This window comes from Callospermophilus lateralis, chromosome 3, assembly GCF_048772815.1.
Source record: "Callospermophilus lateralis isolate mCalLat2 chromosome 3, mCalLat2.hap1, whole genome shotgun sequence".
NCBI lineage: Eukaryota > Metazoa > Chordata > Mammalia > Rodentia > Sciuridae > Callospermophilus > Callospermophilus lateralis.
Genome location: NC_135307.1, coordinates 29,876,973 through 30,135,560, shown reverse-complemented (window position 1 = coordinate 30,135,560; position 258,588 = coordinate 29,876,973). Strand labels below are relative to the sequence as shown.

The 258,588-nt window shown below is 42.5% G+C and overlaps 7 protein-coding genes and 4 pseudogenes across 11 annotated transcripts; 7 read left to right on the top strand and 4 right to left on the bottom strand.

Annotated features, from left to right (window-relative positions):
- The first annotated feature begins 5,073 nt into the window (after window positions 1-5,073).
- LOC143394566 (acyl-coenzyme A thioesterase 1-like) lies at window positions 5,074-53,816 on the top strand (annotated as a pseudogene). Its single transcript, XR_013155368.1, has 5 exons — window positions 5,074-5,151; window positions 44,166-44,368; window positions 46,345-46,939; window positions 51,409-51,505; window positions 53,784-53,816. The product of XR_013155368.1 is annotated as an acyl-coenzyme A thioesterase 1-like (transcript).
- On the top strand, window positions 12,869-19,554 carry LOC143393695 (acyl-coenzyme A thioesterase 1-like). 2 transcript variants are annotated; one of them, XM_077109128.1, is made up of 4 exons: window positions 12,869-13,400; window positions 16,163-16,365; window positions 18,170-18,382; window positions 18,471-19,554. In XM_077109128.1, the coding sequence occupies exons 1-4, from the start codon at window positions 12,944-12,946 to the stop codon at window positions 18,747-18,749; spliced, it is 1,152 nt and encodes a 383-aa protein (XP_076965243.1). In that variant the 5' UTR covers window positions 12,869-12,943; the 3' UTR covers window positions 18,750-19,554. The 2 variants fall into 2 exon arrangements, with proteins under 2 accessions (XP_076965243.1, XP_076704226.2); XM_076848111.2 differs by having other exon boundaries at window positions 12,872-13,400; window positions 18,170-19,554.
- A 1,805-nt stretch (window positions 53,817-55,621) lies between the features above and the next one.
- On the top strand, window positions 55,622-61,696 carry LOC143393694 (acyl-coenzyme A thioesterase 1-like). Its single transcript, XM_076848110.2, has 3 exons — window positions 55,622-56,084; window positions 58,850-59,052; window positions 60,871-61,696. Exons 1-3 carry the CDS (start codon window positions 55,628-55,630, stop codon window positions 61,468-61,470), a joined length of 1,260 nt encoding a protein of 419 aa, XP_076704225.2. The 5' UTR covers window positions 55,622-55,627; the 3' UTR covers window positions 61,471-61,696.
- A 20,810-nt stretch (window positions 61,697-82,506) lies between these two features.
- On the top strand, window positions 82,507-85,701 carry Acot4 (acyl-CoA thioesterase 4). The gene is made up of 3 exons (XM_076848109.2): window positions 82,507-82,963; window positions 83,917-84,119; window positions 85,096-85,701. Exons 1-3 carry the CDS (start codon window positions 82,507-82,509, stop codon window positions 85,699-85,701), a joined length of 1,266 nt encoding a protein of 421 aa, XP_076704224.2.
- Window positions 85,702-112,731: 27,030 nt separating this feature from the next.
- Acot6 (acyl-CoA thioesterase 6) lies at window positions 112,732-120,929 on the top strand. Its single transcript, XM_076848107.2, has 3 exons — window positions 112,732-113,252; window positions 116,839-117,041; window positions 118,555-120,929. The coding sequence occupies exons 1-3, from the start codon at window positions 112,796-112,798 to the stop codon at window positions 119,158-119,160; spliced, it is 1,266 nt and encodes a 421-aa protein (XP_076704222.2). The 5' UTR covers window positions 112,732-112,795; the 3' UTR covers window positions 119,161-120,929.
- Window positions 120,930-141,217: 20,288 nt separating this feature from the next.
- Dnal1 (dynein axonemal light chain 1) lies at window positions 141,218-179,652 on the top strand. Its single transcript, XM_076849899.2, has 8 exons — window positions 141,218-141,272; window positions 146,333-146,371; window positions 150,737-150,846; window positions 153,643-153,698; window positions 162,718-162,773; window positions 168,098-168,224; window positions 169,912-170,052; window positions 174,886-179,652. Exons 1-8 carry the CDS (start codon window positions 141,270-141,272, stop codon window positions 174,924-174,926), a joined length of 573 nt encoding a protein of 190 aa, XP_076706014.1. The 5' UTR covers window positions 141,218-141,269; the 3' UTR covers window positions 174,927-179,652.
- Window positions 173,993-174,381, bottom strand: LOC143393691 (eukaryotic translation initiation factor 1 pseudogene; annotated as a pseudogene).
- A 2,968-nt stretch (window positions 179,653-182,620) lies between the features above and the next one.
- Pnma1 (PNMA family member 1) lies at window positions 182,621-183,682 on the bottom strand. The gene has a single exon (XM_076848106.2). The coding sequence runs from the start codon at window positions 183,680-183,682 to the stop codon at window positions 182,621-182,623; it is 1,062 nt and encodes a 353-aa protein (XP_076704221.1).
- Window positions 183,683-185,159: 1,477 nt separating this feature from the next.
- Window positions 185,160-253,773, bottom strand: Mideas (mitotic deacetylase associated SANT domain protein). 3 transcript variants are annotated; one of them, XM_076849893.2, is made up of 13 exons: window positions 253,666-253,773; window positions 210,200-211,897; window positions 206,185-206,484; window positions 198,707-199,052; window positions 196,659-196,725; window positions 196,029-196,171; window positions 195,802-195,905; window positions 195,241-195,316; window positions 194,480-194,568; window positions 192,070-192,219; window positions 190,668-190,880; window positions 189,007-189,203; window positions 185,160-188,701 (listed from the first exon to the last, which is right to left on the bottom strand). In XM_076849893.2, exons 2-13 carry the CDS (start codon window positions 211,652-211,654, stop codon window positions 188,518-188,520), a joined length of 3,324 nt encoding a protein of 1,107 aa, XP_076706008.2. In that variant the 5' UTR covers window positions 211,655-211,897; window positions 253,666-253,773; the 3' UTR covers window positions 185,160-188,517. The 3 variants fall into 3 exon arrangements, with proteins under 3 accessions (XP_076706008.2, XP_076706009.2, XP_076706010.2); XM_076849894.2 differs by lacking the exon at window positions 253,666-253,773 and adding an exon at window positions 230,287-230,566; XM_076849895.2 differs by lacking the exon at window positions 190,668-190,880.
- On the top strand, window positions 201,804-202,553 carry LOC143395088 (proteasome subunit alpha type-5 pseudogene; annotated as a pseudogene).
- LOC143393461 (heterogeneous nuclear ribonucleoprotein A3-like) lies at window positions 208,605-209,999 on the bottom strand (annotated as a pseudogene).
- Window positions 253,774-258,588: the final 4,815 nt, after the last annotated feature.

Here is a 258,588-nt window from a genome sequence, read left to right as displayed (position 1 = left end):
TTAGGACATCGTTTTGATAAATTTCCAGGAATTTATATTCTTTGAAGATTTCAGATCTCTCTAGTTGTTTTCTTTTTGTTCAGCACACTTGGTTTATTTTGTTTGATCTGCTGGCCTAATTTAAAATCATCCTGTGAGGGCTGGGGTTGTGCATCGCACGCATGAGGCCCTGTGTTCAATCCCCAGCACCACATAAAAATAAATAAATAAATAAAAATAAAGATATTGTGTCCATCTACAAATAAAAAATAATAATAAATCGTCCTGTGAGCATTTTCATTTTGGTTTGATTATTATACATGTTTATAAGTTATTTGGTTTTTAACTCATTTTTTTTCTCCCAACTTATTTTTGAAAATTTCTATGAGCAAAAATTAACATTCTAAGTGGTGCACACGAGGTATAGAATTCAAAGCCACTAGGGCAGCTACCACCATTTCTGAGAAATTCTAATATCTGAAGATAAACACTCCTTTGTGATGATTCCCTAGTCATAGGAAAGCAAAACTGTCCTTAGGAACCTGTCATGCAGTCTTTGTGCAAATAGGGAACCTTGGTTAGGGTAGGCAAACAAGGGAAAAATCTGTCCAACAAGCAAAATATTTGCCTATGCCCTTTCAATTCCCTGACAGCGCTTATAGGATTTTCTTTACTCTTGAGAGGATAAGAAACAAAAATGGGACACCTAAATTCTAAAGCACCCAAAGAAGTTTCCTCTTCGGAACTCCAGCCAGCTGTATTATGGTCCCTTCTCAAGTGCATTATTATTATTATTATTTTATCCATGCAAAATGGTAATTCTCAAACTGCAATTATGGAGTTAATATGAAAAATCTTTTTGTTAGGTAGTAGCTAACAATGAGCAGAGAAATGCATGGCAAGGTCAACAAGCATTCTTTTAGCTGCTTTAGGGTCTTCTTTAAACTACTTTCAAAATAGATGAGAAAGCAAAGGGTGGCTGTTAATTGTAGAAAATAAACAGAAGCAAAGGAGCTAATGGTAAAATATGTCAAAAGAAAAGGATTAATGGGACGAACTCTTGACAGGGCTCATTGAGGTTGGTTTAAAGTGTCTCTACTTGTCTGGGAAGGAAGATTCCTTTAGTAGCACAGGCACACTAAGGTGACTTCTGACCAGTCACTGACCTCAGTGCCCATGTTAACATGGATTGGCTTATAGATGAAGCTCCCTCAAATGGGATGGCCACCATGACAGTTCTGGAGAGGACCAACTAAGGTCAAAACTCCACTGCTGGATGGAGGAGTCGAACACTTGATTGGAGAAAGCTACTGAAGGAAGAGCCCAGTTCTCCTGCTAATCATCAAAAGTAATACATTTGGAGACAGCATTGTTTCCTTTGCGGTTCCTTCCCTGCTTAGAGACAGTTCACTCTGTACTGAGAGTGCTCTGTGCTCGAGCCTCACTTTGCTCTTATTTCACTTTCTCCTCACTTTTTCTTTACTTCCACTTATAATGAAGTTCTCTTGCACGGCTTTTGGTGTCTGACTTTGAATTTTCTTTCATTGGAACACAGAACCAAGGTTTGGAGTTACAGCTCCCTGCTTTCCTATGACATTTTTAGCTCTTTATCACTATTTTTTCCCTGCCTATTTAATGTTGACTTTTTCATTTATGTTGAAGTAATGAGAAATTGAAATTAAAATACAACAAAGACTGCTTGAAAGTTTTTCTTATAGCACTTCAGGCAACACAAGAAAAGGAAATAATTTTCAAATTAATGGTTTCACAACTCCTAGCAAGCTGTATGGTATCCTAGACTCTAAGAGTCATCCATTTTGAGTTCTATAGCTTTTTCTTTTCTTTTTCTTTTTTTTTTTAAGAGAGAGGGAGGGAGAGAGAGAATTTTCATAATTATTTTTTAGTTATCGGCAGACACAACATCTTTCTTTGTATGTGGTGCTGAGGGGAACCTGGGCCGCATGCATGCCAGGCGAGTGCGCTGCCGCTTGAGCCACATCCCCAGCCCAGCTTTTTCTTGACTAATAATGGCTTAGGGTGACAAAGTGGTTCTGTTTTGTTTTGTTTTTGTTTTCCCCAAATTACCTTTATAACTTCATCAAAATCTTAGAGTAATAATAAAAGATCTCTCTGTCTATAGAATTTTTTAAAAATTACTTTTTCTGCCATGTTGGCCAGAAAAATATCCAAGAAAATAAATGCAAAAAATCTTTCAAAATCAATTTCTAATTTCAATACCTAGAAAAATTTTTTCTTTTAATTTCTTTTAAACTTATTTTTAAAGACCTTTTAATTTATTTTAATAAATCTTCTAATTTGTGAAAAGAGAAAGTTTTTATATGAAAAATAATTTAGTGTGATAGAAAAATTTTTGTCCTAGAGTAGAATACTAGATTGTTCAAGAATGGGAAAAAAGAAATACAGGTAAAATCAAAGGTTTAAATAGTTGTCAGGTATCTGAGGGAGTCACAAAAGGTATATGAAGGATAATTTAATGAAAAGAAAAATCTGTGTGATCAATTTGGCTACAATTATAGGAAAATTATTTGTAGGTTTTTCTAAACAATGGACACTAATACACTGATATAAGACCAGAATCTAAGTCATTATGAATGAAGCAACAAGGTTTTCTTGAAATATTTGTCTTCCATTATAACAAATTTGCAAGAGGTTTTGATTGTTAATTCTGATATCTATTTTTTTCTTCAGCTTCTTTGAGTTCTATAGCTTTTTCTATAGTACAATTTCTATTGATGACTTTTTAAAAAAATTTGTTGTTTTTATTTTTTTATTTTTTATTTTTTTGTTTTTCGATATACATGACAGTATGGTGTATTTTGACATACATACATGAGATGCGACTCATTCCAAATTTGATCCCATTCTTGTGGTTGAACACAATGTGGAGTTACAATGGTCATGTATACTTATATGAGAATAGGAAAGTTAAGTCTGATCCATTCCACTGTCCTTCCTATTCCCATACTGCATCCCTTCCCTTTTCTCCCCTTTGTCCAATCCAATGAATTTCTAAACTTCCCCTCCCTGTCCTCCCTTCTTATGGATTAGCATCCACATATCAGAGAGAACATTTGACCTTTGATTTTTTGAGACAGTCTTATTTTACTTAGTATGATAGCCTCTGTTCCATCCATTTACCTGCAAATGCCATAATTTCATTTTTCTTTATGGCTGAGTAATATTCCATTCCAAATTATATTTTTGTAATATAATTTGATATATATCCACATTTTCTTTATCTATTCATCTGTTGAAGGGCACCTCTGTTGGTTCCATGCTTCACTATTGTGAATTGAGTTGCTATAAACATTGATCTGGCTGCATCACTGTAGTATGCTGATCTTAAGTCCTTTGGATATAAGCCAAGGAATGGGATAACTGGGTCCAATAGTGGTTCCATTCCAAGTTTTCTAAGGAATCTCCATACTGCTTTCCATAATGGTTGCACCAATTTGTAGTCCCACCAGCAGTGTATGAGTGGACCTTTTTTCCTACATCCCCACATTTAATGTTACTTGATAATTTAATATTCTTGATAATTGCTATTCTGACTGGAGTGAGACAGAATCTCAGTGTAGTATTAATTTGCATTTCTTTAGTTTCTAGAGATGTTGAACATTTTTTCACATATTTTTGAGCATTTGTATTTCTTCTTCTGTGAAGTGCCTATTCAATTAAATTGCCCATTTATTGACTGGGTTATTGTTGTTGTTGTTATTATTATTATTATTAGTTAATTTTTTGAGTTCTTTGTATATCCTGGAGATTAACACTCTCTCTGAGGTGCAGGTAGTAAAGATTTTCTTCCATTCTGTAGGTGCTCTCTTCATGTCCTGATTGCTTCCTTTGCTGTGAAGAAGCTGTTTAGTTTGATGGCAGTCCATTTATTGATTCTTGTTTTTACTTCTGGTGTCTACTTTGACTTTTTTTTTTTTGGTACCATTGATTGAACTCAGGGGTATTCGGCCACTGAGCCACATCCCCAGCCCATTTTTGTAATTTAATTTGAGACAGGGTCTCACTGGGTCGCTTAGCTCCTCACCATTGCTGAGGTTGGCTTTTGAACTTTGGATCCTCTTGCCTCACCCTCCCAAACCGGTGGGATTACAGGCAGGCGTCACCATGCCCGGCTTCTACCTTGACGTTTTAAGCAGGTCCTATAAGCTGTTTTCCCCCTCCCCAGATTCTGACTACTGTTGTGAATGACTTGGGATAAATTGATTTTTTTCTCTTGGCTTTACTTGATGTATTCGGATTGTTCTGCGGAACCGGACAATTTCACTTACTTTTATCATTTCCAAGGTTCTGCCTTCCCCTGTGCAAGGTACTAGTTTTCTTGTTAATGTTCCAGAATAGGCTATCAATTCATAACTCAGACACAGACCCTTCCAGAGTCTGTATCCAAACATATTCTCAGAAAGCATCTATGAACCCGTCAAGTACACACTATGAGCAATGCTCTCTGACCTTCCCAAAAATATAAAGACAAGAAATTACCATTGAAATTAAACAGTGGCAGCTGGACATGGTGGTGCATGCCTGTAATCCCAGTCGTGTGGGATGCTGAGGCAGGAGGATTTCGAGTTCAAAGCCAGCCTCAGCAAAAAAGTGAGGCAGAAGCAACTCAGTGAGATCCTGTCTCTAAATTAAAAAAAAAAAAAAAAAAAAAGAAGGCTGGGGATGTGGCTTAGTAGTCGAGTGACCCTGAGTAAGTCAATCCCTGTTACCAAAAAAAAAAAAGAAAGAAAGAAATTAAATAGTGGCAGCCATGTCCAAGAAGCCTTGCAGGGATTTAATACCTTTTTGAAGCTTGTGTAAGACAAACATATGAGTGAATGTGGCAATGAGTGCACAACAGGGAAAAGGTATCCTGTTAGAATGCTTGGCAGTATAATTCATAGCACTTTAGCACAGAAATACATGTCACCTCTGCAAAGGTCCTGTTTTACTATGATGCAAAAATTGGGTCATGTAGGGATTCATAATAAACTTTTTGTTAAATAAACTTTTGCAACCGTCAAAAAAAAAAAAAAAAAGTATGTTTTCATCAGGTTTCACATCCAGGTAGGTGAACGGGCCTCATATAAGCAGAAGCAATGACACAGCAAGAAGTTTTTCTTTACTTTCTGGTAACTGGCTTGGTAAACATAGGTGAGTTTTGAGACAATAATTTGTTTTTTGCCTGCTGTTTTTATTAGGTTTTGATTGCTTGGGGAAAATGAAGCTTAAAGGAAGTATCTTAAAAAAAAAAAAAAACATTTATTTGCTTTTAAAGTCTTTAAATCACTTTGTAACTCCAGTTAAGACATTCTAGTTAAATGAATGACCATTATTTCACAATGATGTGTGATCTTATTTTGATCAAATGTATTCAACCTTTGACATATTTGGCAGGCTTCCTTAGGGTTAAAGTTCTCAAATTATGTCTTTTTGGTTTCTGGATTTTGCAGTTGGATATTATTGTAAAGATAATAAAGTGATTAGGCTTATTGGGTATATCATATTGTATGGAAAGCATTTGCAATCAAATGGATGGAAGAGACTCTAACAAGTTCTCTTGAATACAATTTTATAATAGCACTAAACTTAATGAACTAAATAAAAATTCCAGAACTCTAAGAAAGCAACAGATGGGCTCATGGAACTGCTATTAGAGGGTCAAAAAAGCAAGAATTAAAAGAGACTGAATGAGCTGATATAATTTAGGGTTTTGTTTCCTCTCTTATTTAAAAAAATATAATTGGCTCTTAAATGTTTTTGTTTCCTACACTTTACAAAACTTCTTTCTTAAGCTATCATTTACCACAATATCCCAAAATATACTTTTATAAACAAAGGTGGAAACATTTACTTTTCTCCCACTTGATTCCTCCAATATTCAAAAGCTATTTGTAATTTACATTTCTGTGGTAATATGATAAATACATAAGTTGCATAAAAAACAGATTCTTATGTGCAGGACACAATCTGAAACGTTGGCATACTTGAAAATATGCGTATAATACTTGCCTTCAAGGATTTCCAATAAAAACTGTTGCTTCCAAGTGGGTTCTGGAATTTCAAGTTATTTTAGGTGCAGTAGGTGAAAATCTAAAGTCTACCTCGGTTTGGCAAACTACCTGGGAGAACTGGAAGAGGGCAGGTGGTAATGGGGATTGGACCCCAGGGTGCTCTATCTTTGAGCTACATTCCTAGCCCTTTTCATTTTTTTTAGACAGGGTCTTGCTAAGTTTTCCAGGCTGTCCTGTCCAATCTTCCTGTCTCAGCCTCCTAAGTAGCTGGGATCACAGGAGTGCACCACTGAACCCACTGGCCTGGAGAATTTTATAAATTTGACATTACTATATGGGAAATATCTTTTCCTGCTGCACATGTGTAAACAGTTAAGCCACATCTGATCAAACAAAACTCATTGTACAAGTAAGTCGTTTTTTCTTTGACTGCCTTTGGTTAAAATGGGTGTGATTATAGAGATAACACTTATAATTCCAAAGAAGAACTATAACATACCTGTCCATAATAGCTCTGATCATTGTTTGTGAGGTTTTTAAGTTATCTACCTAACAGATTAGATCCTAAATTCTTCCAGGTTCCTCCAATCCTCTTTTCTGCAACGATATTATTAGGAAAAAAAATTGCTCTTTCCTAAAGTCCTATAAACCAGAGCTGACAACTTGAAGTAAATTTCAAGGGACAGACTCATACCTGAAATGTGGGCCACAGTTTTACCAAACTGCCCAATGTCATAAACACAGATATTAAAACTGCAAACCGGATGAGAAATTGATGTAAGAACAGACTCAATATCATAATGAGCCTTTTGCCCCTCTTAATTTTTTTTTCCTTTTTTGCATGTGGGAGGATAATGATGTAGTTAATATTTCACAGTCAATAGTCATTGCATGTATGTTGAAACAACAGTGGGTTACTTTGGCAACTTCCTTAATGCCTTTTTTTTTTGGTTCAAATTATACAAGCGTTCCTCCTTTTTTTTATATCACTCTTGATTCAACCTAATCGTGGAATAACAAATGATAATATCACTCCATATTTTTTAATGGCTAAGAAAGAAAATGTGTGTGTTATTGCTAAAAATACATGCTGGATCTGAGAAATTGAGACTAAACTACATAAAATAAGAGAACAGCCTCTATGATTACAACAGGACTTACCTGTTCCCTTGGTGATTTCTTTTTTCTGTTGGTAAATGTCATCACTGGGTTCTTTATTCAAAACTATTCAGCAAAGTGGACCTGTTATGATCTTAGTTTTGTTTTCTTTTGTCCTTTTTCAACTTCATATCTATTAAATTTCTGTAGAAGTATAACTCTTGGCTCAGCACTTTGATACAAAAGCTATCATCTACATACAGAACAGATAAACAATGAAATCTAAATAAATAGAGTCTCAAAAACCACTCCTTCTAAACCTCCTTTTTACTCAAAAGTGAGTAAAAGTTGCCAATCAGTTCCCCCTGATGTGGGACCAGACCAGACCAACATCTATGATGGGTCCATCCTGGCAATGAGGCCAATCAAACTTAAGTACAGGATGGGAAATCAGGAATGTTTTCAGAGAAATGTTCTTGATCAAAAGGGGGAAATGTGGAAGATCTCAAAATCGAATCAGGCATTACTTATGTCGACCCTATCTAAATAAACAAATCAAGGAGGTTATAAAAGAAGGGGTGTCACACATAATTGCCTGATACTCTCAAAGAAGACTCTGCCAGAATCATAACCTTGCACAAAGGCCAATGCAACATACACCAAACTATAATTCTGGAACAACTGAGCCCACTTGTTGTCTGTGCAACATTAAAAAGACTCAATCCTTGTTATTAGTCCTACTGGCCAAAGATTATCATTTCAAAATCTCTTATGAAATCCTTCTCATTTTTTCCTTTAAAAAGATCCACTTGCCCCAACATCTTGGGAAACACTCATAGTAAACTATGGCATGAGGATTCCCATTCTCATGCCATTCGATTCCAAATAAATATCATTATTTTTTGGAGAATCTCTCACTGATACTTTCTACTTTGCGATTTCCTTGTAAGAAGATAAAAGAAGTCCCTTTCACTGGTGACAGTGTGTGGGGGGGGAGCTGAAACTGGATGTCTTCCCTAGGAGGCATATGAAGGCGTGCATGAAGGAGTAAATGAAGAAGTAACTCATGGCAAGGGACAGAGGCAACAGTCAGGGAACCCAGCTGCAGACAAATCTAAAAAACGGTGGGTGGGAGTGATCTTGAATTACACTTTTGAACATTTAGCAACAATTCAACTGTTAAGGGAAAATGCTGAACACTAACAAAGCAGGGGAAGTATTTAATTATCCCATTTTAGGATAACGAATTCTAGGATAAAGGCAGGAATTGATCAGTCGTAATTTAGGAAGAGAGGATCTTACAAGGAGGACACTTTCTTATACGTGACATTACAAGAGTCTGATGCTCTGTTTCTGTGTTTGATGAGGAGGGGGACTTCCATGACCCTAATTATGGCGAATTGGAGAAAAAGAACTGCTAAAATGATCTAAAAGAAATCGACATTCCTAAATTCCCCAAAGACTTAAACCCTCCCATTCAAATGTTAGAGACAGAGGTATTTAAGAGAATGTATGATGTTGGCAGTGAAGAGTCAGAGAGTTCACAAATAACGTTGTTTGTTTGTTTGTTTGTTTTGTGGTACACCAATTGAACCCAGGGAATTTTCTTTTTAAAATTTGTTCTAATTAGTTATACATGACTGTAGAATGCATTTTGACACATCATACATAAATGGAGTATAACTTCTCAGTCTTCTGGTTGTACATGATGTAGAGTTACACTGGTTGTGCAGTAATCTATGCACATAGGATAATAATGTCTGATTCATTCTACTGTTGTTCCTACTCCTATACCCTCTCCCTTCCCTTCACTCCCCTTGCCTAATCCAAAATACCTCTACTCTTCCTTAGCACCCTCCCATTTTGAATTAGCATCCACATATCAGAGAAACATTCGGCCTTTGTTTTTTTTGGAATTGGCTTATTTCGTTTAGCCTGATATTCTCCAGCTCCACCCATTTACCTGCAAATGCCATAATTTCATTCTTCTTGGTAGCTGAGTGATATTCCATTGTGTGTATATATATCACGTTTTCTTTATCTATTCATCTGTTAAGGGCATCTAGATTGGTTCCATAGTTTAGCTATTGTGAATTGAGCTGCTATAAACATTGATGTGGCTATGCCACTGCAGTATGCTGATTTTAAGTCCTTTAGGTATAAACTGAGGAGTCATTTGGTGGCTCTATTCCAAGTTTTCTGAGGAATCTCCATAGTGCTTTCCATAATGATTGCACCAAATTTGTAGTCCCACTAGCAATGTTAAGAGTTTACCTTTTTCCCCACAACCTCGCCAACATTTATTGTTGCTTGTATTCTTGATAATTGCCATTCTGTCTGGAGTGAGATGAAGTCTTAGAGTAGTTTTTATTTGCATTTCTCTAACTGCTAGAGATGTTGAAAACTTTTTCATATATTTTTTTGATTATATTTCTAGCCCTTGGGTCATTCCGTTTAAGTAATGGTTGTTTGGCCAAGGAGTCTGGCCATGTTTACTGATTATCTAATAGAATTGCATAAGTAATCAATACAGCTCCTGAAAAATAATCTCTTAAATGTTCTAGTGAGTTGAAACTAAGGCAAAGGTCTTGGCAAGTATGCAAGTAAGTAACTCACACAGTTCAAGGTTTTGGGAAGTGAATCAAGAAAAGGCTCACCAGGATAATGATGAAGCTCTTTTTGTACCTGACAGCTAGTGGCTTTTTTTGAAAACCCTGTCTGCCATTTAACCTAATCTCCCTGCATGTTAGGAACCATCTTTTAAAGACTAAGGATGATGGCCTTCAGAGGGAGAGACATGTGACCCCAATGACTCCTTAAAATATCAGTTTCCTCAACAGTAACTGTCTACCTCAATCCAGATGCTTTGAACAAGAAAACAATCAAGAAATCAGGGGATTTTACACAAGATCATAGATTATGCATAATTCCTGGAAATTTAAGATAATTCCTGGAAACCTTAAGCTAGTGTTTGAGGATATGGAATAGGGGGTGCGTCTGAGGAGGACACAGGGAGCCAAAGAGCCTCTTTGGTGGTTTCATTACTCCCAAAGATTGTTGTGTTTTGTTACTCCTTTTCTAAACTTTTTACTTTGAAATGATTTTATACTTACACAAATCTTGCAAGCAAAAAATTGTTAGAATTCATACACACTTCATCAAACTTCCCCTAATGTTAGCATCTTACAGATCATAGCAAAAATATTAAAATCAGTAATTATCATTGACACAATGCTATTGACATGACAGTATTATTGAAATTAAGGTATTGTATCTTATTTATTCGAAAGGTTGTAAGACTGTAAAAATGGAAACACGCCACGCTCTGTTGTCCTACCATAACAATAGGTATGAAATAGGAACAGGTCCTATTTGAGTGAAACCACATTTGAGGCTGAAACAACTGGGAATCTGCCCCACCTTGAACCTTTCTCCCTTTACTCACTTGGATTCTCAGAAATGAAGATGGATTTCAGATGTTAACTGAGAATCAAAGACGATGAAATGAAATTGATTTACCAATGGGTGGCACTGTATATCTATAGGAGTATCTCTCAAAATCACCCCTGATGTTGTTACGCTTTGTCAATGGACAAAATTGCAATTTATTTTAAAGATCTTAATTGGCTTTATTTTTAATTTCAAAATCCAAACGTAATTAGTTCGGGTTGGGTATTTGCTATTCAGCATGTGTGACTCCATTTTGATTTTTAGTCTGGTCTGTTGGGGCCCAAAGTATGGCCTCCCATGATTTTTAGTGAACACATTTATTGAGCTTCCTGGAGCACTCTTTTCAGCTTCAATGCATTTCTAGACATCGACAGCAGTTTGCCTCATTTGACAGCAAGTGATGCCTCTACAATCTTGCTTCAGGAACTTTCAGTACTCTAACATTTACCATGATCTGTGGAAATAAGGTTTCAACCAGTGAGCTAGAGCCAATTCAGACCTGGAAAGTACTCATCATCTTCACAGTATAATGGTACAGCCAGTGGCTTTTTTGAAAACCACTTTGCCATTTAACCTAACCTCCTTGAAAGTTAGGAATCTTCTTTTAAAGACTAAGAATGAGGGCCCTCAAAGGGAGAGATGTATGACCCCAATAACACATTAAAATATCAATTTCCTCAACAGTAACTGTCTACCTCAATCCAGATGCTTTGGACAAGAAAGTTTGGGGCTGACCTAAGAGCCACTGCTTCTGCAGTTCAGACTTTCCACACCGAATGCTTAACTCAAGCCAGTGGCTGTTCACCATGGAAAAGCTATGGGACCCTCTCAGAGAGAAAACCTCCAGGAGTGCCATATCTGGGTAACAAGGAAATTCTGCTCTAAAGTGGGGAAGGGAGTTTGTCTAGCCATGAGGGACTCATACTAATATGTGGTCTAATTCTGGAGACAGCATGTCATAGATCTGGGTATGAGGTTCAGGCTTCAAGTCACTGGACAACACTGGCCATTGTGTGGGGCCACCCTCCTCTCACGAGGATAGAGCACTTTCTATGGCTACTAATTCTCTGTGGATCCCGGCCCTCCTGACAGCTGGCCTGGACACCACCTACTTCTTCATTTGAGCTCCCAAGAGAGAACTCCCCAGAGGAAGGGGCTCTAAATGTCCTATGCAGGGCAGGCCACCTCCTTAGCTGCTTTTCCCTCCTGTGTCAAAGAGCTACTCCGTGTGTCTCCATAGCAAGCTGCACATCAGGGAAAGGGAGGCAGGAGCTGCCTTTCTGAAATCTGAGTGTCCATTTCAATTTATGTGTTGGTGATTGCAGCAGCCTAGGAAGTTCTCTGCAGGCAGAGGATTCCCAGATTGGGTGACAGCCTATAATACTGTATTTCAAAATTCGCATCAGTGATTACTTCATTAGGTGAAATGGGGGAAAGGTCAATGAAATCTCAGAGCCGGGGCCTAACTTGATAACTTTTTATAAGATAATAATTTAATGACATAATCTGTCACAAATGACAGGTGTCCTGAGCTGTATGGTTGGATTTAGACTAAGACAGGCCATTGGCAAGATATTGTAGGGCTAGAATATAGAAAAACGAAAGTAGAGGCCTCCTAAATGCTAGGTAGATGCTCTACCAGTGAACATATTCCTAGCTCTCTTGCTTACTTTCTTCCTCCCTCCCTCCCTTCTGAGCCTTCCTTCCTTCCTTCCTTCTTCCAATGTCATCTATGCTTTTGTAATTAGTAATTTTATGAAAAGCTTTTCTGATGTCCAGTTTACATGGACTACTTATTTTCTAACTGAATTCTGAAACTAATACTGCCCGTGACTGTATCTGCAAATGGATATGTACTCTTACTACTGATGCCATAGTGTTCTTACATATTAGATCATTTAATTGCCCCCACATATCTTTTCAAATGAGGAAACTAGATTCAGAGACTTCATCGCCTACCTTACTAAAGATCCACACTAGAGGGCAGTCAGACAGGACCCCTGGCGATCTGATTCTATAGTCATCAAACTGTTCTGGACGCAGGAGGGATCAGGGCCGTGTTGCTCACAAATCACCTGAGTTAGTTACCTGGGATGACTTTGAAAAATGGAGATTTTTGGAACAGTATGCCTTCCAATCAGTCCTTCTACCCGAATTTCGACCTCACCACGCTGGAAAGCAGGATTAATCATTACTCTTAGCATTACTTATCACCATCCAGGGCAACTCCTGTACCCTACAAACACTAGGGGGCCTCGCACAGCGGATCGCAACCAATAGAATAAGCGACGGGTTCAGTGGCGAATTCCTTTCCGCGACGCCTAGAGAGGCCAGGCGGGGGTCAGGAGTCCTCCCAGACGTCCTTCCCTTTCTCCCGGGTGAGGATGGTTGCGACATTGATCCTGGAGCCCGCGGGCCGCTGCTGCTGGGATCAGCCGCTGCACATCGCGGTGCAAGGCCTGGCCCCCGAGCAGCAGGTCACGCTGCGCGCGTCCCTGAGCGACGAGAAGGGCGCGCTCTTCCAGGCCCACGCGCGCTACCGCGCGGACGCCGGGGGCGAGCTGGACCTGGCGCGCGCGCCCGCGCTGGGCGGCAGCTTCGCGGGCCTGGAGCCCATGGGACTGATCTGGGCCATGGAGCCTGATAAGCCGTTTTGGCGACTACTGAAATGGGACGTGCAGACGCCCTTCGTGGTGGAGCTGGAGGTGCTGGACGGCCACGAGCCCGACGTTGGGCGGCTGCTGGCCCGGGCGCTGCACGAGCGCCATTTCATGCCGCCCGGGGTGCGGCGGGTGCCGGTGCGGGCGGGCCGGGTGCGGGCCACGCTCTTCCTACCTCCAGGTGAGCAACCTCTGTCACTGTTACCCTCTGCCTGTGCTGCTTCATTGGTGCAGTGTCTGGACCTTCTCCCTTTCTCCAACCAAAGTCTCCTAGCAGCCCTCACAAGTCAGGGGTCACTGGGAAACTGCAGATCTTTCAGATTATGGCTGGGTTAATGTCCTGATCCCAGAGGCAACAGCAGGAGCAATATTGGAAGTTAGTTAGAAAAGGGGGAATATCAGACTTTGTCCAAGCCCTGATGAAATAGAATTTCAATAGTTAAAAGACACGCTCCCCCACTGTGGTTTGTGTGCACATTCAAGTATTGTGACAAGCTGCTCTTCTGTGGTTATTCAAGCAGAGTGCAACAGCAGCAGCCCAGCAGCATCACTGGGGAACTTGTTGGAACTTTACCAGTTCAGAAGGATAATGAATAACACTTGCCTATTCAGGAATTAAGTCTAATTGTTACACTCTAGTGATTAAGATGTGGTCATATAGAATGGACTAATAAGTTATAGGATAGAATAGACATTTCTTAAATTGATAATAAATATACGAAAATATGGAGTATGATATAGTAGCATAAATTATTGAGACATGGCAGTATTCTTGAGATTTATTTAGATCCCTACCTCACATCATACACAAAAATGAATTCCAGATGGATCAAAGATCTATATGAGAAAAACAAATGTAAAAGTTATAGAGAAAAAAAATGTGGTTTTCCTATAACCCTATACAGGAAGGGTTTCTTACATAGACTCAGAAAGGACCAATAATAAAGGAAACTGAAAAACTTTGGTGAGGCAAACAAGAAGATAAAGAGATAATTATGTGACAGAAGATGTCAGAATACATATAATAAGGGATCAGAATCCAAAATATAGTAAAGAAAACTTCTACAAACCAATAGAGTAAAACATAAGCTTCGTAGAAAAATAGGCCAAGGATATAAAATTGAATTTAAAACATAAATAGGAAAAGAATGTCAATAGCATATGGGAAAATTCTCAGCAGAAATATCCTTTTTAAAGTACTGTGGAATACCATCTCATACCTTCCAATAAGGCAAACATTTTTAAATGATGGTCAAGTGTTGGTGAAGATGTAGTAAAACAAGAACAGTCCATATTTCTGGTGAGACTGTGCAGTAACACAACTTTGGAAAACAGCTTGGCAACTTTTAGTGAAAATTGAAATCTACATATTATATAAATAACTTAGGCATGAAAATTGAACATATAGTCCTAGCTAAATGCAGCTGGAGTTTAGAGGATGTGTGTCACTGCAGTGCAAGTAATAATAAATTGCAACAACTTTAATGATCATCAAAAAAGGAAACAGATAAATTGTGCTATGATTATTAACATGTTATGCATGGTGCTGAGATTCCCCACCCTCAGTTTGGAAAGAAAGGCAATAATAATCTGAGTCTTTGTTAGTTATAATTTTACTACAAAAATAAAGATCTGGAAATTTGTGACAGCAGGTATAGATGAAATGTGGACTCAGTTTTTGATGGCAATCATGAAAATCATAAGCGTAGACCTAGAATGTGTAAACACTGCCTGAGATTTGGAGTTCTGTGAGAGTAAAAGCAAAAGTGACTCCATTTTGTTTAGTAACTCCATTTTGTAAAACAACCATGCCAAGTAGAAGGGCCATGACCAGGGCAAGATGTTCTTTTCCTTTTGCTATAGAAACCTTGAAGAACATGGAACTACCTAATGGGGCATTGTTTCTATAACTAGGGTAATGGGGCTCTGTTTCTGAAACTGGGGTGACTGGGCTAATTATGATTGGCTAAGCGTCCTTCCACCTGAGTGCACTCTCCCACTTCTGTAACTTGGCTTGCTTGCATTGGCTAGACCCCCAAACATCCCTTTTGCGATTTTCAGGCTTATAAGGAGCGCCCTTGCAATTGATTGGGGCAGATAAGGGGAAGAGCTTTATGTTCTGGTCAGTCGCCACCCATGCTTCAATAAAGGCTTGATTCAATTATTCGTGAGTGGTCTGGAAGTCAGTTTATGAAACCCAGGGATGAAGCTTTAACTATAACAGTTTTTTTCAGATGTATCCAAGATGACCAATGGTACCTTCTGACGACACAACTCATTTTTTTTTTTTTTTAATTTGTATTGAGGATTGAACACAGGGGTGCTCCTGAGCCACAGCCACAGCTATTTTTATTTTTTATTTTTAGACAGGGTCTTGCTAAGCTGCTGAGGCTGAGTTCAAACTTCTGATCTTCCTGCACCAGTCGCTCAAGTCGCTGGGATTAAAGATGTGTGCCACCTCAACCAGCGTAGTCATCACAATTCCTGGAAATTCAAATCAATTCAAATTTAGAATCACAAGCATCAAAAACAAACTCTGGGTACCTAAATAGGAAAGAAATTTATTGTAAAGCCATTGGTTAAGTACAAAGTTGACAGGAACACTGGGGATCAGGATCCGAAAACTGAGAGAATTCAAGGGAGATTCTACCACCCAAACAAACCACCACAGGCCATCGCTGAAGCTGGATGCTTGTGGCTCCTGTGGACTCAATGGCAGCACTGCTGACCTGAGTGAATACTAACCTGTGTTAACTCTATCACTCGTGGGAATGAGACCGGGTCACAAGGGAGGTTGGGTCTCATGCTTGCCTTTTGCAGTACAAGGTAGAGCCAGGGAAACAGGAAAGGAGGCATCAGCCTGCCCCTCTCCCCACAACAAATAAATGAGAATCTGATTCCAAGTTGTTTGAGGACTAGATCTGTGCTCTGTTTCCTTCCAAGGACTTGGGCCTTTTCCTGGGATCATCGACCTGTTTGGACTTGGAGGTGGCCTTCTGGAGTACCGAGCTAGTCTGCTGGCTGGCAAGGGTTTCGCTGTGATGGCTCTGGCTTATTACAACTATGACGACCTTCCCCAGAGCGCAGACATCTTTCACCTGGAGTACTTTGAAGAAGCCGTGAACTATCTACTGCATCACCCCCAGGTTGACTGATCTTTTAGTTTTTTGATTCCTAAATACCTGCTCCAGACAGGGTCAGATTTTCAACCCTGTGACCTGAGAGATTTACTCTATGAGAAAATTAAATATTCAGCTTCTTACAAATTTACAGAGAAAAGTAAATTTCTTTTTTGTTTTACTTTCTTTTTTTTTTCTAAATTTTTATGTGGTGCTAAGGATCAAACCTAGTGCTAGGCAAGTACTCTACCACTGAGCTACAACAACAGCCTAAGAAAAGTAAATTTCTGAGCTAGGACAACCCCACAGGGCATAGAATAAATAGGGAAACCTCATGTTTGAATTCCAGGTAGGGGGACCTAGCATCCCAGTATGCCCAGTAAAGTGGGTTTCCTGGGACACAGACCATGAGTGCTAGGACCAGGATAGCATCAGGCTCACCAGGGGGGTTGGTCACCTCAGAAGTGTCACTGTTTTGTGGCTCTGTGAATCTGTGTCCAACCTCCAGGTATGTTACAAAGAGTTAAATGATCACACTGGTGGAGCCCTTGAAATGGGCAGGTACTCATTCCCATGGCAAAGGATCTGGGCACAGTGGGTACAGAGTGAGGAAGATCAGGTTCACGTCCTCATGAGCTTAGAATATAATGTGGGAACAGGGCAGAGAGGGCTAGGAAACAAGGAAACTTAAAATTCCAAGTGCTAACAAGGACACTAATGGGGCACTGATTAAAAAAGAAAAAAGTGGGGCTGGGGTTGTGGCTCAGTGGTAGAGCGCTCGCCTAGCATGCATGAGGTACTGGTTTCAATCCTCAGCACCACATAAAAATAAAATAAAGACATTGTGCCAACTTAAAACTAAAAAATAAATATATGTAAACTTCTTTAAAGTGGAATGGATGGCACTATATAGAGCTCAGGAAGAGCCTCAATTAGCAAAGATTTAAATACTGACTATTAGTATTATTAGTGTTGGTGGCAGTGTTGTCAATTGTCAGGAGATAATTCTAGTGATTTTTTAAAACATTTTGTTACCTGCTACCATTTACGTGTTAGAAACAAAATACATACATTAGTGTCAGATCAATTTACATAGACTGATACTTTGGGTTTTTTAATACGTACTTGATTATAATTTTATACACATACATATACTGTTTGTCTGCTAGGTAATTAATTCCAATATTCTCTAAAGAAATAACTATTGGGCTGGGGTTGTGGCTTAGCGGTAGAGGCGCTTGCCTAGCATGCACAAGGCACTGGGTTCAATCCTCAGCACCACATAAAAAAAACAAATAAACTAAATAAAGGTATTGTGTCCATTTTTTTCTAAAAATATTTTAAAATAAAGAAATAACTGTTAATTTCAGGAAGAATTTTTTTCTTTGAAGCCCAGGCCTTTTCTTCCCCAGTACTTTCATGGGCATCCTAGAGCCTTACTTACAAATGGAATGTTACTTAGGTTCACCTTAAATTTCTTTGGATTACCATGAACTTCCATGAGTGCAGGGCCCACTGAAGTATAGAGGCACTACACACTACATAGCAAGCAGTTTTGGGATTTGAAAGCTTCTTATTGATGAGCATCGTGCTCAGAGCTTTACACATGGTTTCTCATTTGAACTTCACATGGATTTTGTGTTATAGGGGTTGAGCCTTAGTTTATTGCTAAGGAAACTGAGCTTAACAGAGGCTGAATAGTGTTTCCAAAGCTATGATATTGATAGAGCCCAGGTGCAGGCTCATGTCCACGTAACTTCTAGGTGGGCACTACTCACCCTACAACACTGTTCAGGGTCTCATTCTCCTTATTCTTTTGTCCCATTTTCAGGTAAAGGGTCCAGGGATTGGGCTGCTTGGGAATTCCAAAGGAGGAGAACTCTGCCTTGCCATATCCTCTTTCCTGAAGGGAATCACGGCTGCAGTCATAATCAATGGCTCTGTGGCCGTTGTTGGGGCAAGCATACACTACAAGGACCAGACGCTGCCCCCTGTGGGTATCATGAGAGATCGAATCAAGATGACCAAAGATGGCATCAAGGATGTTGTGGAAGCCCTGAAAAGTCCTTTGGAAGAGCAGAAGAGCTTTATTCCCGTGGAGAGGTCTGACACCACCTTTCTATTCCTTGTAGGTCAGGATGACCACAACTGGAAGAGCGAGTTCTATGCTAATGAGGCCTCTAAACGCTTGCAGGCCCATGGGAAGGAGAAGCCCCAGATCATCTGTTACCCCCAAGCAGGGCACTACATTGAGCCTCCTTACTGGCCCCTGTGCAGGGCTGCCCTGCATATCTTGGCAGGTGGTCCTATCATTTATGGAGGGGAGCCCAGGGCTCATGCCATGGCCCAGCTGGATGCTTGGAAGAGACTCCAGACTTTCTTTCATAAACATTTGGATGGTGTTCAGGTGACCATCCCGGCAAAACTGTAATTTTCATTTGCTCTCTCCTGAGAATAGTTGCCACCGTTTGTGTGTCTGGATCCTGTTTCCTTTTTAATAAGTACTTACGGTTTTTCCAAAAACACATTTTTATCAACTGCATGGCTTATCAGTTTGGGATTGGAGTCACTCTTCAGAAAACAGGAAACATAAGAGGTAGAAAAAGCTTCCTTCTCACTCTTGCACACATGCAACTGACAAGGCTCTAGCTGTGAAAACAAAAATGAGTAACACTGATGAACAGTGCTTGTGCATAGTTGAGAGTTCAACAGTTGTTTGCTAAATGACTGATTAATAAGTAAATGATTGGCTACCGTGTAAGAAAAGCATATACAGTGCCCTTCGTGTCTGTGGGTTCCGTGTTGTAGTTTCAACCAACTGCCAATCGAAAATATTTTAGAAAAAAATTGTGACTGTACTGAATGTATACAGATGATTTTAATGTTAGTTTCCGTAAACAATATAGTTTAGAAACTACTGACCCAGGATTTACATTTTATTCGGTGTTACAAGTACTCTAGAGATGATTTAAAAATACACAGGCAGATATGTGTAGGTTATATGCAAATACTACTTTATTTTATATAAGGGACTTCAGCCTCTGAAGATTTTGGTACCTGTAGACATCCTACCCAATCTCCCACAGATACCAATGCATGACTATAATACCAGAAAGGTTATAATGTCCCTTTTGAGTTTCTTCTTTTAGAATGGAAGCAACACCTTAGCCATAAACTATGAGTTGGATATAAACTTAATAAAAATTTCCAAATCAAGCATATTTTTGTTCTGTGGTATTTTCTCTTTGGATGAATATGGATTCCCCTAACAAAAAAAATTTTGTTAGATTCCTGTTTATATATATAAACACTTATGATTTTGTTGTTTCAAAAGCCAGCAAAACATTTTTTAGATGAATTACCTAAGTTCTTTGAACAGTGATATACAGGAGAATAAAAAAAATATGTATCACTTAAGATGAATAGATGAGGAACTTAAACATTTCTTAAACTTTAATTGTATTTAAACACCTCATCAGGCACAGTGGTGCACTCCTGTAATCCCAGTTACTTGGGAGTCTGAGACAGGAGGATTGAAAGTTCTAGGCCATCCTGGGTAGCTTAGGGAGACCCTGCCTCAAATCCCAATAAAAAAGGGCTGAGGATGAATCTCAATGGTAGTGTGCTTGCCTAGCATGCATTAATTAGGCCCAGTATTTAATCTTCAGTTTTGCATCCCCCCCCCAAAAACCCTTTAATTTATGGTTATCATAATCTGTTTCCTTTTATTTTTTAACACATCAATTCCTGACATATTTTTCCCTTGAAACTCAAAAACAAACACCACCTTGTTTGGTTAATAGATGACAGAGAACAATTCTGTTATGTCAGGTAACCTTGTCAGAAGTTAATAAGTGATGCTCCAGGGCACAGTCTTGGAAGTGGTGTCTGCATGGATTCCTAGCGATGGACAGATCCCTGGTCAGTTCCTCTTTACTAGCTATACCACACTCTTCTCCCTCACTGGCCTTACCAGCAAAGTCAGAGAAAATCCTGTAAATGTCTATCTCAATAGGTAAAATCTCCTATTTGGATGTCATGGCGTTGCAAATGGTTTACTGTGAAAACTGGGAGCAATAAGTAGAGCTGACAGATTTTGACAACTTGCAGTTTGACCAGAAAAATGCACATAAAGCTGGGACCAAGGAAGCTCTGCTTGTTGAAGGGATTACACCTGACCTTGCCATGAGCGGAGCAGCCTTCCTCCACTAGGCCCTTCCCCCATGATGTGCTGACTCATCTTAGACCCAGAACAATGGAGTTGGTTTTATCTATGGATTGAGACTTCAGAAACCATGAGCCCCAATTAAGCTTCTCCTCCTCTAAGTTGTTCTTGTTGGTTGTTTTGGTCACAGCAATGCAAAAGCTTACCAACACAGTGGATAGCTCATAATTTCATTGACTCACTGGGATCTGAACATCCTCCCTAAACCAGGTGAATGTCCTATGAGTCTCAGGAAACTTGCTGGGATGCACAGCCCAAATATCATGGCTGGTGGTGGAAACAGAACTAGGGCTGGGGATGACTTCTCTTCATGGAAATTCCTCAATACAGTGGCTTAAACAAATCAATTGTTAATGACTCTCTCAAAAAAGTCCAGGTAGGTCACCCAAGGCAAGGATTAATTTCCACAGCTATGACCATTAATTACCAAACTTTGACCATTTGTCTAAGGCAAGCTAATTAGTCCAGTTCTTGTTGTTATATCCAGGTCTAGCCAACTGGAAGAAGAAAGGGGCAGAGGGCACACCCTCTCCCTTGAGAATACTTCCCATATTTTCACATTCTTCTTTTGCCTTTACTGATGGCCAGAATTGGTTTTGTTTTGTTTTTGTTTTTCGAGAGGGGGAAAATCACTCAGTTTCCCTGGCTGGACTTGAATTAGAGATTCTCTTACTTCATCCTGGGACTGCAGGCACATGCTCGATCACCTGATTATGGCCAGAGTTTTATTACATGTCCACATCAAGCTTCAAAGTAGACTGTAAAATGTAGAATTGATTCTTGGTAGTGATGTACTCATAAAATATGCAGTCCAGCAAGACATTAGCAGAATTATGGGCATTTATATAGCTAATAATATAGCTTTATGCAGAGAGCCACAGCCCAGTCAGAATGATGCCTGGCAGTTGCCAGAGGGAATGGTTGTAAGGAGACACCAGTGAATCATTGAGATGATGATTTGAGTTAAGCTATATATAATTGCTGTGATGCTGGATTGATTGTATTGTATATTTGACCTTTACTGTTGGGCAACAGGGCAGCTCTTGCTGCCTCGGGCGCCTGCTACTTTGTAGTTCCTGTAAGTTCTTGCGGGGGTTTGGGGAGATTGGACAGAACCAGGTGGAGGGAGTGTGTGCAGTGCCGGTGAGAGTTGGAGAATAAAGAGTTGCTGTTTGAATCTACAAGGCTTTGTGGCAGCTCGGTTATTTGTGCCCAGCCAGACTGCGGCAGCTTTAAATATGTAAGACATTTTAGAAGTGCAAGAGAAAGGTACAGATATCTCATAATCATTGCACCAATCTAGCCCTTCCCTCCATTTTTCTTTTTCCTATTAGGAAGTCAGATATTCGAGACTGGGAAATTGAAAAGCAAATGCACTTATGGAGAGAATTAAAAAGGGACCATGCATGTGCAGGAAAGATACCAAATGAGAAGATCTTAAGTTTACACCCCTGGCACAGATGTAACCCGACTGTTATGCTCGAATTCGGGACTCCCAAAAGACCACCAGAGAACCAAGATCGATGTAAGCAGCAAAGTGGTGTTTATTGCGAGCTAGCTCGGTCCTCCGCGTGTACACACAGCAACTGGTGACACTGAGAGGCCCCGAGCCCAGGGTTTGAGCAGTTTTATACATTCTTTGGAGAAGGCAGGGACTTCACATACATCATAGCATCTCTTAGCAAATCATCACACACCGCAGGAAAATCAAATGACAACTCTAAAACATGATTAGCACATTCACTGGCGGGAACAAGTTGGGTAGGGGTGATTGGTTACTACAAGAGGGGGATTCATTTGAACTGGTTGGTTTAAGCTAAAAGGGGTGTACGTGCTGAACTACATGGTGTCCCAGCACCATGTAGTTATCAACCACCATAAACTACTGGGAGGTTCATCTGGCATCCCAGGTATTTCCCTGTCTCATGCTGATTGGTGGCAGCTAGGGGGTTGCTATGGATCCCCACTTAGCCTTTCTGACTCAGGTTCACCTGGCACAGCAGATCTCTCCTGTTATTTGTAGATAAACTTCTTAGCAGGGTGGGAATGTGCCTAGGAGTGCTGTGTGGGTCTTTCCAAGGACAAAGGTGATGTCCCTTCCTTGGACAGGCTTTGCTATGAGGTAGAGGCTGGTTTTTCATTCCCCCTTCGTCTGGAAACTTGGGAACCAATCATGGTTTCCTCAGTTGGGGGCCTATCTGGGCAGGCTCTACATCCTAGATCCAACCTGACTCGATCTACCTATCTACAATGTCTATCTATTTATGGCTTCATTCCCCCCTAATTTTAGGAACTCTTTATTGCTGTAAGGAGAAGGGGTGACGGCTCATTCTGGCTGCTTCAGAGCTGAAAAAGGGTGTCGAACATGAGGGGGCTCGATAACATGGGGTCGACGTGGGAGACGATGTGGAGGACAATGTGGGGGACGTGGGGGATGACGTGGGGGATGTGAATTCCCTTTTAGAAGTCAGTTCCATTTGAAGTCTGGTTGGGGAAAAATAGGTTGTCATCTGGGGATGGGTGCTTCTATGAGAGAAACAAAAACCATGACTACTGAATAAATGTTGCAGCAGATGGATCATGTCACTGTACAGAAGTTCCCTTACCAGGCTTTAACATCCCCAGTTATTAGGACTGTAAACATAAGATTTAACTTTTACGGTTACAGATGTCCTTCCCCTTAAGATACAGTTTAATAATTTAATGTCATCTGATCTTTCAAAATCCTTTTACTAGTATGACCTCTGTGTCTAATAGAGAAACCTTTAATTCTGTTACTTAGGGCTGGATAATCATACTAGCAAACACCAAGCCTACCTGTGTAGGTTAGAAATAGCTGTAGGCCTTAAACTAAAAACTACTCTGGCAGTTCCTTTTGATAGTTATCAGCATTCCTGCCTAAGAATCTGTTTTGTAGCCTTTAGTTTACTTATATTTGGAAGTTACATTTAACTATTATTATTATTTAAAATGCCCAGGAATAGCTGTGTTTTGGTTTTAACTGTCTTTGCTAGGTGTTTAAGATGAAGCAGTCAAACTGACTTTTGTTTCTATCTATTTTTAACAGTCAGCTGAGTTTCCCTGGGAGTCTTGGGGGAACTTCACAGCAGCTTCTCAGTTTTGCTAGTGCCATTTGTGCTAGGATGGGTCCAGGCCTTGGTGGACCATGTGGCTTCCCTTGGAAGCATCAGGGATGTCTCCCTTCTCTGATGACCCTCCTCTTCACAGCAAATGCACTGATTGGCTTTCTGTTCTCCAGTGGTCTCATTAATCTCCCTAATCGGAGGTTATGTGGCCCAGAGTTGCAAAGCTCTTTAGAGAAGTCCCCTGTTTCCTGGATTCAGACTGACTCAGAGGGCAAGAGCCAAATATTGGTTTTCTTAGCCCTTTTAATTTAACTTTAATTTTAAAACTTAATCTTAATCATCCAGCAAATAAATTTCAATAGCCTTATATTAAGAGCACTGGGCTTTAATGTCTATCTCTCTATCCTGTAGGTGATAACTCATTATCTTAAATCAACCCAGGTTGTGTGTTCTTAAATCTCTGCAAAACATTAACAGGCAATCTTTAGACCATTTATAAGAAAACTACAAAATAAAATTAACAAGAGTAAAAACATATTTAGTTCATGTAATAGCTACCTTGAATTTTGGCAGTTATACATCCTAGTAATCTTGACAAAAACCAACTTTTGGACACAACTTTAAATGTACTGAAATCTGGCCTACTTCTTTTGTAGTCATTTTTACATGTAGTGAGATGGGACACAGAGCCTTATCTCAGGTAAATTGGGGCTCTTCATAAATCTTTAGTACTGTAATTCTGAAATGATCTTTGCTTTTTACACCTCATTTTACAAAGCCTACATAAATTGTTGCTCAAGTTCACATGAATATTAGCTAACACAATATAATATCACATCTAAAACATGAATTAAAGAAAGGCTTTAAGCTTTTAACCTTTTGTAGAAAAGTAGCAAAGTACTTTTGTGTTTTATAATATCAACCTTCACACAGATTAGGCTCTCATTAACTTAAAAATACATTTAAATTGTATCTCAGTGTAAAAGTAACATAGAACGTTACATAATTTATTGATAACAAGTCCAGTTATAGAAAACAAGTGATATAAATAAATCTCCAACATGTTTTTCTTTTAAGCCTAAAATTACCATACAACTTTAGAACACCAGCTTGATATAATGTTCTTTTAAAGCTTCTACCTTACAGAATTTTATACCTGGAAGATATGAACACATTAATAGCACCACAATTACATTGATGATTTTATATTAACCAAGTTTAGCTTTTAAAGAAATAACATATTACAATATTGAAAAATAACAGTTGTTGTTTAACCATAGTTGTATAATTTTTAATTTCTTTAAGATTACTTGCTCAAAAAAAACTTACACATATAACCAATTTACAGAGACTTTCTTTATCACTTACTTAAACCCTCTTATTTACTTAATCACGTAGACTCTTATCCAGAAACACATTTTCCCTCTATTCAATCCATACCTAAAACCTTTTAATTTTCCATCTGTTAACCTCCTTTTCTGTGCACATTTTGAAACAATACTTGTAAATTTCTGAATTTAGGCAGATTATTTCACAGACATCAACATTTTATTAGTTTTTTTATCATCTAGGAAAAACTTATAAGCTTAATTTTAAAGACATCTTTACTTTCATCTGTTTACCCAATTTAAATTGAACCATTTAAATCACGTGAATCAAAGATATTTGGATCCATTTTTTTAATTTCATGAGGCTCCTCATATATCTGCCAATTTTCATATCATTGCATGATATATGGACATACACACATACAGACATACAACACATAACACAAGTGTGCACACATAAAACAAGGCCTTGTAGCTTTTCTCAGGTGAAATCTCCATTGCAATGTTCAAAAAAACTCCATAGTTGATCAAAAATAGAACTGATCAGAAAAACATTAACTTAAGTCTGTAGGATCAAAATCATGAGTTCAAAAAAATACAGAATCTAAGAAAAAGCAAGAGTCCTAGAAAAAATGGCCCGCCAGTAATTAGTAAATACCATGCAATTTACTTTTTGGTTTAATCTAGTTTCAGTTCAGGTAAAAGACAGCTTTACTTTTTTTTCCCCCTTGGGCCTTAGATCAGTCTCCTACTGAGCTCGCAGGCTTCTTCTATTTGCATTTCAACTAAAATCCTGCCTGAGGTCTGGAAGGAGCAAGAAAAACTGGAATTCTGAGGAAAAGCCTCATGCCTAAGGCATTTTAACCATAAGTCACAATTTTTAGGTTTGGATGTTGAAAATTATGATACAAGTTTAAGATACGATTCACAAAAGTTCATACCTTTACATCTTTCTACACTAGAAAAACTTGTTCACACAAAACTGAAAATAGGATCTTACTTAATAATATAAAAGCTACCATCAGAAGCAATTCCTTCAGGATCATTAAGCCACTTCCTTTGTTCTGAAGTTCCTAAAGTATTAAGTTACATTAAATCACCTGAAAAAAAATTCCAAAAGAGAACCACACACTACCATATATATCCAAAATTAAGCTTTGAAAATTTCCAAGACTATTGCTATTCAATGTTATTTCAATAAGCCAGACCAACGTCCCAATCCAACACTTTCCTTTCCTAAATCCTACACACTGAGGGGAACAGATACCAAATCATAATTTATTATTCTTGCCCAAATTAATGCACTGGTACACCTAGTGAAATCTTCTTCCCAGGCTACCCAGTTCAAAAATTGATGAAAAAATAAAACTAAATGATTGGGAGTTACTTGCCAACTTGGAAGTAGAGTTCTTTAATTTTCTATCCTAAGTATTTAAGTTCTCTGGCGTGAATTATCTGAAATCATCAACTAAACTGTAAGACGCCGCACCGCACTACGAATGGGAGATATCACATGACACAAATCACCGGAGAGGTTCCGCTTTATTACAAAAGGCTGTGTATTTATATAGATCTAAGGAGAGGGCTGAGGTAGATAACAGGTCGCCCATTTATTGGCAAGCTCTTCCATATGTCAGTTCCAGAGCCCAAGAAGTTAATTCTTATTGGGGCTAAGGCTTCCCACCTGCAGGATTTGAACATTGGCTCCAGTGGGAACATTTCATGCCACTGAAAGAAAAAAGAGGAGAAAGAAGTCGTTAGGCACCATGTTGAGGTTTTTCTCTGGGGTGCTGCTGCCGTTACATGTTTTCCCAACATTCCTCCCTTTTTGTTTTCTTAGGAATTGGGGCATTGTTGGTCAGATCTGGCTGCTTCCAGCTGTGCAGGGGCGGCGTAGGGCCTAGAAGGGGAAGTGGAGGAATGGTGGGGGGGGCACGTCTGGGGATATCATGGCAACCAGAAATAAAACCCAGTGGCTATAGACAGCTACTTCCGTAGGGGTGAAGTCTATGAAAGTTCCCTGAAACCACAAGTCGTCGATAGCATCGAACCAGTCCTGGATGGAGGAGATAGTTGGTATCAGCCACTGGTCCTGTAACAGAGACTCTAGGAAATACTGGAAGCGTTGCCTTGACATGGTGTCACCAGCACCTGAAGAAGATCAGAGCGAACAAAAACAGGATGAAGATAAAAATTAAAGCAAAGGTCAGTTTTTGGCAGAAGTTCCATGTTGGGGGACTGACAGAGAAGAGACCAAGGGCCATGAGGAGGCTCAAAAGGACTTAAAGGCTCAAGAATCCAGGATGGCAGATTAAGAGGTTCTCCGGGCTCGTTGTCTCCCACTGTCTGATGTCCGTTGCATTCCATCGCGCCTGGTAGTGAGCTTCAGCAATGAGTGAGCTGTTCTCTTGAGGATGTTGGGGAATCTTCGGTCATCAGAGGCTGGTAGTACCTAAGCAGAAGCTGGTTGAAAGTTTGGTTAGAGATCTTCCGTAATTGGCCCTGTAGGAAGCAAAGCAGACAGGGCAGGAACAGACACATCAGGAAAAGGAGACATATGGGCCCTAAAAGAGGCAACAGCCACGATTGGAAGTGGGCTAAAAAGAAGGTGGCAAATGCATTTTGGTTTGGTGAATTTTTCAAAGAGGTAGCCAAGTCGGTGAGCTTGACTACATTAGTTTCCATAAGGCCTGATTCATTGATGTAAGAATTGAGCATTCTTCCCTCAAGAAAAGACAGGTTCCACATTTTTCGGCTGTGAGTAAGTCTATAACTCATTGATTTTGAAAAGTAACTTGAGTCAAGGATGTGACCTGCCTTTGTAAAGATGCTAGAGATTCTGCTGTAAAAGTGAGCGCTTGTTCAAGTTTAGAACTTAAGTCCTGTACATAAGTTGTACACTCCTCCATAAGGAGTGTCCTAGAGCTCCACCAGAAATTCTTGCTCCTGCCGCATATGCAGCCAGTGAGAGACCCACCAGTATTGGAAGGAAAGCAGCCTGCTTATTTCGCACTGGGGGAGACAAGAGGGCCTGCACTTCAGCTGGGGTATAGAGAATCAATTGCGGGACAAGCGTCACCAGTATACATGGGGTAGAGGTGTTGGTGAATAAGATAGTGATGAGAGAACCATTACACCAGAAGAATGAGCCAGGTGGTGCATAGAGGGTGAAGTTAAAGGGGATGTTAGAGTGGTAAACTTTGACTGGGAGACACCCAAGCCCAGGAGGCAGCGCTGGGGAATCACAGTATGATTAGACTCCTTGGGCTCCCATAATGGAGTGTCAGGTGAAAGGGCTCGGAGAGAATGGCGGGCAGATAGAGTGGAGAAATTTGAGAGGTCAGAAGCCGAGAAGTTCAAGGGAACTGCTCAAGCAAAGGTCGAGTCAGAGAGGCACATAAGTAGCAATCAGTTGGTGTAATGGCGGGGAGGGTTAGATTTAAGAAGGTTACAGTTTCAATAAGTATTTGTAGCCATGAATACTGTGGTGAACTCCCGACATTAGGCTCATTTGGATCCTGTATGGAGTCTAACAACTGCTGTTCGGAATGCTTTATGTCAGTAGAGATTATAGCTACTGAGGGCTGGGAGGGTTGAAGCTCTCGGGAGATGGAGCCACAGGGGGTGGGAGAGGATATGTCACAGTAGAAGGAAGCATTTACACTCGAGGTCCAGCGTGGATGGTTAGGGTCAGTGATAGCCAATTGATAGCCCCCCCGAGATCAATCTGAAATTTCCAACGCAGGAATCCCCGATGCATGCACATGGGTTATGGACGTTGCATGACCAGTAGGGGCACCCCCCATAGGTTTCAGGCCACCATTTGCAGTAATCCTCTGTCTGATCATATAAGAAGCAATGGTAAGGCCTAGTGGCTGTTTTTGAAAGTTCAGAATTCTGGGAGGAGAGGGGAAGGAAGATAGATGCATTACATCCTGTAGGGGCGCAATCAACCGAAGAAACTAGGCGAGTGTAACAAGTGCTGCCTGGGACATATATCTCTCTGACTTTGAAGCTCCAAGTATAAGAGGAGGACGATGATGTCCCCGGGAGAAGGGTGATGACTGTGAAAATACCACAGTGGGAGTCATGGTAGAGTGTGGGCGGTTATGCAAGACAGGCGAAGCTTTAGAGGATAGTCAGGATGTGGAGAGCAGGAGTAAAGGGGAGGTCTAGGAGGTGACTCTTGAGGCTCCTCTGGGGTAGTCTTGTCGTCAGCAGATGGGGCCTCCTGGTAATATGGCTTCAACCTAGAAAAGTGAATCCAGGGGGTGAGATGGTTGCCTGGTAAGGAAAGTTTGGCAGCGGTGGGGTACAGAGAATGACAGGATAGGGGCCTTCCCATTTTGGGGCAAGAGGCCCTTTCTCCTCTGGGGTGTTATAATAGGCTAAACTCCCAGGTGTTAAGGGAGGAGGGTTTGGAGAGGAGTCTGGGTCCGGAAGAAGCCTGTCTTGATATTTCCAGAGTTCTGAGTGGAGATGAAACAAGAGAGGTAAAGACAAATCTTGTGTGAGAGGTCCTTGTGAAATGACCAACCCAGGGGGTATAAGAGGTCTGCCATACATTATCTCAAAGGGAGACAGTAAAGATGGTTTCTTAGGGAGAGCTCTGACCCGAAGCAAAGCCAAGGGAAGGAGTTTGACCCAGTCTAGTTTAATTCCATTGTTAATTTGGTAAGGACTTCCTTCTGAGTCCGATTTACCCTTTCCACTTTTCCTGAAGCCTGGGGGAGATATGGACAGTGGAGATGCCACTTGAAGGAGAGGGGTTGAGAGACCTTTTGTGTGATCCTAGAAATAAGCTCAGGGCCATTGTCGGATTGTAGGGAAGTGGGCATACCAAACCTGGGGATGATGTCTGTCAGTAAGATTGAAGCTACAGTGGAAGCCTTTTTATTGGAAGTGGGAAATGCCTCAACCCAACCAGAGAAAGTGTCCACAAAGACAAGGAGGTATTTAGTGCGCCATACTGCAGGCATGTTGGTGAAATCTACCTGCCAGTCAGCAGCAGGAATATGTCCCTGAGCTTGGTGGGAGGGAAACAGTTTAGGCCTTAAAGGAGTATGAGGATTGGTCTGCTGACAGATCTGACAATTAGAGGCTATATTCTGTAGCATAGCTTTGTCAGAGGGGGTGAGGGAGAAGAAGTTCTATAAAAAGAGGGTCAAAGACTGAGAATTGGAATAGAATAGAGTATGGAGGAACTCCAAAAGATCCTTGTTCTTACTGGAAGAAGTAGGGGCTTCAGATGAACAGTCTAAAGCGGCCATTATATGTCCCCCAGGGGGGTCATAATTGGAAGTGGTAGCAGCCATTCGTGCCACCTGGTCAGCTTTGGCGTTTCCCTCAGTGATAAGAGAGCCTTCCTTCTGATGGGACCTACAATGGACAACTCCCAACTGGGTGGGTAAGTGGGAGGCCTCTATCAAATTGGTTATAAGAGCCGAATTAGTGATCGCATTACCTTTAGTGGTAAGTAGGCCTCGCTCCTTCCATATTGCAGCATGGGATAATAGAATATGGAAGACATATTTGAGTCAGTATAAAGGGTGAGGGATTTGCTCTGCGCAAGAAGGCAGGCACGAGTGGCTGCTACAAGTTTGGCCTGCTGGTTGGTAGTTCCTGAAGGCAGAGCTTTGGCCTCTATAATCTCAGTGGTCGAAACTATAGCGTATCCAGAGTAATGAGTGCCATTCTGCCTAAAGGAACTGCCGTCAGTGAACCAGATAAGGTCAGGCTTGGTGAGTGGTCCTCAGAAGTGGAAGAATGACAGGGGATGAAATCATCCAAGTTTTCTAAGCAATTATGAGCGGGTGTGTCAGATGTGGGGGTCATTGGGAGCAGTGAGGCAGGGTTCAGTACAGAGCAGGGGAGGAACGTAATATTAGGGTTTTCCAGAAAAGAAGTGAGGAGTGACAGGACTCTGGATGGAGGAAGGGTTTGAAGGCCCTATAAGCTAAAAGATCCTTCAAATGATGTGGGGAGTGGGTAGTTAAAGGGGCCCTGAAAGTCAGCTTAGAGGCTTCTTTGTGTAAAGCCTCACACATGCTAGGCAAGTGCTTTACCACTGAGCCACAAACCCAGCCCCTGTCCAGCAGCCAGAGCTCTTAAGCAAGGGGCCCACCCACGGATGGTAGGGTCTAATTGTTTGGACAAATATGCCACAGGTGCAAATGTAGGCCCATAATTTTGACCCCAGACCCCAAGTGTTTGCCCCCCCTTTTCATGGACATATAGATGAAATGGTCTTGAAAGATCAGGAAGGTGAAGGGCGGGTGCATTTAAGAGGAGTTGCTGAAGTCTGTGAAAGTGGTAGCGGGGGGAGGAGGCAAGAGATTCACCAGGGGGTACCTTTGCTAGGTCATACAGAGGTTTGGCTAGAAGAGAGTAATTTGGGATCCAGGCCCTAAAATAACCTGCTAGTCCTAGGAATGATACTATTTTGGCTTTTGTATGAGGCACCAGAAGATTAGAGAGGAGTTGCCTCCTATCCAGTGTTATTTCCTTTTTTCCCGGTGCAAGGCAAAAACCAAGGTAGGTGACAGAAGACTGGGAAACCTGGGCCTTGTGGGGAGACACCCTATATCCCTTATCCGCTAGGATTGAGAAGCTGGGCGGTGTGGGATTGAGAGTGTTCCCAAGTGGGACTACATAGAAGAAGGTCATCGACATATTGAAGGAGAGTAGAGTCAGGGCAGGTGGGGTGAAAGGCTGTGAGGTCCTGGGAAAGAACCTGGCCAAAGAGATGGGGACTGTCCCTGAATCCCTGCAGTAGGACAGTCCAGGTGAGCTGATGAGAATGGTGGGTGTGAGGGTCAGTCCACGTAAAAGCAAAGATATCCTGAGATTCTGAGGACAAGGGAATAGAAAAGAAGGCATCTTTTAAATCTAGGACTGAGAAGTGGGTGGTAGTAGCAGGGATCTGAGAGAGAAGGGTGTAGGGGTTGGGCACTCGGGTGGATGGGGACCACAGAGGAGGTGACGAGGCAAAGGTCTTGAACCAGCCTGTAGACCCGTTAGGTATCTTAACTGCCAGAATGGGGGTGTTGAAACGAGAGTGTGTAGGCCTAAGATACCCCTTCTGTACTAAATCCTGGATGATGGGTTCTAATCCGAGGAGGGCTGTGGTTGTGATTGGATATTGTGGTTGACTAATATATCTTGAAGGGTCCCATAAGACAATATGAATAGGACTACATTTAGCCATAGAGGGTGTAGTTGTGTCCCAAACCTCAGGTTTAACTGGTTTAGATAGTTGTGGGAGAGTGCATGATGGAGGTGTATTTGTCCCTAGGATCATGATGAGGAAATGAGAGGCGGGGAAGGTGGGGGGTGATATGTGAATGGTGATCTTCAATAATGAGAGTATGTCCCTTCCCAGAAGGGGAATGGGCCAATGGCTCATAACGAGAAAGGAGTGTGTGAAGGACAAAAGGGATCCCTGCATATAACATGATAAGGGGGTTGTTTTTTGAGGGAAAATCTGTTTACCTCCTACCCCGACAATAGGAGTTTTTGAGGGTGTGGTAGGGCCCCAATACTCCCTCAAGACCGAAAACAAGGCACCAGTGTCTAAGAGAAAGGTAATGAAGCATCCATTCACTAGAAATGTGACCCTAGGCTCTTGCTTCTTGATGGTAATGTTCAGGAGGGAAGACCCAGGGCTCTGTCAATCCTCCTCTGCCAAGCCCAGGAGAGGCTGGGGTTGTGGGGCGGCTGACCAACCTCCCCTCCAGGTTGTTGGGCAGTCTACCCCCCAGTGTCCCCTTTGGTGGCATTTTGGGCAGGGGTGGAGGGTATCCTCGGCGAAGGACAATCCTTGGCCCAATGTCCCTCCTTACCACATTTGAAGCAAGCTCCAGGGGGTGTCTTATTGGGATGGCATGGTGATGACCTTCTCTGAATGACCTGGGCCAACATTTGGAAGTTGGCATTTTCAGCCCTCTGCCTACGACGTTTGCTTTCGTCCTCTGTACTATGGAACACAATTAAAGCGACTGTGAGGATTTTGGTCTGAGGAGTAGCAGGGCCTTGTTCAAGCTTCTTAAGCTTGGCTTTAATGTCAGGGTAGCTTTGGGCCAGGAAATATGTCATTAAGACATGACGGCCATCAGGGCTTTCTGGGTCAAGGTTTGTGTGCTGTTGGAGGGCCTTGGTTAGTCTATCCAGGAATTCTGAAGGTGTTTCTTCCTTCTTTTGAATGACCTCCTGCACCTTTTGAAAATTAACGGCCTTGCGGATGGCCTTTTTTAGGACAGCCAAGAGGCAGGATGCAAAAAGGTCATGAGACTGTAAGCCTCCAGGGGTATTGTAATCCGATAGAGAACCCTGCTCTGGGACAGCATGATGGCCCGTGGGGGGGTTGGGATTGGTCCAATGATTTTCATCAGCATGGGCTTGGGCTAGTTCCCAGACCCATCACCTTTCCTCAGGGAGAAGTGTATTGGCCAGGAGCATGTGGATGTCGTGATGGGTAAGGCTGTATGCCTGAAGGACCCACTGGAACTCCTGAATATAAGTGGTGGGATCAGTGGTGAATGAGCCTAACTTCCTCTCTAACTGAGTAATGTCCGACACGGAGAAAGGCACATGTACTCTAATAACATCCTCAGGACCAGCTACCTCACGAAGGGGTGCAATCGTCATGGGAGTAGGAGGGGGTCCCTTAGACCTGGTGACAGGAGGACTGAAAGAGGCAGTCAGTGGTGGACAGGAAGGAGAGGGAGGGGAAGGGGATGTCTCAGCAGAGGAGGAGATGGGACCGGCAGAAGAGATTGTGGGAAGGGGATGAAACTGAAGGCTGAGGATCGGTGGAATCAGGCGGAAGAAGCGGAGTGTGTAGGGGGAGAGGAGGGGCGGATGGGGCTGGGGGATAAGGTGGAGGTTCATCTGATGGGTCAAATGAGGAAGAATCTTCAGAGTCAGTGGAAGAAGTAAGGGAAGGGAAGGATTTACAAGCAAGGAGGACCTGAGAGGGCGAGCAGGAAGTGCAGAGGGCGGGGTGTTGGGTGAGAAGGCTAAAACCTTCAATGTATGGGACCTCTCTCGATTTTTTTAGACGCAGGCAGTAGTTAAGAAGATCCCGAAGAAGGTTTGGATCTAACGAGCCTTCTGGAGGCCAATGATTGTCATTATCTAACGGATATGCAGGCCAATCTTGGGTACAGAATCTGATAAGAATTTGATCCGGGGAAATAGAGAGAGTAGCGAAATTCTTAAGGAGACACTTGAGTGGTGAGGTTTCGGGTATAGACGAGGAGGCACCCATAGTTAAAGAGTGGAGGAAGGGACAGCAAAGGGAGAAAAAGAATTATCCTGGGATGGAGGGGCTTCCTGGAAGCGTGGAGCAGATGGAGGATCACGTGGGCATCCCCGAAGTGACCAGTCCACTGCGAGTAGGCACAGAGGGCACAGCTCAGTTGTCACTGACGAAGTGCAGTCTGTGTGACCCTGTAGGGTCGAGGCCGCGGGCAACCTGATGTCAGGAAAATTTTTCCACCGGAATGGGAGAGAGTCAAGGAAGGAAGGGAAAGAGCCCCAGCAGAACGCAGCTCCGGGCCATAAGTTCAGCTCCGGGCTGAACACAGCTCTGGTGGGACGCAGCTCCCGCAAGACGCAGCTCCAGTGGGATGCAGCTTCCACGGAGGAGGAAGAGACCAGGGAGCCTCTCTCATGTAAACCCAGAAGCCTCATGCCCTAAAGGGAAGTGGGTCTCCAGAGGGTCCACTGCGACCAGTGAAGGTCTTAGTGGGGTGCATTCCCTCCTCCCTACTGGGCGTCAGGAGCGTGCCAAACAATCACGGTCGCGTTCCCTGCTGCTAGCCCTAAGGGAGTTGGCTAGTCAGGGAGGGGGAACTTACCTAAACCCGATCAGTGGTGATTGCAGGGAGCCAGCACCCGAAAAGACAGACAAGGGCGAAATGTGGTGTTGGTGATGGCGGTGGCGGATACGGGGCTCGGTTTGTCGAGCACACTGTCTCCCGGGTTTCGGCACCACTGTCAGACACCACACCGCACTACGAATGGGAGACTCCACACGACACAAATCACCAGAGAGCTTCCGCTTTATTACAAAAGGCTGTGTGTTTATATAGATCTAAGGAGAGGTAGCAGGGCTGAGGTAGATAATGGGTCACCTGTTTATTGGCAAGCTCTTCCATATGTCAGTTCTGGAGACCAAGAAGTTAATTCTTATTGGGGCTAAGGCTTCCCACCCGCAGGATTTGAACATTGGCGCCGGCGGGAACGTTTCATGCCAGTGAAAGAAAAAAGAGGAGAAAGAGGGTCGTTAGGTGCCATGTTGGGGTTTTTCTCTGGGGTGCTGCTGCCGTTATATGTTTTCCCAACATAAACAAATTTCCTAAACCCAACTTTTAACTGCAAGATTGTGCAATGCTTCAAAAACCCATTCAGATACCATATTGTTACAATAAAAAAATCATCTTTTAGATACACATTCAGCCAAGATCATTCCCAAGAATCAATCTATAATAACCTTTAAAACAGACCGGATAAGAAAAAAAAATCTCCCCAGGTTTCTAACTCCCATTTAATTATGACTCCTACATCAGTGGCACCATAGATTTCCCCATGAGTGGACCAGAAGTTCTCACATGGGGCAGCCAGAAGTGTAAAATCAAGGGTCTTGGTGTTGCAACTTTACTGCATTCAGTGTCCCCTTCTTTTTAAGTACACAGAGATGGAACAATCCTTACAGTGCAGGGAAGAAATGAGGGAGGTTCCCCAAAGCAAAAGGGGCTTTGGCAGCTGCTGGGAGTCCCTCAGTCCCTCCGTTTACTTACAGGATTAACTCCTTTGGTTAGGTGTGATCCCAGGCATGCTAGCATATCTCCTAACTTTCCAGTAGTCAGCTCTCAAAAAATTAATCCTCTGCTTGCAGTTGTTTCAAGTGCTAGGCTTCCCCAAGCAGGCAGAGTGGGGACTCCTCTAAAGTCCCCTCTGGGGTGCCAAAATTTGTGACTGAAAGTTCGGTTCCTGTTCTCAAAGCCAATTAATGTCAATTTAATAATGAGGACAGGTTTTGAGAAAAAGCAAGGAATCAAAGTTCTTAGATCCCCAGAAGGCATTTCCCTCTGCAGTGGGTGCACTCAAGCCAACTAAACGAAGAAAAGAAAACATTGCTTCCCTAATCTCGCTTAACAAAGAGGAGTAAAGTTTATCAAAGTTCTTTAAAACACAGCTAAAAGGGATGTAAAAGCTGAGAACAGAAAAGCTGGCAGTTCTATTGACTTTTGGTCCCTTACAGGAGAAGCATACTAGGGACATTCTTAGGCTAAAATTTAGCTAAAGTTACCTCCACACATCTAAGGCAGATTGGAACTTGGGACACTGCATCTGTCCAAAGTAAAACAATGTCACCACACTTAACACAGACACAGACAAAAAGACACACAAAGACACACAAAGACATAGACTCCCTTTTCAGATTGTCAAAAAGATGAAAGTGGATGCTGGCCCCAAGCCAATTGGGGCCTTCCCTTCAGACAAACGGGTTGGGGGAACATCCCTGTCAGATTGGGTCGGACGACCCCAGATTGGAAGATTAGTTCTTTTGCCAGGGTGTTGGGGTGGAGACAGACAGGACAATAGAAACAAACACACATAACACAAAATTCGCAGCGTGGCCACAGAATTTGCAGCACGTCGTGGATTGCTACCCAGAAACTAAAGGCACAGGCAGACTGCGGATGTGTAAGCTACAAAATACTTTACCAAATATTTCACAAAATACTTTACTATAGGCAATCCACTCAGAACCCAGAAAGGGGCTGGGGACGTCTCCCATAAACCCTGTTGGCTGCCCTTTGAGGGGTCCACCTGGACCTTTTGCCGACCACACAACACAGAACCAGAACCTGCATGCAACCAGAGTACAGAAACTTACAGATCAGCAATGCCTTTACTTACCAGCCGGGTTTTTATCACCTCTCGGTCAGGGTGTCTGGGTAGGCTTATTAGGGGGATCCCAGACGAGCCCATGTTATGCTTGAATTCGGGACCCCCAAGACCACCAGAGACCCAAGATCAATGTAAGCAGCAAAGAGGTGTTTATTGCGAGCTAGCTCGGTCCTCCGCGTGCACACACAGCAACTGGTGACGCTGAGAGGCCCTGAGCCCAGGGTTTGCAGCAGTTTTATACATTCTTTGGAGAAGGCAGAGACTTCACTTACATCATAGCATCTCTTAGCAAATCATCACACACGCGGGAAAATCAAATAACAACTCTAAAACATGATTAGCACATTCTCCGGTGGGAACAAGTTGGGTAGGGGTGATTGGTTACTACAAGAGGGGGATTCATTTGAACTGATTGGTTTAAGCCAAAAGGGGTGTACGTGCTGAACTACATGGTGTCCCAACACGTTATCAACCACCATAAACTACTGGGAGGTTCATCTGGCATCCCAGGTATTTCCCTGTCTCATGCTGATTGGTGGCTGCTAGGGGGTTGCTATGGATCCCCACCTAGCCTGACTGAGTCAGGGACACCTGGTGCAGCAGATCTCTCCTGTTATTTGTAGATAAACAACTTAGCAGGGTGGGAATGTGTCTAGGAGTGCTCTGTGGGTCTTTCCAAGGACAAAGGTGATGCCCATTTTTTGGTAGAGGCTGGTTTTTCACCAACATCAAAATGGCAAAACAACATACCAGAACAAACCTAGCAACCTGTGGAAGGGTGAGAATTTGATTTCCAAAATTAACACATGATGATATTTAAATTGTTCAATTTTCAACAAAACAATAAGGCATACATAAAAGAAAGTTTGGCCCATTCCAAGGGAAGAAAAATCAACATAAACTATCCCTGAATAGGACTTGAAGGCAGATCTATTAGACAAATACTTTGAAATAACTGTCTTAATGATACTAAAGAACAAAAATGAAGATGTAAAGCTATTCAAGAAAACAATGCATTAACTGAATGGAAATATCAACAAGGAGGCAGAAAACCTTAAAATAAATCAAGAATTTCTAGAGATGAAAAGTATAACTGATGCTCTGGTTTGAATGTTTGTATCCCTTCCATATTCATGCATTGAAACTTGATTTTCAGTGTGATAGTATTAAGGGGGAGGGCTTTTAGGAGGACTCTACCCTCATGAATGGGATTGATGACCTTGTAAAAGAGGTGCAAGACAGCTGTACATCTTTTTGCCCTTCCACTTCTTCCGCCACCCAAGGACAGTGTGCATCCCTTTTATGCTTCTTCCTTGAGAGGATGCAGAAAGAAGTGGCCATCTTGGAAGCAGAAAGTATCTCTTGCTGGGCAATGAATCTTCTGGTATCTTGATCTTGGAAATTTGAACCTCCAGAACTGTGAGAAATAAATTTCTATTAGATCTCTTCTGGGCATCTGATCTCAGGGGGCTCCAGAGAACTCAATGCATAAGGCAGAGATCCTGCACACTCCACTGTGCACTAACGTGGACTTCCCAAGCCCAGCTCCCAAGTGCAATTGCACTAGCCTGTCCAGCTTCTGGACCTCCGGCACAGCTGGTCCTGTGAGCCACCAGACTCAAAGGGAAAGCAAATAATACTCTCAGTGCAGTGCATAATCCTCTTTGTGCCTGTTTCAATCATACCTCTCTCAAGGGTATATACATCTTTTTTTTTCCATTTTTTAAATTTATTTTTTAGATGTAGTTGGACACAATACCTTTATTTATTTATTTATTTATTTTTACATGGTGCTGAGGATTGAACCCAGGGCTTGGCACGTGCTAGGTGAGTGCTCTATCACTGAGCCATAACCCCAGCCCTTTTTTTCCCATTTTTATCATTTCCCCCACCCTTTTGTTATTGCACTTTGTTTTTTTGAGAGTTAGGATTTTTTTGTTTGTTTATTTGGTTTTTTGTTTGTTTCTCTTGTTACCTTCTCTTCTTTTTTTCTCCCCCCTCTACCGAACCCTCTTGTGCTGTCTCTCTTGATTTTTTTTTTTTTGTGTGTGTGTCTCTGAGTTATTTCTCTCTTCCTTTTTAATAGCCATCCTTTGCTATGTCTCTTTGACTTTCCCTTCATTTACATTTTTAATATTTTAAGCTTTATTTTGCCTTCCAACTCCATTTTCTTTTAACTATAATTTTATTATATTCTAGAACTATTTTAGCTTATATAATTTCTGCCCCACCATTCATGTTCTTGTGGTTATTTGGACTATGGATGGTGTAAGACTGGAAGACATCGCACCGCATTACACCACACATCACAGAACAATTTATTACAAAAGTTTCCACTTTATGACAAAAGGCTGTGTGTTTATATAGGTCTAAGGAGAGGTAACAGGGCTGAGGTAGATAACAGGTCGCCCATTTATTGGCAAGCTCTTCCATATGTCAGTTCCGGAGCCCAAGAAGTTAATTCTTATTGGGGCTAAGGCTTCCCACAAGCAGGATTTGAACATTGGTGCCAGTGGGAACGTTTCGCACCAGTGAAAGAAACAAAAAGGAGAAAGAGGGTCGTTAGACGTCATGTTTGGGTTTTTCTCTGGGGTGCTGCTGCCGTTATATGTTTTCCCAACAGATGGCATGGTTGACACGTGCTATTTACTTTAGGCTGCTTATTGTTTCATGGAAGGTTTCAAGATGATGGCTCCAAGGAACCCATGGTGTTGCAGCAGCTCTCCAAGAGTGAATTAAACTAGCAGTTCAACAGCAGAGAAGTAGGAGGCCTTGGAGGTTGCAATTAAAATTTGGATTACACTGCATTAGGTGCTGTATCTAGGATATGCCAACAAACCAGGTCTTACTAAAAAAAGAGATAACAGGTCTTTCACAGAAGACTCCCTTCCCATTAAAGAGAAAGAGGAATGTATTTCAATAGATGTGCCACATCTGAAAACATAAAGGAACCAGCAAACAAATCTCCTCCCCAAATTTACTATCCCCCAATAAAAGAGGCCCACAGATATTCAAGGGATGAAATTGAAAATGAAATTGAAAAATGATTATTAAATTCATTACTAAGCTTGGCGCTGGGGTTGTGGCTCAGCGGTAGAGTGCTCGCCTAGCACATTCGAGGCCCTGTGTTCGATCCTCAGCACCACATATAAATAAATAAATAAAGATAAAAGACAATTTATTACTAAGCTGAAAGAAGATCTGGGAATGAATTAAGGAACAAATGTAGGGGATGAAAGGTAATTTCAATAAAGAAAACGAAAACCAACCAGATCTTCTTGAAATGAATGACAGAATAAATCAAATAAAATTTCGATTGAAAGTATTACCACTAGTTTAAATTATGTAGAAAATAGAACCTCAGACTGCAAGATAGGGTATACGAATTTTTTAATATTTTTTTTGTTGTAGATGGACAAAATACCTTTATTCTATTTATTATTGTGGTGCTAAGGATCAAACAGGTGGAACACAGGCAGTTTAGGGCAGTGAAACTATTCTACATGGTAGTTTAATGGTGGACTCAGGTCTTTATACATTTATCAACACTAGTGGCATGAAGGACACTAAAAGCAAGCCCTTGCTTAATGGGCCACAACCTTCTACTAGGCATTTACCAACAGAAGGGCTTACAACTGTAAATATGTATCTTTTACAGCTGAGATACATCTCTCAAGGACTTGTCAGCAGTTCTTTGACAGGGAACCATCAAAGAGTAAGACCTCTCTTGTCTCCTAGACTCCACAAAAGGACAGAATCCCAACTTTAATAATTACCTTCCAACAAACACAGCTGGCTTGGTCTCATTTTTACCAACCACATCTTATACATTATACATTTTATATCTGACTCAGTCTTTTTGCACCCCTTTTAGCTACTTGCTTTCAGTTGGATTTAAAACTCACTAATCTTGGAGGTCTGGAAGTTAAGATAACACACCCAGAGATGGGAGGCTGGGAAATCAGCTCATCCTCAGACTATGTGGCCAGCAGAAACACCAAGAAGCCAGAGTGAGACCAGACAAGGTCATTAAAATCAAGCCCATCAACACAGACAAGAGTCCACCCTGTTTCAATAATATTCTGAGGGACTCTCCCAGTTGGTAAGGCACAACTCCAGGAGGCGAGGAGCTAAACACATGCATAGAATAGTAACTAAAGTAACCTGCAGTTACCTTTACTTTATTAGCAGAGTAAAATTGACACCCCAAGGGGAGACCTGAAGCATAATCAAGAAGAACATAGGTGCAATCTAAACCCCAGCTCTACCTGTAATGACATCAAAAGACGGCGTCCCTCCTACCCTGTAGTTGCCACAAAAGCTGTACCTCTCTGTCCTTTGCTTGGGCAACTGGCACACTCTTAGTCAGAGCTGCATCTCCATTCCTGCTTGAGCAGAATTCCCCCATAGAGCCTTGACTGGGTGTTCCTATTCACTTGACCCAGGTTGGGGTTTTTGTTTGTTTTGATTCTGGGGATTGAACCCAGGGGAACTTAACCACTGAGCTACATCCCCAGCACTTTCTATTTTTAATTTTGAGACAGGATCTCACTAGATTGCTTACAGTCTCACTGAATTGCTGAGGCTGGCTTCCAACCTGCAATCCTCCTTCCTTAGCCTCCCAAACCACTGGGATTATAGGCCTGCGCCACCACACGGGGCTCCAGGTTCATTTTTAATGTCACTGTGTCCAAAGTTCCCATCTGATGTGTCATAGCATTGATAACTTCACCTCCAATTCTCTTTCCCCAGCCTTCAATCACCCTGCTTATTTACCCTATAAACAGTCCAATCTGGTTCTCTTTGTCCATTTTTCTACAGCCCAGACAGCTTTTCTGTTTTGTTTTGTTTTGCAGTTTAGGGTTAGTGTCACTGACCACAGTGAGATAATCTGTGGCTGCTTGGGGCCAGCTAAGAAATAGTGCTGGGAGTGCCAGTACTGGTTTAAAACATTTAAATATTTTAAACCCTTTATTCTGGTGTCCTGATATCCTTGCACATCAGTGGTAGTGAGTGCCTTTTGGCACCTTCAGTTTAATCCCTGATGGTTCAAACCCCTTATCATGCAACTGCATAGATCTGTACAGAATGCCTTTCATATACTTTGCCTCTGTCTTTTTCTTTTCAGGGTGTAGTTATTCATTCTGCCAGTCTCCCCAGGCATTTAGTTTGATAGGATACTATTAGTGCAAGAATTGCCTTGCTCCAGTGATGAATGTCTCCTGGCCAAATGGGGTCTCCTGTCAGATCTTAAAAGGGGAGACTATTCCTGTCCCCTGTTACTTTAGTAAGATAGATAATGCTGGAACCTAGTGCCATATCATTTGTGGGCGGCAGCCTCCACCCTCCATGGGCAAAAGGGGGCTGAAATGCAGGGCAGAGGCCACTTTTTCCATTAAAAGAAAGTAAAAGTTCTATTGGCCTTTGTTTGATTTATGTTTTAGATGTGATTTTGTATTGTGTTATTTGTCAAGAGCCCTGCCCTACCTGACCCTGATGTTTCCAAGAGAAGGCACAAGATTCTACCCGAGACAAGGCTCTACCCCCACCTAAGGCAAACATTTTTTTTTAAATGATGGTCAAGTGTTGGTGAAGATGTAGTAAAACAAGAACAGTCCATATTTCTGGTGAGACTGTGCAGTAACACAACTTTGGAAAACAGCTTGGCAACTTTTAGTAAAAATTGAAATCTACATATTATATAAATAACTTAGGCATGAAAATTGAACATATAGTCCTAGCTAAATGCAGCTGGAGTTTAGAGGATGTGTGTCACTGCAGTGCAAGTAATAATAAATTGCAACAACTTTAATGATCATCAAAAAAGGAAACAGATAAATTGTGCTATGTTTATTAACATGTTATGCATGGTGCAGAGATTCTCCATCCTCAGTTTGGAAAGAAAGACAATAATAATCTGAGTCTTTGTTAGTTATAATTTTACTACAAAAATAAAGATCTGGAAATTTGTGACAGCAGGTATAGATGAAACGTGGACTCAGTTTTTGATGGCAATCATGAAAATCATAAGCATAGACCTAGAATGTGTAAGCACTGCCTGAGATTTGGAGTTCTGTGATAGTAAAAGCAAAAGTGACTCCACTTTGTTTAGTAACTCCATTTTGTAAAACGACCATGCCAAGTAGAAGGGTCATGACCAGGGCAAGATGTTCTTTTCCTTTTGCTATAGAAACCTTGAAGAACATGAAACTACCTAATGGGGCATTGTTTCTATAACTAGGGTACTGGGGCTCTGTTTCTGAAACTGGGGTGACTGGGCTAATTATGATTGGCTAAGTGTCCCTCCGCCAAACTGCACTCTCCCGCTTCTGTAACTTGGCTTGCTTGCATTGGCTAGACCCCCAAACATCCCTTTTGCGGTTTTCAGGCTTATAAGGAAAGTCCTTGCAATTGATTGGGGCTGATAAGGGGAACAGTTTTATGTTCTGGTCAGTCGCCACCCGTGCTTCAATAAAGGCTTGATTCGATTATTCATGAGTGGTCTGGAAGTCAGTTTATGAAACCCAGGGATGAAGCTTTAACTATAACAGTTCTTTTCCAGATGTTTCCAAGATGACTAATGGTACCTTCTGAAGTCACAACTCATTTTTTTTTTTTAATTTGTATTGAGGATTGAACACAGGGGTGCTCCTGAGCCACAGCCACAGCTATTTTTATTTTTTTATTTTTATACAGGGTCTTGCTAAGCTGCTGAGGCTGAGCTCAAACGTATGATCTTCTTGCACCAGTCTCTCGAGTCGCTTGGATTAAAGATGTGTGCCACCTCAACCAGCTTAGTCGTCACAATTCCTGGAAATTCAAATCAATTCAAATTTAGAATCACAAGCATCAAAAACAAACTCTGGGTACCTAAATAGGAAAGGAATTTATTGTAAAGCCATTGGTTAAGTACAAAGTTGACAGGAACACTGGGGATCAGGATCTGAAAACTGAGAGAATCCAAGGGAGATTCTACCACCCAAACAAACCACGACAGGCCATCGCTGAAGCTGGATGCTTGTGGCTCCTGTGGACTCAATGGCAACACTGCTGACCTGAGTGAATACTAACCTGTCTTAACTCTATCACTCATGGGAATGAGACCGGATCACAAGGGAGGTTGGGTCTCCTGCTTGCCTTTTGCAAGTTCAAGGTAGACCCAGGGAAACAGGAAAGGAGGCATCAGCCTGCCCCTCTCCCCACAACAAATAAATGAGAGTCCCCTCCAAGTTGTTTGAAGACTAGATCTGTGCTCTGTTTCCTTCCAAGGACCTGGGCCTTTTCCTGGGATCATCGACCTGTTTGGACTTGGAGGTGGCCTTCTGGAGTACCGAGCTAGTCTGCTGGCTGGCAAGGGTTTCGCTGTGATGGCTCTGGCTTATTATAACTATGACGACCTTCCCCAGAGCGCAGACATCTTTCACCTGGAGTACTTTGAAGAAGCCGTGAACTATCTACTGCATCACCCCCAGGTTGACTGATCTTTTAGTTTTTTGATTCCTAAATACCTGCTCCAGACAGGGTCAGATTTTCAACTCTGTGACCTAAGAGATTTACTTTGTGACAAAATTAAATATTCAGCTATAGCCTTACAAATTTACAGAGAAAAGTAAATTTCTTTTTTCTTTTACTTTTTTTTTTTTTAATTTTTATGTGGTGCTAAGGATCAAACCTAGTGCTAGGCAAGTACTCTACCACTGAGCTATAACAACAGCCTAAGAAAAGTAAATTTCTAAGCTAGGACAACCCCACAGGGCATAGAATAAATAGGGAAACCTCATATTTGAATTCCAGGTAGGGGGACCTAGCATCCCAGTATGCCCAATACAGTGGGTTTCCTGGGACACAGACCATGAGTGCTAGGACCAGGATAGCATCAGGCTCACAGGAGGGTTGGACACCTCAGAAGTGTCACTGTTTTGTGGCTCTGTGAATCTGTGTCCAACCTCCAGGTATGTTACAAGAGTTAAATGATCACACTGGTGGAGCCCTTGAAATGGGCAGGTACTCATTCCCATGGCAAAGGATCTGGGCACAGTGGGTACAGAGTGAGGAAGATCAGGTTCACGTCCACATGAGCTTAGAATATAAGCGGGAACAGGGGAGAGAGGGCTAGGAGACAAGGGAACTTAAAATTCCAAGTGCTAACAAGGACACTAATGGGACACTGATTTAAAAAGAAAAAAGTAGGGCTGGGATTGTGGCTCAGTGGTAGAGCGCTCGACTAGCATACATGAGGCACTGGTTTCAATCCTATACCACATAAAAATAAAATAAAGACATTGTGCCAACTTAAAACTAAAAAATAAATATATGTATTTTTTTTTTAAAAAGTGCAGTGGATGGGACTAGAGAGAGCTCAGGAAGAGCCTCAATTAGCAAAGATTTAAATGCTGACTATTAGTATTATTAGTGGTGGTGGTAGTGTTGTCAATTGCCAGGAGTTAATTCTAGTGATTTTTTGAAACATTTTGCTAGGGCTGGGGATGTGGCTCGGTGGTACGTGCTTGCCTAGCATGCGTGCAGCCCAGGTTCGATTCTCAGTACCACATACAAACAAAGATGTTGTGTCCGCCGAAAACTAGAAAATAAATATAAAAAAAATTCTCTCTCAAAAAAAACCAAACCATTTTGTTAACTGCTAAAATTTACGTGTTAGAAACAAAATACATACAGAACAAAATTAATTATGATTAGTGTCAGATCAATGTATGTAGACTGATACTTTGGGTTTTTCATACATACTTGATTATGACTTCATACAGATACATGAACTGTTTGCTTGCTAGGTAATTAATTCCAATATTCTCTAAAGAAATAACTATTGGGCTGGGGTTGTGGCTTAGCGGTAGAGCGCTTGCCTAGCTTGCACAAGGCACTGGGTTCAATCCTCAGCACCACATAAAAAAACTAAATAAACTAAATAAAGGTATTGTGTCCATTTTTTTCTAAAAATATTTTAAAATAAAGAAATAACTGTTAATTTCAGGAAGAATTTTTTTCTTTGAAGCCCAGGCCTTTTCTTCCCCAGTACTTTCATGGGCATCCTAGAGCCTTACTTACAAATGGAATGTTACTTAGGTTCACCTTAAATTTCTTTGGACTACCATGAACTTCCATGAGTGCAGGGCCCACTGAAGTATAAAGGCACTACACACTACATAGCAAGCAGTTTTGGGATTTGAAAGCTTCTTATTGATAAGCATCATGCTCAGAGCTTTACACATGGTTTCTCATTGAACTTCACATGCATTTTGTGGTATAGGGTTGAGCCTTATTTTACTGTTAAGGAAACTGAGCTTAACAGAGGCTGAAGAGTGTTTCCAAAGCTATGATATTGATAGAGCCCAGGTGCAGGCTCACTTCCACCTAACTTCTAGGTGGGCACTACTCACCCTACCACACTGTTCACGGTCTCATTCTCCTTATTCTTTTGTCCCATTTTCAGGTAAAGGGTCCAGGGATTGGGCTGCTTGGGAATTCCAAAGGAGGAGAACTCTGCCTTGCCATATCCTCTTTCCTGAAGGGCATCACGGCTGCAGTCATAATCAATGGCTCTGTGGCCGTTGTTGGGGCAAGCATACACTACAAGGACGAGACGCTGCCCCCTGTGGGTATCATGAGAGATCGAATCAAGGTGACCAAAGATGGCATCAAGGACGTTGTGGAAGCCCTGAAAAGCCCTTTGGAAGACCAGAGAGCTTTATTCCCGTGGAGAGATGTGACACCACCTTCCTGTTCCTTGTGGGTCAGGATGACCACAACTGGAAGAGCGAGTTCTATGCTAATGAGGCCTCTAAGCGCTTGCAGGCCCATGGGAAGGAGAAGCCCCAGATCATCTGTTACCCAGAAGCAGGGCACTACATTGAGCCTCCTTACTGGCCCTTATGCAGGGCTGCCCTGCATATCGTGGCAGGTGGTCCTATCATTTATGGAGGGGAGCCCAGGGCTCATGCCATGGCCCAGGTGGATGCTTGGAAGAGACTCCAGACTTTCTTTCATAAACATTTGGATGGTGTTGAGGTGACCATCCCGGCAAAACTGTATTTCTATTTGCTCTCTCCTGAGAATAGTGCCACCGTTTGTGTGTCTGGATCCTGTTTCCTTTTTAATAAGTACTTACGGTTTTTCCAAAAACACATTTTTTATCAACTGCATTGCTTATCAGTTTGGGATTGGAGTCACTCTTCAGAAAACAGGAAACATAAGAGGTAGAAAAAGCTTCCTTCTCACTCTTGCACACATGCAACTGACAAGGCTTTACCTCTGAAAACAAAAATGAGTAACACTGATGAACAGTGCTTGTGCATAGTTGAGAGTTCAACAGTTGTTTGCTAAATGACTGATTAATAAGTAAATGATTGGCTACCGTTAAGAAAAGCATATACAGTGCCCTACGTGTCTGTGGGTTCCGCGTTGTAGTTTCAACCAACTGCCAATCGAAAATATTTTAGAAAAAAATTGTGACTGTACTGAATGTATACAGATGATTTTAATGTTAGTTTCCGTAAACAATATAGTTTAGTAACTACTGACGCAGGATTTACATTTTATTCGGTGTTACAAGTACTCTAGAGGTGATTTAAAAATACGCAGGCAGATATGTGTAGGTTATATGCAAATACTATATTATTTTATATAAGGGACTTGAGCCTCCTAAGATTTTGGTACCTGTAGGCATCCTACCCAATCTCCCACCAATGGATGAGTATAATACCAGAAAGGTTATAATGTCCCCTTTGAGTTTCTTCTTTTACAATAATGGAAGCAACACCTTAGCCATAAACTGTTAGTTGGATATAAACTTAATAAAAATTTTCAAATCAACTATATTTTTGTTCTATGGCATTTTCTCTTTGGATGAATATGGATTCCCCTAACAAAAAAAATTTTGTTAGATTCCTGTTTATATATATAAACACTTATGATTTTGTTGTTTCAAAAGCCAGCAAAACATTTTTTAGATGGATTACCTAAGTTCTTTGAACAGTGATATACAGGAAAATAAAAAAAATATGTATCACTTAAGATTAATAGATGAGGAACTTAAACATTTCTTAAACCTTAATTGTATTTAAACACCTCACCAGGCACAGTGGTGCACTCCTGTAATCCCAGTTACTTGAGAGTCTGAGACAGGAGATTGAAAGTTCTAGGCCATCCTGGGTAGCTTAGGGAGACCCTGCCTCAAATCCCAATAAAAAAGGGCTAAGGATGAATCTCAATGGTAGTGTGCTTGCCTAGCATGCATTAATTAGGCCCAGTATTTAATCTTCAGTTTTGCATCCCCCCGCAAAAAAAACCTTTAATTTATGGTTATCATAATCTGTTTCCTTTTATTTTTTTACAAATCAATTCCTGATATATATTTTTTTCCCCTTGAAACTCAAAAACAGTGTTAACGATAGCACAAACACCACCTTGTTTGGTTCATAGATGACAGAGAACAATTCTTTTTTTTTTTTTTTTTTGACAGAGAACAATTCTGTTATGTCAGGTAACCTTGTCAGAAGTTAATAAGTGATGCTCCAGGGCACAGTCTTGGAAGTGGTGTCTGCATGGATTCCTAGCGATGGACAGATCCCTGGTCAGTTCCTCTTTACTAGCTATACCACACTCTTCTCCCTCACTGGCCTTACCAGCAAAGTCAGAGAAAATCCTGTAAATGTCTATCTCAATAGGTAAAATCTCCTATTTAGATGTCATGGTGTTGCAAATGGTTTACTGTGAAAACTGGGAGCAATAAGTAGAGCTGACGGATTTTGACAACTTGCAGTTTGACCAGAAAAATGAACATAAAACTGGGACCAAGGAAGCTCTGCTTGTTGAAGGGATTACACCTGACCTTGCCATGAGCAGAGCAGCCTTCCTCCACTAGGCCCTTCCCCCATGATGTGCTGCCTCATCTTGGGCCCAGAACAATGGAGTTGGTTTTATCTATGGACTGAGACCTTGGAAACCATGAGCCCCAAATAAAGTTCTCCTCCTCTAAGTTATTCTTGTTGGTTGTTTTGGTCACAGCAATGCAAAAGCTTATCAACACAGTGGATAGCTCATAATTTCTTTGACTAGGATCTGAACATCCTCCCTAAACCAGACGAATTCCTATGAGTCTTAGGAAACTTGCTGGGATGCACAGCCCAAATATCATGGCTGGTGGTGGAAACAGAACTAGGGCTAGGGATGATTTCTCTTCATGGAAATTCCTCAATACAGTGGCTTAAGCAAATCAATTATTAATGACTCTCTCATAAAAGTCCAGGTTGGTCACCCAAGGCAAGGATTAATTTCCACAGCTATGACCATTAATTACCAAGCTATGACCATTTGGTCTAGGGCAAGCTAATTAGTCCAGTTCTTGTTGTTACATCCAGGTCTAGCCAACTGGAAGAAGAAAGGGGCAGAGGGCACACCCTCTCCCTTGAGAATACTTCCCATATTTTCACATTCCTCTTTTGCCTTTACTAATGGCCAGAATTGGTTTTGTTTTGTTTTTGTTTTTTGAGACGGGGAAAATCACCCAGTTCCCTGGCTGGACTTGAATTAGAGATTCTCTTACTTCATCCTGGGACTGCAGGCACATGCTTGTTCACCTGATTATGGCCAGATTTTTATTACATGTCCACATCAAGCTTCAAAGTAGGCTGTAAAATATAGAATTGATTCTTGGTAGTGATGAACTCATAAAATATGCAATCCAGGAAGATATTAGCAGAATTATGGGCATTTATGTAGCTAATAATATTGCTTTAAATATGTAATACATTTTAGAACTGCAAGGAGAAATGTACAGATACCTCATAATCATTGCACCAATCTAGCCCTTCCCTCCATTTTTTTTTCCTATTAGGAAGTCAGATATTCAAGACTGGGAAATTGAAAAGCAAATGCACTTATGGAGAGAATTAAAAAGGGACCATGCATGTGCAGGAAAGATATCAAATTAGAAGATCTTAAGTTTACATCCTTGGCACAGACTTAACCCGACATCAAAATGGCAAAACAACATATCAGAACAAACCCAGCAAATTGTGGAAGGGTGAGAATTTGATTTCCAAAATTAACACATGATGATATTTAAATTGTTCAATTTTCAACAGAACAATAAGGCATACATAAAAGAAAGTACGGCCCATACTGAGGGAAGAAAAATCAACAGAAACTGTCCCTGAATAGGACTTGAAGGCAGATCCATTAGGCTACACTAAGTGAGTAAAAATGGTCATTTGCAGGCAGGTCCTAGAATCTCAAGATGCTAGGTAGTACAATTGAAAATCTAAACTTGGCTTTGGTGTGGCTTTCTAGCCTGGAGAAGTTTCTAAATCTGTTTACTGTTTGGCAAACCATTTTTCTTACTGCAGTTTTGTAAATAATCAAGCCTATCTGAGAAAACTAAACTCATTTTTACAAATTAATCAGCTTATCTTGACTATCTTTGGAAGGAACTGGTATAGAATAAAAAGAACTTAGAGAATAAAAACATTTTTAAAGAAAAACTATCATAGATTGTAGCTCTGTTCATTCTTTTGAGAGTTTTTAAAATTATCTCTACCTATAGGCCGGATGAGATCCTAATTCTTTTAGTTTCTCCAATCCCGTTTTCTCTGACAAAATCACTAAGAAAAGGAACTGTTTGGCTGGACATAGTGGCACACACCTGTAACCCCAACTGCTCTGGAGGCTGAGGTAGGAGGATCACAAGTTTGAGGCCAGCCTATGCAACTTAATTAGATCCAGTCTCAGTACAAAATAAAAGTGTAGAACTGTGGATTTAGCTGAGTGGTTGAGCACTCTTGGGTTCAATCCCCAATACCCCCCCCCAAAAAAAAAGAACAGAAACTATTTTTTCCAAAATCTCTAAAAGTTTAAAGCTGGAAAACTTGAAGTAAATTTCAAGGGTGAAGACTCATAGCTCATGTTGATATCTGAGCCACAAAGAAAGTTCACAAAACTACTCAATGCCATAAATAGAGACATTTAAACTGCAAATCATGACAAGGAATTGATGTCAGAACAAAACTCCATACCATAGCAAAAATTTTTCTCTAATTTTTTTTTATCCTATGTATTTTTATATGGCAGTATGATGCTATATTTAAAATTTCATAATCAATAGCTACTATGGATAACTGACATAACATCTAAGGAATTCTTAAGTCTACTTAGTGGATAATGTTGGCAAAATTTCCAAGTGCAATTTAGGCTCAAATTATACTAATCTTCCATTTTATAACACTCTTAATTCAATCCAATCATGGCATATCAAATGATAAGGTAACTCTAGATGGTTTAGCTGTTGCTAAAACTACATAGTGGACTTGGAAAACTGAGCCTGAACTACATATAAAAACAGCCTCCACTGTTAGAACAGGACTCACACTAATGGTCACTTTTGGTCATTCGATTTATATCACTGGTTAATTTTAGCAGTAGGTTCTTGATTCAAAACTATTATGCAAAGTGGATTTGTTTTTGTTCAACTTTGTACTTATTGACCATCAAAATTCTGCAGAAGTACAACTCCTAACAAAGTAACACCAGCCAACCACTTTGAGATGATAGCCATCACCTATGGAACAGATAAAGCCGAACTGAACAACGGAATCCAGGTAAACCCAGCCTCAGAACAACTCTTTCTGAAACCTCCTTGTTGCTGAAATGTGGCTGTGACACTTCATCCTAGCTAACAGTCCTTCCCCCTGATGTGGAAATAGATGAGACTAACAAACACATCAAGTCCATACTGGCAATGAGGGATGACCAAACCTAACTATAGGACAGTTGATCCCACGTCCTTGCCACCTAACTCTCATACCAGTTACAACAAGGAAAGAGGTTTTAAACATTAGTCAACAGATACAATGACAGCATTAACTTGCTTGGTGCATTGTTCTTTGTATGGCCATCCAGGAGTAGGGCATACAAGCAAGCAAGCAGTTTTACAGATCGGTGGGCTCAACACTGGCATGCCAGAGTTAATTATAAAAGACAGGAAAAAAAATCTAAGGGAATCACAGGATGCGAGTCCACGTCAGTAAGAGCAATTAATCCAATAGCCACAACCCTTTACCCTGGTCACTCATGGGACAGGGAAGAAAAACCAGGGGAAGCCCTGATCATAAGACAAAGGGAATAACTTGCTTTTCTTCTTTCTGTTGTACAGATGGGAAATACCTCCTCTGCCATCTACATACTAGTAGAATGTATCTTAAAGAGGAGATGCACAAACTCTTAAAAAAGAAGTACCTGGTATTTTTCTGCATCCAAGTCGGCCTGAGTATGAACTGGAGGATGGAGAGAAAGGGTCTCAGAGGGGAGTATCAATTACACATCATCTTAGAGTTAGACCTGTTTTGCAAATGAGGGTACATGATTTGAAGTCCCCTACAAGCAAGCCTTCTTCACTTTGAGAGAGACAACTCCAAATTATCTAAAAAATGCCAGATTCAGCACTTCTGGCTGCTTTCATCTTAGGATTAAATCAAGGAAGAAGTTCTTCCTCTAAAAGGAGAATAATACACTGTTCTCCCACTCATCCTTTCCAGGGACTTACATCAATACCCCAAATTTATCCCTCCCTTTTGCCTTTAAGAGAAGCAGATATGGGCCTAGATGGGAGACCCACCAGAGTACCTGCTCCATTCTCTCTACATAACTTAAGACAGATAAAGTCTGATTTAGGGAAATTTTCAGATGACCCTGACAAATACATTGAGGCTTCTTAGGGACTGACTCAAATTTTGACTTGGCATGGAAAGATGTTATGTTGCTCTTTAATCAACCCTGACCCCAACTGAAAAATGTGGTAGCCCTATAGATAGACAAGGTCTATGGGGATGAATTATATGCAGCCAATGGGAATAGGAATCTCCTGACTGGCCAAGAAAAACAAATGAACCTTTCCCCATGGGAAAACTAGTCATTCCCCAAGATCCCTGTTGGGAACCTAAGTGTTCCATAAGGGACTGGAAACAAACATTTTCAGCTCTGCATTATAGAAGGGATTAAGAGGATTTGTACAAAGCCTTTAAATTATTCTACATTATCTCAGGACATTCAGGGTTCCAAAGTGACCCCTTCCACCTTCCTGGAAAGGCTCTGACCAAATATATCAGCATGACCTCAAAGTCTACAGAGAGATCACTTTATAACCAGTCAGCTCCAGGCACCAAAAGGAAACTCCAGAGAGTTCCCTTAGGACCTGAAAAAAACTCTGGACAATCTTAAAATGGCTACTAAGATTTTTTTTTTTTTTTACATAGAGATCAAGAGGAAACTAAAAGGAAGGAAGAACAGCACAATAGAAAGGTAGTGGTCCCAGTGGCTGAATTACAGAGGTCAACCCAAAACAAGGCTCCCAAGAGAAAGGGAAGTTCCGAGCAGCCTGCTTTAATTGTAGGCAGGAAGGCCACTTCAAGCAGGATGGCCATGGGAGTCAAAGAGGCTGCCCAAACCTTGTCCTATTTGCAAGGGGGACCACTGGAAGTCAGATGTCCCAGGAGATGAATGTCTCCAAGTTCAGATGCTTCCCCCAAGGTCCAACAACAGGACTGAGGAAGCGCATGGCATAACTTCTTGATTGTCATCTCTGTAAGGGAACCCTAAGTGACCACAACCATAGAGTGAAAAGAATTACTTTCCTTTTGGAAATAGGAGCCAGTTTTTCCATCCTCCTTTAGAATTCTGTCCTCCTCTCAACACTCCAATTCATCAAAAAAGGAATCTCTAAAAGACCCTTAACTAGAAGCTTCTCAAGGCCCTCACCTGTGAATGGGGGGGGGGGCAATCTTTTCACTCTTTCCTTCTTAATCATGCCCAAAAGTTCAGCTGCTTTACTGCGGGAGGGAATTTTGGTCCATATGTGTACAACCATTCTTATGGCTCCAGGACAAGTTCTCTGCTACTGTTGATGGAAATTGACACTAATCCAGAAACTTGGGAAATTCCAAGCAAGACAGGAAAGGCAATTGGAGCAATTCCTGTTAAAATCCACCTTAAGAATCCCATCAGAGACAGTACCCCTTAAAACCAGAAACAAAGAAAAATCTGTAATCCCAGCAGCTCAGGAGCTAAGGCAAAAGGATCATGAGTTCAAAGCCAGTCTCTGCAATTTAGCATGGCCCTAAGCAACTTAGCCAGAACCTGTCTCTAAATAAAATATAAGCAGCCCTGGGGGTGTTTCTTGAAGGGGATTATGAGACCAAGTCTCTCAATCTCTGTGTCCTTTTTTATGGCTTATGATGGGTGCACAGGCACTCCTCACCATTGACATCTTGTGCCCTCACCAGAAGCTCAAACAAAGGGGGCTTTCTGATTTTAGACTGCAACATCTAAAACTATGATTTAAACATTTTCTTTTTATAGGTCAATTGCCTCAGATATTTCTTTGTAGAATCACATGCTGAATAAGACAAGAGTATTGGGGGAAGAGGGAAATATCTGGGAAAAGAGAAAGAGTGGCTTCTGGGCTAATGATCTGCTTCTAGTTCTGTTATTGTGGGTTTGGTGTTTATGTATATATGCATGCATATATGTGAAAACTCACTGAGTTGTAAACATGGAATTCTTTTAAAAATTAATTATTTATTTATAGTTGTAGGTGGACACAATATATTTATTTCTTTTAATTTAAAATTTTTTTTAGCTATAGATGGATACAATGTCTTTATTTTATTTATTAATTTTTATGCGGTGCTGAGAATTAAACCCAGTGTCTCATACATGCTAGGCAAGTGCTCTACCACTGAGCTACAACCACAGCACCTGGAATTTTTTTGTTATTGTTTTTGGTTGTTTGTTTTGTTTTGGGTTTCTGCTGTTTTAAGAATCAAAATGAGTCTCAGGAATGCTAGATAAATCTCCACCATTGAGGTACAAACCTGCCCAGGATCTTTTTAATATAAATTTGTTATGGCTTGAAAGTGTCTGTCTGTGATGGAAACTTAATCCCAAATACCACTGTGTTGAAAGGTGGGCCCTGTAAGAGAGATTGAACAGATTAATGCTTTTATAGCAGGAATGGGTTTGTTATCCCTGGAGTAGGTTCCTGCTAAAAATGAGTGCTGCCTTCCCCCTTTGGGTGCTGAGGATTGAACCCAGAGCTTGGTGTATGCTAAATACGTATTCTACAAATGAGCTACATCCCCAGCTCTCCTCTCACTTTTTAATGTTCTTTTGCTATTCTACTATGGAATGACACAGCAAGAAGGTACTCACCAAATGTGGGCCCCTCTAACTTGGACTTTCAGTCTTCAAAATGTAAGAATAAATCCCTATTCTTTATAAGTTATCTGATATCAGGTATTCTAATATCAGCCTAAGAAAAATTTATAATTTATTGAAAGGTTAAAAAAAAAAAGGAAAGAAAAAAAAAAAACGCTGTCAAAGAATCCATAGAGTGGGTGGACTTTGTCGTGACTGCATTCACTGCTCATGTCACCACCAAACAACTTGGACTCAAACAAGTGGGAGTGGTGACAGGCACAGTATGTTCCTCTGGCTAAGTCCAGCCCTACTGCAAAAACTTCTGACGTCCCCTCAGCCCGCCCAGGGGCTAGTTCCTAGATCTCAGACCAGTTCTTGGCGTGGAGTCCACAGGTATAAGGTCCCAGATACACCGTGATCCGTTCAGCCTCCCAGCGCTCCTGACGCCTCGGTTCTCCAAACCCGCTCTGGGACTCAATCCCGCGCACCAGCCACCACTTCCAAGAGGTCTCTGCTCAAAGTCCAGCATGGCAGCGACGCTGATCCTGGAGCCCCCCAGCCACTGCTGCTGGGACCAGCCGGTGCACATCACCGTGAGTGGCCTGGCCCCCAAGCAGCGGGTCACGCTGCGCGCTTCCCTGCGCGACGAGAAGGGCGCGCTCTTTCGCGCCCACGCGCGCTACCGCGCGGACGCCGGGGGCAATCTGGACCTGGCGCGCGCGCCCGCGCTGGGCGGCAGCTTCGCGGGCCTGGAGCCCATGGGACTGATCTGGGCCATGGAGCCTGATAAGCCGTTTTGGCGCCTGGTGAAGCGGGACGTGCAGACGCCCTTCGTGGTGGAGCTGGAGGTGCTGGACAGCCACGAGCCCGACGCTGGGCGGCTGCTAGCCCGGGCGCTGCACGAGCGCCACTTCATGCCGCCCGGGGTGCGGCGGGTGCCGGTGCGGGAGGGCCGGGTGCGGGCCACGCTCTTCCTACCTCCAGGTGAGCAACCTCTGTCACTGTTACCCTCTGCCTGTGCTGCTTCATTGGTGCAGTGCCTGAACCTTCTCCCTTTCTCCAACCAAAGTCTCCTAGCGGCCCTTACAAGTCTGTGGTCTCTGGGAAACTGCAGATCTTTCAGATTATGACTGGGTTAATGTCCTGGTCCCAGAGGCAACAGCAGGAGCAATATTGGAAGTTACTTAGAAAAGGGGGAATATCAGACTTTGTCCAAGCCCTGATGAAATAGAATTTCAATAGTTAAAAGACACGCTCCCCCACTGTGGTTTGTGAGCACATTCAGGTATTGTGACAAGCTGCTCTCCTGTGGTTATTCAAGCAGAGTGCAACAGCAGCAGCCCAGCAGCATCACTGGGGAACTTGTTGGAACTCAACCATTCAGAAGGATAATGAATAACACTTGCCTACTCAGGAATTAAGTCTAATTGTTACACTCTAGTGATTAAGATGTGGTCATATAAAATGGACCAATAAGTTATAGGATAGAATAGACCTTTCTTAAATTGATAATACATATACAAAAATATGGAGTATGATATAGTAGCATAAATTATTGGGACATGGCAGTATTATTGAGATTTATTTAGATCCCTACCTCACATCGTACACAAAAATGAATTCCAGATGGATCAAAGATCTATATGAGAAAAACAAATGTAAAAGTTATAGAGAAAAAAAAATGTGGTTTTCCTATAACCCTATACAGGAAGGGTTTCTTACACAGACTCAGAAAGGACCAATAATAAAGGAAACTGAAAAACTTTGGTGAGACAAACAAGAAGATAAAGAGATAATTATGTGATAGAAGATGTCAGAATACATATAATAAGGGATCAGAATCCAGAATATAGTAAAGAAAACTTCTACAAACCAATAGAGTAAAACATAAGCTTCGTAGAAAAATAGGCCAAGGATATAAAATTGAACTTAAAAATAAATAGGAAAAGAATGTCAATAGCATATGAGAAAATTCTCAACAGAAATATCCTTTTTAAAGTACTGTGGAATACCATCTCATACCTTCCAATAAGGCAAACATTTTTAAATGATGGTCAAGTGTTGGTGAAGATGTAGTAAAACAAGAACAGTCCATATTTCTGGTGAGACTGTGCAGTAACACAACTTTGGAAAACAGCTTGGCAACTTTTAGTAAAAATTGAAATCTACATATTATATAAATAACTTAGGCATGAAAATTGAACATATAGTCCTAGCTAAATGCAGCTGGAGTTTAGAGGATGTGTGTCACTGCAGTGCAAGTAATAATAAATTGCAAAAACTTTTAATGATCATCAAAAAAGGAAACAGGTAAATTGTGCTATGATTATTAACATGTTATGCATGGTGCCGAGATTCCCCACCCTCAGTTTGGAAAGAAAGGCAATAATAATCTGAGTCTTTGTTAGTTATAATTTTACTACAAAAGTAAAGATCTGGAAATTTGTGACAGCAGGTATAGATGAAATGTGGACTCAGTTTTTGATGGCAATCATGAAAATCATAAGCATAGACCTAGAATGTGTAAGCACTGCCTGAGATTTGGAGTTCTGTGAGAGTAAAAGCAAAAGTGACTCCATTTTGTTTAGTAACTCCATTTTGTAAAACAACCATGCCAAGTAGAAGGGTCATGACCAGGGCAAGATGTTCTTTTCCTTTTGCTATAGAAACCTTTAAGAACATGGAACTACCTAATGGGGCATTGTTTCTATAACTATGGTAATGGGGCTCTGTTTCTGAAACTCGGGTAACTGGGATAATTATGATTGGCTAAGCGTCCTTCCACCTGAGTGCACTCTCCCACTTCTGTAACTTGGCTTGCTTGCATTGGCTAGACCCCCAAACATCCCTTTTGCGATTTTCAGGCTTATAAGGAAAGCTCTTGCAATTGATTGGGGCTGCTAAGGGGAACAGCTTTATGTTCTGGTCATTCACCACCCGTGCTTCAATAAAGGCTTGATTCGATTATTCATGAGTGGTCTGGAAGTCAGTTTATAAAACTCAGGGATGAAGCTTTAACTATAACAGTTCTTTTCAGATGTATCCAAGATGACCAACTTCTGACGACACAACTCATTTTTTTTTTTTTAAATTTGTATTGAGGATTGAACACAGGGGTGCTCCTGAGCCACAGCCACAGCTATTTTTATTTTTAGACAGGGTCTTGCTAAGCTGCTGAGACTGAGCTCAAACTTCTGATCTTCCTGCACCAGTCTCTCAAGTCGCTGGGATTACAGATGTGTGCCACCTCAACCAGCTTAGTCATCACAATTCCTGGAAATTCAAATCAATTCAAATTTAGAATCACAAGCATCAAAAACAAACTCTGGGTACCTAAATAGGAAAGAAATTTATTGTAAAGCCATTGGTTAAGTACAAAGTTGACAGGAACACTGGGGATCAGGATCCGAAAACTGAGAGAATTCAAGGGAGATTCTACCACCCAAACAAACCACCACAGGCCATCACTGAAGCTGGATGCTTGTGGCTCCTGTGGACTCAATGGCAACACTGCTGACCTGAGTGAATACTAACCTGTCTTAACTCTATCACTCGTGGGAATGAGACCGGGTCACAAGGGAGGTTGGGTCTCATGCTTGCCTTTTGCAAGTACAAGGTAGAGCCAGGGAAACAGGAAAGAAGGCTTCGGTACTCACCATCCCCAGCCTGCCCCTCTCCCCACAACAAATAAATGAGAATCTGATTCCAAGTTGTTTGAGGACTAGATCTGTGCTCTGTTTCCTTCCAAGGACCTGGGCCTTTTCCTGGGATCATCGACCTGTTTGGACTTGGAGGTGGCCTTCTGGAGTACCGAGCTAGTCTGCTGGCTGGCAAGGGTTTCGCTGTGATGGCTCTGGCTTATTATAACTATGACGACCTTCCCCAGAGCGCAGACATCTTTCACCTGGAGTACTTTGAAGAAGCCGTGAACTATCTACTGCATCACCCCCAGGTTGACTGATCTTTTAGTTTTTTGATTCCTAAATACCTGCTCCAGACAGGGTCAGATTTTCAACTCTGTGACCTAAGAGATTTACTTTGTGACAAAATTAAATATTCAGCTATAGCCTTACAAATTTACAGAGAAAAGTAAATTTCTTTTTCCTTTTACCTTTTTTTAAAAAAAATTTTATGTGGTGCTAAGGATCAAACCTAGTGCTAGGCAAGTACTCTACCACTGAGCTACAACAACAGCCTAAGAAAAGTAAATTTCTGAGCTAGGACAACCCCACAGGGCATAGAATAAATAGGGAAACCTCATGTTTGAATTCCAGGTAGGGGGACCTAGCATCCCAGTATGCCCAATACAGTGGGTTTCCTGGGACACAAACCATGAGTGCTAGGACCAAGGATAGCATCAGGCTCACAGGAGGGTTGGTCACCTCAGAAGTGTCACTGTTTTGTGGCTCTGTGAATCTGTGTCCAACCTCCAGGTATGTTACAAAGAGTTAAATGATCACACTGGTGGAGCCCTTGAAATGGGCAGGTACTCATTCCCATGGCAAAGGATCTGGGCACAGTGGGTACAGAGTGAGGAAGATCAGGTTCATGTCCACATGAGCTTAGAATATAAGCGGGAACAGGGGAGAGAGGGCTAGGAGACAAGGGAACTTAAAATTCCAAGTGCTAACAAAGACACTAATGGGGCACTGATTAAAAAGGAAAAAAGTGGGGCTGGGGTTGTGACTCAGTGGTAGAGTGCTCGCCTAGCATGCATGAGGCACTGGTTTCAATCCTCAGCACTACATAAAAATAAAATAAAGACATTGTGCCAACTTAAAACTAAAAAATAAATATATGTAAACTTCTTTAAAGTGGAATGGATGGGACTAGGTAGAGCTCAGGAACAGCCTCAATTAGCAAAGATTTAAATGCTGACTATTAGTATTATTAGTGGGTGGTGGTAGTGTTGTCAATTGTCAGGAGATAATTCTAGTGATTTTTTAAAACATTTTGTTACCTGCTACCATTTATGTGTTAGAAACAAAATACATACAGAACAAAATTAATATAATTAGTGTCAGATCAATGTACATAGACTGATACTTTGGGTTTTTCATACATACTTGATTATAATTTTATACATATACATGCACTGTTTGACTGCTAGGTAATTAATTCCAATATTCTCTAAAGAAATAACTATTGGGCTGGGGTTGTGGCTTAGTGGTAGAGGCGCTTGCCTAGCATGCACAAGGCACTGGGTTCAATCCTCAGCACCACATAAAAAAACTAAATAAACTAAATAAAGGTATTGTGTCCATTTTTTTCTAAAAATATTTTAAAATAAAGAAATAACTGTTAATTTCAGGAAGAATTTTTTTCTTTGAAGCCCAGGCCTTTTCTTCCCCAGTACTTTCATGGGCATCCTAGAGCCTTACTTACAAATGGAATGTTACTTAGGTTCACCTTAAATTTCTTTGGACTACCATGAACTTCCATGAGTGCAGGGCCCACTGAAGTATAGAGGCACTACACACTACATAGCAAGCAGTTTTGGGATTTGAAAGCTTCTTATTGATAAGCATCATGCTCAGAGCTTTACACGTGGTTTCTCATTGAACTTCACATGCATTTTGTGGTATAGGGTTCAGCCTTATTTTACTGCTAAGGAAACTGAGCTTAACAGAGGCTGAATAGTGTTTCCAAAGCTATGATATTGATAGAGCCCAGGTGCAGGCTCATGTCCATGTATCTTCTAGGTGGGCACTGATTACCCTCCCACACTGTTCACGGTCTCATTCTCCTTATTCTTTTGTCCCATTTTCAGGTAAAGGGTCCAGGAATTGGGCTGCTTGGGTATTCCAAAGGAGGAGAACTTGGCCTTGCCATATCCTCTTTCCTGAAGGGAATCACAGCTGCAGTCATAATCAATGGCTCTGTGGCCGTTGTTGGGGCAAGCATACACTACAAGGACGAGACGCTGCCCCCTGTGGGTATCATGAGAGATCGAATCAAGGTGACCAAAGATGGCATCAAAGACGTTGTGGAAGCTCTGAAAAGTCCTTTGGAAGACCAGAAGAGCTTTATTCCCGTGGAGAGGTCTGACACCACCTTCCTGTTCCTTGTGGGTCAGGATGACCACAACTGGAAGAGCGAGTTCTATGCTAATGAGGCCTCTAAGCGCTTGCAGGCCCATGGAAAAGAGAAGCCCCAGATCATCTGTTACCCTGAAGCAGGACACTACATTGAGCCTCCTTACTGGCCCTTATGCAGGGCTGCCCTGCATATCTTGATAGGTGATCCTATCATTTATGGAGGGGAGCCCAGGGCTCATGCCATGGCCCAGCTTGATGCATGGAAGAGACTCCAGACTTTCTTTCATAAACATTTGGATGGTGTTGAGGTGACCATCCCAGCAAAACTGTAATTTTCATTTGCTCTCTCCTGAGAATAGTTGCCACTGTTTGTGTGTCTGGATCCTGTTTCCTTTTTAATAATTACTTACGGTTTTTCCAAAAACACATTTTTATCAACTGCATGGCTTATCAGTTTGGGATTGGAGTCACTCTGCAGAAAACAGGAAACATAAGAGGTAGAAAAAGCTTCCTTCTCACTCTTGCACACCATGCAACTGACAAGGCTCTAGCTGTGAACAGTGCTTGTGCATAGTTGAGAGTTCAACAGTTGTTGCTAAATGACTGATTAATAAGTAAATAAGTAAATAAGGGCATATACAGTGCCCGTCGTGTCTGTGGGTTCCGTGTTGTAGTTTCAACCAACTGCCAATCGAAAATATTTTAGAAAAAAATTGTGACTGTACTGAATGTATACAGATGATTTTAATGTTAGTTTCTGTAAACAATATAGTTTAGAAACTACTGACCCAGGATTTACATTTTATTCAGTGTTACAAGTACTCTAGAGGTGATTTAGAAATACACAGGCAGATATGTGTAGGTTATATGCAAATACTACTTTATTTTATATAAGGGACTTGAGCCTCCTAAGATTTTGGTACCTGTAGGCATCCTACCCAATCTCCCACAGATACCAATGGATGACTATAATACCAGAAAGGTTATAATGTCCCCTTTGAGTTTCTTCTTTTAGAATAATGGAAGCAACATCTTAGCCATAAACTGTTAGTTGGATATAAACTTAGTAAAAATTTTCAAATCAACTATATTTTTGTTCTATGGCATTTTCTCTTTGGATAAATATGGATTCCCCTAACAAAAAAATTTTGTTAGATTCCTGTTTATATATATAAACACTTATGATTTTGTTGTTTCAAAAGCCAGCACAACATTTTTTAGATGGATTACCTAAGTTCTTTGAACAGTGATATACAGGAAAATAAAAAAAATATATGTATCACTTAAGATGAATAGATGAGGAACTTAAACATTTCTTAAACCTTAATTGTATTTAAACACCTCACCAGGCACAGTGATGCACTCCTGTAATCCCAGTTACTTGAGAGTCTGAGATAGGAGGATTGAAAGTTCTAGGCCATCCTGGGTAGCTTAGGGAGACCCTGCCTCAAATCCCAATAAAAAAGGGCTGAGGATGCATCTCAATGGTAGTGTGCTTGCCTAGCATGCATTAATTAGGCCCAATATTTAATCTTCAGTTTTGCATCCCCCCACCAAAAAAAAAACCTTTAATTTATGGGTATCATAATCTGTTTCCTTTAATTTTTTTACAAATCAATTCCTGATATATATTTTTTCCCTTGAAACTCAAAAACAGTGTTAACAAGAGCACAAACACCACCTTGTTTGGTTAATAGATGACAGAGAACAATTCTGTTATGTCAGGTAACCTTGTCAGAAGTTAATAAGTGATGCTCCAGGGCACAGTCTTGGAAGTGGTGTCTGCATGGATTCCTAGCGATGGACAGATCCCTGGTCAGTTCCTCTTTACTAGCTATACCACACTCTTCTCCCTCACTGGCCTTACCAGCAAAGTCAGAGAAAATCCTGTAAATGTCTATCTCAATAGGTAAAATCTCCTATTTGTATGTCATGGCGTTGCAAATGGTTTACTGTGAAAACTGGGAGCAATAAGTAGAGCTGACGGATTTTGACAACTTGCAGTTTGACCAGAAAAAATGCACATAAAGCTGGGACCAAGGAAGCTCTGCTTGTTGAAGGGATTACATCTGACCTTGCCATGAGCGGAGCAGCCTTCCTCCACTAGGCCCTTCCCCCATGATGTGCTGCCTCATCTTGGGCCCAGAACAATGGAGTTGGTTTTATCTATGGACTGAGACCTCGGAAACCATGAGCCCCAAATAAAGTTCTCCTCCTCTAAGTTGTTCTTGTTGGTTGTTTTGGTCACAGCAATGCAAAAGCTTATCAACACAGTGGATAGCTAATAATTTCATTGACTCACTGGGATCTGAATATCCTCCCTAAACCAGATGAATGTCCTATGAGTCTCAGGAAACTTGCTGGGATGCACAGCCCAAATATCATGGCTGGTGATGGAAACAGAACTAGGGCTGGGGATGACTTCTCTTCATGGAAATTCCTCAATACAGTGGCTTAAACAAATCAATTGTTAATGACTCTCTCAAAATGACCAGGTTGGTCACCCAAGGCAAGGATTAATTTCCACAGCTATGACCATTAATTACCAAGCTACGACCATTTGGTCTAGGGCAAGCTAATTAGTCCAGTTCTTGTTGTTACATCCAGGTCTAGCCAACTGGAAGAAGAAAGGGGCAGAGGGCACACCCTCTCCCTTGAGAATACTTCCCATATTTTCACATTCCACTTTTGCCTTTACTAATGGCCAGAATTGGTTTTGTTTTGTTTTTGTTTTTTGAGACGGGGAAAATCACTCAGTTTCCTTGGCTGGACTTGAATTAGAGATTTTCTTACTTCATCCTGGGACTGCAGGCATATGCTTGTTCACCTGATTATGGCCAGAGTTTTATTACATGTCCACATCAAGCTTCAAAGTAGGCTGTAAAATGTAGAATTGATTCTTGGTATGAAAGACCTAAGCAATTTCGTTCTGCTTGGGATCTTATTTTGCTCTGAAACTTAACCTCTGACTTATTGTAATCCTAAAGTCAAGAAAAAAATCTACAGAAAAGCTCTGTGGAAACAGTTCAGTTCTCGGAAAAGCCGCAGATAGGCCAAGATAACCAAATATCTGAAATTCCAGATGGCTTCCACCTAGGTGTGGTGACCAATATCTAAACTAGACGCCCTGTAGTTTGGCACATACTCGCCTTGCGACATCCTCATGGTTTAAACCAATCAGTTTAAATGAATACCCCTTTTGTAGTGACCAATTCCTCCTACCCAACTTGTTCCCACCAGTGAATGTGCTAATCATGTTTTAGAATTGTTATTTGATTTTCCCGCGGTGTGTGATGATTTGCTAGGAGATGCTATGATGTATGTGGAGGTCCCTGCCTTCTCCAAAGAATGTATAAAATTGAGCAAAACCTGGGCTCGGGGCCTCTTAGCTTCACCTGTTGCTGTGTGTGTGCGGAGGACCGAGCTAGCTCGCAATAAACACCTCTTTGCTGCTTACATTGATCTTGGGTCTCTGGTGGTCTTTTGGGGGTCCCGAATTCGAGCATAACAGGTAGTGATGTACTCATCAAATATGCAGTCCAACAAGACATTAGCAGAATTATGGGCATTTGTATTAGCTAATAATATAGCTTTATGTTGAGAGCCACAGCACAGTCAGAATGATGCCTGGCATTTGTCAGAGGGAATGGTTGTAAGGTGACAACAGCGAACCATTGAGATGATGATTTGATTTAAGCTATATATAATTGCTGTGATGCTGGATTGATTGTATTGTATATTTGACCTTTACTGTCAGGCAATGGGGCAGCTCTTGCTGCCTCAGGCACCTGCTACTTTGGAGTTCCCCTGAGTTTTTTTGGGGGGCGGGGCGGGGTTCGGGGTGAGTGGATGGAGCTCTTGGAGGGAGTGTGTGACCATGTGGTGTGTGCAGTGCCGGTGAGAGTTGGGGAATAGAAAGTTGCTGTTTGAATCTACAAGGCTTTGTGGCAGCTCGGTTATTTGTTTCCAGCCACACTGCGGCAGCTTTAAGTATGTAAGACCTTTTAAAAGTGCAAGGAAAATGTACAGCTATCTCTTAATCATTGCACCAATCTAGCCCTTCCCACCATTTTCCTATTAGGAAGTTAGATATTCAAGACTGGGAAATTGAAAAGCAAATGCACTTATGGAGAGAATTAAAAAGGAACCATGCATGTGCAGGAAAGATACCAAATGAGAAGATCTTAAGTTTACACCCTTGGCACAGACGTAACCCGATTTCAAAATGGCAAAACAACATACAAGAACAAACCCAGCAAACTGTGGATGGGAGAGAATTTGATTTCCAAAATTAACACACAATGATATTTAAATTGTTCAATTTTCAACAGAACAATAAGGCATACATAAAAGAAAGTATAGCCCATTCTGAGGGAAGAAAAATCAACAGAAACTGTCCCTGAATAGGACTTGAAGGCAGATCTATTAGACAAATATTTTGAAATAACTATCTTAACAATACTGAAGAACTAAAATGAAGATGTAAAGCTATTCAAGAAAACAATGCATTAACTGAATGGAAATATCAACAAGGAGGCAGAAAACCTTAAAATAAATCAAGAATTTCTAGAAATGAAAAGTATAACTGATGCTCTGGTTTGAATGTTTGTATCTTCCATATTCATGCATTGAAACTTGATTTTCAGTGTGGTAGTATTAAGTGGGAGGGCTTTTAGGAGGACTCTACCCTCATGAATGGGATTGATGACCTTGTAAAAGAGGTGCAAGACAGCTGTTCATCTTTTTGCCCTTCCACTTCTTCTGCCACCCAAGGACAGTGTGCATCCCTTTTATGCTTCTTCCTTGAGAGGATGCAGAAAGAAGTGGCCATCTTGGAAGCAGAAAGTATCTCTTGCTGGGCAATGAATCTTCTGGTACCTTGATCTTGGAAATTTGAACCTCCAGAACTGTGAGAAATAAATTTCTATTAGATCTCTTCTGGGCATCTGATCTCAGGGGGCTCCAGAGAACTCAACGCATAAGGCAGAGATCCTGCACACTCCACTGTGCACTAACGTGGACTTCCCAGGCCCAGCTCCCAAGTGCAATTGCACTAGCCTGTCCAGCTTCTGGACCTCCAGCATAGCTGGTCCTGTGAGCCACCAGACTCAAAGGGAAAGCAAACAATACTCTCAGTGCAGTGCATAATCCTCTTTGTGCCTGTTTCAATCATACCTCTCTCAAGTGTATATGCATCTTTTTTTTCCAATTTTTTTAAAATTTATTTTTTACTTGTGGTTGGACACAATACCTATATTTATTTATTTGTTTATTTTTACATGGTGCTGAGGATTGAACCCAGAGCCTGGCACGTGCTAGGTGAGTGCTGTACCACTGAGCCATAACCCCAGCCCTTTTTTTCCCATTTTTATCATTTTTTCCCCACCATTTTGTTATTGCACTTTGTTTTTTTTGAGAGTTAGGATTTTTTTCTTTGCTTATTTTGGTTTTTGTTTGTTTCTCTTGTTACCTTCTCTTGTTTTTTTCTTCCCCCTCTACCTGAACCCTCTTATGCTGTCTCTCTTGATTTTTTTTATTTTGTGTGTGTGTGTCTCTGAGTTATTTCTCTCCTCCTTTTTAATAGCCATCCTTTGCTATGTCTCTTTGGCTTTCCCTTCTTTCACATTTTTAATATTTTAAGCTTTATTTTGCCTTCCAACTCCATTTTCTTTTAACTATAATTTTATTATATTCTAGAACTATTTTAGCTTATATAATTTCTGCCCCCATCATTCACGTTCTTGTGGTTATTGGGAATATGGATGGCATAGTTGACACCTGCTATTTACTATAGGCTGCTTATTGTTTCATGGAAGGTTTCAAGATGATGGCTCCAAGGAACCCATGGTGTTGCAGCAGCTCTCCAAGAGTGAATTAAACTAGCAGTTCTACAGCAGAGAAGTAGGAGACATTGGAGGTTGCAATTAACATTTGGATTACACTGCGTTAGGTGCAGAATCTAGGAAATGCCAACAACCCAGGTCTTACTAAAAAAAGAGATAACCGGTCTTTCACAGAAGACCCCCTTCCCATTAAAGAGGAAGAAGTCTGTATCTCAATAGATGTGCCACATCTGAAAACATAAAGGAACCAGCAAACAAATCTCCTCCCCAAATTTACTATCCCCCAATAAAAGAGGCCCACAGATATTCAAGGGGTATTTTAGGCCTACACACTCTCCTTTCAACACCCCCATTCTGGCAGTTAGGAAACCTAACGGGTCCTACAGGCTGGTTCAAGACCTTTGCCTCGTTAACTCCTCTGTGGTCCCCATCCACCCAATAGTGCCCAACCCCTATACCTTCCTCTCTCAGATCCCTGCTACTACCACCCACTTCTCGGTCCTAGATTTAAAAGATGCCTTCTTTTCTATTCTTTTGTCCTCAGAATCTCGGGATATCTTTGCTTTTACGTGGACTGACCCTCACACCCGCCATTCTCATCAGCTTACCTGGACCGTCCTCCCGCAGGGATTCAGGGACAGTCCCCATCTCTTTGGCCAGGTTCTTGCCCAGGACCTCACATCTTTTCACCTCACCTGCCCTGACTCTACTCTCCTTCAATATGTCGATGACCTTCTTCTATGTAGACCCTCTTGGGAACACTCTCAATCCCACACCGCCCAGCTTCTCAATTTCCTAGCGGGTAAGGGATATAGGGTGTCTCCCCACAAGGCCTAGGTTTCCCAGTCTTCTGTCACCTATGTTGGTTTTCGCCTTGCCCCGGGAAAAAAGGAAATAACACTGGATAGGAGACAGCTCCTCTCTAATCTTCCGGTGCCTCATACAAAAGCCAAAATACTATCATTCCTAGGACTAGCAGGTTATTTTAGGGCCTGGATCCCAAATTCCTCTCTTCTAGCCAAACCCCTGTATGACCTAGCAAAGGGACCCCCTGGTGAATCTCTTGCCTCTTGCCTCCTCCCCCCACTACCACTTTCACAGACTTCAGCAACTCCTCTTCAAGGAACCCACCCTTTACCTTCCTGATCTTTCAAGACCGTTTCATCTATATGTCCATGAAAAAGGGGGGCAAGCACTTGGGGTCTGGGGTCAAAATTGAGGGCCTACATTTGCACCTGTGGCATATTTGTCCAAACAATTAGACCCTACCATCCGTGGGTGGGCCCCTTGCTTAAGAGCTCTGGCTGTTGGACAAATTTTACACAAAGAAACCTCTAAGCTGACTTTCAGGGCCCCTTTACCTATCCACTCCCCATATCACTTGAAGGATCTTTTAGCTTATAAGGGCCTTTAAACCCTTCCTCCATCCAGAGTCCTGTCACTCCTCACTTCCTTTCTGGAAAACCCTAATATTACGTTCCTCCCCTGCTCTGCACTGAACCCTGCCTCACTGCTCCCAATGACCCCCACATCTGACACACCCGCTCATAATTACTTGCAAACCTTGGATGATTTCCTCCCCTGTCATTCTTCCGTTTCTGAGGGACCACTCACCAAGCCTGACCTTATCTGGTTCACTGACGGCAGTTCCTTTAGGCAGAATGGCACTCATTACTCTGGATACGCTGTAGTTTCGACCACTGAGATTATAGAGGCCAAAGCTCTGCCTTCAGGAACTACCAACCAGCATGCCAAACTTGTAGCAGCCACTCGTGCCTGCCTCCTAGCACAGGGCAAATCCCTCACCCTTTATACTGACTCAAAATATGTCTTCCATATTCTGTTATCCCATGCTACAATATAGAAGGAGCGAGGCCTACTTACCACTAAAGTAATGCGATCATTACTTCGGCTCTTATAACCAATTTGATAGAGGCCTCCCACTTACCCACCCAGTTGGGAGTTGTCCATTGTAGGTCCCATCAGAAGGAAGGCTCTCTTATCACTGAGGGAAACGCCAAAGCTGACCAGGTGGCACGAATGGCTGCTACCACTTCCAATTATGACCCCCCTGGGGGACATATAATGGCCGCTTTAGACTGTCCATCTGAAGCCCCTACTTCTTCCAGTAAGAACAAGAATCTTTTGGAGTTCCTCCATAATCTATTCCATTCCAATTCTCAGTCTTTGACTCTCTTTTTACAGAGCTTCTTCTCCCTCACCCCCTCTGACAAAGCCATGCCTCAGAATATAGCCTCTAATTGTCAGATCTGTCAGCGGACCAACCCTCATACTCCTTTAAGGCCTAAGCCGTTTCCCTCCCATCAAGCTCAGGGACATATTCCTGCTGCTGACTGGCAGGTAGACTTCACCAACATGCCTGCAGTATGGCGCACTAAATACCTCCTTGTCTTTGTGGACACTTTCTCTGGTTGGGTTGAAGCATTTCCCACTTCCAATAAAAAGGCTTCCACTGTAGCTTCAATCTTACTGACAGACATCATCCTCAGGTTTGGTATGCCCACATCCCTACAATCCAACAATGGCCCTGAGTTTATTTCTAGGATCACACAAAAGGTCTCTCAAGCCCTCTCCTTCAAGTGGCACTTCCAATGTCCATATCACCCCCAGGCTTCAGGGAAAGTGGAAAGGGTAAATTGGACTCTGAAGGAAGTCCTTACCAAATTAACAATGGAATTAAACTTAGACTGGGTCAAACTCCTTCCCTTGGCTTTGCTTCGGATCAGAGCTCTCCCTAAGAAACCATCTTACTGTCTCCCTTTGAGATAATGTATGGAAGACCTCTTATACCCCCTGGGTTGGTCATTTCACAAGGACCTCTCACACGAGATTTGTCTTTACCTCTCTTGTTTCATCTCCACTCAGAACTCTGGAAATATCAAGACTGGCTTCTTCTGGACCCAGACTCCTCTCCAAACACTCCTCCCTTAACACCCCAGAGGAGAAAGGGCCTCTTGCCCCCAAATGGGAAGGCCCCCATCCTATCATTCGCTGTACTCCCACTGCCGCCAAACTTTCTTTACCAGTCAACCGTCTCATCCCCCAGATTCACATTTCTAGGTTGAAGCTATATTACCAGGAGGCCCCATCTGCTGATGACAAGACTACCCCAGAGGAGCCTCAAGAGTCACTTCCTAGACCTTCCCTTTACTCCTACTCTCCACATCCTAACTATCCTCTAAAGCTTCGCCTGTCTCGCGTAACAGCCCATACTCCACCATGACTCCCACTCTTCTGAGTGGTATTTTCACAGTCATCACCCTTCTCCCGGGGACATCATCGTCCTCCTCTTATACTTAGAGATTCAAAGTCAGAGAGACATATGTCCAAGGCAGCACTCATTACACTCGCCTAGTTTCTTGTCTTTGTTGATTGCGCCCTAAGGGATGTAATGCATCTGTCTTCCTTCCCCTCTCCTCCCAGAATTCTGAACTTTTAAAAACAGCCACTAGGCCTTACCTTTGCTTCTTATATGATCAGACAGAGGATTACTGCAAATGGTGGCCTGAAACCTATGGGGGGTGCCCCTACTGGTCATGCAACGTCCATAACCCACGTGCATGCATCGGGGATTCCTGCGTTGGAAATTTCAGATTGATCTCGGGGGGGGCTATCAATTGGCTATCACAAACCCTAACCATCCCCGCTGGACCTCTAGGGTAAATGCTTCCTTCTACTGTGACATATCCTCTCCCACCCCCTGTGGCTCCATCTCCCGAGAGCTTCAACCCTCCCAGCCCTCAGTAGCTATAATCTCTACTGACATAAAGCATTCCGAACAGCAGTTGTTAGACTCCATACAGGATCCAAATGAGACTAATGTGGGGAGTTCACCACAGTATTCATGGCTACAAATACTTATTGAAACTGTAACCTTCTTAAATCTAACCCTCCCCGCCATTACACCAACTGATTGCTACTTATGTGCCTCTCTGACTCGACCTTTGCTTGCAGCAGTTCCCTTGAACTTCTCGGCTTCTGACCTCTCAAATTTCTCCACTCTATCTGCCCGCCATTCTCTCCGAGCCCTTTCACCTGACACTCCATTATGGGAGCCCAAGGAGTCTAATCATACTGTGATTCCCCAGCGCTGCCTCCTGGGCTTGGGTGTCTCCCAGTCAAAGTTTACCACTCTAACATCCCCTTTAACTTCACCCTCTATGCACCACCTGGCTCATTCTTCTGGTGTAATGGTTCTCTCATCACTATCTTATTCACCAACACCTCTACCCCATGTATACTGGTGACGCTGGTCCCGCAATTGATTCTCTATACCCCAGCTGAAGTGCAGGCCCTCTTGTCTCCCCCAGTGCGAAATAAGCAGGCTGCTTTCCTTCCAATATTGGTGGGTCTCTCACTGGCTGTATCTGCGGTGGGAGCAGGAATTTCTGGTGGAGCTCTAGGACACTCCTTATGGAGGAGTTTACAACTTATGTACAGGACTTAAGTTCTAAACTTGAACAAGCGCTCACTTTTACAGCAGAATCTCTAGCATCTTTACAAAGGCAGGTCACATCCTTGGCACAAGTTACTCTTCAAAATCAACGAGCTATAGACTTACTCACAGCCGAAAAAGGTGGAACCTGTCTCTTCTTGAGGGAAGAATGCTGTTACTACATCAATGAATCAGGCCTTATGGAAACTAATGTAGTCACCATCTTGGCTACCTCTTTGAAAAATCCACCAAACCAAAACCCATTTGCCACCTTCTTTTTAGCCCACTTCCAATCGTGGCTGTTGCCTCTTTTAGGGCCCATATGTCTCCTTTTCCTGATGTGTCTGTTCCTGCCCTGTCTGCTTCGCTTCCTACAGGTCCAATTATGGAAGATCTCTAACCAAACTTTCAACCAGCTTCTGCTTAGGTACTACCAGCCTCTGATGACCGATGAACCCCCAACATCTTCAAGAGAACAGCTCACTCATTGCTGAAGCTCACTACCAGGCGCGATGGAAAGCAACGGACTTCAGACAGTGGGAGACAACGAGCCCGAAGAACCTCTTAATCTGCCATCCTGGATTCTTGAGTCTTTATGTCCTTTTAAGCCTCCTCATGGCCCTTGGTCTCTTCTCTGTCAGTCCCCCAACATGGAACTTCTGCCAAGAACTGACCTTTGCTTTAATTTTTATCTTCATCCTGTTTTTGTTTGCTCTGATCTTCTTCAGGTGCTGGTGACACCATGTCAAGGCAACGCTTCCAGTATTTCCTAGAGTCTCTGTTACAGGACCAGTGGCTGATACCAACTATCTCCTCCATCTAGGACTGGTTCGATGCCACCAACGACTTGTGGTTTCAGGGAACTTTCATAGACTTCGCCCCTATGGAAGTAGCTGTCTATAGCCACTAGGTTTTATTTCTGGTTGCCATGAGTCCCCAGACCTGGCCCTTCCCGAACATTCCACCACTTCCCCTTCTAGGCCCTACAACGCCCCGGCACAGCCGGAAGCAGCCAGATCTGACCAACAATGCCCCAATTCCTAAGAAAACAAAAAGGGAGGAATGTTGGGAAAACATGTAACGGCAGCAGCACCCCAGAGAAAAACCCCAACATGGCGCCTAACGACCCTCTTTCTCTTCTTTTTTCTTTCACTGGCTCGAAACATTCCCGCCTGCAACAATGTTCAAATCCTGCGGGTGGGAAACTTTAGCCCCAATAAGAATTAACTTCTTGGGCTCCGGAACATACATATGGAAGAGCTTGCCAATAAATGGGTGACCCATTATCTACCTCAGCCCTGCTACCTCTCCTTAGATCTGTATAAACCCAGAGCCTTTTGTAATAAAGCGGAATCTCTCCGGTGATTTGTGTCTTGTGGTATCTTCCATTCGTAGTGCAGTACAGCATCTTACACTCCTCAAATTTACTATCCCCCAATAAAAGAGGCCCACAGATATTCAAGGGGATGAAATTGAAAAATGATTATTAAATTCATTACTTGGGGCTGGGGTTGTGGCTCAGCGGTAGAGTGCTCACCTAGCACATTCAAGGCCCTGTGTTCAATTCTCAGCACCACATATAAATAAATAAGTAAATAAACAAATAAATAAAGAAAGAAAGATAAAAGAAAATTTATTACTAAGCTAAAAGAAGATCTGGGAATGAATTAAGGAACAAATGTAGGGGACGAAAGGTAATTTCAATAAAGAAAAAGAAAACCAACCAGATCTTCTTGAAATGAATGACAGAATAAATCAATTAAAATTTCGATTGAAAGTATTACCACTAGTTTAAATTATGTAGAAAATAGAACCTCAGACTTCAAGATAGGGTATACGTATTTTTAAATATTTTTTTTGTTGTAGATGGACAAAATACCTTTATTCTATTTATTATTGTGGTGCTAAGGATCAAACAGGTGGAACACAGGCAGTTTTAGGGCAGTGAAACTATTCTACATGGTAGTTTAATGGTGGACTCAGGTCTTTATACATTTATCAACACTAGTGGCATGAAGGACACTAAAAGCAAGCCCTTGCTTAATGGGCCACAACCTTCTACTAGGCATTTACCAACAGAAGGGCTTACAACTGTAAATATGTATCTTTTACAGCTGAGATACATCTCTCAAGGACTTGTCAGCAGTTCTTTGACAGGTAACCATCAAAGAGTAAGACCTCTCTTGTCTCCTAGACTCCACAAAAGGACAGAATCCCAACTTTAATAATTACCTTCCAACAAACACAGCTGGCTTGGTCTCATTTTTACCAACCACATCTTATACATTATACATTTTATATCTGACTCAGTCTTTTTGCACCCCTTTTAGCTACTTGCTTTCAGTTGGATTTAAAACTCACTAATCTTGGAGGTCTGGAAGTTAAGATAACACACCCAGAGATGGGAGGCTGGGAAATCAGCTCATCCTCAGACTATGTGGCCAGCAGAAACACCAAGAAGCCAGAGTCAGACCAGACAAGGTCATTAAAATCAAGCCCATCAACACAGACAAGAGTCCACCCTGTTTCAATAATATTCTGAGGGACTCTCCCAGTTGGTAAGGCACAACTCCAGGAGGCGAGGAGCTAAACACATGCATAGAATAGTAACTAAAGTAACCTGCAGTTACCTTTACTTTATTAGCAGAGTAAAATTGACACCCCAAGGGGAGACCTGAAGCATAATCAAGAAGAACATAGGTGCAATCTAAACCCCAGCTCTACCTGTAATGACATCAAAAGACGGCGTCCCTCCTACCCTGTAGTTGCCACAAAAGCTGTACCTCTCTGTCCTTTGCTTGGGCAACTGGCACACTCTTAGTCAGAGCTGCATCTCCATTCCTGCTTGAGCAGAAGTCCCCCATAGAGCCTTGACTGTGTGTTCCTATTCACTTGACCCAGGTTGGGGTTTTTGTTTGTTTTGATTCTGGGGATTGAACCCAGGGGAACTTAACCACTGAGCTACATCCCCAGCACTTTCTATTTTTAATTTTGAGACAGGATCTCACTAGTTTGCTTACAGTCTCAGTGAATTGCTGAGGCTGGCTTCCAACCTGCAATCCTCCTTCCTTATCCTCCCAAACCACTGGGATTATAGGCCTGCGCCACCACACGGGGCTCCAGGTTCATTTTTAATGTCACTGTGTCCAAAGTTCCCATCTGATGTGTCATAGCATTGATAACTTCACCTCCAATTCTCTTTCCCCAGCCTTCAATCACCCTGCTTATTTACCCTATAAACAGTCCAATCTGGTTCTCTTTGTCCATTTTTCTACAGCCCAGACAGCTTTTCTGTTTTGTTTTGTTTTCCAGTTTAGGGTTAGTGTCACTGACCACAGTGAGATAATCTGTGGCTGCTTGGGGCCAGCTAAGAAATAGTGCTGGGAGTGCCAGTACTGGTTTAAAACATTTAAATATTTTAAACCCTTTATTCTGGTGTCCTGATATCCTTGCACATCAGAGGTAGTGAGTGCCTTTTGGCACCTTCAGTTTAATCCCTGATGGTTCAAACCCCTTATCATGCAACTGCATAGATCTGTACAGAATGCCTTTCATATACTTCGCCTCTGTCTTTTTCTTTTCAGGGTGTAGTTATTCATTCTGCCAGTCTCCCCAGGCATTTAGTTTGATAGGATACTATTAGTGGAAGAATTGCCTTGCTCCAATGATGAATGTCTCCTGGCCAAATGGGGTCTCCTGTCAGATCTTAAAAGGGGAGACTATTCCTGTCCCCTGTTACTTTAGTAAGATAGATAATGCTGGAACCTAGTGCCATATCATTTGTGGGTGGCAGCCTCCACCCTCCATGGGCAAAAGGGGGCTGAAATGCAGGGCAGAGGACACTTTTTCCATAAAAAGAAAGTTAAAAGTTCTATTGGCCTTTGTTTGATTCATGTTTTAGATGTGATTTTGTATTGTGTTATTTGTCAAGAGCCCGCCCTACCTGACCCTGATGTTTCCAAGAGAAGGCACAAGATTCTACCCGAGACAAGGCTCTACCCCCACCTAAGGCAAACATTTTTTTTTTTTTTTTTTTAATGATGGTCAAGTGTTGGTGAAGATGTAGTAAAACAAGAACAGTCCATATTTCTGGTGAGACTGTGCAGTAACACAACTTTGGAAAACAGCTTGGCCACTTTTAGTAAAGATTGAAATCAACATATTATATAAATAAACTAGGCATGAAAATTGAACATAGTCCTAGCTAAATGCAGCTGGAGTTTAGAGGATGTGTGTCACTGCAGTGCAAGTAATAATAAATTGCAACAACTTTAATGATCATCAAAAAAGGAAACAGATAAATTGTGCTATGATTATTAATATGTTATGCATGGTGCCGAGATTCCCTACCCTCAGTTTGGAAAGAAAGGCAATAATAATCTGAGTCTTTGTTAGTTATAATCTTACTACAAAAATAAAGATCTGGAAATTTGTGACAGCAGGTATAGATGAAATATGGACTCAGTTTTTGATGGCAATCATGAAAATCATAAGCATAGACCTAGAATGTGTAAGCACTGCCTGAGATTTGGAGTTCTGTGAGAGTAAAAGCAAAAGTGACTCCACTTTGTTTAGTAACTCCATTTTGTAAAACGACCATGCCAAGTAGAAGGGTCATGACCAGGGCAAGATGTTCTTTTCCTTTTGCTATAGAAACCTTGAAGAACATGGAACTACCTAATGGGGCATTGTTTCTATAACTAGGGTAATGGGGCTCTGTTTCTGAAACTGGGGTGACTGTGCTAATTATGATTGGCTAAGCGTCCCTCCACCTGACTGTACTCTCCCGCTTCTGTAACTTGGCTTGCTTGCATTGGCTAGACCCCTAAACATCCCTTTTGCGGTTTTCAGGCTTATAAGGAAAGCCCTTGCAATTGATTGGGGCTGATAAGGGGAACAGCTTTATGTTCTGGTCATTCGCCACCCATGCTTCAATAAAGGCTTGATTCGATTATTCGTGAGTGGTCTGGAAGTTATTTTATGAAACCCAGGGATGAAGTTTTAACTATAACAGTTCTTTTCCAGATGTATCCAAGATGACCAATGGTAACTTCTGACGACACAACTCATTTTTTTTTTTTTTAATTTGTATTGAGGATTGAACACAGGGGTGCTCCTGAGCCAGAGTCACAGCTATTTTTATTTTTTATTTTTAGACAGGGTCTTGCTTGCTGAGGCTGAGCTCAAACTTCTCATCTTCTTGCACCAGTCTCTCAAGTTGCTGGGATTACAGATGTGTGCCACCTCAACCAGCGTAGTCATCACAATTCCTAGAAATTCAAATCAATTCAAATTTAGAATCACAAGCATCAAAAACAAACTCTGGGTACCTAAATAGGAAAGGAATTTATTGTAAAGCCATTGGTTAAGAACAAACTTGACAAGAACACTGGGGATCAGGATCCAAAAACTGAGAGAATCCAAGGGAGATTTTACCACCCAAACAAACCACCACAGGCCATCGCTGAAGCTGGATGCTTGTGGCTCCTGTGGACTCAATGGCAACACTGCTGACCTGAGTGAATACTAACCTGTCTTAACTCCATCACTCATGGGAATGAGACCGGGTCACAAGGGAGGTTGGGTCTCATGCTTGCCTTTTGCAGTACAAGGTAGAGCCAGGGAAACAGGAAAGGAGGCTTTGGTACTCACCATCCATAGCCTGCCCCCTCCCCACACCAAATAAATGAGAATCTGATTCCAAGTTGTTTGAAGACTAGATCTATTCTCTGTTTCCTTCCATTGAAGTCTACATATTATATAAATAACTTAGGCATGAAAATTGAACATATAGTCCTAGCTAAATGCAGCTGGAGTTTTGAGGATGTATGTCACTGCAGTTCAAGTAATAATAAATTGCAACAACTTTAATGATCGTCAAAAAAGGAAACAGATAAATTGTGCTATGATTATCAACATGTTATGCATGGTGCAGAGATTCCCCACCCTCAGTTTGGAAAGAAAGGCAATAATAATCTGAGTTTTGTTAGTTATAATTGTTAGGTCGGTGGTGGCGACTTGATGGCGACTTAGTGGCAACTTAGAACAAAGCAGCCCGCGCTGGGAAAAGAACATCAATCAGATGCCAGCTGAAATGCCTGTCAATCAGCCAGATCTCCTGACTAATGCCTGTCAATCAACAGGACCCCCTTGCCAATCCTGGAGTTCAGCCAACTCCCCTGACCAACTCCAAGGGGGCAAGGGACCCTAGAGTGTTGCGCCCCTCCCCTGACTCAGACAATGGCAAGGCCCTACTGAGGTGGATGGCGCAAGGCATCCATCCTCTGGAGGAGCGCAGTATGTTTCTGGGAATGGGCTGATTTGTTTTTGTATTCCTTTAATAAGTATAGTTGCGACTTATGACCATTAAGTAGGAAGGAAAAAACATGACTTTCCCAATTAATGCAACTACTTCTAAAGAATGGATCTGTTTGATCTAAATGCAATGATTCAGCTGTGGAGTGTAAATTGTTAACGTCTAATGAAAAACTCCCTGTATTCCTGTCAAGGAAGTTTTTGAGAAATTAAAATCTAGAGAAGAAAAATTAATGTTAAGAAGACAGATTAGTGCTTAGTACTGGGCAACTTGTTCTTGTTCCTGTGCACAATGGTTTGTGCTCTTACTCTTGTTTGATTAAAATTAATAACAAGTCAACCACTTGCCGTAACCATGGCACCGGTTCCAGTCAGTAAGTCAAGAAAGAATAGTCAAGGTATAGGCCAATAGTTTGGGACATTTGTAACTATTATTAAAAGTTAACTAAGCAGAAACAGCTCAAAGCAAAAGGCGAACTGAAAGTACAAATGCTTGCTTATGCATAAGCCAAGATACATTCTTCTATTCTAATTGTAGCTAAGTAATATTTTGTTTCTTTCAATAATGATTCCTGTTTTGTAACCACAAAGTACTGTGAGCCTGCCAAAATGAAAAGTATATATGATCAACTTCACAAGTAAAGATTGGGATCAACACCTTCACTTTGGTGTCTGTGTTGTTTCTCCACCCCGCTTTTCGCTGACTCCTCACCATCCGTTCATCTCCTGAGACCCCCTGTTGGAGCTGGTCTCCGACCTTTTCGTGTCCCAAGCCCTTCCCTTCCTGCTGTAAGCCCCATAAAAGTCCAGTCCGGTGGAGCTTCCACACGGTTTTTCCTTAGACCCTTCCCCTGTCCCCTCTGTGTGTCTGATCGAAATTCTGCCCGGGAGTGATATCTCAATAAAGCCTGTTCAGCGGCCCTTTTAAATCTGCCTCCTTTGGCCATTGCCTGCCCCGACTGATCTGACATCTTGGTGCCGAAACCCAGGAAGGGATCTTTGGGCTTCTCCCTTAGGGGATTGAAGCCCATCCCCTTCCCCCTTGAAACAAACAGGGAAATTTCTAAGCAGCTCTTTCCCTCTCCCTTCATCCAGCTGACAGAATTGCGGTAAGTTCCCATTTCCCCTGACCTTCCAGACCCTTTCTTTCTGTCTGTCCGCAGGGTCTATCCTTAAGTCACGCACATGCCATAGGCCCTGCCCGTTCTGTTCAGGGCTCTGGGGACTGTGGAGACATCCCAGTCCTCCTGAGAGACCCCCCCCCCCCCCCCCCCCGCGGAGGCTGTAGGGACGCCTCAACCTCTGCCCTGGCCCGTATCTGTCCGTAGGTGCGTGCAGACAGAATTTGGGACGCCTTTTTCTGCTCCCACTCACCCCCAAGGGTACTGGAAGGTCATAAGAAACACTAAATTCTCTTTGGATCCCACAACCCCTTTGGGCTGTTTATATTCAAATTTTGCCAAATTAGGACTTGCCCAAGACCTGAGCCGTAAACACCTGGTCTTTTATTCTACTGTGGCCAGGCCCCAATATGAATTGGACAATGGGTCACAATGGCCCCCAGAAGGAACTGTTGATTTTAAACCCTCACTGAATTGGACAATTTCTGTCGCCGGACAGGGAAGTGGGAAACAACATTCAGGCTTTTTGAGTTTCGCTCCCGTCCTGCCCTCTGCTCTCTGCTCCCGACCTGCCCTCTGCCTCCTTCCCTCTGCTCTTCATGTCTGCTCTCCCTCCTAGTGGTACCGTGTCCCCTCCTCCTCCCTGCTGCCACTTCTGCAGCCACTGCCTGCAGCCCTTTCTGTGCACTTCCAGTCTGCCTGGCCACTAGACACGTGCGCCCTTCCTCCCTCCCTTGCTGGCTCCCTCTGCCGCCCTGGCAGGCAGAATGGGTCCCACCTTGCTGCAGTGGGTGGGATCTTTGGGTCCCTCTGAGCCTCCTCCCCCACTCTGCTCACCTCTTCTACTGATAAGACCCTTCCCCCTCCACCTCCCCCACTCTCTTCTTCCTCTCCTGCTACCTTGATTTCTCCACCCACCTCTTCCACTGATACCACCCTTCCCCCTCCCTCTCCACCCCTCTCCTCTTCCTCCTCTCCTATAGCCAGATCACCTCCACCCACACCTGGTCCAACTGATCCCTCTTATCAGATTACCCACAGTTCCTTTGTCTTCTCAGGGAAGTAGCTGGTGCTGAAGGGATACTCCCGAATGCATGTCGCATTTTCCCTTCAAGATCTTTCCCAGATTGAAAAACATCTTGGGTCCTTCTCCGATATCTCTCCCAGACCTATGATCTTACCTGGCATGATGTTTACGTTGTTCTTCTGTCCTCTACTCTGACCCCAGATGAGCGAGCCCGCATTCAGCAGGCTGCTCGAGATCATGCTGACCAAATTCATTTAACAGATATGACTCTCCCCACAGGTGACGCATCTGTTCCCCTAACCGAACCTAACTAGGACTATCAAGATGGCCAACAAGGTTGCTGTCACTGTGCTCGCAATATCTTATAGCAGGCATAGAAGCAGTTTCTAATAAGGTAGTTAACTTTGATAAACTGAGAGAAATTACCCAGAATCCTGATGAAAATCCATCCTTATTTCTCAACCGCCTTACAGAGGCCCTAACCAAATACACTAAGCTGGATCTTGAGTCTCCCACCAGGGCTACAGTGTTACCAACCCATTTCATTACTCAATTGGCTCATGATATTAGAAAAAACTCAAATGAGCTAAGGAGGGCCCTCAGACCCCTATCTGAGATCTGGTGAAAATGGCCTTTGAAGCAGGCTCCATTGCAGAAAAAGGTAACACCACAAACACAGGCCTTGACAGCAGCCCTGAGGCCTACGTCTCAGCAGAAGTTTCAGAGGGGAACCAGCATTCCTCTCCACCAGAGGCTTGCCTCAAATGTGGATGCAAAGGTCACTGGGCTCGCCAATGCCCAAACCCACGGCCTCCTTCCAGGCCATGCCCCACCTGTAACCAGACAGGACATTGGAAGAGTGACTGCCCTATTGCTGGCCCTTCCTTGGCGCCTCTACGCAGGGGTATGACCAGTCAGGAGGTCCCTACTCTTGAACTATTGGGGTTCACAGAAGACTGAGGAAGCCCAGACTCAAGGACCCCTATCACCCTCGCCGAGCCCAGGGTAACGCTCCAGGTAGTGGGTAAGTCCATAACCTTTTTTGTGGACACGGGGGGCTACCTATTCTGTCTTGCCTGCCCATTCTAGGCCTCTGTTTCCTTCCCAGGTCTCAGTTATGGGGATTGATGACAAACTCTTCTCCCAAACAGAACTGCTAAGCTGGCCTGTGCCCTGGAGGGACACCCATTCACTCACTCTTTTTTGGTCATTCCATCTTGTCCAGTTCCTCTCCTAGGCAGAGATGTTCTCCAATTACTAGGAGCCACCCTCCAACTGCACCCCAAAAATACCACCACTCATCTCCTTCTGCCTCTAATTCTTATCCTCTTTAATGACCTAACAGCACCTACTGTGCCATTGCTCCCTGACCTAGTTGATCCCCAGGTCTGGGACATCTCCGTGCCGGTCATAGCCTCCCAACCACAAGCCAGTCCGAATCCAGCTAAAACCCCAAACTAAATTTCCTTTAAGTCCCTAAGACTCCCCCTGCAACACTCCCATGTTTCTGGTATGCAGACCCACAGAAGCCTATCACTTAGTCCAGGACCTTCGCCTAATTAACAAGGCCGTTATTTCCATCCACTTGGTGGTTTCCAACCCTCATGCTTTTCTTTCTCATATCCCTTTTGACCATTCAACAATTTTGTTATTGTTTTTGTTTGTTTGTTTGTTTTGTTTTGTTTTGGGTTTCTGCTGTTAAGAATCAAAATGAGTCTCAGGAATGCTAGATAAATCTCCACTATTGAGGTACAAACCTGCCCAGGATCTTTTTAATATAAATTTGTTATGGCTTGAAAGTGTCTGTCTGTGATGGAAACTTAATCCCAAATACCACTGTGTTGAAAGGTGGGCCCTGTAAGAGAGATTGAACAGATTAATGCTTTTATAGCAGGAATGGGTTTGTTATCCCTGGAGTAGGTTCCTGCTAAAAATGAGTGCTGCCTTCCCCCTTTGGGTGCTGAGGATTGAACCCAGAGCTTGGTGTATGCTAAATACGTATTCTACAAATGAGCTACATCCCCAGCTCTCCTCTCACTTTTTAATGTTCTTCTGCTATTCTACTATGGAATGATACAGCAAGAAGGTACTCACCAAATGTGGGCCCCTCTAACTTGGACTTTCAGTCTTCAAAATGTAAGAATAAATCCCTATTCTTTATAAGTTATCTGATATCAGGTATTCTAATATCAGCCTAAGAAAAATTTATAATTTATTGAAAGGTTAAAAAAAAAAAGGAAAGAAAAAAAAAAGCTGTCAAAGAATCCATAGAGTGGGTGGACTTTGTCGTGACTGCATTCACTGCTCATGTCACCACCAAACAACTTGGACTCAAACAAGTGGGAGTGGTGACAGGCACAGTATGTTCCTCTGGCTAAGTCCAGCCCTACTGCAAAAACTTCTGACGTCCCCTCAGCCCGCCCAGGGGCTAGTTCCTGGATCTCAGACCAGTTCTTGGTGTGGAGTCCACAGGTATAAGGTCCCAGATACACCGTGATCCGTTCAGCCTCCCAGCGCTCCTGACGCCTCGGTTCTCCAAACCCGCCCTGGGACTCAATCCCGCGCACCAGCCACCACTTCCAAGAGGTCTCTGCTCAAAGTCCAGCATGGCAGCGACGCTGATCCTGGAGCCCGCCAGCCACTGCTGCTGGGACGAGCCGGTGCACATCACCGTGCGTGTCCTGGCCCCCAAGCAGCGGGTCACGCTGCGCGCTTCCCTGCGCGACGAGAAGGGCGCGCTCTTCCGCGCCCACGCGCGCTACCGCGCGGACGCCGGGGGCGAGCTGGACCTGGCGCGCGCGCCCGCGCTGGGCGGCAGCTTCGCGGGCCTGGAGCCCATGGGGCTGATCTGGGCCATGGAGCCTGATAAGCCGTTTTGGCGCCTGGTGAAGCGGGACGTGCAGACGCCTTTCGTGGTGGAGCTGGAGGTGCTGGACGGCCACGAGCCGGATGCTGGGCGGCTGCTGGCCCGGGCGCTGCACGAGCGCCACTTCCTGCCGCCCCGGGTCAGGCGGGTGCCGGTGCGCGAGGGCAGGGTGCGGGCCACGCTCTTCCTGCCGCCAGGTGAGCCCAGGCTGCTGCTGAGAGGAGTTGTTGCCTGGGCAGGCGCTGGTTTTCTGTGCTGCGCTGGCTAGGTTTTGGCTACTTAGGCACCTGTTGAGAAACTGGCATTGGCCGTGTTCATGGCCGACCAATCAAAATAGAAGATTTTGACTCGTTAGACTCTTTTGCATTATCTTATTTTATCTCTATTATATTCCAAAGAGTGAGTACTGTTATTGTTCAAAGGAAGAATCTGGTTCACTTTGCTATTAATCACTACTCTGCAGATCTCTCCAGGCACAGCAAGGCTGCTCTTAGGGAAAGTGGCCAGGGTCAAGGATGCTATTGCCATTTGCCTCTGTCTCATGTCTTGGGCTTCCTGGATCCTTCACTTCTTCATGTCCTTCTCTACCATAGATCACACTTCACATTTACTGCCTTCCTCACAGATAGCCAGCTTCTGGTGTTTTTCTTTCCTCTTTCTACGTAGACTGCTGAAATAGTACACAAACAACGCCAATGATTGATGCAACACAACATCCAGCTTTTATTCACATTCGTTATTCTATGTGCAGTCCTCCAGCACAGCACCCCGTTGTTTTGTTTCTGGTGCTGAAGACAGAACCCAAGGCCTCCCATGCCAGTCAAGGGCCCTACCTGAATCACATCCCCATCCCCAAATGATGTTCTAATCCACTTAAAAAGTTCTGTTGCTCTCTTTTACAACAACAGGTTTTAAAACCCTGCAGATAATTTACCATAGAATCTCATGGAGGGTTAAATCACCAATGGGAAGTTACTCTATGCTTTGGTTTTTTTTCTCCTTCCAAGGAACTTGTATCTCTTTTCAGTAGTGACTCAGGAATCTGTCCTCTTTCCTTGGATTTATAGGAACCCCACTAAATAACTTAGAAAGTTCTCTAGAGGAAAGCAAATTCTTCAAGCTGTATTATGCCTTCTATTCTCTTCTCTAGGACCTGGACTCTTCCCCGGGATCATTGATATCTACGGAGTTGGAGGAGGCCTGTTGGAATATCGCGCCAGCCTTCTGGCTGGCCATGGCTTTGCTACATTGGCTGTAGCTTTTTATGACTTTGATGATCTCCCTAAGGATTTCAGCAACATACACCTGGACTACTTTGAAGAAGTTGTGTGCTACATGCTTCAACACCCCAAGGTTCTCCTCCCTTTATTTAATCAGTCTCCCAAGAAATGTCTCTATAGCTGGTGTCACCAGAACCAGTGCAGTGATGCTGCTCTGTTCTGTTTTCACTGAGATTCCTTGTGGAGACCTCCTAGGCTTTGGGTGCTTATTATTTCCGCTTTCTCTAACAAATGGGTTCAGGATGTAGAATTGTTCTTATAATCCATGTGCAATTTCACTGAGCAATTCCTAAATTCCTTTTTTTTTTTTTTATTCTTTTTTTTAAAGAGAGAGTGGGTGAGAGAGAGAGTGGGGGAGGGAGAAAGAGAGAGAGAGAATCTTTTTAATATTTATTTTTTAGTTCTCGGCGGACACAACATCTTTGTTTGTATGTGGTGCTGAGGATCGAACCCAGGCCGCACGCATGCCAGGCGAGCGCGCTACTGCTTGAGCCACATCCCCAGCCCCTCCTAAATTCCTTTTGTAAAGGAAATTGAGCCTCTCATTAGTATCTTTGCATGCTTGTCATTTAATCGGTAATTTCCTGATTTTGGAGAATCTGATCTGAACTTGCCCACCTGTTCAGAGGCTAAGAACTACTGAACTGGACTCTGAAGTCTTACCTTGTTTCCATGAAGTTAATCATTTGCCTGTAATGATTAGATGGGGTCTGATTAATGATTGCCATCTTGGAAGAGAACTTAGTCCCACACAGTTGGATAACAAGCCATATAAAGACTGGAATCAGATCTACTTGAATGAGCCTGAACTTGACAGGCTCCATGGCTGAGCATTCTTGAATGGATGATTCTCTGGAACCAGTTCCTAAATTTGCCAGTGAATTTAAGATTTTTTTTTTTCTTCATGTTTAACCAGATAGTTAATACTTGGGAAGAAACTCCCCTGTCACCTGACATTGTGGATACTTCACATATTGAAGCTAGCAGCATTTTGAGTTGCATATTCATGTTGAATAAAGTCTTAACTCTTCTTTCTTCCTTTCTTTCAGGTAAAGGGCCCAGGTGTTGGGCTTCTGGGCTTTTCTCTAGGAGCTGACATTTGTCTCTCAATGGCCTCATTCTTGAAAAATATCTCAGCCACTGTATCCATCAATGGATCTGGGAACAGTGGAAACTCAACCATACACTACAAGCAGATTAGCATCCCACCACTGGGCCTTGACCTGAAGCGAATCAAGGTTACTTTCTCAGGCATTCTGGACATTGTGGATATTCGGAATGATATTGTGGAGAAGTTTGAGAACCCCAGTATGATTCCAATAGAGAAGGCACAAGGGCCCATCCTCTTCATTGCTGGTCAGGATGACCATAACTGGAGGAGTGACTTAAATGTGCAAACAGTCTCTGAAAGACTACAGGCCCATGGAAAGGAAAAACCCAGGATCATCCTTTACCCTGGGACTGGGCACTACATTGAGCCTCCTTACTTCTCTGTGTGCCCAGCTTCTGTGCACAAATTATTCAACAAAGTTGTGATCTGGGGTGGGGAGCTCAGGGCTCATTCTAAGGCCCAGGTGGATGCCTGGAAGCAAATTCTGTCCTTCTTCTCTCAACACCTTGGAGGCACCCACAAGGGTGTGTCCCCCAAGTTGTAAATGCAAATCCTAATTGTTATGGACAGGGGAAGAGTTGAGATCACATTTTAGTGTCTAGTGACTATGTAAGTTCCCCTGGGTAGCATTAAATGCCTATTGGGCATTTATGGTATATTTCATGTCATTGTATTGAATTTGCTTTATTTGTCAACATAGTACTTTGATATTGTGACACATGCATGTGGTAGAAGATTCAGACATAAGCTGCACAAATGCCCCCTTTGTTAAAATTTGGGGGGTTTTCTAGGGTTTTTTTTTTTTTCATTTTTTAATTCTATCTGAAAAACCAGCCTCTATTTCAGAGCAAAGCCTGTCCAAGGAAGGGACATGACCTTTGTCCTTGGAAAAACCCACAGAGCACTCCTAGGCACATTCCCACCCTGCTAAGTTGTTTATCTACAGGAGAGATCTGCTGCGCCAGGTGTCCCTGACTCAGTCAGGCTAGGTGGGGATCCATAGCAGCCCCCTAGCAGCCACCAATCAGCAGCAGTTTATGGTGTTGGGAAACCATGTAGTTCAGCACGTACACCCCTCTTGGCTTAAACCAATCAGTTCAAAAAAATACCCCTTTTGTACTGACCAATCACCCTTACCCAACTTGTTCCCGCCAGTGAATGTGCTAATCATGTTTTAGAGTTGTTATTTGATTTTCCCACAGTGTGTGATGATTTGCTAAAGGATGCTATGATGTATTAAAGTCCCTGCCCTCTCCAAAGAATGTATATAAACTCTGCTTAAATTGTTCTCAGAGCTCTTTGTTCTTTACTCCTCTGAAGTGAGCTCAGAGCCCCAGCATGCTGGACCCTCAATAAACCCTTTGCTGTTGCATGAGACAGTCTCTTGGTGGTCTTTTCCTCCGACGTTCGCCAGACCTTTACATATCAATTCTTTAATTCTTTTGTTAATGCTTTGTATTAGATGACTTTTAAAGATGGGAGAATTTTTTCATCACTGTGAGAGAATGGGCAACCAATATTCCAATCATTGGAAGCAGAGTAGAATCTTTATTGACCCATAGCATACAGAAGGGTGTTGATATAAGGAAATTCATGGGGGGGGTTCTTTGAGGGGAGGAATTGGGAACATCTTTCTGTAGAGTAATTAAGTATAAACTCTGCACCATGGTGATTAGACTCTGATCTCTCTTCCATCTCATTTACAGATTCTAGGGTTGATGTGGGAAAATTATAGTGGGATAACTTTAGAGGAATCATTTCCTCACTTCCTTTTACTTCAGCATTGCAGAATATTGTGCAAGTATATTTGAAAAGACAATGGCTGGTGAGGATAGAACCTAGCACATAATCTGTTCCCAGAAGTCAGAATTAATTATTCAGAAGCAAACAGATAATCTTAGAGGACTTTTAACACAAAAACTGAAAGTCACAGGTAACACTCTTCATTTTCTTATGTGTTTTCAACTCTTCTATTAAATTACTTACTAGAGAGGAAGCAAGTCAAGCTATTTGCCTATTTGTTAACATTTTGTTTCTTGTTCACTAGAAACTATAAAATAAAGAGGGAAATAAAAATCTAAAGACCTGAAAAATCAAGAAACAAGTATGTCTGTCTTTGAACAATGGACTCAATTTTCTATAGAAAAATGTAGAGGAATTTTTTTTCTTTTGGGTACTGGGAATTTAACTGAGGGGTGCTCTACCCCTGAGCAATAACCTCAGTGCTTTTTATTTTTTATTTTGAGAAAGGGTCTAACTACATTGTTGAGGAGCTCTTGCTAAGGTTGCTGAGGCTGGCCTTGAATTTTCCATCCTTCTGCCTCAGCCTACCAAGTCACTGGGATTTATATTTTTAAAAAGGCATTTTCGGGCTGGAGTTGTGGCTCAGTGGTAGAGTGCTCACCTAGCATGCACGAAGCACTGGGTTCAATTCTCAGCACCACATAAATGTAAAATAAAGATATTGTGTCCACCTAAAACTTAAGAATAGACATTTTAAAAAAGGCAATTTTCCAAAATTGATGTCCAAGATATCATGCTTCATATTCAAGAAGCTCTGTAATCCTGTTCACAATAAATTATCTTTAATGTATCATAGTAAAACCATTTATGATAGTTTTATGACATAGCTATAAATTATTTGCTATTCTCCCACCAAGAGTGGGACCTAGGTCCCCTCCCTTCAAATCTACATGGGCTTGTCACTGGACAATCAGTCGAGAGAAAGTGGTGCTTTGTAGCTTCAGAGATCACCTGGTTTTCTGGGAACATGCCCTCACAGTTCTGAGCCGCCTCTCCTAAAGTTTGACTACATTCAGGCTTTGGTGGTGTAGGGAGCCCAAGACACAGGAGAGGTCAATTTCTAGGACCTCTGTGACACTGACAAGTGAAGTGAGATTGTGAGTCATCTCTGCCCAGGTGCCAGATAATCTGAGTAAAATAAAACCCAGATGATTCCAGACCCAGACACCTGAACCTTCCCAATGAATACCTCAAGCACCCTAGAGCAGAGAAGAGCTGTCCCTGTCAAGCCCTTCCCGAAGTGTGGAAATGTGAACTAAATAAAATAAATGTTCTTGTTTCAGATGACTAGTGTTTGGGGTTTATTTCAATCACCTACTATGGAACAAACTATCCCAAAGCATCGTGATTTAAAACAATATCTATTTTTCTCAAAACTGCTAAGTGGACAGTATTTAATAGGAGTGGATCACCTCTGTTCCAAGTGACATTGGCTGGGGCAGAGTGACAGGGGCTTGGAGGATCTACTTTCAGAGCAGGGAAGTTGTTCTGGCTGTCAGCTGGGAACTCAGGCAGGGCTGTGAGTTAGAGGGTTCTTAGTTTCTCTCCACTTGGTCCTTTTCACTGGTTAACTGGCATTGAGTTCTAAAAGGAGGATCCCAAGTCAGCAAGGCGCAATTGCATGGCCTTCCTTTGACCTCGTCGTGGGAGTTAGGTAGCATCTCTCTTGTCATTACTATGGGTCATGGCAGTCATGAACATCCACCAAAGTCAAGGAGAACACATTCTAGAAAGGAGGGTGCCAAGGTTCTAGAAAAACATGTGGGCTGGGAAATACTGTAGCCATCTTAGAACATTACAATTTGCCTTCTGGCCACTCATCCCTCCCACACGCAATCACGCACATCCCTCTTCTGAGGCTCTATATTCCATTCTTTAGAGCACCTGGCTCAAGCTCTATCCAGGTCTAAGAGCTCCTCATCTGTTATCAGGTCCAGATACAGATGTGGCTCCTTGGAACAGTTCCTTGAGTATCATTGAGTATTGTTCTTCTCAATCCAAACACCTGTGAAATAAATAAGTTAACTATTCCCACAGAGACACATACACAATACCATGATGGGAAAGGTATAAGACAACTCCTAATGACCTATTCAAAAATGGGGAAAGTGGGAGTAACAATTGTCAATGGCCCTTAGCAACTCTGAAATCCACTGAGAACTGGAGCCATCATCATTATTACCTAGTTTATTCTGTGTCTGTTGTTCTCTGTGGCTCTTGGTTTTTACTGTTTGAACTTAAATCTTTATTTACAATAAGAAAACTACATTAGCAACTAAAAAGTCCACTCAACTTGCTTCTGATCTGAAAAAGATTAGGAGTTCAGAGTTCTCTTTATTTCATACTCTCTCTCTCCCTTATTAAAGAGCTCCTAGTTCTTCCACCAGAATTCTCTTAAAAGCTTTATGGTTTTTCTAAATATCTCTGTGAGGTCATTGATTAGTCTCTGCACACAACTTCAAATCTGTTTGAGATAAAAATACTCTACCTTAGACTCCCTGTGCGGGTAATGCAGGACAACACCCTTAAGATGTCCAGATCCCATGGGGTCTGGTGGTACATGCTTGCAATGCTGTAATTCCATCTACTCAGGAGGCTGAGGCAGGAGGATCACAAGTTTGAGGCCAGCTTTAGCAACTTAGCAAGATTTTAAGCAACTTAGGGAGACCCTATCTCAGAATAAAAAAATAAAAAGGATAGTGCCCTAGGTTCAATTAATTCCTTGTACCAAAACATTAAAAAAAATTTGCAGATCTTTGCTAAACAGGCTCTATTAGGCATATTATTTAAATATTTTCATTTCTAAGAGTCACCAATAAAGTTCTTCAATGAGAAATATCATCTTTCTGAGACTGAACCTTTAAGAAAACCTAAGATATCATGAGACCATGTACCATTTATTTCAATTACTTATACGTATGCATTTTAATCTCATAATTAGTGATGCACTACTGACTGATATTGTTATCAGTGTTGGCCGGTGATGAGTCCTTGCTTCCCCAATGTTGAAGAATAACACCAAAGAAGCACGCCGAGGCAAGGTCAGAGCAGAAATTAGAAGTTTATTAAAGGACAGCATAAAAGACTTCTCCCTGAAGAAGGAGACCCAAGAGGTGGAATCCGTGGAAGTGTGGTTGTTTTCCCTTTTTATAGTTCTTTCAGTGATGGAATGTAGGTTGGAGGCCCAAGGGGTGGGACACAGGTGGGCCAAAGAAGTAATCTGGGCAGGAAGGACTTCATTAACACTTCTTTGGGATGGGCTATCTCCAAATCTGTTGGGGGTTATTTCCTGGGCTCCATTAACATTCCTTTGGGATGGACTTTGGGCCTAGGGCTTTTTGGGAATTTCATTAAGATTTCATGAGTTTTCCTACGTTTCCGGAATCATTCTCTGCATGGTCTCCATTTTAGATTTCACTCGATATTTGACCTGATTTACCTAACTACACTGACTACCTAACTTTAAATCTGGCTTCATTCCCCCCTCTAATTTGGGGAACTCCTTACTGCTGTAAGGAAAGGGGGCGAAGATCGTTCTGGCTTCTTTAGGCTAAAAAGGGATGGTGTGGGGCAAGCAGTTTGGAGTCCCCCTTTAAAAATCGGGTCTATCAAGTGGTCCATGATAGAAGTCCGATTGAGAAGTAATAGGCTGCAGGGCCATTTGAGTGATGGGTGGTCTATAAGAGAAACAAGAATTTATTAGTCCTGGAACCATATTGATGCAGCAATAAATGCCACAGCACAGGAATATGCCAATGAGTATGATGACAAAGACAAAGACTAACATGTTTTCCACCAGGAAATACCAGAAAACCAGGAGCTAAGATATTGTTTCCATGACAAAGTTGCTGAGGACATGGCTTTTATCTGAGCATGTGAATCTTTAAGGATATTTGTCACATTGCCAGAATTGTCAGGGATGTAAACACAACATTTAACTTTTAGGGTTACAGATGTCCTTTCCCTTAAGATACAGTTTAATAATTTGATGTCATTTGATCTTGCAAAATCTTTTTACTAGTATGACCTCTGTGTCTAATAGAGAAATCTTTAATTCTTTTACTTAGGGCTGGATAACCATACTAGCAAACACTAAGCCTACCTGTGTAGGTTAGAAATAGCTGTAGGCTTTAAACTAAAAACTACTCTGGCAGTTTCTTTTTAATAGTTATCAGGCATTCCTGCTTAAGAATCTCTTTTGCAGCCTCCAGTTTACTTATTTTTGGAAGTTACATTTAACTATTATTATTATTTAAAATGTCCAGGAATAGCTGTGTTTTGGTTTTAACTGTCTTTGCTAAGTGTTTAAGATGAAGTAGTCAAACTGACTTGTTTCTATCTATTGTTAACAGTCAGCTGAGTTTCCCTGGGAGTCCTGGGCGAACTTTACAGGAGCTTCTCAGTTCTGCTAGTGCCATTTGTGCTAGGATGGGTCCAGGCCTTGCTTGACCATGTGGCTTCCCTTGGAAGCATCTGGGATATCTCCTTTCTTTGATGACCCTCCTATTCATAGCAAATGCACTGATTGGCTTTCTGTTCTCCAGTGGTCTCATTAATCTCCCTGATCAGGAGGTTATGTGGCCCAGAGTTGCAAAGCTCTTTAGAGAAGTCCCCTGATCCCTGGATTCAGACTGACTCAGAGGGCAAGAGCCAAATATTGGTTTTCTTGGCCCTCTTAATTTAACTTTAATTTTAAAATTTAATCTTAAACATCTAGCAAATAAATTTCAACAGCCTTATATTAAGAGTACTGGGCTTTAATGTCTATCTCTCTATCCTGTAGGTGATAACTCATTATCTTAAATCAACCCAGGTTACATGTTCTTAAATCAGTACCTCTGCAAAACATTAACAGACAATTTTTAGACCATTTATAAGAAAACTACAAAATAAAATTAACAAGAGTAAAAGCATATTTAGTTCATGCAATAGCTACCTTGAATTTTGGCAATTATACATTATAATCCCCTGTTTGAGATCTTAGTAATCTTGACAAAAACAAACTTTTGGACACAACTTTAAATGTACTGAAATCTGGTCTACTTCTTTCGTAGTCACTTTCACATGTAGTGAGATGGGACATAGAGCCTTATCTCAGGTAAGGCGGGGTTTTTCATAAATCTTAAGTACTATAGTTCTGAAGCTGATCTTTGTTTTTTAGACATCATTTTACAAAGCCTACATAAATTGTTGCTCAAGTTCACATGAATATTAGCTAACACAATATAATATCACATCTAAAACATGAATTAAAGAAAGGCTTAAAGCTTTTAACCTTCTGTAGCAAAGTAGCAAAGTACTTTTGTGTTTTGCAATAAAAACTTCACACAGATTAGGCTCTCATTAACTTAAAAATACATTTAAATTGTATCTCAGTGTAAAAAGTAACATAGAACTTTACATATCTTTTTGATAACAAGTCCAGTTATAGAACACAAATGATATAAATAAATCTCCAACATGTTTTTCTTTTAAGCCTAAAATTACCATACAACTTTAGAACACCAGCTTGATATAATGCTCTTTTAAATCTTCTACCTTACAGACTTGTATACCTGGAAGATATGAACACATTAATAGCACCACAATTACATTGATGTTTTTATATTAACCAAGCTTAGCTTTTAAAGAAATAACATAGCATAATTCTCTAAAAACTGTTCTTGTTTAACCAGCTGTTTAATTTCTCTAAGATTACTTGCTCAAAAACTTACACATATAACCAACTTACAGAGACCTTCTTTATCACTTACTTAAATTATTTACTTAATCACATAGACTCTTATCCAGAAACACATTTTCCTTCTATTAAATCCATACCTAGAACCTTTTAATTTTTGTTTTCCCATCTGTTAACCTCCTTTTTTGTTTACATTTTGAAACAATACTTATAAATTTCTGAATTTAGACAGATTTCATAGACATCAACATTTTATTAGGTTTTTTTGAACACCTAGAAAAACTTATAAGCTTAATTTTAAAGACATCTTTACTTTTATCTGTTTACCCAATTTAAATTGAACCATTTGAATCACGTGAATCAAATATATTTGGATCCATTTTTTTTAATTTTTCATGAGTGCTCCTCATATATCTATCAATTGTCATATCACTGCATGATATATGGACATACACACATACAGACATACAACACATAACACAAGTGTGCACACATACACAATAGTAAAGGCCTTGTAGCTTTTCTCAGGTGAAATCTTCATTGCAATGTTTAAAAAATTCCACAGTTGATCAAAAATAGAACTGATTAGAAAACTTAGGTCTGTAGGATCAAAATCATGAGCTCAAAAAATACAGAATTAAGAAAAAGCAAAAGTCCTAGGAAAAAATGACTGGCCAGTTATTAGTAAATACCACACAATTTACTTTTTTGGTTTAATCTAGTTTGAGTTCAGGTAAAAGACACCTTTACTTTTTTTTTTCCTTGGGCCTCAGCTCAGTCTCCTACTGAGCTTGCAGGCTTCTTCTATTTGCATTTCAACTTAAATCCTGCCTGAGGTCTGGAAGGAGCAAGAAAAACTGGAATTTTGAGGAGAAGCCTCATGCCTAAGGCATTTTAACCATAAATCACAATTTTCAGGTTTGGATGTTGAATATTATGATACAAGTTTAAGATACAATTCACAAAATTTCATACCTTTACATCTTTCTACACTAGAAAAACTTGCTCACACAAAACTGAAAATAGGATCTTTCTTGATAATATAAAAGCTACCATCAGAAAAAATTTCTTCAGGATCATTAAGCTACTTCCTTTGTTCTGAAGTTCCTAAAGTAGTATTAAGTTACATTAAATCACCTAAAAAAATTTCAAAAGAGAACCACACACTACCATGTATATCTAAAATTAAGCTTTGAAAATTTCCAATACTGTTGCTATTTAATGTCATTTTAATAAGCCAGACCAATGTCCCAATCCAACACTTTTTTTTCCCTAAATCCTACACACTGAGGGGAACAGATATCATATCATAATTTACTATCCTTGCCCAAATTAATGCACTGGTACACCTAGTGAAATCTTCTCAGGCTACCCAGTTCAAAAACTGATGAAAAAATAAAACTAAATGCTTGGGAGTTACTTGCCAATTTGGAAGTAGAGTTCTTTAATTTTTCATCCTAAGTATTTAAGTTCTCTAGCGTGAACTATCTAAAATCATAAACTAAATAATTACCTAAACCCAACTTTTAACTGTAAGATTATGTAATATTTCAAAAACCTATTCAGATACCAGATTTTTACAATAAAAAATCATCTTTTAGATACATATTTAGCCAACATCATTGCCAAGAATCAATCTATAATATCAACACATTACTGCATTCATTGTCCTTTGTTTTTTTTAAAGTAGACAGAGGTGGAGTAATCCTTACAGTGCACGGAAGGAATGAGGAAGTTCCCCAAAGTGAAATGGCTTTGGCAGCTGCTGGGAGTCCCTCAGTCTTTCCTTTTACTTACAGGATTAGCTCCTATGGTTAGGTCCAATCCAGGTAATCTGGCATATCTCCTAACTTTCCAGTAGAGTCAGTTTTTATCTGCCTTAGGTCTTGAAGGGGGAAGGGGGTATGCACTTTGATCGGCCCAAATTTTCCTGGCATCTCCTGGAGAGGTAATATATTTGGTTTGCCTGTTGGGGCAGATGCAGAGAGGCCAGCAGATGGAGATTTTGTGGGTCCTCCTGATTCTTTTTTCCTCAGTGAGTCCCCAAGATTTTCTCTCTTCATGGCAGATATCATAGCTAAGTCTACTTTACACTGTTAGCATAATTTAGGATTTTCCCTTAGAGCAAAGAAAACCTGAACATATGGCACCTCACACCATTTTCCTTCCTTTTTGCAAAATTTATCAAACTGTAAAATTGTATTAAAATTGATACTTCCCTCTGGTGGCCAGGTTTCTCCATCAGAGAGTTTATATTGAGGCCAGACCAAGAAAATGAGGCACTTTTTCTTGAGCGTCTGAGGGTCAAATCTATCCCAATTTTTCAATTCGCAGGCTAGTGGTGCACCCGGCGTATTGGAGAGAGAGAAGCTTCCATCTGAGTGAGAAGAAAACAAGATTCAGGTGCCCGCACCCGTTAGAGAAAACTGTTCTCATTAGGGATGTCTCCCTAAGCTTGAGCTTCCTAAATGGCCCAGAAAACCCATCTTTCATCTTGCTTTGCCAAGGGGTTTCTGGTCCCCTTTAGCAAAGTGCTAGGGTCTCAGTTTGCCCTGTGCCAGAGACCCTGGGAGGATTCAGACTTAAGGGCATTATGGCTTATCCTCCTGGCCACTAAATACCCATTGCAAAAGAGAATCATGCACTCTTTTGTTACCTTTGCTCTGTAGACTAAAGGAACCGCCTAATGGTAAGGGAAATCTGCCGCAGTCTCTGGCTGGGCACAAATCATGAGTCTCCACACAGCTTGTAGATTCAAACAGCAATTCTTTATTCCCGAACTCACACCGGCCGTCTACAAACACGTTCTGGGGAAATCCACGTTCTCTGCCCAAATCCACGTTCTCTGCCCAAATCCACTCTCCTGGGCTTCTGTCTCCCAAATATACTGTCTGACCCTAAGAACTCAAGAGGAACTCAGCAGCAGGATACGCCCTATTCTAAAGGGGGAACACCCTAATCTCCTATTATGCTAAACCAGGAACACCCTAAACACGGATCCGCCCTGGTCCTTGAGCAAGGTCACCTTACATGCAATGTCCTGCAAAATGTCCTATTTCCATGAGTCCTTCCACTAAAGAAACATGGGGGTACGCTGGCAAGGAAATTGTCATACCTACTTGGCTGATGGCTCCCAGCATCTCCCCCCTTCTGATTAATTAAACAACAAGTAATGTGGCTTAAGGACCGTGCCTGGTAGGTTGTCCAGTTCAACATATGGTTCTTACCCATCATTGGAAAACTGACCTTTAGGCAACTGACCTTTAGGTGTCAGCCTCCTGTCTTAGGTTGATACCACTGCAATTGGATCATACCCGTCACTGACTACCGGTCCAGCATATAGCCATTGGCCCCCAAATTTAGACCATCACTAGCAGAAGGGAGGAGGATACAGAAATGCCATGACACCAAGCCAATTGACAGTTCCTTTGGAAAAATTCATCACTGGTGACACCATCAGCAAAGATATGCCAGCATTACCAAAATTTGCTGCACTAAACGATAGTTACATAGTCCAGGCAAGTTCTGCAAGCGGTTCAAAGTGGAGGAATCTATCAATATGTCCGTCTCCTCCCAAAGTCCGTTTCCTCCCAAAGTAAGTTGACTCCTTGATTGAGCATACTTGTTGAGTTATATTCATTGGGATGAAGATAGGAATTCTGGCAATGATGCTAAAAAGACATTATCCTGAAAAGAATTATTAAATATAATGAAAAGGAAAGGTGAAAGTAAACAAACAGATCTGTTAACCTCCTTAAAAAATAATCCTTAACAGCTGTTTACCTGATTTAAATTAGTAAACAAGCAGATCTGTTAACCACCTTTAAAAACAATCCTTAACAGCTGTTTACCTAATTTAAATTAAGCCATTTAAATCACGTGAATAAAAAAATAATTTGGATCCATATTCTCATGAGCGCTCCTCATATATGAAATATGGACATGCACACACAGACATACAACACAAAACACAAATGTGCAAACAAACGTATAACACATAAGATAATAATAAAGGCCTTGTAGCTTTACCTAGGTGAAATCTCCATTGCAATGTTTAAAAACTCCACAGTCAAAAAATAAAACTGATCAAAAAAAAAAAAAAAACATTAACCTAGGTTTGTATGAGCTCAAAAAATAAAAATAGAACCTTATGATGTGGAAAAATGCAATAATAAAATAGATATTGAAAAAAGCATCCTGGTTAATCACTGTTGCAGATGTAAGAATGGCCAAGCTGGAGTTCTGGATATCAGCTGTTATGGATTTGAGTCAAATCATCTTCTTTTCGATCTGTAGAAATCGTTTTAGTTAGTCTTTCTGGAATCCAAATCGGCTGCTGTTCTCCCTGTGGAAACATGCAAACAGAGCCCCGACTCCAGACAATCACTGGGTCAGGACCTTTCCATTGTCCTGTTAGAATATCTTTCCAAAGAACTTTAGGCTTATGCACATTTTTTGGATACATATGCCTTTCCGCAGCACTAAGTCCTGATGAATCCAAATTTAAAAAGTTTAGAGTAAAAAGCGTTATTTTAAGTTTATCTTTGGGGAATATATACCCCTTTCCAATTCCCTCTTTTTGCTTTAATAAGTACGTTTTAATAGTTTGATGAGCTCTTTCAACTATGCCTTGTCCCTGTGGATTGTATGGAATTCCTGTTATATGAGTAATACCAAATGATGAGCAAAATTGTTTAAAAGAGGTAGAGGTATAGCCAGGACCGTTATCAGTTTTTAACTGTTTAGGAACGCCCACAGTGGCAAAATTTTGTAAGCAATGAGCTATAACATCTTTAGTTTTTTCTCCAGCATGAAGGGAGCCCATCAAAAATCCGGAAGAAGTATCAACTGTAACATGTAAATATTTTAATTTTCCAAATTCTGGCAAGTGTGTGACGTCCATCTGCCAAATATGGTTAGGTATCAGTCCTCTAGGATTGACTCCAAGATTAACTTGTGGTAAAAAGGTCACACAATTTTGACATTGTTTTATTATATGTCTGGCTTGTTCCTTAGTTATTTTAAAACGCTTTTGTAAAGTATTAGCATTAACATGGAATTTTTTATGAAAACTCGTAGCTTCTTCTAGTGTAGAGAAAATATGTATGTCATGTGTAGTTTTATCTGCTAAATCATTGCCCAAACTAAGGGCTCCAGGCAATCCTGTATGTGCTCTAATATGTCCTATAAAGAATGGATCTTTTCTGTCCCAGATTAGACTTTGTATAGTGGAAAACAAAGAGAAAACAGTAGAAGAAGGGGAAATCCTACCAGCATCTTCAAGAGATACTATAGCATTAACTACATACTGACTATCAGAAAATAAATTAAATACAGAATCTTTAAACATTAAAAAGGCTCGTAATACTGCATTAAGCTCTACCTTTTGAGCTGATTGTTTGGGTACTAAAAATGTAAAAGTTTGATCAGGGGTAACTACTGCTGCTGTACCATTATTTGACCCATCAGTGAATATATTTGGAGCATTCATGATAGGGGTTTTTCTTGTCATTTTTGGAAAAACTACAGGATGCTTAGACCAAAAAGACAACAAAGGATTAGATGGTAAGTGATTATCAAATGAAACATTAGATTTACACATGATTATTGCCCAAGTATTTAACTCATTAGCTAACTCATCAATTTGATCCATAGCATATGGAGTAATAATTTTATTGGGCGAAATTCCAAACACTCCCTTTGCTGCTTTTATTCCTTTGAGTATTAATTGTCCTACAGCCTCAGGATACCTAGTAAGAATAGTGTTAGACGAATAAGATAAATGTATCCACAATAATGGACCTTCTTGCCAAAATACTCCTGTAGGAATATTTTTTGTTGGTAGTACAATAAATAATAAAGGCAAACTTATATCAATTCTATCCAAATGTATATTTTCCATATATGTTTCAATAATTTTCAATGCCTTTCTTGCTTCAGGCGTTAACATGCGGGGTGAGTTTGGATCTGATGGACCTTTTAGAATATCAAATAAAGGTCCCAACTCTCCTGTTGGTATGCCTAGATAAGGCCTTATCCAATTTATGTCTCCCAATAACTTTTGAAAGTCTTTAAGTGACTTGAGTTGATCTACTCGTATTTGAATTTTTGGTGGACGGACCATGGTTGAGGATAATAGAACTCCTAAATAATTAATTGGAAAATTTAATTGTACTTTATCTATTGCTATCTCTAGATTATAATTTTTTAATAAGTTTGTAAGTGTGGCATAACATTCCAGCAATATGTTTTTATCTTTATGTGCCAATAATACATCATCCATATAGTGAAATATTTGTAGTTCAGGATTTTGATTTCTAAGTGGCTGGATTGCTTTGTTAACATATATTTGACACATAGTTGGACTGTTAGCCATCCCTTGAGGGAGTACTTTCCATTCATATCTCTGATCAGGACCTTCATGATTTAATGCAGGGATAGTAAATGCAAAACGTGGACTATCCTCGGGATGAATTGGAATTGAAAAAAAACAATCTTTAATATCTATGGCTAAAACATGCCAGGTTTTTGGCAAAGCAGACAATTGAGGAATCCCTGATTGAGCAGGTCCCATAATAACCATCTCATTATTAATGGCTCTTAAATCTTGCAATAATCTCCATTTACCAGATTTCTTTTTAATGACAAAAATAGGAGTATTATGGGGAGATATGGAAGATTGTATATGTCCTTCCGCTAATTGTTATTTGACCAGATCATGGGCTACTTGTATCTTTTCTTTAGTCAGGGGCCACTGAGGAACCCACACTGGTCTTTCTGATTTCCAAGTAATTTTTATTGTTTCAGTGGCCCTTTCTGAAAATCCAACCCATGTCTGTCTGTTCCTTGATTTATTTGAATTGGTGCTGCTATACCTTGTCCTTGTTTTCCTAATCTTTTTTCTTTCCTAAAACCTTGTCTAGCCCTAGTAGTGGGCGCATTAGGATTGATGTTATTTGTTAACATCAAACCTAAATGATCTAGGACATCTCGTCCCCATAAATTTATAGGAAGATGATCCAATACATATGGCTGTATAGTTCCCTCACATCCTTCAGGATCCTTCCAATCTAATACCATTGCACTTCTATGGGGATTAGTAGCCACTCCTAGGCCTCGAAGCGTTTGAGTGGCTTGTTGTAATGGCCAATGTTTTGGTCATTCCTGACTAGATATAATGCTAAGGTCTGCACCTGTGTCCAGTAGCCCATTAAAGTCGTGTCCTTGAATATTTAGTTTTAACATTGGGTGAGAATCTAAATTTAAAGACAACATAGCCCAATCTACACCTGTGGAGCCTAATCCCCTGGAACCTCTTTTTACACTATGACTAGGAAATTTATTATGTAGGCTGGGTATTATTAACAACTGTGCTATTCTATCTCCAGGTGAAATTACTGATATACCTCTTGGAGAACTAGCTATAATTTTTATTTCACCTACATAATCGGGATCAATTACCCCAGGACTTATCATAAGTCCTTTTAATGTAGATGAACTACGTCCCAATAATAAGCCTACTGTCCCTTGGGGAAGAGGTCCTTTTATTCCTGTGGGAATGATTTGAACTCCCATCTCTGGAGTTACTACTGCTCTGGCAGAGGCGCAGATGTCCAACCCTGTGCTCCCTCGGGTTTGTCTGATGAGGGATTTAATGGACAATGTGTCCTGGGCACTACTCTGATGGTGTTGCTGGGTTCCTCCACTGCCCCGTATATTTGTGGTTGTGGGCCCCGGAGCATTGGGCCCCCTTGTCCGTTTTTTGGCAATGGAGCCTGATGCCTTTCTCCATGATATCGTGGGTAAATACCTGGTCCTTGTTCGTTTTTTGATAAGGGAGTACCCTCTATGGTGGTTTGAGAACGGCATTCATTAGCCCAATGTCTCCCTCTACGGCATCGTGGGCAAATACCCGGTATTCTATTTCTTTGATACCTAGTTTTGTTAAATCCTCCTCCTATGGGGCAACTCCTTTTAAAATGTCCTGTTTGTTCACAATCATAGCATGTTTTTGGCCTGGCATCTAAAGCCTGTTGTACTGCAGCTGCCAAGACTTGCCCTTGTTCATTAATATCTCTACATAATTTAATATATGTGTTTAAATCTTCATGTCTCCATGGTCTAATAACCTCTCTGCAGCAACAATTTGCTTGGTCATAAGCCAGTTGTTTTATTAATGGCATTGCTTGTTCCGTATCCCCAAATATTTTGGCAGCCGTTTGAATTAGCCTATCTACAAAGTCAGCGTAAGGTTCATTAGCTCTCTGTATTACCTTAGATAGCTGACCTTGTAAATCTCCATGTCCTTGTAAAGTCTTCCATGCCCTAACTGCGTCTGCAGCAATTTGTGCATATATAGCAGGATCATATTCAATTTGTTGCCGCTGACCCTCATAAGGTCCTTTCCCTAGCAACATTTCTAGATTTCTTTGAGGGTAACCGGCTGCTGCATTTCGCCTAGCTGTCTCTGCGAAAATTCCTCATTGGCAACCTTCCATAACAAATATTGTCCTCCATTTAGCACAGATTTACACATGCTAGCCCAATCTGCTGGCGTCATGTCCAAGTTAGTAATGGACTCGACCATGCTTACCGTGAAGGGAGCTTGGGGACCATAGGTTGTTACAGCCTCCTTTAACTGCTTCACTGTTTTAAAATCTAAAGCACGGTGAATTCGCTGCCCTCCTGCCTGCTCAAGTACAGGGCATGCTAATCTTCGAGGTCCTGTCTCAGGATCCCAATTATCAACTACGGGGTTTGAGGGCCACTCAGCTGTCTCTATCGGTGGGGCTGTTGGTTGAATTACACCCTCTTGTGATAAAACGGAGTTAGTAGCAGCCTCCTGTTGTGACCTTTTTCCTAACAACCCCTTTTCCTTTAAATTTTCTTCCTCTGTCTGAGTAGCTCGAGAGACCTTCTCTTTTGCTTGATCTAAGATGTCTTTCTCCATGTTCTGAACCTCTAACAATTTACTTAACATCTTTTCAGTTTGTTTTAATCTACTATAAAGATAACGCAACCCAATAAGATAACACAAAACAAAATCGAAACTGAATGAAACAAAAACGGAATAAAAAATCGTTGTATCAATTTTCTCTTCCTCAGGGCCGACAAACTTCAAGCCTTTAGTCAACCATTTTTTCCAGTTTGCCTGAGAAATTTCTAGGGATAGGCAGCTTGAAAGAAAAACAAAATAAATCAAAAGAAGAACACATTGTTTTTTGAAATGGTCACCCATTCTCTCGCCTTCCCTCAGGGGCGAGCAATTTCACTTACCCCCAAGCTTCAGGCGTTCCGCGTACGAGCCACCAAATGCCGCAGTCTCTGGCTGGGCACAAATCACGAGTCTCCACACAGCTTGTAGATTCAAACAGCAATTCTTTATTCCCGAACTCACACCGGCCGTCTACAAACACGTTCTGGGGAAATCCACGTTCTCTGCCCAAATCCACTCTCCTGGGCTTCTGTCTCCCAAATATACTGTCTGACCCTAAGAACTCAAGAGGAACTCAGCAGCAGGATACGCCCTATTCTAAAGGGGGAACATCCTAATCTCCTATTATGCTAAACCAGGAACACCCTAAACACGGATCCGCCCTGGTCCTTGAGCAAGGTCACCTTACATGCAATGTCCTGCAAAATGTCCTATTTCCATGAGTCCTTCCACTAAAGAAACATGGGGGTACGCTGGCAAGGAAATTGTCATACCTACTTGGCTAATGGCTCCCAGCAGAAATCTATTGGTTGTAAGGTAGCGCTTTCTATCAGAGAGATTACTGGAGGAGTTGATTCTAAAAATGCCTCTCTAGCAGCTCAAAGAGAACACAGCACATTTTAAACATTGGGATTGTAAAACAGACTAGTGAAAGTTACCTATGCATCTTAGGGAACCTGGACAGATTTTGCTAATTATCCCATGCCTTTCTCTTAGTCCTACAACCTGAATTGCTAACATTTCTGACCTGTGAAGGAAGGGGAGCATCCAGGAGGGAATGGATGCGGGGTTGGGAGTGTTGCGTAGCCCACACGGAAGCAAATGTAATTGGGGCTTTCCCTCAGTGCCATTCATCTACCGATCACCTAGATACCCCTGAGGGCTGTCGGGAGGGGGCTCAAGAGAAAGGAACCTTAGGAATACGTTTGAGTGTAGCCCAGACCAGAATTCTGCGGTTGTTCCAAACTCCTTCCTCCACCTCCACGCATCCGAGGCAGATCGGGATTCGGGACACCATGTACTCACGCCAGTTGCTTTCCGGGCCCAGACAGAAAAGTTGGAGGCGGCTTTGATAGAACCCAACATGCCTGCTCTGTATTGAGCAGGTGATTGAGAGCTGCCTAGGCTGGGAAACCTCTCACCCGAGTCTTGAAGAGTGGTGGCTGCACTAATTGCGTTTAAGTAGCTGTCGGGTGCCCACCTTACCCTCCAGAAAGAAAGAGAGAAAGATGCACCTCAGACAGACATGGGGTGCGTGGAGAGGTGCTTACCTCGGTGTAGAATCTCAGTGGAACCTCCAATACGTTACCACTGTTGGCCGGTGACGAGTCCTTGCTTCCCCAATGTTGAAGAATAACTCCAGAGAAGCACACCGAGGCAAGGTCAGAGACAGCAGGAAGACTTCTCCCGGAAGAAGAAGGGGACCCAAGAGGTGGAATCCGTGGAAGTGCGGTTGTTTTCCCTTTTTATAGTTCTTTCAGTGATGGAATGTAGGTTGGAAGGCCCAAGGGGTGGGACACAGGTGGGCCAAAGAAGTAATCTGGGCAGGAAGGACTTCATTAACACTTCTTTGGGATGGGCTATCTCCAAATCTGTTGGGGGCTGTTTCCTGGGCTCCATTAACATTCCTTTTGGGATGGACTTTGGGCCTAGGGCTTTTTTGGGACTTCATTAACATTTCATGAGTTGTCCTGTGTTTCCCGGAATCATTCTCAGCATGGCCTCCATTTTAGATTTCACTCAATATTAGACCCGATTTACCTAACTACACTGACTACCTAACTTTAAATCTGGCTTCAGTAGGTTTGGGGATTCTTTTTTATTATTTATTTTTTAGTTGTAGATGGACACAATATCTTCATTTTATTTATTTTTACATGGTGCTGAGGACCAAACTCAGTGGTTCACATGTACTAGGCAAGCACTCTGCCGCTGAGCTATAACCACAGTCCCAGGTTTGGGGATTCTTATTTTACTTAAATTGATTCATTAGCATTGCAATTTGTATCCATCTTCTCATTTTATTGTCATCGAGACGTGAATGTGTGATGGTCTTACAGACTGATTACCTTTTCTTATGATGTTGTTCTCTAACATTCTATATATAATATACTTGATATGATATCTTGCCCACCATGATCTTAATCTCAAACATCTCTTCATTTTAATCACATAAAAAGATGAAAAGTGATGAAGGAGTTCATCTCTAGGAGCATCTCCCATACTATGTCATCTCTTCTGAGATCTTTATCCATCACAGAAATGCCACTCAGTGTACACAAATCTACCTTACTTCATACTGATAAAGACATGGAAAGACTTTGGTCCACTCCTAGGTCCACCACTTATAATCTACATAACTTTATCAACTTTCTGCATTTTCTTCATAATCCTATCATTCATCCTGTAGCCCTCATTGAGACTCAGACACAATGATGAAGCACGTCCTTCCTTGGCCAGATCCTGTCTAGGATCTTGTACATGAAAATATGATTCACTGGAATGTCTGCCAATGTTCCAGCTAAACCCATCCATTGTGCCATTAAAATCAAGAAGTTGATCACTAGTACAAACCAAAAAACCGGTTTTTTTCAGTTAAAGGGAAGGATCTTTGTCATTCTTAAAAGATAAATGCTGGTACTTTGGATAACTGTTTTTTTTTTTTAATATTTATTTTTCAGTTTTTGGTGGACACAACATCTTTATTTTATATGGTGCTGAGGATCGAACCCAGCACCCTGCACATGCCAGGTGAGCTCATTACCGCTTGAGCCACATCTCCAGCCTGGATAACTGTTTTTATGAAATGTAAATATATTTGTCAGGTGATGAGCAAGAGTACAAACAACAAAATGAATTAAGGTCAATTTTCTGAGAGTAAAAAGCCACATATCATTTACTTACTTATTTAATTAAGGTCAATTTTCTGAGAGTAAAAAGCCACATATCATTTACTTGTTCATAAGTGAACAAACAGGAGAGAGATTTTGTGATCTAACACTGTAAATATTGTTGTGTATTATTAGACAATATTAAACAGCCTTCAATCAAGTGGTTTGCAAGCTTAATTCAGTATAATCCGCAGTAAAAAAAATACAACTTACATCAGACCATATACTTTTTTATATGTATTTACAAGAAAAACAAATACTAACAAAGTGCAGTAGTACATGCCTGTAATCCCAACTACTTGGGAGGCCAAAGATAGCAAGTTTGAGGACAGCCTAGGCAACTTAGCAAGACCCTATATCAAAATTAAAAATAAAAAGTGCTGGGGTTATAGTTCAGTGGTAGAGTGTCTCTGGGTTAAATTTCTAGTACCACCTCTCTCTCTCTCTCTCATATACATATATATATATGATAGTAGGAGCAAATGTGACTCCATTTTGTTTTATGACTTCATCCTGTAAAATAACCATGCCAAGTAGAAGAGTCATGACTGGGGCAAGATGTTCTTTTCCTTTTGCTATAGAAACCTTTAAGAACATGGAACTACCTAATGGGGTATTGTTTCTGTAACTGGAGTGACTAGGCTAACTGTGGTTGGTTAGGCTTCTCTCGTCTTGACTGCACTTTCCCGCTTCTGTAACCTGGCTTGCTTGCATGAGCTATACCCCCCGAACATCCCTTTTGTGGTTTTCAGGCTTAGAAGGAGTGCCCTTGCAATTGTTCGGGGCTGATCAGGGGAACAGCTTTATGTTCTGGTCAACCGCCACCGGTGTGCTTCAATAAAGGCTTGATTCAATTATACGTGAGTGGTCTGGAAGTCAGTTTATAAAACCCTGGGATGAAGCTTTAAATATATATATTTACATCACATATATATACCTTAATCAAAAGCATTCAAAATTTGTCATAGGGCCCTGGGGCATGGCTCAGTGGCAGAGCACCTGCCTAGCACATGTGAGGCACTGGGTTCGATCCTTAGCACCACATAACAAATAAAATAAAGGCACTCTGTACATTTTACAACTACCAAAAAGACAGAAAGAGAAAGAATTAGAGAGAGAGAGAGAGAGAGAGAGAGATAATTCCACTAAAAATAAACTTGATATTGGCTACATAAACTGGAATTATGAATCTAAATTCATTTCCAAAAGGCCCTTAGGCTTTGTCTGTAGCACACATGGCCAAGTAATTCATCTGTGAGCCATAGTCACTAGAAAGTTCAAGAATGTAAACTAATAATGGGATCATACCTATATCCCCCAGAATAATCTTTAATTACATATATACTTTCCTTCCACCATGCGACCAGTGCACTGGTTTCATTAATGAGGTTCTTGGCATAAAAGTTAACTAGTGAGATCGAAATAAACACACAGACTCAGTTACCTTTTTCTATGCCCAGTCCGAGACGGCTCCCCCTCTGGCTCTCACCTCGAACCACCCGGTAGGGCAGCAGGGATTACTCAGGGCTAGCAGGAGAGAGAGAGAGGGAGCACGCCAGGGAGTAGCCTTTTATTGGGGAACAAGAAATTCAGGGGAGAATTCCATCCAATGAAGGTTGAGGGGGGCCGCACTCCAAGGTCAGGGTCAGTGATTGGCCCCCGGGGTCAGTGGTCAGTCACACCCTGACACGGACAGGCTCTCGCACCAGGAGAGGGCCGGGAAAGCTCCGACACAGTTTAGCTAGAGCGCCTCAGACCCAAACCGGGAGTTGCCCAGCCACGTGTGACAATGGCTCCCCACACTTTCCAAGACTTTTTCCAGTCTGTGGTTTTTCTATTTTATTAACAGCATAATTTTTTTAAAAAAAATTAATGCATTTAAGGCAAATTTATTGGTACCTACTATATATGATATGCTGTGAATTTAAAAAATTAGATGGGAACCTCTGGATCTTCAGAGACTTGAGTCTATAAATAAATAAGTACAAGGATGGGTATAAGCCATTACAAAACAAGTACACCCATGAACTACTGAAAATAGTGTCAGATGTGGTTATTTTACTGGAGAGAGTCACACATTCTCTGATATACAAATGTGCTATAGTTTGTATTTTAAATGTCCCCAAGCACCCATGTGTTAAAGGCTTGGTCCCCAGCAAGGCCATATTGGGAGATGGTAGAAACTCCAAGAGGGGAAACTACTGGGAGGTCTTCATATCCCTTGGGGCATACCTTCAAAGGGTATTGTAAAACCCAGGTCTATTCCCCTTTCTCTCTATCACTCCCCAGCCATGAGGTGAAAGGTTTTACATTGCCAAACTTTCCCATCATGATGTTGGATCATAGCCCCAAAACAATAGGGTCAATTGATCATGAACTAAAACCTCAAATGTGAGACAAAATAAACATTTTCTCTTTATAAGTTGATTATCTCAGGTATTTGTTATAGTGACAGAAAGCTGACTAGCACAGACAGGTGTGGCTATAAAATTAGTGCAGGATATAAACTATGAAGTTTAGTTAATAATAAAATACCAGTGTTGGCTCAACAATTATTACAAAAGTACCACATTATTGCAAGATGTTAATAATAGATGAAACTGTGTAGGAGGTGTTGATTAGGATGACATGGGAACTCTCTGTACTTCCCATTTAATTGTGAGAGAAGGTGTGGGTGTGTGTGCACACATAAGAAATAGAAAGTGAACCCAGGGTTATGCTCCTTTTTTTTTTTTTTTTTCAACCTAAAACTATTGTAAAAAGTGAAGTCTAGGGCTGGGGATGTGGCTCAGTGGTACAATGCTTGCCTAGCATGTGTGAGGCACTGGGTTCCATCCTCAGCACCACATAAAAATAAATAAATAAAACAAAGGTATTGTGTCCATCTACAACTAAAAAAATTTTTTTTTTAAGTGAAGTCTAGCCAGGTAGAGAATGCCTACAATCCCAGCTACTCAGGAGGCTGAGACAGAAGGATTATAAATTCAAGATCCTGTTTCAAAATAAAAAATAAAAAGGGCTTGGGATGTGGCTCAATAGTAAAGTGCCCCTGAGTTTAATCTTCACTATAGATAGATACAAAAATAAATAAACAAAGATTTTCAAAAATCCACAATTAATAACTATGGGGTAACGGCGCAAAGGGCAAAATTGCGACATATGCAGTCGAAGAGGAGAAATAAAGAATGTCCACAGCTGCTGTCCCTTCCAATGCTTTATTCACTCAAATTACTCAATACAATTTCACTCTACAGGTTCTTTTTTTAAATATTTATTTTTTTAGTTTTAGGTTGACACAATATCTTTATTTTACATTTATGTGTTGCTGAGGATTGAACCCAGTGCCTCGTGCATGCTAGGCAAGCACTCTACCACTGAGCCACAACCCCAGCCCTCTATAGGTTCTTTTTTTAAAAAAATATTTTTTCCAGGTGTAGATGGGCACAATATCTTTATTTATTTCTTTTTATGTGATGCTGAGTATTTAATCCAGTGCCTCATGCAGGTGCTCTACTACAGAGTTGCAGCTCCAGCCCCACTCTATAGGTTCTTAATCAAGAAAATTACAATCCTTAATGCTAGGCATTACAATATACTTAATCAATTCACAGCAAACAATTCTAGATTAATTAATTCATAGCAAATAATTCTAGATTAATCCTAAGCACTGCAAACACACTTAATCATGACAGACATTCCTTCTGCATGCTAAGTTCAAAAGTCTTAAGCCTTAGGCTTTACATTCAGCAGATGCACACTCACTCAGACTGCAGTGACCAGGTCCGGAACCAAGGCAGGCTTCTCCTAGTGTGGAGTGAACGACCAACCAGTTGAGGAGAGGGTCAGGGTCGTAGGAAGAAATTGCGGCTCTCACCAGGGTCCAGATGAGGCAGTAGAGTTTGAGAGTGGTTAGGATCAGGCAAATGATGACAATTGATGGGATGTCAGTCTAGGTCCTCATCAGGCCTTCCAGCTCAAGTGCATCCTTGTTTCAGCTGACTGAATCCATGTCCATTAGCTCTATAATTTATAGTAAATTGGGGGGCTTTTGACCCCCCTTTCAATCCTTATCAGCTACCACCGGATTTCTCAATGGCATCATTTACTCTGGGGTTAAAACATCTGCTCTGGTGGTCTCCACCCTGATTTTCTTGTTTTTCCCTCTTATCAGGTGAGGACAGCCTGCCAGAGGCATCACTCTGTTTATCAGTGTTACAGTTAAACTATAACACTGCCGGGGTTTCATAAATTGACTTCCAGACCACTCATGAATAATTGAATCAAGCCTTTATTGAAGCACACTGGTGGCGACTGACCAGTCACCAGTGGCGACTGTTCCCCTGATCAGCCCCGAACAATTGCAAGGGCACTCCTTATAAGCCTGAAAACTGCAAAAGGGACATTTGGGGGTCTAGCCAATGCAAACAAGCCAAGTTACAGAAGCGGGAGAATGAAGTCAGGTGGAGGGATGGTTAGCCAATCACAATTAGCCCAGTCACCCCAGTTTCAGAAACAGAGTCCTGTTACCCTAGTTATAGAAACAATGCCCCATTAGGTAGTTCTGTGTTCTTAAAGGTTTCTATAGCAAAAGGAAAAGAACATCTTGCCCCAGTCATGACCCTTCTACTTGGCATGCTTGTTTTGCAAAATGGAGTCACTTTGGCTTGACTATCACATCAGGGTCAGAGGAAGTGACTTGTTTATGTCTGAGGGCCTTCTGGAGGGCTCTGTTAGATGTGCCTAGTGAGACTACAGGTTTCAAACTGGAGTTTTTAAAATGGAATTGCTTAGGCTCAGGCCTAAGGCCATCCTCACAGGTAATTAGACAGAACCTGAGTTAGGTGTATGGTTGAGTTTAGCCAAAGAGAAGCCACTAGCAAGTTACTGTAGGACAAGAGTATAATGACAAAGGAAACCTGTTGAACTGGGTGTGATGGTGCATGCCTGTAATCCCAGTGGCTCAGGGGGCTGAGTGTAAGCCTTTAGTCCTGAGCCTAAGCAACTCCATTTTAAAACTCCATTTTGAAACCTGCAGTCTCATCAGGTATACCTACTGGAGCCCTCTTGTATGGCCCTCAGGCCCAAACAGGTCACTTCCCCCAACCCTGACAAACTCAAGAGTGAAGTCTCTGTCATGTTGCTCTCATCCGATAAGGGGGAAAGGCAAGAATATCAGGGTGGGGACCGCCAGACCAGATGTTTTAACCCCAGGGTAAATGATGTAACTGAGAGACCCAGTGGCAGCTGATAGGGATTGAAAGGGTGGTCAGAAGCCCCAAAATTTATATAAATGATGGAGCAAATAAACATTTATCCAGCTGACACTGATGCCCTCATACCTGAGAGCCTGATGAGGACCTGGACTGACATCCCAACTCTTCTTATCATTTGCCTGATCCTCTGCATTTTCCTCACCGCTCTCAAACACTACAGCCACATGTTGACCCTGGTGAGAGCTGCATCTTCTCCCTATGACCCTCTCCTCCACTGGAGTTGTCAGCTCCACCCTAGGAGAAGCCTGTCTTGGTCCCTGATCTGATCACCACAGTCTGAGTGAGTGTGCATCTGCTGGACTTAAAGCCTAAGACTTTAAGGCTTGAGCTTAGCATCCAGAGGGAATGTCTGTCATGAGCCTGTCATGATTAAGTGTGTTTGCAGTGCTTAGAATTAATCTAGAATTGTTTGCTGTGAATTGATTATATCTATTGCAGTGCCTAGTATTAAGGATTGTCATTTTCTTGATTAAGAACCTATAGAGTGAAATCGTATTGAGTGGTTTGAGTGAATAAAGCATTCACAAAGGCAGAAGTGTGTGGACATTATCTCCCTTGACTGCCTAAGTCACACCTTTTTTGCCATCGTGACACTCAAGCAAGAGGATCTTGAGTTCAAAGCCAGCCCTGGCAACTTAGCAAGGCCCTAGGCAACTCAGTGAGACCATGTTTCTAAATAAAATACAAAAAAGGGGTGAGGATGTGGCTTGGTAGTTAAGCACCCCTGGGTTTAAGCCCCAATTTAAAAAAAAAAAAGAAGGAAACCTGTTGAATGTTTATGGAGAAATGTCTGGGCTTTTAAATTTTGGTTCCACCTTGATGAGTCCAGGTCCAGATAAGCATGTGTTTGATGTTGGTTATATGCATCTAGGTCCCAAGTTCATCGTGGACAAGTTCCTCAGCAGCTGAAGTGAAGGACAGAGTTCTGTGTAACTTCACCAAGTTCATTCCCATCTCAAAGCCTTTTTGCTTTCTGTTCCCACTCCCAGATGCTTTTTCCTTTCAGATTTTCACATGCCCAACTCTTTTTCATCATTCGTGTCTTGGCTTATACGTCACATCTTCAGAGGTCTGCCCTGAGTATTATAGCTAAAGTGGCCCGAGCCATTTGCTTTAACATCTCCCCATTTTATTTCTTTTATATCATTTACTACTATTTGTAATAGTAGTAAATACCTCTATTTTCTTCCTTATCAGCTCCCTATGAGGTCAGAAGCCATGTATTTCCTGACTCTGTCTACTGAAAGTCCTAGAAGCTACAACAACTCTGTGACAATAAGCACACCTTGCATGGAGATCTTGGTTTCTCCAATAAAAGGAACCATGGCTCCTAGGAGAAATGACTGACTCCAGAGCTGGAATAAGGACAGTGCAGGGATTCCATTAACACCAACCCTGCTGGGACATGGAGATCAAGTACCTCCTGACATCCTGGACTGAGAAGGGCACAACAGTACTTTGTATTCTGACCCCAAAATGCAAAACCTGAATTCATTCATAGGCAAACAGCAGTCCACATGAAACCTAAATGGAGGAACATTCTAGAAAAATCCTAGCTAACACTCTAAAATTGTCACAATCATGAAAAGCAAATAAAGATGAAAAACAACTAACCTAACATGTGCTCCTAGATTGGATTTTGGTCCAGAAAAAGGATATTAGTAGAAAAATCAGCAAAATTTGAACAAAGGCTATGTAATAGATCAGTAGTTCTTCAAGAATAGCATCTACAAGGTCAAAAGAATTTTCATAGAGTCTTAAAGATGTTAAAAAAGAAAGAGTACAATGAAACCACAGTATGTACTTCACCTGCACATACACACCTGTGTCATCATCACAGGTTTGCCTGCCTCCCTCCTAGGAAAGTGGCAGACCCTGGAGCCCGGGTGGTCTGACTCCAAAAGCATTAACCAGGAAGCACTTGATTCTTCAGGCCTTCAGTGCCACACAAATCCTCATTGGGTTCCATCGCCCTTTCCCTCTTTCTTTCTTTCTCCCTTTCCCTCTTTCTTTATTAATATTGTTCATGCATTTGTAAATAGTCCTTTTATGAACTCTTCTCTAATGACCCAGTTTGTAAGGGTCACTTGTTTCCTGCCAGAATTCTGATAAAACCACAAACTCATAATGCCAGTGACTATATCTGTGAGTAGAGAAACAATGTTCTCTTTCCCTGCCTACTGAGGCCACAGTGTTTTTACATGTTAGCCCATTTAATAGTCCCAACAAATCTTTTCAGATGACGAAACTAGATTCAGAGGTTTCATTGGGTGCTCTGCTAAAGATCTCCAGGCAGAGTGGAGCCCAGGTGGTCTGACTCCAAAAGCATTAACCTGCTCTGGCAGTTCCAGGTTCCAGGAGCTCCAGGAAAAGACTTGGTAAGGAACTGAGAGGTAAGCGGGGATCAAGGCCATCTTGCTCAGGAATCACCTGAGTTACCTGGGATGTCTTTGCAAAATGGAGATTTTTGGAACACTATGCCTTCCAATCAGCCTTTCTACCTGTATTTGGACCTCACCACGCTGGAAAGTAAGATTAATTCTTACTCTTAACGCGTTAAATTAAGGTTACACGTAACCTTTTGGCCATCCAGGGCAACTGTTTTTCCCCACAAACACTAGGGGGCCTCGCACAGCGGATCGCAACCAATAGGATAGTGCGAAGGGTTCAGTGGCAACTTCTTCCCACCCCCCACTCCCCCCGCCCCGACGGCTAGAGAGGCCAGGCCAGGGTCAGGAGCTCTCTGATCCGTCTTTCCCTTTCCCCCCCGGGTGGGCATGGTTGCGAAGCTCATCCTGGAGCCCGCGGGCCGCGGCTGCTGGGACGAGCCGCTACACATCACGGTGCAAGGCCTGGCCCCCAAGCAGCAGGTCACGCTGCGCGCGTCCCTGCGCGACGAGAAGGGCGCACTCTTCCGCGCCCACGCGCGCTACCGCGCGGACGCCACGGGCGAGCTGGACCTGGCGCGCGCGCCCGCGCTGGGCGGCAGCTTCGCGGGCCTGGAGCCCATGGGGCTGATCTGGGCCATGAAGCCTGATAAGCCATTCGGGCGCCTGGTGAAGCGGGACGTGCAGACGCCTTTCGTGGTGGAGCTGGAGGTGCTGGACGGCCACGAGCCGGACGCCGGGCGGCTGCTGGCCCGGGCGCTGCACGAGCGCCACTTCCTGCCGCCCGGGGTCAGGCGGGTGCCGGTGCGCGAGGGCCGGGTGCGGGCCACGCTCTTCCTGCCGCCAGGTAAGTCACCTGCTGCTCAGAACCTGGTCCAGTCGTTGGGACACGCGTGGTCCCCCAGTCCTCTTGCCTGGCCCTCAAACACGTGATTGTGGTTCCCTAACCACAATCCCTAAAGTTGCCCCCAAGATTGTAGTGAGTTCTGATTTTTTTCAATTTTTAAAAATTTTTCGGAGCCTGGAGTGGTGGCGCACTCCTGTAATCCCAGCGGCTCCTGAGGCTGATGCAGGAGGATCGAGAGTTCAAAGGCAGCCTCAGCGAAAGCGAGGTGCTAAGCAACTCAGTGAGACCCTGTCTCTAAATTTAAAAATTCAAATTGGGGCTAGGGATGTGGCTCAGTGGTCGAGTGCACCTTAATTCAATCCCCGGTTAGGGGAAAAAAAATCAGTATTGAAGATTGAAATCAGAGGCGCTCCAGAACTGAGCTATTACCCTCAACCCTTTTTATTTTAAGACAGTGTCTGGCTGTGGCCTGGAACTTGAGTTCCTCTTGTCTCAGCCTCTGAGTAGCTGGGATATCTCTCCTCCCCGCTGCTTCTCTCTCTCTCTCTCTCTCTCTCTCTCTCTCTCACACACACACACACACACACACACACACACAAGGCACTGGGGATTGAACCCAAGGGCATGATAAACATGCTCTTTCTGCCTCTTAAGTTACACCTCTCTATTCCCAAGGGTTCTGAATGAAAGCTTTTCTTGGTTTCCTGACACTCCCTGGAGGCACTGTCAATCCCTTACTGGGTGCTAAAGAGTGCATTCAATTTAGAAATCAATTAGATGCCAGACTCTGGGTGTTTTGAATACTTATATTATCACTGCCTTCTGGAGTGTGCAAGGGTGACTTTTGCCTCCTTTCACATCATATTTCCAAAGGGGATAAAACCTGCCTCCCCTCCAAATAGAGAGTGCCCTCAAGTCATTTGAAACACAATATTCCCTGACAGTCCACTCCTATATTATCAGTCGTCCCCTTTCTTTAGGGACACTTGGCAATATCTGGAGACATTTTGGTTGTCACACTGAAGGGGGAGATGCTACTGGTATGTAGCAGGCAGAGACCAGTAATGCTGCTAAATAACCCACAATACACACAGGACAGCCTCCAGAACAACGAAGTATCTTGCTCAAAATAGCTATGGTGTTGAAGTTGAGAAACCCTAGTCTAAGTAAAAAGAGGGTGCAGTGTATGTAGAAGGGACCTGAATGGTCCATTCCTTCCAATCAAATTCCTGACTTCAACTCTTAGTGTATAAAAGTGCTAGAGTTGCTGTAGTGCACAGTATTCCTAACCTGAATACTGTGATTATTCCCCAAAATAAGAGAATGTATTATGTTTTTTAACTCTTAAAAACTCTTTTTTTAAGCTTTTTTTTTTAGCTCTTGAGCAATCCCTAACCTTAAATATGAATTGCTCACTACATGGTGAACTCCTAAGGCTGGAGTAGGGTCTTATACCTAGAAACTCAGTGAGACCTTGTCTCTAAATAGAATACAAAATAGGTCTGAGGGTGTGAGGTAATGCAAGAAGGTTTAGAGATGAAATGATTGGGTTATCAGCCTTAGTCAATGAGTTAATTAATCCCTTGATGGTATTCCCTGAGTGGTAACTGTAGGCAGGTAGGGTGTGGCTGGAGAAGGTGGGTCGCTGGGGTGTCTTTGGGGTATATATTTTGTCCCATATATTTTAATCTTTAAATCATTTTAGTCAATTTTAAATTTCCAATTGGAATAAATTGTGAATATTCACAGATATATACATATATACCTAGAGAGAGATCTAAATATATTTAATATTATTGATATAATATACAGACATATACATATTAGGAATATTTCCAAATGTGTGTATTCAAATGAATCTTTTTTTGCATTGAACCTTTAGTAGTCTTTTTTTTTTTTTTTTTTTTGGTACTGGGGATTGAACTAAGGGGCACTCGACCACTGAGCTACATCCCCAGACCTATTTTGTATTCTATTTAGAGACAAGGTCTCATTGAGTTGCTTAGCCGCTGGCTTTGAACTTGCAATCCTCTTGCATCAGCCTCCGGAGCTACTGGGATTACAGGCCTGTGCCACTGTGCCCGGCTGGTAGTCTTATTTTGATCCTTCAAAGTTGTAAAGTTTTTTCTGAAGTATATATTGCACATATCTTCTGTTCTGCCATATATAATTCATTTTGAAAATTTGTTACTCTTGTTGATGTTGTAAATTTACTCATTCACTTCTCTTATACCTTCTATTACATAAAAAAGTTTCTTCTTTTAAAAAAAAGTGAGGAGGGAGAGAGAATAGTATTGTAGTTAAATGAAATTGCATATACCAATGTTCAGATGCAAAAAACATGGCACATTTAGGGATGGCTCCCTTCAAGTCTAGAGCAGAGAATAGGAGGTGGAAAGTATATTCTAGTGATTTCCTGTAGATATAGAGCACTTTATAGCTCCATTCTCAAATAGATGACTGTAAGAAAAATTCAAAGAAAAGTTGCTAGAAAATGTATATCTCAGCTGGGTGCCGTGTTGTACTCTTGTATGTCTAGTGGCACCTCAGGCTGAAGCAAAAGGATAATGAGTTCAAAGCCTGCCTCAGCAACTTAGCAAGGTCCTAAGCAACTCAGTGAGACTGTCTCTGAATAAAATATTTTTTAAAAGCTAGAGATGTGGCTTAGTTAAGCACCCCTGGGTTCAATCCCCTGTACCAAAAGAAAAAAAAAAGGAAATGTGTATCTCACCATATGTTATTTCTAACTTGCTTTATTTATATTATTATTAATGTGAAAATATGTGACAAAAATAGGAGAAAAGAAGGGATTTGCTCACCCTCTCTTCTCCCTGTAGCTTATTTAAAAAAAAAAAAAAAAAAAAAGAAGTACAATAAACCAGTCATGGTGACATACGCCTATAATCTCAGCAATTTGGGAGGCTGAGGTAAAGGGATCACAGTTGGAAGACAGCCTCAGCATTTTAGTGCCACAGTCTGGCTGGGCACAAATCACCGAGCCACCACAAAGCATTTGTATGTTCAAACAGGAAACTTTATTGCCTGAACTCCAACAGCACTCCATGCACACTCCACGGGAACTCTCCCAAACGCCCACGCAGCCCCTCTCCGGCACACCACACCAACCAGAACCCCCTCCACCTGCGTGAACTCCCCAGGAAATCCCTGGGAGAACTCCTAAGTAGCAGGCAGGCACCCTAGGTGGACAGCAGGAGTCTATATACAATTGAATCAATCCAGCATCTTCTTAATGGCTTACCTCTTGACCATTGTTTCTGGGAAAATGCCAGGGGCCATTCCGACTCCGGATGTGGCTCTCAACACTTTAGAGAAGGTTTAAGCAATTTAGTAAGACCCCAAGGAATAAAAAATGGGGGGGGGGGCTCTGGGGATATAACTGAGTGGTAAAGCTTCCTTAGATTCAATCCCCAGGATGAAAAAAAAAGGGGGGGTCCACTTTCACCAACCTCTCTACCCCCAACCTCCCTAGCTTCAAAAACTTATTTGCTGATTGCAGAAATCTTAAACCAAGGATATCTTTTGAGAGGCTAAACCTTCTTGTTATTTGACTTGTGGTGTTCTGCAGGTGAGGGGCCCTTCCCTGGGATCATCGATCTGTTTGGAAGTGGTGGTGGCCTTTGTGAATACAGAGCCAGTCTCCTGGCGGGGCATGGTTTTGCTGTGCTTGCTCTGGCTTACTTCAGATTTGAAGACCTCCCTGAATATTTGAGTGATATGCGCCTGGAGTACTTTGAAGAAGCTGTAGACTTTATGCTACAGCATCCAAAGGTGAGTTCTGGTGCTTGCTGAATTCAGAGGAGAGGGGGTCAAGTGGACACAGGGCTGGATTCAAAAGCCCTACCAGGACACTGGAACTAGAAATAAGCAGGAAGACAGTGCTCCTTCAAAAGTTACTAGTAATATTCTTTCCATGTCCAACCATCTTTCTCCCATCTATAAGACTTGACTGTTCAGTTTCTTTTGTAACCATTTACTATAATCCAAAAAGCAATAAAACAATACTAACTGAGTTTTGGTTCTGTATATACCACACAGCAGCCTAATCATCCTGAATAAGGAAATTGATCTCTCTAAAGTTTAATTTTTCTCATTTATAATATTAATATAAATGTGTAGTGGGAAAAGTTTGAGTATACGGAGACATTTTTTAGATAATTGGTGACTTTTGAATAGGAATTGTGTATTTGATGATATTAAGGAATCATTAATGTTAAGTATAATAATAGTATTATGGTTTGATAAAAGCAATCTTTGATAACAGAAAAAAAGTTAATTCAAACATTTTGATATGATTATAAATAATGGAATGATACATACTCTTTGCTACCATCTAGATTTAAAGAGACCCAAACATTCTAATACTAAAGATAAGATGTTCTTCAAGGCCTGTGGGATAATCTAATGTTATTGGAGTTTAGGGACTGGTCTCTTAGCAAAGTTGCTAAAACCTAGATGATCTTAAACGGCGAAGGGTAGTTTATTTAGGGGAGATAAGGCCCTGAAAAAATAAGAAACCAACATATACTACCAATTCTGCCCTTAAACCTGAAGGAAAGATTTCCATTCTCCACCTTTTAGTTTAGAGTATCATACTTTGGCCTTCCTTTGACTGGACCCCTGCCCATAGAATAAGGCAGCTGAGGGACCAAGGGATTGTGTCCACCTGGAACCCACATGCTCTCCACCATGCCCTTGGGATCTGGAAACCCAGATTCTCTGCCTAACAGCTCTGACCCTGCTTCCTGCTCTATGCTCCTTCTTTGGGTCCTACACCTAGGCTTTAAACATGCATACTGGGTGTCTATGCACAAATGTGAGAGGTCCCTCAAGGTATATAAAGGAGCCTGGAGTGGGAAGAGAAGGAGGCTGGCCCAGAGGCTGGAGTCAGTGATTGGCTTGTTTTTCATGCCATGTCCCAATACAGAATTCCAGCAAGCTCTAAGATTTTAAATTTGAGCCTGACCTTATAAATTGTTATGGTGGTGTATTTATCAAGCTTGGGGGGAAAAATGATGCATTTATTTAACAGTTTGCTCATTTGACTTAGAGTATAAGGGCCTCTGTGTATATTCTTGACCCAGACTTCATACATATTAAGGGATGACCTATATACTAGGAAATCAATTAATTTGTTTATTAGAAGACAACTTGAACTTCATAGATGTTGCATAAGAAAGGGAAGAAAATTGTATGTGAGAAAGCTACTTAGAGAATGTGAAATCACTGTTTCGGTCCTCCACTTAGAAATTCCAAACTTGTTTTCTCTTTATTTCCTTATCAGGTGAAAGGTCCCAATGTTGGGCTTCTTGGTTTCTCCAAAGGAGGTGACCTATGTCTCTCAATGGCTTCTTTCTTGAAGGGCATCACAGCCACTGTACTTATCAACGCCTGTGTGGCCAACACAATAGCTCCTCTGCATTACAAGGATATGATTATTCCTGATCTTGGCAATGAGCTAAGTAAACAAAAAATCACTGAGTCAGGCCTTTTGAATTTGGTAGACATCTGGAAAAATCCACTGGAGGAACACAACCATCGTAGTCTTATTCCACTGGAAAAGGCACAGGGACCCTTCCTGTTTATTGTTGGCCTGGATGATCATAACTGGAAAAGTGAATTCTATGCTTATATAGCCTCTGAAAGGTTACAAGCTCATGGAAAAAACAAACCCCAGATAATCTTCTATCCAGAAACTGGTCATTGTATTGACCCACCTTACTTTCCTCCTTCCACAGCCTCTGTGCATGCAATTTTGGGTGAAGCAGTATTCTACGGAGGTGAGCCTAGGGCTCATTCAAGGGCACAAGAAGATGCCTGGCAGCAAATTCAAATTTTTTTTCAAAAATATCTCAATGGTAAAAAATCTGTCCAGCACAGCAAAATATGACTTTGCAATCATAGACCAAATATCATTCATAAAAATATTAATTCTACAATTTCTGTTAGGCTTGCCAGAACACTTAGGAAACTTTTTATCACAAAAGCAAACAGCTTCCTTGTCAGGTCCTGCTGGACTCAGCCTTTTCAACCCTCCTTCCTTCGCTGCTGGGCCCATTCTTCTCTCCCTGAACTTTACCCAATGTATAGATTTAAACCTGATCTTATCTGTATAGGATTAATCTTCATTTAGGCAAAAGAAATGTAAGAAGTGCTTGCCTGACTCTCAGTTGCTGGTCTACTTTTAGCCTTGTGTCTAGTTCTGAGGATGAGGTTCTGTATTGTTCTGAAATCTCATTTCTCCTTTGGGCCCTAATTGATCTAGTCTGAGCTTTGGAAACTTTCCCACTCAGGTCCCAAAAATATGGCTTCTGCCACATTTTTGCCATTATGCATTCCTGAAAATTTACTCAATCGCTAGACTGATGACTGGGGGCAAGTCCCTGTAGATATACTTCCTTAATGTTTACCATCTGTATGGATTCCCAGTCACTCTATGGTCCCTGCCTATCAGGAGGAATGCCCCTGATGCTAAGATTTCAGGACTTTACCTTGCGGGCCATGGCCTTCATCTTTGGATGTCATGTATACCTGCCAAATCAGACTCCTTCCCAGCACCATCTTGCTCCTGTTACTTTCCAAGAGGGAAGGACTTGAATGGATCTGCTTCAACCCACTGCAGCTGAAGCACAATCTAGAGTCCGGAGATACCAGAGCAGAGGTCTTCCCTGAGCACAAGAAATTTTTTTCTGAGACGTCAGAGAAAACCTGAAGCTTTCTTCACATAAAATCATGGTTTCCTGGGACTGAGGTTTGGCTTAGTGGTAGAGCAATCACCTAGCACGTGCGAGGCACTGGGTTTGATCCTCAGCACCACATAAAAATAAATAAGTAAAATAAAGATTTGGTGTCCAACTGCAACTAAACAAATATTCTAAAAGATCATGGTTTCCTGGGTACATACAAAATCTTTATTGAGTCTATCCAAGCAAATGCCCATTTGGTCCTAATGAATGAAATGAAAGGTTCCAAAGAGGTAACTTGATTTTGACTAACTGTTAAAACTCTGGAGTGCAGTCATTCACCATATAGTATAATTTTCCATGATTTTAGCCCACAGCCAGCACAGGCTTCATAAATGAAGGTTCAGCTACGTGAGAAATCCAAAAGGGAGTTTGAATTAAAAAGACAGACTCTAATTACCTTTAAACCAGCTCCAGGGCGGCTTCTCCTACCTCCAGCCTCAAGCTACCTATTAGGGTAGCGAGGTTTACTGAAGAGGCCAGCAAGAGAGAGAGAGAGAGAGAGAGAGAGAACACGACAGGGAATGGACTTTTATTGGGGAACAAAAAATTCTGGGGAAAATCCCATCCAATGAAGATTAAGGGGGGCAGTGTCCCAAGGTCAGATGCAACAATTGGGTCTTCAGGGGTTGTGGCCAGACACAATTCCACACGGACAAGCCTTCGGACCTGAGAAGGGTGGGGAAAGCTCTGGACACAAAGATGTGTCTAAGCATCTCTTGCCCAGCCAGGAGGTAACTCAAATCACGTGCGAGGATGGCCTCCCACCATGATGAGACTTCTGAGAGTCTCACCTTTAACTCACTCCCTGGTATACCTTCCACTCTAGAGATGGGATGGGAAAGCCAACTAATTACACAAATTTTACAACATCCATAAAATAAAAGCAAAGCTTAGAAATTGATTTCTCCCAAAGATCATGGCACGAAGACATATTAAGTGATGTAAAAGTTAATATCACTGGGGATGCCTCTACAAGAGAGATAGATCATGCTCCACCACTTACTACTAACCTGTAAGTTGTTAAAACTGTCTAGACCTCCATTTCCTCAACTATGAAGTAGGGGGGAAATAAAGTAGGTATAATAAAAAGCACTTCACCGCACTGTTATGAGTAAATTAGACAACCCACATAAAGCACTTAATAGAATTTAACTGTCAGATGTTAGCTATTATTTCTTCAGGTGGGGAGATTGGAATCTGGGAGGATTGAGAATCACATCTAGTTGGTGGGAGAGTTGAGTCTGTACTCAAATGTCAGTAATTTTTACTTGAAGATCAGTGGCTCAAAGTAGTTGACACCTAAAAGGAATTCAAGTGGAGACGCTTTTTAAAGAGGAAAACAATAAACAGCAAATCAGAAAACAGAACACAGTTGAGCCCAGCATGGTAGTGCACACCTGTAATCCCAGCAACTTAGGAGGCTAAGGCCAGGGAATCACAAGTTTGAGGCCAGCCTTGGAAACTTTGTGTGATCCTGTCTCAAAGTAAAATTAAAAAGAAAAGCTGGGAATGTCGCCCAGAGGTAAACTTTCCTGAATTAAATTCCCAGTACAGAAGGATGGGGAGAAGGGGAGGAAGAAAAGGAAAATACAGCTAAGTTTAGAGTAGAATGGTGGTTTCTAGAGGCTGGAGAGTGGGGGCAGGGGGAGGTTGATCAATGGGTACTAAGTTACAGTTAGAAGTAAGAAGAGTGTGTCAAAACACAGTATGGTGACTATAGATGATGATAAGCTACTATATGTTTTAAAAAGCTAGAAGGAAGGATTTGGGATGTTTTTACCACAAAATATGATAAATGTTTGAGGAGACCTGACATAAACACTACATAATGTATACATGTATCAAAACATCACATGGTACCCCATAAGTATATATAATGTTTATGGTCTTAGGTACCCCATAAGTATATATAATGTTTATGGTCTTAGGTGTCACTTAAAAATATTTTTGCAGTTGGAAATGGAGGCAGACCTTCATTGTTATACAAAATTACATGAGGATATGAGGGAAAAGGGGAAAAAATCAAGGGAGAGAAATGAATTACAGTAGATGGGGTAGAGAGAGAAGATGGGAGGGGAGGGGAGGGGGGATAGTAGAGGATAGGAAAGATAGCAGAATACAATAGTCACTAGTATAGCAGTATGTAAAAACGTGGATGTGTAACCGATGTGATTCTGCAATCTGTATACGGGGTAAAAATGGGAGTTCATAACCCACTTGAATCAAATGTATGAAATATGATATGTCAAGAGCTTTGTAATGTTTTGAACAACCAATAAAAAAAAATATTTTTGCAGGCTGAGGTTGTTGCTCAGTGGTAGAACACTCACCTAGCATATGAAAAGCCCTGGGTTCAATCCTCAGCACCATATAAAAATGAACAAATAAAATATTGTGTCCAACTACAACTAAAAATAAATAAATAAAATATTTTGCAAACCTATTATGTTTTTAGGCAATTGAAAAAAAATACTTATTTATTCCAAATTTATCACAACTAAGCTATTTTATACACTTATTTAATTAAATTATTTATTTATTTAGGGTACTGGGGATTGAACTCAGGGACACTTAACCACTGAGCCACATCATATGCCCTATTTTGTATTTTATTAGAGACAGGGTCTCACTGAGTTGCTGAGGGCCTTGCCATTGCTGAGGCTAGCTCTGAACTCTTGATCCTTCTGTCTCAGCCTTCCAAGCTGCTGGGAGTACACAGGCATGTGCCACTGGGCCCCACTACACTCATTTTGAATGACCTTTGAACTCTGAGAAAATCAAAGCTTGTGGAAGACATCATATTTTTGTAGGTGTTAAAATGCAGGTATGTACAAATTCCAATATTCATGGCCAGTGTAATGATGGGTTTGGAGGCAAACGTAAAATATTTGAGTAGTTTTTCCATGCATATATGGCTAAAGGACCAAACAGACAAGGACTTTAACAAGTACTTTCCAAAGAAAACAGAATTGTTGGATTACTCTGTGTTGCAATGGGCAAAGGAGCAACATATGCAGTTGAGGGGAGAAAAAAAGAATGTCTATGCGCTATGCCCTTTTCAATGCTTGTTCACTCAAAATCAATACAGTCTCACCCTATAGGTTCTTAATCAAGAAATGAAAATCCTTAATGCTGGGCACTTCAAACCCAATAATTCAGGCTGATAAAAGCAATAAACACAATTTAATTCCAAGCAAACAAATTCTAAGTTAACTCTAAGCACTGCAAACACTCTTAATCATGACAGACCTATTACAGACATTCCCTCTGCATGCTAAGCTTAAGTGCTAGATTTAAACTCTTAAGTCTTAGGTCTTAAGTCCAGAAGATGCACACTTACTCAGACCACTGTGATCGGGTCAGGAACTGACAGAGGCTTCTCCTGGTGTGGAGTTGACAGCTGGCTGAGGAGACAGTTGGTCCTAAGGAGAAGTCGCCTTTTTCACCAGGGTCAAGAGACTGCTGTAGAGTTTGAAAGCAGTGAGGACCATGCAGAGGATCAGGCAGATGATGAGAAAAGTTGGGATGTCAGTCTACGTTCTCATCAGGCTCTCGGGTTGTGTGCATCAGCATCGGCTGGCTTGAATGTCTGTTCATTTGCTCCATTATTTATACCAAATTTTGGGACTTCTACATGCCTTTTTGGTTCCTATCAGCTGTTACCAAGTTTCTTAGTGACATCTTACATCAGGTCCTATGATCTGGTGATTTCCACCCTGATATTACCCTTGGACTCTTATCAGGGTTAAGGCAAATGACATGTTTATATCAAGTGACTTCACTCTGACTCTTATCAGGGTTGTGGAATGTGACTTGCTTTTATCACGTTATGCCTTATGACATATTAGAGGGCTCTGTGGGCTTGTGCATGGTGAGACTACAGGTTTATTTTAAAATGGAGTTTCTTAGGCTAAGGCCATCCTTCCACTCTGAACCAGAAAGTCTCGGTGCAATCCCATATGCTCTCAGTATTGATTAGATTCAGAAATTGTGATGCATAACAATTATTATTTTATTTATGGTAATGAAATAAAATATTTGAAAATGTGATTGTTCCCGAAAACTCAAGATTTATATATACACCATTTTCCTTGACAAGCAGTTTAATTGAATGTGTTCACCTGGATTATTTAACCTCATTTTACCCATGCATATGAATTAAAGTGGAATTCTATAGTAGAAATTAAATTTTAATTTAGGCCTAATGCTACATTCTTCACCATAAGAGATTCAAGTAATACAGACAAAATAAGATTCTTTTATCTCAGTACCCAATACCAGTCTTCTCCCAAGTTTATTACTGTTACAAATTGAAGTGTACCCTTTCAGAATTTTAAATTCATATACACACAAATATATGAATGGATGAGAAAATATGGTTTTATTTCATGGGTTCAAAGCCACTCCCACAAAAAAGCCAAATATAAAAGGTATATGCTGTATTATTTTTTCTGCATACAAAAATATACATTAATACTTGTGCCAGACCACAGGAGAACAGAGTTTATTTCTTTTTTTTCTTTTTTAAATACATGGCAGCAGAATGCATCACAATTCTTATTACACATATAGAACAATTTTTCTATATCTCTGTTTGAATATAAAGTATGCTCACACCAATTCATGTCTTTATACATGTACTTTGAGAGTTTATTTCTTTATACCTCTTATTCTACTTTCTCACTGAAAAAGCAAAATTTGTCTTTTTATCCTTATCCCCTCCCTTGTCCCTTCCATCCCAACTGGGCTACTTTTAGGGTTTTCTGGCATTCAAGTCGGGACAATTTTCTGTGCTAGTTTCTGCTCTCACCCCCTGCCATATTATAGTTCAATCCAGTGTCTCATCTGAAACATTTAAACTTTAACCGCGACAGTCTGGGTCAAAGATTCGTATTTGGCAGGTACCTAGCACACGTGGCTTCCTTCTAGCAGGTTTAGGAAATAGGGCCCCCTGGTGGCCGGTGAGAGATTTTAAAGAAGGCGACCAGCTGACATTCTTTTGTCAGAAATCTTTAATTTTTTCTTTCTGGGGTTAAGATCCTGTCTCTTTCGGGCGAGTTTTCTTCTCCCTCTTGCAGCTCTTTGCTAAGTGGGGCCCCAGGTCCTGTCCCTGGACCCTGGCTCTCCGACCCGTGCACGCCAGGCCATGTCATTCTCGGCTGGGGTCAAAGCCACCACGATGCCCGCACCCTGTGGCTAGCAGCCCGTGATGCACCTCCGAGCCCCGCTCCAGCCCTGGATGTCAATGTCCACATCGTCCCTTTTCTAGCAAAAGGCCACGACCTTGACGTCACGCCCAAGACTAGGCTGGCAGACGAGCTCCTGGATATTCACGTGGAAGGGTCATCGCGCGGCAGCGAGTGACCCGGCCGGCGTCTCCCACTCGCTTGTCCACTACCAGGCGAACAGCCAAGCAGGGGGTAGGACCTGCCCGGCGACGGTGGGGCAGTGACTGCCCGGCTTGCAGCTTCACGCCGGCCGGCCTTAACCAGATGCCATGGAGCAAGATGAAAACCCCCCATCGAAGTGGAGGTGACTGTCCACCAATGCGTCGTCCAGCCGGCGGGGCCCCTGGGCCCTGCGCTGATTCTCCACCCCAGAGCCGCGCCGCGCTGGGCTGCAACTCCGCCACCTGCCGGCCTTCTCCGGGATGCTGGGTACCGGAGGTCTTTCCGCAGAGCGCCTGGCCGCGGATTGAGGGAATTGACTACCTGCTTTTCTTCACTAGCCAATTTGTCATCTGAAAACAAAATGCTTAATTTTGTCTCCTAGATATCAGGTGGAACATTCATTCACCTAAATGTTGGCTGGGATCTAAATTTAACCATCTGCTTGCTTACTTCTCAAGACGGTTGCCCACCCTCCAATCTCCTAGTGCAGCAGACTGTTGTTTCTTGACAATATACCCTTAAGGTGTTTGCTACGTGCTAAGCATAAAATTGCTGCAAACTTTCTGGCATTGACTGCTAGTTTGCCTCTTTCTACTAAGCGGATTTTTGTGTTAATTTAACTTTTCCTGCTGCCGTTTCTTGTTTCAAATGATGAAGAGTCAGGCGTGGTGACACAAACGTGCATTCTCAGCTACTCAGGAAGATGAGTCAGAAGAACAAGTTCAAGGCCTGCTTGGACAATTTAGAGACCCTGTCTCAAACATTTAACCAAATCAAACAGCTAGGTGATAAACTAAAATCAGGGTGCGAGTCAAATTCTTTAAACGCCAAGCTCTGGCCTTTAAAGAATTTCATGCGAAAAGGTTGAGTGTATGAATCAATGACCTAAAAAATTTGGTTTTCTTATTTTTAAGAGCCCAGTCTGGCTTATCCCTTATTCTGACCCCCAGGATTCTTAGGAATCGGATATTTTAAGACATAGGCGATAGGGGTAAGTTTTGGAAACATTGCAGAAGGTCCAACCAGATTTCCTTCCAGATGGGGGAGTAAACTACTGAACCAAAATAAACAAATTCTCAATCATTCTAAAATAGTGACCAGGTCAGTCACTATATATGTGTGTGTGTGTGTGTGTGTGTGTGTGTGTATATATATATATATATATATTTTTTTTTTTTTCCATTTGGCGACTGGGAATTGAACCCAGGGGTGCTTTACCACTCAGCTACATCCCTAGCCATATATATATATATATATATATATATATATATATATATTTTTTTTTTTTTTTTTTTTTTAAACAGGGCCTTACTAAATTGCTGAGGAGCTCACTAAATTACTAACAATGAATTTGAGATCCTTTTGCTTTAGCTTCCCACATTGCTGGGATTACAGACATGAACCACTGAGCCCAGCCCAGATCAGTATCTTGAAGTCTGTGATTAAAACATTCTATTCCTAGAATGATTTGAGGATCTCCGTGTTTGTATATGTATTCTGATTTCTTCAGAAGTGGTAGAGCGCTTGCCTAGCATGTGTGAGACCCTGGGTTCTATTCTTAGCACCACATATAAATAAAATAAAGCTCCATCAACAACTAAAAAAAATTTTTTTTTTAAAGAAATTAATCTTGGATCCAGAAATGGTTGAGGTTTATCTAGTTTTTAAAGAGGCAGATCAAGATATTCAGAGATATTTGAATGTTAACAAAATCACTGTTGGGGCTGGTCTCAGTGGTAGAATACTTGCCCAGCATGAGTGAGTCCCCCTGATCCCCAGCACTGTTAAAAAAAAAGAAAGAAAAACAAATCACCTTTGTGCTAAAGGACAGCTTCACAGTAGGGAGCTAGCCTAGCATGCTTGAGACCCTAATTTTTATCCCCAGCACTAAAAAAAAAAAAAATCACTTTGTAAAACTCAGAGCCTTAATATGTGCACCTGAGCTTTCACTTTAGTAGCTACATGTGTTCTAACTTGCCTTTAGATTTGTAAATTTAGAAATGGTCGCTGGCACTGGAATTTTATATCCCTTAATTTTGTTTTTTGTTTAATTAGATTTCGGTGACTCTAACTGTAACTTTTTTTTTTAAGAGAGAGAGAGGGGAGAGAGAGAGAGAGAGAGAGAGAGAGAGAGAAGTTTTTAATATTTATTTTTCAGTTTTCAGTGGACACATCTTTATTTTATTTTTATGTGGTGCTGGGGATCAAACCCAGTGCCCCGTGCATGCCAGGCGAGCACGTTACCACATCCCCAGCCCCTCTAACTGTATCTTAAGTTCATTTAGAAATTGAAAGGCTCTTTAGATTTGGATTTCTGGTTTTATTTGTTTAAATAAGGTATTATAATTTCATAACTTAAAGACTGTAGAACTATTTGCTTAAGTTTTTTTAGGACTTATACTTCAAGCCAAAACTCTCTCCACATCTTTGATGCTAATTTTTACTTGTTTTCTATTTACCAGTGAATTTTACAAGGAAAACAAATATAAAAATATTTTTGCATTTACAGCTTCAAAGTAGTCCAAATAAATACCTATTTAAAAACAACAACAAATCATTTCAACTAAAACATGCTTTCTTTTCAAATAAAATAGGCAGATATTTTTTAAAAAGATAAATTATACGATTATAATTTTATTTAGAAAGTGTTGTCTGGACATCAGAGTCTATTAAATGTATTTTCATCTAACCCAAAATTCATCCCCTTTCCTGGTTTATTTATTTATTTTCTTTTTTTATTTGTTCTTTTTAGTTATACATGATAGTAGAGTGTATTTTGACATATCAGATATACATGGAGTATAAGTTCCCATTCTTGTGGTTGTACATGATGTGGAGTTGCGCTGGTCATGTATTCATATATGCCCTTTCCTGTTTTATAGGAGATGGTCCTTTTCCTTGTCTGAGTGACATGTTTGATGATGGAGAATTGAGTGAATCTCAAGCAAGTCTCCTGGCTTGTCCAGATTTTGCTACTCTGGCTTTGCCCTTTTGGGCAAAGATCCACCTTTAATCATTAAGGAATTAAACTTAGATTACTTTAGAGGTGGCTAAATTTGTACAAAGCCCCCTAAAGATAAGTGGGATGGGAAAGAGAAATACATTTAGGATGACCACATTAGGACCAGAAGAAAATAAAGTAGTACTAATGGGTTAGAAAATATAGCAAATACATGTTGAATTAATAAACAAACAAAAGAGCTATCTGATAAACCCATAAAAGGCTTTCCTTTATTGAGGACTTTTTGACCCCCATTAATAATCATACTTTTTTCCTTCTCTTTCCATATTTGTCTCCCCACCACCACCCCGCTTTTGATCTGCAGGTCAAAAATCCAAACATTGGAGTGATTGACTCCTGCAAAGGGACAGAATTGGCATTTTCCTTTGGTAGCTTGCTCCCAAAGGGCAGATACTGGGGGTGTAGCTCTATGGTACAGTGCTTGCCTAGCAGGAGCAAGGCTCTGAATTTAATTCTCAGCACTGGAAAAGAAAGGAAGGAAGGAAGAAAAGAAAGAACCCCCGGGCTGGGGCTGTAGCTCAGTGGTAGATCACTTGCCTAGCACATATGAGGCACTGGGTTCGATTCTCAGCACCACATAAAATAAATAAAATAAAGTCACTGTGTCCACCTACAACTAATAAAATAAAATAAAAAGATTGCTGCAATTCCTTAAAAGAAAGAAAGAATCCCAAATACAGATGCAGTTGTGACATCAATGGCTGCATCAGCAATTCCCCAGACATGTTGTAGTTTAATCCTGCCAGGAATGCTATTTGGTCTAGACAAAATCTCTGCCACTAATTCGGGAGCATACAAGGTTAAGAAGCCCTGGAAGACCCCATGGATCCAGCCCATCAGGAAAATCTTATCCTTGAAAAAGCCAATGCCTATTTCCTTTTATGGTTGGAGAGCATGGGAAGCATTGGAAGAGCTCTGTTTATGCTGACCTAGCTATGAAGTACTTCACAGAAGAAAATTTTCACTCTTCTAAGCTACCCTTGTGCCGGACACAGAATAAATCCTCTTTATAGCCCTTTTTTCTCTGTAGACCTGGATTTTATATTAGGGGTGCCTGCTTTAAAAGGTGAGCAGCTCATGCTATTGCTCAGACTGAGTCTTGGAAAAAAATCTTGGAATTTTTGCACTTGCACATAGAGTAAAGGCTAACTAGACAGTAAAGTTCAGAATATATTTCAGAGTAAATCAAGAGAATCCAGGCCCTCATGCATGCTAGGTGAGCACTCAACCACTGAGTTTTACCCCAATCCAGAATAGTTTTGAAAAATGATGACTGAGATCTGAACTTTTCATGGACATCTACAAACTTTTAAAAGAAGTGAAAATACTCTACTCAAGTACATCACACCCTATAGCTTTGTAACTATCCATGTTTCCATGTCTGGTTTGTTTGAGCTTTAGCTCAAGGTAATTGCAAATTGAAAATGAGTTTTCAATCTTCCATTTCCCCACCCTTCTCAACTATCTTCTCTGTCACCCTCTATATTCCCAAGGATTTTGCATATCTATTGCTGAGAGCCATGGCCGAGTCTGTATGGCCCCTGGCATTTTGCCAACAATATTGGTTGACAGGCGAGGCATTACTATCCGCCTGGCTGCTACTTTAGAGTTCTCTCGCTACTTTGGAGTTCTCATGGGGATTCCCGGGGATTCCCCGAGAGTTCCCATTGGTTGGGGAAGTGCAGTAGGAGGGATTTCCGGGAGAAATATTTCCGGCTGTGGGTTCCTGGACGAGCTGTGTGGCGTTCAGGTAGAATTCCCCGGGAGCGTGTGTGAAGTATTTTCTTGCAGTTCAAAAATAAAGTTTGTTCCTGCTTCAGTGGCTCATGATTTGTGCCCAGCCAGACTGCAGCAATTGGCGGCCCGTATGGGGGGGGGGGAACGTCTGAAGCTTGGGGGTAAGTGAAATTGCTCGCCCCTAAGGGAAGGCAAGAGAATGGGTGACCATTTTAAAAAACAATATGTTCTTGTTTTGATTTGTTTTGTTTTTGTTTCAAGCTGCCTATCCCTAGAATTTTCTCAGGCAGACTGGGAAAAATGGTTGGCTCAAGGTTTGAAGTTGTTCACCCCTGAGGAAGAGATAGAAATAGACCACAAATGCACATGTCAAGAAAATAGGAAGATTGTTTTTGTTTTTGTTTCATTCTGTTTCGGTTTTCTTTTGTGTTATCTTATTGGGTTGTGTTATCTTTATAACAGATTAGAAATTAGTAAAAAACAAACTGAAAGAGTGTTAAGTAAATTGTTAGAGGTTCAGACCATGGAGAAAGACATTTTAGATCAAGCAAAAGAGAAGGTCTCTCGAGCTAGTCAGACACAGGAAGAAAATTTAAAGGAAGAAAGCTTAGAGGAGAAACAGCTATTAGGGAAAAAGCTACAACAGGAGGCTGCTACTAACACCGTTCTATCACCAGAGGGCGTAATTCAACCAACAGCTCCACCTATGGAGATAGCTGAGTGGCCCTCAACCCCCTTAGTTGATAGATGGGATCCTGAGACAGGACAAAGATTAGCATGCCCTGTACTTGAGCAGGCAGGAGGGCAGCGAATTCACCGTGCTTTAGATTTCAAAACAGTGAAGCAGTTAAAGGAGGCTGTAACAACCTATGGTCCTCAAGCACCCTTCATTGTAAGCATGGTCGAATCCATTACCAACTTGGACATGATGCCAGCAGATTGGGCTAGTATGTGTAAATCTGTGCTAAATGGAGGACAATATTTGTTATGGAAGGTTGCCAATGAGGAATTTTGCATGGAGACGACTAGGCGAAATGCAGCAGTCGGTTACCCTCAAAGAAATCTAGATATGTTGTTAGGAAAAGGACATTATGAGGATCAACGGTAACAAATTGAATATGATCCTGCTATATATGCACAAATTGCTGCAGATGCAGTTAGGGCATGGAAGACTTTACAAGGACATGGAGATTTGCAAGGTCAATTATCTAAGGTAATATAGGGAGCTAATGAACCTTACGCTGAATTTGTAGATAGGCTTATTCAAAGAGCTACCAGAGTTTTGGGGGATACAGAACAAGCAATGCCATTAATAAAACAATTGGCTTATGACCAAGCAAATCGTTGGTGCAGAGAGGTCATTAGACCATGGAAACATGGAGATTTAAACACATATATTAAATTATGTAGAGACGTTAATGAACAAGGGCAAGTCTTGGCAGCTGCAGTATAATAGGCTTTAGATGCCAGGCCAAAAACATGCTACAATTGTAAACAAACAGGACATTTTAAAAGGAATTGCCCCATAGGAGGAGGGTTTAACAAAGCTAGGTATCAAAGGAGTAGAATACCAGGTATTTGCCCATGATGCCATAGAGGGAGACATTGGGCTAATGAATGCCATTCTCAAACCACCATAGAGGGTACTCCATTATCAAAAAACAGACAAGGACCAGGTGTTTACCCACGATATTGTGGAGAAAGGCATCGGGCTCCATTGCCAAAAAACGGACGGGGGACCCAATGCTCCAGGGACCACGACCACAAATATATGGGGCACTGGAGGAACCCAGAAACACCATGGAGGACCCAGCAACACCATCAGGGTAGTGCCCAGGACACATTATCCATCAGATCTCTCATCAGACGAACCAGAGGGAGCGCAGGGTTGGACATCTGCGCCTCCACCAGAGCAGTACTAACTTCAGAGATGGGAGTTCAGATCATTCCCACAGGAGTAAAAGGACCTCTTCCCCAAGGAACAGTAGGCTTATTGTTAGGACGCAGTTCTTCTACTCTAAAAGGACTTATGATAAGTCCTGGGGTAATTGATCCCGATTATGTAGGTGAAATAAAAATTATAGCTAGTTCTCCAAAGGGTATATCAGTAATTTCACCAGGAGATAGAATAGCACAGTTATTAATAATACCCAGCCTACATGATAAATTTTCCAGTAGTAGTATAGAAAGAGGTTCCAGGGGATTAGGCTCCACAGGTATAGATTGGGCTATGCTGTCTTTGAATTTAGATTCTCACCCAATGCTAAAACTAAATATTCAAGGACATGAATTTAATGGGCTACTGGACACAGGTGCAGACCTTAGCATCATCTCTTGTGAAGAATGGCCAAAACATTGGCCGTTACAACAAGCCACTCAAACTCTTTGAGGCCTAGCAGTGGCAACTAATCCCCATAGAAGTGCAATGGTATTAGATTGGAAGGATCCTGAGGGATGTGAAGGAACTATACAGCAATATGTATTGGATCATCTTCCTATAAATTTATGGGGATGAGATGTCCTAGATAAATTAGGTTTGACATTAACAAATAACATCAATCCAAATGCGCCCACTATTAGGGCTAGACAAGGTTTCAGGAAAGAAAAAAGGAGAACAAGGTATAGCAGCACAAATTCAAATAGATCAAGGAATAAATAGACATGGACTGGGTTTTCAGAAGGGGTCACTGAGGCAATAAAAATTACTTGGAAATCAGAAAGACCAGTATGGGTTCCTCAGTGGCCCCTGACTAAAGAAAAGATACAAGCAGCCCATGACCTGATCAAACAACAATTAGCGGAGGGACATATACAACCTTCCATATCTCCCTATAATACTCCCATTTTTGTCATTAAAAAGAAATCTGGTAAATGGAGATTATTGCAAGATTTAAGAGCCATTAATAATGAGATGGTTATTATGGGACCTGCTCAATCAGGGATTCCTCAATTGTCTGCTTTGCCAAAAACCTGGTACGTTTTAGCTATAGATATTAAAGATTGTTTTTTTATTTCAATTCCAATTCATCCTGAGGATAGTCCACGTTTTGCATTTACTATCCCTGCACTGAATCATGAAGGTCCTGATCAGAGATATGAATGGAAAGTACTCCCTCAAGGGATGGCTAACAGCCCAACTATGTGTCAAATTTATGTTAACAAAGCAATCCAGCCACTTAGAAATCAAAATCCTGAACTACAAATATTTCACTATATGGATGATGTATTGTTAGCACACAAAGATAAAAACACATTGCTAGAATGTTATGCCACACTTACAAATTTATTAAAAAATTATAATCTAGCAATAGATAAAGTACAATTAAATTTTCCAATTAATTATTTAGGAGTTCTATTATCCTCAACCATGGTCCATCCACCAAAAATTCAAATACTAGTAGATCAACTCAAATTACTTAACGACTTTCAAAAGTTATTAGGAAACATAAATTGGATAAGGTCTTATCTAGGCATACCAACAGGAGAGTTGGGACCTTTATTTGATATCCTAAAAGGTCCATCAGATCCAAATTCACCCCACATGTTAACGTCTGAAGCAAGAAAGGCATTAAAAATTATTGAAACATATATGGAAAATATGCATTTGGATAGAATTGATAAAACTTTGCCTTTATTATTTATTGTAATGCCAACAAAAAATATTCCTACAGGAGTATTTTGGCAAGAAGGTCCATTATTGTGGATACATTTATTTTATTCTCCTAACACTATTCTTATTAGGTATCCTGAGGCTGTGGGACAATTAATAGTCAAAGGAATAAAAGCAGCAAAGGGAGTGTTTGGAATTTCTCCCAATAAAATTATTACTCCATATGCTATGGATCAAATTGATGAGTTAGCTAATGAGTTAAATACTTGGGCAATAATCATGTGTAAATCTAATGTTTCATTTGATAATCACTTACCATCTAATCCTTTGTTGTCTTTTTGGTCTTAGCATCTTGTCGTTTTTCCAAAAATGACAAGAAAAACCCCTATCATGAATGCTCCAAATGTATTCACTGATGGATCAAATAATGGTACAGCAGCAATAGTTACCCCTGATCAAACTTTTACATTTTTAGTACCCAAACAATCAGCTCAAAAGGTAGAGCTTAATGCAGTTTTACAAGCTTTTGTGATGTTTAAAGATTCTGTATTTAATTTATTTTCTGATAGTCAGTATATAGTTAATGCTATAGTATCCCTTGAAGATGCTGGTAGGATTTCCCCTTCCTCTACTGTTTTCTCTTTGTTTTCTGCTATACAAAGTCTAATCTGGGACAGAAAAGATCCATTCTTTATAGGACATATCAGAGCACATACAGGATTGCCTGGAGCCCTTAGTTTGGGCAACGATTTAGCAGATAAAACTACACATGACATACATATTTTCTCTACACTAGAAGAAGCTACAAATTTTCATAAAAGGTTCCATGTCAATGTTAATACTTTACAAAAGCATTTTAAGATAACTAAGGAACAAGGTAGACAAATAATAAAACAATGTCAAAATTGTGTGACCTTTTTACCACAAGTTAATCTTGGAGTCAATCCTAGAGGACTGATACCTAACCATATTTGGCAGATGGACATCATACACTTGCCAGAATTTGGAAAATTAAAATATTTGCATGTTACAGTTGATACTTCTTCCGGATTTTTGATGGGCTCCCTTCATGCCGGAGAAAAAACTAAAGATGTTATAGCTCATTGCTTACAAAATTTTGCCACTGTGGGCATTCCAAAACAGTTAAAAACAGATAATGGTCCTGGTTATACTTCTACCTCTTTTGAACAATTTTGCTCATCATTTGGCATTACTCATATAACAGGAATCTTTTTTTGTTGTTGTTTTAATAGTATGTTTATTGTTACATATACACGTATGGGCATAACATCACTGATCAGTCTCATTTCTCAGTGCCTGAATCATCTCTCTTATCCTCTCTTCCCATACAATCCTCAGGGACAAGGCATAGTTGAAAGAGCTCATCAAACTATTAAAATGTACTTATTAAATCAAAAAGAGGGAATTGGAAAGGGGTATATATCCCCCAAAGATAAACTTAAAATAACCCTTTTTACTCTAAACTTTTTAAATTTGGATTCATCAGGGCTTAGTGCTGCGGAAAGGCATATGTGTCCAAAAAATGTACATAAGCCTAAGGTACTTTGGAAGGATATTCTAACAGGACAAAGGAAAGGTTCTGACCCAGTGATTGTCTGGAGTCGGGGTTCTATTTGTGTGTTTCCACAGGGAGAACAACAGCCGATTTGGATTCCAGAGAAACTAACCAAAGAGAATTCTACAGACCAAAAAAAAGGTGATTTGACTCAAATCCATAACAGCTGATATCCAGAGCTCCAGTTTGGCTATTCTTACATCTGTGTCAGTGATTAACTGCCGCAGTCTGGCTGGGCACAATTCAGGAGCCACTTGTCAAAAGAAACTAACTTTATTTTTAGAACCACACAAGATAAACAAAACAGCTCCTCAGGAAAAAACCCTCAGAGCCCAACTGCCACCACCAGCTTCCCACAAGCACACACCCCAACAACCTCTTCCTCCCACAATCCTCCTGCTCTTGAGGCCGATTGGCTGGGTCGCATGGGCGGTGCCAAAAAAGTCCCCCAATGAGCAGCTCCGTGGTCTGAAAGGGCAGGGAAACAGCCCAATGAGCATCACCGCAGAGGAGCCAATCAGCTAGTTGTTGCTGGGGCCGCTGTGAGCCAATCATCAGCTGGTAGTCTGAAAGGGCAGGGAAACAGCTCAATGAGCATCTCCACAGAGGAGCCAATCAGCTAGGTGTTGCTGGGGCCGCTGTGAGCCAGTCATCAGCTGGCAGTCTGAAAGTTTGCTGGAGCCCCTTCGGCTGTGGCTCTCAACAATTAACCAGGATGCTTTTTTCAATATTTATTTTATTATTGCCTTTTCCCACATCATAAAGTTCTATTTTATTTTTGAGCTCATACAGACCTAGGTTAATGTTTTTCTGATCGGTTTTATTTTTTGACTGTGGAGTTTTTAAACATTGCAATGGAGATTTCACCTAGGTAAAGCTACAAGGCCTTTATTATTGTCTTATGTGTTGTATGTTATATGTGCACACTTCTGTTTTGTGTTGTATGTCTGTATGTGCGTATGTCCATATATCATATATGAGGAGCGCTCATGAATAAATGGATTTGCATTTTTTTATTCACGTGATTTTAATGGTTTAATTTAGATTGGGTAAACAGCTGTTGAAAATTGTTTTAATATGTGAACAAATAAGGAGGTTAACAGATCTGTTTGTTTACTTTCACCTTTCCTTTTCATTATATTTAATAATTCTGTTCAGGATAATGTAAATTGTTCAAAAAATTGTTTTCTTAGTGCCTGTTGGAATGTTACATAATTTTTTTTAGCATCATTGCCAGAATTCCTATCTTCATCCCAGTGCCAGTGAAGACAAAGATAAAACCAAACTACAGCTTCTTTGATAATTATCACAACAAACTGTATAAACTGATGCATCAATGAATAATAACTCAACAAGTAATGCTCAATCAAGGAGTCGATTTACTTTGGGAGAAAATGGACATATTGATAGATTCCTCTGCTTTGAACTCCTTGCAGAACTTGCCTGGACTATGTATCACTTGTATATATTGTGAACTATCTGTTGGTGAAACGAATTGTGGTAGTGCTGGAGTATCTTTGCTGATGGTGTCACCGGTGGTACAACTTTTCAAAGGAGCCCTCAATTGGCTTAGTGTTGTGGCATTTTGCATCCTCCTCCCTTCTACTAGTGATGGTCTAAAATTTGGGGGCCAACAGAGGTGAGGCAAAGAACCTCACCCCGCCCCCACTGGTGCAAAAGCCTATCCACAAGTATGGCTGTATGCTGGACTGGTAGTCAGTGACGGGTATAATCCAATTGCAGTGGTACCAACCTAAGACAGGAGTCTGATGCCTAGAGGTCAGCTCATCCGATGACAGGTAAGGACCATATGTTGAATTGGACAACCTAAAGGCACGGTCCCTAAGCCACATTGCTTGTTGTTTAATTAAACAGAAGGGGGGAGATGCTGAGAGCCACAGCCGAGTCTGTATGGCCCCTGGCATTTTGCCAACAGTATTGGTTGACAGGTGAGGCATTACTATCCACCTCGGCCGCTACTTTTGAGTTCTCGCACTACTTTGGAGTTCTCGTGGGGATTCCCGGGGATTCCCCGAGAGTTCCCATTGGTTGGGGAAGTGCAGTAGGAGAGATTTCCGGGAGAGATATTTCCGGCTGTGGGTTCCTGGACGTTCAGTAGAATTCCCCGGGAGCGTGTGTGAAGTGTTTTCTTGCAGTTCAAAAATAAAGTTTGTTCCTGCTTCAGTGGCTCGTGATTTGTGCCCAGCCAGACTGCGGCAATCTATCCCAAAAATTTTAGATATGTTTTGAACAGGAAGAAATACATGAATTTAGGCCATTGGTTTTATGATGAGGAGCCACTGGGTTATGATAATTTTCTCATAATAATCAGAAGCTAAAGTGAATTTCAGCAGGACAATACAGAGGCTAGTTGATGGTAGACTAAAGTCACAGAATCTTTTCTGCTTTTAATAATATTTTGATATTTTTCTAGTTGCCACCTCTTCCAGAATCTTTAGGGAAAGTTAGCAACCCTCAGATAATTACTGCCTTAAAAATGGCAATCAATTACTGAGGAAACCCTTGCTTTGATTCTCCCTTATCTCTGTATTCATAATTTTAAAAACTTTTCTTCACATTTTAGGTCAAAACTATACTTTAAAATAGGCAGATTGTAGGTTCTAGTCCAAAATTGGTAACTACATGTGTAGACGATATAATTTCTGACAGAAATATAGAGTTCCTCTCTCCTACCTTTTGCTCCTCCACCAAAAAAAGTTACAGTATGTGGGTGAGGTTTAACTTCTCAAAATAATCATAGGTAAAGTTTTGAGTTTTTATTCCAAAGTTTTAAAATGTGTAGAATTGGAAGAAATTACTAGCTTTTGACTTTGGTTGCTCCGTTGATCTTGCGTTCAGAATATGGGAGGGGGTTCTCGTCTTTACAAATTGAAGAGCTGTCATTCTAGTTTGTAATATTAATAGTTCCTTCCCCAAGTTAATGTTATTTTAAAAATTGAATTCAAGTTTCAGATTATTACCCCAACCAAAGAAGTATGTGTGTGTGTGTGTGTGTGTGTGTGTGTGTGTGTGTGTGTACACCTCCAGATATGGGGGAGACGGTTCATGTTGTCGTGGCACCCTCTCCTCCACAAAAAATCTTAACTGGGCTTCTCCAGAAATCTTCACCATGGCTGATTTTAGGACTGTCAGCAAAAGAGTCTCTATGAAAGAGTTTAATGTAGATAAACTTCCTATTTTCGTGTTGCCCTATTTTACTTGGCGACTGGATGGGAAGAAATCAGCACTGCAGATGCAGGACACCCCCTTACTAGTTTTTCACAAACATGTATCCAGTATAGTAGTTTATAGAAATGTGCAAACAAGGCCTCTGGCCTTGAGCTGGGCTTCACAGAGATGTCTACATTTCTAAGATAAGCGATGTTACCAATTAGGCTCCATGGTAACAGCTGGCAGCTGGGGGGAAGAAAGGGGAGAAGAAGCTCTCCCCTTCTCAGGTGTTGTCCTTGAAGGGTTAACTTGCCCAAAACAGTGAAAGAAAAAGCTGTTTTTATGTGAACTTCTGAGCCCCTCCCCTTACATGCTGGGTATAAAATTCTGAACCTACCTGAATTCCTGGTTCAGAATCAAGAATTAATTGATTATAGCAAAAGCTGTGCCCTCTAATCCTGGCTGCAGCCAAATAAAACTGTTTCCTGCTAACTTTGGTGCCTTGCCACGTCTGTCCCTACACAATGTAAAATTTTACAGACAGGGTTTTTTTTTAATATTTATTTTTTAGTTTTAGGTGGACACAATGCCTTTATTTTACTTTATGTGGTGCTGAGGATGGAAGCCAGTGCCTCACTGATGCTAAGTGAGTGTTCTACCTCTGCAGCCACAACCCCAGCCCTACAGAGAGGTTTATTTTAACACAAACCAAAACACAGTAAGGGAAGAAATAGACTTTTAAAAAATATCATCAAATAACTACATTGGAATCGTAATTGAGAAATTGACTATGGAAATTTGATACAATGCTCATTCTAATTCCAACTGATAAACCTCTTGACTATATAAACAACCTTAAGAATTAGTGATTAGGGCTGGGGTTGTAGCTCAGTTGTAGAGCACTGACCTAACGTGTGTGAGGTACTGGGTTGGGATCTCAGCACTTTACATAAATAAATAGACAAAATAAAGGTCCATTGGCAACTAAAAAAATATTTAAAAAAAAGAATTAGTAGGGTAAAAATGGGAGTTCATAACCCACTTGAATCAAAGTGTGAAATATGATATATCAAGGACTATGTAATGTTTTGAACAACCAACAATAAAAATTTTTTTAAAATTCCAAAAATATAAAACAAAACAAAACAAAAAAGAATTAGTGATTATTACAGCTATTTTGCACAATCTCTAATCATCTGTTAATGTGACAAGTTTTCCTCTTTTGTTCAATCCACATTTTTGTTTAAAAATTAAAGATTTCTTAATATATTTGGTTCTGTTTTTGATCATTCATGCAATTTTATATGTATTTATCAAAGAATGCTAGATTTTATGAATTTGGGGAAACTTTCAATACTATATTTAGCTTTCTTTTATCCATGCCTGAAATAAGAGCAAACCAACCTCAAGCCACATTTTCTGGGGAGCAGCTTTTAGAATCCATTTCATCATTAAACAGGATATAAAAGAATAAAGAAAGAATCCAAGTATAGTTCTTTTGTTTCCTAGATGACAGTCTTAGCCTTAAAGAATCTGAAATTCAAAACGTTCTTGATGTGAAATTTGCCAAGTTATTGTGAACTAATTATGGGAGAAAAGTAAATTTCTGATGAAATACAGTTCATATAGTGGTAGATGAAATGAATTCATGGTCAAAGTTTATGACTCTAATGACAAAGAGGAAATAGAAGTAAGATTCTGAAAAAGCATAAAGATACACACACACACACACACACACACACACACACACACACACGGCGCATGCCTGTAATGCTAGTGGCTGGGGAAGCTGAGGCAAGAAGATTGCAAGAGGACTGCCAGTTCAAAACCATGCTCAGCAATTTAAGGAGACCCTGTCTTTAAATAAAATATAAAATATATAAAAAGGACTGGGAATGTGGTTTAGTAGTTAAGTGCCCCTGGGTTCAATCCCCCTGGGGGAAGAAGATTGATATTTCACCATTAATGCTATTTGCATAGAGTATAATCCACTATTTTGAGTAAAATGAATATACAACTGGGTTTCAGTGGGACTTTGGGGCTGGTCACAGGGAGTGCGTGTAAGTTTTTAAAGCTTCAGAAAGACTGTGTCAATTACAAACAGCAGTATGTTAGTGTCTATTCTCCATTCTTCTAGCAACTCTATAAAGTCACTCATTTATTTGCAATTTTAACTATTCTGATAGTGGGAACACCTCATTTCCGTGACACCAACATTTTGTGATAATTTAAGTATGAAGCCCAGCTTTCAGGGTGCCTCTGGCTCTCTGGAGGACCAGGGGTAAAGATACAAGAAATTCTATCGAGTTTAACTCTGGGTATTCTCCGATGGCCAGGTAAAGTATACACAGTAGGTAGTTTATTCTCCCTGGTTAAGAAAAGATGGGAAAGACAGTCTTCAACGGAAAGGGATTTTGTCAGTTCTGAGAACGGGAAATGCTATCGGGAGGTTTTAAAGATTTCAGCGTCACTCCAGATCAAATGCTTTCGGAAGGGAAAAGGACATCTCCCCACCACTGGTGGCGGTTAAGCTCTCCTGCCCTCGGCTGTCGGCAGGGAAGCGGCAGCCAGGCGGGAGGACCCCGGCCCGCGGAGCTGTCCCACAATGCCCCGCTCGCGCCACCCCAAGGGCGGAGAGGAAGGACCGTTGCCGGGGCAGGCGTCCGCGGAGAGCACCGAGAGCTGCGCATGCGCACTTAACGCGGCGGGCCCTAGCAACCGGAGCAGTGACAGTAGCAACCGCCGGAATGGTGAGTACCCTCCGGGCCTCCTAGCCAAAGCTGAGATGAGGTTGGGACTGGAAAAGGGTGACTGTGAAGTGTTGAGGGCCGCGGGGTTTTCGAACAGCGGAAGGGAGTCGATAGCGGATGTTGGCTCAGTGGAGTCCAAGGCCTGAGGCGAAAGGAGAGCCCTGGCAAAGGGTGGTCTGGGGTGAGGGTGGCCTGAGACTGGTTGGAAGTTGGGTTAAAATAGAGGGGCCCTGGCAGAAGAAAAAGGAGGGCGAAAAGCAGGAAGTTTTCGGGACAAAGATGATGGGAAGGGGGATGTGGATAAAGATAGCTCTTTACGTAGCAATAATTTTAACTCCCTCACCCCCTGTTGAGATGGAGGGAGCTCGGGCTAGTTACGAGGGGGGTCAGTGTAACACCCATTGGCAGCAGTATCCCTAACCTGTGAAGTGCCCAGATTGCCCTCCGAATGACTGTAAGTGCACTTATTAGGTAACGCTGATGGAATATACTAGGGCAGTGTTTCTCAAATTTCAATATGCATAAATTTGAGCTTGTTGGAATGCAGATTATTAATTTTTAATATGATTGGGTGTTCAGGAATGTGCATTTCAACGATGCACCTCAAATGATTCTAAAATTGGGGAGCATCACACCTCACTTAGAGAAATCCTTCTGCCTTCGATTTAAAACCAACCAGCGGTTTTGTCCAATCAGAGCTTTTATGAAATAATGATTTTGCCTAGTGATGCTTCTCAGCTCCTAAAGTGTGCACTCACTCTCTTACTTACCTACTTGGTAGTTCCAACTGGTAGTTTGAAAAAGTTTACAGATCCAGCTAATGTTATTTAGCAAAGATGTGATTGTCCTGATGGATGGAGATGTTGATAAAGAAATATTGGGTCTAGGAGTATAATTCAGGAGTAGAGAGTTTTCCTAGTAAGGTGATGCCCTGGGTTCCATCTCCAGCACCATGAGATAGATAGATAGGTCCACATAAATTTACATTTTAATGTAGCTTTAAAAAGATAATATTACACATTAAAGCTCAGGTTTCTGGCTTCTCTGAAAAAAAATTTAACATTGGACACATGTTGCTATGGGCATAGGTGTAACTTATGCAGTCGAAGGGGAGAAATAAAGAATGTCCACGCGCTTCTGCCCTTTCAATGTTTTATTCACTCAAATCACTCAATAAATTTCACTCTATAGATTCTTTTTTTATGTTATAGATGGACATGATACCTTCATTTATTTAGCTTTATGTAGTGCTGAGGATCGCACCCAGAGCCTCACACATGCTAGGTGAGTGCTCTACCATTGAGCCACAACCCCAGCACTCTATAGGTTCTTAATTAAGAAAATGACAATCCTTAATGCTAGGCACTGCAATAGCATAATCAATTCACTGTGAACAATTCTAGATTAATTCTATACACTGCAAACACTCTTAATCATGAGAGACATTCCCTCTGGATGCTAAGGTCAAGTGCCACGTAGAAAGTTTCAAGCCTTAGGCTCTAAGTCCAGCAAATGCACACTCACTCAAACTGTGGTGATCAGGTCAGGACCAAGGCAGGCTTCTCCTGGGGTGGAGCTGATGGCCAGTTGAGGAGAGGGTGGTAGGGAAAAGTTGCAGTTCTCACCAGGGTCAGAGTTTGAGAGCCATGAGGAAGATGCAGAAGATCAGGCAAATGATGAGAAGAGTGGTATGTCAGTCCAATCCTCATCAGGCTCTCAGGCATGAGGGCATCAGGGTCATATGGCTGAATGTCTGTTCATTTGCTCCATTTATACTAAATTTTGGAGCTTCTGACCACCCTTTCAATCCCTATCAGCTGCCACTGGATTTCATCATTTGTCCTGGGGTTAAGGCATCTGGTCTGGTGGTCCCCACCCTGATTTTTTTGCCTTTTCCCCTTATCAGGGTGAGAGCAACATGACAGAGACTTCACTCTGAGCTTGTCAGGGTGGGGAAAAGTGACTTGTTTATGTCAGGCCTATGCGATCATATTGGACAGCTCCGTAAGCATACTGGGTGAGACTGCAGGTTTCAAAGTGGAGTTTTAAAATGGAGTTGCTTAGGCTAAGGCCTAAGGCCATCCTTATAACACATTCTTTTCACATTTTAGTGTTACTGAAATATAATGGCTCATAACTGTCAGTATGTTTTCTTTCTTAATGGTACATAAAACAAGGGTGTTACAATTAATGGAGTTTTTGTATTTGAAGAAATATGATGTTAGGATAATTCGTTTCCCCAAATCCCACCAGCCAAAAGTTGTTTGGAGCCAAGTAGAAGTTACGCTCTTTAGTGGGCTCTGCCCTTAGCTGCTTAGATTTCATCAATTAATGATATCCATTTGGTCTTTCAGGCATTTGTGGGTTTTGACTCCTCCTGTTTATTAAGGGAAACAAGTGACCTGCAACAACTTATATTGCCACAGTAGACAGATAAATTGCTTCTCTTTCTACAATGTTGTGAAAGTGTTCTTTTGGTGCTGTTTTTTTATGAACTCATGCATGCAAGGATTTCTCTGGGAAAATCAACTAGGAATGGATTGTTCAGTGATAGGGTCTATGCATACTTTAAATTTTCTAGGTACTGTCATTGTGTTTTCCAGAATGGCTGGGCCACTTTTTACCTTCTCCAGCAAAGTATAAGATCACTTTTATTGATCTGCAAATGTTTCCAGTTGTTTTGAGTTTTTCTGATTTTCAGTGAGTTCAAACACCTGTTAATATTAGTTATCTAAGTTTAAGTTTCTGTGAATTGTCTGTTTATATTTTTGCCATTTGTTTCCATTTTTATTTTTATTTGTAAAATTTAGAAGTCCCTTGGGTACACTAAGCCCTTTGTTGCTTTCAAATGAAAAATATTTTCTCCCAATTTTACTGTTAAATTTGTCAGTGGTGTTCTTTACTTGTTGATTGTGTTTGCTCTAATACTTACCAGTTTATTCTTTTGGGTTTTCTTTACTGATGATCATCTGCACATGATGACAGTTTAATGTTTCAATCATTGCACTTTGTATTTCTTTTGTTATAGTGTTTATAAAGATCTCTTGAGCCATAGTAAACAGTAGTAGTGATAATGAGCATCCTTGATGTTTTGGGGACCTTGAAGGAAATACTTTTAATGTTACCTTTCCAGTTGAGCCCACTTTGACTACCTTATTTAAAATAAATATCCTACACACACACTTATACTTTCTGAATACCCCTTACCAACCTTGAAGTTTTTTTAAAAAATCTGAATAATTGTTATCTTCCAATTTACATATATATAATCTCCTCCAGCACATGTAAGTTTCAAGGCAGGAATCTTTGTTTTGTCCAACATATCAAAACACATAAAAGAATGCTTGGCATGCAGTAGACACGGAATAGTTGCTGAAATAAATTAATTTTCCAAGTGTGGTATTGCAAATTTTTGGTATATAACTTTTATCAAGTAGGAATCTCTCTTTAACTATTAACTGACAACATTTAATATCAGATGCGGAAATTTATCAAGTGTTTTCTACACTTACTGAAATAAACATGATTTCCTATGAATAATCCACTAATTTTTATACTTTGAAATTTTTCTGTTGTGCTCTGTGCTATTGGGATAAACTATTCATTCTTTATTTTTTATTTTTATTTTTTGGTAGTTGTAGATGGACAGCATACCTTTATTTTATTTGCTTATTTTTATGCGGTGCTGAAGATTGAACCCAATGCTTCACACATGATAGGCAAGCACTCTGTCACTGAGTCCCAACCCTAGCCCCCAAAATATTCTTTCTTGATCATGATCATTATATATTATTGACTTTGGAGAGATCTAATATTATTCAGAATTTCCAAATATGTGTTAAAAAGTAAAGAGGACTTTTTATGTGGTTATGCTATCATTTTTCTAGACCATAAAATAAGTTGGCAACTTTCCTCTTTCTCTGGGTTCTGAAACAACTTGCATAAGAAGGAATATTCCTTGAAAGCTTGTTACAGTTCACTTGTAAAACCATCTAAGCTTGGAGCTTTATGAGAGAAGGATGACAGTAAACTTCTTTGATTATCATTTTAATGTTTCCAATAGTATTATTCTATTCAAAGTTTCTGATTCTTTTTTTGTGACAGTTTTCATATTTTTATGTTTTTTCTAAAAATGAAAACTTCATCTAGGTTTTAAAAACTATAACAAATTTTGCTCATTTTATTTAAAACACTTGATAAAAATCTCTGTGGTATCTACCTTATTCATTCTGTATTTTAAATTTATATATCTCTTATTTTTTCCCAGTCATGCTTGCAAGAGAATTAAGAACCCCTTCCCCTTCTGCTTTTCATTGACCTCTTCCTTTGTATTTTTTCTTTGGGTTTGCCATATGTACTTTTTAAAATGTCTTAAGTTCTTATTAGCCCATTTGTTTCCAATCTCTTGTTTTCTGATGAATGCATTTGAAAATGCAGATTTCTTTCTTAGTGCTGAATTCCTCAAATAAGTTGAAATTGAACTATGACAAATTTTTTATCATTTAGAATTTTTAATTTGTACTTATTGATGGAATTCTTTTAAAAAGATTTAGACGTGTAGATTTTTGTCATATATCATTCTTTGCAACATGAAAAGGAGTTTATGCGTATGAAATAAAATTGTTAATATTTTTTTAAAATTTTGCCACTGTCACCTGGCCACAGCAATCGTAAATTGTTCCTAATTGTAATGCATCCAAATTTCAATGTTACAATATAAAAGAAGATGTAGATTTTAGAATCAATGAAATAGAATATATTTTAATACCAAGTATTGAAAGCTATATATTTTTTGTAAATCAAGTGGAAGTGAAATGTATGAGCATTACATAGTGATTTCCTTATTTTTTCTGAGTGGTCTTTAAAGAAATCATTAAAATACCTTCTTGCCTATTAAATCTCAAAGAAAGACATTAATCCTTTTAAAGATGGAAGCTAAGCTAATGATTAATGAATGAAAATTGAATTAATAAATCACACCAATAAAAACAGCCTGTTTCTTCTTCCTCCTCCTCTTCTTTTTTCTTTTTATTTTCTTCTTCTTCTTCTTTTTTTAAAAGGCAAAAGCAACAACAATCAAAGAAGCCCTAGCCAGATGGGTAAGTATGTGAGTTTTTCCTTCTTTTAGAAGCCATAAAAGGAAAATTTGGATAGTTATTTAAATCCGACCACTCAATACAAGGTATCCTTGTGATATTGGAACTGTTCAGCTATCTTGTCTGTGGTAGTGAATACATGAATTTATACAGTGGATAAAATTGTTTGGGACTTAATACATACATACAAATATATATTCACTCATACACGTGAGTACTAGTAAATTTGGGAAAATCTAAATAAAACTGATACATTATATCAGTAGCAATACCTTAGTTATGATATACTGTAGTTTTATATACTATTACCATTGGGGAGTAATATTCTGGTCAAACTGTACATGGGATCACTCTGTTTTTGTTGTTTTGTTTTGTGGTGCTGGGAATCAAACCCAGGGCTTTGTGCATGCTAGGCACAAACTCTACCACTAAGCTGCTACCATCCCCACCCCTCAAATATCTTAACAGAAATGTCAATAAAAATATAAATATGGAAAGACTGATTAACCTATTGCTATAAAATGGTTGGAACCTTTGTATTATAGTACATTTTCTTTTCCAGTTTTATCAGTCACTTTCAAGTAATAGAGTGGTAAATATTGTGGATTGTCTAGGCTTTAATCAGATGATAGTTTTAGCCTGTTGGATGTTAGAACAGAGATAGCCAGTATAGACCAACGTAAATTACACATAAACAACTGAAAACACATGGAGTAAAAATACTAAAGTATATAGTAATATTAGAGAGGAAACACATTGTAAAAAACATCCATTAAATATAAACCATAAGTGTGGCATTCAGCTATTCATCACTATGACCAAAATACCTGGCAAGAACAACTTAAAGGAAAAAAGTTTATATTGGGTTTATGGTATGGAAGGTTCATGTGGGAGGCCAACCTTACGGGTGACTGAGTTACACTCCCCAGCTGGGTGCTGAGGCGCTCAGTCACAGAAATGGGTGTGTCTTGCTACAGCCACATGGGTGAAGCTATGCTCACCTGTTCCTTTGTAATATAACCCCTTGCCCTGTTTAGGATAGAATCTTCCATGGAAGTGCCTTGTGTGTGTCCCCTCCTCTGACTGTGCCCTTGGGTGTGGCCTACCTAGGTGTCAATCAACCTGCTGACAGTGGACATCATGAAGATAGACTCAGCCCCTTGAAACCTGACCCCTTGCCTCATTTGAATAGCTTCTCCTCAATAAAAGGGGTCAGCACATGCTCTCTCTCTCTCTCTCTTTCTGTGGACCCTTAAGGTCTGAGGAGCCGTCACAGCGACCCCAAAGAAAAAGGTATTTGTGTCTCTTGTGTGGTTATTTCGTGCAGCCCAGTTAGCCCAGTTTAACTAGAGTAACCCCTGAGCCTTTTAGTCTCGAGAACAGAAACCCAGCAGGTTCAGTCCAAGGTCAGTCAGTTCCATTGCTCCTGAGTGAGGCAGGACATCAGGGCAGAATGGCATGATGGAAGAAAGCTGCTCAGCTCATAACCACCAAGCAGAGAGGAAGAGCCAGGGACAAAATATGATCCCCAAAGACATACTCTAGTGAAATACTTCCTCCAGCCATGCCCTACCTGCCTACATAATCCACCTAATAGTCTACTGAAATTATTAATCCCTGAAATCGACTTAAATGGATTAATCCATTGATTAAATTACAGTTCTCATAATCTGATCATTGCACCTCTGGACATTTCTGCGTTAACTAACATGAGCCTTTTGGTGAACACCTAATATCCAAACCATAACAATGAGTATTTTGAATATTAACATTCTGTAATGGGAATAGTTGTAATTCAGCATTTATAGATAAAATTCCCATAGAGTACAAAGATGTCACCTTAATTTCTGTGCCCAGTGATAACTTTTTTGTCTATGCTATATAGTTTGTTACAAAATAATGTACTCTTTACTTTTATAGCTTTGGAAAAAAAAAGTCTTTTTAAAAATTTTTTAGTTGTTGATGGACACAATACCTTTATTTTGTTTTTTAATTGATTTTTTATGTGGTGCTAATGATCGAACCCAGTGCCTCACACTTGCTAGGCAAGTGCTGTACCACTGAGCTACAGCCCCAGTGCTCACATTAAATTTTTTTGAGGCGGGGGTGGGGTGAGGTGGGTACCAGGGATTGAACCCAGGGGCACTTAACCATGGAACCACATCCCCAGCCCTATTTTGTATTTTATTTAGAGAGAGGGTCTCATTGAGTTGCTTAGTGCCTCACAGTTGCTGAGACTGGCTTTGAACTCACAATCCTCCTGTCTCAGCCTCCTGAGCTGCTGGGATTACAGGTGTGCAGCATCGCACCCGGCTAATTTTTAACATTTAAAAAATGTTCTTTGGGTTGAGGATATAACTCAGTTGATAGAGTGCTTGCCTTGCATGACAAGGCCCTGGGTTCAATTCCCAGCACCACACACACACACACACACACATATAAAAATGTTCTTTATTGGCACATAATTGTACATATTTATGGGATACAATGTGACATTTTAAAAAATTTTTTAGTTGTAGATTGACACAACACCTTTATTTTTATGTGGTACTGGGGATTGAACCCAGGGCCTCACATGTGCTAGGTAAGTGCTATATGACTGAGCCATAATGCCAGCCCAACAATGTGACATGATATATGTATGTAATGTATAATCATCAATTCAGTATTATTTGCATATCCACCTCCTCAAACATTTATCATTCCTGTGCTAATATTTGAAATCCTTTCTTTATAGTTATTCTTAAATATATAATAAATTATCATTAACTATAGTCACCCTACTGTGCTATAGAATACTAGAACTTATTCCTCCTATTTGTACCTGTTACTTCCCTCCCTCTTACTCTTCCCAGCATCTGGTAACCACTGTTATACTGTGGACTTCTATGAGGTCCAATTTTTAGGTTCCATAAATGGGTAAGGACCTGTAGTATTTTTCTTTCTGTTCCTGGCAAATTTCACTTAAAATGAATGAGTCCTCCCAGCTCATCTGTGTTGCCACAAATGGCAACCCATCATTTATTGAAGATTTGTGGGGTTTAAGTTTTCTTTCCCCTAACCTACAAATGTGTGATACAAAAGTACTGACTGGATATATGTTATATCTCTTTCAATGGACTATATATTTTCTATTGTTGATGTGTGATGAATTGATTTTTTAAATGAGCCTCTTTGTATCCTACATTTCACAAGATTAATCTAATCAGTAGATTAATCCATTTAAAACCATTTCAGGGATTAATAATTTCAGTAGACTATTAGGTGGGTTATGTAGGCAGGTAGGGCATGGCCGGAGGAAGTATTTCACTAGAGTATGTCTTTGGGGATCATATTTTGTTCCTGGCTCTTCCTCTCTGCTTGGTGGTTATGAGCTGAGCAGCTTTCTTCCATCATGCCATTCTGCCCTGATGTCCTGCCTCACTCAGGAGCAATGGAACTAACTGACCTCGGACTGAACCTTCGATACCATAAACTCAAAATAAACTTTTGTCCTTTAAGTTACAGAAAACACAGGAGGGCAAAGGAAATGGTCCCTGAGCTTCATCAAGTTGTGTTGGAAAGAGAGAACTAACTCTAAGTTAGTGATGTGCTTGGAAAATATTAATAGGCAGCTTGTATGGGTAATTAAATTTTAAATTATATGCTTAATACTAAAACTAAATACTAAGGTAGGATTTAGTGAATTAGAGTAGAATAGATAGCTTTGATCTCAGCTGTGTTATAAAGAGAATATCTTTAAAATTTCTTATATTTGGGGTTCTAGCTCAGGCTGAAATAAGTATAGAAAAAAGAAGATGAATGAAATCTTACCATTCTGATCTGATATTTAATGAGGTCAGTTAGGGACAAGGAATATTTTTTTAGGAAAATCAATTGATAGACTTTTTATTTTATTTTATTTGTACTAGGAATTAAACCCAAGAGCCTTACCACTGAGCTATATTCCCAGTCCTTTTTTTATTTTTCATTTTAAGACAGGATCTTGCTAAGTTGCTGAGGTTTCACTAAATTGCTGAGGCTGACCTACCTGCCTCTACCTTCCAAGTTGCTAGGATTACAGGCACGTGCCACTACACCTGGAAATGGATGAACAAAAGATTTTAAACAATATAAAAATATAAGTGATTTTTTTTCTCCTTATTTCCTTTTGCTAGGGACCTAACAATTATCTGATTGAGCGATATAGAAGCCTGGTTATTAGGGTCAGCAAATACATGGTTCAGTAAGTGATGAATAATTATTAAGTAGTTATTAAAATTCTAAAAATGTTGAAATCAAAATGTTGAAAGGTCTTCAGAAATCTTGCCTCTTTTGTTGTACATCATAACTAGGGATCATTTTGTTCCAAATTAACTTTTCTCATAGGAAGAGAAAACTGGTCAGAGGCCATCTGAAACCAAAGAGATAAAACTTTATGCCCAGATTCCCCCAATAGAGAAGATGGATGCATCCTTGTCCACATTGGCTAATTGCGAGTAAGTTCTCTTTTCATCCTTCTAGTATTGCTATTTAGTTTTCCTTTCTTTTTTCCTTTATACTACGATATATTTGTTTTCTGTGATTTTCATATTTTTGTTTGTTTATTGTAATTCTTCCCTTGGGAAAGTTAAATGTGAAAGATTACTGGTTTATAGGATTATTAATGGAATGATATTTTTCAATATAGTTTTTATGTTATATTTTTATATTATACAATATATTTTATAATATAATATATTTTATATTATAATATATTTTATATTATGATATAATATAGTTTTATATTATAATATATAATATAAATAATATAATATTATAATATAGTTTATATTATAATATAGTTTTTATATTATAATATAGTTTTTATATTATATTTGGAAATGGAAAAGTCCTAGTTTTTTGGAAGAAGCTAAATAACAGAATCAACTGTTACTCTGTCATTTGAGTCAACTACTTTTTCTTATAAAATTATCCATCAAATTCAGAACTGCATTTTTTTACTGATTACCTAAGGAATACGCACTTTTTAAAAAAACTAAAAATACATTGCAAACCATCCAGGAAATATAAAGAGCACAAAGTATTAATGTCAACCTAAATTGTAGTATCTTGTAAAATCAATGTTAGCATTTTTACATAGAGCCTTTTAATTTTTACCCCCACTACTAGGGATTGAACCCAGTGGTATTCTACCACTGAGCAACATTCCCCCAGCCCTTAATCTTATTTTTAGACAGGATATCACTAAACTGCCAAAGCTGGTCTTGAACTTTTGATTCTTCTGCCTCAGCCTCCTGAGTAGCTGGGATTATAGTTGTGTACCACCTCACCAGGCTAATTTTTTTTTAATCCTAATTGGGATAAAATTGCACTTGTTTTGTAATCCTATTTCCTATGACTTCAATGATCAGATCTATGTTAATTTCTTTTAATTTATTTTCTAAATATTCAGTTTTTAGCAGGATTGTATGCTAATTTGAGGCAATTATACAGTGACACCTCATAACCATATTTTCAGGACCCTATTGTCTCCTGTCAGGTTTGTGGAATACTGTAGAGTACCTGGGGTTCTTTCTAACTTCTTCACCGTGTGTTTCTATAAATGTGATCCCTTCACCACCTGAACTTTCTGCAGGAGATAAGCTCCATCCCAATTTTATAGAATCATACTAAGGAATTCTAAGAATCCCTACAGTAGGCAATTGGGTAGTTCTTGGACACATACTTGTGAAAACATATTTGTAATCTTACTCATATCTATCTTTGGGATTAAAGGGAAAAGCAAACATATGTATTTATTGTGTGCAATTCATTCATTGTGATGAAAGCATACTGACTTACATAAAAATCTACCTTGGGATTCATATTTGGCTTCTAGAATGATCTTTTTTTGTCATAAAACCACCAAAAAGGAAACAAACTTGAGAAGATTTTGTATCCCATGCCAAAGCCTTCAGAAACCATTTAGAAAGAGTCAACCTGTTCATATTTTTGCTGACAATGTCTTTGGGAAAGCTATGTAAACAAGATTTAAATAATTATTTTCCAATAATATTTCTAGATTTTTAAGGCACTTTATTTATCACTGGTAGGTCTCAGGAATGGGGGATAACTAGAAAATATACAGATTTGGTGAAAACTATATAGTAATTGCTTTTGCTGTTTCAAACAGATAAATGAATAATTCCTCTTCAAGTCAAATTTAAGGGTAAGACATGTGTTCTAGCATCAAACTTACCTGGATTTTAATTTTGGACTGGCCACGTTGTGATTGTGTAATATTGGGCAAATTGTTTAACATCTTTGTGTCTCAGTTTCATTTGTAAAATGTGGATAATAATAACATTTATCTCAGAAAATTGTGATTGTTAAAATAATTCATGTAAATTGTTTAGAAGAATAGTGGGCACACATTAAATGTTCAACAAATTAGCCTTTATTATTATTTGTTTTGCATGAAGTTTCTAATATATTAAACATTTTATCAAGGAAGATTAAGAATGTTAACTGTGTTCCCTTTAAAAACTTTGTTTTTATATCATTAAAATATGGATAGAAAAAGTCTAGAAAAATATATGCAAAATATTAAAAGTATGAATCTCTAGGGAGGGTGGGACAGTTGGGATTACATATGACATTATATTTTTTCAGTATACATTTCTGAAGGATTTAACACATGAAAAAATATATCTTTACAAATGTATATACATAATTGTGTTTTTGAGGTTTGGAGCTTTTGTTTTGTTTTACTAAGAGGAGTTGTATAAAATATATTGTTTTACAAGATGGTTTTTAAATTTAACTTACATCATGGACATCTTTACAAGTCAGTATCTATAGCCCAATATCATTTTTTAGTATCAGCATAGTATTTCATTATCTATTCCAAGTTGACAGATTTTTTCAGAGATTTTTTCTATTATAATTATATAATAAGTAGTCTAGTTTGTATATCTCTTGGCACTCATCTTTGTATTTTAGTAGGCTGCATTCCTAGCAGTAAAATACTAAGAACATTTGCATTAAAAATTTTTATAGATAACACCAAATTGCTTCAAAAACATTTTTTAAATTTCCTACAATAAGTGTGTATTAACATTTACAAGGGGGGAGGATCGTTTAAAAAATCAATGAATTCTATGACTGAATGAGGAAAAAGGATTCAATGTAAAAAAAAAAAAGTCAATTGCTTAAATATTATCTTCCATGGGAACTACTATTGAGGAATAATTTCTAATATACTATTATAAGTTTTTCATGTTAATAAAAGTTTTTTCTTTGTTCTTTTAAAGGAAGCTTTCACTGTCTACAAACTGCATTGAAAAAATTGCCAATCTGAACGGCTTAAGTAAGTGATCCATGGTAACAGATGGTTCTTGAATTTTAAGCATTCCAGAGATACTATGTAATTCTAGAAGCTGGCACCTGTTTCTTTAGGTTTTTGGTTTTTTGTGCTGGGGATTGAACCCAGGGGTACTTTACCACAGAGCCACATCCCCAATCCTTTTTATTTTTAATTTTGAGACAGGTTCTCACTAAGTTGCTCAGGGCTTCCCTAAATAGCTGAAGCTGTCCTCAAACTTGCAGTCCTCCTGCTTCAGCCTCCCAAGTCACTGGGATTACAGGCATGAGCTACCACACTTGGCCTGGTACCTGTTTTAACCGAAGTATTGTCAGATGACAGAATGTATAAACGATGAGTCTTAGATTTGATTATCCAAAGAAAATAACACTTGAACATTTTAACGATCTTTTAAAACTTTCATAAAAGTTGAAATACTTTAAATAGGAAATCAGATTTTTGTTATGTATTTATTTCTTTGTTTAGATTTGTCTTGTGTGTATTTCAAACTTGTTATATTTAAAATTTAATCCCTCACCATGTCTTGTTTTCCCTATATTCTTATTCTTGTTAATGACATGTCCACCTTCTTAGTTCCCAAGGTCTCTGATGATCAATTGGTTTCCAATTGCTGCCATAACTTGCTGACTTAAGTCAACAGAAATTTATTCTCTCACAGTTTAGGAGATCATAAACCTGCAATAAGTTTCATTGGACCAAATATCAGGCCACATTCCATATGAGGCTTTAGGAGGGAATCTTTTTCTGGCCTCCTCCATTTTCTTTTCTTTTTCTTTCCTTCATTTGTTCCTTCCTCCCTCCCCTCCCCTCCCCTCCCTTCCCTTCCCTTCCCCTCCCTTCCCCTCCCTTCCCCTCCCCTCCCCTCCCCTCCCTTCTCTCTTCTCTCTTCTCTCTTTTCTCTTCTCTCTTCTCTCCTCCTCCTCCTCCTCCTCCTATTCCTCCTCCTCCTCCTCCTATTCCTCCTCCTCCTCCTCCTTCTCCCCTCCCTTCCCTTCCCTTCCCTTCCCTTCCCTTCCCTTCCCCTCCCTTCCCTTCCCTTCCCCTCCCTTCCCTTCCCTTCCCTTCCCTCACCTCCTTCCCTTCTCTCTTCTCTCTCTTCTCTCTCTTCTCTCTCTTCTCTCTCTCTCTCTCTCTCTCCTTCCCTCCCTCCCTCCCTCCCTCCCTCCCTCCCCTACTGGGATTGGACCCAGGGGTGCTCTACCACTGAGCTACATTTTAGCCCTCTTCCATTTTTTTTCTTTTTTCCACATTTTTTATTGGTGCATTATAGTTGTATATAATTATACAATTTATTGTTATATATTTGTACATGCTCACAATTTAACAGTATAATTTGGCCAATATCATTTCCTAGTGTTTCCCCTTTCCTCCTCTCCTCCCTCTCCCTGGTCCCTTTTCTCTATTCTACTTATGTTCCTTCGATTTTCATGACTTCTCCCATTCTGTGTCAGGTCAAACCTCTGCCTCACTCTTGTGAGGGTATGTGTGATTGCATTTCGGCCACACTGAGATATTGAGGACAATTTTTCCATTTTAAAAAAGATCCTTAATTTAATCATACCTACAAAGTACCTTTTTGCCATTATGACAGATCCTAGGGATTAGGATACAGGTACTTTTGGGAGAACCATTATTTAGCCTACTATATTCTCTCTTCACTTAAACCCTACACCCAAGTTCATCAGTAAGTCCTATTAATTCTACTCTTTGAAGCAGCTTTCAAATAACTTGTTGCTTTTCCATTTCTAGGAGCCCCAACTTGAATTTAGCTTCCCCTTAGATCATGTTTATCAAACATTTTTACCACTTTCTACAATAAGAAATACATATGAATTTATTATATGTTCATATGAATATACATATAAAATATATACATACACATCTAAACTGGAATAGAATTTACAAAAAAATAGTATGAACTCTTATAGCATAGGGTCCAGTATGTATTTTTTAAATTTGATTTTTTTTCAATGCTGACCCCAACCAAGTTGATTTCACAACTCATTAATGGATTATTACCAATAGTTAGAAAAAAGACTACCTTATGACTTTTGTGATAATCTCCTAATTAATCTCTTTTTCTCCTTTCTATTTTTCAGTTAAACTTTATCAATGATACCAGAGTTTTCTTTCTAAAAATATTATTTTTTCCCAGGCATGGTTGGTACATGCCTGTAATCCCAGCAACTCAGGAGGCTGAGGCAGGAGGATCCCAAGCTCAAAGCCGGCCTCAGCAACTTAGCAAAGACCTAAGCAATTTATCAAGACCCTGTCTCAAAATAAAAATATAAAAAGGACTGGGGATGTGGTTAAGTGCCCCTGGGTTCAATCCTTAGTACAATAAATAAATAAATAAATAAATAACTTGTTTTTATATCATTCTTCTAGATCTGAGATCTAGGCTCTCCTTTGCTTAATAAAGACCTAATGTCTTAATGTCATAGTCAAAACCATCTAAAAGTTTGTATCAAAGAATTAAAAATAAATAGCTGGGTACGGTGATGCACACCTCTAATCCCAGCGGCTCAGGAAGCTGAGGCAGGAGGTCATGAGTTCAAAGCCAGCCTCAGCAATGGTGAGACACTGAGCAACTTGGTGAGACCCTGTCTCTAAATAAAATATAAAATAGGGCTGGGGATGTGGCTCAGTGGTTGAGTGCCCCTGAGTTCAATCCCCACTATCACATAAATAAATAAATAAATAAATAAATAAATAAATAAGATGCTTGTACCACTGTATTTATCCCAACATACCATTGCTTTATTATGACTGTACATATTTATTGATGTAACATTTTTCATGGAGAGCAGCCCCCTCCTATAATAGGAAAATCCTATAAGAAAATAAAGATTAAGAATGCCACATTCAAATGTTACGTCCCTCTCTAAAAACTTTCCTAATTTCCAGCATCATAATTACTTCTTTTCTTTTTTTATTTTTATTTTTTTTAAAGAGAGAGAGAGGGAGAGAATTTTTTTACTATTTATTTTTTAGTTTTCGGCGGACACAACATCTTTGTTTGTATGTAGTGCTGAGGATCGAACACGTGCCACACATATGACAGGCGAGCACGCTACTGCTTGAGCCACATCCCCAGCCCTCTTTTCTTTAGAAGAATGTTTTTATTTTTTTTTTAGTTGTAGATGGACACATAAATTAATTAATTTATTTTTTTATGTGGTGCTAAGGATCGGACTCAGTGCCTCACACATGAGTGCTCTGCCCACTGAGCCACAACCCCAGCCCTCATAATTACTTCTTCTTTGAGAATATTTATAACAGTCTACCTTGGATTGTAATAATAATTATCCACTTCATATAATTATGGTGAAGATTAAATGAGTTAGATTACATGAAGTACTTAAGAATTGTGCTGGTTCAGATAAAGTGCTCAATAACTATTAATCACTATTATAGTTGAGAATATGTTTTGCTCTTTAGATAGTGAGCTTCTTGAGGGCATGCATAACATATTATTGGTCTTTTCTATTCCAGATCCTTTCCCCCCCCAGTACCTTTCTCAAAGTTGGCACTCCAGGGTCTGGAGGGAGGTAGAGCATTTGCCTACTGTGTGAAAGGAGGGTGGGTGGTAGAGTGCTTGCCTACTATGCGAAAGGCCCTGGGTTCAATCCCCAGCACCACCACAAAACAAATAAACAAACAAACAAAACACACACACATCAAACTTGGCATTCTATATTTTTACAGTGTTAGAGGGAAGTGTTAACTATTGGAGCAGGTTTAAAATGACTCCCTCTATTCTGTTTTTTTCCTGACTTGTTGAATAATTTGTTCTCTTAGGTAAGTAGTCATTTTATTCTCTGCCTCAATTTCTTTTAATATAAGTATTTTGCTTGAGACTGCACTGAAACACATATTATGATAAACTATATGCTTTTCATTTCATAAAATCATGACTCATAATAGGGTCATGATTTTATGAAATGAAATAGGGTTGACTATGGTTTTTGACCCATATTCTAACTTAGGTTATTTGGTGTGTAACTCTCTGGAAAATTATATTAAGAAGAATTCCCAGTCACGCATAGTTAGTGATACACACCTGTAATCCCAGTGACTCAACAGGTTGAGGCAAGAAGATCACAAATTCAAAGCTAGCTTCAGCAATTTAGCGAAGCTCTAAGCAACTCAACAAGACCCTGTCTCAAAATAAAAAGTAAAAAAGGCTGGGTATGTGACTCAGTGGTTAAGTGCCCCAGGTTTAATACCTTGTCACAATAACAACAACAACAACAAAAAGATTAAAGAAAAATAATTCCCACAATTCAATGGCAAAGGAAATCTTGATCAATTATTGATGTCTGCTATAAACATGGAATGAGAGAATACAGGTATTTGCTACACTTGACTCATCTCATTTTGGTTGTGCTTGTAATATAATACTTCCTTAGTCAATGGTTAGAAAATACATTTTATCTGTGACTATGAAGCAGAGAAATTAACAGAACCATATAAAAGATTGAATTTATGCCTCTAGCTTGCCTGTTACCCCCGTCCTTTCTTGAATATGATAGTTTATCTATTATGCTATGGCAGAAAGTTTAGAAATACATACATATTCCTATTTAACAGATGGTTTATAGGATGAATAAACACAAGGACAATTTAGTGTACCAAAACTGGGACTAGAAAACTCTATGACATGACTATATCCACAACCATGACTAAAAAACTATATATTGTGAGTATTAATAATCTCATATTAAAGATTAGAAAATAAGTTTTGTTTTCTTGTATCTTTGGCAACACAAACAAAACTATACTCTTCCAGGTTAGAAATAAACATAAAATTTGAAAGCCCTGTTTTGATTTCCATCATGACCTTGTATGAAGAAAACAACAGTGTTTTCCTTCTAGTGGTACCTTAACGTATGCAACATATAAAATAAGGAAAATACATAATCGTGTTTTGTTAGAATGTGTAGTCTATTAATTTTAATATCATAATTTACCTATTTCCCTTCATGGCAATAAATAAGATGTTTTGAGCCCTTCATTACCATTTTATGTGCATTTTTAAACGGTAGTTTTATATATTAAATTAAATATCTTTGAGAGTTGCATTTATTTATTTCCTGTGACCTCATCATAATTGATCAGTCAGTTTTGGAATTGGTTCTGGGAATTGAACCCAGGGTACTCTTCCACTAAGCTACATCCTCAACCCTTTTTATTTCACTTTGAGACAGGGTCTAGTTTAAGTTGATTAGGCTGGCCTGGAACTTGTAATTTTCCTGCCTCAGCCTCTCCACCTAGCCAATTAGCGTATTTTGACATAAATGATTTCTCTTTCCACAGCCTCAGCACCCCATTTTTTTTTTGTAGTTGTAGTTGGATAGAATGCCTTTATTTTGTTTTTATTTATTTATTTATTAATGTGGTGCTAAGGATCAAATCCATTATCTCATGCATGCTAGGCAAGCACTCTGCCACTGAGCTACAGCACCCCCCCCCCAGTGTATTTTTAAATATTTTTTTTGTTATACTTGGACATAATACTTTTATTTTATTTATTTATTTTTGTGTGGTGCATGTGCTAGGCAAGCACTCTATCGCTGAGCCATAACCCTAGGTGCCATCTGCTAGCCCTTTTTATATTTTGAGACAAGAGTTTCACTGAGTTGCTTAGGGCTTCACTAAATTGCTAAGGCTGGCTTTGAACTTGCGATCCTCCTGCCTCAGCCTCCCGAGCCACTGGGCTTATAGGTGTGTGCCACTGTACCAGGGCTCTTTTTCCTCTTTGGAGCACTTTCAGTATTAGGTTTCTATTGCACCATATCCTCTTGGTTTTCTCCTCTCTTTCTGGCAGCCCGGTTTTGTGTCCCCAGATTTTAAATATTGGAGTGCTGTCAAAACTCAGTTCTTGCATCATTTCTCTTTGTTCTCTTCACTTGCTCCTCAGATTATCTCATCCAGGGTCATGGCTTTACCACATATATGCAGATGGCTCCCAAATTTAAATATCTACCCCTGAGGTCTTCTCATACTCCAGGTTCACATTCAGTGTCTGAATTCCACTGGATGTCTAATAGATATCTCATACTTTAACTTGAGCCTCTGGGATTACAGGCGGGCACCACTGCACCCAGTGATAATATTTTACTCTTTTATATCCCTTCTATGGCCTATTATTTCTATAATTTTATGTTCTGTTACTCTCTTCCTTTATTCTCTCAGGTAACTTCTTGTGTTTTGTGAACAGTTTGGATGTGGTTCTGCTTACAAACCTTTGCACTTAAAGTTCTCTAGCTGTTTACTGCCTTTGAGTATTTGTTTAGAAGTGACTTTCTATCTAAAATATCAACCTCTCCCAACACCTTATATTTCATTCATTTTATCTGCATATCTCTTTTTTTCCTTCATACTGGTCATACCTTATACCCTTACTCAATTTATTGTCTACCCAACATTAGCTTCAGGACAGCAGGAATTTTTATCTTTATTACTCACTGTAATATTATGAGTGCTTATTATTGTTCCTAGAAAATAGTTTGATAACTATGTGTTGAATGAATAAATTTTTGAATAACCTTTTTCTTTTTCTTCTTATTATTTTTTTATTGTTCTGGGGATAGAACCTTGTGAATGCTAGACAAGTATGCTACTACTTAGCTATATCCCCAGCCCTTAATATGCTTTTGATTCTTCATGAAATAGTTAAAGAGAAAGTTCTCATTTTTCTATATCAAAGAGCTTTAAGGAATAATTTGTTATGTAAATCTCAAATTAATAATTACATGGGGTATATTAGTTTGTGAAAGCTTCCAATACAAAATCCCAGAGACTGTGTGGCTTAAACAACAGAAATTTATTTTTTCTTAACTCTGGAGGCTAGAAGTCTGAGGTCAATTTTTCAACAGAGTTAATATCTTCTGACACCTCTCTCTTTGGCTTGTAGAAGGCTGTTGGCTTGGCTTCTCCCTTTGTCTTTACATGGTTTTCCTCTATATATTTGACCCAGTTTTTTCTTCTTATAAAGCTTCCTTTATATTGGACTGGGTACCTGTATGAACTCATTTTATCTCAATTAGCTCTTTAGAGGTCCTATCTCCAAATACATTCTAAGATAACTGGGAGTTAGGATATAAACATGAATTTTAAGGAAAATACAATTTAGCCCATAACATGGTGTCTTATTTCAGTGGTTAAGCCATTTTATATGAATTAGATCGTTCTTAAAATACCTTGTTTTGAAAACTCAATGATTCTCAAGATAATTGAAAATAATTTATTAAGTTAAATAAATTAAAACCAAAGTTATATGTGCCTGACACACCACATTATTTTTTGTATATGTGCCATAGATTAGGAACTTACTGAATGTTTTAAATAATTGTCTCATTTAATATTTATGTTATTATTATACTTACATTCTTATATATTTGATAAGACTGAGATTCAAAGAAGTTTGCTTACCTAGAGAATTGCAAGATAATTCAATCTGTGTTCTCACCATTGAATTATGTACATTACAAAATAGTATATCCACCAGAACCATCTGCAATGTCCCAGTAAATTTGCTACTAGCCACATATAGCTATTAAAGCACTTGGCTGGTGTGACTAAGAAACTAAAATTTTAATTAAATTTGAACTTTAATTAATTTAAATTAAATAGCCATATTTATCTTGTGACTACCACATTAGATAGTCACAGAAGTTTTATTTTTTTAAATATTTTTTAGTTGTTGATATACCCTTATTTTTCATTTATTTATATATGGTGCTGAGAATTGATGCCTCACACATGCTAGGCAAGCACTCTGCCTCTGAGCCACAACCCCAGCTCAATCATAAAAGTTCAATATGTGAAAACTAAATATATTACTTATACAAAAGTAATCACAGTAGTTTCTTGAAATAGAAGTGAGGTTTCCTATATTTTACTAGAAGTCTTATTTTTTTAATTTGGAAAAATAATGTACACATATGTTTTTATTCAAATGATTCAAAAGAGATCACACTAATACAATGAAAAGTAAGTTTTGGCCTGGGGCTGTAGCTCAGAGGCAGACTGCTTGCCTGGCATGTGTGAGGCACTGGGCTCAAGCCTTAGCATCACATAAAAATAAACAAAGAAAATAAAGGCATTCTGTCCATCTACAATTACGAAAAAACTTTTTTTAAAAAATTATTTTTCTGACCACAGACTCTGAGCTCCTTCCTAAAGTCAATCACTATTTCTATTTTCTATTTTCTTTTCCAGATAACTATACAAAAAACCAAAACCAAAAACAAAAACAGAAATATCCTCTTAAAAATTAAAACAGGCATTTTCTTTTTAATCAAATCACAATGTAATTATTTAAAATATTGAAAAACAAAACATTTTTAAATGCTAAATTTATTTCATTTCTCTTATAATACTTCACAGAGTAAAGGGTAACTTTTTTTTCTTTTCTCTTTTTTGTCGTACTAAGGTTTGAACCCTAGGCACTCTACCACTAAGCAACATCTCCAACCTTTTTTATTTTATTTTGAGACAGGGTCTTACTAAGTTGCCCAGACTGGCCTTGAACTTGGGATCCTCCTGCCTCAGCCTCTCAAGTAACTGACATCACAGGCGTGCACCACCATGCCCAGCTAGTAAGAGGGAACTATATAAATAATATATTTCCATTTTCCAGTGTGAGTTCTGATACTATATATTTAAACATATTTGAAACATACATGCTCCCCAAATAAAAGTTAACATCTTCTTTACTCTTATCCCTGTAACATTTTAACATTTTACTAGCCAGGCATTCCAGATACCTAATCAGTTTTAAATTTAATATTGACATGATGTGGGTTTATGGTTATTACAGTGCTTATCTTAGATAAATCAATGTTATTTCCTACTTGATTACCTATTTTTATTAATAGCCTTTTTTGCTCATCAAATAAGGTTATTTGTTACATAAAACTTATTAAAGCTTTATTATACTAGATTTACAATAATTATGATTCTCGTAAACAAAATGCTTTCTTTCTTTCCACTACAGAAAACTTGAGGATATTGTCTCTAGGAAGAAACAACATAAAGAACTTAAATGGACTGGTAGGTTGTTATCTAACATTTTTTAAAAAGGTACAAACTTTTTTTTAATTAAAAAATGTTCACAGCAGAAGCTTTGCAGAGTAAAAAAGCAAGTTAAAAATATAAACCACTGACAATTTAAACACTGCTGACATCTTTTGTCTTTTTACCTTTTTTCTGTTCTTCAGTGGGTATGTAGATTATAAAATCATACAATACATATTGTTTTGCATCTCCTTTTTAACTTAATTTGTAAAATTCACTTTCCCTTGTCATTTGTTCAGCAAATTCATTCAAAATATTTCTTGAATGCTTACTTGAAGCTAGGCACTGATTGAGGCACTAGAGAGACAGCAGAATGCCGCAGTCCGGCTGCAGCAAACTAAGGGGGGGGGTGACGAGCAACTTGTGTAGATTGATACAGCTGGAGTGGGAGCCATTTATTGTAGGACAGGAGCGGTATTTATACATTCCACACGGCTTATCTTAATTAGCATAAAATAGATACAGCAGTCAACCAATAGGGAATCTCCACACTTAATGGCTGGCTGGCATTACTTCACAAACCACTCCCTCTGGCATTTTGCCAGGCGCCATCCAGACTTGTTTACAGACTCTAACATTTCTCTGGCAGAATGCCAGGCGCCATCCTGACTTGTTTACAGACCTTAACAGCAGAATATAAAATAGTCCTTGCTCTCATAGAACTTAGATTATATGCGAGGGAGAGATATAAAAAGATAATTGTATAATGCATCAGGTGGTGATGAATGAAGAGAAACGAGGCATAAGAGAAGATAGAATGATGCAAATTCTCTCTGTGGAAGTGAGATGTAGACTATAAAGCTACAGAGCTGACCAAGGAGCAAGAGCACCAGGCTGAGGGGACAGCAGGGGAAAACGTCTTAGACCTGGTATCCTTGAGTAGGAGCCAGAAGAGTTGATTGAGGAAGGAGGGTGGTCCTCAATGACTTGGAGAAGGAACCAGGGACAGGCCGACAGAGATAAGATTTTATTTTATTTTATTTTCCCCAAGTGTCTTGCAAAGTCAGTAGAGGTTTCTGTTTTTATTTTTATTTTATGCAGTCCTGGAGATTGAGCCAGCTCCATCCCTGGCTCTTTTATTTTTTGAGACAAGGTGTCTCTAAGTTGCTGAAGCTGGCCAAACTTGGAATACCTCTGCCTTAGCCTCCTAAATAGCTGGAATTACAGGTATGAAAGCACCGTGCCTGACTTCCATTGGAGATTTTTAATTAGAGAATGCAACTTAAGTTTTTAAAATAAATTTAATCATACCCCCTTTTATATTTTTAATTTTTTTGTAGTGCTGGGATCAAACCCAGGACCTTGCACATGTTAGGCAAATGCTATACCACTGAGCTATACCCCAGCCCAGTCATACCGTTTTTTAACAATAGCCTAATATTCTATCTTATTGATGTATCATAATTTATTTAAGTCAGTTACTTATTAATTGTGTAGTTCATTTATAGTTTGGAGTTGTTATAATCATTCCTGTTATGAATTTTCTTTTAGCTATATTAATGTACACATTCATGAATAATTCAATAAATTCTTTGAAATGGAATTGCTGGGTCAAAAGATACGAATTTCTTTTAAGGCTTTTGTGACATATATTAAGTTTGCCCTTTGTAAAGGTTGAAACAGTTTATATTCCTACCAGTAATGTTTGAGGTTTTCCATTTCCCCATACCAACTTTAGGCATTTAAAAATTTTTTTTTTACTACAATACGCTATTTATTTATTTATTATTTGTTTATTTAGTGTTTGTGGTGCTGGAGATTGAACCCAGTGCTTTGAGCATGTGAGGGAAGCACTCTACCAACTGAGCTATATCCTAGCCCTTATTTTTTTATTTACTGATTATTTCAACTTCCTTCCAAAGAAGAATAGATGGAACAGTATTATGAAAATAGGCAATTTTAGGAAAGATGAAGCTAATTTCTTTTTCTTGTATCTGTTCCCCAAAGGGTAATACTTTTAGAAAAGTGTTTATTACTAAATAATTCATAAACATTCTGAAAATTTTTTGACTCCTGTCTTCATGTCCCCCAGTAAGTCTAGCTTGTGCTTCATAAGGGACAGCAGCAGGTTGAAACTGCAGTGCTTCCCATCAATAATCTCTTAAAATCAGGCCAAAGTGGCCATCCCCCTGCAGAAACAGTTTACCACCCGAATAGCAGTCAGTTTTCAGAGGTGCAATTTTGGAATTTTCTTGGATTTATTAGCCATTCTCTGAATTATATTCCTACTCTGTGTGTCTGTTTATCCACATAAAGTGTTACCAATAATTTATAAAATGCTTAGAAATTCTTCAGGATTAGATTCTGGAATTAAATAAAAGAAATTTCTTCCCCCAAACAATAACCAACAGCTGAATTGTTTGCTATCTAATTGGATTGATAAGCAAAATTCTAAATGATCTATAAAAATAAAATGGTTTGTTTTTTTTTTAAAGTATATTTGTAAATTTAAGGATATTTACTTTTTCTCCATTGTCTTAGCCTTCATAACACCCAACTGTTGGTTCTGTTTCCAGGATGTATCAGACATGTTTGAGAGGTGTGTGTGTGGGTGTGTGTGGGTGTGTGTGGGTGTGTGTGTCTATGTGTCCAAAACCTTTAACACTTATATGTAAACTAAAGAGAAATAAACTGCACAGGGATACAGATGCCAGACTCAGAATAGGTTCACATACTTAGTTGAATTATTCATCCAGACACATTTTTTTGATAGCTGAGTCAGTAAACTACAAATGATTATAAAATGTAAAATTTTAAATTGAAAGAAAGTGGTTCATTTCAGACTACTTAGGAAAACTGACTATTAAGACACATTATAAGCCCATTTATATGTATGATCTGACCTATGCTTTTCTTTTCGGTCTTATTTCATAGGGCTCTTCTATTATTAATCTATAGCCACAGGCCTTATTTCACTTCCTTGACCCTGAGAAGTCCATTCCTATCTGGGGACCTTTGTACTTGCTGTTCCCTTTGCCTTAAAAACTGTTAGTATGGATTTTCACTATTTTGGCTCCTTCTTAACCTTAATTTCTCAACTCAGATGTCACCTCCTCACAGGTGACCTAGCCACTCCACCTCCCTATATCTAAAGCAATCTTAGGTCTTAAAATTTATTTTTTTTATATAATTCATTACTCTGAAATTCTTTGTTCTCTCTCTTTTTTTTTAATCCCTCTTATATATACTGCACCCCCAATGAACATATCAGTTTTGTTCATCAGCATCTATAATAGTGCTTGATATATGTAATAGGCACTCTATAAATGTTTATTGGCTCAATGTTTTATTATAATTATACAAACTAGTACTTAAGTTTAAATCTTAATATAAAAGTGATATGTTCATTATAAAAATAAACAATTTATAAATATATTAAATATAATGTGGAAGTCATTCTTCTTGAACTTCCTTACCACCCCTACCAGGTCTATGAGATAATAGGAATAAAATTGTTTTGTAGGCTTTAACTTTTTTCTGAACACAGAAAAGTAAATAGATATTTGTATGTGCATGTACGTATGTGTGTGTATATATACATTATATTGTTTGTACTACTAGCATACAAGGTATGTTTTTCTGTAATTTTGCTTTTTTATCCAATAATATATCAGGAATATTCTTCCATGTCAATACATGCATATTTAATGAATACTTTTAAATAGTTGTATATTTTTCCACAGTATTAGTATACAAAAATGTCCTTTATCACTTAATGATGGGGATGTGCTCTAAAAAATGCATCTAGGTTGTGCAAACATCGTTAAGTATATGTATATAAACCTAGATGGTATAGCCTACTTAAACTATATGGTATATACTGTCATGCATGGTTTGTCACTAACTGAAACATTACTACATGCTACATATCTGTATTTCTTTACTACTGGGCATTTAGATTATTTCCAGTTTTTTGGTTTTTTGGGCACAAATTTGCAGTCTCACCAGCAATGTATGAGTGTACCTTTTTCCCCACATCCTGGCCAACATTTATTGTTACTTGTATTCTTGATAATTGCCATTCTGACTGGAGTGAGATGAAATTTCAGTGTAGTTTTGATTTGCATTTCTCTAATTGCTAGAGAGATTAAACATTTTTTCATATATTTGTTGACTGATTGTATTTCTTCTGTGAAGTGTCTGTTCAGTTCATTTGCCCATTTATTTATTGATTGGTGTTTTGTTTTGTTTTTTTATTTGAGTTTTTTTTTTTATATCCTAGAGATTAATGCTCTGAGGTTCAGGTGGCAAAGATTTCCTCCCATTCTGTAGGCTCTCTCTTCACATTCTTGATTGTTTTCTTTGTTGTGAAGAAGCTTTTTAGTTTCATACCATACCATTTATCAATTCTTGATTTTACTTCTTGCACTTTAGGAGTCTTGTTGAGGAAGTTGGTTCCTAAGCTAACATGATGGAGAGTTGGGCCTGCTTTTTCTTCTAGTAGGCACAGGGTCTCCGGGCTAATGCTGAGGTCCTTGATCCATTTTGAGTTTTGTACAGGGTGAGAGATAGGAGTTTAATTTCATTTTGCTACATATGGATTTCTAGTTTTTCCAGCACCATTTGTTGAAGAGGCTATCTTTTCAACAATATATGTTTATGTGATATAATCTTTATACTATAAATAGTAAGAGCAAGAGTTTAAAGCTGAATTTTATATACCAAATAAATAAAATGAATTGATGGATGGATAGATTTGATAGGACAAGTTTAGCAAATTGCTTATAGTAGATAGGTAGAAATGAATATGTGGGCATTTAATATAAAATTCTTTCAACATTTTTGTTTATAATTTTTCATAAAAATGTTGAAAAAACCCTAGAGTTTAGAGCTAAATATATTACTTAATATCAGTATAATCTTAGAAAAAGACATGATAGAAATCAAATAATTTGCCTTGTCTCCTTTGAATGTTATAAGAGCCAAATTAATCTATAGGAAAGTAATGTGAAACTATATTATTCAATAAAAGTGATCATAGTGCCATTATTCCTCATTTTGGTGATTTCAGTAAACTATTCTTGGTAAAGAATATTTTGTAAGTTTTTGCTCAATGAAGCAATCAGAAGGAAGAGTTCAAATCAGTTTGAAGAAGGGAAGAGAATGTTCTGCTTCATTCCCTCAATAAAAAAGAACTTCCATATAAGAATCAGTGCTCAGCTCTCCTATAAGTGGACACGTGGGGACAGGTGGACAGGCAGATCTTAGTGTTCTTTGAAAGCCGTTATCTGTTTTTAAGGAAAGAGGTTGGAAAAAAAGGCTAAAAATAAGCGTGTAAATCAGATTGCTTTCTTTTTCAGGAAGCAGTAGGAGAGACGTTAGAGGAATTGTGGATCTCCTATAATTTTATTGAGAAGTTGAAAGGAATCCATGTAATGAAGAAATTGAAGATTCTGTATATGTCTAATAACCTGGTGAAAGAATGGGGTAAGCTAAGAGCAACTCTTCACTAACTTTCTGCCTCCTGTTTATAGAAAATACTCAATAGGAAAAAAGAAGCAAAATGGGAACATTTATTTCTAAGCATAGAAATAATTATAGGAGTTCTTATATAGGAAACAGCTATTGGAATTCCTAAATTTTAAAGGCAAAAATATCTATTTAAATATTTACTTAGAGTGAATATAATTGGGAAGATTCTGGTCCTATTAATCATGAAAAAAAAATGTTATCCAAGGGCTGAAGGAATCAATTTAAATAATTCTTGGGTAGAAGACTGACTGCTTGAGTAGAAGACTATCTTGCTTTGCTTTTTTATCTCACGCTATTCATTCAGCATGTGATAAAGCTCTGTTATATTATTATATTCCATGAATCATGCCAAACTCAACAGGAATGGTTGAATAGGACATTCATTCACCTCTTCCCTCAAGGAGTTTACAGCTTAGTGGGGAAAATTTATTTATAAGCTAATAATTATAAAACTATAATAAATTCTGCAGTAAAGATTTGAATTAGTTGCTTTAATAATTCAAAGATGAGGAATGGGTAGAGATAGAAAGGCAGTTTAGCTTCCGCCTACATTGATTCAGCACAGCATAAACAAGACTGTCATGAGATCAACCTGTCATTATTTTTTTTTTCAACTCTGATCCTCATCTCTTCTTCTTATCTCACCCTTAGGCTAGCATTAAAGATAGAAGGTCTTCTTCTTTTCCATCCCATAATGTCCTCAGAGAATAACTTCATTATAGTAAAATTTCCCTAATCTTTTTCACAATCTTAAACAACTGACTGTCCTGAATAGTCACAAATTGAGGGTTAGTGATTTGAAGTTCTTTTTTTTTTTTTATTGGTTATTCAAAACATTACAAAGATTGCAGAATCACATCAGTTACACATCCACATTTTTGCATAATGCCATAATAGTAACTGTTGTATTCTGCTACCTTTCCTATCCTCTACTATCCCCCCTCCCCTCCCCTCCCATCTTCTCTCTCTACCCCTTCTACTGTAATTCATTTCTCTCCTTATTTTTTTCCCTTCCCCCTCAAATTCTCTTATATGTAATTTTGTATATCAATGAGGGTCTCCTTCCACTTCCATGCAATTTCCCTTTTCTCTCCCTTTCCCTCCCACCTCATGACTCTATTTAATGTTAATCTTTTTCATCGTGCTCTTCCTCCCTGCTCTGTTCTTGGTTGCTCTCATTATATCAAAGAAGACATTTGGCATTTGTTTCTTAGGGATTGGCTAGCTTCACTTAGCATAATCTGCTCTAATGTCATCCATTTCCCTGCAAATTCCATGATTTTGTCATTTTTTAGTGCTGCGTAGTACTCCATTGTGTATAAATGCCACATTTTTTTTTTTATCCATTCATCTATTGAGGGGCATCGGGGTTGGTTCCACAGTCTAGCTATTGTGAATTGTGCTGCTATGAACATCGATGTGGCAGTATCCCTGTAGTACGCTCTTTTAAGGTCTTCAGGGAATAGTCCGAGAAGGGCAATAGCTGGGTCAAATGGTGGTTCCATTCCCAGCTTTCCCAGGAATCTCCATACTGCTTTCCATATTGGCCGCACCAATTGGCAGTGATTTGAAGTTCAATCGTCAAAATTAAAACAGTAAAACTTAACCCTTTTAATAAGGAAAGTGTGCTTTGTACTTGTAGCTGAATTTGTGAAGCTGGCGGAACTGCCCTGCCTTGAAGACCTGGTGTTTGTAGGCAATCCCTTGGAAGAAAAGCATTCTGCTGAGGGCAACTGGATTGAAGAGGCAACCAAGAGAGTGCCCAGACTGAAAAAGCTGGATGGTGAGTGATCCTGGGCTGGCTTGGAAATGCTTTATAGGTATAAAAATGGAATTTTTGGTATGGGACCATGACAAGGAGGAAAACTAAAGAAAATGATAGATTGTCAGCCGGGCCTGATGGTGCACACCTGTAATCCTATAAGCTAGTCAAGAGATTAAGGCAGGGGATCGAAAGTTTGAGACCAGCCTGGCCAATTTAGTCAGACCCTACTTCAAAACAAAAAGGGCTGAGGATGTAGCTCAGTGGTAGAACACCCCTGAGTTCAATCCCTCCAGTACCACAAAAAAGAAAATGAAAGGTCGTCCCTAATCTTCAATACTTTGTGTCCATATGAAATTTAGTGGTCCAGTTTTAGGTCAGGGTGAGATGAAAAACTCCTAGGATATTTACATGGTATGAAATCATCCTTAGACTAAAAGCATATAAGTAAGCTAAGCTTATTCTCAAGTTACAAAAGTATTATTTTGTGGAATGATTAGACATAAATGATAAATAGTTGAGCTATTTTTCATAGTTGGGTCAAAACTTTAATGTTCTCTCTTACCCCCTCACCACTGTCCAATTTTAGTTTCTAGTCTCTAAGATCCATGTTAATATTAGTAGATACCCCTGACTGACTGGGTCAAGTCCAAGCTTCACCACTTAATAGCTTTTGTGACATTGTACTCATTAATGAATCTCACTAAACCTTGTTCATTTATGATATAAAAACTGGAGAATGGTAATAATACCACTAGTAATCATTTTAGAGTATATAGCACAGTGTTATAATGATGATTAAATTAAATAATCAATTTTTAACTTGTGCTTAGCACAAAGTAGTATTCAAAAATTATTAGTATTATCCCTTTTAAAAGATATAATAATGCCAAAATTCAAATATATGAGAAATATTTTAGTTTATATGGACTTCATTTTGACTTTGAACATCTCCTCCCCAATTCACTTTAGCTAGACTGTTCAGAAATTTAGTCTGTCAGTCATTCTTAAGGTCTCAGAATTATGCCATCATTATAGAAACAGGTCATGTGAAGCATGGTCATAGGTAAACTGTCCGCTAAGGTTACTACCAAGGTATCTATTGTCCCCATTCCCAGGGCCCTTTCAGAACTCATCCTGCCTGCTCCTTGCCTCATCTATGCTCCACTTGGGTTAAGAAAGTGACTTTTTTGGGCTGGGGTTGTGGCTTAGCGGTAGAGCACTCACCTAGCAAGCGCAAGGCCCTGGGTTCAATCCTCAGCATCACATAAAAATAAATAAATAAAGGTGTTGTGTCCAATTACAACTAAAAAATAAATATTAAAAAAAAAAAAGAAAGTGCCTTTTTGGGGGCTAGGTTTAGGGCTCAGCGATAGAGCGCTTGTCTAGCATGTGTGAGGCATTTGATCCTCAGCACCACATAAAAATAAATAAATGTCCAACTACAACTAAAAATAAATAAATAAATAAAAAGAAAGTGTCTTTTTGAGAATGAAATCTTTGTGGCCATAGGATTACCTCCTGAGATAAAACAGACAATCCCTTCTGGGTTTATCTCCTCCCAGAGGTGCTGTTAGGAAGCAGAGCTAAGATTGCTAAGGTTCCATAACCTCAAGACCTCCCTGTCTTCTGCCATCCTCAGATGTTTGGGAAAAATCATCATCCCGCTCCTTATCCACATTATTCTGTATCCTCTCACAAATAATATCTTCTCAATGTCTTCTGAGGCTTTTCAAAGACAAAACCAGAGTATTTTTTTCTGCTCTCCATACTCCCCATGAACAGTAATACACAGAGCTGACTAGCCTGTCTGGTTATGTGGATGAAAAGGAAACACTGAGAATAAAAGAATAGGTAATATCCAAGACACAGTGGTGGTGGTGGTGATGCTAACCATCATTATCATATTATGTGTCAAAGGCATATTTGCCTTTGTCTTTACTATGTGCTTCCTGAGAGTCACAACCAAAACAAAGGACCTAGTTGTCTGTGCTTCAGGCTTCATTATCCATTATCCCTTCTTACCTCCTCACCACCCAACTTCTCTGTTCCATCCTTTCAATCCCATTTTGTCTTCATCCCCCCATGAATATATCAAATATATCTAATATATTAATCTAATATATCTAATGCTCAGTACTCAAACATTTTATTCACCCCAGCTTACTGTAGCAGTTGCTCTTAAATGGAGCTGCATCCCAGTGGAAAGACACTTCAGAATCTCTAGAAAGACAGTCAAGGAAAAGTAAACAATTTGATAAGTTTTTTGTATATACGTCTATAGAACCATCATGATAGTTTACATAATGAACACGTGGCTTAGCCTCAAAAGTTTCTTTGTGCCTCTTTGTAATCCTTCACTCCTACTCCTTACCATCACCCCTCCCAAGGCACTCACTGACCTGCTTCATGTCCCTTTAGATCAGTTTATGTTTTCTAGAGTTTTATATAAAAAGAACCATATAGAATGTTCTTTTTTCCCATCTAGATACATACCTAGGGGTAAAATATAAAAGGTAATAGATTACCTCTTATAGGGAGATACAGGAATAATCAGAAAGAAGCTGAAAAACTTCTAAGATACTAGTAATGTTTTATTTCCTAAATTGGGTGGTGAGTATAATAATTAGTTTTATGACTCTGTTTATGCTATATTTGTGTGAATAAATATTATTAAATTTAAAAAGAAATTTAAAAGAAAAAGCTCAGTGGTAGAGTGTGTACTTAGCATGTACACATTCTTGTTCGTGATCCCCAACACACATTCATACACACACACACACACATACACAAATTCTTTGGTTGGACTCTAGAAACCATTTGAAATCATTTGTCTTTACTTCCTTTAGAGTTTCACAAAGGAAATGAACCCCTTCCCTTAAAAATGAAACAGAACCCCTCATGTAGACCCTGAATAAACTAAGTCATGTTGTACTTTAGGGACCAAATAATGACCTTAGGCCAATCTGAACAGTTTCAGAAGAACCATCTTGGTCTTTCCTGAATCAAGGGGTAGAAGAGAACAGAAATGGCTGTGGTCACTAATTTGCCTATTTTTGATACTCTTCTCTTGCTTATAAGCAAAACTGAGGAATCTTAAAAAGACAGACAATGCCAAATACTAATGGGGACATGGAAGAGCTAGAGTGCTCATACCCTGCTAGATAATGAAACTTTGGAAAACTGATATTATCTACAAAAGCTCTACAAATACATCCTTTGTGGTCCAGCAGCTTCTCTCCTAGATATATACTCCAAAGAAAAAGATATGTTTCCAAAAGTCATTATAAGAATGTTCATAGAGGGCTGGGGATGTGGCTCAAGCGGTAGCGCGCTCGCCTGGCATGCGTGCGGCCCGGGTTCGATCCTCAGCACCACATACAAAAAAAGAATGTTCATAGAGGCACTATTAATATCTATAAATTGGAAATAACCCATTCATCCATCAACAATAGAATAAATTATAGCATATATATACAAGGGAATATTAAGCATCAATGAAAATGAGTAAACTAACTTCATACAACATAGACGAATCATTCAAATATAACATTAAGCAAAAGAAGCTGGACAAAGTATATATGATGGTCCACTGAGGGCCTGCAGATATGTTTTGTTTCCTCTGCAGGGGTTCAGTTTTGTTGTTGTTCTTTTTTTTTTTAATCTCCAATCTTTAATAATTGGAGAAGTTCACAAAAAAAAATTCAGATTTCTGGCACCAGAGGACATATTTTTTGTGAAAATGAAAAATATTTCTTTGTACTTAACATAGAAAATTGTTAATGTGTGCAGGGCTTACTTTATTTTCTTTTTTTCTTTTTTTTTTTTTTTTTGGCTCTTTTCAGTTTATTGCATGAAGGACTTAACACTAGTCCAAGTTAAAAGCGGACCCCAAATGATTGCATTATACAAGCTGTGAGGTTTTTAAACTTGTGACAAGGGACAGAAGGGAAATTCTACTCATTGCAAGGAAATCCTCACTTAAGCTTCAGTGAGCCACAAGCACTTAAAACCCATGAACCTTCAGCTGATCATCCTTAGCCAGTCCAATCTCTACCAGGAACTGGCATATGTTCTTGCGCTGATCACCCTGTAGCTGAATTACTTCTCTATGTTCTGGATGCTCAATTACAGTACCATTGCAGGCAAATTTCTTCTTAAAAGCCTTCACTAGTTTCTTTTTATCGTAATCATGAGTGATCCCTTGGACAGTAGAGTAAGGGTCTTCCTGCTGTTTCTCTGTTGAATTCTTATATGGATATAATCCTCAGTGCCAGCAGGAAGCAGGTCATCACCCTTACTTGCATCAGCAAAGGGGTCGAAAGAGTGGAGGTTCTGGATAGCGGACATACGATTCTCGCAGGGGAGCGAGGGGGGCGTCGGGAAGCGAGGGGGCTCCAGGGGAGGCTGCTGAGTCCTGGGCGGCGGCTCAGTGACTGGGCTATTTTATTTTCTGTAGACACTTGTAGTCATTTTTATTTGCAACTCTGGATTTGGGGTACCAACTATTCATAAGTATTTATATTAATCCACTTGTGGATTCTTCTGAAAGCCTTTTTAGAGAATTTGAAACTTAAGTGATCTTTTTAAAAATATTTATTTTTTAGTTTTAGGTGGACACAATATCTCAATTTTATTTTTATGTGGTGCTGAGGATCAAGCCCGGTGCTTCATGCATGCTAGGCGAGCACTCTACCACCGAGCCTCAGACCCAGGCCTTAAGAGATTATTTTATAAAATTATTTTTATTATGGCACATTTCATAACATCTCAGACTTCCTTAGGAAAATATTTTCATTTAGAATATTAATAATCTGTTGAAAATGACCAGAAATAATTTTCTTTTCATTTTAGGTACTCCAGTAATTAAAGGGGATGAGGAAGAAGAAAATTAATGCCATATTTTCCACATTGTGTTAACTTATTTAAATGTAATGAGAACAATAGATAAGTTTTGTATAATTGTCTATTTTAAAGATTCTGTGTGGGGCAAAAAGTTCCTAAGATAAAACAAATCTCTTCCCTCCATCCTTTTAAAAACCTATTTGGTGTTGCTTCCCCAAACCGTGACACCAACTTTATTTAGTCTAGTTCTTGTTTTCAAAATTACAAATTTTCCATCTTTGTCTTCAGTCCCAATTATATGTTACGTGGCCCCATCTACTGATATTTGTAGACCAGTCATTTTTAATAGCAAAGGAACAAATGTTCTTTATTCAATTAGTTTACTATTAGACTGGGCATTTTAAAAGATACACTTTTGAATCTGTAGAAGGTCCATCTCCTTACAACATGAACGTATCATGCCTTTGGTTTAGAAGGCAGCATGGAGACGGGAAGAGTTCCTCTCAGAACTGCAGCACAGCCCTGGTACCAAGACTCCAAAGTCCCAGTTGGAAACACTATGGTGAAAAAGGGAAGATTAATATCTTGGAGGCCTTCTAGCTCATGTTATATTTACTTACTTGCTTTTCCAAAAATGTGTACTTTGTCAACTGGAATTTAGGTTGTCTTTATATACATGACCACTTGAGTCACTGTGTACAATCAGTCATTCTGTGATCAAGGTCAGTGGTTAAAATGACTCTCATGATCACTTCTTTGACCAGAAACGTGGCCATGTTACTCAGGTAGGCCTGGCCTTAAGCATACTTTTTGGTTTATAGTTCTTTATGTGTTTAAAGCAGTGGTCAGTAGTCCTAGCCTAAATATAGGCCATTGATATACATCAAAATTTGTCCCAATTATTTGGTCTAATGACCCCATTGTTATGGTTAGAAGGGTACAGACTTAAATATTGAATTTGATATTTCTCAATAAAATGAAGCTTAGTATTCCAAATATATTTTTTGAGAAGTTCTAGGTTAAACAGCTTGTAGAGTGTATTATGTAAGTGATTGTAGAGGGAAAAGAGAAGAGATGTTTCAGTATGGGATCCCAGGCAAATAGCAGTATGTTTGAGGATTGCCTTCTATATGAAGCATTGTGGATGACTTAACCTCAAAACTGCAAAGCAATAGTTAGATGCAGAAATTAGGAGTTGTCATTCAAGAAAAATTTTTTTTTCTGGAAAATGCAAGACATTATCAGTAACCAGAGGAAGTCCATAGCAGGCCATGACTGAATCACTAATAAATTACAGAAAAGAAGTCAGGGGCCCCCTGCCAAATTGTGCCTAAAGTCTCTCAACCAGAGACTGTTAATTCTTGTTTCCCCATCTACTTGTGTGATTTTATTTACATGAAATCACAGCGAAAGAGGGGAGGCACTTTTTTTTTAAAAGTGATTGAATAAGTAGTCCTAGGTTTCAGAAATATACTGCTACAATTTAAGTAGGAATTACTTGGTTCTTTAAGAATCAGTCTGATCAAAAGGGACCACTGCTTTGACAATCAACTCTAAATTCAAACAAGAATACTTAGTCTAACACTTTTTTAGCTCCTTTTAGCTCTTCCTTTCAATTTTTTTTGGAAGAAACCTTTACCCTGACTGGCTTATACATACAAAGCCTTTGGCATTCCTTTTATGAACCAGACACATTGAACCTTCATTCTCCTTGGTGATGTTTAATGAACCTTCATTCTCCTTGGTGATGTTTAAAGCCCTTAAGCTGAGAGGGAAAACCATCTTCTTCATTTGTAGTTTGCACTTCATTCAGTAGGCAATCTGGAAGCCATGTTGCTATATATGGGTATATTTTCTAAAGTTACTACAAAAGTGAACATAATAGAAAATGGATGACTTTGTATTGAATTTATGCAATGGCTTACAGTTTTAGTGTTTGGTTTTTCTGAATTATGTAATACAGAATTAATTTTCTCTTAATCTCCTCATCTTTCAATCACTGGTAGATATCATAGAAACGCAAGGTGCTTTATCCATTTCACACAAAATTCATATTCAGTTCTACTCAAGTCTTTCAATGACCTTTGTGCATCCCTTTCCCTGGAATTAAAGCCAGAATTCATGCAATTAGAAAATGGAAGTTTGGATGTATGAAGGTTCAGGATATTCTCTCAAATCATTCCTTAAATCAACCCTTACTGATGCACATTTAGTTGATATTAAATGCCTTTGATTTATGCCTCTTAGATATTTGACCTAGTTGGAACAGATGATATCTGTGCTTCTCCATTGGTGAATCATTTAAATTTCTTTAAATGATGGTAGAGCTCTGGAATAGTCCAGTATTTTAATTTTTCACAGTGAATTTTATTTTAGTCTATCAAGGAATTCAACGTTTCTACCTTCCCTAATTCTAAGCTTATGATTACCCCTTGTCAGATCTTGAAACATAATATATTCTGTTCATAGGAGTTTCTTCCTTTAAACCAGAGGTTCGCAGGCTTGCCTCTATTTCCATTTTGGCCTATATAATTAATTGTTGTGGGTGGCCATCCTGTATATTATGAAGATATTCAGCATCCCTGGCCCGGATAGATGCCAGTAGCTCCCCCTTCCCAGTTGTGACAACAAAAGATGTCACCAGACTTTGCTATCTGGCCCTTGGTCAAAAAGTAGGAAGACATTCTCCTGTGATTAAAAACCAGTGCTTTTTGCTCTGGTTCCTTTTGTCCCGGGTCCATTTATTTTTCATTCTAAGGCCATGTGCCACTGGAATTGTTATATGAGAGAATGTGCTGTTTTTAATAATCATGAGTGGGAGGGAAATGGCCAGTAATGTTTTCCATTTTTGTAATGCTCATTCTCATAAGTTTCACATAGTATTAGAAACTCAGGACTGGAAGGTTCAGCTTATCTTTTTTCAACAGGGTTTCAGCTTTTATTTCTTAGCATCCTTGCTTATTAAGGACAGTGATTATTAACCTACCTCTCTGTTACTATCAACAGAATCCAACTTGTCTCTAAAGTTTAATATTTTGCATATACTTTAGAAAATATATAATCATTGTCTAATGCACAAATTTTTGCAGACTATGACCATCATTAAATACAGAAAAAATATTACGTAAAATTTATCATGAAAATTAGGTTGTATAAACATTGATTTTGAGTGTGACCAGAAGAATGTCTGCCTGCTCATGATAACTGGTCAATAACTTCGTATGTTTACTGGATCCATTCCACGTGAAAAGGTTGTAGAAGACACTTAAATGTGGTTCTTGAGTGGGAATTTCCACTTGAATGAGTACTTCTGAAACTTTTTGCCAGTGGTCTGAAAGCATAGGAGGCATGAGAAATGAATCTTGAGTGTTGTTTGATTCTCAGAGTTGGTAATATGTAAATAGAGTTGGAATCTTCTACCTGGGTTTGTCTTAGAACTAAATGGAAAAGCATAGGGCCAGCTCAGACGGTTGTATTCAATCAATTGCTTTTAAAAACTGGGGAGAAGTGTCAAAGCATTGATCATGAGTAGTTAGTGCCTCTCTGACTGCGGTCATTAAGACCTTATACATTGTTAAGTATTGGTAAAAGGAGAAAACTGCTAAACTGCTAGTTATCCCTTACCAGAAATTCATTCCTTTGAATTTGGCACACACTTTCTTTATTTGGGCTGTTTAATGTGTCTGTAAATAATGAAACAAGATTCAGTATAGCAGAGTTGGTGCTGCTTCAGACATAGCTAATGTGACCACATTCCTTTGTCTTTACTCCAGCATGTCTTACTGCTTTCTTTTTGTAAAATTATAAAATAGGTGAAATTTTTTAAAAATTAAGAATTATATGTTTAAAAACACTGAACTTTTAGAAATATCTATATCTCTATTCCTACCTACTTGTTAATCAGTGACTGTAAAGGAAGGACACTGAAAGGAAGAACTAGACTGAGTCTTAATCTTCTTCTAAGACAAATTGGTAAAACTTCACTCAACACTTGAAGTCCACAATTGGATTCTAGCTAATATCCCATATTGGGCAGGTTAGAGGGAACCAACCAAATTATGATCTAGCAAATTTAACTTGGGGGTGGGAGAGAGTAAACTATTTTTCAATAGATTTGCACTTTAAAATTATGAACTGGATGTTAGTGGAAAGTACTTCCAAAGGGCAGGTGGATAAATACCTAACCTGTACATAGAGTTAAGAGAATCAAACCTCACCCTTGCTCATTCTAAGCCCACATGAGCAACTGCTGTCTGTCAGTGTAATCAGTCAGGATTTCCCAGTTTCCATGCTTGGGTCATCTTCCGTGTCTGCTACATCTGAGATCATCCCTCTGAGGATGTGTCAAGTAATTCTGCTCAGATAGAAACTTTGTGAGTTATCTTTCCCACATCTAGTTTTTAAAAATTAATTTAGATGTTGACTAAATGAAGTTGTGGCAAAGTTGTTATGAGGTGCTACTGCCTCAAGGGATCACTCCTATCAAAAGACTGGTGAATTTGAAGCTGAAGAGAATCTACTTATAGCTAGCTACTTCTCCCAGGTTATGTGTTATGAGTGTGAGCGTCATTCCAGTCTTTGGCTTCTAGAAGCCACTCCATTCTGAACATTTTGACATCTATTAATACTCCAGTAATAATCTTTTATACATGGGAGTTTTGTAGCATGACTTTATGACTAAACTTATTGTGTTAAATTATTTAGAAATATTGAGTTTCTGAATGTTATTTTGTGAGACTTGTTTCAAAATAGTAATAAATTGTGTTATTTTATAAATAGTGTCTTTGTTATGTGATCATTAGTTTTAGCTAATTAGAGCAACTGTTGTAAACTTCTCATGATACTCATTTCTGAAGAAATTCAGATTTTGGATGACATAGTCCATGCAGCTATGGATTGGGTGGATGGGTGGGCGGAACAGGAAGCAGCACAAAAGGAGGAAAATGGAAAGAGAAAGAGTGACTGTCTCATTTCTTCATGCCTAACTTTTTTCTGGTCATTTAGTACCAGTGATAACCTCCTTTCCCAGGTTAATAAATCTTTAATCATTTCAAATTTTTTGGCTCCTGGAAAGAGTGCTTCCTGGGAGAGCAAATTACTACTGCAATTGACCACTCCTGCCCTTGCCTTACTTCCAGAAGTGCACAAAGTAAAGCTCAAGATGAGATGCAAGGACAACTAGCAACATCAGTAACATTACTCATTTTGTCAGCATATATTCTTTGCTATCAGGCAAAATATAATTTTGGTCATAGAATAGACTGTGGCACAGTCTCTACCTCTTATTCCATAGTTCTTTGATTATGCAAGATTTTTAAATTTCTAATTTGTTCTAAATAGCTATACATGACAACACATTTTGCACACCATACATAATTGGAGTATAATTTATCATTCTTCTGGTTGTACATGAAGTAGAGTTACGCAGTCATGTAATCATATATGCATAGGGTAATAATGTGCGATTCATTCTATCATTCCTACCCAGGCCCCCTCCCCCTCCTTTCACTCCCTCTGTCTAATCCAAAGTAATGAGGATGTTTCTTGCTGCTATCCCTTCTTAAAATTTTCTGAGCCTACAGTTCATAGCATAAACAGCTCAGTTATTTCTGGTCGTTTTTTAAGAACAAAAGATGGGCATCTAGGATCCTGACATCATTTTATTTTTATATATTGCAATAAATATGTACATGTGCACATGTAGACACAAACAATTGTTACATATGATTAAATAAAAGGAGACCTTACCTCCTAGGATGTAATTGATTCTGCAGCTGTAAAAAGACACAGGGCTGGTTGTACACTTGCAATTGCCTAGAATGTGTAAGGCCTTGGGTTTGAACCCCAGCACTAAAAAAAAAAAAAACAACCAAATAACAACAAAAAAACGGAGCAATAGTATATAACCCAAATGTACATACAAGCATAGAATGCTCCTAACATATGGGGTGAAAAATGAAAAACCTCCCTTTACTTTTAAAAAATGTAATATGTACGTGTGTACAGATTGGGAACATGGCTGGTTGGCACATGGTAAAAAGTTGTGTGTATAAAGTGTGTGAAATGAAATGTGTGCTGGGGGATGGAAAGCTGGCGTAGTATTCTTGTGGAAGAACTACATAATGACTGAGTACTGAGCAGGAGTCCGGAGTGTGAATGAAATGTGATGCCCAGGATGTTAGGGGAAATTGAGTCTGGTAGGTGTGTGGGGGGGGAGGGAGACATGGCAAGTGATTGTCAGGGGAAGTGAAGACATGCATATCTGTTGAGGGGGATAAGGACATAAAAAGGGTGATGTTTGTAAGGGGAGGAATGACACAGAGGAACCATTATGTTGTGGGACATAAAGGTACAAGTCTATAGACAAATCTAGAAAAATATATTACTCTTTATAAACCCCATGCCATATGAACATATGCACAAACATATGCACATGTGAGTCAGCTATAATTTTAAAATCTTATTAAGAGAAACCCCAAAAGAACACTTAACATTTGTATTTTTACTTGTATTTTTATTTGTATTTTTACCTTCAGTCACTCAATCTCTACAGCCAAATATGTTTTTAAGCCTTTCAACTTTTATATCTTCTAGATATGAAATGGCTGCTGTAAAAATTAACTTTCCACCGAATGATGACTTAATTATAAGTTATTCTTCAGTTAAGCAATTTTAACTGCAAAGTGACTTTAAAAGGGAGGAAAAAAACATTACCAGATAACCTCCTATAAATCTCATTTCAGAATTTCCTAGAATTCTGTATTAATACATATAACTGTTAATCTTCTAACATGTGCCTTGAAGAAAAATGTAAAACCATGCTATTTAAGGTCACATAGTAATTTAGATAGATACTTCTGACAGGGGAAAGTCTTCTTAAGGAAAAAATATAGAGACCTTAGTTACACTGAAAATTTTTATACCTGTCAAAAAAATGACAAGTCCATAGAACTTTTAAATTATTTTTATTTGTATACGTCTATTTGATAACTTCAAATTCTGAACACTTAGAATCAGCATGAACAAGAATTATTTCGTAACAAAGACCAGAAGTGGAGGAATGGGTTACTCATACCAACCTCCCCATGGGATTTATCTCATCCTGTGAAAAATTGATTTACATAGCTCCATAACTGCAGTATATACACCCCATTTTGTAGTCTCATAATACTTTTCAGTTAAATCGATGCCAAAAGATGAGAAATAAATCTGCATTGTAAAGCTGAGCAATAGCAACTAATAAATTCTCATTTAGTTCCATTAATATAAATCAGGAGCAATTTACAGTAAACACAAACTAGTCACGATATTAGTAACAAATATAACAGTTCACATTTTTACTGAACACTTCCCGTGAGCCAGGCCCTGCACTAAACATCTCAACATGCAATTTCACATTTATCTCAATAGGAAGTGTCACAGGTTCACTTTTTTTCACGAAGGACGATGATGCCACGATGACAGCTTGCACCAATCATTGCGTCCAAGCCTTTCTCTGGCGTTTTAGCCAGCATGACCCACTTGTATCATTGCTGCAGCTTACAGTGCTCGCTTGCACAATTTTACGGATGTTACAGGGGTATGCGGGCCTGACTCCCCCGCCCTGTCCCACCCACCCCGGGGGGGAAAAAAAACAAAATAAAAGGCTAAGTCTTCACTACTCAAGAGACACGCCTGAAGACCGCACAGGTATAACGAAAGCAGCTGTGATCTAGGTCTGCACTAAAACCCTCTCTCCTGATACTTAGAAGTGCCCCTCCAGGCCTAACTGCAGTAGAGCGGCCTCAGCCTCCTCCTCTTCCTCCTTGGCCTCCTCCTCGCGGATCTGCACCAGCAACTGGAAAAGGTTAGGGGCCGGCCCTTCCGCAGCCCCCGTCAGCCACAGCTGCCTCCGGATGGCTCCGCTGTGGTTGGCCCCAGCAATGACCTGCTCCAGGCGGGCCTGGTTCACGTTATCTTTATCAATGGCCCCCTTCTCCACCACCTTCTGCAGCAAAGGCTCCAAACGAATGACATAAGCAGATAACTTTTCTCCTGGGTTCTGGTAAGTGTTCAGAAACCTGACCTGCGCATCCCTAGAGCTCTCCACGCTCCCAAACACCTGCTCAAGCGCCTTCAGGCATTCCGCGGTGGTTATGGCAGGGTTGTTGGTCTTGAGGATGCGAATAACATCAGCGGCGGGGCCTCTCAGACTCTCCATCAACCGCCGCCTCTTTTCTACATCAGACACCTGCCACTCTTCTATGACCTCATTTGTGTGCTCCAGCCACGGATCAAAGGTTTCCTCTCCAGGGCCAGGGATGTCCCTCCCCGAGAACAGAGTCAGCTTCTTGTACCATATGGACTCAACAAGAGGCTGAATAACATTATCCAAAATGTAGTTGAGCATCTCTGCTGGCATTTCTGGACCTGGGGCGGGAACAGGGTTCTGAAACCCAAGGACACGGGCAACATCTTGCACGGTCCACCCCTCTCTAGCTAGAAAGAGGTGCAACCTTTCTAAAAACTCAGCATCGGAAGTGGGGGGCTTAAAGACCACTTTCCAAACTCCTCCTTTACCTGGCATCTCCCTGGGGATCGCGGCGTAATCTACCGCCCCAGTGAGCTCTAACAAGGCTGCTTTCGCATTTTCTTCCCTCCAGAACATTCTCCCAAGTACTCGATAGGGTACCTGAGGCATCGCAGCCTGGAGGGTCTCTTCGATTTCAGCCTCATCACAGTTTACTGGGATCCCCCAGACCAGCAGAGCTCTCTGGGAGTTCACATCCATCCCCCTGCACCAGTCTTCCAACAGTGTCATTGCCATTTCCCCAACTATCAAGGGCGCCAATTATACAAATATGGATTAGACTGGCTCACCGTACTCTGCGATTTAGAACAATGCGACACACCCTCCAAGCAGGACAGAGGGCGACAAGCTTCACGCAATCACAATTAACAAATGACACCAAAGTTCTGGTCTCGCCCCTTTCCTGCCCCCAAAGTCAGTTAGCCGGCGGGTCCGCGCAGCTGGGTCTCAGGAAGCTCAGTCACGCGGCGGTCGCCATCTTGCGTCTCGGGTTGGGGTTCGCAGCCTGCAGCCGGGGCGTCGCGTCGTTGCAGTGCAGAAGGCGAGAAGGGCGGGAGGCGAAGGCACGAGCCTCAGGGCCGGGGATCGCCGAGTGTGCTCGCGGGGCGTGGCCGCTCCTCCTGCAGCCGCGGCGGCTGGGCGCTCAAAGGTGCTCCCGAAGTCAATCGGACGTTCGCGGTCGAAGCCTGGCCTTCAGGTGGACCAGGAGCGGGTCCTCGGCGGACCGAGGGAGAGACAATCCGCGACGGCAGCCGGGTCAGCCGGCGAGTGGCGGCTTCGCTGGTGCGGGGACCCTTACGGGCAGCGAGGACTGGGGACCGAAGCAGCAAAGGCGCGGGAACAACAGAGAAAAAGGACTGGAGGCAGCGGAGGCGAGGGCGGGCAGAGGTGGCCCAGCGCCCGGGCCACAGCAGCTGCAGCGGCTCTGGCGCAGCGCGGGAGATGGCGCGTCCTTCTCAACAACCTGCCACGACGTTACTGCCGCAGTGAAAGGCGGGGCCCGCCAGCTAACACTCTGCACTCCGCCCCTACCGCCCCCGCGGCGGCGCTCGCGCCAGTGTAGCCATGGCAACGGTGTCCCAGACCACCCGAGACCCGAGCGCTCCGGCAGGTCGAACGGTTACTATGGTGCCAGCTAGGGGCTCCAGCATTCTTTTCTCTGATGGCGCATTTCCTTTTTTCATATTTTCCAGATTCTTTTTACAGTAAACAAATACTGCTAAGCACCATGTTTAAAAAATGATAATTCTGGAGTGGATGTCGATGCTAATGTTAAAAATGCATGCATCACGGTGGACTTTTCTCCTCAGGTTACTCATTCATCCTAGGCACGCTGCTTGATGTATACAAAAATACTCTTCAACACCCCAGCTTCCAGGTACCCGCTAGCAACAGTCTGTATCCTTTATATTCGTTTAATCCCAATGAAACGAAAACGTCATAGTATGCCATCTTTATGTTGGTGTACAAAACATTAACTTAAGGCTTCTTGTCTAAATTTATATAAAAAGATCGATCTATTCAGCTATCATCTTGCACGGTAGCCAGGCAAACAGTGTGTTATGTCTACTATTCTGGCCTTTTTGACAATAAGCTGGTAAAACAGAATCTTTATGGCTCAAAAATGTCAAGTAATCTCCCTTCAAACAAAACAAGCCTACTTACATCAACCCCAGATGGTGAAAATCCCCCTAAAAAAAACAGCATTCAACTCTGAATTTTTAAAACCTTATTTAATAAAAGGTTTAAAGATACAGAAGAACATTCAAAAGTAAATAAGTTACATAGGTACATTACAATCACATCAGCAAGATTCTCTTTAGTGTATTAATTTTTTATAAAAAGCACACAAAAAATAAAATCTTCAGTCTGGTCTATCACAACTGTACAGCAAAAGAGGTAATATTTATATATATATATGTACACTATTTTAATATGTAACAGTCTTTTTAAAAAAGGGTGCCACAGGCAGCAAACACACAAAAGGCAGTGTCTGATCATTTTTGTTTCAAAATAAAAGGAATATACTTATTTATATGCTACTAAAATTTTTTTACAATAATTACAAACTGTCAAGGCTGTTCCTGTGCTCTGTCCCCTCCAACAAGGCCTTCAGTTTAGAGACAAATGAGGAAAAAGGTAAATTAGCTGCAAATTGTTAGAGGCAAATATTAACACAGCCAAATATGGGGTGGACACAAATGTTTTATAAAAATATGCATACTTCCTGTAAACCTAAGGAGTTAGGCTTGCCAGTCTGGTAATAAATAACATCCCAGAAAAGTGAGCCCCATTGAAAACATTGAAACAGCTGAGGCTTGAATATGTGTTGTATTCCTCCTTCATCTTAACATCTGGCACATGAGAAGAAAGAGGTTAGGTCACTGAGGCATTTAAATATAGGCAATCCCTTTAAACATAAGCAGCACAAGACCTCTGTGCCAGGGGTAGAGGTTGGGTGGCAGAGGGGTGGAGGTTGGGTGGCAGAGGGGTGGGTGTGTACCTTAGCTGTGAGAGGGGCTGCTGAAGGCATGGAGGACAGTAACGATGGCACTGTCTCCTTGGATGGGTAAGAGACCTCAGAAATGGTCTGGAACACAGGCACTAGGTCAGTTTCACACCCTTAGCTGAATGCTGATGGAAGCCGGGAGATGGATATGGACAGATGGTATGGGGGGACATTTATAAAGCTGAAGGTGTTTGTCACTTAACTTCTTAAAGCAGAGCTCTGAATAGGAGGGAAAAACAGCAACAAAAGACAAGCCTAACACGTTCACAGGGAGAAAGCACCATTAAGGGTATACATATCTATGCCAGCTTCTATGCTTGCACCTATTTTATTGACAGGTCACTCACCACAACTGCATCTGCCCTCTAAACATTTCAATTTTCACACTGCATTCTAGATACAAATGTATACTGAAGCATATGCCCTCCTAAAGTAGGGACTCTGATCTGATTAATACCAAGAGATACCATCTTGATTTTCCCTGGCTACATTTGCCTGGTCTCATTTCTGTGAGCTTAGAATAGAATCACTTTCTTATTCAAAGAGATTTCCAAGAACTAGATGTTACCACTGAACATAAGTCTCACGTGACTGAAGGTTTCTGTTATCACGTGTTCATAAAGGGGCCTGAAACCAAGTATGGTTTAAAGAGAACAAACCATGGGAAACATAGGTAGCACTTTGGGGCTAAGCTGTGAAGGCACTCATTATAAAAGTGATTTAGAAGAGAGCCTTAATTTGCTTCCCTCCTGCTTCTAGAGGGTACACCAGATTTTGCCATCTTGGGACTTTTAGTAAACTAATAAGGAAGCTGGAGATCTAGGTAGTTGTCCAGGAATCTTACTCCCATAGCTGGGGTTCTATAGAACCATATTAAAGTACAAATGAATATGAAAAATACCTGATAGCATAGTTAAAACCCTCTTTCATTCACAGTTACTGGAATAATGACTTTAGCCTATCTCCTGAAGAATCTCAGAATAAATCCTTTTTGGATCCTCCCTAGTATGTTGATCTGTCTTATACACATTCATTTGGAATTTCTTTTGCACAATTAAAGTTGGGTAATGAGATCAGAAAATTAACTTAGGCCCCCTATGGGAATGGCAAGTGACTGGGCCTCCAGAACCTTCTGGTCTTTTCACTTCAGTGATTCCATGCCAAATATGGCTTCTTCAAGCCAGAATCCAGGCCTGGTAAACAATACTAGAATTGTGACCTTCTGCCAGCTCCCTCGGGCAATTTCAAAGTACAGAAGGGTCAGCAACAAGAACTGCCTTTGATCTCCCTCACTCCTCCTAGTTTCTGTGTGGCTTCCGAGGCACCCTCCTCTTTTCCACCCTTTCTCAATGCTACTATCATTCCTTTTGGCAAGAGCTACCAAAGCAACAAAATGAGGAACCCTAGGGCCTTGGGGTGGAGATGGGGATGTCAAGAAGGTGCCATGTTTTGGGATAAATGCACTTGGGCCTCTGGAATGCATGAGGCCCCTGGTCCCTGAGAGGATGTCAAAAATTAAATATTAAGAATAAATAAATAGCTCCCAATGAAGGCTCCTGTTCAATCTAGTTAGGAGACCTCCCCCCCCAGGGAAGGATCCAGAAATCTCCAGAGTGCAGGACTGAGGGCCGGGCTATGGAGATCAACACTGGGTGGGGTGCAGTGGGGTTAGGTGGCAACTGCTGAGGGCAGGAGAGAGGCAAGCAGGGAGCTGGCACCAAGGAGGAACAGGCTGGGCCTCACCAGGACCTGCCTGAGGCTAAGCTCCCTCAGCAGCCTCCAGAGCCCCAAAGTATTTGGCAAAAAGGAGAAAAGCAGGAAGAGCCAGGCTTGTCAGAAGCCCCCTGGGGCCTCGCCCTGCACCTCCCAGCCTCTAGTCAGTTCAGGCAGAGAGCAGAGGAAGGGAACACTGGCTCCTTTCCCAAATGTTTGAGAAAACTTTGCAGACCCAGCAGGGCTGCTAGCAAGCAGCAGAGGGACAGTACCTGTCGGCAGCTTCGCTCTGGGAAGGAGGTAGCCTGAAGACAGGGTCACTGGAGCAGCTCAGGCCTGGGCACGGCTGTGCAAGGACAGTACAGGTGCCAGGCTACCACACTTCCTCCCAGTAAGTCCCATTATCTGGGCTTGAGGCAAGGCAACCTTCCAGAACCTCTGGGGAGGGGAATAATGCTGCAATGGGGGTGAGCTTGTGCTTGGCTCCACAGTGGCTTCCAGGAGACCGAGAAGGGGGGAGGCCAAGAGGAGGGAAGAGGCTGTGCAGCAGCAAAGAGGCAGCAGAGATCTGAGAGGCAGCTGGGGGGCTGCCGCGCCCCGCCCCCAGGGGACCAGGACTCTCACAGTTCCAGGAACCTGGAAAGCAGAAGGACAACTTCCGACAGACTGAATGCAAAGAGAACTGGATCCTGCAGCCCTTACCACTGCTTCTGGGGCCTTTATAAAGAAAGAGCCATTTATTTCACTGTCTTATTTGTTTTGTTGATACAAGGCCACATGACCCGGTCCTCGCTCCCTGCCCGGGCCTTGGGAGAGGGGCCGGTGGCCGCTCAGCCCTTCTCGCCCGCGCTCAGCCCTTCTCGCCCGCACCGCTCTCTTCTCGCAGCGCCTGCGGGTGCGGGGCGGTGGCAGCGGCGGCGGCAGCAGCGGCAGCGGCGGCCTCCTTCTCCCTCAGCCTCAGCGCCGCAGCCTTCTTCTCCTGCTCCGCGTGGCTCTTCATGTGCGCGCTGCGGCTCTTCACCTTGTAAAACACCCTGCGGAGCGGAAGGGCTCAGGTAAGGGGACGGTCCCTCCCCCGAACCCTGGGGAGAGGGCTGTTGCGCTCCCGCCTCCCGGACTCGGGCCGGTGTAGTCCCAGCCCCTGACGCCACTCTTGGCGGAACCGCTCTTCAGTAGCTTCCCCGCCCCCAAAGCTGCTCGGTGACGTCACTGCCCTGGAAACTCGCTGAGCCAATCAGAAGACAAGCAAGGCTCCCAGACGCTTCCCCTAATCCACTTCCGCCCCGCCCCCTCGGATCGTCACCCGGTCCCCCCCCCCCCGCCCCCCTGGCCATCTTACCTGCCACATTTTTTACAAGGGAAAGTGTTCTCCTGATTTTGAGTCTTATTAAATGTCTCTGTTTTTTTCTTCCTCTCCGAAAAAGACAGTGCCCTTCGTGACTTCCCTGGTCCCTCCCGTGGCTTCTCTGAAGCCTGGCCACCGGCCGACTCAGGGGCATTGGACTCGTGGCTTCGGAGAATAAGAATGTCATTGGCCTGGAGAGAAATCAAGGAGTTGAGTGATTCGGGGGAAGCATAGATCCATAATTCTGGTATCTCAGGGAACAGAGGCCCTTAAAGGTCATATACTCCTGCCAAATTGTCACCTAGCACCTACTTGAATCCCTCCAGTGACAGGGACCTTACTATCTCTCCAGGAGCCCACTGGGTCTTGGGTGGCCTCTAGCTCTATCATTTACAAAGTTGCTGGCACCGTAATTCCAGCAGCCTTTGTGGAAGCAAGCCCTCAGTTGGTAAAAACTTCTTGATGCTTCTGACTGGGGATCTTGGTATCTCAATTAATGAAGCTTGTGTTCATAGTTTCTGTCATTTAGTTCACTCATGCCTTCATGCCATAAAAGAGACTCAGGCTCAGATGATGTGCCAGGTGCTGGGGACCTAGAGATTGACAGGAGTCCCTGCCTTCAGAGAGCGCCTGGGCTAATGGAAGGGACAGTGTGTAGCTTGCTGGCTGAGGACAACAGGTAGGTCATGGCAAACAACACAAGGAGGGGAAGAACAAAGGGGAAGACAGGTGTCAGCACAGGACATGTGGTGCAGACCTGGAGAAGGTGCTGCTGCTCTGGGTCCCGGGTGGGTAGCCCCAAATAGGCATCAGAAGTGACAATATGTGCCCGGGTGGACCCTCAAAGGACAGTATTCACAAAGTCAGTAGAACTCTAGAGCATAGACAGCACAGTTCCTGGTGCAGGAAGAGGCAAGCTCATAATGGAGCAAACAGCCGCGTTTAGTTGATGGGTGTCCTGTATGCAGAGGTGTACAAACAGATCCCCACCCCTCTCCCTTCTCCGGAGAGCTTTCTCAACAAGGGCAGCTCTGGCCATGTCTTGCTCTAGGCTTGAGATATGGAGGGCAGAGCACTGCACTAGAAGTTCAAGGATCTGGAATGTGACCTCAGGCAAGTCACTTGGATCTCTGAATTTGACTTCCCTGTCTGCAGGGTGGGGCTCAAGGCTTTATGGGGATTATTGTGAGATATTAGTAAGACAATGGAAATAAAAGCACTTTGCAGAGAACACCAGAGAAGGGCTGGCAGACATGTTTGTCAGGCGGGAGCTCTCTTGGGGGATCTCTGACTGAGCTACAGCTCATGAATGCTTCCTCAGTGTCCCACAAACTTACAGGGTTTACCCAAAGCCTGTTTCCCCAAATCTCAGCATAATGTAAAAATAAACAGCAGAACAGAGACCAGCCACCTACTAGCTGTATTCTCTTGGATCTCAACTTCCTCATCTGTAAAACAGGATTAATAATATTCCCCACCATGCAGGGTTTTAAGAATTAAATAAAATGACAGCACAAAGTGATTCACACTGGCTGTTATTATGATGCTGAGGATTACCATTGCATTCCTGCTCGGCCCTCCTTCCCACACCCCCAGGCCCAGCTCCAGCCCCCCTGGCCTTGGGCTCAGGGAGTGGCTGTGGAGGTCACACTTACCGCCTCATTGGCCTGTAGTGTCTGCGTGGCTTTGACAGCTGCTGCCCGCCGGCTGCGCTCTCGCCCCTCTTCCTGCTCCCCCTTTTCCTGGATCTCTGGTACCTCTTCCTCCCCCTCCTTCCTGGGCTCCTTCACCTCCCTCTTGGGCTCCAGCCTGTCTTCACTTGGGGACTCTCTTCTGGGAGGAAGCACCCTTGGGAATTTCTGGGAAGTCTAAGGAGGACAAGAATGAGCTCAATTACACTGCCATAGTGCACTGAATTGCGAGTCCCCACTTGTCCTGTTGGCCAGGCCTAGCCCTGTGCTAGGACTGTCACAGGTCACAGCTTTCCTGTGACTAGTCTGCTTGGGGACAGAAGGGAATCTTGATACCTGGGAGCCCTCAGGGTGAAACTGAACACTTGAGATTGAGCAGGAGGCCGGGAGGGAGCATGCCAGTACCCACAAGCCATCTGGCCTCCTGAACAGACACCCAGAAGACACATCCTTAGACTCAATGGTCTGGTGAGCCAGGCAGGAGCCTTGAGCTCCAATTCCAAACTATCTTTGTAACATTTTCTATATCTCCACTCCCTTTCCATCTGCAAAGTGGGGACCTGGTCTTAGAACAGCATGTCACCACGTGTGGACTTGTAACCCCAAGATGATGTCAGGTGGATACATGGACACAAAATTAAATAACATTCCCTTTTCAGTTCTCTTTCAATCCTGGTTAAGTCAAGGACAAAGTCTCCAGTTGGTGTTAATGTGTCATTTTTACACTTCTCTATGGACTTGATAATCTCATTCAGAGAGTTCAGGCCTCGGTCTCAGAACCCTGGCAGGAAACACAGCATCTAGCTAGAATTCAGTAAGTATTTGATTTTCATATATGTTTATTTTTACCAGTACCTTTCATTTATGGGAAATGGTACTAGTTTTCTATTTATGATTGTGATATAAAGCTTCCCTTTTATTTGAGTAAAAAATTAGTTGAATCAAAGAAAACATTAACTAACAGCACAAGTAGTATGTGGACATGACAAAAATAGCAATGGTGACACATAGTAGGATGCAGATAGAGCAGAAATCATAAAGGGGGTGCAAGAATGACTCAACTTTGGGAAACACTGTAGGAGGTCTGCTATGTGGAGACAGTAAGTGTTGTTGGTGCAAATATCATGGGAAAATTCAGTGTTCCATATTGACACCATGTGTTATTACTATGACCTCAGCAGTCTAGAGAGGAGAACCATAAGGTCCAGGGCTTGGGACATTAGCTCCTGGGGGATGTCAGGGACCCTACTTTTTCCTCTGTCCATCCTTTACTCTCTCCCTAGAGAGCTTGACCTCAAACTCCCAGTTCAGCCCTGGTCCCAGACCCAGTCAGGCTCTAGGCAGCCAAGGCTGGGAAAGGAGTCACCTTAATATCCACTTCAACCTCTTCCTGGGCCGACCTCTCATCGCTTGTATCCACGTCCCCAAAGGTGAGAGTCCCGTTGCGGCCAATTTTCACCTGCTTCTTGTAGGTGTAGTAGAACTCCACACATTGGGCCACAGTCTTGGTCTGGATCTGTTTGAAGTCAAAATTGAGGTCAGAGCCTGCTGGTTTGGCTCACCTGCCTGGAGAGAATCCAGCCTTTCTCATACCTACAAGTCCCCTTTAACCTTAGGCCAAAAACTAAACCCAGGAAATACTAGCATTCTTCCAATACCTGCTCTACAACAAACCCCTGACCAGTGCAATTAACCAATGCTTCAGCACTATTTCCAACAAATAAACAAAGCTATAAATTATAGGACAACACCGGAACCACTGGAGAATCTGACTATGGCTCGTATATTACAGAGTATCATGTCCATTTAAATTCCTTGGGATTATTTATATACTATGGTTTTATTGGAAAATAATTTTCAGGAGACACATGCTGAAATCTGCTGAATATGTCAGGACATTCATAACCTTTTTTTTTTTTTTTTTTAATTTTGTACAGGGAATCCCCTGTACAACAGTGCTCTTTACCATAAACAAGCTGTATTTGTTTGGAGATAGGGTCTTGCCCTTTGCCCAGGCTGGCCTTGAAATTGTGATCCTCCTGTCTTAGCCTCCCAAATCTCTGGGATTACAGGTGTGCACCACCATGCCTGGCTGGGTAATTTACTTTTAGTGATTAGCAAAAATAGATAAAGGAAGATATTTTTTATATTTTAATAGTTATATATATATATATATATATATATATATATATATATATGCAGTAGGTTTATTTACACATAGAGAGGGAAAGCAAATGGGGCCATGTTAACAACTGATAAATCTAAGTGGGACATTAGTGGGTGTTTATTATACTGTTCCTTCATTTTTTTCTGTAAAAAGCCTGGGCACCATCCACATCCAATGCCAGCCCAAATCTGGCAACACAGACCCCCTTCGTGAATTCAGGTAAACTTTTTCAGTCCTCTCCAGGGAACAGCAACTGACAAGTGAGGTAAAGAAATGTCCCACTGTCCTGTGTGGGGGTTGGACTTGAGGTAAACTAACCAGAAAGCTGTGGGAAAATCTGAAAAAAGTTAAAAAAAAAAAAAAAAACAGAAGACCCAAGTCTTGCTCCTAACTCTGCTACCAAATAGCAATGGGACATTAGGCAAGTCACTCAGCTTTCTAATTTATTTTTTCATGTGTAAATAGTAAATGGGGTGAGACTAGACAATCTCCAGAAACATCCCAAACCCTGAAATTCTAACCCTCTCATTTTATAAATTATTTGGCCACTGAGTTTGGATTTTAGACCACTTATCCCCATAGGGGCTTTTTTCTCTAATATTCCCCAAGATCCCAGACCATTCAGCCATTACTGTGCTGGGAGCTCCTGGCCAGGGAGCCCAGGGGCCAGCGGGGGCCTCTGTGCCTAAAGATGAAACAGACATGCTTCAGCTCCCAGGAATGGCTACGTCACACATTTATCAATTAGACTGTTAATACTTCTCCTGTCAATTTTCTCTGATCTTTTGTGTGACTGACTGTTGATCTGCTCTTTTCAGTAGGCATTAGGAGCTAATGATTTTTAAGGGCACAGGCTTCCTGGCAATATAGCCCAATTAGGGGACAGAGTGTTACGAAAACACAGCAAATGAAGGTTCTTTTAACAGGGCCCTCATAGAACTCCTCAGCCCTCTGTCCAATCCCCAGGGCCATTCCTGACATGGTCCTCAACCTAGGAGGAACAGTGCAGTTCTGGAAGCTCCTTTCCCTTGTCAATCCATACAACCCACTCTCCCCACAACCCAGATTTTGTGAGAGGGCTGGAAAAGACACAATTCCTTGGATTAGCAAAGCACTCTACTCTTCCACAAGAACATGAACCAGGTTATCTAGGGAACCTAGGCATGGTCAACTGAGTTACTGGAAGGAAGCCTTAGGTCAGACAGGAAGTAGAGGACCCTGGGTCAATGACAAAAGCACTTGCTGGTTCTCAGTTCTCCTCCCAGGAGAGTGACTTCCTTTCCATATTCCCTTGGGGGAATGGCTCACGTCTGCTTGCAGCCTTCATTCCCATCTGGTCTCCCTCCTATTTTAAGTCTAATGCCAGGCCCCCTCTGGAACAAGACCATAGAGCATCGCCACACCACCCCAATGTAGGAAAGAGAACTGGAACCAGCAGAAAGGCCAGATCTTCTCTCCTTTTTGTGTTTATAAAATTATCTGCAATGCTACTTAATGGCATTGATCTGACTACTTTTTAAAGAGGGCACCAGCAACTCAGGGCTCCCACTGGCAGATCAGGTAGGCTGCTCCCGGCCTTCACCAGCCCTAAGACAGAGCCCCAGCTTACCAGCTTCTGCACGAGAAAGAAATCCTTCTTGTAGATGGCAATGCCCTTGTTGAACAGCTTCCTCTCAGCCATCTTCCACTGGTCAGAGCCTGAGGGGCAAAGAGGGAGCTGGGGGTAAGGTGGGCAGGAGGACCATGAGCACTGTGGGCTGATTCTGACCAAATGAAAAGTGAGGGGCCATCCACATGAGGTCTCTGCAGGCATTCAGAACTGACTCCCCATCCAGCTGGCCACTCACTGCCAGTCGCTGGAAGCCCTACTGCCTTTGCTTGTGAAATGATAACATTAGAATCCACCTTCCCAGGTGTGGTGAGGACTAAGTGACACAATGCAGGTGAAACCCTTAGTGTTCTGCCTGGTGCAGATAAAAGTGACGCTGACAGGAATCAATAACAGTGGCTGCCAGAGTCACGTGATTTGGCCAATGTACCACTTAAAAAGTACAATGTCCAGAATAAGACATGTGCTCCAAGGGCCATTGAAATTCCAGGTACCTGAAGCCAAGTTAGATGACACTCCCTGTTCCTGTCCCTTGTACCAGTAACTTGGGCTTTTTTGTTGGGAGGGGTTCCCACCTGCCCAAACTCTCCAACCTTCCCTCTGGGGCACAAGAAACCCCTGGAGAACTACCCTGGCTTTGGTGTCCCTTTCTCTGCTCTTCCCTGCCCCCACCCCTGGCAGTGACTCAGCACTGAGCAGGGCCCTGGAGAAGCTGGAAACCCCTGGAGGCTCTTGCACATTCCCAAACCAGTGAAGCCCACCTGTGTAGTGATAAGTTGCCAGTGGGTGGTTGTGGGGCCGTAGGGGCTTCTTCAATAGCAGCTTATTCAGCGTCTCCTGGAAGGGAAGTGAGTTTACAGTCAGGGCCCTGGTGGCAGTCTCAGTGGTGGACTAAGAATCCTAGGCCTGGAAAAATGTAAAAGGCCACCTGAGGTCTTTTATAAGAATAAGCGTGGGTGGGGCTTATTCTTGTCCCCCTTAACCATGGAGGGGCAAGAGATGTGAGAGGGTGGTAAGGTCGTGGAGGTGGGGCTCCTTAGGACCTTTTAAGAGAACTGTGGCTCCCAAGGCAGGCAACAGGATCGAGAAGGCCCTCAGAGACAGTTCTGTCTGACAGTGGGAACCCACTAGCCTAGAATCAGGGGATTGGGATGGATTGCACACCCAAATCTTGAATTTGGAAATGGTGATGCCTTGATCCAGGCCCCTACCCTCCTGCTTGCCTCAAATCAGCATTCCAGAAGACCCTGCCTCTGGGCAGCAGACTCAGATCCGTGCCAACCTCCCTGAGGGACCTCCCTGGGCCAATGGTGCTATCTTACCAGGATATCTCCCTTGGACTCGTGAAGATAATGCAGGGCCAGTTCCTGGTTGGTGCCAGCACCAGGGAAAATGCTGGAGCAGGCAGCCGTCAGTAGGTCTTCCACTGGATTCATGGAAGGTGAGGAGGAGAGAAAATCATGCTCAGGGCTGGGCCTGACCAGGCCTGGCCTATGCCTATCTGCCCACCAACCTGCCTCAGCCTGTTTACTCCCGGGTCCCTCCTCACCTTGCCTCTGCTTCTCCCGGCTGTTCTCTAGGTTCTCCCAGGGCTGCCACACCAAGTCAGCCTTGTGGGGGTCTGAAGCTGCCAGGGCGCGGTCCCTTATCAAGGGGATTTCCGCTTGGAACCGGGTGCCCACGTTGATCCGTCTGCAGGGTGAACAGGGCATGGAGTTAGGCCTCACCACATGGGAACAGGGGAACCTGACTTTCTCCCTGGGGATGGGAAGAAGACAGCAGCTGACAGAGATGGAGTGCAGCCAGGCTTCAGCTGGGTGTAGGAAACCTAGTTTCTGGTAGACTGTGATGACAGCCTGGCACCTGCTACAACCAGGAGGGCAAGTGAGAGAGGCCCGGAAGGGGAGAAACTGCTCCATGTTGGCAGACAGGAAGAGTCTCCTGGACTCCTGTCCAGCGCTCCAGAAACAAACTCAAGCTGAGCTAGACTCTTCCTTTCTTTGCTACTTCCACACAAAAGCAGGGGGAGAACAGCCCAGGGCCAATTGCAAAAGCCCAAGTGGTGCTTGGCCCTCTAGAGATCCCACCAAACTCTCCTCTTGCTCCCAGAGCCCCCCTACATGCACTGGGCCCACCTGGCCACCCTCACACCATGGGCCCAAGGCCGGGCTATACTTACGGCTCGATGCTCACTGGGGTGGCCTCCCCCATCACAGAAAGCACAGGTGGGGTGACTTCAGAGCTGTCTATGGGACAAAGAGTAGGTTGATAAGTGGCGCCCTCTTCCCTTCAGCAAAACACCAGAGCCCTGGGTGGCTGCCCTGCATACAAAGGAGTCACAGCACTGATTCAATGAATTCACTTCAAACTCAGGCACCTTGAGTCCTCAGTGCAGCCTGCTAAATGTGATGACTTGGCCCTTTTACTAAACTTTTGGGGACCTCAGTTTGCACACCTGCAGAAAAGGGGCTATTTCTATGTCCTAGAATTAAGGTGAAGATTGAATGAAACAATGCAGAGAGCCTGGCACTCAGTAAACAGGAGCTAGTATTGTTACCCCTACTACTAGCACCACTATGCATGCCAAGTTCCTGTTCCCAGGAGCTCCCACACTACAGAGTAACTTCGACATCAAACTATGGTTTTCTAGTAAAGAAGCTGAAACTTTGGGCATACTAGAGAGGTGGTAAAGAGGATCTCGGCTTTAAAATTATCTTCTCAGTCCCTTTCTGGATTTTCTGCCTCAGTTTCTTCCAAGCTAATTTCCTTAAGGTTTTGGATCAAAGCACACCCTTGCTCAGAGAGAAAGAGACAGAGAGCGAGAGAGCGAGCAAAAAACAAAAAACAAAAAACCATGCAACATGAAATAAAACCTGTAATCGTCAGCTCGGCGGGGCTCAAGGCAGCTTCTCTTCCGTCTATATCTCCCATTAGCCCCTTGCCTGGACCCTCAATGCTAGCAGCCTGCTTACCTTGTGGCCCCTCACTCCCTGCACAGCCCCACCAAAAGTCTAGCCACAGTCATTTGCTCTGCCTTGTGTGCCCCTCCCCGCCCCTCCCCCTCCAGAGTTCAAGCTCAGCTCTAGCCCCACCCCCTCCTGATTGCTTTCTTCACCTTACCAAGCCTCTGCAGACCTGGAGCTCAGTGTCAGCTTCACTTACTGGCTGCTGCTCCTACACTGTCAGGAACCTCTGCTTTTCTGTCTCCTGGGCTTTCATGTCAACTCCCTAATAATCCTGCACTCTCAGGTCATGGTGTCCCATACGTTCTTGGAACCATCGCCAGACCCAGTTCAAGGCCTTACACCCAAGTGCTCTGTAAAAATTGTGGACAAACTGACCTCTTCTTGACTGCCAAGACTGTGGCACTCTCAACAGTGACTTTCTGCAAAACCCAGAGAGGGGCAGAGAAACTTCCCGGGGAAGTGGGGCAAGCTGCTTCTCATCCATAGACACCAGGGGGCACCAGAGAGCTACACCATGGGTGAAATCCATTTCAGGTTAAATGGGTGAAGGCATCAAGGTACTATTCCCACTTAATCCTCTCCGCCCACTCTAAGGGAGAGAATTATCTTTTTTTTTTTTTTTTTTTTTTTTTTTTAAGAGGAAATGGATTCCTTTGTAGGATACACCTATCAGCGACACACCACCCAGGCCAGCCAAAGTTTTCCAAAATGTCTACTCTTGGCAGAAATAAATACTTGAGAGCAAAGGAGACCAGATCTTCCAAATATTATTGCAAACAAACTCAATAACCAAACCTCACGTTAAGGGTTTTACCCATGCTAAGGCATCTGATCCTCACCACAACTTTAGGAGATAGCCATTAGGATGAATCATAAGAAACTGCTATTGGTGGATCCCAAAACAGCTGAATATTGGCAATTTCATCATTAACAAAGTACTATTAATTCCCATTTTAATGCAGAAGTACCCAAGACCCAGGATGTTTAAATGGTTTGCACAAAGAGCTGTAATAGTCAATGGTAGAACTGGGAACTGAATCCAAACCATGGAAATGACCTACTCCCCAACCCCCACCCCTTGTTCATGTAACAGGACAACCTCCTTCTCTTTCTCAGAGGAGAGAGTAAGTCCCTTCTCCCACAGCCTCCAGCTCAATCCCCAGCAGCCCCATAGGCTGAACTGCCTCCCTGCCCAGTGTCCTTCCCCCAACATTCCCCACTGCCATGGCCACCAAGGGGGTGATTTAGCACAGTCACTTACTAGACCGGAGCAGGGTGCGGTGGGCACTCTTTGGCGTGATGGGAGGAGGGGCTGGGATGCTGCTGGTTGATATGATGGCATTGAAGTAGAGGCCAGAGCCTTCCCGCACGGGGCTAAGGATGGGGGGTGGTGTGTAGGGAGGCAGCTCAAAGCTCCGCTCAGAGGGATGATCAGCCAGGCGGACAGGAGACCGCAGGTGGCTCTGGTATGGGGTGATGTTGGAGTAGACAGAAGGAGCGATGAAAGTGCCCGCTTTGGTGGGGATGATCAGGGGCTCCGGCCTGGGTCGCTGCTTTGGTTTCCTTACCGAAGGCTCCCCCTCCAACTTGGTATTCAGGTCCTCAGCCTGGAGAAGAAAACAGGAAAACTGAAGCCTTGACATAGCCTGCCAGTCTCACTTTGAGAACTGTCTGCCCACCACATCCACCAGGGCATGCCTGAAAAGGCGGGCAGGTCCAATAGACTTCCTCACTGTCCCCCCTCTGGAGCAGAGGTCAAACGTCTCCTGGAAAAAGGAGCCAGAGTAAATATCTTAGGCTTTGTGGGTCACATGCAGTCTCTGTTAACATATTCTTCTTCTTTCTTCCTTCCTCTCTCTTTTAAATAATCCAGTGGAAACCATTCTTAGCTCTGGGTTAGCCCCAGGCCATAATTCCTAACCCCTATTGTAAAGTATGTGATAGGGCAGAAGAGTACAGCAGTGGAGGGTCCAGACTGTGGAACTGGACTGATTGGTTTGGGATCTATCACCTTTATTTGCCACTTGAAATTACACATTCTCTCTATATATATCTTCATTTTTAAACATGGGAACAGTAAGTGCCTGCCTAACATAGGTATGAAAGAACAGGGCTGCCTTTTTCCTACAGGTGGATGCCATTAGTGAAGAAGCAACCAAGAGGCTAAGAAACTGAACAAACCTGTTAACAAATTCAATTCAAAAAGCTAACAGAGGGGCTGGAATTGTGGCTCAGTGGCAGAGCGCTTGCCTCACAAGTATGAGGCACTGGGTTCCATCCTCAGCACTACATACAAATTAGTAAATGAAACAAAGGTATTGTGTCCATCTACAACTAAAAAGCTAACAGAGCCAGACACAGTGACACATGCATGTAATCCTAGCAACTCAGGAGGCTGAGGCAAAAGATGGCGATTTCGAAGCCAGCCCTCAGCAAATTAGCGAGGCCCTAAGCAACTCAGGGAGACCCTATCTCTGAATCAAATATTAGAAAGGGCTGGGGATGTGACTCAGTGATTGAGTGCCCCTGGGTTCAATCCGCAGGAAGGAGAGAAGGCGAGAAGGAGAGAAGGAGAGGGAGAAGGAGAAGGAGAAGGAGGAGAAGGAGAAGGAGAAGAAGAAGAAGGAGGAGAAGGAGAAGGAGAAGGAGAAGAAGGAGAAAACAGAATAAGAACTGGAGTTTAGGGCCTGCTACGGAAGGAGAGCCTCATAAACATCCAGGCTTCAGATTAGGACTGCACAGAGCTATGTCTCAGAATAAAGGAGAATCAGAAACAGAAAAGCCAAGCTTCAAATAATCCCATTTCAATCTCTTATAAAATAAAAATGATTCAGGATTGCTAATGCCCTTTGCTATCTGTCTTCCAAAGACTACCTGTCTTTGGAAGAGGAAAGCATTATCCAAAGTCTTTTAATTACTTCAACGCATTGGGGGTGGGGGGTGGGGAAAGGAGAGATTGATTCACATTTGGGGGGAATTGGTGGGACACAGACACACAGAAACATACACATTATTTTTCTCAGGTCAGTTCAGAACTTGGCCATGCAGTCAGTTTTTTAATTGTGATACAAAATGGCCATTAAATGTGAGTTACTCTAGGGCTGGTGTTGTAGCTCAGTGGGAGAGTGCTTGCCTAGCATACATGAGGCATTGGGTTCAATCCTCATAAAAATAAAATGAATAAAGGTATTATGTCCACCTACAACAACAAAAAGTTAAAAATTAAAAAAAAAAAAAAAGATGAGTTGCTCTGGAAGATGGGGTGATGTTATAGAAGGCTTTAAAATGTTGTCTAAGGTGGGGAGACAGTAAATAAACATACTGAATGAAGAAAGAGATTTAAATTTTTACAGGGGAAAAAAATGTATTGGAGTTAGTTATCAGTTCAGGATACCCAGTACTAGGACCATGGGGAAGAAGCCAGTATTACAAGTAGCTTTATATTAGGGGCTGGTGCAAAGCTCCTGGAGCCAGCCTTCACACAGTCCCAACCTAGCTCTGGGAAATAAGCCATTAGAGGGAAAGCGGGGAGGGGAAGTCTTGTGGAATAAAGCCACACTTCTCAGACATTCAGCGATTTTCTTTATACAATGTCTGAGCTTAGGGTTTGGATATAGTTTGTCTCTCACGGGTTCATATGCTAGAGGCTTGGTCTCCAGTGTGGCAGTGTTGAAGAGGTGCAAGCTTTAAGAGATAGGGCCTAATGCAAGGTAACTGTGCCATAGGAGCATTACTATTGAAAAAGATATGCTGGTCTTGCAGAATGAGTTAGTTCTTTTAAGTGCAAGTTGTTCTAAAAGAGCAGGCCTTTCCCTGAGTCGCTCTTGCTTCCCATCTCACTATGGGACTGCTCTCTTCCTCTTGCACATGCCTCCACCACGATGCCATCTATCATGCTGTAATGCAGTCAAGCCCTTCACCAGAGGCTGAACAGATGGGGCTGCCCAACCTTGGGCTTTAAGTCTCTAAAACTGTGAGCTAAATAAGCCTTTTATTTTTTCTTTATAAGTGCCCAGTTTCAAGTATTTTGTTATACCAACAGAAAATGGACTAATGTACTTGACGTTCAATAAAAAATAACCTGATACACAAGAAAGCAAGATGGAATATAAAAAGAAGAAATAAAAGGTAATAGAAACAGAACAACATTAATGGAGTTATCAGACATAAAATTAAAGGAGACTAGACTAAATTTCTGCAACAAAATAAAAGGTAAGCTCAAGAATTTCATCACAGAACTAGAAACTGTAAAAATGAACCAAATGGAAATTTAGTAATTAAAAAAGTATCCTTTGAAGGGGGCCTTAGGTGCTGTGGCCGTGTGGTTTAGTTGAATGCTGTTGGAGTCGTGTTGATCCTCGAAATCCCCTCGTAGCCACTGCCACCTTCCCTCGTCCTCGCTATGTTCCTCACCCGGTCCGAGTATGACAGCTTGGTTCTACAGCCATTGGGATCCAGACATCAGAAGGTGTATGCCTAGCTGTGGAGAAAAGAATTACCTCCCCACTCATGGAGACTAGCAGCACTGAGAAAATTGCAGAGATTGATGCCCATATAGGTTGTGCCATGAGTGGGCTAATTGCTGATGCTAAGACTTTAATTGATAAGGCCAGAGTGGAGACACAGAACCATTGGTTTACCTACAATGAGACAATGACGGTAGAGAGTGTGACCCAGGCTGTGTCCAATCTGGCCCTACAGTTTGGAGAAGAAGATGCAGATCCAGGTGCCATGTCTCGTCCCTTTGGAGTAGCACTGTTATTTGGAGGAGTTGATGAGAAAGGACCCCAGCTGTTTCATATGGACCCATCTGGGACTTTTGTACAATGTGATGCTCGAGCAATTGGCTCTGCTTCAGAGGGTGCCCAGAGCTCCTTGCAAGAAGTTTACCACAAGTCTATGACACTGAAAGAAGCCATCAAATCTTCACTCATCATCCTTAAACAAGTAATGGAGGAGAAGCTGAATGCAACTAACATAGATCTAGCCACAGTGCAGCCTGGCCAGAATTTCCACATGTTCACAAAGGAAGAACTTGAAGAGGTTATCAAGGACATTTAAGCAAGAGTGATCCTCAGAACTACTCTGGGACAATTTCAGTTCTCCAGTTGCCCTTAAGTTTTTTTTTTTTTTTTTTTTTTTCTGTGCCTGGATTATTTTATTTAACTTTTTTTTTTCTTAGCATATTTTTTTTATTGGTTGTTCAAAACATTACAAAGCTCTTGACGTATCATATTTCATACATTAGATTCAAGTGGGTTATGAACTCCCAGTTTTACCCCAAATACAGATTGCAGAATCACATCGGTTACACATCCACAATTTTACATAATGCCCTATTAGTAACTGTTGTATTCTGCTACCTTTCCTATCCTCTACTATCCCCCCTCCCCTCCCCTCCCATCTTCTCTCTCTACCCCATCTACTTAAATTCATTTCTCTCCTTGTTTATTTTCCCATTTCCCTCACAACCTCTTAATGTAATTTTGTATAGCAATGAGGGTCTCCCTCCATTTCCATGCAATTTCCCTTTTCTCTCCCTTTCCCTCCCACCTCATGTCTCTGTTTAATGTTAATCTTTTCTTCCTGCTCTTCCTCCCTGCTCTGTTCTTAGTTGCTCTCATTATATCAAAGAAGACATTTGGTATTTGTTTTTTAGGGATTGGCTAGCTTCACTAAGCATAATCTGCTCTAATGTCATCCATTTCCCTGCAAATTCCATGATTTTGTCATTTTTTAGCATTGCGTAATACTCCATGGTGTATAAATGCCACATTTTTTTTATCCATTCATCTATTGAAGGGCATCTGGGTTGGTTCCACAGTCTAGCTATTGTGAATTGTGCTGCTATGAACATCGATGTGGCAGTATCCCTGTAGTACGCTCTTTTAAGGTCTTTAGGGAATAGTCCGAGAAGGGCAATAGCTGGGTCAAATGGTGGTTCCATTCCCAGCTTTCCAGGAATCTCCATACTGCTTTCCAAATTGGCCGCACCAATTTGCAGTCCCACCAGCAATGTACAAGAGTACCCTTTTCCCCACATTCTCGCCAGCACTTGTCGTTGTTTGACTTCATAATGGCTGCCAATCTTACTGAAGTGAGATGGTATCTTAGGGTGGTTTTGATTTGCATTTCTCTGACTGCTAGAGATGGTGAGCATTTTTTCATGTACTTGTTGATTGATTGTATGTCCTCCTCTGAGAAGTGTCTGTTCAGGTCCTTGGCCCATTTGTTGATTGGGTTATTTGTTATCTTATTGTTTAATTTTTTGAGTTCTTTGTATACTCTGGATATTAGGGCTCTATCTGAAGTGTGAGGAGTAAAAATTTGTTCCCATGATGTAGGCTCCCTATTTACCTCTCTTATTGTTTCTCTTGCTGAGAAAAAACTTTTTAGTTTAAGTAAGTCCCATTTGTTGATTCTTGTTATTAACTCTTGTGCTATGGGTGTCCTATTAAGGAATTTGGAGCCCGACCCCACAATATGTAGATAGGAGCCAACTTTTTCTTCTATCAGATGCAGAGTCTCTGATTTGATATCAAGCTCCTTGATCCATTTTGAGTTGACTTTTGTGCATGGCGAGAGGAGGGAATTCAGTTTCATTTTGTTGCATATGGATTTCCAGTTTTCCCAACACCATTTGTTGAAGATGCTATCCTTCCTCCATTGCATGCTTTTAGCCCCTTTATCAAATATAAGATAGTTGTAACTTTGTGGATTAGTCTCTGTGTCCTCTATTCTGTACCATTGGTCCACCCGCCTGTTTTGGTACCAGTACCATGCTGTTTTTGTTACAATTGCTATGTAATATAGTTTGAAACCTGGTATCACTATACCGCCTGATTCATTGCCCTTAAGTTTTACTTCCAGCTCCTATTCCTTGGAAAATCTCCATTGTCTGTGCATTTTTTTTTTTATGATGTCTGTACATAAAGGCAGTTCTGAAATAAAGAAAATTTTAAAATAATAAAAAATAAGTATCCTTGTTGCAAGCAAAGCCAGCCTCAGCAATGTAGCGAGATGCTAAGCAAATCAGTGAGACCCTGTCTCTAATAAAATACAAAATAGGGCTAGGGATGTGGCTCAATGTTTGAGTGGTCCCCGAGTTCAATCTCAGGTACCCCCCCCCAAAAAAAAAGTATCCTTGACTTATTGAAATCCACCAAAAAAGTGGCAGACAGGTTTTAATCTCAAGCATTGTTCTCAATCAGGGAATTAAGCCTCAGTGTCATAAGGCATTCACTATAGATAGTAAGTAAACACCTCTCCTATGCATCTAGGATGGTACTCGTCATGTATTGTTCTTCAGAGTTGAGAAAATCAAATCCCTTTCTGTAGGACTTAGTTCTACAGTAGAAATTCAGGGAAGAAATCTGCTAATTATTTCACTAAAAGAGAAATAATTACACATATACCAAATTAACAAAGCCGAGAAATAGAATAACAACCCTGATCAATCCAAGGGAGGTTGGGGGAGGAACACAGTATAGGAAAGGCAGGGATAAACAGAAAGCTAAAAGTAGACAGCAGATGACAAACCGCATATATCAGTACATACAGGAAGTGCAAGCTATCAGTGGAAGCTAAAAAAGTGTCAGACAGTAGAATGGTGGTTACCAAGGGCTGAGGCTTAGGGGAGATGTTGATCAAAGGAAACAACTTCAGAGTTCTTCAAACAGCAAGAGTAAATTCAGTAGATCTACTATACGACATGGTGACTGTCACTAATAATACTGCATCATGTACTTGGAAATTGCTACGAGAGTAGATTTTAAATGTTCTCAGCATAAAAAAAAAATACAATAAGTATGTGAGCTAATGAATATGATAATTAGCCTGATTTAGCCATTTGATATATACCTACATCAAAACATCATGTTGTACAATATATATACAACTTTATTGGTAAATAAATAAATAGGAACTACACTATACAAGGTGGGGAGACAGTAAATAAACATACTGAATGAAGAAAGAGATCTAAATTTATCCTTAAGTCAAGGATAAAGAAAAGACTAAGGTAGGGGCTGGGGTTGTAGCACAGTGGTAGAGTGCTTGCCTAGCATGTTTGAGGCCCTGGGTTCAATCCTCAGCACCACATAAAGGTAAATAAATAAAATAAAGGTATGCATCTACAACTACAAAAATAATAATAATAATAATAATAATAATAATTAGAGATTAAAGTAAAGATACACCTTGTAGACACTAACCAAAAGAAAACTAGCTGTCCACATAGATTTTAAAGGCAAAATATAACTAAAGATAAAAATAAAACTTTCATGATAAGAACGATGTCTAGATGAGAATGTCTAGATGAGAATGCACCTAATAATACTGCATCAAAATACATCACACAAATAATAACAGAAGTAAAAGAAGAAACAAAACCTCAATTTTAATAGAAGATTTCAAAATACTTAGAATAAGCAAACATCTCTCTATCCCAAAACTTGGCATGGGCCTTGACCCACAGTAGGGGCCAGTCAAAATTTGCTGATCTGAAGCAAAAAAAAAAAAAAAAACTCACACATCCTAGATTTTCCCAATTTCAATTTCAAGTATGAAGCTATCTCAATCCCTGTATGTACACCGTCCAGAAGTTTGACTTAGAAAATAAAAACAGTATCTCCACAGGTCCCTTGAAGCCCTCCAATACCGCCATGTTCTCTGCTTCCAGTAGGGTCCTGTACCCGCAGGAGCACTCAAGCAATAGACGGGTATCCAGAAGCCTCATACCTGAGCTGGAGCATCCATCCCAGGGTTGCGGGTGGACCGCCTGCGGGTGACAATGACTGATGGCTTGTGCTCAGTGGGGTTCTGTTCAGAACCCTTGCCATCCTCGGCTACACCTCCAGCCTGGGCTACCTCAGTTGGGTCCACAGCTCGCACAGGCACAGATACTGGGATGATGAGGGGTACCATCCCGCTGTCTTCTCGCAATCGTTTGGCAGCTAAGGAAGCCTCGGAAAACTCGACCCCACACTTGGTAGTTGAGGTCAGTACGCTTTTCCGCTTTTCCTCTGAGCCGTTGGCATCCTGAAGAAGAGGGGACAGGAATAGAAGTGAGGTTCAGAAGATCAGTCCTGATTTACACTCACAAGGACTCTCACTGGTCTTTGACAACCTGACCTTTTCATGATAATCTCTTCTCTCTCACTACATTTAAATATTCTGCACAACCTCGCTGTCAGGTAGGTCCTGTTGTCCTGGCCTGCAGCAGGGGGCCTCAGACAGCCATCTCAGGCTGCAAGTGGCTTACAGATGTGTTTCCCTGGCCAGCAGAGCATGGCACCCAACTTAGCATCTAAATATTTTTTTAAATTTTTTTAGATGTATGGACCTTTATTTCATCCGTTTATTTATATATGGTGCTGAGACTTGAACCCAGTGCCTCACACATGTTAAGCAAGCGCTCTACCATGAGCTACAGCCTCAGCCCCTTAGCCTCTAACTATTAAAAACACATCTCTGCAAAACGAAGTAAGAAACCCAAGTAAGCGATGATTTTTCTTTTCCTTTTTTTTCTTTTTGTACCAGGGACTGAACTCAGGGCACTCTATCATTGAGCCACATCCCCAACCCTATTTTCTCTTACTGAGTTGCTTTTTTTTTTTTTTTTTTTTTTAGAGACTGAGTCTCACTTTTGCTGAGGCTGGCTTTGAACTTGTGATCCTCCTGCCTCAGCCTTCCAAGCCTATAGGATTACAGGAGTCTGCCACTGTGCCCAACGTTAGGGATGGTTTGGTTTTGTTTCTGTACTGGGAATTGAAGCCAGGGACTTTCTACCACTGAGCTACATCTCCAGTGCCTCCTGCACCTCCCCACCATATTTTTTGTTTTGTTTTCTTTCTTTCTTTTTTTTTTTTTTTAAAGAGAGAGAGAGAAAATTTTTTAATATTTATTTTTTAGTTCTCGGCAGACACAACATCTTTGTTTGTATGTGGTGCTGAGGATCGAACCTGGGCCGCACGCATGCCAGGCGAGCGCGCTACCGCTTGAACCACATCCCCAGCCCCCCCCCCCCTTTTTTTTTTTTGAGGCAGGTTCTCACTAAATTGGCCAGGCTGACTTTGAACTTGCCATCCTCCTGTGTCAGCCTTTCAAACAGCTGAGATTATAGGCATGCACAAGGGGTGGTCTTTGCATCTACTTTTCCACAGGTAGCTAGCAGGAGTGAAGTTTGGCTGTCCCTAAACACAGGGCAAATTCTGCAGCCTTCTACTTCTCAGGCCTTGAGGCATTTGGTGATTGAGGCCTCTAGTGAAAGAAGGAGCCAACACTGGTTTGGGGTCAGATACTAGACCTCTATTCCAGCTACATGACCTTGGGAAATCCCACTTTGGGCTCAGCATTTCAAGGTAAGAAACAGGGAAAGATGACAACACCCTTCTCATTGGATTTGATGATAAATTATGTGTGATCAGGTTAAAAAAAAAAGAGAGAGAGAGAGAGAGCGAAAGAAAGAAAGAAAAACTACAAGCATAACATGTGTGTGTGCTCAAATTCTATTCACTCTTCGTCTCTATTGTTATTGTCTTTTGTTTTTTTTAAAAAAAATCAACTTTATTGTAGTATAGTTTATATAAAGCAAATGAACCTATTTTAAATGAAATTTGACAGTTACAATCAGCATGTAAGCACCATCACATTCTTGTCTTTTAGCACACTGGACCTGGAAATGGTCTCACCTCCTTTCCCAATCCTCCATGTATATAAACCTCTGCTTCCCTTCAGGTATGAATTCTTATGTAGGGGTCGTTTGCATGTCTTTTTTTAAAAAAAAAAAAAAGTTTAAAATTCCTCAATTTTTTATTCCTGATACCACTACTACAATTTATAGGGAAATATGCCTGATATGAAAAAGGGCAAAGTTACAATTGATTAAAAGACCTCAGGAATGTACATCTAATTAACACTGCATTGCATTAATCAACAGCTGCACTTTTTGCAAACTGTGGCTATGACAGTCCTGAACAAGAAGGGTTTCCTGTATAAGCTACAGTAACTTTTCTGACTATGGATTATCATTCCTTCTGTGGCAGATCTTTACAATTCTTTTAAAGCATTTGGGATGACTGACTCAAAGTAACCTGGAACTTTCCTGACAACTCCTCACTCTCTCTCCTGCTAAGAACTGTAGCCCTCTTCTCCTGTTTTTAAAACCTTCTGCTACCATATCCACCACTCTACCACTAACTCCATAACCACCACCACAGGAACTGCCAGAACTTCTTCCACCAAAACTTCTTCCCTTCATGGGACCATAATTTGATTTCTTTTGTCCACTGTAATTTCCAAAATCATTATTGTTCCCACCACCACCAAAATTTCCTCCTTCATTGTAAACATCATATCTACCACCACATCCACCACCTTGGTTTCCATACTCTGGTCCACCACCACCATAGCCTCCTCTACTACAATAACCAGGACCACCGCCCTAGTTGCCACCATCACCTCCAAATTCATTATATCCACCATCACCTCCGCCATAACTACCTCTGCTGCCACCACCTCCACCACCACAGCCTCCTTTTCCACCAAAGTTTCTACCACCAAAGTTACTTCCACCATCTCCAAAGTTACCTCCACCACCTCCAAAGTTTCCTCCACAACCCGTAAAGTTGCCAGATCCACCTCCACGACCTCTTTGTAATCCAGCAGTCTGCATCTCTTGTTTAGGAAGGGCCTTTCTCACTTCACAATTATGCCCATTAATACTGTGCTATTTCCAAACAATAATTTTGTCAACTGTATCATGCTCATCAAAAGTTATAAAAGTTGGGCTGGGTATCTAGCTCAGTTGATAGAGTGCTTCCCTTGCATGCACAAGGCCCTGGGTTCAATCCCCAGCAACACACACACAAAAGTTCCAAAAGCAAATCCTCTCTTTTTCCCACTCTGCCTATCTTCCATAACTTCTATGGTTTCAATCTTGCCGTACTTTTCAAAGTAATCTCTCAAATTATATTCTTCTGTATTTTCTTTAATACCAACAAAAAAATCTTCTTCACTGTTAGATGGGCACCAGGCTTTATAGAATCCTCTCTAGAAACAGCACTCTCTGGTTCCACTACCTGCCCGTCGACCTTGTGTGGCCAAGCACACGTGGCTGTATCCACCTCTTCAATACAAAGACACAAAACCACAGCCCCTGGAATGTTTTGTTTGGGGGTCTCTCATTACCACACAATCTGTGAGTGTGCCCCATTTCTCAAAATGTTCTCTTGAACTATCATCAAAGCTCAGATCACCAATAAATAGCTTCCTCAATTGCTATGGTTCCTTTTTAAAAAAAAAAAAATTATTTATTTATTTGTTCTAATTACTTATGACAGCAGAATGCACTTGGATTCATAGTTCACAAATAGAACACAATTTTCACTTCTCTGGTTGTAATAAAGTAGAGTCACACCATTCGTGCAATCCTACATGTAACAAGGGTAAGGATGTAGGTCTCATTCCACCATCTTTGCCACCCCCATACCCCCTGGTTCCTTTGGATTGTTGCCCTCCTCCCCCAGGCTGTGCGGCTGCAGCAGCAGCTGGAGGTGACTAGGCTGCGGATTCACCTCCAGAGACCAGACTCACTTCTTCCAACTCAAGCTCAAGTTCAATACAGGATCAAGAGGAAGAGGCGGGGCCAGCTGTCACTGTTTGCCTTAATGAATGAAAAGGCTGCCCTTGTGGACCTATTGTCTCTTGCTATCCCCTGCCCCCTGCCAGGTCTGTCACCCAATACCCATCTCACCTTTGAGTTCTGCAGTGAGGCCAGCTCCACCGCCTTCTGGGCCAGGGTGAGCAAATTGGCCTCCTGGGATGCCCGTCGCCTCCGTCTTGTGCTCTGGATCACCCCACCCCGTAGCACCTGTCCACAGTCCCCTGTGCCTCCTGCCCTCAGGCCCTCCTCGTTGCCCATGGCGGGAACCTCACGCTCCCGACCATTGGGTGCCAGTCTTTCCCCATCAGCCAGCAGCTGAGACTCCCTCAGTTCCAGTGGGAATCCCAGAGCTTCGGGATGGGGCTGCCCCAGGGAGCTGGGTGGCTGCTGCTGCAGGGGCCACTGATGTAGGAACAGATTGCCAGTGGGCTCCTGCCCGGGTTGGGTGCCAGCTCCATCCAGGGAGGTGGGAGGCAGAATCCCCTCTTTGGAGAGGCGGCGGGATCGGCGGGGGAAGGCGATCTGGGGCTGAGGTAGCATGGGCTGCGGGGCTGCCTCCTGCAGGAGGGCCTTGCGCAGTTCTGGGTTCATATCTGGGTTGTGGGGAAAGGGGTAAGGAGCCATGCTGTGGTGAGCCAGGTGGGACTGTCCCAGTGGCCCAGCCGGTGGCAGGCCAAAGTCCTGGGGCTGCTGCGAGGGTGGCTGCTGCATGGAGTAAAAGTTCTCGAAGAGCTGCATCTGCGGCAGGGCGGCCTGCTGCTGCTGCTGCTGCTGCTGCTGCTGCTGTTGCTGCTGCTGCTGCTGCTGCTTCTGTGGGGGGAAGGCAGCAGCAGGGTTGGGGGGTGGCGGGCCCTGCCGGAAGACCTGCCGGTTCACCTGGTGTCCAAATGCCAACTGGAAGGGTTGCAGGGGCAGCGTCTGGTTTGGGGGTTTCTTGGCATGGAAAGAGTTCAGGGGTGCCTGGGGCCGCCCCACTTCCAACTGCACCTTCTGGGGCATCATGGGACGCACTGTGTTTCCATAGCGGTCTACCTGTGACCCCCCCACTTTCTCCCGCTTCAGTGCCTCGGGGTGGTTATAGTAGGTGGAGACCCCCACGCTGGGATGAGGGCTCCCTTTGTGTCCGCTGTAGAGGGACAGGCGGTTCCATGAATGAGGCGGAGGCTGGCCTGGCTGCTGCTGCCAGCCACTGTCACTAACACCCCCACCCCCTCCATGCTCTGGGCCACGCCCTGGGGCCATCACAGAGTTGGGCCACTTGACTGAGCCCACCTGCTGGGACAACATGGCTGTTGGGTTCCGATCAGGCCCATATACCACAGAGTTCAGCAGGGCCAGGCTGTTAGGAGCGGGCAGCTCCACGGGCTGGGAAGTGGAGGCAGCGCCTGCTGGACTCTCGTGCTCACCGTACTGCTCCTCCTTCACTCTGATGGACTGTTGAGGAGCCTGCAAGGGTGGTGGCTGCTCCTTGGCAGCTGCCTCCTGGTCCCCAAAGAGACAGCGCTTCCGCTTGTTCTGAGCCTTAGGCTGGGCCTGGAGGTTCATGGTGTGGCCAACGGAGCCCAGCAGTGAGACCTCCTTCACCAGTTGCCCATTCCCTGGGGAAAGGTCCTGCTGGAAGGCTGGCCCTAGCCCAGAAGCCAGCGAGGGCAGAGCAGGGGTTGATGATACTGGATGATGTGGTCAGGCACAGGGAGAGGGAACAGCTGGCATCTCCTTTCTCTTCCAGAAAGTCTCTTGGGCTCATCTACTCTTCCCAGATCATAATGCTCCACAGGGTCCTGGAGCCTGCAAAAAGAGAGTGACAAAGTCAGTCACAGGATCCCTGGACATCAGCACAAGTGTGAGAAAGAGGCCCCGAAGGCCTTCTAGTCCTTATGTCACAGAGCAGCACTGGTAAGGCTGCAGAATCACAGCCTTTCCGAGGTACTCTTGTCCCACCACCTCCTGGTTAAGCTCCAGGGCTGCTGTATTTGATTGTATAACGTATGCATTTTACAAAGGCATATGTTGAAGGACCAGAGAGGCTGGGATCCATCCTGATCCCTGGGGCATGCTGGGAAAAAGGGCAACAAAGGCCAAATAGGGCTCCTTTGTCCTCTTAACCCAGGCCTCAGCCCACTGGGCAGGGGCACCAGTCCTCATTGCTCATCTGTCTATACAAAAGCCTCCTTCCAGATCCAAGAGGATCTTTATCCAGCCAATACCTCCTCCGTGACACTCCAAGCACATACCAGACACAGGAAGTGCGTGTGTTGGGGTCATTTCCAGCACAGCCACACCTCCTAGGCATCCCCACCATGCCTTCAGAATCCAGCACCCAGGCCAGGCTCACAATCCTTCAAAGTAAGAGGCTTGTAGGTGAGGCCCCACCCCTGGGAAGAGCTGCTGGGTGGGGCTCTGGCTGCAGGAGTCTTTCTCAATTAGCACAAAACCTGTTTTGCAGCCCTGGCTGGCTGGACGCCCAATCCAGTCCAGAAGCTGGTCAACATGGTTGGGGCTGCTCCCCACCCTATCCCTCTATTGCTGAAGAGCCCCTAGCACTCTGAGCAAAGAATAGTCTCATATATGTGAGGTTCAGATTGCTAGAACTTCGATACATAAGGTTTCTCCATGATGTCATAACCAAAGTGCTTAGTTTTTCTCTTTTTGTTTGCTAACATTTTTCTTTCTTTCTTTCTTTTTCTTTTTCTTTTTTGGTGTTGGGGATCAAACCCAGGACTCAACGCATCTGCTTAGCATTGGGTTACATGCCTCAGCCCTCTCTAACTTGATTTTTTAAAAAGGGCTTCTCTATTAATCCTGCTGCTACAGAACAGAATCCAGACCTGCATTTTACAATTTACATAACTGCTTGCATGTATTTTTAAAAACTCTCTCAGTGAGATTTTTTTTTTTTTTCTCCCTGGGCAACTTGGTGGGGGTAGGAGCTACATGCTCACCTCTTCCCCAAGGAATATTCTGATGCTGGATCACTCAGGCTGGGCGGGGAAAGGAGAGGCAGAAAGCTTAGATCGCTCTGGAGAATAAATCTGCAGGTCCAGGTGACCTCAGCCCCTGTATGCTCCAGGTCATCGGTAGCAGCCCAGGCAATTCCCAGGAAACCAGCAGAGAGCAGGGACTGGGCGGATCCAAAGCCCTGCCTACACCCAGTGCTGCCCCCTCTCTGAGGCGAGTCTCGGTGCTATCGCTCCTCTGCACGTTTCCGCAGCTCCGGCCCTGGCTCCCAGGGCCTGCCTGCCTGCCTGCCTGCCTGGCATGACTCACTGGAGGCCCACTCCCTGTCTTTCACTTTCGCCCAGCATCCAGAAGAGGAGTAACTTCCCTCTTGAAGTCCTCCGTGGGCTCCTGAGCCCTGAAGGCAGTAAGAGACCCTCTCAGGGTGCATCTCCTTTGTCTTCATTTAGGGTAGCTGCAGAGAGGATTAAGACTGGGACTGGGGGCATCCAAGTCACTCTAGCCCCCAGCAGGAGGGGGAGGATTTGGACAAGAATGGAAAGCTTTTAAACAAACCCTTCTCTTGCTTTTAAACCCTCTTTCCCGGACAGCCAACCCAATTCATAGCAGAGATCCAAAAGCCAGTCCCCAGACTGAAAGTCACCCTGGCGCGCTTGTGAAGCTACAGGGTGGGACTGTGGGGCTGTGCCTCTCCCAGGGAGCCTCAGGCCCAGTGAACTAGAAGTCCGTGTGTGCAGAAGTGAGACAGAGGAAGGAAGAACGTTTGAGAGGGGAGGGGCAGAGGGGTACCCAGCAGGCCCAGGGGCACCCAGCAGGCCCATGTGCCCTGGTGCCTTGGTGGGAGGAGGGGGGAAGCGTTCACATGCACTCATGCCTCCCCCCTTCACAGCTCTGTCGCCCAGCGAGCCACAGCACAGGCTTGGGGGTTGGGACCTGGAGCAAGGGAAGGCCCACGTGGCAGGCAGGCCTGGGTGCGCGTGCCAGTGTGTGCCTGATAGAGGGGCCCAGGCAGGGGCAGATGTCGGGGAACAGGGTGGAGCCTGTGCAGGGAGCTCCAGTACTCAGCCCAGAGGGGCTGCGCTCAGCTGCTAGGACCCTATTCGCTAATTCTGCACATGGAGGGGGCCATGGTTGGGGATACTGAGACAGACACTGCCTTAGAACAAATCAAGGAGCCTGGTTTGGGGGAAGTTGAATTATCCCCAAAAGCTTCCTGCTGCAAAGGCCTCCCTGTCACCCCCACTAGAGAGCACAGTGCCAGGGACACAGACACACAGATCTGGGGCCCCCAAAGAAGAAAGGCCAGCCTCTGAGGGGATGGGGAGAGGAGTAAAAAATGCCTGGGAACCTGGGAGGAAGAGGGGAGGGGACCACCCAGGAGGCAGAGCACTGAGGAGCAGCAGCAACAACAACAAAGCAATGCTGGGCTTATGCCACTAAGGTCCTCAGTACTTTGCATTCTTTTAATTCCCACAACAGCCTTATAAGGCTGGTGTTGCTATTTTAACTTCCATTTCTGCAGGTGAGGAAGATGAGGCTCCTAGAAGCTAAGTAACTTGCCTGTGTTCACCCATAATTACATCTCAGAACCAAGACTTAAAGCCAGATCTGCCAGACTCCAAGACCAAGCTCTTACTCCTCCAGGAAGCCCGGGGTTCATTTCCCAGCACCCCACCACCTTCAGAGTGAGGGTCTGCTGACACAGATACTCCTCTTTGGCAGTGGGAAGTCTCCTCTTGCCTGACCCCTTGGCAGGTAACCCTCTCCCATTCTACCCAAGACAGCTGAGACCCTCAGTCTTGCGGAAGGCAGGGAAGGGACCTCACCACAAAGGGCACTGCAGGCACAGGAGATCCAGCAGCAGGGAGGCCTGACACTTCCTCCAGCAGCACTGACCACCAGGCTGGGCTCTCTGGCTCCTGCAGTCTCCCAGCTGGCTCAGTTCTGGCTGCCACGGGGGTGGTTCCCAGCTGTGAGCCCATTAGCACCTCCCTGCCTACTTGGGACGGAACTAAACCACCTCTTCCCATTTCTTCTGCTCCATTCCTACTCCTCAGTCCCTCAGATGGTAGTCAGCCTGGCCTTCCTTGCAGGGAGGAAGAGGAAGGAAGCCACCCTCTGCAAAAGCTGCCGACCTATGAGCCAAGTCCCAAAGGTACAGGGAAGAGGGTATAAGAAGGAACCCCAGGGGCTGGGGATGTGGCTCAAGCGGGTAGCGCACTCGCCTGGCATGCGTGCGGCCCGAGTTCGATCCTCAGCACCACATACAAACAAAGATGTTGTGTCCGCCGATAACTAAAATATAAATAATAAAATTCTCTCTCTCTCTCTTAAAAAAAAAAAAGAAGAAGAAGAAGGAACCCCAGTAGGCAGCTCACCCCTGGGACCAGATGCAGGGCCTCTGACAACGGATGCAGGAACACTGTAAAAGGAAACCCACAGCCACCATGGGGCCCCAGACTCTGCAACCCACTCTATCAATCTGTCAGACTGTCACGCTCTCTTCCCGCGTCCCTTCCCTCCAGGCTTTTCTCTACTGCAAGCAATCCTTGACCAGACCCACAGTTCCCCCTGGGCTGAAGGCAAGGCAAGAGGCAGCACCAGCTGCCCGGAACCTGTGATGCTTTCAGGAATATCTATAGCGAGAAGCAAGCAGTGTGTGTCACAAAATAAAAGCTGCCCTGAACCCACCTGTGGGTGTGCTATAAGGGCTTGTGGATGTTCTGTGTTCATGGTCACCATGCTCTGCAGGGATGACAGCCCTAACACAAAGCTTTCTCAAGTGTCATCAGCAGCCCAGCTCATGTCCAGCATTGGCTGGCCCACCCAAGAGAGTCTGGTGAGCCCTTGCCACAGGGCAGAGGACCAGGCCGTAGCCACTGAGGGGACCAGGCCACTCACCAGCCACCTGGAGCAATCAGTGTTTCATCTAAGAAATAAGACTGCTCGGGGGCTGGGGTTGTGGCTCAGTGGTAGCACACTTGCCTGGCATCCATGAGGCACTGGGTTTGATTCTCAACACCGCATATGAATAAATAAAATGAAGGTCCATCAACAACTAAAACATATTTAAAAGAAAAGAAAAAGAAACAAGACTGCTATGAGTCAAGGACACACAGGCAGAGACGAGGTGCCTAGCGGCCACAGGGGCTCAGCTCTGACCTGGGCTGGAGCCAAATGGATACTCCCCACCCAACCCCTCCACCCCCAGGACCTCAGAAGCTAATGCTCCAAGATCCTGCTCTTAAATCTGGGCCACCCCCAGTCCTGCAAGCTCAGCACTAGGAAGCAGGGGAGTCACGGCTCATCCATCTCCCACCTAAGAGCAAGAGAGACCCAAACAAGGCATCCAACAAGGCCCTGAACTCCAGATGAGTCACTTTTCTAAGCATCAAAGGCACTGTCTTGGGACAAAGTCTAAACTGCCTACCCTGCCCACAAGTCCCTACAGACTTTGGCTCCTGCCACCTCTCCAGACAAGGCACATTTGAGTCATACAGTCATACGGTCAGGACCTCCAATGTGCTGTTCCCGCTTTGCTTCCAGGTCTCTGGCCAGGCTGAACTCTGCCTACAAGACCTTCCCTCCTTTCTCATCTGGCCAAGTCCTGCTCATCCTTCAGGGCTCAGACACTGCTTCCTCTGCAAAGCTTCCTGACCCCAAGGCTGAGTGAGATAGGAGCTGCCATGTGAGCTCATCACACCACCTAACCCCACCCCCACATCCTCAGCACATTAATCCTAGGTTCCTGTTTCCTCGTCCCCAGCAGACAGTGGACTCTGTGGCACAGTCTGCAGAACCTTGTGCCTTGACACTGTTTATAACTGCCTCATGGGATGCTCATTCAAGACTGCACCCAAGTGAGTCAGAGCATACCTGGGCAGAGGCACTACTCACAGCCAGGTGTCTGGCTCGGACCCCTGCCTGCTCCCAAGGCCAGTCTCGCTCCATGATGCACACTCCCCACGAGGCTGAATGATGTGAAAAGGTGCAGCCCCAAGACCCTACTCCAACCTCGCAGCCCAGGCCCTCTCAGTAAAGTGAACACAAATCCTTTTCCAATGTCTGGCCCAGGATCTACCTGCTCCTGGACTGTAACTTTCGGTCCCACACTACATGTAGACCACTTGGAAAAAGGCCACAAAACTTCCCACCCCTACGTAAACCATGGCCAGGAGCAAGAGTCTGTGGGTCTGTTTACCTGGTGCCCTGACATGACTGACCTGGGCCTCAAAACACCAAGGTCCTGCTAGGACAACCTGGCAGGGTTATGACATGGGACCCAGGATGGCCCGGCTGGCTCCCTAGTCCAGGCTCGGGTTCTAAAAGGCTCTCTCCCAGCTATCTGGGTCCATGGCTACAGCCAGACTGGGTAAGTGGTCTTGGGCCAGCTAGAATTGCCCAAGTCCTAAATAAACTTTCCCTCTAGACACAGTAGCTGTCTGAGGGCCATTTGCCCTCTACCCCACCACAACTGGGAATTCACTCACAGTTCAGAAGGTCCCATTTCTCCAAACCACTGGACATATAAGCCCTGTTCTCAAGGGACTTCCAATAAGGAAGGAAGCTCACAGGCAAAGGGCAGGGACCTGCCTGCCACAAGTGTCACTGTCCCTAGGAGCAGGAGAGAACATACAGGAGGCCTGTGACCTGTCTATTCCCAATAGCGATCCACACAGTCTCTGGATCACCCCATCCCTGTACTGAACTTAAGCTCAGAGATGCAGGGTACAGGCCAACAGGGGAGGCAAGACTCCCCGGGGCCTCAGCCATCAAACCAGTCAGGCTCAGAAGTTTGGCCAGGGTTCAAGCTGGCTGTAGTCTGAGCTCTGACAGTAAAAATGCCAACCCTGAGATACTTTTAAAAGAAATACGTGTGAGAGGGGAATCTTTTGCCTCATGAGACACTCAGGGCTCCATCCAGGCACCCACCTTTACTATCTCCATCCCCCACTGCCCCACAAACACCCACAGGGTATCCAGGGGAGGCCTGGATAACAGTCCCTTTTCCAAGGGGAAGGTGACGCAGAAAGCAACGCAGTCATGGGCAAAGCTGGCAGAGGACCAAGCCTCCAGATTAGGCTTTTACCTACACTGGAGGGACTGACTGGCTACCTCCCTCCGAGGCAAGGGCCACCAAGGATCACAGGTCTGTGCCCACGCCCTCTGTTCCCTAGGGGGTTTATGCCACCAGAGGTTGCTCCGTTCCCCTCCCCTCCCCTTTTGGAAAGGCCCGGCTTTCTTGATGGTCCAGAGCACAGCTCTCTGGAGTCCATGCCTGAGTGCCCTAGTGCCAGCCTTGGCCCTGGGCCAATAGAAGGCCAGTCACAGGGGTCTCCCTTGACATGGCCCCACCCTGTCCCTTCTCCCATCACACACCCTGCCCTGCTGAGGGCCCTTCATCCATTCAGTAAGCATTTGCTGGGTGCTGGCTGCAGGCCACAATCTAGGGACACAGGAGACAAGGCACAGTTTCTGCCCATGCCAAGCTCACAATCTAGTGGGAGGAGAGAAACACTTTGAGCCTCTACAAAGCTGTCCTCTCTACCTGGAAACCCTCAAACCTGTTCTAACAATCAGCCTTCTTTCAAGGCCTGCCTCCTCCAGGCAGCCCTCTAGCACATACTGTTGACACTCTGAATCTTCATGATGTTCCACCGCTATCCCATAATGCTCCTTCAATTTCCTTCTGTTTCTACCCCGAGGCGGAAGCAGCAGGGCCTGGAGGCAGAGTGGGCCAATGGAGAGGGCAGTGGACCGCTTGTTAGAGAACCAGGTGTCTGGGTCCAGGAGGAACTTCATAGCCAGGAATGGGGCAGGGGAGATGAAGGAACCACAGAAATACCTTGTAACAAGGAACTGCCACACGAAACAGTAGCCACCAGCGCTACCTGCATGCCCAAGGTTTTGAGCGTTGCTGCCTTATATAACCACTTATTCCCAACTGGAGAAATGAGGAAAGGCTGGCTCTGAGCAGTAAGTCACCCCGGCTCACAGAGCTCACAGTGAGGAGCCAGGATTTGAATCCAAACCTGCTGACTCCAAATCAGGTCTCTCTATCACACTCTGCTGCTCACCCGTGTCTGTGTTGAGCAGTGGTTCTCAAACTTCAGTGTAGGCAGAAAGACCCATCCTGACAGGGTTTTTCATGGGTCTGGTGGCAGGAGAATGAGGAGCAGGAGGGGAAATCTGCACTACTTCATAGGCAGCTCGGGTGGGGCCCCGGCACGGAACAACCCACAGAACAGCCCCCCAAAACAGGGGAAGGGATCGAGGACCAGGAGCTAGTATGGTGAAGTTTCCCAGGACCCACTACTCACCAGTCCCCAAAAGGAACTACTGCCAGAATGCTGTGCCCTGCCCAGAAGATATGAGGGGTCCCACAGAGTCCTGGGTGGACTCTGCCAGCTAGTCCTAGGGATGACTGGGTTCTTATAGCACTTGGGGCCCAGCCAAGTGCTCATGTTTCTTGAACACCTACTAAGTGCCAGGCACTGTGCTTAGTGTATTGCATGACAATTTAAAACTCTCATTCAAGCTTTATTTTGACTTATTTTACAACCTAGAATGGTATATTCAAAAATATCTACTTAACACAAAGAAGATAGTACTGAGGAACAGTGGATAAAACTACATGATATGAAAATCAAGTAGCAAAATGGGGGAGTTTAGGGGCTGGGATGTGGCTCAAGTGGTAGCACACTTGCCTAGCATTCGTGAGGCACTGGGTTCGATTCTCGGCACCACATACAAATAAAAATAAAGATATTGTGTCCACCTAAAGCTGAAAAATAAACATTTAAAAAAAAAATGGGGGAGTTTAAACTTAGCCTCAGCAACTTAGCAAGGCCCTAAGCAAAATGGCAGACTAATATCCTATCTTATCAATAGCTACTTTAAATGTAAATGTATTAAATACTCCAATTAAAAGGCAGTGGTTGGCACAATTTTTAAAAAGATGATCCAATTACATATAGTTTACAAGAGACACTTTTTATATTCAAAGACATAAACAGGTTGAAAGTAGAGAAACAAAGAGATACCATACAAACAGTAACCATATCAGATATACCAATATCAGACAAATTAGACCTTAAGACAAAAAGTATTACTGGATACAAAAAAGAACATTCTGTAATGATAAAATTTATCTATCCATCAAGAGGCAATCACAGTTATAAACATGCAAGCACCTAAAAACTGGAGCTCCAAAACACATGAACCAAAAACTATCAGAATTGCAGGGAGAAACAAGACAATTCAACAATAATCACCAGAGACTTCAAAACTCCTCTTTCAATAATGGACAGTACAACTAAGCAAAAGATTAACAAGGAAAAAGAATACTTTAATAATTTATTAACAAATTAGATTGAAAAGACATCTACAGAACATTTTACCCAATAGCAGAATACATTCTTCTCAAGCACATGGCACAAAAAGTTACAAATCAATCCATAAAACAGGTTTTAATAAAATTTTTTTAAATACTTTTTTTTAGTTGTTTTCCTTCATTTATTTATATGCAGTGATGAGAATCAAACCCAGTGCCTCACACAAGCTAGGCAAGTACTCTACCACTGAGCTACAACCCCAGCCGGGTTTTAATAAATTTTAAAAGACTGAAGGCCACTCCAACCAGCCAGGGCATGGTGGCGCATGCCTGTAATCCCAGCAACTCAGGAGACTGAGGCAGGAGGACGGTAAGTTCAAACTTAGCCTCAGCAACTTAGCAAGGCTCTACGCAACTTAGTAAGACCCTGTCTCTAATGAAATATTAAAAAGGGCTGTGGATGTGGCTTGGTGGTTATGCACCCCTGGGTTCAATCCCTGGTACCCGCCCCCCCCCAAAAAAAAAAGCCACACTCCTTCCTGAGGCCATGTTCCACACACCTTTTGTGCAGCAGATCTCAGACATTTGAAAATGTCTGGGTAGCCCCTTGCCCATCCCTCACACCACTCACACTGATCCTGACCCCAAGATTGATCTCTGAATCAAAACAGCTGTGCAGCGATGAGGGCTTTGGAGTTGCAGCAGCTTGTCGGGCTGCTCTGCTTTTCCTTGGGAAAATGGCCTCGGGCAAATATTTGTGGCCAGTCTACAGAATATAAAAAAGACAGATTCTTCCCAAAAGAAAGGAACATTCACAGAGCACTTCCCTGAGCTGGACGCTTTACATATCCTAATGTATAAACCTTACAAACCCCCCCACAGAGGGTCCTATTTGTCCCCTTTCTACATGCAGAAACTGAGGTGCTGCTGTTAAAAGTCAGAAGCAAGATCCTTCCAAGTCCCCGCTCTCCTCAGCACCCTGGGCCCAGAAGGAATGCTACACTTGAGAACCCACCACGCCAGAACGGACTCTGCCCTTTTGTTCCTCCCAGGGCGGCTGCTTTTCCTGGCCCACAGTATATAATGTTCTTCTCAGGAAATGATACCAGCCTCAGTCTGCCAGGTTCCCTTCCAGACTAGGGGTACTGGTAAGAGCCCCTGGAAGCTGGCAGAGCGTAGACAGGGGGGAGCAGGGTGGTAGAGATGGGTTGGAAGCTGCAGGGTCAGCAGAACCTCACTCTGGAATAAAGGCCTCCTACCACGTGGAGAAGGTGGCTTGGGCCTCTCTCCGGAGCCAGCTGGCAAAGCAAGGTCTAGCTGGGAAAGGCTGAACAGATTCCAAATATCAAGGGATACTGGAGTTCGCCCAGTCCAATTTCTCATTCCACACAGTAGTCCAGAGAAGGAAAGAAATTTGCCTTAGGACACCCAGCCAGGAGAATAGGAGGTTCCCAGAATCAAGGACTCCAATATAATGCTTCATGCCAAGGTTAATCCCAATACCTTTTTTTTCCCTAATATTTTTTACTTGTCAATGGACCTTTATTTTATTTATTTGTAGGCGGTACTGAGAATCAAACCCAGTGCCTCACACACGCTAGGCAAGTGCCCTACCACTGAGCCACAACCCCAGCCCCTCATCAACACCTCTTAACATTTCTTGAGGGTGCTAGGCATTACACACACTATACCTGTGCACAAGGTAAATATATTGCTCTCCCCCTTTCTCCACAAGAAACCTGGAAAGATCCCAGGGGTCAAATCACTTGCCTTAGGTCACAGTAGCACAGAGGCAAGGCCAGAACTGGAGTCCAGGCCTGCTTGTCTCCAGAGCTCTTTCTGCAAACTCCCTCCCCAAGTTTCAGGCTTTGCCTCCGGCCTGGGTGCCACAGGCCATCTGGGAGATGCGACAGCAGCACCAGGTAGACTGCAGAAGCCTCTGGCCTGCTTGTGCCTTCCTCCTGAAGAGTGGCTTCAGCTGGCCTGAAAACTACTGTGAGGTCCTGTGAGTGTGGCTGGTCAGCAGAGGTGGCTGCGAGAGGCCCAGCTACAGGTGATTCCCACCCCTGGGCCAACCTGAAGAAGACCCAACACCATCTCCCCCAGGAGGAAGCCACACCCCTCCCACACCCTCAAATCCTGTACCCACAGTTGGCCAACAGCTCTTTAAAAATAAAGTCTCGTCTCTCCCTTGCTTGTCAGATGTCCCAAATTCCCATGGGGCCCAGGCTCTAGTTCCTTCCTCTGGCCCCCTGAAGTCTGAATCCAATCAGCTCCATGACAATGTGCCCCGCTCCCCAGCACACTGAGCTGTAGCCATAACCACTCACACCTCTGGAGTGGGGGGGACTTTTTCTGCCAAGAACATAAGTTCCTAAATAAAAAGCTATTCCTGGCAAATGTCCTGAGTGGAGGAGACAACTAGTTCCCGTGCGTGCCATGGTAGAAATCCTTATTTCATGGCTGATGAAACCCTGAGAGGTAAGGTGACCATGGACCCATGGCCATCTGCTCAGGATATGTGGATGACTTCTTGGGGAGAGCTGTGGTCAGGGCTCCCAGGTTTATGTCCTCACATTTGGCACTGTCTCCCCAGACCTGGCATTGCTGGGGCCTTGACATTTGTTTGGCTCATCTCCTTCCCCAGCAGGGAGGTGCAGCAGCGGGTCTGTGTCTGGGATCAAGGCTGAGGAGCCTCCATCAATCTAGGCTCTCCTGCAGCCCAGCTCTAGAAAAGGCCCACCTAGCAGTGGGGATAGGGGACACGCTGGGGTGGGGGTCTGCTGGTTTGGGGTGACAGTGAAGAATGGAGGTAATAGTGCTAATGAGCAAGCACAAACAGCTGCTGCCAGCAGTGAAGGGCTCCCAGCATAGCTGACGGAATCTCCTAGAAGGGCTGTGGAGTGGGCACAGACAGCTGCCTGTCTTACCCAGCCAACCATCAAGTCAGCATCAGCCCTTTCTCAGGCCCTGGTCAAGATGCAGGCCCTCTGCCAAATGCTTGCACATTCCTTGCATTTCTCCAATCTCTGAGCAGCTGCTGTAGGGCCTTTTCTCCTATGTTGATTTATTCTTTATTGTTCCTGAAATACACCCAGAGGCCTTTGGCACAGCACACCAGGCACCGGCACAGCATTCAGCCTAAGCACCAAGTACACACCAACCAGGCTCTCTGGGACCTGGGCCAAGCCAGCAGGAATGACAGGCCTGGGGTCAAACTCAGCAGGCAGAAAAGAAGACCCAAGATTCCACTTGCCCCCAGCCCAGGGTCCCCAGAGATAATCTCAGAACTACAGAAGCTGGGATGTGTTTAGGGAGGAGCAGATACATGGAAGGTCCCTGGAAGGCCTAAACAAAGCCTTTTCCCCCCTCCCATGCAGGAATGACTGACCCAAATTCCTACCATCAGCAATGCATTCCAAAGGTAAGGTATTGTTCCTTGTGCACATTAAAAAAGTCAGGAGAAGTATGGAGCTGTGTGGTAAGAGGGTCAGACAGAATGCCTGATGACTTTTCCCATTAGCAGCCCCTGTAAGCCTCAGGTTCCTTGTTAGTAAGCGAGCATAATAGCTTTGTCTTATAAGTATTGTGAGATTAGATAATTCATAGATGAAGTGCCTGGCACAAACTGAGCACTCAATAAATGTGATTTCCTTCCCCCTTTGCTGAGTAGGGATAGCTCAGGTGTTAGTATCAGTCTATAAAACCTTGGGGGGAATGAAGGGCCTGTTTCTTCCAGGGCTGTGCAGGCAGGCACACAGGGCATCTGGCCTACAGACCCAGGAGACAGAGATGGCAGTCCAGAGCGCGCACACACACAGCACAGGCCTCCTCTGGGCTCAGCTGTGCCAGCAGGGCCTGCAGGGACACAGTGGGGTAAGGGTATTTCTCACATGATACCTGGCGGAGCTCCCAGGCCCACAAGTTGGAGCCACCACCCTCTTGGGCTCAGTCTAAGTAATAAAAGGGAAGGTGCTATTTTGCCTGAGGGAGTCTGAGGAAGGGTGGCCACAGGAAGTAGGAGCAGGGACACTAGAGACATTGGGCCTGCAGAAGGCAAGCAAGCCTGCCAAAGGCCACCACAGTGAATACTCCACAAGTGGAAGTGCCCGCCTGATTATTTTTGGCACCTCTTCTGCCCAGAGCCAGCAAAGAAAGGCAGCTGCCAACAACGTGAAAATGCTGTTTATGCTCAAGTGTGCAAGCTGGCAGCAAGGACAGAAGGAGCACTAGCAGCTACCATGCAGAGGCACCTCTGCCCACTTTCTTCCTCTCCTGACTGTCCCCGCAAGGCCCAATCTATGCGTGGTATAGCTGACGTAGTAGTGTGGGTACTTCTGCTTTCACTCAGATCTGGCCTTCCAACCACAGAGCTCTCGCTCTCTCTCTCTCTCACACACACACACACACACACACACACACAAATAAATAACTATGGAGCCAGCTGAGGGCTGGGCCACACCCAGGAGCCCAGACAGTATTCCTCTGGGCTCTTCTGTACTGAAGCAACCCTCTCAACTTCCAAACTGGGAGGGGCAGTGACCCTGGACAGGACACAGGCATAGCCACTCTTCCCCAGCTCCCTGGGGTGAAAGTGGAGCTTCTATGGCAACCTACAGCAATTCACAGCCTCTTGGCTTCCTCATTTGAAAGTGGAGTGGGACTAGATGTCCCAGAGGATTTTCCAGCCCTGCAGTGACTCTCAGGAGCTAGGTAGTTCAGAACGATGACCTATGGCCAGCTAGGGCCTCAGATGGAACAAGGTCAGGTGAGGAGCCAGGTGCTTGTCCCAGGAGTTGCCAACAGGCTGGGAGGAGGAGGCTAAAGAGTCAACCCTCCTGTACTCTAGTTACCACTAAAGTTACCCTTCCCTTACAGAAAACTGACAAATTTGAGCCCCAGCAGGCTGGACTGAGGCCTCTGTCTGCCCAGACTATTGGGAAAAGCTGGGGAGCAAAATCCCTCAACAGATTCTTTCCTCTCTGGACCCCATTTCCCCAGAGAAATTGCATGACCTGAGGGAATCCCCTTCTGGCAGCAAGCCCAGGGTGCTTCCCTTTCTCCAGGCTTGCCTACCTCGCCCTGGCTGCTACCCTCCCCCACCTGAGACTCCTGCAGGAAGAAGCAGAGCCTGGAAAAAACGTTCTCAGCATGAGGGAGCTCCTTGTGGCTGGAGAGAAAGACAGAGGGGAAAAGGAGCACCTTCCTAGCTGGCCACAGCAGAGGCTGCGTTCCAGGAAGAGCAAAAGGAAGGCTGCCAGGGAAGTCTCAGGCTGGGTCCACTCCTCCCCACCAGCCCCACAAACCGCAGCAGCAAACGCTTCCCGCAGGGAGACCCCCACCTCCACCCAGCAAAACCTCAGCTCTTCCCTGACATGTGGCAACTTTCTTATATAATGCCTGGATGCTGCCCCCACCGGTGCTCTATTTCAACAGTGAAAGGGCCAAGGTGATCCTTGGAAGGATGACTCCAAACCTCCATCCTGGTCACACTGAGAGGCCCAGGTGAAGCAAAGACAAGGAGACTTTTTCCTTGACTGAGAAAGCAATCTTCCTCCTGCCCACGCCATGTGACCAGTTCAGCCTGGGGCCTAGGCGGGTAGGTTCCCCAGAGCACAAACTGATCTCTGGGAAGCTGAGCCCTTAACCCTTGTCTGCAGGGAAAGAGTCCCTTGCTAAGGCACAAATGTGCTAGTGACTAGGCTCATCTAGCGGGTAGTGGATCACAAACTTGTGCCCAGGGCCGTGGAAGTTAGAAAACAAGCTTCATTTGCATAAGCACAGGACACTGCTTTCCTACCATAAGCAGGATATCCTTCTTTTCCTGTTCCCTGGTAGGAGCAAAAAGCAACAGCAGCTAGACCAGGAGCTTAGTGAAATGATAGCCACCATTGGCTGAGTTCCTACTATGTGCCAGTCGCTTTATACACATGATCTTGTTTAATTTTCACGGAAATCCTGTGAAATACTACATCCTTCCCATTTTACGCGGAAGGAAACTGAGGCTCAGGAAGTTAAACAATGCCCAAAGCACACTGCAAATAAAAAAGGTGGAGTATGAACCTGAGCCTGAGCAGGTCTCATTCCCCCCTACACCTACCAGACTTCCTTCAGTGTCCCTGCCAGGGTAACTGGCCACACACCATCAAGAACGGTGTTCTAAGTGTGGGGGTGGAAGTGGGTGTTGACAAGTTTTGCTTGATGGCTCTGGAATCTGAACTGATGCCCCCACTAACTACTATAGCTTCCAAGCGTGTGACTGTGAGAGTAAATGTGCGTGTACTGGGGTGGAGGGAGGGTGATCTGGATTCCAAAGAGCAGTTTCCAGCACTAAAGTTATGCTGTAATGCTTCTGATTCATAAAATGAGCTCACAGTCTCATAGTACCCTGAATGTTGCTTTGAATGCAAATGCGGATCCCTTAGTAAGAGTTGGGATTTCAGTAGGCTCCACCTAGCCCCAGCCCAGCAAACAATTTCCTTCAGCCCCACACATTCAGAGTACTAATAGCAAAAGCAATATCTTCGACGAAATACAACCACTGGCTGCATTTCCTGCAGCCTGCAGTGAATCAGGGAAGGAGCTGCTGCAGCTGTTCCTGCACCAGGGCATGTGCACACAGGAGGGTGCCAACCTAGCCCTGGCAGAAGGAAATATGCAGGTTAGCAGATACCAGGGCAGGAGGCTCCACAACTCTTTTGCTCTTTTCCTTTCAGTAAGGATGACGAGAGGTTCTAGAAGGCCAGCTTCAGGGCACTGCCAGGAAACTGGGTTCATCAACACCACAATCATTCATAGGAGACTGATCCTTTTGAAACTAATGACACAGTATAAAGAGGTCTCAGCAGAAGAGACTCATTGTGCCTTCCACATGCCAAGTCCACATTTTTTTCTTTATTTTTCTTTATTTATTTATTTTGTAGTATTGGGAATTAAACCTCATTCGGGGACTCATGCAAGCACTCTACCACTGAGCTACATCCTTAGCCCTTTTTATTTTACTTTGAGACACAGTCTTGCTAAATTGCTGAGGCTTGTCTCAAACTTTGATCCTCCAGCCTCAGCTTCTCGAGTAGCTAAGATTACAGGTGTTCACCACTGTTCACTCATTCAACTTACTTCAACAAGTAAGGTACTACACACCTACTGGATGCCAGGCACTGGGGAACAACAAAGAACTTACACTGGAACAGAGACTACAATTTCCAAACACTCAGAGCCCTCACAGCAACTCTGCAAAAGGAGATATGAAAACTAGCCTGAGTCTATAATTTTGACTACCACACTGCAGTACATGCACAAATAACTACGTAAGATAACAAAGGTAAGACCTTCTTCTGAACACTCAATGTCAGAAGACCTAAGAAGTGGCATTTGAAACCGAACTAGAAGGAAAAGCAAGAGTATCCCAGCCACTTGTGGCCACTCCCTCTTCACCATGAGCGAGGTTTTCTTCTTGGAGACCCAACTACAAGAGAGGGGCTATCAAGGCTAAAAATTCCTGACCCAGGCCCATTCACCTTCTAAGACACATACCATGCACACACACCCAATCACCCTCCCACTCCCCTCTTGCTCCAGAAGTCTTGGCTCCACTGAGCAACCTTTCCTGGGTCTTTTTTTTTTTTTTTTTAACAGAGAGAGAAAGAGAGAATTTTTAATATTTTTTTTTTTTTTTTTTTTTAGTTTTCGGTGGACACAACATCTTTGTTTGTATGTGGTGTTGAGGATCAAACCCAGGCCGCACGCATGCCAGGCGAGCGTGCTATCGCTTGAGCCACATCCCCAGCCCCTTTCCTGGGTCTTAAAACCACAGGAGGCCCTCAATTGCAGCTATACTACATGTAGTCTTTTTTTCCATTTATTAAAAGCAGGAGGCCAAGGGGTCAAACATGGGGCTATTTTTAAATCCATGTTTAAAGTTAAGCTCTCATCCCTGTGGGCACTCCAAAGGCACTCTAGGAGTAGGCTGACAGAGCCAGGGAGAGTCGGGGTTCTGCTTGATGCATGGAGAGGCCACACTGGAAGTAGACAGGGCTGCCCCAGAGCAAACTGTATAAACTGGGGGTCATCCTCCAGGTTCTTCACCTCCTTGTCCCCTGGGCACTACATAGACCAGAGAAACAGCCAGAGACCAATCCAATTAGAGTGGAGACTGGACTAGAGCCATGCAATGAGAGGTTTATCACAGTAATTGAATGTTTATACCGGTATTATTCATTGTACAGAACAGGAGAAAAAGAGGACCCATAAACTCTCAACCCTTTGGTTCTGAAGTCATCTAACACCTGTGGGAAAGGTGCATTTCTCTGATTCTAAAGGGGCAAGCAGCACACCTTCCCAGGCAGCCTCTGGAGGAAGATCAGTGGTCTCTCCCCTCAATCCAGGCTCCCAAGGTACAAGTGGCTTCTTAGAGCTGCAAATTCTTCCACCTTCACCAAGACCTGCCTCAGTTCTGAAGGTAGATAATACCTCCAGGCTAGGTAGGCTCCCTCTTCTGGAGGAAGCCAGACACCCTCTCCCCTCCCCAGCCACAGCTGCCAACAGGGATGGGGCACACACGTGCCACAGCAGCCTCCATGGCCAGCCAGGACCAGCAGCACTCCCCCACTCTCCAGTGAGCTCCACATGCTGGCGTCCCACACAGGATGGTAGAGGCAGGAAGTAGCCACCGAAGTTGTGACCAACAGAGTTTTAAATGGGGCAAGTAACTTCCCCTTTCATCCTTCCAGCAGCTAGAGGATGAGCTGGTACGCTCAGTGGCCTCCCCTTTGGGTGGCAAGCACCTCCTTCAGGTCTGCCTTGGGACTGAGGCTTGAAAGCTCTAGGGCGCACCAGGCTCCTCAGCCTCCAGTCAGCCTTTACCCAGAGTGGGTGGGGGCCCAGGAGGGGCAACCTGGTGCTCACGCTCCTGTGTGAATGTTTCTCTCTCTCTCTCTCTCTCTCTCTCTCTCTCTCTCTCTCTCTCTCTCTCTCTCTCTCTCTCTCTCTTTGGTGGTGGTGGTGGTGAGGTGATTAACTCCACGGAGCCAGCCATATGCAGGGCCCAAAGGAACCTGGGCTCCGGCGTTCCCGACAAGCACCACCGACCACAGCACCCGGGCAGGCGCCGCGCGGGCTCCGAGGGCCGCTGCGGGGCGGGCGTGCGGGGGCGGGCAAGGCAGATGACAGGTCTGAGGTGCGCCAGCAGCGCCAGGGTGCGCGGGGCGAGGCGGCTCTGCGCTCGCCCTCCTGCTCGCCCGCGCTCAACGCTCCAGTCTAGGCCTCTAGTACACTTGCTCCAATTCCCTTCCTCCCGTGCACCTCTGTCCCCCAGAGTCCCGGCGCGGACACAGTGCCCCAGCCCACTTTCCCGAGCATGCTGGAAAGGAAAAGGGGTTCAGCGCCAAGTTTCCGCAGCTCGCCAGCCCCTCGCCGCGCCTCCCGGGCCTGAGGTCCGTCACGCCAGCCGGTCCCTAAGGACACCACGTTTCGCTCGGGCAGAGGAGGAGCAGTCGTGTTCCTGAGCCGCCGCCGCCGCGGGCTGGGAGGCTTGGAGGGTTTTCCTGCCGGGGCCGCGCCCGGGTGGGCGGGGGCCGCGCGCGAGCTGCGTAGCTGCACAAACACCAAGGGGTTGCGCTGCACACGCAGCTGCGGGCGCAGGGTGCGGGCCAGGCGGGAGTGGACTGCGGGCAGCCCACGCGCGTTCGCACGCACCAGCTCCCACCGCCGCCCAGGCCTTAGAAGTTGGCGCGTGGCGGCCCTGGTGTCCCCGCACCCGGGCTCCGGGCCGTGCCTGCAGAGCTGCAGCCCGTGGAGCGAGTAGCCACCGTTTGCGCGCCGCCAGGGTCTCCTCGCTGCCCCTGCCGCGTGCAGGCCTCGGCCGCCTGCTGTGTAGCCCACTTACCCCGCTCCTGCCTGAGCTCGGGCCTCTGCTGTCCCCCTTCCGCCGCGGGCCGCAGCCTTCGGTCGCCTCCTGGACTCCGGCCGCTTGCACGCACACTCCGATTTTAAAAACAAACAGGCGCCGTCGCCTCCCCGCGGTATTCGCAGGTCTTCCACCAGCCAGCGCCTCCCAAAGCTGGGAAGTTTGCTGGCAGGGCCCGGGCGGGACGCGTGGGCTGTCACCCCCCGCTTGCGGCGCAGGAACCTCGGCGCGCCCCGCGCCGGTACTGTCCACCTCGGGAGCGCTCTTCCCTCCCTCTGTGTCACCCCCAGTCCTGCGATGCAGTGTCAGGATTGCACGGCTCTGACTCATCGGTTGAGCTCACAGCTTGAAAAAAAGAGAGAGAGAGAGAGAGAGGGCGAGAGGCAGCAGCGAAGGAGGACTCTGGCGTGCTACAAAGGATTGCACAACTCGAGGCTGGGAGCGCTGAGCGCCCAGCGGCCGGCCGGCGCGCGCCGCACCGCGGCGAGCAGGAACCAGCTCTACCACTTCATCAGCACAACTGTCTCCGGGCAGCCTCTCCGCCAGCAGGCCCAGCGCCGCCCACTTCCTGCGACCAAATAAGGCCGAGGGAGGCGTCTTGAAACCTCCGGCGGCTGCCGGGGCTGGGGATTTCCAGCAGACCTCACCTCCACTCCGGAGTCGGTCGCCACCCTCCCCCATCCCAGGCCGGCGCCCCCGATGGCTTAGCTGGAACTAACAGGCCACGCGGCTCGTTCCTTGCACACCAAGGTCAGGAAGAGACGGTGACGAAATGTTTGGAAACCCATCAAGCCTGCCAGGAAACTGTGTGTGATGTTGGGGAGGGCACAAGTCGCTTTCTTCCACAAAAGAAAACTCTGGCTTTGGATACGGTAAATGGTGCACAGTCCTCTCCAAGACACTTCATTAACAGCCTCCCTGAGTGTCACTTTCTGGCCCACCGGCCTCCACCAGCCTCCCAATGGTGTCAGGGTTATGGAGAAATGGGCCCCACGAAGGACCCACAAGGCCATTACTTAGGTGATGAAAAGCTCCTGGGTTGAATTCTAGGCCAGGTTGGGAAACTTTTCTCTCCAGGCGCACATTTCTCCCTGCCTTCCCTAAATATCCCCCTGATAATTTTCTGGTCCATGTCCTGTTGCTAGTTTGCCTGACTGGAGGGAAGATGGGAAACAACTGCAGCAGAGCAGGAGGTCTTGCAGGGGAAACTCAGGGGAAAGTGCTCTGTTTTTCCTTCCATGATTTTGGTGTTTTGTTATTTTTTTAAGGAGATGAGTCAAAAAGAGAATTTCCTTTGAAGGAAAAACCATCGAAGAATGAATATACTGTGTCTTGGTAGTTACTTTTCCCTGTGGCCCATCCTAAGAGTCTGATGCATCCCTTGTCTTCTTAGAAGAATAGAATATGATTCTCTCACACTCCCTGAGCCTACAGGACCTGGACTTTCACGCTCCCCATCCCCCACACTCCCATACCTCCCACCCCTCCTAGGGAGTGGATGCCAACATGAGGACCTTCTACTTAGAAACCCTGCAAAACCTACACTGGCTCCTAAGGGGTAGGTCTCTCCCTCCTCTTCTACAGCTTTGCTGGCTGGCCTACCTGTTATGCACCAGGAAGTCACACCTCACTCAGAGGAAAAGGGCTTATTTGTCCCATGTTATGACAGATATGTCAAAGTAATGACCACTTAAAACAATCTTATCTACAAAATACCAGTAATTATGCCAAGGGACTAGATCGGATGACCTCTTAAAATGCCATCAAATTTAAGATCCATCTTTCTGCATTTGTAAAAAGTGAATGGAGGAGCCAGGGAAACCACCTTCTACAGAAAAAAGCCCAAGGCTCCCAGATTTAGCATCCAAGATGACTGTATTGCTCATGACAAGTCTCACAGCATTTCCCATGCAGCCTACTGAACAAGGCTGTGTATGAGAGAGCTGTATCCCTCTTATTCTGTGTATGAGGACTCAGGTTCAGAAAGTTATGTGCATTGCACAAGGTCACAAGGCAAGCCAGTTATCTGTCACTTCTCTGCTCTTCTTCCAATCTCCCACAGAGTAAGGTAGCAAGTAGTCAAGGGACTAAGGTGCTCAGGCATGTAGCCTGGCCTTACCCCAGTAGAGGCTAGACTCTCAGAAACTCAGTGTAAAAGCCTCTTTGCTTTTTTCATTTGCCAGTTTCTTCCCTCCCACTGGCAACTCATCCAAGAGAAGGAAACAAAAGCAAAACCTCTTGGCCTCCAGTGCCCGCTGCTGCCAGGTTCTTCTGCAGAGCTGCAGCCATCCTGACCTGACCAGTTGCACCCCTGCAACTGGCTCCGGGCCAGCCTAGAGGAAGCCCCTAAGAGCAAGCATAGACCAGCCCAGGGACATTCCCAACTAACAAGAAAACCCAGCTGGGAGCACATTCTTAGAAGAGCCTCCACCATGCGCCAGGGCCCAGCCTCCAGGAAAGAAGTGGGAGCCACTCCAAAGGACACTCCCCAGCTCTGTCCTGCAAGGACTTCCTCCCTGTCCCACACTGGGCTGTCTGATCCAGGAACAGCATGGGGAGTGGATGCAAGAGATACTGAAGAGTCAGTTACCCTAAAAGAACCCTACTCACCTTGGCGTAGCACAACCTTTCGTTCAGACTGAACTTCCAAATTTGGGCCATCTCAGAGAGAGGAAAGGGGGCACATGGGTGCTCAGGAAAGGAGGACTCAGAGACTATTCCCTGCTTGGCAGGAGGAGAAGTCTATAGCCACAGCGGGCAGAAGAGGATGTGCAAAGAAAGCTGTGGCCTTTCCGGGAAAGACCTGCAGGTCAGTCTTGCTGCAGATATGACAATGCAGAATCACTGACATGTGAAGTGAAAGTTTTGGTTTTAGAAGCTCTAGCACCTCCTTCAAGCCTCTGGGACAACTAAGAAGGTGACCTTTTGAAGTTGGGGGTGGGGAGGTCTTCCTTAGACTTTACCCATAGAGTGATATTTTCCCTACCGTCCCCCTTCTTCACACAGCACGGGAAAGAGAGGAGTACTGAGCTCCAGTTCCTGGGAGGTAATTGTTGAGAAACACTCCAGGAAGCAAAGGACCTTGGACAAGTTTTCAAACTCCAGGTTCCAGTGAGGGTAGAGTTTTATTTCAGAGGCTTCCTGGCATCGCATTGGCTCTCTGCTCTGGATTCTGTTCAGAGTGGCCCAGCACTGCGCTGCATAGTCCTCCCCTATGTCCAGACCATTAAAATCTTCCAAGGGTAAATTTTATGGTATATCAATTATATCTCAATAAAGCTGTTGAAAAATAAAAGCTTCCACGGAAGCCAGGATCTCAACACCACCCCAACCTGCCCCAGGCCTGCATGCCTTTTTCCACTGTCCCTTCTCTGCTAGGATCTTTTCATCTAGGCCAGCACATGTAGTGTGGTAAGTGCTTAAACTTTAGAGTGGGAGTAATCAAGGGAACAAATACCTTTGAGGGCATCACAAAATGCCAGGTTTCATATTGTGTTCCTACTGTCAATTCCCTTTGCAGAATAAAGGTCCTACCTCCAGGACGTCATTGCCTACAGTTATAACTGAAGAAAGAGAAAGTTGTAGAAATAATAAGGAACCAGGACTGAGGTTGGGTCTTGTCTAACTAAAATAAACCTACTGCATGATCTTAGGAAAGTTGCCGCTAACCTTCTTTGAGCTTCACTTTTTTTTTTTGGCTCCCAACAGATGTGCCATGTTGGTTGCATGAACGAGGAAAGAGTGCCCAAGTTCAAGGGGCCTGAAAGGATCAACTGGACAAAAGAGTGTTTTACAACTGCAGCATGCTATGTAAGCATAAGGGCTTATACCTGTTATTCTTAACTATTTTACCCTAAAGTTCCTTCTCCCAAAAAAGCTTCTCCCTTTCCAGGCAAGATTTTTTTTTCCTCCTGAAAAGACCCCACTGAGTGATACCTCTGTTGGGAACCTCTGTTGGGATCTGCCCAGGGAAACGTTTTCCAGCATTTATTCAGTGTCCCATTTGAGGTATTCCTCCAAGGCCACCCTTCGTGTCCTTTCCACCACTCTTTCCCACAGTGCTGTCACCACTCTGACGCCTGTACCTTCCCCTCACCCCTTCTTTCTTTTTTTAAAAAATATTTTTTTAGTTGTAGATACACACAATATCTTTATTTTATTTATTTATTTTTAGGTGATGCTGAGGATCGAACCCAGCGCCCCCTGTGAGCTAATGCTCTACCACTGAGATACAACCCCAGGGCCTCCTCACCCTTCTTACCTGGTCCTTTGAGGAAGCAGAGAGTTCAAAACCACCCCAGTCCACTAAGTTAAGCCACTGTATATTGGGATGTCACTGTACTCTCTAATACCCTTGAAAACCCAGGGGATCCCCTCTCAGCTCACACTTACTTCACCTGTTCTGGGGCAGGGCCATGCCTGCCACACCAGCCCACAGCTGTCTGCATCTCTGGACCCTCCCACCTGCCCCTCCCTGGCCTCCTTCCCCTACAGGCCTGGGCCAGGTTCTGAGTGCCTTTGTCAGCCCTGAGAGGGAACTTTTGTAGATGTTCCCAGTTGCTGCTGTCACTCTGGGAGAGACGTCTGGCTTGGTGTAGGGAGAAGGACAAAACAGGTGTGGCTGCCAGGGAGGGCACCGAACAGAAACACTCTTCTTCCCAGAGGGAGAGCTGCCAGCTTCCCTGAGCCTTCACTTCAACACAGTCCCACATTCCCTGCAGAAGGAGCCCTGGACCCTCACTGACTGTCCTCTGGTGCCTGGCTTCCCTATTTTGTGGCAGTGATCCAGGAGAAATGGGATCCCCAGATATAAAATGTGTGCCATGGAGCATTCTTTAAAGCATTATTTTTTAAAGTTTTTTTTTAAGTATTTATCTTTTAGTTGTAGTTGGACACAATATGTTTATTTTATTTATTTATATGTGGTGCTGAGGATCAAACCCAGGGCCTCACACGTGCTAGGCGAGTGCTCTGCCTACTGCTGAGCCACAATCCCAGTCCTAAAGCATTATTTTTAAATTAAACAAAAAATACTGATAAGTGGTAGACTAGAATCTAAAATTCATCTTCAAGGGAGCGTACAGGTTAAAAGCATAGGTTAAGACCTGAATTTGGCTCATACTAACCTCGTGACTTGAAGAAAGGTACTTAACCACCTAGTTTTCTCATCTGCAAAATGAAGATGGTAAGAACTTACAAGTGTCTGTACACATTAAATCTTTGATAGGTGTTGGCTATAATTTTTTTTCCCCATCTCCTAACTGATCTCCTTGCTTCTAGTCTTCTTTACATCCGCACTGCCCTCAGAGTGCTCCTCTTCTCCATAGCTCCTGCGTAAAGCTGGGTCTGTAGCCAATCTGTTAACACAACACCCAGCTCTGCCCCAGCCCCATCCTGACCACTGCCAAAGAACCTGAAGTTCCCCAAGACACTTGCTTTCTCACCCTCTTACTCCTCACACTCATACTCCTCCTCCCTCTTCCTTGATCTGCAGTTAAACCCACACCCAGGTCTCTGGGCAGACTGGCACGTCACAGCAGTTCTTCCAGGAATCCTTCCTTGACTCCAAGCAGAGGAAGACTGCTGGAGTACATCCTGTTGGAGCTCTCCTGGATCCCCTTTATCAGGCTGGTGTCTCATCCCCCAGCAACTGTGAGCACACAGTTGTCCCCTTCTGCAAAGAAGCCTCTGGTGGGACCAATTCTGTGCTGGGTAGTTCCTGCTGTGGGACTTCCTGTGGGCTCCAGCAACACATCCTTCCTTGCTTAACTGCTCTTCCTGTCTACACTGCCTTCTTCCTACTGAGGGCTTTTCCTAAATAAACCCTGGAATCCAAACACCTTCTTGGCCTCTGCTCCTAAGGATCAGAAGAGTCACTCTCTCCCCTAAACTCCCATGGCATCCTGGTTGTCTTTACTCCATTGCCTACATATTATTCTGCTCTGCTTCCTGTACCATCTTGGGGGTGAGCGCTCTATGGTCCAGGATCAGAGGTCCTTAAGGGCACAGCCTAGATCTTCCTCCCCTTGCTATCTGTGGTGATGCTTGTGATAAATGCATGAATGAAACAGTATATAAGAAAATTTAAAATAATCAATAAAATATAACAGATCATTATTACTTTTATTCCTATTCTATTTCATTGATTCACAAAGGTATTTCCCCACTCTAATATCTCAGAAATCAGATGCTTCTTCAAATGAACAGCATATATGATTTTTTCTTTTTTTTTTTTTTTTTTTTTTTTGGTGTGTGTGTATGTGAGAGAGAGAGAGAGAGAGACAGAGAGAGGGAGAGATGGGGTCTCACTATGATGCTCAGCTTGGCTTTGAACTTCTGGGTTCAAGTGATCCTCCTGCCTCAGCCTCCCAAATAGCTGGGACTACCGGAGTGTGCCACCACACCCAGCTTGCATGTATGGCTTAATTAGCAGCATTTTCTCTTTCTTAGCAGTACATAAAATAATGATGCATATTATAATCAATGGCTTCTTGGGTTCAATGGTGTATGGTGTTATTATTATTATTACAACTGATGCTTGGTCTCCTGGTTCTGGGGCCTACAGTGCAAAGTCCTCAGAGCTGTATCTGAGCTCAGTAGCACTGAAATTTTCACAAAATGACCTCTAGAAATGCTCATGAAAGCAGGGCTATGTAGAATAACCTCTGGATTGAGAATCATGTGAGCAAAGTTCTAAACCTGGTTCTTCCTCTAATTTTCTGGATGACCCTAAAGGACCTATCTAACTTCTGACATGATGCAGGCCCACTCGATCCACTCAGCACCCTGGGAGGAAGCCATTATCCCCATTTTATAGATAAGGAAGCTGAGGTTCAAAAAGGTTAAATGTCTCTCCAAGGTCATACAGATGGAATTCAACCCTTGGACCCTGATTCTCTCTCTACTGTATGACAGAGAATACCTCTCTGGGCCTGTTTCCCCAATAAGGAAGTTAAATAAAATGAGGGGTCATAGACTGCAGCCTGACAAGTCACTTTCCCTCACGGCTGTATTTTTTCCACCCATATATTATGTTTTATTTTGATTGAATTTATTACCAACTTTTTTTTTTTTAATCAGAAGACTTAAACTTTTTAAACATTTTTAAACTCAGAATTTCTGGTTCATCATGAAAAAAAAAAAAAAAAATAGAACACAGGCCACAGTGAGCCTTCCTTCTGCAAGGGGGATGGTGCTTGGCTGCAACTCACACATTCCAATTTTCTGTTGTTCCCACCCCTTCCTAGGCCATGGATCACTGTCATTTATCATCACATTTGTGCAAGCCCCCTAGACTAGATGAACTCCAGTGCTCTCTCCAGCTCTAGCAGCCTGCAGGTCCTCCCCAGACTCTCTCCGAGCAGCTCCCTCCAAGGAGATCACTTTATCACACACACACACACACACACTGCCCCCCAAGAATCATACAGACAAGCCTCCTGCCTCCCTTCAACCGCCTGCCCTTCAGCTCCCATTCCAGGGATCCCAGTATCTGTCACTCATACCCCTAGTAGTCAGAGGGCTGAGGGCCAGAGTTGCTGGGGTGGTGAACCAGAGAAGGGGGGGGTGGGGATGGGGGTGGTGCAGCCTGGCAGCAGAGAGGGAGGAAAGGAGGAAGGATTCTGTTTCCCAGCAGGAAAGTGGTTCACAGAGATAAATGTAAGAAGGAGGCTCCCCAGTTGCAGGAGATGAGCAGGGTTTGACACATGAGGAAACACAAACAGCAAATCATCAAGAGGAAAAATGTACAGTCTCAGCAGCAATTTAGGATATGCAAATTAGAACACCATTAAGGCCCCATTATGGCCCCAGTCAACGTGAAAATAAGTAAATAAATAAGACAAGAATGCAGCCGTTGGCAAGGTTATGGGGGAACAGCTGCACATACGTTACTGTGCTACCATAAACTGTTTAAATCTTTCTAGAATGTGATTTGGCATTGTGTTGCCACAGTCTAAGGCTCTGACCACGTAATTACAGTGAAAATAATCTAAAATACCACCACAAGGGTAGTGCCTGTATATAGAACCAAAAAAAAAAAAAAAAAAAAAAAAGAAATCCATGCAGATTCTTGTATGGTATGATAGAGTAATAGAGCAAAATATGAATGAGCTCAATAAATGGACCAATCCAACGAAACTACTTGATGAAATCATGTGAAGTGACAAAATCAGCACAAAGAAATATGTTGAGGGGGACTTGCAAAGTTTTATGTTAACACTTTCACAGGGACCTTTAGAAGCAATCAGAAGAGAATTCTAAGCAGTATAAATTGTTAGAGAGCAATGTTTATTCTGTTAAGTTGATGAAGATAGTTTAAGTAACAATAAGGACTAGGATAACCATGATGATCAAGATCACCACCCTGGTGCAAGGGCCACTGGAAAGGACTTCACCGTCATAAAAATACCTCAGGACACAGTCCCAGGGGCAGGAAGACCCAGGCCCTTGGCCGGATGATGAGGACGGGAGAAGGAATGCAAACTGGAAGAGGATGGGTTATGAATAGGCAGGAGAAAGGCCTGGAGAACTTTGAAAGACACCTCTCACCGAAGAAAACAAAGTTACCCAAATAAACCCACACCATTTAACCTCTAACATCCTGGGTGCTAACTCTTACTGCTGCCTTTGCGCTCTCAATTTTACTAATATCATATTTCAGCAGCTTCTGAGGTGGTACCAGGGCTCTTTGTGGGCTAGCCTAGGAACCCAACCACCATTTATAGCATTGTTTCTATGGAAATGTGTTTTAAGCTTCAAAAAAAAAAATTGAGCTGCTGACAACCCTGGGGCACGCACGTGGTCTCTAAATTAGGGAACTGAGACAAACTGGGCCCTAAACTCAGGAAGACACCCTGTTACTTAGATTCTGTGGCAGTTAATATTTCCAGCCATCAGCAATGATGGGTACTGAGCTAGGTGCACTGGAGGGTGAGGCTGGGGCCAGGACATCTAGGACTGAACATGACATTTTAGGGAAGCCTTTGGATCACTGCCTCTCCTACTCCAAACACACACACAAGCACTACTTGTCCTAGAAGATGTGAAACAGGTCTGGGTACCCACCCTTCACGAGCATCCCAGCCAGCCCTAAGCCCCTGCTCTTTCCAGTTCCTCTCTGACCCTGACAAACCTCCAGCCACAGGTTCTATTTCAGTCTGATCACAAAATGAAAAAACTCCAAATCTTTACAGTCCTAGAATTTGGTTTTAGCAGATAATGTTTTAGAGGTAACCCGGGCCCCAGTTGGGCCTAGTTCCCTTCACACGTATTCTGTTGTAGTGGCCTCTGTTCTAGCAAGCTCCAACCTGCCCACTCAAGTTATGCCCAGGGCTGTCCAACCCCCAACCACCTCAGGACTCCACACAACACCAAGGAATCTCCATTTCCTGTCCTGGTGGCACTCCCAGGCTGGACTCAGGGAAAGGCTGAGCAAGAATTCATAAGCCAAGAAATTTCCCTATTCTGAAGCAAAGGCTGTGCACAAGAGGCCAACACAAGGGGGAGTGGTGAGTGAGAAGACCATTCACTAGGCACCTGAAGTTTAGAGATACCACAGCTGATAGGTCAGAAAAGGACTGGCTGCATAGCCTCAGGGCCATTTGCAGCTGCAAGTTCCAGAAGAGCTCATGGTAAGATGGGGAGTCAGAGGCCCTGCCTGTTAAGCCAGAGGTGGGTGGGATGAATGTGGGACTTCAAGAGGCTAGCACTAAAGAGCAACTCAATATTGAAATGTGTGCAAAAATGGAAACACCCAAGACACTACCTCACTGGGGCCCCACCTGGGTGAGGCTGGCTGCAGGAGGTCAGCTTGCAAAGCACACACACCCTCCTGCTGCCTGTTGGGAACTGCAGAAGAGAGAATCAGCTCCCTCTCGCTGTGGCTGGGGCCACAGTGAGTGGGTGGCTCAGAGCCTCAAGGGTTACATGCTCACCCAGCTGGTTCCCTGGAAACCCAGGTGTGAACAATCTTCTGGGGCTCTGAGGCCACCTGGGGTTGCCAGCACCTGCGTAGGAGGCAGAGTCCATGCGGTGAACCCCGAGGTTATATGGTTGGCCAGCCTATGCAGCCAGGCCAATCTGAATCCTCCAGCCCCTGCATGCAGCAAGGCTGGCTGATAAGACAGAGCAGCTCCAGCTTCCTGGTGGTAACAGATGGGAGGCTTGGGGTCCCTCCCTGGGCCTCCTTCCCACCCAGATCCAAAGACTGCGATGTTAAGGCCTTCTCTTTAAAAAAGAAAAAGTATGGATTATATATATTATAATATATATATATATATATATATATTTTAATTTTAATATTTATTTTTTAATTTCCAGCGGACACAACATCTTTGTTTGTATGTGGTGGTGAGGATCGAACCCGGGCCGCACGCATGCCAGGCAAGCACGCTACCGCTTGAGCCATATCCCCAGCCCTATATTATGATATATTATATATATGAAGTAATTTCAAACATGCAATAACTCATTCACCTAAAACCAATATTTACATTATGTTAATTTAATGTACCCATTATGTATGCACTCACCCAATGTATGCATAGGCAATTTTGTGTTTTACTTATTTTCACCAAAATTCAAATTTTTCCCATGAATTCACATCATTAATGTAACATCAGCACAATATACCACTGTATTCAAGTATCATGAATTCCACAGCCATGCTGAACATAGAGGCTGTTAACAGTTTGGGGTTGTTTTTGTTTTGTTTTGTTTGCTATTTTGCATTTAACATGATGACATAAATACCTCTAGGCTTATAGCTCTATTCATTTTTAGAATTATTTCCTTAAAATTAATTCCCAAGAGTAATACTAGTAAGTAAATTAATATTTTCTTACATTTTAAAATATATGTTGTTCTGTGTGAATTACCTGGATTGTCTATTTTCTAAAGTAGTTTTCCTGGTGCCACCTCTCAATCCTACCAATCAAGGTCTACTTTTTTATTTTCAGGGCTGGGGATCAAACCCAGGGTCTCACACACAGGTGTCCTCTTAAAATGTACTTTTCCCAACTCCCCAGTGTGATGGGCATCTTGAGTAACACCTTATGATTGAATGGATCCTAGAGGCAGCACAATTGATTTGCTGTGGAGAGAGATGAAGCAGGAGGACAGAAAAATGTGAATAGGAAGGTAGAGGGCTGAGAAGTGTAGGGAGGGGAAAGGGAAGAGAAAGCAGGCCTCATATAGACAAAGATGAAGGCAGATTCAATACACTGTCCCTCCCAAAATGAGCCAACACCTCCCTGAACATTGAACCCACCCCTCCCACCACACAGACTCCCCCTGAGCTCATCTTCCAGGGGCCAAGAACAAAGATATGGGAGGGGAGGGGGTATAGGGGTAGGAATGATAGTAGAATGGAATTGGACATTATTACCCTATATGCATATATGATTACATGACCTGTATCATTCTACATCATGCACAACCAGAAGAATGAGAAGTTATACTCCATTTATGAGTGATGTATCAAAATGCATTCTACTATCATGTGTAACTAATTAGAACATTTTTTTTAAAAGGACAAAGATATACATTGATGGGCTCCTAAAAGAAACTCTGTACTCTGTAACTGAGTTACTTCTGTCACTAAGTTTCCCAGGATAGCTTTGAACTTGCAATTCTCCTGCCTGAGCTTCCCAAGTAGCTGGGAATATAGGTGTGCCAAAGAAAAATCTTTCTAGAATGATAGTCCAGTTCATCAGCCATGGTGGGAAAGATGTTCCCCACAGCATTCTCTAAGTGGCATACAGATCCCAGGATAACTATTCAATGACAAGAACTGCTTCTGCAAGAACTAATGAGGCACCACAGAGACACCTCCTGCCAGCTTCTGTTTACAGGCTTGCAGAATTTCCAAGTGGAAAAGGACTCATGTCATCTACCCCGCCCCCATTTCAAAGACAAACTGAGACCCCATATTCCTGCTTTGGGGTTCCTGCTGTACCCTGAAGTCACTGTCAGAAAAATCTGTTCCTCTCCACCCTGCAACAGGAAGAGCCACAGCCCGTTTGACAGCCTCGTGACCTACTGAACAGGGCTTTCATTTGAAAGAGTACCAGTCTCTCCTCCCATGGTCGGCTGGCTTGTTCTCTGCAGAAAGCCGGTAGAGAGTGCTGGGCATAGAAACCAAGGTGTCTTCTGAGGGCAGATGGTATCCATCCTTCTTTGAGGTGAAGGAAAGTCTTTGCCACCTTTAAACCAGCCCCTCAACACAGGTCCCTTCTCAGAATGTCCTGTCAGAGTTCTCAGAGTGAGCAAGGCCAGTTGCCAGGCTTTGGGTCCCCAAAGCCCCTTCCCATCTTCACCAAGATCTTGTTGGTAGCCTCAAGGAAGACATAGAGCAACCAATGTGGCAGCTGCACCATGCTAAAGGGAAAGCTGGCGGCGATCATGTGGATAACTTGCTCACCAAGCACACCTGCTCACCTGAGCACAGGTCCACTACACCCCCCATCCCTCCCAGGCCCTACTACGGGACACTATGAGGTGCCAGGCAAACTAATAGGCAGATGAGGAACCAGACACACCTGCAGCTGCCTCTAGCACTCTACAGTAGGTAAGTTCAGTGGCACAAACACCAAGGTGGTTAGCTCAGGAGGGTACCCTGGAAGCAGGTGATTTCTGGCAGACCCTGTGGGCATCTGCCAAGAGGGAAAGGGCTGGGAGGGCATTCCATGCAGAGGCAACAGTAAGCAAAACCCAGAGGAGTGAAAGTACAGCCAGGAGCAACGAGGAGCGGGATGGAACATAAAGGACTGCACTAGGTTGGAGGGGGGAGCAGGAGATGATGGGAAGGTGGGCTGAGGCTCAAACGAGGGCCTTGGGTACCATTCTGAGGAAGGCGGGGTTTCTCCCATAGTTCTCAAAGGTTGTTAAAATGAGTAACATCAACTGGGCACAGTGGGGTGTGCCTGTACCTCCCAAGCACTACTCAGGAGGCCAAGGTGGGATGGTGGCTTGAGTCCTGAAAGTTCTAGACCAGTCCAAGCAACAGAGCAAAGACCCAGACTCCCCCCTCCAAAAAAAAAAAAAAAAGAGTGACATGACTAAAACTGTGTTTTGGTAAAATAACTCAGGTTCTTTGAGAGTTCATTCCCACTTTTATCTTCACAATTTCATTTTATCTTGACACAAATGGGTAAGTTCAGTATAAATTAGGCCAGAGTCAATACTGTCCAGGAACGTCCTGTCCCCTCCCCTTCTGGGGGCCATCCTAACCAACACAAGGATCACTTCCAGTCTGGGGCTGCAAGAACCCAGCCTATGATACACTCAGCATCATGCCGGCAGTGGCTTTCCACTTGGAGGCACCAGAGGAAAAGTCTTGGCCCACTCGCAGTCACCATAGCCAAGAGTTAGTAAGTTCAACACTACATTTTCCTTCCTTCCTTCCTTCCTTCCTTCCTTCCTTCCTTCCTTCCTTCCTTCCTTCTTCTCCTCCTCCTCCTTCTTCTTCTTCTTTTTTTTTTTTTTTTTTGGAAATTGATTCCTTTGTCTAAGGTTATTGGAATTGAATGACCACAATTCCAATCAAGGGGCCCTTTTTCAAAGAACTATAACTAGACTATCTAGGACAAGGAAGGGGCTGGAGCTCACCTGGATTTTGCATGAGAAAACTGGGCAAGGATGTGAAGTTGATGCCAATATCCCCAGGCACACAAAGCCTGAGCTCCTTTGGCTCTCTCTAGCAGGAGACTGGGTAGAACACTTAACTAGACTAACATCTTCAGAACTAAAAAGTTGCCTGCTGCTGTCGTAGGAACAACTTGGGCACCAGGGAACTCAACTGTTTCACAGGCAAAACCAGAAGCCAAAACTCCAACCTCTAGCCTGAAAAGCAAGGTAGTACCCCACAAATACGCCATAGCTCTGTGAGTTTTGCCCAACCCCGGAAGAGGAGCAGAAAAGAAATCCTGTTAGAGAAACAGAAGTCCTCAGAATGCAGTGGTGAAGTTTTCCAAGTGGAATCCAATGTGCAGGATCCAGATGTGGATGATTCTTTTCCACTGGAATAGTTTAGATTCCAGAGGAGAAACCCAATTGTTAATGAGATGTTCAGATCTCTAGAGCGTATAAGAATCCTAAAGCTCAGCTAGAGCTAAGAATTTGGAAAGATGTCCAAAAAGATTAACAAGACATGGATGTGTTCAGTGGTCCAAGGGGAACGTCTTGTCTTCTCCTCCTGCATCCAGCACTGCCCAATCATTCCAGTCTGAGGTCTAGAATGGGCTTCAGATTCTATGGAGGACACCTATCCCCTTAGCATGTGCACCCCTGTCCTGGTTTCATGCAACTGACATTGAGTCCTGATGGGAAGCAGAGTTCCACCTACCAATGAGAAAGCTGCAGTCTCCAGTGCCTTGTTTTTCAGGACCAACAGCAAGAAACAGGCATATGAACCTGGGCTGACTGGATGTTCAACCTGGGCTTTGCCCCTAGAGTAAGTGGCACAAAAAGTCCTGTAGAGTTCAGAACACATTCTGGAGGGAATGGTAACCTCCAAGTCTGCTCACAGCAGTGAACACAAGCCAGTGTCTACACCATCCTGGCTTTGGTTCTGGTCACTCAACTTCCCATAAGTCCTGATTGATTTCTGAGATTTGCTATTCACAGCCTTCCAGAACATTCATTGAGCCACCATATACCCTTCCAATAAATTCCTTTTCTCCTCAAGTTTGCCAGACTCAGCTTCTGCTATTTGTAGACCTAAGACCTGGATCACCTCAGCATTTCCTTCAACATGAAGCCACAGACAAAACCAAACCTCCAAAACTCCAACCTCTAGCCTGAAAACCAAAGTAGTACCCCACAAATACCCTATAGCTCTGTGAGTCTTGCCCAAGGACAAGACTTGGCTCCTCTGGCCTCTGGGACAACACCGTGCTTAAGCCTCCATCTTTTCCTCTGTGAGTAGGGTCTACCTAAAATGTGCACACCAAGCTGGGAAGCATACCTAAGAGGCCGTGGCAGGAGGAGGGCAAGTTTGAGGCCAGCCTGGGCAACTTAGCAAGACTCTGTCTCAAAAATAAAGAAGGGCCAGGGATAATAGCTCAGTAGCTCAATAGTAGAGTGCTCCTGTATTCAATACTAGAGAGAGAGGGGGAGAGACGGAGAGAGAGAGAGAGAAAATGAGAATCTGATCTACCTTCTGGGTGTCCGTAGACAATTCACACCCTTATAATGCAATGGGGCCACCTTTGGAGCAGGGTGCCACTACACACTCCATCTCATCCTCAGCTGCCCCTACTGATTCAGAAGAAGATTCAAACCTCTTAGCCAAAAAGCATGGCCAGCCTGAGTCCTGCCTGCCTCTCCTGCCTTTGCTCCTTCATGACCCTCCAATTCAGTTAGTTCCCAATCAGATTGTGTTGTGTGCTGCCTCCAGGACTTGCCTGAGCTGCTCCCTGTGCCTAGAATGCCCTGACACCCCTTGCCACTTGGTGGGAGCCTACTCATTTCTTGGGCCCCTCGGGCAGCCTCTTGTTCCTTAGTGCCACAGCAGTAACTGAGCACAGATAAAATGAAAGGCACAAGTCCGTCCCAGGCCTTTCCTGACATTCTGCTCCCCCTACCTCCCACCCCCGGAAGAAATAACCAATCCCCTCTTCTGAGTCCGGGAAATCCCTGAACACTTTCACATTGATTTCTGTGGTATTTAATGTTCTTGGCTTTTGTGCATGATTGTTCCCCTCAGACTGTGAGCACCTGAAAGGGGGAGGCTGAATCTTCTTTATCTTTATATCCCCAGAGCCAAGCACACAGTAGGAGCTCAATAAATGCAAGTAACATGAGTGTGTGAAAGAATGAAAAAGATGAAGGAAAGCACCCTGTAAAGCACGAGGGGCAAGGCTAGCCCTGCTATGGCTAGGGCTCGCTTTCTTTTTGTCCATAATTACAGAAGTCAGATCCTAAAAGCCATCTGCTGGGTCAGCACAGCCTCCCTGGAGAGATGGTGAAAGAAAATCTGAACCTTCCCATCATTTCTAGTGCAAGTGCAAAAGGGGCCGGAGCATAGTTGTTAGCTTCTGAGTTGCCCTAGGATGTCTGAAGAGGAAGTAGTCGGATTCACACAGGTAGACCCCTTATAATGCATTAGGGAGACCAGAGAGGGCACTTGGTGGGTCAGGGCCTTACAGCAAGGTGTCCACTACACATGGGCACTACCCTCTCCCAGCCCCACACCAAGCATAGGGCAACCCAAGCATGAGCTTTCATTTGCAATCTTGGGTGAACAAAGGTTTAAACCTACTCCATAGTCTCTTCTCTATTACATCTTGCTCGTCCATTCTAAGGGCTTTTCTTGCTTAACCTCATATGGTTATTTCCTAACTTTCAGTCTGATGATCTTCTCATGAGGCCCTTGACAATGGACTCTCTTAGTATGTCCATTCAACTGATACAAATTCAAATAGTCAAGCTCAGCAGAAGAAAAGAAGAGAAAGCAAGGGAGGGAGGGAAAGACGGAAAAAAACAGAACAAGCAAAAGCCGTATAAACCCGCTGTTTCAATCAGGGGTTAGCCCATGGGCTAAGAGCCCAGAGTCTGCTGCCATGGGGATATCACAGAACAAACATCTCTGTGTGTTGAGTGAGGCTGTAGCATTTAAACACATGCCTATTTCATATTACACGGCCCCCACTTCTGGTACTCAACCTTAGAAACAACTTATTATTATTATTATTAACCAGAGATTGAACCTGGAGCGTTTAACCACTGAGCCACATCCCCAGCCCTTTTTATTTTTTATTTGGAGACAGGATCTCACTAAGTTACCTAAGGCCACAGTAAATTGCTGAAGCTGGCTTTGAACTTGCAATGCTCCTGCCTCAGCCTCCTCAGTTGCTGGGACTCCAGGTGTGCACCATTGAACCTGGCGAAACTACAACTTCTAAGACTAAAGGAACAAGTTCAGATAAACTCAAATATCAAGAGCCAATATGGCTGCTGCCTACCTAGTGTCTTCTTAAAGGACTTTCAAGGTTAATTTTGATTTTAGTTTGAGTTTTCACCTCACATGCTGACGACTCCACCATATTCCATCCTACCAGTGACAGATTCTCCCTTAGTCAGCTCTTCCCTTTGGGTCTAACCTGTGTCAGAAACTAGGCTGCATACCTTGTGGGGGAAGAAGCATGTGGGATCCCTTTGCACCCCTCACTGTGCCAGACTCAATGGTGAGAGCTCCATGGCTATTGCATAAAGGCCTGGCAAGGACAGCTGGCCCACACTACCTGCTATTCCATGAGTGCCACTTCTATGTTCTTGGGCCTTCTCCTTGTCTCATGGAAATGGGAGAATTTATCTCCTTGGCATTGCACAATCTATGATCCACACTTAGAAAACACTAAGTGATCTTGTTGTTAACATTAGACTTAGAATTAAATGAATCTTGTTAGAAGGCTTTGGAGACTTAATTAGGTTGATAGCAACTAAGATCAATTAAGGTTAGTGTGTTGTGAGCTCAGTAATATTGCACAAAGTTCAACTTATAGAAGTCCAGGTTTGAGCCCCAGCACTGCAAAAAAATGAAAAAAAAAAAAAAATCAATTAAGAATGCAATAAGACAAGTTGATGGAAAGAAGACTATTGAATATGTATCCTACTCTCAAAGACCTCTCTTCCTCTCTTCCTTGTTTTTTTATAATTTATTTTTTTCTTTTTTTAATATTTATATTTTAGTTGTAGTCGGACACACTACCTTTATTTTATTTATTTATTTTTATGAGATGCTGAGGATTGAACCCAGGGCCTCACATGTACTAGGCAAGCACTCTATCACTGAGCCACAACCCCAGCCCTTATTTTTTTCTTCTAAGTATTTCCTTTCTAAATATTTGTGTAATGTCTAAGGAAACTAAAAGTTGATCATTTTGTGAAACTGTAGATCCTGGAAAATACTGAATTGTTAAATTCACTAATAATATATAACTTCTCAGAAATACTTTTCTATGGAACTTCCAGTTTCACCCTATAATGGTCATGAAAATTTTTTCAATTAAAAGTGAATTCAAGGGCTAGGGTTGTGGCTCAGTGGTAGAGTGCTTGCCTTGCATGTGTGAGGCACTGGGTTCAATTCTCAGCACCACATATAAATAAATAAATAAAGATCAATCAATAACTAAAAAAATATTTTTTAAAAAATGTGAATTTAGGGGCTGGGGATGTGGCTCAAGCAGTAGCACGCTCGCCTGGCATGCTTGCGGCCCAGGTTCGATCCTCAGCACCACATACAAACAAAGATATTTTGTCCGCCAAAAACTAAAAAAATAAATATTAAAAAAAAAAAAAAAAAAAAAAAGATGACTGAGAGGAGGACACCAGAAGAAGATAGAAGAAATGGAGACTCTCTCACAGTTTAAATAGATACTTGTTTTTCTAATCCTATTACATTTACATACATATATACATATATAGAAATCTCTTGTCTACGTTGAGATTATTTCTGAGACTTACTTTCCACTGTATAGCACTGTATATACAATTTTGAATTGTAAACTGTATGTATTAGTGCTGCAAATAAAAAAGAAAAAACTGAGGAAGAAAGAACCTACCAGATTTTATTTTTATTTTTAAATAAGACCAAAAAAATTTAAAGAATCTAGCTTACAGGGTACATTCTATGGTATGCAGGTTATATCTCGATTAAAAAAGAATGTAGCTTACAAAACAAGGTTGTGATGAATCGCTTGAGAACTGGGTGGAGGCTGTGGAATCCTCCTCATCAAGCCCAATGTCAAGAGCTAGCCAAGATCTCCCCAAGATTCAGTTTTATAGTTTAGCCTAGTTTTACAGTTTCAAACCTGATTGGGCAAAGCCCAAGCCTGCAACCAGCCTGAAAGCAGCTCTTTGCTCTTCTCATAAGTCCTGCCAGAAAGCTGATCCTACCTCCTTCTAACAGTCGGGTCCCCAAAGAGGGCCAGACCAACCCAAGGCAACAAACCATCTCTCCTCAGGACCGACACCACAGCATAGAAGCCCATCGTGAGGCAGGTCAACCAGGCCAAGTCAGGACAACAAGGATCCAGTGCCACAGCTGGACAGATAAAGTCTGATACCCAGGAGAAAAAGGTGCTAGGAATGGAGAAAAACTAATGAAGTGCAAACCAAGAGGAGCTGGAGAGAAGCTGGCAAGCAGGCGAAGGCAGGTTTAGGTCAATGTTTAGAAATAAGATCAGGAACCATGGTTCTTGGTTTGCGTGTGCACTTAGGCACAAGCGGACAAAACTTGACAACTACTCATTTGTATGATCATCAAATGTTTATTGGAACTTTTTATGAGTAGAACACCAGGTCTGAGATACAAACATATACAAAATAAAACAATAGCTTCCAGTTAGTTCAAAAGTGATGACTTTTACCCAACTACAGGCACATTTAAGGAGCTGAACAAGGGTAGGAGCAAAACCACAACCCAAAGGAGAAGCTGAAAATCCCTAGACCAGGATTCAAGGTTTTCTTCAACACAAGGCCCCAGTGGGTGTTACTAAAGTTGCAGGGAAATTCTTAAGGAAGGGAACTTGAACAGAACTGGAAGGGGAGTAGGGTTGACCCAAGGGGAAGAAAAGAAGGAGGCATATTGGGCCTCCGGGGAAGCATGGGAGGTAGGAATGCTTGCCACTGGTGGTTTGGACTAACACCCAGAGTGGGTCACTGGGTCAGGACTGTGAATTAGGGCAGGACAGCAGTGGAGTCCAGACCCCTGTGTGGAAGGCCCTGACTATCAGCCCAGAAGTTTGACTCTTACCGTGCAGACAGTGGGGAGTCATTGAAGGTTGCTGAGTAGGAGGGTGACCCTTGCAAACAGGCATTTTAAGTGAGATTACAGAGCAGCCCTTTATCTGGGGCTTATTCAAAGCCCTGTGAATTTCAAGTGGCACTTCAGACAGAAAGTCCTAACGCTTTTGCCCTGTGTCATGTAGACCAGAAAAGGAAGGTTTAAGAGTCTCACAAAGAGATGCTTCAGTGAGAATGAGAAATGAAGGGGAGGCGGGGTGCTTTAAAGAAGGAACTAGAATTACAGAACTACTAGCCATGGCATCTGGAAAACTGACCTGCTTTCTTAAGGTCAGAATGGAATGCCCTCTTCAGCTGGGGGTGCTCAATCTCCTTTTTTGGAGGTAAGTTTTGATGTCAAAACACTGGGTTGCCGTGTCAGGAGTAAGGTAGCCAGGAGGAAGCAGATGAACAGAAAAATACATATCAGGTCTGGACAGCATAAAAGATCTCCATTCTAAGAGCACCCGCTTCCACAGGGCTTCTCCATCTGCCTCCCTCGGGAGCGCCTTGGGGTTTTCTGCTAGAGTTGCTGAACTCCAGTATTTTTCCTCTTGGAACACTAAAATTATTTTGAAATCTGTCAAGTTTTGAATTAGAGCTTTTACATTACTGTCCCTAATTGTGCACAGCAAGGCAGCAGGCAGAGCTGCTCAGAGGCCATGAACTGGGCAGCAACTTCAAGCCATAAATCAGCATTTATGTAAGGTGGGAGAGGAAATCAGGATTAAGTTTCTGGTCTTAAACTGGGCTGTGTACCATTGCAAGGCAAGCTCTGTGAATGCAAAGGCAAAGCCAAGCAAGCCCAGGAAAGGGCCTGAATTTTGTGCAAAATTCAGCCAGGCTGAAGAAGTAAACAGGGCAACTGTTTGGTAGACCCACCACTCCAAGGAACCCCACTTCTTTCTCTGATCCTTGCAAGAGGCCCCTCCCCTGTCCTCTTCCAGCTACTTTAGGACCTTTGAGCATTTTTAACCCCTGAAAGGTTTGCAAACTCAAAGCTTTCTTTCTTTTGGGCTCCTTTTCTGGCCCTCATGCCAAGTGTTGGACACCATTAGGCATTCACTAAAACAGTCCCAGTCAGGTGATGCAGCTGACCAGGACCTTGACAGTCAAGTTCAGTAAAAAACCAAATGTCCCTAGAACAGGGGGTTATGCAACCTAGGGTGGCTCCTACTGCAATGGGGCTTTTGCTCTAAACTTCATTCCCCTGTGGCAACTGTAACCAGACATCCCAGGCTTTCCAGAACTGTCCTGATTTTGCATGTTTGTCCTGGAGTCTCTGGAATCACATAGGTGGGACTGCCAGGGACTGTCCCCTAATGTTTTGGTTTGACAAACGGTCACTGTGCACATGATACACAGCTGGCATGAGCCTGCAAAACAGCATATTCCTTCCAGGTGAAGTTCAGCTGTTTGGTCGGGAAGAGGGCCAGGCATGGAGACGCTCCAGGGTCATCAGTGCCTGCCACACTGAGCAGATAGGCTGCCCATGCACTGCAGTGGGGTGGTGCCACTGAGTCACACACCAACCTAGAAGGGCTGAGTGCTGCCCAGTGAGTCTTCTGCGTAGGACAGGGTATAAGCTGGTTGATTTTTGGGATAAGAGAAGAATGGCCCTGCACAAATCCAGTACATGTTTTTGACAATGTAGTAGAGGAATTGTGTGATCCCTCTACTACAGTTGGCCACCTCTGAGGCCCTCAAGAAGAAACTGCTTTCTTTCCACACTTGCAGGCTTGGGTCCCTTCCTGCAAGCAGCATCTTAGTAGATGTGAGGACCCCACCACCTGATCTGTACTGCAGGCCTTACTTTGGAAGCAGGCCTCAGGGAGCACCACTGGAGAAAATGTGCAGTGAGTTATTCTTCTGCCTGCCCCTGGCCCCAGACACCATCACAGACATAGTTTTAAAACCCCAGCAGGATTTCTTTGGCCACAAAGTATCTTTCCCCTGTGGCCAGAACATAATAAAGGAATTAGGACCCCCCCCCCATTAAGTTTCTGCAGGTGACACTTCAAGACCCAAGAGGAGTTGGCCAACTCAGACACACATGGTTTGACAAGTCTTCCTAGTAGTCCAGTCACCCATGCAATTCTGCTAATTCAAACAGCTTTCCCGTTTAGAGAGGTTGATAGCCATCACCTGGCTCCTTTACCTGCTGACGTCATCCCACATTTTCTCCAGACACAAATGAGGGTACAGCTCCTGGCACAGTTTCCAGGCTGCCTAAGTTAAGAGAGGAGGGATCCTGCCCTCACGAGTTCACTCCAACTCTCAGGCCTTTGGCAAGTTGTCAAAGGTTAAGGGAGAGGCAAGGAAACAAATCACCTAGCTAAGGTTGAAGGGCAAAAAGAACGTGGAGACTTGCAGCTCAGGCCCAGATCTGTCCTGGGCATTTGCAATGCAAATCTGCGTTTTGTTCGCCACCACCAAGATCTTGCACAATAGCCTATGTTATAAACATCCACGCCAACAATGCCTGACTGTGCAATCACGCTGTAATTACAGGCCGGCAGGAAGCTGCTGCTTGGAACTGCACCACTCAACCTCTAGACATCCCATCTCGGAGTCTCCACCGCTCGGACACACATTCCTGCACACATCTCGAGTCCCCGCCGGGCTGCTGCTGCTACAGTTGCAGACGCGAACCAGGGAGCCCGGGCGCCACCCGCCCGACCCGCCAAGCCTGGAGTTACTCCTCAGGGATGTCATAAACTTCTCAGCTGTTCTTTAAAAGACCCTGCGCCACGAGGCTACCGAGGGCGGCGGGAACCACCATCAGAGTTTCCAGGCACATTCCTGCAGCACTAGCAGTTTTAGAAAACAGAAAAGAACGAGATGCCACAGAGTCCACTGGAAGCGGCTTTCTGGGTTTTATATAGAAAACACTCACATATGTACGTGGGCGTGCTGACAGTTTTTATGGCTAAATTGCAAAGTGTTAGGCCTTAGCGATTACCGTCAGGTTCGGGACGCGGTAGGGGGAAGAGATAAGGGTGGGGGAATCAGGAGGGATTCGTTGCAAAGGGACTGGGGGGCAATTCGGGTTTTGTTTTCTGGAAATGCGTAGGGTGGTTTTTCCAAACTTCTGAGTTGCTCTATTCACTGGAGGGCCAAGCAAATAAAAGTGGGGGGAAAGTTCCTGTAACTTCCTTCCTGCAACCTCGTTGAGGGCTACGAAAAGGAAGGGAACATTTCCCAGGGAAACGCTGGGAGTGGAAGGGGGGTGGCTGCGCCAGTCTACAGGGATGGGGCGTGGGACAGAGGAGCCGCCCCAGATGTAGGCCCCGGGAAGCCCCTTCCCCGCACCCCTTTTTTCTCAAACGCCGCCTGGAACCCGCCTGGCTGCAACCCTAGCTGTTTTAAGTCCTGTAGCAAAGCAGCGACTCTAGGGGTGCAGCCAGGGGCCCTGATCCCTGCCGCCCAGCTCCTCCCCTGCAGTGCCCCTCGGTACCACCGCGCCTGGCCCGCCACATCCCCGCCCGCGCCTGGAAGCCTGAGCCCCGGAACATTTCCAAGCCCCACATCTGCACCCCGGCAGCGGAAAGGGGCGCGGAGCCCGCGGCTCACCTGTGCGCTGGATCCCGGAGCGGCTCAGAGGGGCGCGGGGCGGGGGGTTCAAGCAAGCGCGGCCCGCAGACTCAAACTTTGTTGCTCTCGGGACGGCGCAGTCGTCACTTCCTCGCTGAACGGGCGGCGCAGTCTGGGCTGTGACCCAACTGCTCGCGCGGCGGCGCGCCGGGCCCTACAGCCACCCGCCCCGCCCGCGCCTGGGATCTGCGCGCCCAGAGCCCGGGAGCTGGATCTGGGCTCTGAGCTTCCCGGGTCGCGCGGGGAACCAGAAAGTCTGAGCGATCTTCCACCAAATTCCGCCGCTGGGGAAGCCTCCCTCCACCAAATCCTCCCAGAGCCGTGGAATTGTGTTCGGAGGAGCCGCGCCGAGGTGACCCGCTCTCGGGCTGGTCTGGGAGGTGGTGTTGGGCTTAGGGACCTGGGGATTGAGTTCAGCAGACCCTAGAGAACTAAAGTTCCGGGAAAAACACTCCCCTACACACACACACACACACACACACACACGGCTGAGGGAGGGAAAGGAAAGGTTTTTTGGTTTGGGGTTGGGGTTGGAAAGGTCATGTGAGAAAGCAGTGTGCTCTGTGTTTTCCTAAATGTCTGAACTAGGCCCTCAAAAACGGGTCTCCTGTCAGTACATTCGCCCAAAAAGCCTGTGCGATTGTCCTGTCACTTTCACGTGTTGTGCATGCGCAGGACGTTTACCAGGTATTAGGTTGCAGGGGCTATTTTAGCGCCCAAGTTGGGGCTACAAAATGGTGGTTCTGTTCGTAGTCCTCCTCCGTGGATTTCCACCTATTTCTGTCTCAGAAGATCATTTTGGGGCCTGATGCACTCAGGGTTTCGTCGCTGGACAAAAGTCCCTTTTGGTGGAGTGGAGGGTGGAGTCCTGTGAACTTCAGGCTTCAGGCAATAGTAATTTTGAAATTTTATCGTTTCCTGAAATAAATTTGCTCACCTTTTTAAAAACTACAATAGAAAGCCACCCTTTGGGTTATTGATAAGTATCAACAAAGTAGTTAAACAGCAGTATTCAAGGAAAAATTCGTAATCCTCTAAAGCTAGATGGAAACCGAGGTTAGCCTCTGCTGTGGTTTAAAAAAAAAAAAAAAAAAAAGGCAGTCAAAACTGCAGTGGAGGACTTTTCCTAACAGGAACATTCCCTTCATTGTAGCTTGCCCTGGAAAACAGGAATCTGTGAACCGTGGCTCAAAAGCCTCAATTAGTGAGGGCTGGACAATTTTCCCATTTTCCCCATGTGGGTCAGGAGGAAAAAACCTCCCTTCCAAAGCTTCATATTTTTACTAAAGAACAGAAAATCATAGACTTGAGTGAAGTCTTTGTCCAGAAAGGTATATAGATGTAAAACTGATGGAAAATAACATCTGGGAAATGATTCCCAGGTCTGTGTTAATACTTCGAAAGCCACAGAATCACCCAAAGATTGGGAGCATGAAGATCCAAGCTGTCCTAACAATACAAATCCTCTACATTGAAGCTGTTAAGGCCCTAGTTCTGGTTTTTAGAAGCATCAATGGCACATTATAAACACAAAGCATATTCTATAAGAAAAATAATATTGCTTTAAGAAATAAGTTTATCAAGCCAGGTACAGTAGTGCACACCTGTAATCCCAGCTACTTAAGAGCCTGAGGCAAGAGGATCATAAATTCCAGGTCAGCCTGGGCAATGTAGCAAGACCCCATCTCAAAGTAAAAAAATAAGGGCTGGGGCTCAGTGGCAGAGGACTTGCCTAGCACATGTGGGGCACTGGGTTCAATCCTCAGCACCACATAAAAATAAATAAAGGCATTCTGACATCTACAAGTACCAAATATTTCTTTTAAATAAATAAATAAATAAATAAAAATGAAAAGGGCTGGGAATGTAGGTTGCGGTAAGGCACTCCTGGGTTCAATCCCCAGTTCAGAAAGAAAGACAGACAGGCATCATTAGGCTCCATAATTATAATTCTTTCAATTTCATTATATCACATTACTGGGGGAAGGAGACGAAGGAGGAATTGCCCATTTCAGTTTCATAGTAGAAGTAAGTCCTTAATGCATTTTGCTTAAGACAACCAATTAGGTGAGAAATGGCCACCAGGCATCTAAAGATAGTTGTGTGAGGGTTGGTGTTGTGGCTTAGCCGCGCAGAGTGCTTGCCTAGCACATTCGAGGCCCTGGGTTCGATCCTAGCACCACATAAAAATAAATAAATAAAATAAAGGTATTGTGTCCAACCAGAGCATACATAAATATATTTTATATATAAAGATAGTCATGCGATACTCCATATTTGCTAAAACAAGAGCAAAATATTTCTTTGTTCAGTGTTGTGATTCCAAATTTCGCAGTCTCAATTTCATGAATATTCAGTATTTCTGCAGGCCCAGGAGTAATTAGCAGATGGTGTAAAGTGTGAAGGTGCATATATACATTGCTTTCTCTACATAAGGTGGCCTTTGCTGGGGTTTCAGAGCACTGTGTGGAGGATGTGGTAGACAGCCTGTAAGACAGCTTCTTACCAATGATCTCTGCCTTCTGGTGTTCACACTCTTGTGCAATCCCCTCTCCTTAAGTGTAGACCCAATGATTGATTCTAACATTTAGAATATGGTAGAAGTGTGGTGATGTCACTTCTGAAATTAGGTTATTAAAAAAACCTGTGGGGGGCTGGGGATGTGGCTCAAGTGGTAGCGCGCTCGCCTGGCATGTGTGCGGCCCAGGTTTGATCCTCAGCACCACATACAAACAAAGATGTTGTGTCCGCCAAAAAACTAAAAAATAAATATTAAAAATTCTCTCTCTCTCTCTCTCTAAAAAAAACAAACAAACAAAAAAAAAAACCTGTGGGGCTGGGATTGTGGCTCAGCAGTAGAGCGCTTGCCTAGCACTGGCAGGACCCAGGTTGGATCCTCAGCACCACACAAAAATAAAAGGCATTGTGTTGTGTCCATCCATCTACACCTAAAAAAATAAATATTAAAAAAAAAAAAAACTGTGAGTTCCATCTTGGGTGCTCTGTCTTTTACTCTGTCTTGGATCACTCACTGTTGGGGGAGCCAACTTCCATGTCCTAAAGTGGCCCTGTGGAAAAGAAGTAAGGCCTGCCAACCACCACTCAAGTGAGCTTGGAAAGGGATCCTTTCCCTCCCCCATGCTAATCAAGCTCTCCACTGAGACCTTCAGCCCCAGCCAACAGCTTGACTACAACCTAACCCCAGCTAAGCTGCCTGGATTCCTGACCCACAGAAACTGTATGATAATAAATGTTTGTTGTCTTAAGCTGCTGCATTTTGAGATAATTTGTTACACAGACACACATAACTAATACAGAGGTCAACAGAGAAGTCCATCAGGGACTGATGACCACCTCACATGACCTTCCTGATCCCTCATAGAAAATAGAACAAAGAGAAAAATCAAGGCCCTGACCCAGATTGAAGTGTAATACATAAATTCCAAGAACAGAAAGCTTAGCCCTCACTTCTTTTGCAGAACAAGAGTTATCCTTGATTTTAAACTAGGTCAGAGGGTGTGGAGTGCTGCTCAATTGCAGGCAACCCTGGTATTGGGTGTCACCTACCTGAGAGCACATGCAGATGTCTTTGTGTCACAAGAATTGACATCTGTATAGACATCCTCCTTCTCTTCCTCAGGGCATGTACCCTGATCCCTGAGGCCTTGACATAACCAGTGTTCATGAAATCAGGCCTTGGTTCTGAAAGAAGAGTTGACTTTGACTCTGGCAGCCAGAAGGTGTAGGTGATTTTGATGGGATATCTAAAAATCAGAAAGAAAAGTGTGTGGGCCTGCAGTTGAGCAACTAGTAGACTCTCTCTAGTAAGAACCACCTCAGTGCTGCTTCCAAGGCTAGAAAGAACATGCTGTCCACATGATGGTGTCTTTCTCTCCACATCACTTCCTCTCTGGCTGGAGCAAATTATTTACTTTTAAAATACAAAACACAGTTTTAGGAAGCAGAAGAGATGTCATATTCCTTTGGTCCTGACCAGGGCAAGCATCTGCTTGTGATTGTCCCCATGGCCCCCTCTCCTCAGCCAATCCTGTAGAAGCTGGCAATCATAGAGGTCATTTCTGGTTTTCCTCCAGGGACATTAGGCTCTGATTTTTCTCATGTGCAGTGGCCACAGCTGCTGTGTTGCCCTACCGTCATCCGGTTGCTATGACTTATGAGGTTGTGAATGTGCCAAAACGTGAATCTATTAATTTAACAGGAACTGGGCTCAGCACATATATTCCTTGTTAGGTCATTTGCTTTGCTACCTAAACCACATCCAATGTGTTCAGCAATGGGCACATTTCCTAGAGTCTGGCTTTGCAAAAATGTCAAATGCCCTGAATTTCGAGTCTGCACAGTTTTACATGATTAAGTTACTTTGAAGAACACAAAGGCGTTCCAGCCTAAGGATGCATACAGATCAGTTCAAGGAAAAATTAAGGGGCCATACATGGGTAAAGTCTCTGGTCTCCATTCTTTATGCATTTAGATCCTCTCTGAAAGAAGGGTATGCAATAATATCCTAGGAATCCCTCCCTGAGCCCTGGGTGCATCTCCAACACCAGACTAGGTGGTATGTGAAAGGAATCATGGTCCTTTTCCATTGGGTTGAGCACACAGGCATTTTTCATTCATCCATTCAGCTAACTCTCACTGAGTATCCACTACTGAGTGTGCTAGGGATGCAAAGATGACAAAGTGTCTCCTTAATGGGACAAAATGACACTTAAATTACAATGTAACAGGAGACGTACTAGAATCAATCTCTGCATAGGGCTCCATGAAATCTCAGAGAAGACAGCAAGTAATGTCAGGGAAGAAAAACCAGTGTTTTTCTTTAAAAAAAAAAAAAAAAAAAAAAGTATGTGTGTGTGCATGCGCACATGTGCTATAAAAAAT

Coding starts and splice junctions, on each gene's coding strand:
- Mideas (XM_076849893.2), bottom strand. CDS start 211,654: ATGAACCTCCAGGCCCAGCCTAAGGCTCAGAACAAGCGGAAGCGCTGT. Junction 195,317..195,801: donor AGTCCAAGGGAGATATCCTG/GTAAGATAGCAC, acceptor CTTCCCTTCCAG/GAGACGCTGAATAAGCTGCT. Junction 194,569..195,240: donor GGCAACTTATCACTACACAG/GTGGGCTTCACT, acceptor TTTGCCCCTCAG/GCTCTGACCAGTGGAAGATG.
- Pnma1 (XM_076848106.2), bottom strand. CDS start 183,682: ATGGCAATGACACTGTTGGAAGACTGGTGCAGGGGGATGGATGTGAAC.
- Dnal1 (XM_076849899.2), top strand. Junction 162,774..168,097: donor TAAAGAACTTAAATGGACTG/GTAGGTTGTTAT, acceptor TTTCTTTTTCAG/GAAGCAGTAGGAGAGACGTT. Junction 168,225..169,911: donor TAACCTGGTGAAAGAATGGG/GTAAGCTAAGAG, acceptor TTGTACTTGTAG/CTGAATTTGTGAAGCTGGCG.
- Acot4 (XM_076848109.2), top strand. CDS start 82,507: ATGGCAGCGACGCTGATCCTGGAGCCCGCCAGCCACTGCTGCTGGGAC. Junction 82,964..83,916: donor CACGCTCTTCCTGCCGCCAG/GTGAGCCCAGGC, acceptor TCTCTTCTCTAG/GACCTGGACTCTTCCCCGGG. Junction 84,120..85,095: donor ACATGCTTCAACACCCCAAG/GTTCTCCTCCCT, acceptor CCTTTCTTTCAG/GTAAAGGGCCCAGGTGTTGG.
- LOC143393694 (XM_076848110.2), top strand. CDS start 55,628: ATGGCAGCGACGCTGATCCTGGAGCCCCCCAGCCACTGCTGCTGGGAC. Junction 56,085..58,849: donor CACGCTCTTCCTACCTCCAG/GTGAGCAACCTC, acceptor TTTCCTTCCAAG/GACCTGGGCCTTTTCCTGGG. Junction 59,053..60,870: donor ATCTACTGCATCACCCCCAG/GTTGACTGATCT, acceptor TCCCATTTTCAG/GTAAAGGGTCCAGGAATTGG.
- LOC143393695 (XM_076848111.2), top strand. CDS start 12,944: ATGGTTGCGACATTGATCCTGGAGCCCGCGGGCCGCTGCTGCTGGGAT. Junction 13,401..16,162: donor CACGCTCTTCCTACCTCCAG/GTGAGCAACCTC, acceptor TTTCCTTCCAAG/GACTTGGGCCTTTTCCTGGG. Junction 16,366..18,169: donor ATCTACTGCATCACCCCCAG/GTTGACTGATCT, acceptor TCCCATTTTCAG/GTAAAGGGTCCAGGGATTGG.
- Acot6 (XM_076848107.2), top strand. CDS start 112,796: ATGGTTGCGAAGCTCATCCTGGAGCCCGCGGGCCGCGGCTGCTGGGAC. Junction 113,253..116,838: donor CACGCTCTTCCTGCCGCCAG/GTAAGTCACCTG, acceptor GGTGTTCTGCAG/GTGAGGGGCCCTTCCCTGGG. Junction 117,042..118,554: donor TTATGCTACAGCATCCAAAG/GTGAGTTCTGGT, acceptor TTTCCTTATCAG/GTGAAAGGTCCCAATGTTGG.